Source organism: Dendrobates tinctorius, unplaced genomic scaffold (assembly GCF_039654945.1).
Source record: "Dendrobates tinctorius isolate UK_male_01 unplaced genomic scaffold, ASM3965494v1 ptg000019l, whole genome shotgun sequence".
NCBI lineage: Eukaryota > Metazoa > Chordata > Amphibia > Anura > Dendrobatidae > Dendrobates > Dendrobates tinctorius.
This window is the reverse complement of record NW_027361687.1, coordinates 45,432,513-45,720,870: the sequence shown is the minus strand read 5'-3', so window position 1 is coordinate 45,720,870 and position 288,358 is coordinate 45,432,513.

Below are 288,358 nucleotides of genomic sequence, written 5' to 3'. Positions count from 1 at the left end.
TTATGACATCAACAAAATGATTATGACATCATCAAATGATTATGACATCATCAAATGATTATGACATCAACAAAATGATTATGACATCATCCAATGATTATGACATCAAATGATTATGACATCATCAAATGATTATGACATCAACAAAATGATTATTACATCATCTAATGATTATGACATCATCAAATGATTATGACATCAACAAAATGATTATGACATCATCTAATGATTATGACATCATCAAATGATTATGACATCAACAAAATGATTATGACATCATCCAATGATTATTACATCAAATGATTATGACATCATCAAATGATTATGACATCAACAAAATGATTATGACACCATCTAATAATTATGACATCATCAAATGATTATGACATCAACAAAATGATTATGACATCATCCAATGATTATGACATCAAATGATTATGACATCATCAAATGATTATGACATCAACAAAATGATTATGACATCATCCAATGATTATGACATCAAATGATTATGACATCATCAAATCATTATGACATCAACAAAATGATTATGACTTCAACAAAATGATTATGACATTATCTAATGATTATGACATCATCAAATGATTATGCCATCAACAAAATGATTATGACATCATCCAATGATTATGACATCAAATGATTATGACATCAAATGATTATGACATCAACAAAATGATTATGACATCATCTAATGATTCTGACATTATCAAATGATTATGACATCAACAAAATGATTATGACATCATCCAATGATTATGACATCAAATGATTATGATATCAACAAAATGATTATGTCATCATCCAATGATTATGACATCATCTAATGATTATGACATCATCAAATGATTTTGACATCAACAAAATGATTATGACATCATCCAATGATTATGACATCAAATGATTATGATATCATCAAATCATTATGACATCAACGAAATAATCATGACATCAACAAAATGATTATGACATCATCAAATGATTATGACATCAACAAAATGATTATGACATCATCTAATGATTATGACATCATCAAATGATTATGACATCAACAAAAGGATTATGACATCATCCAATGATTATGACATCAACAAAATGATTATGACATCATAAAATGATTATGACATCAACAAAATGATTATGACATCATCCAATGATTATGACATCAAATGATTATGACATCATCAAATGATTATGACATCAACAAAATGATTATGACATCATCCAATGATTATGACATCAAATGAATATGATATCATCAAATCATTATGACATCAACGAAATGATTATGACATCAACAAAATGATTATGACATCATCAAATGATTATGACATCAACAAAATGATTATGACATCATCTAATGATTATGACGTCATCAAATGATTATGACATCAACAAAAGGATTATGACATCATCCAATGATTATGACATCAACAAAATGATTATGACATCATAAAATGATTATGACATCAACAAAATGATTATGACATCATCCAATGATTATGACATCAAATGATTATGACATCATCAAATGATTATGACATCAACAAAATGATTATGACATCATCAAATGATTATGACATCATCAAATGATTATGACATCAACAAAATAATTATGACATCATCCAATGATTATGACATCAAATGATTATGACATCATCAAATGATTATGACATCAACAAAATGATTATGACATCATCTAATGATTATGACATCATCAAATGATTATGACATCAACAAAATGATTATGACATCATCTAATGATTATGACATCATCAAATGATTATGACATCAACAAAATGATTATGACATCATCCAATGATTATTACATCATATGATTATGACATCATCAAATGATTATGGCATCAACAAAATGATTATGACATCATCTAATGATTATGACATCATCAAATGATTATGACATCAACAAAATGATTATGACATCATCCAATGATTATGACATCAAATGATTATGACATCATCAAATGATTATGACATCAACAAAATGGTTATGACATCATCCAATGATTATGACATCAAATTATTATGACATCATCAAATCATTATGACATCAACAAAATAATTATGACATCATCAAATGATTATGACTTCAACAAAATGATTATGACATCATTAAAATGATTATGACATCATCCAATGATTATGACATCAAATGATTATGACATCAACAAAATGATTATGACATCATCAAATGATTATGACATCATCAAATGATTATGACATCAATAAAATGATTATGACATCATCCAATGATTATGACATCAAATGATTATGACATCATCAAATGATTATGACATCAACAAAATGATTATGACATCATCTAATGATTATGACATCATCAAATGATTATGACATCAACAAAATGATTATGACATCATCTAATGATTATGACATTATCAAATGATTATGACATCAACAAAATGATTATGACATCATCCAATGATTATTACATCATATGATTATGACATCATCAAATGATTATGACATCAACAAAATTATTATGACATCATCTAATGATTATGACATCATCAAATGATTATGACATCAACAAAATGATTATGACATCATCCAATGATTATGACATCAAATGATTATGACATCATCAAATGATTATGACATCAACAAAATGATTATGACATCATCCAATGATTATGACATCAAATGATTATGACATCATCAAATCATTATGACATCAACAAAATGATTATGACATCATCAAATGATTATGACTTCAACAAAATGATTATGACATTATCTAATGATTATGACATCATCAAATGATTATGACATCAACAAAATGATTATGACATCATCCAATGATTATGACATCAAATGATTATGACATCATGAAATGATTATGACATCAACAAAATGATTATGACATCATCTAATGATTATGACATCATCAAATGATTATGACATCAACAAAATGATTATGACATCAACAAAATGATTATGACATCATAAAATGATTATGACATCAACAAAATGATTATGGCATCATCAAATGATTATGACATCATCCAATGATTATGACATCAAATGATTATGACATCATCAAATGATTATGACATCAACAAAATGATTATGACATCATCCAATGATTATGACATCAAATGATTATGATATCATCAAATCATTATGACATCAACGAAATGATTATGACATCAACAAAATGATTATGACATCATCAAATGATTATGACATCATCTAATGATTATGACATCATCAAATGATTATGACATCATCAAATGATTATGACATCATCCAATGATTATGACATCAACAAAATGATTATGACATCATAAAATGATTATGACATCAACAAAATGATTATGACATCATCCAATGATTATGACATCAAATGATTATGACATCATCAAATGATTATGACATCAACAAAATGATTATGAAATCATCTAATGATTATGACATCAAAAAAATGATTATGACATCATCCAATGATTATTACATCAAATGATTATGACATCATCAAATGATTATGACATCATCTAATGATTATGACATCATCAAATGATTATGACATCAACAAAATGATTATGACATCATCTAATGATTATGACATCATCAAATGATTATGACATCAACAAAATGATTATGACATCATCCAATGATTATTACATCAAATGATTATGACATCATCAAATGATTATGACATCAACAAAATGATTATGACATCATCTAATGATTATGACATCATCAAATGATTATGACATCAACAAAATGATTATGACATCATCCAATGATTATGACATCAAATGATTATGACATCATCAAATGATTATGACATGAACAAAATGATTATGACATCATCCAATGATTATGACATCAAATGATTATGACATCATCAAATCAATATGACATCAACAAAATGATTATGACATCAACAAAATGATTATGACATCATCAAATGATTATGACTTCAACAAAATGATTATGACATTATCTAATGATTATGACATCATCATATGATTATGACATCAACAAAATGATTATGACATCATCCAATGATTATGACATCAAATGATTATGACATCATGAAATGATTATGACATCAACAAAATGATTATGACATCATCCAATGATTATGACATCATCAAATGATTATGACATCAACAAAATGATTATGACATCATCCAATGATTATGACATCAAATGATTATGACATCAACAAAATGATTATGTCATCATCCAATGATTATGACATCATCTAATGATTATGACATCATCAAATGATTATGACATCAACAAAATGATTATGACATCATCCAATGATTATGACATCAAATGATTATGATATCATCAAATCATTATGACATCAACGAAATGATTATGACATCAACAAAATGATTATGACATCATCAAATGATTATGACATCAACAAAATGATTATGACATCATCTAATGATTATGACATCATCAAATGATTATGACATCAATAAAAGGATTATGACATCATCCAATGATTATGACATCAACAAAATGATTATGACATCATAAAATGATTATGACATCAACAAAATGATTATGACATCATCCAATGATTATGACATCAAATGATTATGACATCATCAAATGATTATGACATCAACAAAATGATTATGACATCATCCAATGATTATGACATCAAATGAATATGATATCATCAAATCATTATGACATCAACGAAATGATTATGACATCAACAAAATAATTATGACATCATCCAATGATTATGACATCAAATGATTATGACATCATCAAATGATTATGACATCAACAAAATGATTATGACATCATCTAATGGATTATGACATCATCAAATGATTATGACATCAACAAAATGATTATGACATCATCTAATGATTATGACATCATCAAATGATTATGACATCAACAAAATGATTATGACATCATCCAATGTTTATTACATCATATGATTATGACATCATCAAATGATTATGACATCAACAAAATGATTATGACATCATCTAATGATTATGACATCATCAAATGATTATGACATCAACAAAATGATTATGACATCATCCAATGATTATGACATCAAATGATTATGACATCATCAAATCATTATGACATCAACAAAATAATTATGACATCATCAAATGATTATGACTTCAACAAAATGATTATGACATCATCTAATGATCATGACATCATCAAATGATTATGACATCAACAAAATGATTATGACATCATCCAATGATTATTACATCAAATGATTATGACATCATCAAATGATTATGACATCAACAAAATGATTATGACATCATCTAATGATTATGACATATTCAAATGATTATGACATCAACAAAATGATTATGACATCATCCAATGATTATGACATCAAATGATTATGACATCATCAAATGATTATGACATCAACAAAATGATTATGACATCATCCAATGATTATGACATCAAATGATTATGACATCATCAAATCATTATGACATCAACAAAATGATTATGACATCAACAAAATGATTATGACATCATCAAATGATTATGCCATCAACAAAATGATTATGACATCATCCAATGATTATGACATCAAATGATTATGACATCATGAAATGATTATGACATCAACAAAATGATTATGACATCATCTAATGATTATGACATCATCAAATGATTATGACATCAACAAAATGATTATGACATCATCCAATGATTATGACATCAAATGATTATGACATCAACAAAATGATTATGTCATCATCCAATGATTATGACATCATCTAATGATTATGACATCATCAAATGATTATGACATCAACAAAATGATTATGACATCATCCAATGATTATGACATCAAATGATTATGATATCATCAAATCATTATGACATCAACGAAATGATTATGACATCAACAAAATGATTATGACATCATCAAATGATTATGACATCAACAAAATGATTATGACATCAGCTAATGATTATGACATCATCAAATTATTATGACATCAACAAAAGGATTATGACATCATCCAATGATTATGACATCAACAAAATGATTATGACATCATAAAATGATTATGACATCAACAAAATGATTATGACATCATCCAATGATTATGACATCAAATGATTATGACATCATCAAATGATTATGACATCAACAAAATGATTATGACATCATCCAATGATTATGACATCAAATGAATATGATATCATCAAATCATTATGACATCAACGAAATGATTATGACATCAACAAAATGATTATGACATCATCAAAAGATTATGACATCAACAAAATGATTATGACATCATCTAATGATTATGACATCATCAAATGATTATGACATCAACAAAAGGATTATGACATCATCCAATGATTATGACATCAACAAAATGATTATGACATCATAAAATGATTATGACATCAACAAAATGATTATGACATCATCCAATGATTATGACATCAAATGATTATGACATCATCAAATGATTATGACATCAACAAAATGATTATGACATCATCAAATGATTATGACATCAACAAAATGATTATGACATCATCCAATGATTATGACATCAACAAAATGATTATGACATCATCCAATGATTATTACATCATATGATTATGACATCATCAAATGATTATGACATCAACAAAATGATTATGACATCATCTAATGATTATGACATCATCAAATGATTATGACATCAACAAAATGATTATTACATCATCCAATGATTATGACATCAAATGATTGTGACATCATCAAATGATTATGACATCAACAAAATGATTATGACATCATACAATGATTATGACATCAAATGATTATGACATCATCAAATCATTATGACATCAACAAAATGATTATGACATCATCAAATGATTATGACTTCAACAAAATGATTATGACATTATCTAATGATTATGACATCATCAAATGATTATGACATCAACAAAATGATTATGACATCATCCAATGATTATGACATCAAATGATTATGACATCATGAAATGATTATGACATCAACAAAATGATTATGACATCATCTAATGATTACGACATCATCAAATGATTATGACATCAACAAAATGATTATGACATCAACAAAATGATTATGGCATCATCAAATGATTATGACATCAACAAAATCATTATGACATCATGCAATGATTATGACATCATCCAATGATTATGACATCAAATGATTATGACATCATCAAATGATTATGACATCAACAAAATGATTATGACATCATCCAATGATTATGACATCATCAAATGATTATGACATCAACAAAATGATTATGACATCATCTAATGATTATGACATCATCAAATGATTACGACATCAACAAAAGGATTATGACATCATCCAATGATTATGACATCAACAAAATGATTATGACATCATAAAATGATTATGACATCAACAAAATGATTATGACATCATCCAATGATTATGACATCAAATGAATATGACATCATCAAATGATTATGACATCAACAAAATGATTATGACACCATCAAATGATTATGACATCATCAAATGATTATGACATCAACACAATGATTATGACATCTTCCAATGATTATGACATCAAATGATTATGACATCATCAAATGATTATGACATCAACAAAATGATTATGACATCATCTAATGATTATGACATCATCAAATGATTATGACATCAACAAAATGATTATGACATCATCTAATGATTAAGACATCATCAAATGATTATGACATCTACAAAATGATTATGATATCATCCAATGATTATTACATCAAATGATTATGACATCAACAAAATGATTATGTCATCATCCAATGATTATGAAATCATCTAATGATTATGACATCATCAAATGATTATGACATCAACAAAATGATTATGACATCATCCAATGATTATGACATCAAATGATTATGATATCATCAAATCATTATGACATCAATGAAATGATTATGACATCAACAAAATGATTATGACATCATCAAATGATTATGACATCAACAAAATGATTATGACATCATCTAATGATTATGACATCATCAAATGATTATGACATCAACAAAAGGATTATGGCATCATCCAATGATTATGACATCAACAAAATGATTATGACATCATAAAATGATTATGACATCAACAAAATGATTATGACATCATTCAATGATTATGACATCAAATGATTATGACATCATCAAATGATTATGACATCAACAAAATGATTATGACATCATCCAATGATTATGACATCAAATGATTATGATATCATCAAATCATTATGACATCAACGAAATGATTATGACATCAACAAAATGATTATGACATCATCAAATGATTATGACATCAACAACATGATTATGACATCATCTAATGATTATGACATCATCAAATGATTATGACATCAACAAAAGGATTATGACATCATCCAACGATTAAGACATCAACAAAATGATTATGACATCATAAAATGATTATGACATCAACAAAATGATTATGACATCATCCAATGATTATGACATCAAATGATTATGACATCATCAAATGATTATGACATCAACAAAATGATTATGACATCATCAAATGATTATGACATCATCAAATGATTATGACATCAATAAAATGATTATGACATCATCCAATGATTATGACATCAAATGATTATGACATCATCAAATGATTATGACATCAACAAAATGATTATGACATCATCTAATGATTATGACATCATCAAATGATTATGACATCAACAAAATGATTATGACATCATCTAATGATTATGACATCATCAAATGATTATGACATCAACAAAATGATTATGACATCATCCAATGATTATTACATCATATGATTATGACATCATCAAATGATTATGACATCAACAAAATGATTATGACATCATCTAATGATTATGACATCATCAAATGATTATGACATCAACAAAATGATTATGACATCATCCAATGATTATGACATCAAATGATTATGACATCATCAAATGATTATGACATCAACAAAATGATTATGACATCATCCAATGATTATGACATCAAATGATTATGACATCATCAAATCATTATGACATCAACAAAATGATTATGACATCATCAAATGATTATGACTTCAACAAAATGATTATGACATTATCTAATGATTATGACATCATCAAATGATTATGACATCAACAAAATGATTATGACATCATCCAATGATTATGACATCAAATGATTATGACATCATGAAATCATTATGACATCAACAAAATGATTATGACATCATCTAATGATTATGACATCATCAAATTATTATGACATCAACAAAATGATTATGACATCAACAAAATGATTATGATATCATAAAATGATTATGACATCAACAAAATGATTATGTCATCATCAAATGATTATGACATCATCCAATGATTATGACATCAAATGATTATGACATCATCAAATGATTATGACATCAACAAAATGATTATGACATCATCCAATGATTATGACATCAAATGATTATGATATCATCAAATCATTATGACATCAACGAAATGATTATGACATCAACAAAATGATTATGACATCATCAAATGATTATGACATCAACAAAATGATTATGACATCATCTAATGATTATGACATCATCAAATGATTATGACATCAACAAAAGGATTATGACATCATCCAATGATTATGACATCAACAAAATGATTATGACATCATAAAATGATTATGACATCAACAAAATGATTATGACACCATCCAATGATTATTACATCAAATGATTATGACATCATCAAATGATTATGACATCAACAAAATGATTATGACATCATCAAATGATTATGACATCATCAAATGATTATGACATCAAGAAAATGATTATGACATCATCCAATGATTATGACATCAAATGATTATGACATCATCAAATGATTATGACATCAACAAAATGATTATGACATCATCTAATGATTATGACATCAACAAAATGATTATGACTTCATCCAATGATTATTACATCAAATGATTATGACATCATCAAATGATTATGACATCAACAAAATGATTATGACATCATCTAATGATTATGACATCATCAAATGATTATGACATCAACAAAATGATTATGACATCATCCAATGATTATGACATCAAATGATTATGAAATCATCAAATGATTATGACATGAACAAAATGATTATGACATCATCCAATGATTATGACATCAAATGATTATGACATCATCAAATCAATATGACATCAACAAAATGATTATGACATCAACAAAATGATTATGACATCATCAAATGATTATGACTTCAACAAAATGATTATGACATTATCTAATGATTATGACATCATCAAATGATTATGACATCAACAAAATGATTATGACATCATCCAATGATTATGACATCAAATGATTATGACATCATGAAATGATTATGACATCAACAAAATGATTATGACATCATCCAATGATTATGACATCATCAAATGATTATGACATCAACAAAATGATTATGACATCATCCAATGATTATGACATCAAATGATTATGACATCAACAAAATGATTATGTCATCATCCAATGATTATGACATCATCTAATGATTATGACATCATCAAATGATTATGACATCAACAAAATGATTATGACATCATCCAATGATTATGACATCAAATGATTATGATATCATCAAATCATTATGACATCAACGAAATGATTATGACATCAACAAAATGATTATGACATCATCAAATGATTATGACATCAACAAAATGATTATGACATCATCTAATGATTATGACATCATCAAATGATTATGACATCAATAAAAGGATTATGACATCATCCAATGATTATGACATCAACAAAATGATTATGACATCATAAAATGATTATGACATCAACAAAATGATTATGACATCATCCAATGATTATGACATCAAATGATTATGACATCATCAAATGATTATGACATCAACAAAATGATTATGACATCATCCAATGATTATGACATCAAATGAATATGATATCATCAAATCATTATGACATCAACTAAATGATTATGACATCAACAAAATGATTATGACGTCATCAAATGATTATGACATCAACAATATAATTATGACATCATCCAATGATTATGACATCAAATGATTATGACATCATCAAATGATTATGACATCAACAAAATGATTATGACATCATCTAATGATTATGACATCATCTAATGATTATGACATCAACAAAATGATTATGACATCATAAAATGATTATGACATCAACAAAAGGATTATGACATCATCCAATGATTATGACATCAACAAAATGATTATGACATCATAAAATGATTATGACATCAACAAAATGATTATGACATCATCCAATGATTATGACATCAAATGATTATGACATCATCAAATGATTATGACATCAACAAAATGATTATGACATCATCAAATGATTATGACATCATCAAATGATTATGACATCAACAATATAATTATGACATCATCCAATGATTATGACATCAAATGATTATGACATCATCAAATGATTATGACATCAACAAAATGATTATGACATCATCTAATGATTATGACATCATCTAATGATTATGACATCAACAAAATGATTATGACATCATCCAATGATTATTACATCATATGATTATGACATCATCAAATGATTATGACATCAATAAAATGATTATGACATCATCTAATGATTATGACATCATCAAATGATTATGACATCAACAAAATGATTATGACATCATCCAATGATTATGACATCAAATGATTATGACATCATCAAATCATTATGACATCAACAAAATAATTATGACATCATCAAATGATTATGACTTCAACAAAATGATTGTGACATCATCTAATGATCATGACATCATCAAATGATTATGACATCAACAAAATGATTATGACATCATCCAATGATTATTACATCAAATGATTATGACATCATCAAATGATTATGACATCAACAAAATGATTATGACATCATCTAATGATTATGACATCATCAAATGATTATGCCATCAACAAAATGATTATGACATCATCCAATGATTATGACATCAAATGATTATGACATCATCAAATGATTATGACATCAACAAAATGATTATGACATCATCCAATGATTATGACATCAAATGATTATGACATCATCAAATCATTATGACATCAACAAAATGATTATGACATCAACAAAATGATTATGACATCATCAAATGATTATGCCATCAACAAAATGATTATGACATCATCCAATGATTATGACATCAAATGACTATGACATCATGAAATGATTATGACATCAACAAAATGATTATGACATCATCTAATGATTATGACATCATCAAATGATTATGACATCAACAAAATGATTATGACATCATCCAATGATTATGACATCAAATGATTATGACATCAACAAAATGATTATGTCATCATCCAATGATTATGACATCATCTAATGATTATGACATCATCCAATGATTATGACATCAAATGATTATGATATCATCAAATCATTATGACATCAACGAAATGATTATGACATCAACAAAATGATTATGACATCATCAAATGATTATGACATCAACAAAATGATTATGACATCATCTAATGATTATGACATCATCAAATTATTATGACATCAACAAAAGGATTATGACATCATCCAATGATTATGACATCAACAAAATGATTATGACATCATAAAATGATTATGACATCAACAAAATGATTATGACATCAACAAAATGATTATGACATCAACGAAATGATTATGACATCAACAAAATGATTATGACATCATCAAATGATTATGACATCAACAACATGATTATGACATCATCTAATGATTATGACATCATCAAATGATTATGACATCAACAAAAGGATTATGACATCATCCAATGATTAAGACATCAACAAAATGATTATGACATCATAAAATGATTATGACATCAACAAAATGATTATGACATCATCCAATGATTATGACATCAAATGATTATGACATCATCAAATGATTATGACATCAACAAAATGATTATGACATCATCAAATGATTATGACATCATCAAATGATTATGACATCAATAAAATGATTATGACATCATCCAATGATTATGACATCAAATGATTATGACATCATCAAATGATTATGACATCAACAAAATGATTATGACATCATCTAATGATTATGACATCATCAAATGATTATGACATCAACAAAATGATTATGACATCATCTAATGATTATGACATAATCAAATGATTATGACATCAACAAAATGATTATGACATCATCCAATGATTATTACATCATATGATTATGACATCATCAAATGATTATGACATCAACAAAATTATTATGACATCATCTAATGATTATGACATCATCAAATGATTATGACATCAACAAAATGATTATGACATCATCCAATGATTATGACATCAAATGATTATGACATCATCAAATGATTATGACATCAACAAAATGATTATGACATCATCCAATGATTATGACATCAAATGATTATGACATCATCAAATCATTATGACATCAACAAAATGATTATGACATCATCAAATGATTATGACTTCAACAAAATGATTATGACATTATCTAATGATTATGACATCATCAAATGATTATGACATCAACAAAATGATTATGACATCATCCAATGATTATGACATCAAATGATTATGACATCATGAAATCATTATGACATCAACAAAATGATTATGACATCATCTAATGATTATGACATCATCAAATTATTATGACATCAACAAAATGATTATGACATCAACAAAATGATTATGACATCATAAAATGATTATGACATCAACAAAATGATTATGGCATCATCAAATGATTATGACATCATCCAGTGATTATGACATCAAATGATTATGACATCATCAAATGATTATGACATCAACAAAATGATTATGACATCATCCAATGATTATGACATCAACGAAATGATTATGACATCAACAAAATGATTATGACATCATCAAATGATTATGACATCAACAAAATGATTATGACATCATCTAATGATTATGACATCATCAAATGATTATGACATCAACAAAAGGATTATGACATCATCCAATGATTATGACATCAACAAAATGATTATGACATCATAAAATGATTATGACATCAACAAAATGATTATGACATCATCCAATGATTATGACATCAAATGATTGTGACATCATCAAATGATTATGACATCAACAAAATGATTATGACATCATCAAATGATTATGACATCATCAAATGATTATGACATCAAGAAAATGAATATGACATCATCCAATGATTATGACATCAAATGATTATGACATCATCAAATGATTATGACATCAACAAAATGATTATGACATCATCTAATGATTATGACATCAACAAAATGATTATGACTTCATCCAATGATTATTACATCAAATGATTATGACATCATCAAATGATTATGACATCAACAAAATGATTATGACATCATCTAATGATTATGACATCATCAAATGATTATGACATCAACAAAATGATTATGACATCATCCAATGATTATGACATCAAATGATTATGAAATCATCAAATGATTATGACATGAACAAAATGATTATGACATCATCCAATGATTATGACATCAAATGATTATGACATCATCAAATCAATATGACATCAACAAAATGATTATGACATCAACAAAATGATTATGACATCATCAAATGATTATGACTTCAACAAAATGATTATGACATTATCTAATGATTATGACATCATCAAATGATTATGACATCAACAAAATGATTATGACATCATCCAATGATTATGATATCAAATGATTATGACATCATGAAATGATTATGACATCAACAAAATGATTATGACATCATCCAATGATTATGACATCATCAAATGATTATGACATCAACAAAATGATTATGACATCATCCAATGATTATGACATCAAATGATTATGACATCAACAAAATGATTATGTCATCATCCAATGATTATGACATCATCTAATGATTATGACATCAACAAAATGATTATGACATCATCCAATGATTATGACATCAAATGATTATGTTATCATCAAATCATTATGACATCAACGAAATGATTATGACATCAACAAAATGATTATGACATCATCAAATGATTATGACATCAACAAAATGATTATGACATCATCTAATGATTATGACATCATCAAATGATTATGACATCAATAAAAGGATTATGACATCATCCAATGATTATGACATCAACAAAATGATTATGACATCATAAAATGATTATGACATCAACAAAATGATTATGACATCATCCAATGATTATGACATCAAATGATTATGACATCATCAAATGATTATGACATCAACAAAATGATTATGACATCATGCAATGATTTTGACATCAAATGAATTTGATATCATCAAATCATTATGACATCAACTAAATGATTATGACATCAACAAAATGATTATGACGTCATCAAATGATTATGACATCAACAAAATGATTATGACATCATCTAATGATTATGACATCATCAAATGATTATGACATCAACAAAAGGATTATGACATCATCCAATGATTATGACATCAACAAAATTATTATGACATCATAAAATGATTATGACATCAACAAAATGATTATGACATCATCCAATGATTATGACATCAAATGATTATGACATCATCAAATGATTATGACATCAACAAAATGATTATGACATCATCAAATGATTATGACATCATCAAATGATTATGACATCAACAAAATAATTATGACATCATCCAATGATTATGACATCAAATGATTATGACATCATCAAATGATTATGACATCAACAAAATGATTATGACATCATCTAATGATTATGACATCAACAAAATGATTATGACATCATCTAATGATTATGACATCATCAAATGATTATGACATCTACAAAATGATTATGACATCATCCAATGATTATTACATCATATGATTATGACATCATCAAATGATTATGACATCAACAAAATGATTATGACATCATCTAATGATTATGACATCATCAAATGATTATGACATCAACAAAATGATTATGACATCATCCAATGATTATGACATCAAATGATTATGACATCATCAAATTATTATGACATCAACAAAATAATTATGACATCATCAAATGATTATGACTTCAACAAAATGATTGTGACATCATCTAATGATCATGACATCATCAAATGATTATGACATCAACAAAATGATTATGACATCATCCAATGATTATTACATCAAATGATTATGACATCATCAAATGATTATGACATCAACAAAATGATTATGACATCATCTAATGATTATGACATCATCAAATGATTATGCCATCAACAAAATGATTATGACATCATCCAATGATTATGACATCAAATGATTATGACATCATCAAATGATTATGACATCAACAAAATGATTATGACATCATCCAATGATTATGACATCAAATGATTATGACATCATCAAATCATTATGACATCAACAAAATGATTATGACATCAACAAAATGATTATGACATCATAAAATGATTATGACATCAACAAAATGATTATGACATCATCCAATGATTATGACATCAAATGATTATGACATCATCAAATGATTATGACATCAACAAAATGATTATGACATCATCAAATGATTATGACATCATCAAATGATTATGACATCAATAAAATGATTATGACATCATCCAATGATTATGACATCAAATGATTATGACATCATCAAATGATTATGACATCAACAAAATGATTATGACATCATCTAATGATTATGACATCATCAAATGATTATGACATCAACAAAATGATTATGACATCATCTAATGATTATGACATAATCAAATGATTATGACATCAACAAAATGATTATGACATCATCCAATGATTATTACATCATATGATTATGACATCATCAAATGATTATGACATCAACAAAATTATTATGACATCATCTAATGATTATGACATCATCAAATGATTATGACATCAACAAAATGATTATGACATCATCCAATGATTATGACATCAAATGATTATGACATTATCAAATGATTATGACATCAACAAAATGATTATGACATCATCCAATGATTATGACATCAAATGATTATGACATCATCAAATCATTATGACATCAACAAAATGATTATGACATCATCAAATGATTATGACTTCAACAAAATGATTATGACATTATCTAATGATTATGACATCATCAAATGATTATGACATCAACAAAATGATTATGACATCATCCAATGATTATGACATCAAATGATTATGACATCATGAAATCATTATGACATCAACAAAATGATTATGACATCATCTAATGATTATGACATCATCAAATTATTATGACATCAACAAAATGATTATGACATCAACAAAATGATTATGACATCATAAAATGATTATGACATCAACAAAATGATTATGGCATCATCAAATGATTATGACATCATCCAATGATTATGACATCAAATGATTATGACATCATCAAATGATTATGACATCAACAAAATGATTATGACATCATCCAATGATTATGACATCAAATGATTATGATATCATCAAATCATTATGACATCAACGAAATGATTATGACATCAACAAAATGATTATGACATCATCAAATGATTATGACATCAACAAAATGATTATGACATCAGCTAATGATTATGACATCATCAAATTATTATGACATCAACAAAAGGATTATGACATCATCCAATGATTATGACATCAACAAAATGATTATGACATCATAAAATGATTATGACATCAACAAAATGATTATGACATCATCCAATGATTATGACATCAAATGATTATGACATCATCAAATGATTATGACATCAACAAAATGATTATGACATCATCAAATGATTATGACATCATCAAATGATTATGACATCAAGAAAATGAATATGACATCATCCAATGATTATGACATCAAATGATTATGACATCATCAAATGATTATTACATCAACAAAATGATTATGACATCATCTAATGATTATGACATCAACAAAATGATTATGACTTCATCCAATGATTATTACATCAAATGATTATGACATCATCAAATGATTATGACATCAACAAAATGATTATGACATCATCTAATGATTATGACATCATCAAATGATTATGACATCAACAAAATGATTATGACATCATCCAATGATTATGACATCAAATGATTATGAAATCATCAAATGATTATGACATGAACAAAATGATTATGACATCATCCAATGATTATGACATCAAATGATTATGACATCATCAAATCAATATGACATCAACAAAATGATTATGACATCAACAAAATGATTATGACATCATCAAATGATTATGACTTCAACAAAATGATTATGACATTATCTAATGATTATGACATCATCAAATGATTATGACATCAACAAAATGATTATGACATCATCCAATGATTATGATATCAAATGATTATGACATCATGAAATGATTATGACATCAACAAAATGATTATGACATCATCCAATGATTATGACATCATCAAATGATTATGACATCAACAAAATGATTATGACATCATCCAATGATTATGACATCAAATGATTATGACATCAACAAAATGATTATGTCATCATCCAATGATTATGACATCATCTAATGATTATGACATCAACAAAATGATTATGACATCATCCAATGATTATGACATCAAATGATTATGTTATCATCAAATCATTATGACATCAACGAAATGATTATGACATCAACAAAATGATTATGACATCATCAAATGATTATGACATCAACAAAATGATTATGACATCATCTAATGATTATGACATCATCAAATGATTATGACATCAATAAAAGGATTATGACATCATCCAATGATTATGACATCAACAAAATGATTATGACATCATAAAATGATTATGACATCAACAAAATGATTATGACATCATCCAATGATTATGACATCAAATGATTATGACATCATCAAATGATTATGACATCAACAAAATGATTATGACATCATCCAATGATTTTGACATCAAATGAATTTGATATCATCAAATCATTATGACATCAACTAAATGATTATGACATCAACAAAATGATTATGACGTCATCAAATGATTAGGACATCAACAAAATGATTATGACATCATCTAATGATTATGACATCATCAAATGATTATGACATCAACAAAAGGATTATGACATCATCCAATGATTATGACATCAACAAAATTATTATGACATCATAAAATGATTATGACATCAACAAAATGATTATGACATCATCCAATGATTATGACATCAAATGATTATGACATCATCAAATGATTATGACATCAACAAAATGATTATGACATCATCAAATGATTATGACATCATCAAATGATTATGACATCAACAAAATAATTATGACATCATCCAATGATTATGACATCAAATGATTATGACATCATCAAATGATTATGACATCAACAAAATGATTATGACATCATCTAATGATTATGACATCATCTAATGATTATGACATCAACAAAATGATTATGACATCATCTAATGATTATGACATCATCAAATGATTATGACATCAACAAAATGATTATGACATCATCCAATGATTATTACATCATATGATTATGACATCATCAAATGATTATGACATCAACAAAATGATTATGACATCATCTAATGATTATGACATCATCAAATGATTATGACATCAACAAAATGATTATGACATCATCCAATGATTATGACATCAAATGATTATGACATCATCAAATTATTATGACATCAACAAAATAATTATGACATCATCAAATGATTATGACTTCAACAAAATGATTGTGACATCATCTAATGATCATGACATCATCAAATGATTATGACATCAACAAAATGATTATGACATCATCCAATGATTATTACATCAAATGATTATGACATCATCAAATGATTATGACATCAACAAAATGATTATGACATCATCTAATGATTATGACATCATCAAATGATTATGCCATCAACAAAATGATTATGACATCATCCAATGATTATGACATCAAATGATTATGACATCATCAAATGATTATGACATCAACAAAATGATTATGACATCATCCAATGATTATGACATCAAATGATTATGACATCATCAAATCATTATGACATCAACAAAATGATTATGACATCAACAAAATGATTATGACATCATCAAATGATTATGCCATCAACAAAATGATTATGACATCATCCAATGATTATGACATCAAATGACTATGACATCATGAAATGATTATGACATCAACAAAATGATTATGACATCATCTAATGATTATGACATCATCAAATGATTATGACATCAACAAAATGATTATGACATCATCCAATGATTATGACATCAAATGACTATGACATCATGAAATGATTATGACATCAACAAAATGATTATGACATCATCTAATGATTATGACATCATCAAATGATTATGACATCAACAAAATGATTATGACATCATCCAATGATTATGACATCAAATGATTATGACATCAACAAAATGATTATGTCATCATCCAATGATTATGACATCATCTAATGATTATGACATCATCAAATGATTATGACATCAACAAAATGATTATGACATCATCCAATGATTATGACATCAAATGATTATGATATCATCAAATCATTATGACATCAACGAAATGATTATGACATCAACAAAATGATTATGACATCATCAAATGATTATGACATCAACAAAATGATTATGACATCATCTAATGATTATGACATCATCAAATTATTATGACATCAACAAAAGGATTATGACATCATCCAATGATTATGACATCAACAAAATGATTATGACATCATAAAATGATTATGACATCAACAAAATGATTATGACATCATCCAATGATTATGACATCAAATGATTATGACATCATCAAATGATTATGACATCAACAAAATGATTATGACATCATCCAATGATTATGACATCAAATGAATATGATATCATCAAATCATTATGACATCAACGAAATGATAATGACATCAACAAAATGATTATGACATCATCAAATGATTATGACATCAACAAAATGATTATGACATCATCTAATGATTATGACATCATCAAATGATTATGACATCAACAAAAGGATTATGACATCATCCAATGATTATGACATCAACAAAATGATTATGACATCATAAAATGATTATGACATCATAAAATGATTATGACATCAACAAAATGATTATGACGTCATCCAATGATTATGACATCATCAAATGATTATGACATCATCAAATGATTATGACATCAACAAAATGATTATGACATCATCAAATGATTATGACATCATCAAATGATTATGACATCAACAAAATGATTATGACATCATACAATGATTATGACATCAAATGATTATGACATCATCAAATGATTATGACATCAACAAAATGATTATGACATCATCAAATGATTATGACATCAACAAAATGATTATGACATCATCCAATGATTATTACATCAAATGGTTATGACATCATCAAATGATTATGACATCAACAAAATGATTATGACATCATCTAATGATTATGACATCATCAAATGATTATGACAACAACAAAATGATTATGACATCATCCAATGATTATGACATCAAATGATTATGACATCATCAAATGATTATGACATGAACAAAATGATTATGACATCATCCAATGATTATGACATCAAATGATTATGACATCATCAAGTCAATATGACATCAACAAAATGATTATGACATCAACAAAATGATTATGACATCATCAAATGATTATCACTTCAACAAAATGATTATGACATTATCTAATGATTATGACATCATCAAATGATTTTGACATCAACAAAATGATTATGACATCATCCAATGATTATGACATCAAATGATTATGACATCATCAAATGATTATGACATCATCAAATGATTATGACATCAACAAAATAATTATGACATCATCCAATGATTATGACATCAAATTATTATGACATCATCAAATGATTATGACATCAACAAAATGATTATGACATCATCTAATGATTATGACATCATCAAATGATTATGACATCAACAAAATGATTATGACATCATCTAATGATTATGACATCATCAAATGATTATGACATCAACAAAATGATTATGACATCATCCAATGATTATTACATCATATGATTATGACATCATCAAATGATTATGACATCAACAAAATGATTATGACATCATCCAATGATTATGACATCAAATGATTATGACATCATCAAATGATTATGACAGCAACAAAATGATTATGACATCATCCAATGATTATGACATCAAATGATTATGACATCATCAAATCATTATGACATCAACAAAATTATTATGACATCATCCAATGATTATGACATCAAATGATTATGACATCATGAAATGATTATGACATCAACAAAATGATTATGACATCATCTAATGATTATGACATCAACAAAATGATTATGACATCAACAAAATCATTATGACATCATCAAATGATTATGACATCATCCAATGATTATGACATCAAATGATTATGACATCATCAAATGATTATGACATCAACAAAATGATTATGACATCATCCAATGATTATGACATCAAATGATTATGATATCATCAAATCATTATGACATCAACGAAATGATTATGACATCAACAAAATGATTATGACATCATCAAATGATTATGACATCAACAAAATGATTATGACATCATCTAATGATTATGACATCATCAAATGATTATGACATCAACAAAAGGATTATGACATCATCCAATGATTATGACATCAACAAAATGATTATGACATCATAAAATGATTATGACATCAACAAAATGATTATGACATCATCTAATGATTATGACATTAAATGATTATGACATCATCAAATGATTATGACATCAACAAAATGATTATGACATCATCTAATGATTATGACATCATCAAATGATTATGACATCAACAAAATGATTATGACATCATCTAATGATTATGACATCATCAAATGATTATGACATCAACAAAATGATTATGACATCATCCAATGATTATTACATCATATGATTATGACATCATCAAATGACTATGACATCAACAAAATGATTATGACATCATCTAATGATTATGACATCATCAAATGATTATGACATCAACAAAATGATTATGACATCATCCAATGATTATGACATCAAATGATTATGACATCATCAAATGATTATGACATCAACAAAATGATTATGACATCATCCAATGATTATGACATCAAATGATTATGACATCATCAAATCATTATGACATCAACAAAATGATTATGACATCATCCAATGATTATGACATCAAATGATTATGACATCATGAAATGATTATGACATCAACAAAATGATTATGACATCATCTAATGATTATGACATCATCAAATGATTATGACATCAACAAAATGATTATGACATCATCTAATGATTATGACATCATCCAATGATTATGACATCAAATGATTATGATATCATCAAATCATTATGACATCAACGAAATGATTATGACATCAACAAAATGATTATGACATCATCAAATGATTATGACATCAACAAAATGATTATGACATCATCTAATGATTATGACATCATCAAATGATTATGACATCAACAAAAGGATTATGACATCATCCAATGATTATGACATCAACAAAATGATTATGACATCATAAAATGATTATGACATCAACAAAATGATTATGACATCATCCAATGATTATGACATCAAATGATTATGACATCATCAAATGATTATGACATCAACAAAATGATTATGACATCATCCAATGATTATGACATCAAATGATTATGATATCATCAAATCATTATGACATCAACGAAATGATTATGACATCAACAAAATGATTATGACATCATCAAATGATTATGACATCAACAGTATGATTATGACATCATCTAATGATTATGACATCATCAAATGATTATGACATCAACAAAAGGATTATGACATCATCCAATGATTATGACATCAACAAAATGATTATGACATCATAAAATGATTATGACATCAACAAAATGATTATGACATTATCCAATGATTATGACATCAAATGATTATGACATCATCAAATGATTATGACATCATCAAAATGATTATGACATCATCAAATGATTATGACATCAAATGATTATGACATCATCAAATCATTATGACATCAACAAAATGATTATGACATCATCAAATGATTATGACTTCAACAAAATGATTATGACATTATCTAATGATTATGACATCATCAAATGATTATGACATCAACAAAATGATTATGACATCATCCAATGATTATGACATCAAATGATTATGATATCATCAAATCATTATGACATCAACGAAATGATTATGACATCAACAAAATGATTATGACATCATCAAATGATTATGACATCAACAAAATGATTATGACATCATCTAATGATTATGACATCATCAAATGATTATGACATCAACAAAAGGATTATGACATCATTAGTGTTGAGCATTCCGATACCGCAAGTATCGGGTATCGGCCGATACTTGCTGTATCGGAATTCCGATACCGACTTCCGATAATTTTTCAATATCGGAATTCGGCATCGGAATCGGAAGTTCAAAGTTGATTGACAGACTGACGTCATCATGATGCGCGGTGTGTGCGCATCATGATGCGCCGTCATTTCGGGCCTTCCGGGGGTCTCTGCCGGCCTGCCGGGGGGCTGTGCCGGCCTGCCGGGGGGGCTGTGTGGACTGCCCGGGGTCTGTACCGGCCTGCCGGGGGGCTGTGCCGGCCTGCCGGTGGTCTGTGCACCCTGTGGGGGTCTGTGCCGGCCTGCCGGGGGGCTGTGCCGGCCTGCCGGGGGGCTGTGCAGGCTCCGGGGGGCTGTGCCGGCCTGCCGGGGGGCTGTGCCGGCCTGCCGGTGGACTGTGCAGGCTCCGGGGGGCTGTGCCGGCCTGCCGGTGGTCTGTGCAGGCTTCGGGGGTCTGTGCAGGCATCGTCCGATGGGACTACAAGTCCCATCGGGCGATGCCTGCTACCATGACAGTGATTGACACATTAGCCAATGATGGGACAGTAGTAGTCCCATCATCCGGCTAATGTGTTAAATGTTAAAAAAAAAAAAAAAATACTACATACATACTACATGCATGCTACATACATACTACATGCTACATACATACTACATATATACTACATACATACTACATACATGCTACATACATACTGCATGCTACATACATACTACATACATACTACATGCATGCTACATACATACTACATGCATGCTACATGCATACTACATGCATGCTACATACATACTACATACTACATACATACTACATACATACTACATACATACTACATGCATGCTACATGCATGCTACATACATACTACATGCATGCTACATACATACTACATGCATGCTACATACATACTACATGCATGCTACATACATACTACATGCATGCTACATACATACTACATGCTACATACATACCACATACATACTACATACATACTACATACATACTACATATATACTACATGCATGCTACATACATACTACATGCATGCTACATACATACTACATGCATGCTACATACATACTACATGCATGCTACATACATACTACATGCATGCTACATACATACTACATGCTACATACATACCACATACATACTACATACATAATACATACATACTACATATATACTACATGCATGCTACATACATACTACATGCATGCTACATACATACTACATGCATGCTACATACATACTACATGCTACATACATACCACATACATACTACATACTACATACTACATACATACTACATATATACTACATGCATGCTACATACATACTACATGCTACATACATACCACATACATACTACATACATGCTACATACATACTACATATATGCTACATGCATGCTACATACATACTACATACATACTACATGCATGCTACATACATACTACATGCATGCTACATGCTACATACATACCACATACATACTACATACATACTACATACATGCTACATACATACTACATATATACTACATGCATGCTACATACATACTACATATATACTACATGCATGCTACATACATACTGCATGCTACATACATACTACATACATACTACATGCTACATACGTACCACATATATACTACATACATACAATACATTCATACAATAGATACATAGACATACAGTACATATAACATAGAGTAACATACTTACCAATACTTGTCACATTGTTCCCCGAAGCCATTGTCTTTTCCGGAATAAATATTAACATAACAAACCACAAAAATACTCACCCACGATCCGAAGCAGTCCACGAGTGTGTCCCACGACGATCTTGGGTAGAGAACTGCAGCATCAGATGATGCTGCCGTTCTCTACGGGCTGCAGGAATCCAATGACGGAAGGTAGGTATCCTTCCGCACTGTATTCCTCCGCCACTTAAAAAAAAAAAAAGTCCCTAGTCTCACTTTATGCCATTACTGCGTGGGAAATTCCCACACAGCAATGGCATAAAGTGAGACTAGGGATTTTTTTTTTTTTTAAGTGGCGGAGGAATACAGTGCGGAAGGATACCTACCTTCCGTCATTGGATTCCTGCAGCCCGTAGAGAATGGCAGCATCAGCTGATGCTGCAGTTCTCTACCCAAGATCGTCGTGGGACACACTCGTGGACTGCTTCGGATCGTGGGTGAGTATTTTTGTGGTTTGTTATGTTAATATTTATTCCGGAAAAGACAATGGCTTCGGGGAACAATGTGACAAGTATTGGTAAGTATGTTACTCTATGTTATATGTACTGTATGTCTATGTATGTATTGTATGAATGTATTGTATGTATGTAGTATATATGTGGTATGTATGTAGCATGTAGTATGTATGTAGTATGTATGTAGCATGCAGTATGTATGTAGCATGCATGTAGTATGTATGTATGTAGTATGTATGTAGTATATATGTGGTATGTATGTAGTATGTATGTAGTATGTATGTAGCATGCATGTAGCATGCAGTATGTATGTAGCATGCATGTAGTATATATGTAGTATGTATGTAGCATGCATGTAGTATATATGTAGTATGTATGTAGCATGTAGCATGCATGTAGTATGTATGTGGTATGTATGTAGCATGTAGTATGTATGTAGCATGCATGTAGTATATATGTAGTATGTATGTAGCATGTAGCATGCATGTAGTATGTATGTGGTATGTATGTAGCATGTAGTATGTATGTAGCATGCATGTAGTATATATGTAGTATGTATGTAGCATGTAGTATGTATGTAGCATGCATGTAGTATATATGTAGTATGTATGTAGCATGTAGTATGTATGTAGCATGCATGTAGTATATATGTAGTATGTATGTAGCATGCAGTATGTATGTAGCATGCATGTAGTATATATGTAGTATGTATGTAGCATGTAGTATGTATGTAGCATGCATGTAGTATGTATGTAGTATGTAGCATGTAGTATGTATGTAGCATGCATGTAGTATATATGTAGTATGTATGTAGTATATATGTAGTATGTATGTTGCATGTAGTATTTATGTAGTATGAATGTAGCATGTATGTAGTATGTAGTATGAATGTAGCATGTATGTAGTATGCATGTTGTATGTATGTAGCATGTAATTTTTTTTTTTTTTTTTTACATTTAACACATTAGCCGGATGATGGGACTACTACTGTCCCATCATTGGCTAATGTGTCAATCACTGTCATGGTAGCAGGCATCGCCCGATGGGACTTGTAGTCCCATCGGACGATGCCTGCACAGACCCCCGAAGCCTGCACAGACCACCGGCAGGCCGGCACAGCCCCCCGGCAGGCCGGCACAGCCCCCCGGAGCCTGCACAGACCACCGGCAGGCCGGCACAGCCCCCCGGAGCCTGCACAGCCCCCCGGCAGGCCGGCAGAGCCCCCCGGCAGGCCGGCACAGCCCACCGGAGCCTGCACAGACCACCGGCAGGCCAGCACAGCCCCCCGGCAGGCCGGCACAGACCACCGGAGCCTGCACAGACCCCCTGGCAGGCCGGCACAGCCCCCCGAAAGGCCCGTACAGACCCCAGAGAGGCTGTACAAGGGCAGGAAAGGGTTTTTCTTATTCCGATACCGGAAGTCCCATAGACTTGAATGGGACTTCCGGTATCGGAATCGGCGATACCGATACTTTTTTTAAAGATCGGCCGATACCATCCGATACGATACTTTGAAGTATCGGACGGTATCGCTCAACTCTAGACATCATCCAATGATTATGACATCAACAAAATGATTATGACATCATAAAATGATTATGACATCAACAAAATGATTATGACATCATCCAATGATTATGACATCAAATGATTATGACATCATCAAATGATTATGACATCAACAAAATGATTATGACATCATCAAATGATTATGACATCATCAAATGATTATGACATCAATAAAATGATTATGACATCATCCAATGATTATGACATCAAATGATTATGACATCATCAAATGATTATGACATCAACAAAATGATTATGACATCATCTAATGATTATGACATCATCAAATGATTATGACATCAACAAAATGATTATGACATCATCTAATGATTATGACATCATCAAATGATTATGACATCAACAAAATGATTATGACATCATCCAATGATTATTACATCATATGATTATGACATCATCAAATGATTATGACATCAACAAAATTATTATGACATCATCTAATGATTATGACATCATCAAATGATTATGACATCAACAAAATGATTATGACATCATCCAATGATTATGACATCAAATGATTATGACATCATCAAATGATTATGACATCAACAAAATGATTATGACATCATCCAATGATTATGACATCAAATGATTATGACATCATCAAATCATTATGACATCAACAAAATGATTATGACATCATCAAATGATTATGACTTCAACAAAATGATTATGACATTATCTAATGATTATGACATCATCAAATGATTATGACATCAACAAAATGATTATGACATCATACAATGATTATGACATCAAATGATTATGACATCATGAAATGATTATGACATCAACAAAATGATTATGACATCATCTAATGACTATGACATCATCAAATGATTATGACATCAACAAAATGATAATGACATCAACAAAATGATTATGACATCATAAAATGATTATGACATCAACAAAATGATTATGGCATCATCAAATGATTATGACATCATCCAATGATTATGACATCAAATGATTATGACATCACCAAATGATTATGACATCAACAAAATGATTATGACATCATCCAATGATTATGACATCAAATTATTATGATATCATCAAATCATTATGACATCAACGAAATGATTATGACATCTACAAAATGATTATGACATCATCAAATGATTATGACATCAACAAAATGATTATGACATCATCTAATGATTATGACATCATCAAATGATTATGACATCAACAAAAGGATTATGACATCATCCAATGATTTTGACATCAACAAAATGATTATGACATCATAAAATGATTATGACATCAACAAAATGATTATGACATCATCCAATGATTATGACATCAAATGATTATGACATCATCAAATGATTATGACATCAACAAAATGATTATGACATCATCAAATGATTATGACATCATCAAATGATTATGACATCAACAAAATGATTATGACATCATCCAATGATTATGACATCAAATGATTATGACATCATCAAATGATTATGACATCAACAAAATGATTATGACATCATCTAATGATTATGACATCATCAAATGATTATGACATCAACAAAATGATTATGACATCATCTAATGATTATTACATCAAATGATTATGACATCATCAAATGATTATGACATCAACAAAATGATTATGACATCATCTAATGATTATGACATCATCAAATGATTATGACATCAACAAAATGATTATGACATCATCCAATGATTATGACATCAAATGATTATGACATCATCAAATGATTATGACATGAACAAAATGATTATGACCTCATCCAATGATTATGACATCAAATGATTATGACATCATCAAATCAATATGACATTAACAAAATGATTATGACATCAACAAAATGATTATGACATCATCAAATGATTATGACTTCAACAAAATGATTATGACATTATCTAATGATTATGACATCATCAAATGTTTATGACATCAACAACATGATTATGACATCATCCAATGATTATGACATCAAATGATTATGACATAAACAAAATGATTATGTCATCATCCAATGATTATGACATCATCTAATGATTATGACATCATCAAATGATTATGACATCAACAAAATGATTATGACATCATCCAATGATTATGACATCAAATGATTATGATATCATCAAATCATTATGACATCAACGAAATGATTATGACATCAACAAAATGATTATGACATCATCAAATGATTATGACATCAACAAAATGATTATGACATCATATAATGATTATGACATCATCAAATGATTATGACATCAACAAAATGATTATGACATCATCTAATGATTATTACATCAAATGATTATGACATCATCAAATGATTATGACATCAACAAAATGATTATGACATCATCAAATGATTATGACATCAACAAAATGATTATGACATCATCCAATGATTATGACATCAAATGATTATGACATCATCAAATGATTATGACATGAACAAAATGATTATGACATCATCCAATGATTATGACATCAAATGATTATGACATCATCAAATCAATATGACATCAACAAAATGATTATGACATCAACAAAATGATTATGACATCATCAAATGATTATGACTTCAACAAAATGATTATGACATTATCTAATGATTATGACATCATCAAATGATTATGACATCAACAAAATGATTATGACATCATCCAATGATTATGACATCAAATGATTATGACATAAACAAAATGATTATGTCATCATCCAATGATTATGACATCATCTAATGATTATGACATCATCAAATGATTATGACATCAATAAAATGATTATGACATCATCCAATGATTATGACATCAAATGATTATGATATCATCAAATCATTATGACATCAACGAAATGATTATGACATCAACAAAATGATTATGACATCATCAAATGATTATGACATCAACAATATGATTATGACATCATCTAATGATTATGACATCAACAAAAGGATTATGACATCATCCAATGATTATGACATCAACAAAATGATTATGACATCATAAAATGATTATGACATCATCAAATGATTATGACATCAACAAAATGATTATGACATCATCCAATGATTATGACATCAAATGATTATGATATCATCAAATCATTATGACATCAACGAAATGATTATGACATCAACAAAATGATTATGACATCATCAAATGATTATGACATCAACAAAATGATTATGACATCATATAATGATTATGACATCATCAAATGATTATGACATCAACAAAATGATTATGACATCATCTAATGATTATTACATCAAATGATTATGACATCATCAAATGATTATGACATCAACAAAATGATTATGACATCATCTAATGATTATGACATCATCAAATGATTATGACATCAACAAAATGATTATGACATCATCCAATGATTATGACATCAAATGATTATGACATCATCAAATGATTATGACATGAACAAAATGATTATGACATCATCCAATGATTATGACATCAAATGATTATGACATCATCAAATCAATATGACATCAACAAAATGATTATGACATCAACAAAATGATTATGACATCATCAAATGATTATGACTTCAACAAAATGATTATGACATTATCTAATGATTATGACATCATCAAATGATTATGACATCAACAAAATGATTATGACATCATCCAATGATTATGACATCAAATGATTATGACATAAACAAAATGATTATGTCATCATCCAATGATTATGACATCATCTAATGATTATGACATCATCAAATGATTATGACATCAACAAAATGATTATGACATCATCCAATGATTATGACATCAAATGATTATGATATCATCAAATCATTATGACATCAACGAAATGATTATGACATCAACAAAATGATTATGACATCATCAAATGATTATGACATCAACAATATGATTATGACATCATCTAATGATTATGACATCAACAAAAGGATTATGACATCATCCAATGATTATGACATCAACAAAATGATTATGACATCATAAAATGATTATGACATCAACAAAATGATTATGACATTATCCAATGATTATGACATCATCAAATGATTATGACATCTTCAAATGATTATGACATCATCAAAATGATTATGACATCATCAAATGATTATGACATCATCAAATGATTATGACATCAACAAAATGATTACGACATCATCCAATGATTATGACATCAAATGATTATGACATCATCAAATGATTATGACATCAACAAAATGATTATGACATCATCTAATGATTATGACATCATCAAATGATTATGACATCAACAAAATGATTATGACATCATCTAATGATTATGACATCATCAAATGATTATGACATCAACAAAATGATTATGACATCAACGAAATGATTATGACATCAACAAAATGATTATGACATCATCAAATGATTATGACATCAACAAAATGATTATGACATCATCTAATGATTATGACATCATCAAATGATTATGACATCAACAAAAGGATTATGACATCATCCAATGATTATGACATCAACAAAATGATTATGACATCATAAAATGATTATGACATCAACAAAATGATTATGACATCATCCAATGATTATGACATCAAATGATTATGACATCATCAAATGATTATGACATCAACAAAATGATTATGACATCATCAAATGATTATGACATCATCAAATGATTATGACATCAATAAAATGATTATGACATCATCCAATGATTATGACATCAAATGATTATGACATCATCAAATGATTATGACATCAACAAAATGATTATGACATCATCTAATGATTATGACATCATCAAATGATTATGACATCAACAAAATGATTATGAAATCATCTAATGATTATGACATCATCAAATGATTATGACATCAACAAAATGATTATGACATCATCCAATGATTATTACATCATATGATTATGACATCATCAAATGATTATGACATCAACAAAATTATTATGACATCATCTAATGATTATGACATCATCAAATGATTATGACATCAACAAAATGATTATGACATCATCCAATGATTATGACATCAAATGATTATGACATCATCAAATGATTATGACATCAACAAAATGATTATGACATCATCCAATGATTATGACATCAAATGATTATGACATCATCAAATCATTATGACATCAACAAAATGATTATGACATCATCAAATGATTATGACTTCAACAAAATGATTATGACATTATCTAATGATTATGACATCATCAAATGATTATGACATCAACAAAATGATTATGACATCATACAATGATTATGACATCAAATGATTATGACATGATGAAATGATTATGACATCAACAAAATGATTATGACATCATCTAATGACTATGACATCATCAAATGATTATGACATCAACAAAATGATTATGACATCAACAAAATGATTATGACATCATAAAATGATTATGACATCAACAAAATGATTATGGCATCATCAAATGATTATGACATCATCCAATGATTATGACATCAAATGATTATGACATCACCAAATGATTATGACATCAACAAAATGATTATGACATCATCCAATGATTATGACATCAAATGATTATGATATCATCAAATCATTATGACATCAACGAAATGATTATGACATCTACAAAATGATTATGACATCATCAAATGATTATGACATCAACAAAATGATTATGACATCATCTAATGATTATGACATCATCAAATGATTATGACATCAACAAAAGGATTATGACATCATCCAATGATTATGACATCAACAAAATGATTATGACATCATAAAATGATTATGACATCAACAAAATGATTATGACATCATCCAATGATTATGACATCAAATGATTATGACATCATCAAATGATTATTACATCAACAAAATGATTATGACATCATCAAATGATTATGACATCATCAAATGATTATGACATCAACAAAATGATTATGACATCATCCAATGATTATGACATCAAATGATTATGACATCATCAAATGATTATGACATCAACAAAATGATTATGACATCATCTAATGATTATGACATCATCAAATGATTATGACATCAACAAAATGATTATGACATCATCTAATGATTATTACATCAAATGATTATGACATCATCAAATGATTATGAATTCAACAAAATGATTATGACATCATCTAATGATTATGACATCATCAAATGATTATGACATCAACAAAATGATTATGACATCATCCAATGATTATGACATCAAATGATTATGACATCATCAAATGATTATGACATGAACAAAATGATTATGACATCATCCAATGATTATGACATCAAATGATTATGACATCATCAAATCAATATGACATCAACAAAATGATTATGACATCAACAAAATGATTATGACATCATCAAATGATTATGACTTCAACAAAATGATTATGACATTATCTAATGATTATGACATCAACAAAATTATTATGACATCATCTAATGATTATGACATCATCAAATGATTATGACATCAACAAAATGATTATGACATCATCCAATGATTATGACATCAAATGATTATGACATCATCAAATGATTATGACATCAACAAAATGATTATGACATCATCCAATGATTATGACATCAAATGATTATGACATCATCAAATCATTATGACATCAACAAAATGATTATGACATCATCAAATGATTATGACTTCAACAAAATGATTATGACATTATCTAATGATTATGACATCATCAAATGATTATGACATCAACAAAATGATTATGACATCATACAATGATTATGACATCAAATGATTATGACATCATGAAATGATTATGACATCAACAAAATGATTATGACATCATCTAATGACTATGACATCATCAAATGATTATGACATCAACAAAATGATAATGACATCAACAAAATGATTATGACATCATAAAATGATTATGACATCAACAAAATGATTATGGCATCATCAAATGATTATGACATCATCCAATGATTATGACATCAAATGATTATGACATCACCAAATGATTATGACATCAACAAAATGATTATGACATCATCCAATGATTATGACATCAAATTATTATGATATCATCAAATCATTATGACATCAACGAAATGATTATGACATCTACAAAATGATTATGACATCATCAAATGATTATGACATCAACAAAATGATTATGACATCATCTAATGATTATGACATCATCAAATGATTATGACATCAACAAAAGGATTATGACATCATCCAATGATTTTGACATCAACAAAATGATTATGACATCATAAAATGATTATGACATCAACAAAATGATTATGACATCATCCAATGATTATGACATCAAATGATTATGACATCATCAAATGATTATGACATCAACAAAATGATTATGACATCATCAAATGATTATGACATCATCAAATGATTATGACATCAACAAAATGATTATGACATCATCCAATGATTATGACATCAAATGATTATGACATCATCAAATGATTATGACATCAACAAAATGATTATGACATCATCTAATGATTATGACATCATCAAATGATTATGACATCAACAAAATGATTATGACATCATCTAATGATTATTACATCAAATGGTTATGACATCATCAAATGATTATGACATCAACAAAATGATTATGACATCATCTAATGATTATGACATCATCAAATGATTATGACATCAACAAAATGATTATGACATCATCCAATGATTATGACATCAAATGATTATGACATCATCAAATGATTATGACATGAACAAAATGATTATGACCTCATCCAATGATTATGACATCAAATGATTATGACATCATCAAATCAATATGACATTAACAAAATGATTATGACATCAACAAAATGATTATGACATCATCAAATGATTATGACTTCAACAAAATGATTATGACATTATCTAATGATTATGACATCATCAAATGTTTATGACATCAACAACATGATTATGACATCATCCAATGATTATGACATCAAATGATTATGACATAAACAAAATGATTATGTCATCATCCAATGATTATGACATCATCTAATGATTATGACATCATCAAATGATTATGACATCAACAAAATGATTATGACATCATCCAATGATTATGACATCAAATGATTATGATATCATCAAATCATTATGACATCAACGAAATGATTATGACATCAACAAAATGATTATGACATCATCAAATGATTATGACATCAACAAAATGATTATGACATCATATAATGATTATGACATCATCAAATGATTATGACATCAACAAAATGATTATGACATCATCTAATGATTATTACATCAAATGATTATGACATCATCAAATGATTATGACATCAACAAAATGATTATGATATCATCAAATGATTATGACATCAACAAAATGATTATGACATCATCCAATGATTATGACATCAAATGATTATGACATCATCAAATGATTATGACATGAACAAAATGATTATGACATCATCCAATGATTATGACATCAAATGATTATGACATCATCAAATCAATATGACATCAACAAAATGATTATGACATCAACAAAATGATTATGACATCATCAAATGATTATGACTTCAACAAAATGATTATGACATTATCTAATGATTATGACATCATCAAATGATTATGACATCAACAAAATGATTATGACATCATCCAATGATTATGACATCAAATGATTATGACATAAACAAAATGATTATGTCATCATCCAATGATTATGACATCATCTAATGATTATGACATCATCAAATGATTATGACATCAATAAAATGATTATGACATCATCCAATGATTATGACATCAAATGATTATGATATCATCAAATCATTATGACATCAACGAAATGATTATGACATCAACAAAATGATTATGACATCATCAAATGATTATGACATCAACAATATGATTATGACATCATCTAATGATTATGACATCAACAAAAGGATTATGACATCATCCAATGATTATGACATCAACAAAATGATTATGACATCATAAAATGATTATGACATCATCAAATGATTATGACATCAACAAAATGATTATGACATCATCCAATGATTATGACATCAAATGATTATGATATCATCAAATCATTATGACATCAACGAAATGATTATGACATCAACAAAATGATTATGACATCATCAAATGATTATGACATCAACAAAATGATTATGACATCATATAATGATTATGACATCATCAAATGATTATGACATCAACAAAATGATTATGACATCATCTAATGATTATTACATCAAATGATTATGACATCATCAAATGATTATGACATCAACAAAATGATTATGACATCATCTAATGATTATGACATCATCAAATGATTATGACATCAACAAAATGATTATGACATCATCCAATGATTATGACATCAAATGATTATGACATCATCAAATGATTATGACATGAACAAAATGATTATGACATCATCCAATGATTATGACATCAAATGATTATGACATCATCAAATCAATATGACATCAACAAAATGATTATGACATCAACAAAATGATTATGACATCATCAAATGATTATGACTTCAACAAAATGATTATGACATTATCTAATGATTATGACATCATCAAATGATTATGACATCAACAAAATGATTATGACATCATCCAATGATTATGACATCAAATGATTATGACATAAACAAAATGATTATGTCATCATCCAATGATTATGACATCATCTAATGATTATGACATCATCAAATGATTATGACATCAACAAAATGATTATGACATCATCCAATGATTATGACATCAAATGATTATGATATCATCAAATCATTATGACATCAACGAAATGATTATGACATCAACAAAATGATTATGACATCATCAAATGATTATGACATCAACAATATGATTATGACATCATCTAATGATTATGACATCAACAAAAGGATTATGACATCATCCAATGATTATGACATCAACAAAATGATTATGACATCATAAAATGATTATGACATCAACAAAATGATTATGACATTATCCAATGATTATGACATCATCAAATGATTATGACATCTTCAAATGATTATGACATCATCAAAATGATTATGACATCATCAAATGATTATGACATCATCAAATGATTATGACATCAACAAAATGATTACGACATCATCCAATGATTATGACATCAAATGATTATGACATCATCAAATGATTATGACATCAACAAAATGATTATGACATCATCTAATGATTATGACATCATCAAATGATTATGACATCAACAAAATGATTATGACATCATCTAATGATTATGACATCATCAAATGATTATGACATCAACAAAATGATTATGACATCAACGAAATGATTATGACATCAACAAAATGATTATGACATCATCAAATGATTATGACATCAACAAAATGATTATGACATCATCTAATGATTATGACATCATCAAATGATTATGACATCAACAAAAGGATTATGACATCATCCAATGATTATGACATCAACAAAATGATTATGACATCATAAAATGATTATGACATCAACAAAATGATTATGACATCATCCAATGATTATGACATCAAATGATTATGACATCATCAAATGATTATGACATCAACAAAATGATTATGACATCATCAAATGATTATGACATCATCAAATGATTATGACATCAATAAAATGATTATGACATCATCCAATGATTATGACATCAAATGATTATGACATCATCAAATGATTATGACATCAACAAAATGATTATGACATCATCTAATGATTATGACATCATCAAATGATTATGACATCAACAAAATGATTATGAAATCATCTAATGATTATGACATCATCAAATGATTATGACATCAACAAAATGATTATGACATCATCCAATGATTATTACATCATATGATTATGACATCATCAAATGATTATGACATCAACAAAATTATTATGACATCATCTAATGATTATGACATCATCAAATGATTATGACATCAACAAAATGATTATGACATCATCCAATGATTATGACATCAAATGATTATGACATCATCAAATGATTATGACATCAACAAAATGATTATGACATCATCCAATGATTATGACATCAAATGATTATGACATCATCAAATCATTATGACATCAACAAAATGATTATGACATCATCAAATGATTATGACTTCAACAAAATGATTATGACATTATCTAATGATTATGACATCATCAAATGATTATGACATCAACAAAATGATTATGACATCATACAATGATTATGACATCAAATGATTATGACATGATGAAATGATTATGACATCAACAAAATGATTATGACATCATCTAATGACTATGACATCATCAAATGATTATGACATCAACAAAATGATTATGACATCAACAAAATGATTATGACATCATAAAATGATTATGACATCAACAAAATGATTATGGCATCATCAAATGATTATGACATCATCCAATGATTATGACATCAAATGATTATGACATCACCAAATGATTATGACATCAACAAAATGATTATGACATCATCCAATGATTATGACATCAAATGATTATGATATCATCAAATCATTATGACATCAACGAAATGATTATGACATCTACAAAATGATTATGACATCATCAAATGATTATGACATCAACAAAATGATTATGACATCATCTAATGATTATGACATCATCAAATGATTATGACATCAACAAAAGGATTATGACATCATCCAATGATTATGACATCAACAAAATGATTATGACATCATAAAATGATTATGACATCAACAAAATGATTATGACATCATCCAATGATTATGACATCAAATGATTATGACATCATCAAATGATTATTACATCAACAAAATGATTATGACATCATCAAATGATTATGACATCATCAAATGATTATGACATCAACAAAATGATTATGACATCATCCAATGATTATGACATCAAATGATTATGACATCATCAAATGATTATGACATCAACAAAATGATTATGACATCATCTAATGATTATGACATCATCAAATGATTATGACATCAACAAAATGATTATGACATCATCTAATGATTATTACATCAAATGATTATGACATCATCAAATGATTATGAATTCAACAAAATGATTATGACATCATCTAATGATTATGACATCATCAAATGATTATGACATCAACAAAATGATTATGACATCATCCAATGATTATGACATCAAATGATTATGACATCATCAAATGATTATGACATGAACAAAATGATTATGACATCATCCAATGATTATGACATCAAATGATTATGACATCATCAAATCAATATGACATCAACAAAATGATTATGACATCAACAAAATGATTATGACATCATCAAATGATTATGACTTCAACAAAATGATTATGACATTATCTAATGATTATGACATCATCAAATGATTATGACATCAACAAAATGATTATGACATCATCCAATGATTATGACATCAAATGATTATGACATAAACAAAATGATTATGTCATCATCCAATGATTATGACATCATCTAATGATTATGACATCATCAAATGATTATGACATCAACAAAATGATTATGACATCATCGAATGATTATGACATCAAATCATTATGATATCATCAAATCATTATGACATCAACTAAATGATTATGACATCAACAAAATGATTATGACATCATCACATGATTATGACATCACCAAAATGATTATGACATCATCTAATGATTATGACATCAACAATATGATTATGACATCATATAATGATTATGACATCATCAAATGATTATGACATCAACAAAAGGATTATGACATCATCCAATGATTATGACATCAACAAAATGATTATGACATCATAAAATGATTATGACATCTACAAAATGATTATGACATTATCCAATGATTATGAAATCAAATGATTATGACATCATCAAATGATTATGACATCATCAAAATGATTATGACATCATCAAATGATTATGACATCATCAAATGATAATGACATCAACAAAATGATTACGACATCATCCAATGATTATGACATCAAATGATTATGACATCATCAAATGATTATGACATCAACAAAATGATTATGACATCATCTAATGATTATGACATCATCAAATGATTATGACATCAACAAAATGATTATGACATCATCTAATGATTATGACATCATCAAATGATTATGACATCAACAAAATGATTATGACATCATCCAATGATTATTACATCATATGATTATGACATCATCAAATGATTATGACATCAACAAAATGATTATGACATCATCTAATGATTATGACATCATCAAATGATTATGACATCAACAAAATGATTATGACATCATCCAATGATTATGACATCAAATGATTATGACATCATCAAATGATTATGACATCAACAAAATGATTATGACATCATCCAAAGATTATGACATCAAATGATTATGACATCATCAAATCAATATGACATCAACAAAATGATTATGACATCAACAAAATGATTATGACATCATCAAATGATTATGACATCAACAAAATGATTATGACATCATCTAATGATTATGACATCATCAAATGATTATGACATCAACAAAATGATTATGACATCATCCAATGATTATTACATCATATGATTATGACATCATCAAATGATTATGACATCAACAAAATGATTATGACATCATCCAATGATTATGACATCAAATGATTATGACATCATCAAATGATTATGACATCAACAAAATGATTATGACATCATCCAATGATTATGACATCAAATGATTATGACATCATCAAATCAATATGACATCAACAAAATGATTATGACATCAACAAAATGATTATGACATCATCAAATGATTATGACATCAACAAAATGATTATGACATCATCTAATGATTATGACATCATCAAATGATTATGACATCAACAAAATGATTATGACATCATCCAATGATTATGACATCAAATGATTATGATATCATCAAATCATTATGACATCAACGAAATGATTATGACATCAACAAAATGATTATGACATCATCAAATGATTATGACATCAACAAAATGATTATGACATCATCCAATGATTATTACATCATATGATTATGACATCATCAAATGATTATGACATCAACAAAATGATTATGAAATCATCTAATGATTATGACATCATCAAATGATTATGACATCAACAAAATGATTATGACATCATCCAATGATTATGACATCAAATGATTATGACATCATCAAATGATTATGACATCAACAAAATGATTATGACATCATCCAATGATTATGACATCAAATGATTATGACATCATCAAATCAATATGACATCAACAATATGATTATGACATCATCTAATGATTATGACATCATCAAATGATTATGACATCAACAAAAGGATTATGACATCATCCAATGATTATGACATCAACAAAATGATTATGACATCATAAAATGATTATGACATCAACAAAATGATTATGACATTATCCAATGATTATGACATCAAATGATTATGACATCATCAAATGATTATGACATCATCAAAATGATTATGACATCATCAAATGATTATGACATCATCAAATGATTATGACATCAACAAAATGATTACGACATCATCCAATGATTATGACATCAAATGATTATGACATCATCAAATGATTATGACATCAACAAAATGATTATGACATCATCTAATGATTATGACATCATCAAATGATTATGACATCAACAAAATGATTATGACATCATCTAATGATTATGACATCATCAAATGATTATGACATCAACAAAATGATTATGACATCATCCAATGATTATTACATCATATGATTATGACATCATCAAATGATTATGACATCAACAAAATGATTATGACATCATCTAATGATTATGACATCATCAAATGATTATGACATCAACAAAATGATTATGACATCATCCAATGATTATGACATCAAATGATTATGACATCATCAAATGATTATGACATCAACAAAATGATTATGACATCATCCAATGATTATGACATCAAATGATTATGACATCATCAAATCAATATGACATCAACAAAATGATTATGACATCAACAAAATGATTATGACATCATCAAATGATTATGACATCAACAAAATGATTATGACATCATCTAATGATTATGACATCATCAAATGATTATGACATCAACAAAATGATTATGACATCATCCAATGATTATTACATCATATGATTATGACATCATCAAATGATTATGACATCAACAAAATGATTATGAAATCATCTAATGATTATGACATCATAAAATGATTATGACATCAACAAAATGATTATGACATCATCCAATGATTATGACATCAAATGATTATGACATCATCAAATGATTATGACATCAACAAAATGATTATGACATCATCTAATGATTATGACATCATCAAATGATTATGACATCAACAAAATGATTATGACATCAACAAAATGATTATGACATCATCCAATGATTATGACATCAAATGATTATGACATCATCAAATGATTATGACATCAACAAAATGATTATGACATCATCTAATGATTATGACATCATCAAATGATTATGTCATCATCCAATGATTATGACATCATCTAATGATTATGACATCATCAAATGATTATGACATCAACAAAAGGATTATGACATCATCCAATGATTATGACATCAACAAAATTATTATGACATCATAAAATGATTATGACATCAACAAAATGATTATGACATCATCCAATGATTATGACATCAAATGATTATGACATCATCAAATGATTATGACATCAACAAAATGATTATGACATCATCAAATGATTATGACATCATCAAATGATTATGACATCAACAAAATAATTATGACATCATCCAATGATTATGACATCAAATGATTATGACATCATCAAATGATTATGACATCAACAAAATGATTATGACATCATCTAATGATTATGACATCATCTAATGATTATGACATCAACAAAATGATTATGACATCATCTAATGATTATGACATCATCAAATGATTATGACATCAACAAAATGATTATGACATCATCCAATGATTATTACATCATATGATTATGACATCATCAAATGATTATGACATCAACAAAATGATTATGACATCATCTAATGATTATGACATCATCAAATGATTATGACATCAACAAAATGATTATGACATCATCCAATGATTATGACATCAAATGATTATGACATCATCAAATCATTATGACATCAACAAAATAATTATGACATCATCAAATGATTATGACTTCAACAAAATGATTGTGACATCATCTAATGATCATGACATCATCAAATGATTATGACATCAAATGATTATGACATCATCAAATCATTATGACATCAACAAAATAATTATGACATCATCAAATGATTATGACATCAACAAAATGATTATGACATCATCCAATGATTATGACATCAAATGATTATGACATCATCCAATGATTATTACATCAAATGATTATGACATCATCAAATGATTATGACATCAACAAAATGATTATGACATCATCTAATGATTATGACATCATCAAATGATTATGCCATCAACAAAATGATTATGACATCATCCAATGATTATGACATCAAATGATTATGACATCATCAAATGATTATGACATCAACAAAATGATTATGACATCATCCAATGATTATGATATCAAATGATTATGACATCATCAAATCATTATGACATCAACAAAATGATTATGACATCAACAAAATGATTATGACATCATCAAATGATTATGCCATCAACAAAATGATTATGACATCATCCAATGATTATGACATCAAATGACTATGACATCATGAAATGATTATGACATCAACAAAATGATTATGACATCATCTAATGATTATGACATCATCAAATGATTATGACATCAACAAAATGATTATGACATCATCCAATGATTATGACATCAAATGATTATGACATCAACAAAATGATTATGTCATCATCCAATGATTATGACATCATCTAATGATTATGACATCATCAAATGATTATGACATCAACAAAATGATTATGACATCATCCAATGATTATGACATCAAATGATTATGATATCATCAAATCATTATGACATCAACGAAATGATTATGACATCAACAAAATGATTATGACATCATCAAATGATTATGACATCAACAAAATGATTATGACATCATCTAATGATTATGACATCATCAAATTATTATGACATCAACAAAAGGATTATGACATCATCCAATGATTATGACATCAACAAAATGATTATGACATCATAAAATGATTATGACATCAACAAAATGATTATGACATCATCCAATGATTATGACATCAAATGATTATGACATCATCAAATGATTATGACATCAACAAAATGATTATGACATCATCCAATGATTATGACATCAAATGAATATGATATCATCAAATCATTATGACATCAACGAAATGATAATGACATCAACAAAATGATTATGACATCATCAAATGATTATGACATCAACAAAATGATTATGACATCATCTAATGATTATGACATCATCAAATGATTATGACATCAACAAAAGGATTATGACATCATCCAATGATTATGACATCAACAAAATGATTATGACATCATAAAATGATTATGACATCATAAAATGATTATGACATCAACAAAATGATTATGACGTCATCCAATGATTATGACATCATCAAATGATTATGACATCATCAAATGATTATGACATCAACAAAATGATTATGACATCATCAAATGATTATGACATCATCAAATGATTATGACATCAACAAAATGATTATGACATCATACAATGATTATGACATCAAATGATTATGACATCATCAAATTATTATGACATCAACAAAATGATTATGACATCATCAAATGATTATGACATCAACAAAATGATTATGACATCATCCAATGATTATTACATCAAATGGTTATGACATCATCAAATGATTATGACATCAACAAAATGATTATGACATCATCTAATGATTATGACATCATCAAATGATTATGACATCAACAAAATGATTATGACATCATCCAATGATTATGACATCAAATGATTATGACATCATCAAATGATTATGACATGAACAAAATGATTATGACATCATCCAATGATTATGACATCAAATGATTATGACATCATCAAGTCAATATGACATCAACAAAATGATTATGACATCAACAAAATGATTATGACATCATCAAATGATTATCACTTCAACAAAATGATTATGACATTATCTAATGATTATGACATCATCAAATGATTTTGACATCAACAAAATGATTATGACATCATCCAATGATTATGACATCAAATGATTATGACATCATCAAATGATTATGACATCATCAAATGATTATGACATCAACAAAATAATTATGACATCATCCAATGATTATGACATCAAATTATTATGACATCATCAAATGATTATGACATCAACAAAATGATTATGACATCATCTAATGATTATGACATCATCAAATGATTATGACATCAACAAAATGATTATGACATCATCTAATGATTATGACATCATCAAATGATTATGACATCAACAAAATGATTATGACATCATCCAATGATTATTACATCATATGATTATGACATCATCAAATGATTATGACATCAACAAAATGATTATGACATCATCCAATGATTATGACATCAAATGATTATGACATCATCAAATGATTATGACAGCAACAAAATGATTATGACATCATCCAATGATTATGACATCAAATGATTATGACATCATCAAATCATTATGACATCAACAAAATTATTATGACATCATCCAATGATTATGACATCAAATGATTATGACATCATGAAATGATTATGACATCAACAAAATGATTATGACATCATCTAATGATTATGACATCAACAAAATGATTATGACATCAACAAAATGATTATGACATCATCCAATGATTATGACATCAACAAAATGATTATGACATCAACAAAATGATTATGGCATCATCAAATGATTATGACATCAACAAAATCATTATGACATCATCAAATGATTATGACATCATCCAATGATTATGACATCAAATGATTATGACATCATCAAATGATTATGACATCAACAAAATGATTATGACATCATCCAATGATTATGACATCAAATGATTATGATATCATCAAATCATTATGACATCAACGAAATGATTATGACATCAACAAAATGATTATGACATCATCAAATGATTATGACATCAACAAAATGATTATGACATCATCTAATGATTATGACATCATCAAATGATTATGACATCAACAAAAGGATTATGACATCATCCAATGATTATGACATCAACAAAATGATTATGACATCATAAAATGATTATGACATCAACAAAATGATTATGACATCATCTAATGATTATGACATTAAATGATTATGACATCATCAAATGATTATGACATCAACAAAATGATTATGACATCATCTAATGATTATGACATCATCAAATGATTATGACATCAACAAAATGATTATGACATCATCTAATGATTATGACATCATCAAATGATTATGACATCAACAAAATGATTATGACATCATCCAATGATTATTACATCATATGATTATGACATCATCAAATGACTATGACATCAACAAAATGATTATGACATCATCTAATGATTATGACATCATCAAATGATTATGACATCAACAAAATGATTATGACATCATCCAATGATTATGACATCAAATGATTATGACATCATCAAATGATTATGACATCAACAAAATGATTATGACATCATCCAATGATTATGACATCAAATGATTATGACATCATCAAATCATTATGACATCAACAAAATGATTATGACATCATCCAATGATTATGACATCAAATGATTATGACATCATGAAATGATTATGACATCAACAAAATGATTATGACATCATCTAATGATTATGACATCATCAAATGATTATGACATCAACAAAATGATTATGACATCATCTAATGATTATGACATCATCCAATGATTATGACATCAAATGATTATGATATCATCAAATCATTATGACATCAACGAAATGATTATGACATCAACAAAATGATTATGACATCATCAAATGATTATGACATCAACAAAATGATTATGACATCATCTAATGATTATGACATCATCAAATGATTATGACATCAACAAAAGGATTATGACATCATCCAATGATTATGACATCAACAAAATGATTATGACATCATAAAATGATTATGACATCAACAAAATGATTATGACATCATCTAATGATTATGACATCATCAAATGATTATGACATCATCAAATGATTATGACATCAACAATATGATTATGACATCATCTAATGATTATGACATCATCAAATGATTATGACATCAACAAAATGATTATGACATCATAAAATGATTATGACATCAACAAAATGATTATGACATCATCCAATGATTATGACATCAAATGATTATGACATTATCCAATGATTATGACATCAAATGATTATGACATCATCCAATGATTATGACATCAAATGAATATGATATCATCAAATCATTATGACATCAACGAAATGATTATGACATCAACAAAATGATTATGACATCATCAAATGATTATGACATCAACACAATGATTATGACATCATCTAATGATTATGACATCATCCAATGATTATGACATCAACAAAATGATTATGACATCATAAAATGATTATGACATCAACAAAATGATTATGACATCATCCAATGATTATGACATCAAATGATTATGACATCATCAAATGATTATGACATCAACAAAATGATTATGACATCATCAAATGATTATGACATCATCAAAGTTTTACCATAACCAGGTTCCCAGCATCATGTTCCCACATGCTTTATGCATCCATTAGCCCTCTGTGTCTGTACTGTTACACACTTAACATTATGGCTGGTCCATACAATCAGGGCAACTGTTACCACCCACCTTTCGTGTCTACCTCTTTCCTCATAGACTGTAAGCTTGTGAGCAGGGCCCTCAATCCTCTTGGTATTTGTTATAATCTATTGTATGTGATTATTGTTATGCTGTAATGTCTATTGTCTGTACAAATCCCCTCTGAAATGTAAAGTGCTGCGGAATATGTCGGCGCTATAAAAATAAAATTTATTATTATTATTATTATTATGACATCAAATGATTATGATATCATCAAATCATTATGACATCAACGAAATGATTATGACATCAACAAAATGATTATGACATCATCAAATGATTATGACATCAACAAAATGATTATGACATCATCTAATGATTATGACATCATCAAATGATTATGACATCAACAAAAGGATTATGACATCATCCAATGATTATGACATCAACAAAATGATTATGACATCAACAAAATGATTATGACATCATCCAATGATTATGACATCAAATGATTATGACATCATCAAATAATTATGACATCAACAAAATGATTATGACATCATCAAATGATTATGACATCATCAAATGATTATGACATCAACAAAATGATTATGACATCATCCAATGATTATGACATCAAATGATTATGACATCATCAAATGATTATGACATCAACAAAATGATTATTACATCATCTAATGATTATGACATCATCAAATGATTATGACATCAACAAAATGATTATGACATCATCTAATGATTATGACATCATCAAATGATTATGACATCAACAAAATGATTATGACATCATCCAATGATTATTACATCAAATGATTATGACATCATCAAATGATTATGACATCAACAAAATGATTATGACACCATCTAATGATTATGACATCATCAAATGATTATGACATCAACAAAATGATTATGACATCATCCAATGATTATGACATCAAATGATTATGACATCATCAAATGATTATGACATCAACAAAATGATTATGACATCATCCAATGATTATGACATCAAATGATTATGACATCATCAAATCATTATGACATCAACAAAATGATTATGACATCAACAAAATGATTATGACATCATCAAATGATTATGACTTCAACAAAATGATTATGACATTATCTAATGATTATGACATCATCAAATGATTATGCCATCAACAAAATGATTATGACATCATCCAATGATTATGACATCAAATGATTATGACATCAAATGATTATGACATCAACAAAATGATTATGACATCATCTAATGATTATGACATCATCAAATGATTATGACATCAACAAAATGATTATGACATCATCCAATGATTATGACATCAAATGATTATGACATCAACAAAATGATTATGTCATCATCCAATGATTATGACATCATCTAATGATTATGACATCATCAAATGATTATGACATCAACAAAATGATTATGACATCATCCAATGATTATGACATCAAATGATTATGATATCATCAAATCATTATGACATCAACGAAATAATCATGACATCAACAAAATGATTATGACATCATCAAATGATTATGACATCAACAAAATGATTATGACATCATCTAATGATTATGACATCATCAAATGATTATGACATCAACAAAAGGATTATGACATCATCCAATGATTATGACATCAACAAAATGATTATGACATCATAAAATGATTATGACATCAACAAAATGATTATGACATCATCCAATGATTATGACATCAAATGATTATGACATCATCAAATGATTATGACATCAACAAAATGATTATGACATCATCCAATGATTATGACATCAAATGAATATGATATCATCAAATCATTATGACATCAACGAAATGATTATGACATCAACAAAATGATTATGACATCATCAAATGATTATGACATCAACAAAATGATTATGACATCATCTAATGATTATGACGTCATCAAATGATTATGACATCAACAAAAGGATTATGACATCATCCAATGATTATGACATCAACAAAATGATTATGACATCATAAAATGATTATGACATCAACAAAATGAATATGACATCATCCAATGATTATGACATCAAATGATTATGACATCATCAAATGATTATGACATCAACAAAATGATTATGACATCATCAAATGATTATGACATCATCAAATGATTATGACATCAACAAAATAATTATGACATCATCCAATGATTATGACATCAAATGATTATGACATCATCAAATGATTATGACATCAAAAAAATGATTATGACATCATCTAATGATTATGACATCATCAAATGATTATGACATCAACAAAATGATTATGACATCATCTAATGATTATGACATCATCAAATGATTATGACATCAACAAAATGATTATGACATCATCCAATGATTATTACATCATATGATTATGACATCATCAAATGATTATGGCATCAACAAAATGATTATGACATCATCTAATGATTATGACATCATCACATGATTATGACATCAACAAAATGATTATGACATCATCCAATGATTATGACATCAAATGATTATGACATCATCAAATGATTATGACATCAACAAAATGATTATGATATCATCCAATGATTATGACATCAAATTATTATGACATCATCAAATCATTATGACATCAACAAAATAATTATGACATCATCAAATGATTATGACTTCAACAAAATGATTATGACATCATTAAAATGATTATGACATCATCCAATGATTATGACATCAAATGATTATGACATCAACAAAATGATTATGACATCATCAAATGATTATGACATCATCAAATGATTATGACATCAATAAAATGATTATGACATCATCCAATGATTATGACATCAAATGATTATGACATCATCAAATGATTATGACATCAACAAAATGATTATGACATCATCTAATGATTATGACATCATCAAATGATTATGACATCAACAAAATGATTATGACATCATCTAATGATTATGACATTATCAAATGATTATGACATCAACAAAATGATTATGACATCATCCAATGATTATTACATCATATGATTATGACATCATCAAATGATTATGACATCAACAAAATTATTATGACATCATCTAATGATTATGACATCATCAAATGATTATGACATCAACAAAATGATTATGACATCATCCAATGATTATGACATCAAATGATTATGACATCATCAAATGATTATGACATCAACAAAATGATTATGACATCATCCAATGATTATGACATCAAATGATTATGACATCATCAAATCATTATGACATCAACAAAATGATTATGACATCATCAAATGATTATGACTTCAACAAAATGATTATGACATTATCTAATGATTATGACATCATCAAATGATTATGACATCAACAAAATGATTATGACATCATCCAATGATTATGACATCAAATGATTATGACATCATGAAATGATTATGACATCAACAAAATGATTATGACATCATCTAATGATTATGACATCATCAAATGATTATGACATCAACAAAATGATTATGACATCATAAAATGATTATGACATCAACAAAATGATTATGGCATCATCAAATGATTATGACATCATCCAATGATTATGACATCAAATGATTATGACATCATCAAATGATTATGACATCAACAAAATGATTATGACATCATCCAATGATTATGACATCAAATGATTATGATATCATCAAATCTTTATGACATCAACGAAATGATTATGACATCAACAAAATGATTATGACATCATCAAATGATTATGACATCATCTAATGATTATGACATCATCAAATGATTATGACATCATCCAATGATTATGACATCAACAAAATGATTATGACATCATAAAATGATTATGACATCAACAAAATGATTATGACATCATCCAATGATTATGACATCAAATGATTATGACATCATCAAATGATTATGACATCAACAAAATGATTATGACATCATCTAATGATTATGACATCAAAAAATGATTATGACATCATCCAATGATTATTACATCAAATGATTATGACATCATCAAATGATTATGACATCATCTAATGATTATGACATCATCAAATGATTATGACATCAACAAAATGATTATGACATCATCTAATGATTATGACATCATCAAATGATTATGACATCAACAAAATGATTATGACATCATCAAATGATTATGACATCATCAAAGTTTTACCATAACCAGGTTCCCAGCATCATGTTCCCACATGCTTTATGCATCCATTAGCCCTCTGTGTCTGTACTGTTACACACTTAACATTATGGCTGGTCCATACAATCAGGGCAACTGTTACCACCCACCTTTCGTGTCTACCTCTTTCCTCATAGACTGTAAGCTTGTGAGCAGGGCCCTCAATCCTCTTGGTATTTGTTATAATCTATTGTATGTGATTATTGTTATGCTGTAATGTCTATTGTCTGTACAAATCCCCTCTGAAATGTAAAGTGCTGCGGAATATGTCGGCGCTATAAAAATAAAATTTATTATTATTATTATTATTATGACATCAAATGATTATGATATAATCAAATCATTATGACATCAACGAAATGATTATGACATCAACAAAATGATTATGACATCATCAAATGATTATGACATCAACAAAATGATTATGACATCATCTAATGATTATGACATCATCAAATGATTATGACATCAACAAAAGGATTATGACATCATCCAATGATTATGACATCAACAAAATGATTATGACATCAACAAAATGATTATGACATCATCCAATGATTATGACATCAAATGATTATGACATCATCAAATAATTATGACATCAACAAAATGATTATGACATCATCAAATGATTATGACATCATCAAATGATTATGACATCAACAAAATGATTATGACATCATCCAATGATTATGACATCAAATGATTATGACATCATCAAATGATTATGACATCAACAAAATGATTATTACATCATCTAATGATTATGACATCATCAAATGATTATGACATCAACAAAATGATTATGACATCATCTAATGATTATGACATCATCAAATGATTATGACATCAACAAAATGATTATGACATCATCCAATGATTATTACATCAAATGATTATGACATCATCAAATGATTATGACATCAACAAAATGATTATGACACCATCTAATGATTATGACATCATCAAATGATTATGACATCAACAAAATGATTATGACATCATCCAATGATTATGACATCAAATGATTATGACATCATCAAATGATTATGACATCAACAAAATGATTATGACATCATCCAATGATTATGACATCAAATGATTATGACATCATCAAATCATTATGACATCAACAAAATGATTATGACTTCAACAAAATGATTATGACATTATCTAATGATTATGACATCATCAAATGATTATGCCATCAACAAAATGATTATGACATCATCCAATGATTATGACATCAAATGATTATGACATCAAATGATTATGACATCAACAAAATGATTATGACATCATCTAATGATTCTGACATTATCAAATGATTATGACATCAACAAAATGATTATGACATCATCCAATGATTATGACATCAAATGATTATGATATCAACAAAATGATTATGTCATCATCCAATGATTATGACATCATCTAATGATTATGACATCATCAAATGATTATGACATCAACAAAATGATTATGACATCATCCAATGATTATGACATCAAATGATTATGATATCATCAAATCATTATGACATCAACGAAATAATCATGACATCAACAAAATGATTATGACATCATCAAATGATTATGACATCAACAAAATGATTATGACATCATCTAATGATTATGACATCATCAAATGATTATGACATCAACAAAAGGATTATGACATCATCCAATGATTATGACATCAACAAAATGATTATGACATCATAAAATGATTATGACATCAACAAAATGATTATGACATCATCCAATGATTATGACATCAAATGATTATGACATCATCAAATGATTATGACATCAACAAAATGATTATGACATCATCCAATGATTATGACATCAAATGAATATGATATCATCAAATCATTATGACATCAACGAAATGATTATGACATCAACAAAATGATTATGACATCATCAAATGATTATGACATCAACAAAATGATTATGACATCATCTAATGATTATGACGTCATCAAATGATTATGACATCAACAAAAGGATTATGACATCATCCAATGATTATGACATCAACAAAATGATTATGACATCATAAAATGATTATGACATCAACAAAATGATTATGACATCATCCAATGATTATGACATCAAATGATTATGACATCATCAAATGATTATGACATCAACAAAATGATTATGACATCATCAAATGATTATGACATCATCAAATGATTATGACATCAACAAAATAATTATGACATCATCCAATGATTATGACATCAAATGATTATGACATCATCAAATGATTATGACATCAACAAAATGATTATGACATCATCTAATGATTATGACATCATCAAATGATTATGACATCAACAAAATGATTATGACATCATCTAATGATTATGACATCATCAAATGATTATGACATCAACAAAATGATTATGACATCATCCAATGATTATTACATCATATGATTATGACATCATCAAATGATTATGGCATCAACAAAATGATTATGACATCATCTAATGATTATGACATCATCAAATGATTATGACATCAACAAAATGATTATGACATCATCCAATGATTATGACATCAAATGATTATGACATCATCAAATGATTATGACATCAACAAAATGATTATGACATCATCCAATGATTATGACATCAAATTATTATGACATCATCAAATCATTATGACATCAACAAAATAATTATGACATCATCAAATGATTATGACATCAACAAAATGATTATGACATCATCCAATGATTATGACATCAAATGATTATGACATCATCAAATGATTATGACATCAACAAAATGATTATGACATCATCCAATGATTATGACATCAAATTATTATGACATCATCAAATCATTATGACATCAACAAAATAATTATGACATCATCAAATGATTATGACTTCAACAAAATGATTATGACATCATTAAAATGATTATGACATCATCCAATGATTATGACATCAAATGATTATGACATCAACAAAATGATTATGACATCATCAAATGATTATGACATCATCAAATGATTATGACATCAATAAAATGATTATGACATCATCCAATGATTATGACATCAAATGATTATGACATCATCAAATGATTATGACATCAACAAAATGATTATGACATCATCTAATGATTATGACATCATCAAATGATTATGACATCAACAAAATGATTATGACATCATCTAATGATTATGACATTATCAAATGATTATGACATCAACAAAATGATTATGACATCATCCAATGATTATTACATCATATGATTATGACATCATCAAATGATTATGACATCAACAAAATTATTATGACATCATCTAATGATTATGACATCATCAAATGATTATGACATCAACAAAATGATTATGACATCATCCAATGATTATGACATCAAATGATTATGACATCATCAAATGATTATGACATCAACAAAATGATTATGACATCATCCAATGATTATGACATCAAATGATTATGACATCATCAAATCATTATGACATCAACAAAATGATTATGACATCATCAAATGATTATGACTTCAACAAAATGATTATGACATTATCTAATGATTATGACATCATCAAATGATTATGACATCAACAAAATGATTATGACATCATCCAATGATTATGACATCAAATGATTATGACATCATGAAATGATTATGACATCAACAAAATGATTATGACATCATCTAATGATTATGACATCATCAAATGATTATGACATCAACAAAATGATTATGACATCAACAAAATGATTATGACATCATAAAATGATTATGACATCAACAAAATGATTATGGCATCATCAAATGATTATGACATCATCCAATGATTATGACATCAAATGATTATGACATCATCAAATGATTATGACATCAACAAAATGATTATGACATCATCCAATGATTATGACATCAAATGATTATGATATCATCAAATCATTATGACATCAACGAAATGATTATGACATCAACAAAATGATTATGACATCATCAAATGATTATGACATCATCTAATGATTATGACATCATCAAATGATTATGACATCATCAAATGATTATGACATCATCCAATGATTATGACATCAACAAAATGATTATGACATCATAAAATGATTATGACATCAACAAAATGATTATGACATCATCCAATGATTATGACATCAAATGATTATGACATCATCAAATGATTATGACATCAACAAAATGATTATGAAATCATCTAATGATTATGACATCAAAAAAATGATTATGACATCATCCAATGATTATTACATCAAATGATTATGACATCATCAAATGATTATGACATCATCTAATGATTATGACATCATCAAATGATTATGACATCAACAAAATGATTATGACATCATCTAATGATTATGACATCATCAAATGATTATGACATCAACAAAATGATTATGACATCATCCAATGATTATTACATCAAATGATTATGACATCATCAAATGATTATGACATCAACAAAATGATTATGACATCATCTAATGATTATGACATCATCAAATGATTATGACATCAACAAAATGATTATGACATCATCCAATGATTATGACATCAAATGATTATGACATCATCAAATGATTATGACATGAACAAAATGATTATGACATCATCCAATGATTATGACATCAAATGATTATGACATCATCAAATCAATATGACATCAACAAAATGATTATGACATCAACAAAATGATTATGACATCATCAAATGATTATGACTTCAACAAAATGATTATGACATTATCTAATGATTATGACATCATCATATGATTATGACATCAACAAAATGATTATGACATCATCCAATGATTATGACATCAAATGATTATGACATCATGAAATGATTATGACATCAACAAAATGATTATGACATCAAATGATTATGATATCATCAAATCATTATGACATCAACGAAATGATTATGACATCAACAAAATGATTATGACATCATCAAATGATTATGACATCAACAAAATGATTATGACATCATCTAATGATTATGACATCATCAAATGATTATGACATCAATAAAAGGATTATGACATCATCCAATGATTATGACATCAACAAAATGATTATGACATCATAAAATGATTATGACATCAACAAAATGATTATGACATCATCCAATGATTATGACATCAAATGATTATGACATCATCAAATGATTATGACATCAACAAAATGATTATGACATCATCCAATGATTATGACATCAAATGAATATGATATCATCAAATCATTATGACATCAACGAAATGATTATGACATCAACAAAATAATTATGACATCATCCAATGATTATGACATCAAATGATTATGACATCATCAAATGATTATGACATCAACAAAATGATTATGACATCATCTAATGGATTATGACATCATCAAATGATTATGACATCAATAAAATGATTATGACATCATCTAATGATTATGACATCATCAAATGATTATGACATCAACAAAATGATTATGACATCATCCAATGTTTATTACATCATATGATTATGACATCATCAAATGATTATGACATCAACAAAATGATTATGACATCATCTAATGATTATGACATCATCAAATGATTATGACATCAACAAAATGATTATGACATCATCCAATGATTATGACATCAAATGATTATGACATCATCAAATCATTATGACATCAACAAAATAATTATGACATCATCAAATGATTATGACTTCAACAAAATGATTATGACATCATCTAATGATCATGACATCATCAAATGATTATGACATCAACAAAATGATTATGACATCATCCAATGATTATTACATCAAATGATTATGACATCATCAAATGATTATGACATCAACAAAATGATTATGACATCATCTAATGATTATGACATATTCAAATGATTATGACATCAACAAAATGATTATGACATCATCCAATGATTATGACATCAAATGATTATGACATCATCAAATGATTATGACATCAACAAAATGATTATGACATCATCCAATGATTATGACATCAAATGATTATGACATCATCAAATCATTATGACATCAACAAAATGATTATGACATCAACAAAATGATTATGACATCATCAAATGATTATGCCATCAACAAAATGATTATGACATCATCCAATGATTATGACATCAAATGATTATGACATCATGAAATGATTATGACATCAACAAAATGATTATGACATCATCTAATGATTATGACATCATCAAATGATTATGACATCAACAAAATGATTATGACATCATCCAATGATTATGACATCAAATGATTATGACATCAACAAAATGATTATGTCATCATCCAATGATTATGACATCATCTAATGATTATGACATCATCAAATGATTATGACATCAACAAAATGATTATGACATCATCCAATGATTATGACATCAAATGATTATGATATCATCAAATCATTATGACATCAACGAAATGATTATGACATCAACAAAATGATTATGACATCATCAAATGATTATGACATCAACAAAATGATTATGAAATCAGCTAATGATTATGACATCATCAAATTATTATGACATCAACAAAAGGATTATGACATCATCCAATGATTATGACATCAACAAAATGATTATGACATCATAAAATGATTATGACATCAACAAAATGATTATGACATCATCCAATGATTATGACATCAAATGATTATGACATCATCAAATGATTATGACATCAACAAAATGATTATGACATCATCCAATGATTATGACATCAAATGAATATGATATCATCAAATCATTATGACATCAACGAAATGATTATGACATCAACAAAATGATTATGACATCATCAAAAGATTATGACATCAACAAAATGATTATGACATCATCTAATGATTATGACATCATCAAATGATTATGACATCAACAAAAGGATTATGACATCATCCAATGATTATGACATCAACAAAATGATTATGACATCATAAAATGATTATGACATCAACAAAATGATTATGACATCATCCAATGATTATGACATCAAATGATTATGACATCATCAAATGATTATGACATCAACAAAATGATTATGACATCATCAAATGATTATGACATCAACAAAATGATTATGACATCATCCAATGATTATGACATCAACAAAATGATTATGACATCATCCAATGATTATTACATCATATGATTATGACATCATCAAATGATTATGACATCAACAAAATGATTATGACATCATCTAATGATTATGACATCATCAAATGATTATGACATCAACAAAATGATTATTACATCATCCAATGATTATGACATCAAATGATTGTGACATCATCAAATGATTATGACATCAACAAAATGATTATGACATCATACAATGATTATGACATCAAATGATTATGACATCATCAAATCATTATGACATCAACAAAATGATTATGACATCATCAAATGATTATGACTTCAACAAAATGATTATGACATTATCTAATGATTATGACATCATCAAATGATTATGACATCAACAAAATGATTATGACATCATCCAATGATTATGACATCAAATGATTATGACATCATGAAATGATTATGACATCAACAAAATGATTATGACATCATCTAATGATTATGACATCATCAAATGATTATGACATCAACAAAATGATTATGACATCAACAAAATGATTATGGCATCATCAAATGATTATGACATCAACAAAATCATTATGACATCATCCAATGATTATGACATCATCCAATGATTATGACATCAAATGATTATGACATCATCAAATGATTATGACATCAACAAAATGATTATGACATCATCCAATGATTATGACATCATCAAATGATTATGACATCAACAAAATGATTATGACATCATCTAATGATTATGACATCATCAAATGATTACGACATCAACAAAAGGATTATGACATCATCCAATGATTATGACATCAACAAAATGATTATGACATCATAAAATGATTATGACATCAACAAAATGATTATGACATCATCCAATGATTATGACATCAAATGAATATGACATCATCAAATGATTATGACATCAACAAAATGATTATGACACCATCAAATGATTATGACATCATCAAATGATTATGACATCAACACAATGATTATGACATCTTCCAATGATTATGACATCAAATGATTATGACATCATCAAATGATTATGACATCAACAAAATGATTATGACATCATCTAATGATTATGACATCATCAAATGATTATGACATCAACAAAATGATTATGACATCATCTAATGATTAAGACATCATCAAATGATTATGACATCTACAAAATGATTATGATATCATCCAATGATTATTACATCAAATGATTATGACATCAACAAAATGATTATGTCATCATCCAATGATTATGAAATCATCTAATGATTATGACATCATCAAATGATTATGACATCAACAAAATGATTATGACATCATCCAATGATTATGACATCAAATGATTATGATATCATCAAATCATTATGACATCAATGAAATGATTATGACATCAACAAAATGATTATGACATCATCAAATGATTATGACATCAACAAAATGATTATGACATCATCTAATGATTATGACATCATCAAATGATTATGACATCAACAAAAGGATTATGGCATCATCCAATGATTATGACATCAACAAAATGATTATGACATCATAAAATGATTATGACATCAACAAAATGATTATGACATCATTCAATGATTATGACATCAAATGATTATGACATCATCAAATGATTATGACATCAACAAAATGATTATGACATCATCCAATGATTATGACATCAAATGATTATGATATCATCAAATCATTATGACATCAACGAAATGATTATGACATCAACAAAATGATTATGACATCATCAAATGATTATGACATCAACAACATGATTATGACATCATCTAATGATTATGACATCATCAAATGATTATGACATCAACAAAAGGATTATGACATCATCCAACGATTAAGACATCAACAAAATGATTATGACATCATAAAATGATTATGACATCAACAAAATGATTATGACATCATCCAATGATTATGACATCAAATGATTATGACATCATCAAATGATTATGACATCAACAAAATGATTATGACATCATCAAATGATTATGACATCATCAAATGATTATGACATCAATAAAATGATTATGACATCATCCAATGATTATGACATCAAATGATTATGACATCATCAAATGATTATGACATCAACAAAATGATTATGACATCATCTAATGATTATGACATCATCAAATGATTATGACATCAACAAAATGATTATGACATCATCTAATGATTATGACATCATCAAATGATTATGACATCAACAAAATGATTATGACATCATCCAATGATTATTACATCATATGATTATGACATCATCAAATGATTATGACATCAACAAAATGATTATGACATCATCTAATGATTATGACATCATCAAATGATTATGACATCAACAAAATGATTATGACATCATCCAATGATTATGACATCAAATGATTATGACATCATCAAATGATTATGACATCAACAAAATGATTATGACATCATCCAATGATTATGACATCAAATGATTATGACATCATCAAATCATTATGACATCAACAAAATGATTATGACATCATCAAATGATTATGACTTCAACAAAATGATTATGACATTATCTAATGATTATGACATCATCAAATGATTATGACATCAACAAAATGATTATGACATCATCCAATGATTATGACATCAAATGATTATGACATCATGAAATCATTATGACATCAACAAAATGATTATGACATCATCTAATGATTATGACATCATCAAATTATTATGACATCAACAAAATGATTATGACATCAACAAAATGATTATGATATCATAAAATGATTATGACATCAACAAAATGATTATGGCATCATCAAATGATTATGACATCATCCAATGATTATGACATCAAATGATTATGACATCATCAAATGATTATGACATCAACAAAATGATTATGACATCATCCAATGATTATGACATCAAATGATTATGATATCATCAAATCATTATGACATCAACGAAATGATTATGACATCAACAAAATGATTATGACATCATCAAATGATTATGACATCAACAAAATGATTATGACATCATCTAATGATTATGACATCATCAAATGATTATGACATCAACAAAAGGATTATGACATCATCCAATGATTATGACATCAACAAAATGATTATGACATCATAAAATGATTATGACATCAACAAAATGATTATGACACCATCCAATGATTATTACATCAAATGATTATGACATCATCAAATGATTATGACATCAACAAAATGATTATGACATCATCAAATGATTATGACATCATCAAATGATTATGACATCAAGAAAATGATTATGACATCATCCAATGATTATGACATCAAATGATTATGACATCATCAAATGATTATGACATCAACAAAATGATTATGACATCATCTAATGATTATGACATCAACAAAATGATTATGACTTCATCCAATGATTATTACATCAAATGATTATGACATCATCAAATGATTATGACATCAACAAAATGATTATGACATCATCTAATGATTATGACATCATCAAATGATTATGACATCAACAAAATGATTATGACATCATCCAATGATTATGACATCAAATGATTATGAAATCATCAAATGATTATGACATGAACAAAATGATTATGACATCATCCAATGATTATGACATCAAATGATTATGACATCATCAAATCAATATGACATCAACAAAATGATTATGACATCAACAAAATGATTATGACATCATCAAATGATTATGACTTCAACAAAATGATTATGACATTATCTAATGATTATGACATCATCAAATGATTATGACATCAACAAAATGATTATGACATCATCCAATGATTATGACATCAAATGATTATGACATCATGAAATGATTATGACATCAACAAAATGATTATGACATCATCCAATGATTATGACATCATCAAATGATTATGACATCAACAAAATGATTATGACATCATCCAATGATTATGACATCAAATGATTATGACATCAACAAAATGATTATGTCATCATCCAATGATTATGACATCATCTAATGATTATGACATCATCAAATGATTATGACATCAACAAAATGATTATGACATCATCCAATGATTATGACATCAAATGATTATGATATCATCAAATCATTATGACATCAACGAAATGATTATGACATCAACAAAATGATTATGACATCATCAAATGATTATGACATCAACAAAATGATTATGACATCATCTAATGATTATGACATCATCAAATGATTATGACATCAATAAAAGGATTATGACATCATCCAATGATTATGACATCAACAAAATGATTATGACATCATAAAATGATTATGACATCAACAAAATGATTATGACATCATCCAATGATTATGACATCAAATGATTATGACATCATCAAATGATTATGACATCAACAAAATGATTATGACATCATCCAATGATTATGACATCAAATGAATATGATATCATCAAATCATTATGACATCAACTAAATGATTATGACATCAACAAAATGATTATGACGTCATCAAATGATTATGACATCAACAAAATGATTATGACATCATCTAATGATTATGACGTCATCAAATGATTATGACATCAACAAAAGGATTATGACATCATCCAATGATTATGACATCAACAAAATGATTATGACATCATAAAATGATTATGACATCAACAAAATGATTATGACATCATCCAATGATTATGACATCAAATGATTATGACATCATCAAATGATTATGACATCAACAAAATGATTATGACATCATCAAATGATTATGACATCATCAAATGATTATGACATCAACAAAATAATTATGACATCATCCAATGATTATGACATCAAATGATTATGACATCATCAAATGATTATGACATCAACAAAATGATTATGACATCATCTAATGATTATGACATCATCTAATGATTATGACATCAACAAAATGATTATGACATCATCTAATGATTATGACATCATCAAATGATTATGACATCAACAAAATGATTATGACATCATCCAATGATTATTACATCATATGATTATGACATCATCAAATGATTATGACATCAATAAAATGATTATGACATCATCTAATGATTATGACATCATCAAATGATTATGACATCAACAAAATGATTATGACATCATCCAATGATTATGACATCAAATGATTATGACATCATCAAATCATTATGACATCAACAAAATAATTATGACATCATCAAATGATTATGACTTCAACAAAATGATTGTGACATCATCTAATGATCATGACATCATCAAATGATTATGACATCAACAAAATGATTATGACATCATCCAATGATTATTACATCAAATGATTATGACATCATCAAATGATTATGACATCAACAAAATGATTATGACATCATCTAATGATTATGACATCATCAAATGATTATGCCATCAACAAAATGATTATGACATCATCCAATGATTATGACATCAAATGATTATGACATCATCAAATGATTATGACATCAACAAAATGATTATGACATCATCCAATGATTATGACATCAAATGATTATGACATCATCAAATCATTATGACATCAACAAAATGATTATGACATCAACAAAATGATTATGACATCATCAAATGATTATGCCATCAACAAAATGATTATGACATCATCCAATGATTATGACATCAAATGACTATGACATCATGAAATGATTATGACATCAACAAAATGATTATGACATCATCTAATGATTATGACATCATCAAATGATTATGACATCAACAAAATGATTATGACATCATCCAATGATTATGACATCAAATGATTATGACATCAACAAAATGATTATGTCATCATCCAATGATTATGACATCATCTAATGATTATGACATCATCCAATGATTATGACATCAAATGATTATGATATCATCAAATCATTATGACATCAACGAAATGATTATGACATCAACAAAATGATTATGACATCATCAAATGATTATGACATCAACAAAATGATTATGACATCATCTAATGATTATGACATCATCAAATTATTATGACATCAACAAAAGGATTATGACATCATCCAATGATTATGACATCAACAAAATGATTATGACATCATAAAATGATTATGACATCAACAAAATGATTATGACATCAACAAAATGATTATGACATCAACGAAATGATTATGACATCAACAAAATGATTATGACATCATCAAATGATTATGACATCAACAACATGATTATGACATCATCTAATGATTATGACATCATCAAATGATTATGACATCAACAAAAGGATTATGACATCATCCAATGATTAAGACATCAACAAAATGATTATGACATCATAAAATGATTATGACATCAACAAAATGATTATGACATCATCCAATGATTATGACATCAAATGATTATGACATCATCAAATGATTATGACATCAACAAAATGATTATGACATCATCAAATGATTATGACATCATCAAATGATTATGACATCAATAAAATGATTATGACATCATCCAATGATTATGACATCAAATGATTATGACATCATCAAATGATTATGACATCAACAAAATGATTATGACATCATCTAATGATTATGACATCATCAAATGATTATGACATCAACAAAATGATTATGACATCATCTAATGATTATGACATAATCAAATGATTATGACATCAACAAAATGATTATGACATCATCCAATGATTATTACATCATATGATTATGACATCATCAAATGATTATGACATCAACAAAATTATTATGACATCATCTAATGATTATGACATCATCAAATGATTATGACATCAACAAAATGATTATGACATCATCCAATGATTATGACATCAAATGATTATGACATCATCAAATGATTATGACATCAACAAAATGATTATGACATCATCCAATGATTATGACATCAAATGATTATGACATCATCAAATCATTATGACATCAACAAAATGATTATGACATCATCAAATGATTATGACTTCAACAAAATGATTATGACATTATCTAATGATTATGACATCATCAAATGATTATGACATCAACAAAATGATTATGACATCATCCAATGATTATGACATCAAATGATTATGACATCATGAAATCATTATGACATCAACAAAATGATTATGACATCATCTAATGATTATGACATCATCAAATTATTATGACATCAACAAAATGATTATGACATCAACAAAATGATTATGACATCATAAAATGATTATGACATCAACAAAATGATTATGGCATCATCAAATGATTATGACATCATCCAATGATTATGACATCAAATGATTATGACATCATCAAATGATTATGACATCAACAAAATGATTATGACATCATCCAATGATTATGACATCAAATGATTATGATATCATCAAATCATTATGACATCAACGAAATGATTATGACATCAACAAAATGATTATGACATCATCAAATGATTATGACATCAACAAAATGATTATGACATCATCTAATGATTATGACATCATCAAATGATTATGACATCAACAAAAGGATTATGACATCATCCAATGATTATGACATCAACAAAATGATTATGACATCATAAAATGATTATGACATCAACAAAATGATTATGACATCATCCAATGATTATGACATCAAATGATTGTGACATCATCAAATGATTATGACATCAACAAAATGATTATGACATCATCAAATGATTATGACATCATCAAATGATTATGACATCAAGAAAATGAATATGACATCATCCAATGATTATGACATCAAATGATTATGACATCATCAAATGATTATGACATCAACAAAATGATTATGACATCATCTAATGATTATGACATCAACAAAATGATTATGACTTCATCCAATGATTATTACATCAAATGATTATGACATCATCAAATGATTATGACATCAACAAAATGATTATGACATCATCTAATGATTATGACATCATCAAATGATTATGACATCAACAAAATGATTATGACATCATCCAATGATTATGACATCAAATGATTATGAAATCATCAAATGATTATGACATGAACAAAATGATTATGACATCATCCAATGATTATGACATCAAATGATTATGACATCATCAAATCAATATGACATCAACAAAATGATTATGACATCAACAAAATGATTATGACATCATCAAATGATTATGACTTCAACAAAATAATTATGACATTATCTAATGATTATGACATCATCAAATGATTATGACATCAACAAAATGATTATGACATCATCCAATGATTATGATATCAAATGATTATGACATCATGAAATGATTATGACATCAACAAAATGATTATGACATCATCCAATGATTATGACATCATCAAATGATTATGACATCAACAAAATGATTATGACATCATCCAATGATTATGACATCAAATGATTATGACATCAACAAAATGATTATGTCATCATCCAATGATTATGACATCATCTAATGATTATGACATCAACAAAATGATTATGACATCATCCAATGATTATGACATCAAATGATTATGTTATCATCAAATCATTATGACATCAACGAAATGATTATGACATCAACAAAATGATTATGACATCATCAAATGATTATGACATCAACAAAATGATTATGACATCATCTAATGATTATGACATCATCAAATGATTATGACATCAATAAAAGGATTATGACATCATCCAATGATTATGACATCAACAAAATGATTATGACATCATAAAATGATTATGACATCAACAAAATGATTATGACATCATCCAATGATTATGACATCAAATGATTATGACATCATCAAATGATTATGACATCAACAAAATGATTATGACATCATCCAATGATTTTGACATCAAATGAATTTGATATCATCAAATCATTATGACATCAACTAAATGATTATGACATCAACAAAATGATTATGACGTCATCAAATGATTATGACATCAACAAAATGATTATGACATCATCTAATGATTATGACATCATCAAATGATTATGACATCAACAAAAGGATTATGACATCATCCAATGATTATGACATCAACAAAATTATTATGACATCATAAAATGATTATGACATCAACAAAATGATTATGACATCATCCAATGATTATGACATCAAATGATTATGACATCATCAAATGATTATGACATCAACAAAATGATTATGACATCATCAAATGATTATGACATCATCAAATGATTATGACATCAACAAAATAATTATGACATCATCCAATGATTATGACATCAAATGATTATGACATCATCAAATGATTATGACATCAACAAAATGATTATGACATCATCTAATGATTATGACATCATCTAATGATTATGACATCAACAAAATGATTATGACATCATCTGATGATTATGACATCATCAAATGATTATGACATCAACAAAATGATTATGACATCATCCAATGATTATTACATCATATGATTATGACATCATCAAATGATTATGACATCAACAAAATGATTATGACATCATCTAATGATTATGACATCATCAAATGATTATGACATCAACAAAATGATTATGACATCATCCAATGATTATGACATCAAATGATTATGACATCATCAAATTATTATGACATCAACAAAATAATTATGACATCATCAAATGATTATGACTTCAACAAAATGATTGTGACATCATCTAATGATCATGACATCATCAAATGATTATGACATCAACAAAATGATTATGACATCATCCAATGATTATTACATCAAATGATTATGACATCATCAAATGATTATGACATCAACAAAATGATTATGACATCATCTAATGATTATGACATCATCAAATGATTATGCCATCAACAAAATGATTATGACATCATCCAATGATTATGACATCAAATGATTATGACATCATCAAATGATTATGACATCAACAAAATGATTATGACATCATCCAATGATTATGACATCAAATGATTATGACATCATCAAATCATTATGACATCAACAAAATGATTATGACATCAACAAAATGATTATGACATCATAAAATGATTATGACATCAACAAAATGATTATGACATCATCCAATGATTATGACATCAAATGATTATGACATCATCAAATGATTATGACATCAACAAAATGATTATGACATCATCAAATGATTATGACATCATCAAATGATTATGACATCAATAAAATGATTATGACATCATCCAATGATTATGACATCAAATGATTATGACATCATCAAATGATTATGACATCAACAAAATGATTATGACATCATCTAATGATTATGACATCATCAAATGATTATGACATCAACAAAATGATTATGACATCATCTAATGATTATGACATAATCAAATGATTATGACATCAACAAAATGATTATGACATCATCCAATGGTTATTACATCATATGATTATGACATCATCAAATGATTATGACATCAACAAAATTATTATGACATCATCTAATGATTATGACATCATCAAATGATTATGACATCAACAAAATGATTATGACATCATCCAATGATTATGACATCAAATGATTATGACATCATCAAATGAATATGACATCAACAAAATGATTATGACATCATCCAATGATTATGACATCAAATGATTATGACATCATCAAATCATTATGACATCAACAAAATGATTATGACATCATCAAATGATTATGACTTCAACAAAATGATTATGACATTATCTAATGATTATGACATCATCAAATGATTATGACATCAACAAAATGATTATGACATCATCCAATGATTATGACATCAAATGATTATGACATCATGAAATCATTATGACATCAACAAAATGATTATGACATCATCTAATGATTATGACATCATCAAATTATTATGACATCAACAAAATGATTATGACATCAACAAAATGATTATGACATCATAAAATGATTATGACATCAACAAAATGATTATGGCATCATCAAATGATTATGACATCATCCAATGATTATGACATCAAATGATTATGACATCATCAAATGATTATGACATCAACAAAATGATTATGACATCATCCAATGATTATGACATCAAATGATTATGATATCATCAAATCATTATGACATCAACGAAATGATTATGACATCAACAAAATGATTATGACATCATCAAATGATTATGACATCAACAAAATGATTATGACATCATCTAATGATTATGACATCATCAAATGATTATGACATCAACAAAAGGATTATGACATCATCCAATGATTATGACATCAACAAAATGATTATGACATCATAAAATGATTATGACATCAACAAAATGATTATGACATCATCCAATGATTATGACATCAAATGATTATGACATCATCAAATGATTATGACATCAACAAAATGATTATGACATCATCAAATGATTATGACATCATCAAATGATTATGACATCAAGAAAATGAATATGACATCATCCAATGATTATGACATCAAATGATTATGACATCATCAAATGATTATGACATCAACAAAATGATTATGACATCATCTAATGATTATGACATCAACAAAATGATTATGACTTCATCCAATGATTATTACATCAAATGATTATGACATCATCAAATGATTATGACATCAACAAAATGATTATGACATCATCTAATGATTATGACATCATCAAATGATTATGACATCAACAAAATGATTATGACATCATCCAATGATTATGACATCAAATGATTATGAAATCATCAAATGATTATGACATGAACAAAATGATTATGACATCATCCAATGATTATGACATCAAATGATTATGACATCATCAAATCAATATGACATCAACAAAATGATTATGACATCAACAAAATGATTATGACATCATCAAATGATTATGACTTCAACAAAATGATTATGACATTATCTAATGATTATGACATCATCAAATGATTATGACATCAACAAAATGATTATGACATCATCCAATGATTATGATATCAAATGATTATGACATCATGAAATGATTATGACATCAACAAAATGATTATGACATCATCCAATGATTATGACATCATCAAATGATTATGACATCAACAAAATGATTATGACATCATCCAATGATTATGACATCAAATGATTATGACATCAACAAAATGATTATGTCATCATCCAATGATTATGACATCATCTAATGATTATGACATCAACAAAATGATTATGACATCATCCAATGATTATGACATCAAATGATTATGTTATCATCAAATCATTATGACATCAACGAAATGATTATGACATCAACAAAATGATTATGACATCATCAAATGATTATGACATCAACAAAATGATTATGACATCATCTAATGATTATGACATCATCAAATGATTATGACATCAATAAAAGGATTATGACATCATCCAATGATTATGACATCAACAAAATGATTATGACATCATAAAATGATTATGACATCAACAAAATGATTATGACATCATCCAATGATTATGACATCAAATGATTATGACATCATCAAATGATTATGACATCAACAAAATGATTATGACATCATCCAATGATTTTGACATCAAATGAATTTGATATCATCAAATCATTATGACATCAACTAAATGATTATGACATCAACAAAATGATTATGACGTCATCAAATGATTATGACATCAACAAAATGATTATGACATCATCTAATGATTATGACATCATCAAATGATTATGACATCAACAAAAGGATTATGACATCATCCAATGATTATGACATCAACAAAATTATTATGACATCATAAAATGATTATGACATCAACAAAATGATTATGACATCATCCAATGATTATGACATCAAATGATTATGACATCATCAAATGATTATGACATCAACAAAATGATTATGACATCATCAAATGATTATGACATCATCAAATGATTATGACATCAACAAAATAATTATGACATCATCCAATGATTATGACATCAAATGATTATGACATCATCAAATGATTATGACATCAACAAAATGATTATGACATCATCTAATGATTATGACATCATCTAATGATTATGACATCAACAAAATGATTATGACATCATCTAATGATTATGACATCATCAAATGATTATGACATCAACAAAATGATTATGACATCATCCAATGATTATTACATCATATGATTATGACATCATCAAATGATTATGACATCAACAAAATGATTATGACATCATCTAATGATTATGACATCATCAAATGATTATGACATCAACAAAATGATTATGACATCATCCAATGATTATGACATCAAATGATTATGACATCATCAAATTATTATGACATCAACAAAATAATTATGACATCATCAAATGATTATGACTTCAACAAAATGATTGTGACATCATCTAATGATCATGACATCATCAAATGATTATGACATCAACAAAATGATTATGACATCATCCAATGATTATTACATCAAATGATTATGACATCATCAAATGATTATGACATCAACAAAATGATTATGACATCATCTAATGATTATGACATCATCAAATGATTATGCCATCAACAAAATGATTATGACATCATCCAATGATTATGACATCAAATGATTATGACATCATCAAATGATTATGACATCAACAAAATGATTATGACATCATCCAATGATTATGACATCAAATGATTATGACATCATCAAATCATTATGACATCAACAAAATGATTATGACATCAACAAAATGATTATGACATCATAAAATGATTATGACATCAACAAAATGATTATGACATCATCCAATGATTATGACATCAAATGATTATGACATCATCAAATGATTATGACATCAACAAAATGATTATGACATCATCAAATGATTATGACATCATCAAATGATTATGACATCAATAAAATGATTATGACATCATCCAATGATTATGACATCAAATGATTATGACATCATCAAATGATTATGACATCAACAAAATGATTATGACATCATCTAATGATTATGACATCATCAAATGATTATGACATCAACAAAATGATTATGACATCATCTAATGATTATGACATAATCAAATGATTATGACATCAACAAAATGATTATGACATCATCCAATGATTATTACATCATATGATTATGACATCATCAAATGATTATGACATCAACAAAATTATTATGACATCATCTAATGATTATGACATCATCAAATGATTATGACATCAACAAAATGATTATGACATCATCCAATGATTATGACATCAAATGATTATGACATCATCAAATGAATATGACATCAACAAAATGATTATGACATCATCCAATGATTATGACATCAAATGATTATGACATCATCAAATCATTATGACATCAACAAAATGATTATGACATCATCAAATGATTATGACTTCAACAAAATGATTATGACATTATCTAATGATTATGACATCATCAAATGATTATGACATCAACAAAATGATTATGACATCATCCAATGATTATGACATCAAATGATTATGACATCATGAAATCATTATGACATCAACAAAATGATTATGACATCATCTAATGATTATGACATCATCAAATTATTATGACATCAACAAAATGATTATGACATCAACAAAATGATTATGACATCATAAAATGATTATGACATCAACAAAATGATTATGGCATCATCAAATGATTATGACATCATCCAATGATTATGACATCAAATGATTATGACATCATCAAATGATTATGACATCAACAAAATGATTATGACATCATCCAATGATTATGACATCAAATGATTATGATATCATCAAATCATTATGACATCAACGAAATGATTATGACATCAACAAAATGATTATGACATCATCAAATGATTATGACATCAACAAAATGATTATGACATCATCTAATGATTATGACATCATCAAATGATTATGACATCAACAAAAGGATTATGACATCATCCAATGATTATGACATCAACAAAATGATTATGACATCATAAAATGATTATGACATCAACAAAATGATTATGACATCATCCAATGATTATGACATCAAATGATTATGACATCATCAAATGATTATGACATCAACAAAATGATTATGACATCATCAAATGATTATGACATCATCAAATGATTATGACATCAAGAAAATGAATATGACATCATCCAATGATTATGACATCAAATGATTATGACATCATCAAATGATTATGACATCAACAAAATGATTATGACATCATCTAATGATTATGACATCAACAAAATGATTATGACTTCATCCAATGATTATTACATCAAATGATTATGACATCATCAAATGATTATGACATCAACAAAATGATTATGACATCATCTAATGATTATGACATCATCAAATGATTATGACATCAACAAAATGATTATGACATCATCCAATGATTATGACATCAAATGATTATGAAATCATCAAATGATTATGACATGAACAAAATGATTATGACATCATCCAATGATTATGACATCAAATGATTATGACATCATCAAATCAATATGACATCAACAAAATGATTATGACATCAACAAAATGATTATGACATCATCAAATGATTATGACTTCAACAAAATGATTATGACATTATCTAATGATTATGACATCATCAAATGATTATGACATCAACAAAATGATTATGACATCATCCAATGATTATGATATCAAATGATTATGACATCATGAAATGATTATGACATCAACAAAATGATTATGACATCATCCAATGATTATGACATCATCAAATGATTATGACATCAACAAAATGATTATGACATCATCCAATGATTATGACATCAAATGATTATGACATCAACAAAATGATTATGTCATCATCCAATGATTATGACATCATCTAATGATTATGACATCAACAAAATGATTATGACATCATCCAATGATTATGACATCAAATGATTATGTTATCATCAAATCATTATGACATCAACGAAATGATTATGACATCAACAAAATGATTATGACATCATCAAATGATTATGACATCAACAAAATGATTATGACATCATCTAATGATTATGACATCATCAAATGATTATGACATCAATAAAAGGATTATGACATCATCCAATGATTATGACATCAACAAAATGATTATGACATCATAAAATGATTATGACATCAACAAAATGATTATGACATCATCCAATGATTATGACATCAAATGATTATGACATCATCAAATGATTATGACATCAACAAAATGATTATGACATCATCCAATGATTTTGACATCAAATGAATTTGATATCATCAAATCATTATGACATCAACTAAATGATTATGACATCAACAAAATGATTATGACGTCATCAAATGATTATGACATCAACAAAATGATTATGACATCATCTAATGATTATGACATCATCAAATGATTATGACATCAACAAAAGGATTATGACATCATCCAATGATTATGACATCAACAAAATTATTATGACATCATAAAATGATTATGACATCAACAAAATGATTATGACATCATCCAATGATTATGACATCAAATGATTATGACATCATCAAATGATTATGACATCAACAAAATGATTATGACATCATCAAATGATTATGACATCATCAAATGATTATGACATCAACAAAATAATTATGACATCATCCAATGATTATGACATCAAATGATTATGACATCATCAAATGATTATGACATCAACAAAATGATTATGACATCATCTAATGATTATGACATCATCTAATGATTATGACATCAACAAAATGATTATGACATCATCTAATGATTATGACATCATCAAATGATTATGACATCAACAAAATGATTATGACATCATCCAATGATTATTACATCATATGATTATGACATCATCAAATGATTATGACATCAACAAAATGATTATGACATCATCTAATGATTATGACATCATCAAATGATTATGACATCAACAAAATGATTATGACATCATCCAATGATTATGACATCAAATGATTATGACATCATCAAATTATTATGACATCAACAAAATAATTATGACATCATCAAATGATTATGACTTCAACAAAATGATTGTGACATCATCTAATGATCATGACATCATCAAATGATTATGACATCAACAAAATGATTATGACATCATCCAATGATTATTACATCAAATGATTATGACATCATCAAATGATTATGACATCAACAAAATGATTATGACATCATCTAATGATTATGACATCATCAAATGATTATGCCATCAACAAAATGATTATGACATCATCCAATGATTATGACATCAAATGATTATGACATCATCAAATGATTATGACATCAACAAAATGATTATGACATCATCCAATGATTATGACATCAAATGATTATGACATCATCAAATCATTATGACATCAACAAAATGATTATGACATCAACAAAATGATTATGACATCATCAAATGATTATGCCATCAACAAAATGATTATGACATCATCCAATGATTATGACATCAAATGACTATGACATCATGAAATGATTATGACATCAACAAAATGATTATGACATCATCTAATGATTATGACATCATCAAATGATTATGACATCAACAAAATGATTATGACATCATCCAATGATTATGACATCAAATGACTATGACATCATGAAATGATTATGACATCAACAAAATGATTATATCATCTAATGATTATGACATCATCAAATGATTATGACATCAACAAAATGATTATGACATCATCCAATGATTATGACATCAAATGATTATGACATCAACAAAATGATTATGTCATCATCCAATGATTATGACATCATCTAATGATTATGACATCATCAAATGATTATGACATCAACAAAATGATTATGACATCATCCAATGATTATGACATCAAATGATTATGATATCATCAAATCATTATGACATCAACGAAATGATTATGACATCAACAAAATGATTATGACATCATCAAATGATTATGACATCAACAAAATGATTATGACATCATCTAATGATTATGACATCATCAAATTATTATGACATCAACAAAAGGATTATGACATCATCCAATGATTATGACATCAACAAAATGATTATGACATCATAAAATGATTATGACATCAACAAAATGATTATGACATCATCCAATGATTATGACATCAAATGATTATGACATCATCAAATGATTATGACATCAACAAAATGATTATGACATCATCCAATGATTATGACATCAAATGAATATGATATCATCAAATCATTATGACATCAACGAAATGATAATGACATCAACAAAATGATTATGACATCATCAAATGATTATGACATCAACAAAATGATTATGACATCATCTAATGATTATGACATCATCAAATGATTATGACATCAACAAAAGGATTATGACATCATCCAATGATTATGACATCAACAAAATGATTATGACATCATAAAATGATTATGACATCATAAAATGATTATGACATCAACAAAATGATTATGACGTCATCCAATGATTATGACATCATCAAATGATTATGACATCATCAAATGATTATGACATCAACAAAATGATTATGACATCATCAAATGATTATGACATCATCAAATGATTATGACATCAACAAAATGATTATGACATCATACAATGATTATGACATCAAATGATTATGACATCATCAAATGATTATGACATCAACAAAATGATTATGACATCATCAAATGATTATGACATCAACAAAATGATTATGACATCATCCAATGATTATTACATCAAATGGTTATGACATCATCAAATGATTATGACATCAACAAAATGATTATGACATCATCTAATGATTATGACATCATCAAATGATTATGACATCAACAAAATGATTATGACATCATCCAATGATTATGACATCAAATGATTATGACATCATCAAATGATTATGACATGAACAAAATGATTATGACATCATCCAATGATTATGACATCAAATGATTATGACATCATCAAGTCAATATGACATCAACAAAATGATTATGACATCAACAAAATGATTATGACATCATCAAATGATTATCACTTCAACAAAATGATTATGACATTATCTAATGATTATGACATCATCAAATGATTTTGACATCAACAAAATGATTATGACATCATCCAATGATTATGACATCAAATGATTATGACATCATCAAATGATTATGACATCATCAAATGATTATGACATCAACAAAATAATTATGACATCATCCAATGATTATGACATCAAATTATTATGACATCATCAAATGATTATGACATCAACAAAATGATTATGACATCATCTAATGATTATGACATCATCAAATGATTATGACATCAACAAAATGATTATGACATCATCTAATGATTATGACATCATCAAATGATTATGACATCAACAAAATGATTATGACATCATCCAATGATTATTACATCATATGATTATGACATCATCAAATGATTATGACATCAACAAAATGATTATGACATCATCCAATGATTATGACATCAAATGCTTATGACATCATCAAATGATTATGACAGCAACAAAATGATTATGATATCATCCAATGATTATGACATCAAATGATTATGACATCATCAAATCATTATGACATCAACAAAATTATTATGACATCATCCAATGATTATGACATCAAATGATTATGACATCATGAAATGATTATGACATCAACAAAATGATTATGACATCATCTAATGATTATGACATCAACAAAATGATTATGACATCAACAAAATGATTATGACATCAACAAAATGATTATGGCATCATCAAATGATTATGACATCAACAAAATCATTATGACATCATCAAATGATTATGACATCATCCAATGATTATGACATCAAATGATTATGACATCATCAAATGATTATGACATCAACAAAATGATTATGACATCATCCAATGATTATGACATCAAATGATTATGATATCATCAAATCATTATGACATCAACGAAATGATTATGACATCAACAAAATGATTATGACATCATCAAATGATTATGACATCAACAAAATGATTATGACATCATCTAATGATTATGACATCATCAAATGATTATGACATCAACAAAATGATTATGACATCATCCAATGATTATGACATCAAATGATTATGACATCATAAAATGATTATGACATCAACAAAATGATTATGACATCATCTAATGATTATGACATTAAATGATTATGACATCATCAAATGATTATGACATCAACAAAATGATTATGACATCATCTAATGATTATGACATCATCAAATGATTATGACATCAACAAAATGATTATGACATCATCTAATGATTATGACATCATCAAATGATTATGACATCAACAAAATGATTATGACATCATCCAATGATTATTACATCATATGATTATGACATCATCAAATGACTATGACATCAACAAAATGATTATGACATCATCTAATGATTATGACATCATCAAATGATTATGACATCAACAAAATGATTATGACATCATCCAATGATTATGACATCAAATGATTATGACATCATCAAATGATTATGACATCAACAAAATGATTATGACATCATCCAATGATTATGACATCAAATGATTATGACATCATCAAATCATTATGACATCAACAAAATGATTATGACATCATCCAATGATTATGACATCAAATGATTATGACATCATGAAATGATTATGACATCAACAAAATGATTATGACATCATCTAATGATTATGACATCATCAAATGATTATGACATCAACAAAATGATTATGACATCATCTAATGATTATGACATCATCCAATGATTATGACATCAAATGATTATGATATCATCAAATCATTATGACATCAACGAAATGATTATGACATCAACAAAATGATTATGACATCATCAAATGATTATGACATCAACAAAATGATTATGACATCATCTAATGATTATGACATCATCAAATGATTATGACATCAACAAAAGGATTATGACATCATCCAATGATTATGACATCAACAAAATGATTATGACATCATAAAATGATTATGACATCAACAAAATGATTATGACATCATCCAATGATTATGACATCAAATGATTATGACATCATCAAATGATTATGACATCAACAAAATGATTATGACATCATCCAATGATTATGACATCAAATGATTATGATATCATCAAATCATTATGACATCAACGAAATGATTATGACATCAACAAAATGATTATGACATCATCAAATGATTATGACATCAACAATATGATTATGACATCATCTAATGATTATGACATCATCAAATGATTATGACATCAACAAAAGGATTATGACATCATCCAATGATTATGACATCAACAAAATGATTATGACATCATAAAATGATTATGACATCAACAAAATGATTATGACATTATCCAATGATTATGACATCAAATGATTATGACATCATCAAATGATTATGACATCATCAAAATGATTATGACATCATCAAATGATTATGACATCAAATGATTATGACATCATCAAATCATTATGACATCAACAAAATGATTATGACATCATCAAATGATTATGACTTCAACAAAATGATTATGACATTATCTAATGATTATGACATCATCAAATGATTATGACATCAACAAAATGATTATGACATCATCCAATGATTATGACATCAAATGATTATGATATCATCAAATCATTATGACATCAACGAAATGATTATGACATCAACAAAATGATTATGACATCATCAAATGATTATGACATCAACAAAATGATTATGACATCATCTAATGATTATGACATCATCAAATGATTATGACATCAACAAAAGGATTATGACATCATTAGTGTTGAGCATTCCGATACCGCAAGTATCGGGTATCGGCCGATACTTGCTGTATCGGAATTCCGATACCGACTTCCGATAATTTTTCAATATCGGAATTCGGCATCGGAATCGGAAGTTCAAAGTTGATTGACAGACTGACGTCATCATGATGCGCGGTGTGTGCGCATCATGATGCGCCGTCATTTCGGGCCTTCCGGGGGTCTCTGCCGGCCTGCCGGGGGGCTGTGCCGGCCTGCCGGGGGGGCTGTGTGGACTGCCCGGGGTCTGTACCGGCCTGCCGGGGGGCTGTGCCGGCCTGCCGGTGGTCTGTGCACCCTGTGGGGGTCTGTGCCGGCCTGCCGGGGGGCTGTGCCGGCCTGCCGGGGGGCTGTGCAGGCTCCGGGGGGCTGTGCCGGCCTGCCGGGGGGCTGTGCCGGCCTGCCGGTGGTCTGTGCAGGCTCCGGGGGGCTGTGCCGGCCTGCCGGTGGTCTGTGCAGGCTTCGGGGGTCTGTGCAGGCATCGTCCGATGGGACTACAAGTCCCATCGGGCGATGCCTGCTACCATGACAGTGATTGACACATTAGCCAATGATGGGACAGTAGTAGTCCCATCATCCGGCTAATGTGTTAAATGTTAAAAAAAAAAAAAAATACTACATACATACTACATGCATGCTACATACATACTACATGCTACATACATACTACATATATACTACATACATACTACATACATGCTACATACATACTGCATGCTACATACATACTACATACATACTACATGCATGCTACATACATACTACATGCATGCTACATGCATACTACATGCATGCTACATACATACTACATACTACATACATACTACATACATACTACATACATACTACATGCATGCTACATGCATGCTACATACATACTACATGCATGCTACATACATACTACATGCATGCTACATACATACTACATGCATGCTACATACATACTACATGCATGCTACATACATACTACATGCTACATACATACCACATACATACTACATACATACTACATACATACTACATATATACTACATGCATGCTACATACATACTACATGCATGCTACATACATACTACATGCATGCTACATACATACTACATGCATGCTACATACATACTACATGCATGCTACATACATACTACATGCTACATACATACCACATACATACTACATACATAATACATACATACTACATATATACTACATGCATGCTACATACATACTACATGCATGCTACATACATACTACATGCATGCTACATACATACTACATGCTACATACATACCACATACATACTACATACTACATACTACATACATACTACATATATACTACATGCATGCTACATACATACTACATGCTACATACATACCACATACATACTACATACATGCTACATACATACTACATATATGCTACATGCATGCTACATACATACTACATACATACTACATGCATGCTACATACATACTACATGCATGCTACATGCTACATACATACCACATACATACTACATACATACTACATACATGCTACATACATACTACATATATACTACATGCATGCTACATACATACTACATATATACTACATGCATGCTACATACATACTGCATGCTACATACATACTACATACATACTACATGCTACATACGTACCACATATATACTACATACATACAATACATTCATACAATAGATACATAGACATACAGTACATATAACATAGAGTAACATACTTACCAATACTTGTCACATTGTTCCCCGAAGCCATTGTCTTTTCCGGAATAAATATTAACATAACAAACCACAAAAATACTCACCCACGATCCGAAGCAGTCCACGAGTGTGTCCCACGACGATCTTGGGTAGAGAACTGCAGCATCAGATGATGCTGCCGTTCTCTACGGGCTGCAGGAATCCAATGACGGAAGGTAGGTATCCTTCCGCACTGTATTCCTCCGCCACTTAAAAAAAAAAAAAGTCCCTAGTCTCACTTTATGCCATTACTGCGTGGGAAATTCCCACACAGCAATGGCATAAAGTGAGACTAGGGATTTTTTTTTTTTTTAAGTGGCGGAGGAATACAGTGCGGAAGGATACCTACCTTCCGTCATTGGATTCCTGCAGCCCGTAGAGAATGGCAGCATCAGCTGATGCTGCAGTTCTCTACCCAAGATCGTCGTGGGACACACTCGTGGACTGCTTCGGATCGTGGGTGAGTATTTTTGTGGTTTGTTATGTTAATATTTATTCCGGAAAAGACAATGGCTTCGGGGAACAATGTGACAAGTATTGGTAAGTATGTTACTCTATGTTATATGTACTGTATGTCTATGTATGTATTGTATGAATGTATTGTATGTATGTAGTATATATGTGGTATGTATGTAGCATGTAGTATGTATGTAGTATGTATGTAGCATGCAGTATGTATGTAGCATGCATGTAGTATGTATGTATGTAGTATGTATGTAGTATATATGTGGTATGTATGTAGTATGTATGTAGTATGTATGTAGCATGCATGTAGCATGCAGTATGTATGTAGCATGCATGTAGTATATATGTAGTATGTATGTAGCATGCATGTAGTATATATGTAGTATGTATGTAGCATGTAGCATGCATGTAGTATGTATGTGGTATGTATGTAGCATGTAGTATGTATGTAGCATGCATGTAGTATATATGTAGTATGTATGTAGCATGTAGCATGCATGTAGTATGTATGTGGTATGTATGTAGCATGTAGTATGTATGTAGCATGCATGTAGTATATATGTAGTATGTATGTAGCATGTAGTATGTATGTAGCATGCATGTAGTATATATGTAGTATGTATGTAGCATGTAGTATGTATGTAGCATGCATGTAGTATATATGTAGTATGTATGTAGCATGCAGTATGTATGTAGCATGCATGTAGTATATATGTAGTATGTATGTAGCATGTAGTATGTATGTAGCATGCATGTAGTATGTATGTAGTATGTAGCATGTAGTATGTATGTAGCATGCATGTAGTATATATGTAGTATGTATGTAGTATATATGTAGTATGTATGTTGCATGTAGTATTTATGTAGTATGAATGTAGCATGTATGTAGTATGTAGTATGAATGTAGCATGTATGTAGTATGCATGTTGTATGTATGTAGCATGTAATTTTTTTTTTTTTTTTTTACATTTAACACATTAGCCGGATGATGGGACTACTACTGTCCCATCATTGGCTAATGTGTCAATCACTGTCATGGTAGCAGGCATCGCCCGATGGGACTTGTAGTCCCATCGGACGATGCCTGCACAGACCCCCGAAGCCTGCACAGACCACCGGCAGGCCGGCACAGCCCCCCGGCAGGCCGGCACAGCCCCCCGGAGCCTGCACAGACCACCGGCAGGCCGGCACAGCCCCCCGGAGCCTGCACAGCCCCCCGGCAGGCCGGCAGAGCCCCCCGGCAGGCCGGCACAGCCCACCGGAGCCTGCACAGACCACCGGCAGGCCAGCACAGCCCCCCGGCAGGCCGGCACAGACCACCGGAGCCTGCACAGACCCCCTGGCAGGCCGGCACAGCCCCCCGAAAGGCCCGTACAGACCCCAGAGAGGCTGTACAAGGGCAGGAAAGGGTTTTTCTTATTCCGATACCGGAAGTCCCATAGACTTGAATGGGACTTCCGGTATCGGAATCGGCGATACCGATACTTTTTTTAAAGATCGGCCGATACCATCCGATACGATACTTTGAAGTATCGGACGGTATCGCTCAACTCTAGACATCATCCAATGATTATGACATCAACAAAATGATTATGACATCATAAAATGATTATGACATCAACAAAATGATTATGACATCATCCAATGATTATGACATCAAATGATTATGACATCATCAAATGATTATGACATCAACAAAATGATTATGACATCATCAAATGATTATGACATCATCAAATGATTATGACATCAATAAAATGATTATGACATCATCCAATGATTATGACATCAAATGATTATGACATCATCAAATGATTATGACATCAACAAAATGATTATGACATCATCTAATGATTATGACATCATCAAATGATTATGACATCAACAAAATGATTATGACATCATCTAATGATTATGACATCATCAAATGATTATGACATCAACAAAATGATTATGACATCATCCAATGATTATTACATCATATGATTATGACATCATCAAATGATTATGACATCAACAAAATTATTATGACATCATCTAATGATTATGACATCATCAAATGATTATGACATCAACAAAATGATTATGACATCATCCAATGATTATGACATCAAATGATTATGACATCATCAAATGATTATGACATCAACAAAATGATTATGACATCATCCAATGATTATGACATCAAATGATTATGACATCATCAAATCATTATGACATCAACAAAATGATTATGACATCATCAAATGATTATGACTTCAACAAAATGATTATGACATTATCTAATGATTATGACATCATCAAATGATTATGACATCAACAAAATGATTATGACATCATACAATGATTATGACATCAAATGATTATGACATCATGAAATGATTATGACATCAACAAAATGATTATGACATCATCTAATGACTATGACATCATCAAATGATTATGACATCAACAAAATGATAATGACATCAACAAAATGATTATGACATCATAAAATGATTATGACATCAACAAAATGATTATGGCATCATCAAATGATTATGACATCATCCAATGATTATGACATCAAATGACTATGACATCACCAAATGATTATGACATCAACAAAATGATTATGACATCATCCAATGATTATGACATCAAATTATTATGATATCATCAAATCATTATGACATCAACGAAATGATTATGACATCTACAAAATGATTATGACATCATCAAATGATTATGACATCAACAAAATGATTATGACATCATCTAATGATTATGACATCATCAAATGATTATGACATCAACAAAAGGATTATGACATCATCCAATGATTTTGACATCAACAAAATGATTATGACATCATAAAATGATTATGACATCAACAAAATGATTATGACATCATCCAATGATTATGACATCAAATGATTATGACATCATCAAATGATTATGACATCAACAAAATGATTATGACATCATCAAATGATTATGACATCATCAAATGATTATGACATCAACAAAATGATTATGACATCATCCAATGATTATGACATCAAATGATTATGACATCATCAAATGATTATGACATCAACAAAATGATTATGACATCATCTAATGATTATGACATCATCAAATGATTATGACATCAACAAAATGATTATGACATCATCTAATGATTATTACATCAAATGATTATGACATCATCAAATGATTATGACATCAACAAAATGATTATGACATCATCTAATGATTATGACATCATCAAATGATTATGACATCAACAAAATGATTATGACATCATCCAATGATTATGACATCAAATGATTATGACATCATCAAATGATTATGACATGAACAAAATGATTATGACCTCATCCAATGATTATGACATCAAATGATTATGACATCATCAAATCAATATGACATTAACAAAATGATTATGACATCAACAAAATGATTATGACATCATCAAATGATTATGACTTCAACAAAATGATTATGACATTATCTAATGATTATGACATCATCAAATGTTTATGACATCAACAACATGATTATGACATCATCCAATGATTATGACATCAAATGATTATGACATAAACAAAATGATTATGTCATCATCCAATGATTATGACATCATCTAATGATTATGACATCATCAAATGATTATGACATCAACAAAATGATTATGACATCATCCAATGATTATGACATCAAATGATTATGATATCATCAAATCATTATGACATCAACGAAATGATTATGACATCAACAAAATGATTATGACATCATCAAATGATTATGACATCAACAAAATGATTATGACATCATATAATGATTATGACATCATCAAATGATTATGACATCAACAAAATGATTATGACATCATCTAATGATTATTACATCAAATGATTATGACATCATCAAATGATTATGACATCAACAAAATGATTATGACATCATCAAATGATTATGACATCAACAAAATGATTATGACATCATCCAATGATTATGACATCAAATGATTATGACATCATCAAATGATTATGACATGAACAAAATGATTATGACATCATCCAATGATTATGACATCAAATGATTATGACATCATCAAATCAATATGACATCAACAAAATGATTATGACATCAACAAAATGATTATGACATCATCAAATGATTATGACTTCAACAAAATGATTATGACATTATCTAATGATTATGACATCATCAAATGATTATGACATCAACAAAATGATTATGACATCATCCAATGATTATGACATCAAATGATTATGACATAAACAAAATGATTATGTCATCATCCAATGATTATGACATCATCTAATGATTATGACATCATCAAATGATTATGACATCAATAAAATGATTATGACATCATCCAATGATTATGACATCAAATGATTATGATATCATCAAATCATTATGACATCAACGAAATGATTATGACATCAACAAAATGATTATGACATCATCAAATGATTATGACATCAACAATATGATTATGACATCATCTAATGATTATGACATCAACAAAAGGATTATGACATCATCCAATGATTATGACATCAACAAAATGATTATGACATCATAAAATGATTATGACATCATCAAATGATTATGACATCAACAAAATGATTATGACATCATCCAATGATTATGACATCAAATGATTATGATATCATCAAATCATTATGACATCAACGAAATGATTATGACATCAACAAAATGATTATGACATCATCAAATGATTATGACATCAACAAAATGATTATGACATCATATAATGATTATGACATCATCAAATGATTATGACATCAACAAAATGATTATGACATCATCTAATGATTATTACATCAAATGATTATGACATCATCAAATGATTATGACATCAACAAAATGATTATGACATCATCTAATGATTATGACATCATCAAATGATTATGACATCAACAAAATGATTATGACATCATCCAATGATTATGACATCAAATGATTATGACATCATCAAATGATTATGACATGAACAAAATGATTATGACATCATCCAATGATTATGACATCAAATGATTATGACATCATCAAATCAATATGACATCAACAAAATGATTATGACATCAACAAAATGATTATGACATCATCAAATGATTATGACTTCAACAAAATGATTATGACATTATCTAATGATTATGACATCATCAAATGATTATGACATCAACAAAATGATTATGACATCATCCAATGATTATGACATCAAATGATTATGACATAAACAAAATGATTATGTCATCATCCAATGATTATGACATCATCTAATGATTATGACATCATCAAATGATTATGACATCAACAAAATGATTATGACATCATCCAATGATTATGACATCAAATGATTATGATATCATCAAATCATTATGACATCAACGAAATGATTATGACATCAACAAAATGATTATGACATCATCAAATGATTATGACATCAACAATATGATTATGACATCATCTAATGATTATGACATCAACAAAAGGATTATGACATCATCCAATGATTATGACATCAACAAAATGATTATGACATCATAAAATGATTATGACATCAACAAAATGATTATGACATTATCCAATGATTATGACATCATCAAATGATTATGACATCTTCAAATGATTATGACATCATCAAAATGATTATGACATCATCAAATGATTATGACATCATCAAATGATTATGACATCAACAAAATGATTACGACATCATCCAATGATTATGACATCAAATGATTATGACATCATCAAATGATTATGACATCAACAAAATGATTATGACATCATCTAATGATTATGACATCATCAAATGATTATGACATCAACAAAATGATTATGACATCAACGAAATGATTATGACATCAACAAAATGATTATGACATCATCAAATGATTATGACATCAACAAAATGATTATGACATCATCTAATGATTATGACATCATCAAATGATTATGACATCAACAAAAGGATTATGACATCATCCAATGATTATGACATCAACAAAATGATTATGACATCATAAAATGATTATGACATCAACAAAATGATTATGACATCATCCAATGATTATGACATCAAATGATTATGACATCATCAAATGATTATGACATCAACAAAATGATTACGACATCATCCAATGATTATGACATCTAATGATTATGACATCATCAAATGATTATGACATCAACAAAATGATTATGACATCATCTAATGATTATGACATCATCAAATGATTATGACATCAACAAAATGATTATGACATCAACGAAATGATTATGACATCAACAAAATGATTATGACATCATCAAATGATTATGACATCAACAAAATGATTATGACATCATCTAATGATTATGACATCATCAAATGATTATGACATCAACAAAAGGATTATGACATCATCCAATGATTATGACATCAACAAAATGATTATGACATCATAAAATGATTATGACATCAACAAAATGATTATGACATCATCCAATGATTATGACATCAAATGATTATGACATCATCAAATGATTATGACATCAACAAAATGATTATGACATCATCAAATGATTATGACATCATCAAATGATTATGACATCAATAAAATGATTATGACATCATCCAATGATTATGACATCAAATGATTATGACATCATCAAATGATTATGACATCAACAAAATGATTATGACATCATCTAATGATTATGACATCATCAAATGATTATGACATCAACAAAATGATTATGAAATCATCTAATGATTATGACATCATCAAATGATTATGACATCAACAAAATGATTATGACATCATCCAATGATTATTACATCATATGATTATGACATCATCAAATGATTATGACATCAACAAAATTATTATGACATCATCTAATGATTATGACATCATCAAATGATTATGACATCAACAAAATGATTATGACATCATCCAATGATTATGACATCAAATGATTATGACATCATCAAATGATTATGACATCAACAAAATGATTATGACATCATCCAATGATTATGACATCAAATGATTATGACATCATCAAATCATTATGACATCAACAAAATGATTATGACATCATCAAATGATTATGACTTCAACAAAATGATTATGACATTATCTAATGATTATGACATCATCAAATGATTATGACATCAACAAAATGATTATGACATCATACAATGATTATGACATCAAATGATTATGACATGATGAAATGATTATGACATCAACAAAATGATTATGACATCATCTAATGACTATGACATCATCAAATGATTATGACATCAACAAAATGATTATGACATCAACAAAATGATTATGACATCATAAAATGATTATGACATCAACAAAATGATTATGGCATCATCAAATGATTATGACATCATCCAATGATTATGACATCAAATGATTATGACATCACCAAATGATTATGACATCAACAAAATGATTATGACATCATCCAATGATTATGACATCAAATGATTATGATATCATCAAATCATTATGACATCAACGAATTGATTATGACATCTACAAAATGATTATGACATCATCAAATGATTATGACATCAACAAAATGATTATGACATCATCTAATGATTATGACATCATCAAATGATTATGACATCAACAAAAGGATTATGACATCATCCAATGATTATGACATCAACAAAATGATTATGACATCATAAAATGATTATGACATCAACAAAATGATTATGACATCATCCAATGATTATGACATCAAATGATTATGACATCATCAAATGATTATTACATCAACAAAATGATTATGACATCATCAAATGATTATGACATCATCAAATGATTATGACATCAACAAAATGATTATGACATCATCCAATGATTATGACATCAAATGATTATGACATCATCAAATGATTATGACATCAACAAAATGATTATGACATCATCTAATGATTATGACATCATCAAATGATTATGACATCAACAAAATGATTATGACATCATCTAATGATTATTACATCAAATGATTATGACATCATCAAATGATTATGAATTCAACAAAATGATTATGACATCATCTAATGATTATGACATCATCAAATGATTATGACATCAACAAAATGATTATGACATCATCCAATGATTATGACATCAAATGATTATGACATCATCAAATGATTATGACATGAACAAAATGATTATGACATCATCCAATGATTATGACATCAAATGATTATGACATCATCAAATCAATATGACATCAACAAAATGATTATGACATCAACAAAATGATTATGACATCATCAAATGATTATGACTTCAACAAAATGATTATGACATTATCTAATGATTATGACATCATCAAATGATTATGACATCAACAAAATGATTATGACATCATCCAATGATTATGACATCAAATGATTATGACATAAACAAAATGATTATGTCATCATCCAATGATTATGACATCATCTAATGATTATGACATCATCAAATGATTATGACATCAACAAAATGATTATGACATCATCGAATGATTATGACATCAAATCATTATGATATCATCAAATCATTATGACATCAACTAAATGATTATGACATCAACAAAATGATTATGACATCATCACATGATTATGACATCACCAAAATGATTATGACATCATCTAATGATTATGACATCAACAATATGATTATGACATCATATAATGATTATGACATCATCAAATGATTATGACATCAACAAAAGGATTATGACATCATCCAATGATTATGACATCAACAAAATGATTATGACATCATAAAATGATTATGACATCTACAAAATGATTATGACATTATCCAATGATTATGAAATCAAATGATTATGACATCATCAAATGATTATGACATCATCAAAATGATTATGACATCATCAAATGATTATGACATCATCAAATGATAATGACATCAACAAAATGATTACGACATCATCCAATGATTATGACATCAAATGATTATGACATCATCAAATGATTATGACATCAACAAAATGATTATGACATCATCTAATGATTATGACATCATCAAATGATTATGACATCAACAAAATGATTATGACATCATCTAATGATTATGACATCATCAAATGATTATGACATCAACAAAATGATTATGACATCATCCAATGATTATTACATCATATGATTATGACATCATCAAATGATTATGACATCAACAAAATGATTATGACATCATCTAATGATTATGACATCATCAAATGATTATGACATCAACAAAATGATTATGACATCATCCAATGATTATGACATCAAATGATTATGACATCATCAAATGATTATGACATCAACAAAATGATTATGACATCATCCAAAGATTATGACATCAAATGATTATGACATCATCAAATCAATATGACATCAACAAAATGATTATGACATCAACAAAATGATTATGACATCATCAAATGATTATGACATCAACAAAATGATTATGACATCATCTAATGATTATGACATCATCAAATGATTATGACATCAACAAAATGATTATGACATCATCCAATGATTATTACATCATATGATTATGACATCATCAAATGATTATGACATCAACAAAATGATTATGACATCATCCAATGATTATGACATCAAATGATTATGACATCATCAAATGATTATGACATCAACAAAATGATTATGACATCATCCAATGATTATGACATCAAATGATTATGACATCATCAAATCAATATGACATCAACAAAATGATTATGACATCAACAAAATGATTATGACATCATCAAATGATTATGACATCAACAAAATGATTATGACATCATCCAATGATTATTACATCATATGATTATGACATCATCAAATGATTATGACATCAACTAAATGATTATGAAATCATCTAATGATTATGACATCATCAAATGATTATGACATCAACAAAATGATTATGACATCATCCAATGATTATGACATCAAATGATTATGACATCATCAAATGATTATGACATCAACAAAATGATTATGACATCATCCAATGATTATGACATCAAATGATTATGACATCATCAAATCAATATGACATCAACAATATGATTATGACATCATCTAATGATTATGACATAATCAAATGATTATGACATCAACAAAAGGATTATGACATCATCCAATGATTATGACATCAACAAAATGATTATGACATCATAAAATGATTATGACATCAACAAAATGATTATGACATTATCCAATGATTATGACATCAAATGATTATGACATCATCAAATGATTATGACATCATCAAAATGATTATGACATCATCAAATGATTATGACATCATCAAATGATTATGACATCAACAAAATGATTACGACATCATCCAATGATTATGACATCAAATGATTATGACATCATCAAATGATTATGACATCAACAAAATGATTATGACATCATCTAATGATTATGACATCATCAAATGATTATGACATCAACAAAATGATTATGACATCATCTAATGATTATGACATCATCAAATGATTATGACATCAACAAAATGATTATGACATCATCCAATGATTATTACATCATATGATTATGACATCATCAAATGATTATGACATCAACAAAATGATTATGACATCATCTAATGATTATGACATCATCAAATGATTATGACATCAACAAAATGATTATGACATCATCCAATGATTATGACATCAGATGATTATGACATCATCAAATGATTATGACATCAACAAAATGATTATGACATCATCCAATGATTATGACATCAAATGATTATGACATCATCAAATCAATATGACATCAACAAAATGATTATGACATCAACAAAATGATTATGACATCATCAAATGATTATGACATCAACAAAATGATTATGACATCATCTAATGATTATGACATCATCAAATGATTATGACATCAACAAAATGATTATGACATCATCCAATGATTATTACATCATATGATTATGACATCATCAAATGATTATGACATCAACAAAATGATTATGAAATCATCTAATGATTATGACATCATAAAATGATTATGACATCAACAAAATGATTATGACATCATCCAATGATTATGACATCAAATGATTATGACATCATCAAATGATTATGACATCAACAAAATGATTATGACATCATCTAATGATTATGACATCATCAAATGATTATGACATCAACAAAATGATTATGACATCAACAAAATGATTATGACATCATCCAATGATTATGACATCAAATGATTATGACATCATCAAATGATTATGACATCAACAAAATGATTATGACATCATCTAATGATTATGACATCATCAAATGATTATGTCATCATCCAATGATTATGACATCATCTAATGATTATGACATCATCAAATGATTATGACATCAACAAAAGGATTATGACATCATCCAATGATTATGACATCAACAAAATTATTATGACATCATAAAATGATTATGACATCAACAAAATGATTATGACATCATCCAATGATTATGACATCAAATGATTATGACATCATCAAATGATTATGACATCAACAAAATGATTATGACATCATCAAATGATTATGACATCATCAAATGATTATGACATCAACAAAATAATTATGACATCATCCAATGATTATGACATCAAATGATTATGACATCATCAAATGATTATGACATCAACAAAATGATTATGACATCATCTAATGATTATGACATCATCTAATGATTATGACATCAACAAAATGATTATGACATCATCTAATGATTATGACATCATCAAATGATTATGACATCAACAAAATGATTATGACATCATCCAATGATTATTACATCATATGATTATGACATCATCAAATGATTATGACATCAACAAAATGATTATGACATCATCTAATGATTATGACATCATCAAATGATTATGACATCAACAAAATGATTATGACATCATCCAATGATTATGACATCAAATGATTATGACATCATCAAATCATTATGACATCAACAAAATAATTATGACATCATCAAATGATTATGACTTCAACAAAATGATTGTGACATCATCTAATGATCATGACATCATCAAATGATTATGACATCAAATGATTATGACATCATCAAATCATTATGACATCAACAAAATAATTATGACATCATCAAATGATTATGACATCAACAAAATGATTATGACATCATCCAATGATTATGACATCAAATGATTATGACATCATCCAATGATTATTACATCAAATGATTATGACATCATCAAATGATTATGACATCAACAAAATGATTATGACATCATCTAATGATTATGACATCATCAAATGATTATGCCATCAACAAAATGATTATGACATCATCCAATGATTATGACATCAAATGATTATGACATCATCAAATGATTATGACATCAACAAAATGATTATGACATCATCCAATGATTATGATATCAAATGATTATGACATCATCAAATCATTATGACATCAACAAAATGATTATGACATCAACAAAATGATTATGACATCATCAAATGATTATGCCATCAACAAAATGATTATGACATCATCCAATGATTATGACATCAAATGACTATGACATCATGAAATGATTATGACATCAACAAAATGATTATGACATCATCTAATGATTATGACATCATCAAATGATTATGACATCAACAAAATGATTATGACATCATCCAATGATTATGACATCAAATGATTATGACATCAACAAAATGATTATGTCATCATCCAATGATTATGACATCATCTAATGATTATGACATCATCAAATGATTATGACATCAACAAAATGATTATGACATCATCCAATGATTATGACATCAAATGATTATGATATCATCAAATCATTATGACATCAACGAAATGATTATGACATCAACAAAATGATTATGACATCATCAAATGATTATGACATCAACAAAATGATTATGACATCATCTAATGATTATGACATCATCAAATTATTATGACATCAACAAAAGGATTATGACATCATCCAATGATTATGACATCAACAAAATGATTATGACATCATAAAATGATTATGACATCAACAAAATGATTATGACATCATCCAATGATTATGACATCAAATGATTATGATATCATCAAATCATTATGACATCAACGAAATGATTATGACATCAACAAAATGATTATGACATCATCAAATGATTATGACATCAACAAAATGATTATGACATCATCTAATGATTATGACATCATCAAATTATTATGACATCAACAAAAGGATTATGACATCATCCAATGATTATGACATCAACAAAATGATTATGACATCATAAAATGATTATGACATCAACAAAATGATTATGACATCATCCAATGATTATGACATCAAATGATTATGACATCATCAAATGATTATGACATCAACAAAATGATTATGACATCATCCAATGATTATGACATCAAATGAATATGATATCATCAAATCATTATGACATCAACGAAATGATAATGACATCAACAAAATGATTATGACATCATCAAATGATTATGACATCAACAAAATGATTATGACATCATCTAATGATTATGACATCATCAAATGATTATGACATCAACAAAAGGATTATGACATCATCCAATGATTATGACATCAACAAAATGATTATGACATCATAAAATGATTATGACATCATAAAATGATTATGACATCAACAAAATGATTATGACGTCATCCAATGATTATGACATCATCAAATGATTATGACATCATCAAATGATTATGACATCAACAAAATGATTATGACATCATCAAATGATTATGACATCATCAAATGATTATGACATCAACAAAATGATTATGACATCATACAATGATTATGACATCAAATGATTATGACATCATCAAATGATTATGACATCAACAAAATGATTATGACATCATCAAATGATTATGACATCAACAAAATGATTATGACATCATCCAATGATTATTACATCAAATGGTTATGACATCATCAAATGATTATGACATCAACAAAATGATTATGACATCATCTAATGATTATGACATCATCAAATGATTATGACATCAACAAAATGATTATGACATCATCCAATGATTATGACATCAAATGATTATGACATCATCAAATGATTATGACATGAACAAAATGATTATGACATCATCCAATGATTATGACATCAAATGATTATGACATCATCAAGTCAATATGACATCATCAAAATGATTATGACATCAACAAAATGATTATGACATCATCAAATGATTATCACTTCAACAAAATGATTATGACATTATCTAATGATTATGACATCATCAAATGATTTTGACATCAACAAAATGATTATGACATCATCCAATGATTATGACATCAAATGATTATGACATCATCAAATGATTATGACATCATCAAATGATTATGACATCAAAAAAATAATTATGACATCATCCAATGATTATGACATCAAATTATTATGACATCATCAAATGATTATGACATCAACAAAATGATTATGACATCATCTAATGATTATGACATCATCAAATGATTATGACATCAACAAAATGATTATGACATCATCTAATGATTATGACATCATCAAATGATTATGACATCAACAAAATGATTATGACATCATCCAATGATTATTACATCATATGATTATGACATCATCAAATGATTATGACATCAACAAAATGATTATGACATCATCCAATGATTATGACATCAAATGATTATGACATCATCAAATGATTATGACAGCAATAAAATGATTATGACATCATCCAATGATTATGACATCAAATGATTATGACATCATCAAATCATTATGACATCAACAAAATTATTATGACATCATCCAATGATTATGACATCAAATGATTATGACATCATGAAATGATTATGACATCAACAAAATGATTATGACATCATCTAATGATTATGACATCAACAAAATGATTATGACATCAACAAAATGATTATGACATCAACAAAATGATTATGGCATCATCAAATGATTATGACATCAACAAAATCATTATGACATCATCAAATGATTATGACATCATCCAATGATTATGACATCAAATGATTATGACATCATCAAATGATTATGACATCAACAAAATGATTATGACATCATCCAATGATTATGACATCAAATGATTATGATATCATCAAATCATTATGACATCAACGAAATGATTATGACATCAACAAAATGATTATGACATCATCAAATGATTATGACATCAACAAAATGATTATGACATCATTTAATGATTATGACATCATCAAATGATTATGACATCAACAAAAGGATTATGACATCATCCAATGATTATGACATCAACAAAATGATTATGACATCATAAAATGATTATGACATCAACAAAATGATTATGACATCATCTAATGATTATGACATTAAATGATTATGACATCATCAAATGATTATGACATCAACAAAATGATTATGACATCATCTAATGATTATGACATCATCAAATGATTATGACATCAACAAAATGATTATGACATCATCTAATGATTATGACATCATCAAATGATTATGACATCAACAAAATGATTATGACATCATCCAATGATTATTACATCATATGATTATGACATCATCAAATGACTATGACATCAACAAAATGATTATGACATCATCTAATGATTATGACATCATCAAATGATTATGACATCAACAAAATGATTATGACATCATCCAATGATTATGACATCAACAAAATGATTATGACATCATCCAATGATTATGACATCAAATGATTATGACATCATCAAATGATTATGACATCAACAAAATGATTATGACATCATCCAATGATTATGACATCAAATGATTATGACATCATCAAATCATTATGACATCAACAAAATGATTATGACATCATCCAATGATTATGACATCAAATGATTATGACATCATGAAATGATTATGACATCAACAAAATGATTATGACATCATCTAATGATTATGACATCATCAAATGATTATGACATCAACAAAATGATTATGACATCATCTAATGATTATGACATCATCCAATGATTATGACATCAAATGATTATGATATCATCAAATCATTATGACATCAGCGAAATGATTATGACATCAACAAAATGATTATGACATCATCAAATGATTATGACATCAACAAAATGATTATGACATCATCTAATGATTATGACATCATCAAATGATTATGACATCAACAAAAGGATTATGACATCATCCAATGATTATGACATCAACAAAATGATTATGACATCATAAAATGATTATGACATCAACAAAATGATTATGACATCATCCAATGATTATGACATCAAATGATTATGACATCATCAAATGATTATGACATCAACAAAATGATTATGACATCATCCAATGATTATGACATCAAATGATTATGATATCATCAAATCATTATGACATCAACGAAATGATTATGACATCAACAAAATGATTATGACATCATCAAATGATTATGACATCAACAATATGATTATGACATCATCTAATGATTATGACATCATCAAATGATTATGACATCAACAAAAGGATTATGACATCATCCAATGATTATGACATCAACAAAATGATTATGACATCATAAAATGATTATGACATCAACAAAATGATTATGACATTATCCAATGATTATGACATCAAATGATTATGACATCATCAAATGATTATGACATCATCAAAATCATTATGACATCATCAAATGATTATGACATCAAATGATTATGACATCATCAAATCATTATGACATCAACAAAATGATTATGACATCATCAAATGATTATGACTTCAACAAAATGATTATGACATTATCTAATGATTATGACATCATCAAATGATTATGACATCAACAAAATGATTATGACATCATCCAATGATTATGACATCAAATGATTATGATATCATCAAATCATTATGACATCAACGAAATGATTATGACATCAACAAAATGATTATGACATCATCAAATGATTATGACATCAACAAAATGATTATGACATCATCTAATGATTATGACATCATCAAATGATTATGACATCAACAAAAGGATTATGACATCATTAGTGTTGAGCATTCCGATACCGCAAGTATCGGGTATCGGCCGATACTTGCTGTATCGGAATTCCGATACCGACTTCCGATAATTTTTCAATATCGGAATTCGGCATCGGAATCGGAAGTTCAAAGTTGATTGACAGACTGACGTCATCATGATGCGCGGTGTGTGCGCATCATGATGCGCCGTCATTTCGGGCCTTCCGGGGGTCTCTGCCGGCCTGCCGGGGGGCTGTGCCGGCCTGCCGGGGGGGCTGTGTGGACTGCCCGGGGTCTGTACCGGCCTGCCGGGGGGCTGTGCCGGCCTGCCGGTGGTCTGTGCACCCTGTGGGGGTCTGTGCCGGCCTGCCGGGGGGCTGTGCCGGCCTGCCGGGGGGCTGTGCAGGCTCCGGGGGGCTGTGCCGGCCTGCCGGGGGGCTGTGCCGGCCTGCCGGTGGTCTGTGCAGGCTCCGGGGGGCTGTGCCGGCCTGCCGGTGGTCTGTGCAGGCTTCGGGGGTCTGTGCAGGCATCGTCCGATGGGACTACAAGTCCCATCGGGCGATGCCTGCTACCATGACAGTGATTGACACATTAGCCAATGATGGGACAGTAGTAGTCCCATCATCCGGCTAATGTGTTAAATGTAAAAAAAAAAAAAAAAAATACTACATACATACTACATGCATGCTACATACATACTACATGCTACATACATACTACATATATACTACATACATACTACATACATGCTACATACATACTGCATGCTACATACATACTACATACATACTACATGCATGCTACATACATACTACATGCATGCTACATGCATACTACATGCATGCTACATACATACTACATACATACTACATACATACTAAATACATACTACATGCATGCTACATGCATGCTACATACATACTACATGCATGCTACATACATACTACATGCATGCTACATACATACTACATGCATGCTACATACATACTACATGCATGCTACATACATACTACATGCTACATACATACCACATACATACTACATACATACTACATACATACTACATATATACTACATGCATGCTACATACATACTACATGCATGCTACATACATACTACATGCATGCTACATACATACTACATGCATGCTACATACATACTACATGCATGCTACATACATACTACATGCTACATACATACCACATACATACTACATACATAATACATACATACTACATATATACTACATGCATGCTACATACATACTACATGCATGCTACATACATACTACATGCATGCTACATACATACTACATGCTACATACATACCACATACATACTACATACTACATACTACATATATACTACATGCATGCTACATACATACTACATGCTACATACATACCACATACATACTACATACATGCTACATACATACTACATATATGCTACATGCATGCTACATACATACTACATACATACTACATGCATGCTACATACATACTACATGCATGCTACATGCTACATACATACCACATACATACTACATACATACTACATACATGCTACATACATACTACATATATACTACATGCATGCTACATACATACTACATATATACTACATGCATGCTACATACATACTGCATGCTACATACATACTACATACATACTACATGCTACATACGTACCACATATATACTACATACATACAATACATTCATACAATAGATACATAGACATACAGTACATATAACATAGAGTAACATACTTACCAATACTTGTCACATTGTTCCCCGAAGCCATTGTCTTTTCCGGAATAAATATTAACATAACAAACCACAAAAATACTCACCCACGATCCGAAGCAGTCCACGAGTGTGTCCCACGACGATCTTGGGTAGAGAACTGCAGCATCAGATGATGCTGCCGTTCTCTACGGGCTGCAGGAATCCAATGACGGAAGGTAGGTATCCTTCCGCACTGTATTCCTCCGCCACTTAAAAAAAAAGAAAGTCACTAGTCTCACTTTATGCCATTACTGCGTGGGAAATTCCCACACAGCAATGGCATAAAGTGAGACTAGGGATTTTTTTTTTTTTAAGTGGCGGAGGAATACAGTGCGGAAGGATACCTACCTTCCGTCATTGGATTCCTGCAGCCCGTAGAGAATGGCAGCATCAGCTGATGCTGCAGTTCTCTACCCAAGATCGTCGTGGGACACACTCGTGGACTGCTTCGGATCGTGGGTGAGTATTTTTGTGGTTTGTTATGTTAATATTTATTCCGGAAAAGACAATGGCTTCGGGGAACAATGTGACAAGTATTGGTAAGTATGTTACTCTATGTTATATGTACTGTATGTCTATGTATGTATTGTATGAATGTATTGTATGTATGTAGTATATATGTGGTATGTATGTAGCATGTAGTATGTATGTAGTATGTATGTAGCATGCAGTATGTATGTAGCATGCATGTAGTATGTATGTATGTAGTATGTATGTAGTATATATGTGGTATGTATGTAGTATGTATGTAGTATGTATGTAGCATGCATGTAGCATGCAGTATGTATGTAGCATGCATGTAGTATATATGTAGTATGTATGTAGCATGCATGTAGTATATATGTAGTATGTATGTAGCATGTAGCATGCATGTAGTATGTATGTGGTATGTATGTAGCATGTAGTATGTATGTAGCATGCATGTAGTATATATGTAGTATGTATGTAGCATGTAGCATGCATGTAGTATGTATGTGGTATGTATGTAGCATGTAGTATGTATGTAGCATGCATGTAGTATATATGTAGTATGTATGTAGCATGTAGTATGTATGTAGCATGCATGTAGTATATATGTAGTATGTATGTAGCATGTAGTATGTATGTAGCATGCATGTAGTATATATGTAGTATGTATGTAGCATGCAGTATGTATGTAGCATGCATGTAGTATATATGTAGTATGTATGTAGCATGTAGTATGTATGTAGCATGCATGTAGTATGTATGTAGTATGTAGCATGTAGTATGTATGTAGCATGCATGTAGTATATATGTAGTATGTATGTTGCATGTAGTATTTATGTAGTATGAATGTAGCATGTATGTAGTATGTAGTATGAATGTAGCATGTATGTAGTATGCATGTTGTATGTATGTAGCATGTAATTTTTTTTTTTTTTTTTACATTTAACACATTAGCCGGATGATGGGACTACTACTGTCCCATCATTGGCTAATGTGTCAATCACTGTCATGGTAGCAGGCATCGCCCGATGGGACTTGTAGTCCCATCGGACGATGCCTGCACAGACCCCCGAAGCCTGCACAGACCACCGGCAGGCCGGCACAGCCCCCCGGCAGGCCGGCACAGCCCCCCGGAGCCTGCACAGACCACCGGCAGGCCGGCACAGCCCCCCGGAGCCTGCACAGCCCCCCGGCAGGCCGGCAGAGCCCCCTGGCAGGCCGGCACAGCCCACCGGAGCCTGCACAGACCACCGGCAGGCCAGCACAGCCCCCCGGCAGGCCGGCACAGACCACCGGAGCCTGCACAGACCCCCTGGCAGGCCGGCACAGCCCCCCGAAAGGCCCGTACAGACCCCAGAGAGGCTGTACAAGGGCAGGAAAGGGTTTTTCTTATTCCGATACCGGAAGTCCCATAGACTTGAATGGGACTTCCGGTATCGGAATCGGCGATACCGATACTTTTTTTAAAGATCGGCCGATACCATCCGATACGATACTTTGAAGTATCGGACGGTATCGCTCAACTCTAGACATCATCCAATGATTATGACATCAACAAAATGATTATGACATCATAAAATGATTATGACATCAACAAAATGATTATGACATCATCCAATGATTATGACATCAAATGATTATGACATCATCAAATGATTATGACATCAACAAAATGATTATGACATCATCAAATGATTATGACATCATCAAATGATTATGACATCAATAAAATGATTATGACATCATCCAATGATTATGACATCAAATGATTATGACATCATCAAATGATTATGACATCAACAAAATGATTATGACATCATCTAATGATTATGACATCATCAAATGATTATGACATCAACAAAATGATTATGACATCATCTAATGATTATGACATCATCAAATGATTATGACATCAACAAAATGATTATGACATCATCCAATGATTATTACATCATATGATTATGACATCATCAAATGATTATGACATCAACAAAATTATTATGACATCATCTAATGATTATGACATCATCAAATGATTATGACATCAACAAAATGATTATGACATCATCCAATGATTATGACATCAAATGATTATGACATCATCAAATGATTATGACATCATCCAATGATTATGACATCAAATGATTATGACATCATCAAATCATTATGACATCAACAAAATGATTATGACATCATCAAATGATTATGACTTCAACAAAATGATTATGACATTATCTAATGATTATGACATCATCAAATGATTATGACATCAACAAAATGATTATGACATCATACAATGATTATGACATCAAATGATTATGACATCATGAAATGATTATGACATCAACAAAATGATTATGACATCATCTAATGACTATGACATCATCAAATGATTATGACATCAACAAAATGATAATGACATCAACAAAATGATTATGACATCATAAAATGATTATGACATCAACAAAATGATTATGGCATCATCAAATGATTATGACATCATCCAATGATTATGACATCAAATGATTATGACATCACCAAATGATTATGACATCAACAAAATGATTATGACATCATCCAATGATTATGACATCAAATTATTATGATATCATCAAATCATTATGACATCAACGAAATGATTATGACATCTACAAAATGATTATGACATCATCAAATGATTATGACATCAACAAAATGATTATGACATCATCTAATGATTATGACATCATCAAATGATTATGACATCAACAAAAGGATTATGACATCATCCAATGATTTTGACATCAACAAAATGATTATGACATCATAAAATGATTATGACATCAACAAAATGATTATGACATCATCCAATGATTATGACATCAAATGATTATGACATCATCAAATGATTATGACATCAACAAAATGATTATGACATCATCAAATGATTATGACATCATCAAATGATTATGACATCAACAAAATGATTATGACATCATCCAATGATTATGACATCAAATGATTATGACATCATCAAATGATTATGACATCAACAAAATGATTATGACATCATCTAATGATTATGACATCATCAAATGATTATGACATCAACAAAATGATTATGACATCATCTAATGATTATTACATCAAATGATTATGACATCATCAAATGATTATGACATCAACAAAATGATTATGACATCATCTAATGATTATGACATCATCAAATGATTATGACATCAACAAAATGATTATGACATCATCCAATGATTATGACATCAAATGATTATGACATCATCAAATGATTATGACATGAACAAAATGATTATGACCTCATCCAATGATTATGACATCAAATGATTATGACATCATCAAATCAATATGACATTAACAAAATGATTATGACATCAACAAAATGATTATGACATCATCAAATGATTATGACTTCAACAAAATGATTATGACATTATCTAATGATTATGACATCATCAAATGTTTATGACATCAACAAAATGATTATGACATCATCCAATGATTATGACATCAAATGATTATGACATAAACAAAATGATTATGTCATCATCCAATGATTATGACATCATCTAATGATTATGACATCATCAAATGATTATGACATCAACAAAATGATTATGACATCATCCAATGATTATAACATCAAATGATTATGATATCATCAAATCATTATGACATCAACGAAATGATTATGACATCAACAAAATGATTATGACATCATCAAATGATTATGACATCAACAAAATGATTATGACATCATCTAATGATTATGACATCATCAAATGATTATGACATCAACAAAATGATTATGACATCATCTAATGATTATTACATCAAATGATTATGACATCATCAAATGATTATGAATTCAACAAAATGATTATGACATCATCTAATGATTATGACATCATCAAATGACTATGACATCAACAAAATGATTATGACATCATCCAATGATTATGACATCAAATGATTATGACATCATCAAATGATTATGACATGAACAAAATGATTATGACATCATCCAATGATTATGACATCAAATGATTATGACATCATCAAATCAATATGACATCAACAAAATGATTATGACATCAACAAAATGATTATGACATCATCAAATGATTATGACTTCAACAAAATGATTATGACATTATCTAATGATTATGACATCATCAAATGATTATGACATCAACAAAATGATTATGACATCATCCAATGATTATGACATCAAATGATTATGACATCAACAAAATGATTATGACATCATCCAATGATTATGACATCAAATGATTATGATATCATCAAATCATTATGACATCAACGAAATGATTATGACATCAACAAAATGATTATGACATCATCAAATGATTATGACATCAACAAAATGATTATGACATCATCTAATGATTATGACATCATCAAATTATTATGACATCAACAAAAGGATTATGACATCATCCAATGATTATGACATCAACAAAATGATTATGACATCATAAAATGATTATGACATCAACAAAATGATTATGACATCATCCAATGATTATGACTTCAAATGATTATGACATCATCAAATGATTATGACATCAACAAAATGATTATGACATCATCCAATGATTATGACATCAAATGAATATGATATCATCAAATCATTATGACATCAACGAAATGATAATGACATCAACAAAATGATTATGACATCATCAAATGATTATGACATCAACAAAATGATTATGACATCATCTAATGATTATGACATCATCAAATGATTATGACATCAACAAAAGGATTATGACATCATCCAATGATTATGACATCAACAAAATGATTATGACATCATAAAATGATTATGACATCATAAAATGATTATGACATCAACAAAATGATTATGACGTCATCCAATGATTATGACATCATCAAATGATTATGACATCATCAAATGATTATGACATCAACAAAATGATTATGACATCATCAAATGATTATGACTTCATCAAATGATTATGACATCAACAAAATGATTATGACATCATCCAATGATTATGACATCAAATGATTATGACATCATCAAATGATTATGACATCAACAAAATGATTATGACATCATCAAATGATTATGACATCAACAAAATGATTATGACATCATCCAATGATTATTACATCAAATGGTTATGACATCATCAAATGATTATGACATCAACAAAATGATTATGACATCATCTAATGATTATGACATCATCAAATGATTATGACATCAACAAAATGATTATGACATCATCCAATGATTATGACATCAAATGATTATGACATCATCAAATGATTATGACATGAACAAAATGATTATGACATCATCCAATGATTATGACATCAAATGATTATGACATCATCAAGTCAATATGACATCAACAAAATGATTATGACATCAACAAAATGATTATGACATCATCAAATGATTATCACTTCAACAAAATGATTATGACATTATCTAATGATTATGACATCATCAAATGATTTTGACATCAACAAAATGATTATGACATCATCCAATGATTATGACATCAAATGATTATGACATCATCAAATGATTATGACATCATCAAATGATTATGACATCAACAAAATAATTATGACATCATCCAATGATTATGACATCAAATTATTATGACATCATCAAATGATTATGACATCAACAAAATGATTATGACATCATCTAATGATTATGACATCATCAAATGATTATGACATCAACAAAATGATTATGACATCATCTAATGATTATGACATCATCAAATGATTATGACATCAACAAAATGATTATGACATCATCCAATGATTATTACATCATATGATTATGACATCATCAAATGATTATGACATCAACAAAATGATTATGACATCATCCAATGATTATGACATCAAATGATTATGACATCATCAAATGATTATGACAGCAACAAAATGATTATGACATCATCCAATGATTATGACATCAAATGATTATGACATCATCAAATCATTATGACATCAACAAAATTATTATGACATCATCCAATGATTATGACATCAAATGATTATGACATCATGAAATGATTATGACATCAACAAAATGATTATGACATCATCTAATGATTATGACATCAACAAAATGATTATGACATCAACAAAATGATTATGACATCAACAAAATGATTATGGCATCATCAAATGATTATGACATCAACAAAATCATTATGACATCATCAAATGATTATGACATCATCCAATGATTATGACATCAAATGATTATGACATCATCAAATGATTATGACATCAACAAAATGATTATGACATCATCCAATGATTATGACATCAAATGATTATGATATCATCAAATCATTATGACATCAACAAAATGATTATGACATCAACAAAATGATTATGACATCATCAAATGATTATGACATCAACAAAATGATTATGACATCATCTAATGATTATGACATCATCAAATGATTATGACATCAACAAAAGGATTATGACATCATCCAATGATTATGACATCAACAAAATGATTATGACATCATAAAATGATTATGACATCAACAAAATGATTATGACATCATCTAATGATTATGACATTAAATGATTATGACATCATCAAATGATTATGACATCAACAAAATGATTATGACATCATCTAATGATTATGACATCATCAAATGATTATGACATCAACAAAATGATTATGACATCATCTAATGATTATGACATCATCAAATGATTATGACATCAACAAAATGATTATGACATCATCCAATGATTATTACATCATATGATTATGACATCATCAAATGACTATGACATCAACAAAATGATTATGACATCATCTAATGATTATGACATCATCAAATGATTATGACATCAACAAAATGATTATGACATCATACAATGATTATGACATCAAATGATTATGACATCATCAAATGATTATGACATCAACAAAATGATTATGACATCATCCAATGATTATGACATCAAATGATTATGACATCATCAAATCATTATGACATCAACAAAATGATTATGACATCATCCAATGATTATGACATCAAATGATTATGACATCATGAAATGATTATGACATCAACAAAATGATTATGACATCATCTAATGATTATGACATCATCAAATGATTATGACATCAACAAAATGATTATGACATCATCTAATGATTATGACATCATCCAATGATTATGACATCAAATGATTATGATATCATCAAATCATTATGACATCAACAAAATGATTATGACATCAACAAAATGATTATGACATCATCAAATGATTATGACATCAACAAAATGATTATGACATCATCTAATGATTATGACATCATCAAATGATTATGACATCAACAAAAGGATTATGACATCATCCAATGATTATGACATCAACAAAATGATTATGACATCATAAAATGATTATGACATCAACAAAATGATTATGACATCATCCAATGATTATGACATCAAATGATTATGACATCATCAAATGATTATGACATCAACAAAATGATTATGACATCATCCAATGATTATGACATCAAATGATTATGATATCATCAAATCATTATGACATCAACGAAATGATTATGACATCAACAAAATGATTATGACATCATCAAATGATTATGACATCAACAATATGATTATGACATCATCTAATGATTATGACATCATCAAATGATTATGACATCAACAAAAGGATTATGACATCATCCAATGATTATGACATCAACAAAATGATTATGACATCATAAAATGATTATGACATCAACAAAATGATTATGACATTATCCAATGATTATGACATCAAATGATTATGACATCATCAAATGATTATGACATCATCAAAATGATTATGACATCATCAAATGATTATGACATCAAATGATTATGACATCATCAAATCATTATGACATCAACAAAATGATTATGACATCATCAAATGATTATGACTTCAACAAAATGATTATGACATTATCTAATGATTATGACATCATCAAATGATTATGACATCAACAAAATGATTATGACATCATCCAATGATTATGACATCAAATGATTATGATATCATCAAATCATTATGACATCAACGAAATGATTATGACATCAACAAAATGATTATGACATCATCAAATGATTATGACATCAACAAAATGATTATGACATCATCTAATGATTATGACATCATCAAATGATTATGACATCAACAAAAGGATTATGACATCATTAGTGTTGAGCATTCCGATACCGCAAGTATCGGGTATCGGCCGATACTTGCTGTATCGGAATTCCGATACCGACTTCCGATAATTTTTCAATATCGGAATTCGGCATCGGAATCGGAAGTTCAAAGTTGATTGACAGACTGACGTCATCATGATGCGCGGTGTGTGCGCATCATGATGCGCCGTCATTTCGGGCCTTCCGGGGGTCTCTGCCGGCCTGCCGGGGGGCTGTGCCGGCCTGCCGGGGGGGCTGTGTGGACTGCCCGGGGTCTGTACCGGCCTGCCGGGGGGCTGTGCCGGCCTGCCGGTGGTCTGTGCACCCTGTGGGGGTCTGTGCCGGCCTGCCGGGGGGCTGTGCCGGCCTGCCGGGGGGCTGTGCAGGCTCCGGGGGGCTGTGCCGGCCTGCCGGGGGGCTGTGCCGGCCTGCCGGTGGTCTGTGCAGGCTCCGGGGGGCTGTGCCGGCCTGCCGGTGGTCTGTGCAGGCTTCGGGGGTCTGTGCAGGCATCGTCCGATGGGACTACAAGTCCCATCGGGCGATGCCTGCTACCATGACAGTGATTGACACATTAGCCAATGATGGGACAGTAGTAGTCCCATCATCCGGCTAATGTGTTAAATGTTAAAAAAAAAAAAAAAATACTACATACATACTACATGCATGCTACATACATACTACATGCTACATACATACTACATATATACTACATACATACTACATACATGCTACATACATACTGCATGCTACATACATACTACATACATACTACATGCATGCTACATACATACTACATGCATGCTACATGCATACTACATGCATGCTACATACATACTACATACTACATACATACTACATACATACTACATGCATGCTACATGCATGCTACATACATACTACATGCATGCTACATACATACTACATGCATGCTACATACATACTACATGCATGCTACATACATACTACATGCTACATACATACCACATACATACTACATACATACTACATACATACTACATATATACTACATGCATGCTACATACATACTACATGCATGCTACATACATACTACATGCATGCTACATACATACTACATGCATGCTACATACATACTACATGCATGCTACATACATACTACATGCTACATACATACCTACCACATACATACTACATACATAATACATACATACTACATATATACTACATGCATGCTACATACATACTACATGCATGCTACATACATACTACATGCATGCTACATACATACTACATGCTACATACATACCACATACATACTACATACTACATACTACATACATACTACATATATACTACATGCATGCTACATACATACTACATGCTACATACATACCACATACATACTACATACATGCTACATACATACTACATATATGCTACATGCATGCTACATACATACTACATACATACTACATGCATGCTACATACATACTACATGCATGCTACATGCTACATACATACCACATACATACTACATACATACTACATACATGCTACATACATACTACATATATACTACATGCATGCTACATACATACTACATATATACTACATGCATGCTACATACATACTGCATGCTACATACATACTACATACATACTACATGCTACATACGTACCACATATATACTACATACATACAATACATTCATACAATAGATACATAGACATACAGTACATATAACATAGAGTAACATACTTACCAATACTTGTCACATTGTTCCCCGAAGCCATTGTCTTTTCCGGAATAAATATTAACATAACAAACCACAAAAATACTCACCCACGATCCGAAGCAGTCCACGAGTGTGTCCCACGACGATCTTGGGTAGAGAACTGCAGCATCAGATGATGCTGCCGTTCTCTACGGGCTGCAGGAATCCAATGACGGAAGGTAGGTATCCTTCCGCACTGTATTCCTCCACCACTTAAAAAAAAAAAAAGTCCCTAGTCTCACTTTATGCCATTACTGCGTGGGAAATTCCCACACAGCAATGGCATAAAGTGAGACTAGGGATTTTTTTTTTTTTTAAGTGGCGGAGGAATACAGTGCGGAAGGATACCTACCTTCCGTCATTGGATTCCTGCAGCCCGTAGAGAATGGCAGCATCAGCTGATGCTGCAGTTCTCTACCCAAGATCGTCGTGGGACACACTCGTGGACTGCTTCGGATCGTGGGTGAGTATTTTTGTGGTTTGTTATGTTAATATTTATTCCGGAAAAGACAATGGCTTCGGGGAACAATGTGACAAGTATTGGTAAGTATGTTACTCTATGTTATATGTACTGTATGTCTATGTATGTATTGTATGAATGTATTGTATGTATGTAGTATATATGTGGTATGTATGTAGCATGTAGTATGTATGTAGTATGTATGTAGCATGCAGTATGTATGTAGCATGCATGTAGTATGTATGTATGTAGTATGTATGTAGTATATATGTGGTATGTATGTAGTATGTATGTAGTATGTATGTAGCATGCATGTAGCATGCAGTATGTATGTAGCATGCATGTAGTATATATGTAGTATGTATGTAGCATGCATGTAGTATATATGTAGTATGTATGTAGCATGTAGCATGCATGTAGTATGTATGTGGTATGTATGTAGCATGTAGTATGTATGTAGCATGCATGTAGTATATATGTAGTATGTATGTAGCATGTAGCATGCATGTAGTATGTATGTGGTATGTATGTAGCATGTAGTATGTATGTAGCATGCATGTAGTATATATGTAGTATGTATGTAGCATGTAGTATGTATGTAGCATGCATGTAGTATATATGTAGTATGTATGTAGCATGTAGTATGTATGTAGCATGCATGTAGTATATATGTAGTATGTATGTAGCATGCAGTATGTATGTAGCATGCATGTAGTATATATGTAGTATGTATGTAGCATGTAGTATGTATGTAGCATGCATGTAGTATGTATGTAGTATGTAGCATGTAGTATGTATGTAGCATGCATGTAGTATATATGTAGTATGTATGTAGTATATATGTAGTATGTATGTTGCATGTAGTATTTATGTAGTATGAATGTAGCATGTATGTAGTATGTAGTATGAATGTAGCATGTATGTAGTATGCATGTTGTATGTATGTAGCATGTAATTTTTTTTTTTTTTTTTTTACATTTAACACATTAGCCGGATGATGGGACTACTACTGTCCCATCATTGGCTAATGTGTCAATCACTGTCATGGTAGCAGGCATCGCCCGATGGGACTTGTAGTCCCATCGGACGATGCCTGCACAGACCCCCGAAGCCTGCACAGACCACCGGCAGGCCGGCACAGCCCCCCGGCAGGCCGGCACAGCCCCCCGGAGCCTGCACAGACCACCGGCAGGCCGGCACAGCCCCCCGGAGCCTGCACAGCCCCCCGGCAGGCCGGCAGAGCCCCCCGGCAGGCCGGCACAGCCCACCGGAGCCTGCACAGACCACCGGCAGGCCAGCACAGCCCCCCGGCAGGCCGGCACAGACCACCGGAGCCTGCACAGACCCCCTGGCAGGCCGGCACAGCCCCCCGAAAGGCCCGTACAGACCCCAGAGAGGCTGTACAAGGGCAGGAAAGGGTTTTTCTTATTCCGATACCGGAAGTCCCATAGACTTGAATGGGACTTCCGGTATCGGAATCGGCGATACCGATACTTTTTTTAAAGATCGGCCGATACCATCCGATACGATACTTTGAAGTATCGGACGGTATCGCTCAACTCTAGACATCATCCAATGATTATGACATCAACAAAATGATTATGACATCATAAAATGATTATGACATCAACAAAATGATTATGACATCATCCAATGATTATGACATCAAATGATTATGACATCATCAAATGATTATGACATCAACAAAATGATTATGACATCATCAAATGATTATGACATCATCAAATGATTATGACATCAATAAAATGATTATGACATCATCCAATGATTATGACATCAAATGATTATGACATCATCAAATGATTATGACATCAACAAAATGATTATGACATCATCTAATGATTATGACATCATCAAATGATTATGACATCAACAAAATGATTATGACATCATCTAATGATTATGACATCATCAAATGATTATGACATCAACAAAATGATTATGACATCATCCAATGATTATTACATCATATGATTATGACATCATCAAATGATTATGACATCAACAAAATTATTATGACATCATCTAATGATTATGACATCATCAAATGATTATGACATCAACAAAATGATTATGACATCATCCAATGATTATGACATCAAATGATTATGACATCATCAAATGATTATGACATCAACAAAATGATTATGACATCATCCAATGATTATGACATCAAATGATTATGACATCATCAAATCATTATGACATCAACAAAATGATTATGACATCATCAAATGATTATGACTTCAACAAAATGATTATGACATTATCTAATGATTATGACATCATCAAATGATTATGACATCAACAAAATGATTATGACATCATACAATGATTATGACATCAAATGATTATGACATCATGAAATGATTATGACATCAACAAAATGATTATGACATCATCTAATGACTATGACATCATCAAATGATTATGACATCAACAAAATGATAATGACATCAACAAAATGATTATGACATCATAAAATGATTATGACATCAACAAAATGATTATGGCATCATCAAATGATTATGACATCATCCAATGATTATGACATCAAATGATTATGACATCACCAAATGATTATGACATCAACAAAATGATTATGACATCATCCAATGATTATGACATCAAATTATTATGATATCATCAAATCATTATGACATCAACGAAATGATTATGACATCTACAAAATGATTATGACATCATCAAATGATTATGACATCAACAAAATGATTATGACATCATCTAATGATTATGACATCATCAAATGATTATGACATCAACAAAAGGATTATGACATCATCCAATGATTTTGACATCAACAAAATGATTATGACATCATAAAATGATTATGACATCAACAAAATGATTATGACATCATCCAATGATTATGACATCAAATGATTATGACATCATCAAATGATTATGACATCAACAAAATGATTATGACATCATCAAATGATTATGACATCATCAAATGATTATGACATCAACAAAATGATTATGACATCATCCAATGATTATGACATCAAATGATTATGACATCATCAAATGATTATGACATCAACAAAATGATTATGACATCATCTAATGATTATGACATCATCAAATGATTATGACATCAACAAAATGATTATGACATCATCTAATGATTATTACATCAAATGATTATGACATCATCAAATGATTATGACATCAACAAAATGATTATGACATCATCTAATGATTATGACATCATCAAATGATTATGACATCAACAAAATGATTATGACATCATCCAATGATTATGACATCAAATGATTATGACATCATCAAATGATTATGACATGAACAAAATGATTATGACCTCATCCAATGATTATGACATCAAATGATTATGACATCATCAAATCAATATGACATTAACAAAATGATTATGACATCAACAAAATGATTATGACATCATCAAATGATTATGACTTCAACAAAATGATTATGACATTATCTAATGATTATGACATCATCAAATGTTTATGACATCAACAAAATGATTATGTCATCATCCAATGATTATGACATCATCTAATGATTATGACATCATCAAATGATTATGACATCAACAAAATGATTATGACATCATCCAATGATTATGACATCAAATGACTATGATATCATCAAATCATTATGACATCAACGAAATGATTATGACATCAACAAAATGATTATGACATCATCAAATGATTATGACATCAACAAAATGATTATGACATCATCTAATGATTATGACATCATCAAATGATTATGACATCAACAAAATGATTATGACATCATCTAATGATTATTACATCAAATGATTATGACATCATCAAATGATTATGAATTCAACAAAATGATTATGACATCATCTAATGATTATGACATCATCAAATGATTATGACATCAACAAAATGATTATGACATCATCCAATGATTATGACATCAAATGATTATGACATCATCAAATGATTATGACATGAACAAAATGATTATGACATCATCCAATGATTATGACATCAAATGATTATGACATCATCAAATCAATATGACATCAACAAAATGATTATGACATCAACAAAATGATTATGACATCATCAAATGATTATGACTTCAACAAAATGATTATGACATTATCTAATGATTATGACATCATCAAATGATTATGACATCAACAAAATGATTATGACATCATCCAATGATTATGACATCAAATGATTATGATATCATCAAATCATTATGACATCAACGAAATGATTATGACATCAACAAAATGATTATGACATCATCACATGATTATGACATCAACAATATGATTATGACATCATCTAATGATTATGACATCAACAAAAGGATTATGACATCATCCAATGATTATGACATCAACAAAATGATTATGACATCATAAAATGATTATGACATCAACAAAATGATTATGACATTATCCAATGATTATGACATCATCAAATGATTATGACATCTTCAAATGATTATGACATCATCAAAATGATTATGACATCATCAAATGATTATGACATCATCAAATGATTATGACATCAACAAAATGATTACGACATCATCCAATGATTATGACATCAAATGATTATGACATCATCAAATGATTATGACATCAACAAAATGATTATGACATCATCTAATGATTATGACATCATCAAATGATTATGACATCAACAAAATGATTATGACATCATCTAATGATTATGACATCATCAAATGATTATGACATCAACAAAATGATTATGACATCAACGAAATGATTATGACATCAACAAAATGATTATGACATCATCAAATGATTATGACATCAACAAAATGATTATGACATCATCTAATGATTATGACATCATCAAATGATTATGACATCAACAAAAGGATTATGACATCATCCAATGATTATGACATCAACAAAATGATTATGACATCATAAAATGATTATGACATCAACAAAATGATTATGACATCATCCAATGATTATGACATCAAATGATTATGACATCATCAAATGATTATGACATCAACAAAATGATTATGACATCATCAAATGATTATGACATCATCAAATGATTATGACATCAATAAAATGATTATGACATCATCCAATGATTATGACATCAAATGATTATGACATCATCAAATGATTATGACATCAACAAAATGATTATGACATCATCTAAAGATTATGACATCATCAAATGATTATGACATCAACAAAATGATTATGAAATCATCTAATGATTATGACATCATCAAATGATTATGACATCAACAAAATGATTATGACATCATCCAATGATTATTACATCATATGATTATGACATCATCAAATGATTATGACATCAACAAAATTATTATGACATCATCTAATGATTATGACATCATCAAATGATTATGACATCAACAAAATGATTATGACATCATCCAATGATTATGACATCAAATGATAATGACATCATCAAATGATTATGACATCAACAAAATGATTATGACATCATCCAATGATTATGACATCAAATGATTATGACATCATCAAATCATTATGACATCAACAAAATGATTATGACATCATCAAATGATTATGACTTCAACAAAATGATTATGACATTATCTAATGATTATGACATCATCAAATGATTATGACATCAACAAAATGATTATGACATCATACAATGATTATGACATCAAATGATTATGACATCATGAAATGATTATGACATCAACAAAATGATTATGACATCATCTAATGACTATGACATCATCAAATGATTATGACATCAACAAAATGATTATGACATCAACAAAATGATTATGACATCATAAAATGATTATGACATCAACAAAATGATTATGGCATCATCAAATGATTATGACATCATCCAATGATTATGACATCAAATGATTATGACATCACCAAATGATTATGACATCAACAAAATGATTATGACATCATCCAATGATTATGACATCAAATGATTATGATATCATCAAATCATTATGACATCAACGAAATGATTATGACATCTACAAAATGATTATGACATCATCAAATGATTATGACATCAACAAAATAATTATGACATCATCTAATGATTATGACATCATCAAATGATTATGACATCAACAAAAGGATTATGACATCATCCAATGATTATGACATCAACAAAATGATTATGACATCATAAAATGATTATGACATCAACAAAATGATTATGACATCATCCAATGATTATGACATCAAATGATTATGACATCATCAAATGATTATTACATCAACAAAATGATTATGACATCATCAAATGATTATGACATCATCAAATGATTATGACATCAACAAAATGATTATGACATCATCCAATGATTATGACATCAAATGATTATGACATCATCAAATGATTATGACATCAACAAAATGATTATGACATCATCTAATGATTATGACATCATCAAATGATTATGACATCAACAAAATGATTATGACATCATCTAATGATTATTACATCAAATGATTATGACATCATCAAATGATTATGAATTCAACAAAATGATTATGACATCATCTAATGATTATGACATCATCAAATGATTATGACATCAACAAAATGATTATGACATCATCCAATGATTATGACATCAAATGATTATGACATCATCAAATGATTATGACATGAACAAAATGATTATGACATCATCCAATGATTATGACATCAAATGATTATGACATCATCAAATCAATATGACATCAACAAAATGATTATGACATCAACAAAATGATTATGACATCATCAAATGATTATGACTTCAACAAAATGATTATGACATTATCTAATGATTATGACATCATCAAATGATTATGACATCAACAAAATGATTATGACATCATCCAATGATTATGACATCAAATGATTATGACATAAACAAAATGATTATGTCATCATCCAATGATTATGACATCATCTAATGATTATGACATCATCAAATGATTATGACATCAACAAAATGATTATGACATCATCGAATGATTATGACATCAAATGATTATGATATCATCAAATCATTATGACATCAACTAAATGATTATGACATCAACAAAATGATTATGACATCATCACATGATTATGACATCACCAAAATGATTATGACATCATCTAATGATTATGACATCAACAATATGATTATGACATCATATAATGATTATGACATCATCAAATGATTATGACATCAACAAAAGGATTATGACATCATCCAATGATTATGACATCAACAAAATGATTATGACATCATAAAATGATTATGACATCAACAAAATGATTATGACATCATCCAATGATTATGAAATCAAATGATTATGACATCATCAAATGATTATGACATCATCAAAATGATTATGACATCATCAAATGATTATGACATCATCAAATGATTATGACATCAACAAAATGATTACGACATCATCCAATGATTATGACATCAAATGATTATGACATCATCAAATGATTATGACATCAACAAAATGATTATGACATCATCTAATGATTATGACATCATCAAATGATTATGACATCAACAAAATGATTATGACATCATCTAATGATTATGACATCATCAAATGATTATGACATCAACAAAATGATTATGACATCATCCAATGATTATTACATCATATGATTATGACATCATCAAATGATTATGACATCAACAAAATGATTATGACATCATCTAATGATTATGACATCATCAAATGATTATGACATCAACAAAATGATTATGACATCATCCAATGATTATGACATCAAATGATTATGACATCATCAAATGATTATGACATCAACAAAATGATTATGACATCATCCAAAGATTATGACATCAAATGATTATGACATCATCAAATCAATATGACATCAACAAAATGATTATGACATCAACAAAATGATTATGACATCATCAAATGATTATGACATCAACAAAATGATTATGACATCATCTAATGATTATGACATCATCAAATGATTATGACATCAACAAAATGATTATGACATCATCCAATGATTATTACATCATATGATTATGACATCATCAAATGATTATGACATCAACAAAATGATTATGACATCATCCAATGATTATGACATCAAATGATTATGACATCATCAAATGATTATGACATCAACAAAATGATTATGACATCATCCAATGATTATGACATCAAATGATTATGACATCATCAAATCAATATGACATCAACAAAATGATTATGACATCAACAAAATGATTATGACATCATCAAATGATTATGACATCAACAAAATGATTATGACATCATCTAATGATTATGACATCATCAAATGATTATGACATCAACAAAATGATTATGACATCATCCAATGATTATGACATCAAATGATTATGATATCATCAAATCATTATGACATCAACAAAATGATTATGACATCAACAAAATGATTATGACATCATCAAATGATTATGACATCAACAAAATGATTATGACATCATCCAATGATTATTACATCATATGATTATGACATCATCAAATTATTATGACATCAACAAAATGATTATGAAATCATCTAATGATTATGACATCATCAAATGATTATGACATCAACAAAATGATTATGACATCATCCAATGATTATGACATCAAATGATTATGACATCATCAAATGATTATGACATCAACAAAATGATTATGACATCATCCAGTGATTATGACATCAAATGATTATGACATCATCAAATCAATATGACATCAACAATATGATTATGACATCATCTAATGATTATGACATCATCAAATGATTATGACATCAACAAAAGGATTATGACATCATCCAATGATTATGACATCAACAAAATGATTATGACATCATAAAATGATTATGACATCAACAAAATGATTATGACATTATCCAATGATTATGACATCAAATGATTATGACATCATCAAATGATTATGACATCATCAAAATGATTATGACATCATCAAATGATTATGACATCATCAAATGATTATGACATCAACAAAATGATTATGACATCATCCAATGATTATGACATCAAATGATTATGACATCATCAAATGATTATGACATCAACAAAATGATTATGACATCATCTAATGATTATGACATCATCAAATGATTATGACATCAACAAAATGATTATGACATCATCTAATGATTATGACATCATCAAATGATTATGACATCAACAAAATGATTATGACATCATCCAATGATTATTACATCATATGATTATGACATGATCAAATGATTATGACATCAACAAAATGATTATGACATCATCTAATGATTATGACATCATCAAATGATTATGACATCAACAAAATGATTATGACATCATCCAATGATTATGACATCAAATGATTATGACATCATCAAATGATTATGACATCAACAAAATGATTATGACATCATCCAATGATTATGACATCAAATGATTATGACATCATCAAATCAATATGACATCAACAAAATGATTATGACATCAACAAAATGATTATGACATCATCAAATGATTATGACATCAACAAAATGATTATGACATCATCTAATGATTATGACATCATCAAATGATTATGACATCAACAAAATGATTATGACATCATCCAATGATTATTACATCATATGATTATGACATCATCAAATGATTATGACATCAACAAAATGATTATGAAATCATCTAATGATTATGACATCATAAAATGATTATGACATCAACAAAATGATTATGACATCATCCAATGATTATGACATCAAATGATTATGACATCATCAAATGATTATGACATCAACAAAATGATTATGACATCATCCAATGATTATGACATCAAATGATTATGACATCATCAAATCAATATGACATCAACAAAATGATTATGACATCAACAAAATGATTATGACATCATCAAATGATTATGACATCAACAAAATGATTATGACATCATCTAATGATTATGACATCATCAAATGATTATGACATCAACAAAATGATTATGACATCATCCAATGATTATGACATCAAATGATTATGATATCATCAAATCATTATGACATCAACGAAATGATTATGACATCAACAAAATGATTATGACATCATCAAATGATTATGACATCAACAAAATGATTATGACATCATCCAATGATTATTACATCATATGATTATGACATCATCAAATGATTATGACATCAACAAAATGATTATGAAATCATCTAATGATTATGACATCATCAAATGATTATGACATCAACAAAATGATTATGACATCATCCAATGATTATGATATCAAATGATTATGACATCATCAAATGATTATGACATCAACAAAATGATTATGACATCATCCAATGATTATGACATCATATGATTATGACATCATCAAATCAATATGACATCAACAAAATGATTATGACATCAACAAAATGATTATGACATCATCAAATGATTATGACATCAACAAAATGATTATGACATCATCTAATGATTATGACATCATCAAATGATTATGACATCAACAAAATGATTATGACATCATCAAATGATTATGACATCAAATGATTATGATATCATCAAATCATTATGACATCAACGAAATGAATATGACATCAACAAAATGATTATGACATCATCAAATGATTATGACATCAACAAAATGATTATGACATCATCTATTGATTATGACATCATCAAATGATTATGACATCAACAAAATGATTATGACATCATCCAATGATTATGACATCAAATGATTATGACATCATCAAATGATTATGACATCAACAAAATGATTATGACATCATCCAATGATTATGACATCAAATGATTATGATATCATCAAATCATTATGACATCAACGAAATGATTATGACATCAACAAAATGATTATGACATCATCAAATGATTATGACATCAACAATATGATTATGACATAAATCTAATGATTATCACATCATCAAATGATTATGACATCAACTAAAGGATTATGACATCATCCAATGATTATGACATCAACAAAATGATTATGACATCATAAAATGATTATGACATCAACAAAATGATTATGACATTATCCAATGATTATGACATCAAATGATTATGACATCATCAAATGATTATGACATCATCAAAATGATTATGACATCATCAAATGATTATGACATCATCAAATGATTATGACATCAACAAAATGATTACGACATCATCCAATGATTATGACATCAAATGATTATGACATCATCAAATGATTATGACATCAACAAAATGATTATGACATCATCTAATGATTATGACATCATCAAATGATTATGACATCAACAAAATGATTATGACATCATCTAATGATTATGACATCATCAATGATTATGGCATCAACAAAATGATTATGACATCATCCAATGATTATTACATCATATGATTATGACATCATCAAATGATTATGACATCAACAAAATGATTATGACATCATCTAATGATTATGACATCATCAAATGACTATGACATCAACAAAATGATTATGACATCATCCAATGATTATGACATCAAATGATTATGACATCATCAAATGATTATGACATCAACAAAATGATTATGACATCATCCAATGATTATGACATCAAATGATTATGACATCATCAAATCATTATGACATCAACAAAATGATTATGACATCATCAAATGATTATGACTTCAACAAAATGATTATGACATTATCTAATGATTATGACATCATCAAATGATTATGACATCAACAAAATGATTATGACATCATCCAATGATTATGACATCAAATGATTATGACATCATGAAATGATTGTGACATCAACAAAATGATTATGACATCATCTAATGATTATGACATCATCAAATGATTATGACATCAACAAAATGATTATGACATCATCCAATGATTATGACATCAAATGATTATGACATCAACAAAATGATTATGTCATCATCCAATGATTATGACATCATCTAATGATTATGACATCATCAAATGATTATGACATCAACAAAATGATTATGACATCATCCAATGATTATGACATCAAATGATTATGACATCATCAAATGATTATGACATCAACAAAATGATTATGACATCATCCAATGATTATGACATCAAATGATTATGACATCAACAAAATGATTATGACATCATCCAATGATTATGACATCAAATGATTATGACATCATCAAATGATTATGGCATCAACAAAATGATTATGACATCATCCAATGATTATGACATCAAATGATTATGACATCATCAAATGATTATGACATCAACAAAATGATAATGACATCATCTAATGATTATGACATCATCAAATAATTATGACATCATCAAATGATTATGACATCAACAAAATGATTATGACATCAACAAAATGATTATGACATCATCTAATGATTATGACATCATCAAGTGATTATGACATCAACAAAATGATTATGACAACATCCAATGATTATGACATAAAATGATTATGACATCATCAAATGATTATGACATCAACAAAATGATTATGACATCATCCAATGATTATGACATCAAATGATTATGACATCATCAAATGATTATGACATCAACAAAATGATTATGACATCATCCAATGATTATGACATCATATGATTATGACATCATCAAATCAATATGACATCAACAAAATGATTATGACATCAACAAAATGATTATGACATCATCAAATGATTATGACATCAACAAAATGATTATGACATCATCTAATGATTATGACATCATCAAATGATTATGACATCAACAAAATGATTATGACATCATCCAATGATTATGACATCAAATGATTATGATATCATCAAATCATTATGACATCAACGAAATGAATATGACATCAACAAAATGATTATGACATCATCAAATGATTATGACATCAACAAAATGATTATGACATCATCTATTGATTATGACATCATCAAATGATTATGACATCAACAAAATGATTATGACATCATCCAATGATTATGACATCAAATGATTATGACATCATCAAATGATTATGACATCAACAAAATGATTATGACATCATCCAATGATTATGACATCAAATGATTATGATATCATCAAATCATTATGACATCAACGAAATGATTATGACATCAACAAAATGATTATGACATCATCAAATGATTATGACATCAACAATATGATTATGACATAAATCTAATGATTATCACATCATCAAATGATTATGACATCAACTAAAGGATTATGACATCATCCAATGATTATGACATCAACAAAATGATTATGACATCATAAAATGATTATGACATCAACAAAATGATTATGACATTATCCAATGATTATGACATCAAATGATTATGACATCATCAAATGATTATGACATCATCAAAATGATTATGACATCATCAAATGATTATGACATCATCAAATGATTATGACATCAACAAAATGATTATGACATCATCTAATGATTATGACATCATCAAATGATTATGACATCAACAAAATGATTATGACATCATCTAATGATTATGACATCATCAATGATTATGGCATCAACAAAATGATTATGACATCATCCAATGATTATTACATCATATGATTATGACATCATCAAATGATTATGACATCAACAAAATGATTATGACATCATCTAATGATTATGACATCATCAAATGACTATGACATCAACAAAATGATTATGACATCATCCAATGATTATGACATCAAATGATTATGACATCATCAAATGATTATGACATCAACAAAATGATTATGACATCATCCAATGATTATGACATCAAATGATTATGACATCATCAAATCATTATGACATCAACAAAATGATTATGACATCATCAAATGATTATGACTTCAACAAAATGATTATGACATTATCTAATGATTATGACATCATCAAATGATTATGACATCAACAAAATGATTATGACATCATCCAATGATTATGACATCAAATGATTATGACATCATGAAATGATTGTGACATCAACAAAATGATTATGACATCATCTAATGATTATGACATCATCAAATGATTATGACATCAACAAAATGATTATGACATCATCCAATGATTATGACATCAAATGATTATGACATCAACAAAATGATTATGTCATCATCCAATGATTATGACATCATCTAATGATTATGACATCATCAAATGATTATGACATCAACAAAATGATTATGACATCATCCAATGATTATGACATCAAATGATTATGACATCATCAAATGATTATGACATCAACAAAATGATTATGACATCATCCAATGATTATGACATCAAATGATTATGACATCAACAAAATGATTATGACATCATCCAATGATTATGACATCAAATGATTATGACATCATCAAATGATTATGGCATCAACAAAATGATTATGACATCATCCAATGATTATGACATCAAATGATTATGACATCATCAAATGATTATGACATCAACAAAATGATAATGACATCATCTAATGATTATGACATCATCAAATAATTATGACATCATCAAATGATTATGACATCAACAAAATGATTATGACATCAACAAAATGATTATGACATCATCTAATGATTATGACATCATCAAGTGATTATGACATCAACAAAATGATTATGACAACATCCAATGATTATGACATAAAATGATTATGACATCATCAAATGATTATGACATCAACAAAATGATTATGACATCATCCAATGATTATGACATCAAATGATTATGACATCATCAAATCATTATGACATCAACAAAATGATTATGACATCAACAAAATGATTATGACATCATCTAATGATTATGACATCATCAAATGATTATGACATCAATAAAAGGATTATGACATAATCAAATGATTATGACATCATCAAATGATTATGACATCAACAAAATGATTATGACATCATCTAATGATTATGACATCATCAAATGATTATGACATCAACAAAATGATTATGACATCATCCAATGATTATGACATCAAATTATTATGATATCATCAAATCATTATGACATCAACGAAATGAATATGACATCAACAAAATGATTATGACATCATCAAATGATTATGACATCAACAAAATGATTATGACATCATCTATTGATTATGACATCATCAAATGATTATGACATCAACAAAATGATTATGACATCATCCAATGATTATGACATCAAATGATTATGACATCATCAAATGATTATGACATCAACAAAATGATTATGACATCATCCAATGATTATGACATCAAATGATTATGATATCATCAAATCATTATGACATCAACGAAATGATTATGACATCAACAAAATGATTATGACATCATCAAATGATTATGACATCAACAATATGATTATGACATAAATCTAATGATTATCACATCATCAAATGATTATGACATCAACTAAAGGATTATGACATCATCCAATGATTATGACATCAACAAAATGATTATGACATCATAAAATGATTATGACATCAACAAAATGATTATGACATTATCCAATGATTATGACATCAAATGATTATGACATCATCAAATGATTATGACATCATCAAAATGATTATGACATCATCAAATGATTATGACATCATCAAATGATTATGACATCAACAAAATGATTACGACATCATCCAATGATTATGACATCAAATGATTATGACATCATCAAATGATTATGACATCAACAAAATGATTATGACATCATCTAATGATTATGACATCATCAAATGATTATGACATCAACAAAATGATTATGACATCATCTAATGATTATGACATCATCAATGATTATGGCATCAACAAAATGATTATGACATCATCCAATGATTATTACATCATATGATTATGACATCATCAAATGATTATGACATCAACAAAATGATTATGACATCATCTAATGATTATGACATCATCAAATGACTATGACATCAACAAAATGATTATGACATCATCCAATGATTATGACATCAAATGATTATGACATCATCAAATGATTATTACATCAACAAAATGATTATGACATCATCCAATGATTATGACATCAAATGATTATGACATCATCAAATCATTATGACATCAACAAAATGATTATGACATCATCAAATGATTATGACTTCAACAAAATGATTATGACATTATCTAATGATTATGACATCATCAAATGATTATGACATCAACAAAATGATTATGACATCATCCAATGATTATGACATCAAATGATTATGACATCATGAAATGATTGTGACATCAACAAAATGATTATGACATCATCTAATGATTATGACATCATCAAATGATTATGACATCAACAAAATGATTATGACATCATCCAATGATTATGACATCAAATGATTATGACATCAACAAAATGATTATGTCATCATCCAATGATTATGACATCATCTAATGATTATGACATCATCAAATGATTATGACATCAACAAAATGATTATGACATCATCCAATGATTATGACATCAAATGATTATGACATCATCAAATGATTATGACATCAACAAAATGATTATGACATCATCCAATGATTATGACATCAAATGATTATGACATCAACAAAATGATTATGACATCATCCAATGATTATGACATCAAATGATTATGACATCATCAAATGATTATGGCATCAACAAAATGATTATGACATCATCCAATGATTATGACATCAAATGATTATGACATCATCAAATGATTATGACATCAACAAAATGATAATGACATCATCTAATGATTATGACATCATCAAATAATTATGACATCATCAAATGATTATGACATCAACAAAATGATTATGACATCAACAAAATGATTATGACATCATCTAATGATTATGACATCATCAAGTGATTATGACATCAACAAAATGATTATGACAACATCCAATGATTATGACATAAAATGATTATGACATCATCAAATGATTATGACATCAACAAAATGATTATGACATCATCCAATGATTATGACATCAAATGATTATGACATCATCAAATCATTATGACATCAACAAAATGATTATGACATCAACAAAATGATTATGACATCATCTAATGATTATGACATCATCAAATGATTATGACATCAATAAAAGGATTATGACATAATCAAATGATTATGACATCAACAAAATGATTATGACATCATAAAATGATTATGACATCAACAAAATGATTATGACATCATCCAATGATTATGACATCAAATGATTATGACATCATCAAATGATTATGACATCAAAAATATGATTATGGCATCATCCAATGATTATGACATCAAATGAATATGATATCATCAAATCATTATGACATCAACGAAATGATTATGACATCAACAAAATGATTATGACGTCATCAAATGATTATGAAATCAACAAAATGATTATGACATCATCTAATGATTATGACGTCATCAAATGATTATGACATCAACAAAAGGATTATGACATCATCCAATGATTATGACATCAACAAAATGATTATGACATCATAAAATGATTATGACATCAACAAAATGATTATGACATCATCCAATGATTATGACATCAAATGATTATGACATCATCAAATGATTATGACATCAACAAAATGATTATGACATCATCAAATGATTATGACATCATCAAATGATTATGACATCAACAAAATAATTATGACATCATCCAATGATTATGACATCAAATGATTATGACATCATCAAATGATTATGACATCAACAAAATGATTATAACATCATCTAATGATTATGACATCATCAAATGATTATGACATCAACAAAATGATTATGACATCATCTAATGATTATGACATCATCAAATGATTATAACATCAACAAAATGATTATGACATCATCCAATGATTATTACATCATATGATTTTGACATCATCAAATGATTATGACATCAACAAAATGATTATGACATCATCTAATGATTATGACATCATCAAATGATTATGACATCAACAAAATGATTATGACATCATCCAATGATTATGACATCAAATGATTATGACATCATCAAATCATTATGACATCAACAAAATAATTATGACATCATCAAATGATTATGATATCAACCAAATAATTATGACATCATCTAATGATCATGACATCATCAAATGATTATGACATCAACAAAATGATTATGACATCATCCAATGATTATGACATCAAATGATTATGACATCATCAAATGATTATGACATCAACAAAATGATTATGACATCATCTAATGATTATGACATCATCAAATGATTATGACATCAACAAAATGATTATGACATCATCCAATGATTATGACATCAAATGATTATGACATCATCAAATGATTATGACATCAACAAAATGATTATGACATCATCCAATGATTATGACATCAAATGATTATGACATCATCAAATCATTATGACATCAACAAAATGATTATGACATCAACAAAATGATTATGACATCATCAAATGATTATGCCATCAACAAAATGATTATGACATCATCCAATGATTATGACATCAAATGACTATGACATCATGAAATGATTATGACATCAACAAAATGATTATGACATCATCTAATGATTATGACATCATCAAATGATTATGACATCAACAAAATGATTATGACATCATCCAATGATTATGACATCAAATGATTATGACATCAACAAAATGATTATGTCATCATCCAATGATTATGACATCATCTAATGATTATGACATCATCAAATGATTATGACATCAACAAAATGATTATGACATCATCCAATGATTATGACATCAAATGATTATGATATCATCAAATCATTATGACATCAACGAAATGATTATGACATCAACAAAATGATTATGACATCATCAAATGATTATGACATCAACAAAATGATTATGACATCATCTAATGATTATGACATCATCAAATTATTATGACATCAACAAAAGGATTATGACATCATCCAATGATTATGACATCAACAAAATGATTATGACATCATAAAATGATTATGACATCAACAAAATGATTATGACATCATCCAATGATTATGACATCAAATGATTATGACATCATCAAATGATTATGACAACAACAAAATGATTATGACATCATCCAATGATTATGACATCAAATGAATATGATATCATCAAATCATTATGACATCAACGAAATGATTATGACATCAACAAAATGATTATGACATCATCAAATGATTATGACATCAACAAAATGATTATGACATCATCTAATGATTATGACATCATCAAATGATTATGACATCAACAAAAGGATTATGACATCATCCAATGATTATGACATCAACAAAATGATTATGATATCATAAAATGATTATGACATCAACAAAATGATTATGACGTCATCCAATGATTATGACATCAAATGATTATGACATCATCAAATGATTATGACATCAACAAAATGATTATGACATCATCAAATGATTATGACATCAACAAAATGATTATGACATCATCCAATGATTATGACATCATCAAATGATTATGACATCATCAAATGATTATGACATCATCAAAATGATTATGACATCATCAAATGATTATGACATCAACAAAATGATTATGACATCATCCAATGATTATTACATCAAATGATTATGACATCATCAAATGATTATGACATCAACAAAATGATTATGACATCATCTAATGATTATGACATCATCAAATGATTATGACATCAACAAAATGATTATGACATCATCCATTGATTATGACATCAAATGATTATGACATCATCAAATGATTATGACATGAACAAAATGATTATGACATCATCCAATGATTATGACATCAAATGATTATGACATCATCAAGTCAATATGACATCAACAAAATGATTATGACATCAACAAAATGATTATGACATCATCAAATGATTATGACTTCAACAAAATGATTATGACATTATCTAATGATTATGACATCATCAAATGATTATGACATCAACAAAATGATTATGACATCATCCAATGATTATGACATCAAATGATTATGACATCATGAAATGATTATGACATCAACAAAATGATTATGACATCTTCTAATGATTATGACATCATCAAATGATTATGACATCAACAAAATGATTATGACATCATCCAATGATTATGACATCAAATGATTATGACATCAACAAAATGAATATGTCATCATCCAATGATTATGACATCATCTAATGATTATGACATCATCAAATGATTATGACATCAACAAAATGATTATGACATCATCCAATGATTATGACATCAAATGATTATGATATCATCAAATCATTATGACATCAACGAAATGATTATGACATCAACAAAATGATTATGACATCATCAAATGATTATGACATCAACAAAATGATTATGACATCATCTAATGATTATGACATCTTCAAATGATTATGACATCAACAAAAGGATTATGACATCATCCAATGATTATGACATCAACAAAATGATTATGACATCATAAAATGATTATGACATCAACAAAATGATTATGACATCATCCAATGATTATGACATCAAATGATTATGACATCATCAAATGATTATGACATCAACAAAATGATTATGACATCATCCAATGATTATGACATCAAATGAATTTGATATCATCAAATCATTATGACATCAACGAAATGATTATGACATCAACAAAATGATTATGACATCATCAAATGATTATGACATCAACAAAATGATTATGACATCATCTAATGATTATGACGTCATCAAATGATTATGACATCAACAAAAGGATTATGACATCATCCAATGATTATGACATCAACAAAATGACTATGACATCATAAAATGATTATGACATCAACGAAATGATTATGACATCATCCAATGATTATGACATCAAATGATTATGACATCATCAAATGATTATGACATCAACAAAATGATTATGACATCATCAAATGATTATGACATCATCAAATGATTATGACATCAACAAAATAATTATGACATCATCCAATGATTATGACATCAAATGATTATGACATCATCAAATGATTATGACATCATCCAATGATTATTACATCATATGATTATGACATCATCAAATGATTATGACATCAACAAAATGATTATGACATCATCTAATGATTATGACATCATCAAATGATTATGACATCAACAAAATGATTATGACATCATCCAATGATTATGACATCAAATGATTATGACATCATCAAATGATTATGACATCAACAAAATGATTATGACATCATCCAATGATTATGACATCAAATGATTATGACATCATCAAATCATTATGACATCAACAAAATTATTATGACATCATCCAATGATTATGACATCAAATGATTATGACATCATGAAATGATTATGACATCAACAAAATGATTATGGCATCATCTAATGATTATGACATCATCAAATGATTATGACATCAACAAAATGATTATGACATCAACAAAATGATTATGGCATCATCAAATGATTATGACATCAACAAAATCATTATGACATCATCAAATGATTATGACATCATCCAATGATTATGACATCAAATGATTATGACATCATCAAATGATTATGACATCAACAAAATGATTATGACATCATCCAATGATTATGACATCAAATGATTATGATATCATCAAATCATTATGACATCAACGAAATGATTATGACATCAACAAAATGATTATGACATCATCAAATGATTATGACATCAACAAAATGATTATGACATCATCTAATGATTATGACATCATCAAATGATTATGACATCAACAAAAGGATTATGACATCATCTAATGATTATGACATCATCAAATGATTATGACATCAACAAAATGATTATGACATCATCCAATGATTATTACATCATATGATTATGACATCATCAAATGATTATGACATCAACAAAATGATTATGACATCATCTAATGATTATGACATCATCAAATGATTATGACATCAACAAAATGATTATGACATCATCCAATGATTATGACATCAAATGATTATGACATCATCAAATGATTATGACATCAACAAAATGATTATGACATCATCCAATGATTATGACATGAAATGATTATGACATCATCAAATCATTATGACATCAACAAAATGATTATGACATAATCAAATGATTATGACTTCAACAAAATGATTATGACATTATCTAATGATTATGACATCATCAAATGATTATGACATCAACAAAATGATTATGACATCATCCAATGATTATGACATCAAATGATTATGACATCATGAAATGATTATGACATCATCAAATGATTATGACATCAACAAAATGATTATGACATCAACAAAATGATTATGACATCATCTAATGATTATGACATCATCAAATGATTATGACATCAACAAAATGATTATGACATCAACAAAATGATTATGACATCAACAAAATGATTATGGCATCATCAAATGATTATGACATCAACAAAATCATTATGACATCATCAAATGATTATGACATCATCCAATGATTATGACATCAAATGATTATGACATCATCAAATGATTATGACATCAACAAAATGATTATGATGTCATCCAATGATTATGACATCAAATGATTATGATATCATCAAATCATTATGACATCAACGAAATGATTATGACATCAACAAAATGATTATGACATCATCCAATGATTATGACATCAAATGATTATGACATCATCAAATGATTATGACATCATCCAATGATTATTACATCATATGATTATGACATCATCAAATGATTATGACATCAACAAAATGATTATGACATCATCTAATGATTATGACATCATCAAATGATTATGACATCAACAAAATGATTATGACATCATCCAATGATTATGACATCAAATGATTATGACATCATCAAATGATTATGACATCAACAAAATGATTATGACATCATCCAATGATTATGACATCATCAAATGATTATGACATCAACAAAATGATTATGAAATCCTCCAATGATTATGACATCAAATGATTATGACATCATCAAATGATTATGACATCAACAAAATGATTATGACATCATCTAATGATTATGACATCATCAAATGATTATGACATCAACAAAATGATTATGACATCATCTAATGATTATGACATCATCAAATGATTATGACATCAACAAAATGATTATGACATCATCCAATGATTATTACATCATATGATTATGACATCATCAAATGATTATGACATCAACAAAATGATTATGACATCATCTAATGATTATGACATCATCACATGATTATGACATCAACAAAATGATTATGACATCATCCAATGATTATGACATCAAATGATTATGACATCATCAAATGATTATGACATCAACAAAATGATTATGACATCATCCAATGATTATGACATGAAATGATTATGACATCATCAAATCATTATGACATCAACAAAATGATTATGACATAATCAAATGATTATGACTTCAACAAAATGATTATGACATTATCTAATGATTATGACATCATCAAATGATTATGACATCAACAAAATGATTATGACATCAACAAAATGATTATGACATCAACAAAATGATTATGGCATCATCAAATGATTATGACATCAACAAAATCATTATGACATCATCAAATGATTATGACATCATCCAATGATTATGACATCAAATGATTATGACATCATGAAATGATTATGACATCAACAAAATGATTATGACATCATCTAATGATTATGACATCATCAAATGATTATGACATCAACAAAATGATTATGACATCAACAAAATGATTATGACATCAACAAAATGATTATGGCATCATCAAATGATTATGACATCAACAAAATCATTATGACATCATCAAATGATTATGACATCATCCAATGATTATGACATCAAATGATTATGACATCATCAAATGATTATGACATCAACAAAATGATTATGATGTCATCCAATGATTATGACATCAAATGATAATGATATCATCAAATCATTATGACATCAACGAAATGATTATGACATCAACAAAATGATTATGACATCATCAAATGATTATGACATCAACAAAATGATTATGACATCATCTAATGATTATGACATCATCAAATGATTATGACATCAACAAAAGGATTATGACATCATCCAATGATTATGACATCAACAAAATGATTATGACATCATAAAATGATCATGACATCAACAAAATGACTATGACATCATCCAATGATTATGACATCAAATGATTATGACATCATCAAATCATTATGACATCAACAAAATGATTATGACATCATCAAATGATTATGACATCATCAAATGATTATGACATCAACAAAATGATTATGACATCATCCAATGATTATGACATCAAATGATTATGACATCATCAAATGATTATAACATCAACAAAATGATTATGACATCATCTAATGATTATGACATCATCAAATGATTATGACATCAACAAAATAATTATGACATCATCCAATGATTATGACATCAAATGATTATGACATCATCAAATGATTATGACATCATCCAATGATTATTACATCATATGATTATGACATCATCAAATGATTATGATATCAACAAAATGATTATGACATCATCTAATGATTATGACATCATCAAATGATTATGACATCAACAAAATGATTATGACATCATCCAATGATTATGACATCAAATGATTATGACATCATCAAATGATTATGACATCAACAAAATGATTATGACATCATCCAATGATTATGACATCAAATGATTATGACATCATCAAATCATTATGACATCAACAAAATTATTATGACATCATCCAATGATTATGACATCAAATGATTATGACATCATGAAATGATTATGACATCAACAAAATGATTATGACATCATCTAATGATTATGACATCATCAAATGATTATGACATCAACAAAATGATTATGACATCAACAAAATGATTATGGCATCATCAAATGATTATGACATCAACAAAATCATTATGACATCATCAAATGATTATGACATCATCCAATGATTATGACATCAAATGATTATGACATCATCAAATGATTATGACATCAACAAAATGATTATGACATCATCCAATGATTATGACATCAAATGATTATGATATCATCAAATCATTATGACATCAACGAAATGATTATGACATCAACAAAATGATTATGACATCATCAAATGATTATGACATCAACAAAATGATTATGACATCATCTAATGATTATGACATCATCAAATGATTATGACATCAACAAAAGGATTATGACATCATCCAATGATTATGACATCAACAAAATGATTATGACATCATAAAATGATTATGACATCAACAAAATGATTATGACATCATCCAATGATAATGACATCAAATGATTATGACATCATCAAATGATTATGACATCAACAAAATGATTATGACATCATCAAATGATTATGACATCATCAAATGATTATGACATCAACAAAATGATTATGACATCATCTAATGATTATAACATCATCAAATGATTATGACATCAACAAAATGATTATGACATCATCTAATGATTATAACATCATCAAATGATTATGACATCAACAAAATGATTATGACATCATCAAATGATTATGACATCATCAAATGATTATGACATCAACAAAATGATTATGACATCATCCAATGATTATGACATCAAATGATTATGACATCATCAAATGATTATGACATCAACAAAATGATTATGACATCATCAAATGATTATGACATCAACAAAATGATTATGACATCAACAAAATGATTATGACATCATCAAATGATTATGACATCAACAAAATGATTATGACATCATCTAATGATTATGACATCATCAAATGATTATGACATCATCAAATGATTATGACATCATCCAATGATTATTACATCATATGATTATGACATCATCAAATGATTATGACATCAACAAAATGATTATGACATCATCTAATGATTATGACATCATCAAATGATTATGACATCAACAAAATGATTATGACATCATCCAATGATTATGACATCAAATGATTATGACATCATCAAATGATTATGACATCAACAAAATGATTATGACATCATCCAATGATTATGACATCAAATGATTATGACATCATGAAATGATTATGACATCAACAAAATGATTATGACATCATCTAATGATTATGACATCATCAAATGATTATGACATCAACAAAATGATTATGACATCAACAAAATGATTATGGCATCATCAAATGATTATGACATCAACAAAATCATTATGACATCATCAAATGATTATGACATCATCCAATGATTATGACATCAAATGATTATGACATCATCAAATGATTATGACATCAACAAAATGATTATGACATCATCCAATGATTATGACATCAAATGATTATGATATCATCAAATCATTATGACATCAACGAAATGATTATGACATCAACAAAATGATTATGACATCATCAAATGATTATGACATCATCCAATGATTATGACATCAAATGATTATGATATCATCAAATCATTATGACATCAACAAAATGATTATGACATCAACAAAATGATTATGACATCATCAAATGATTATGACATCAACAAAATGATTATGACATCATCTAATGATTATGACATCATCAAATGATTATGACATCAACAAAAGGATTATGACATCATCCAATGATTATGACATCAACAAAATGATTATGACATCAACGAAATGATTATGACATCAACAAAATGATTATGATATCATCAAATGATTATGACATCAACAAAATGATTATGACATCATCTAATGATTATGACATCATCAAATGATTATGACATCAACAAAAGGATTATGACATCATCCAATGATTATGACATCAACAAAATGATTATGATATCATAAAATGATTATGACATCATCCAATGATTATGACATCAAATGATTATGACATCATCAAATGATTATGACATCAACAAAATGATTATGACATCATCAAATGATTATGACATCAATAAAATGATTATGACATCATCCAATGATTATGACATCAAATGACTATGACATCATCAAATGATTATGACATCAACAAAATGATTATGACATCATCTAATGATTATAACATCATCAAATGATTATGACATCAACAAAATGATTATGACATCATCTAATGATTATGACATCATCAAATGATTATGACATCAACAAAATGATTATGACATCATCCAATGATTATTACATCATATGATTATGACATCATCAAATGATTATGACATCAACAAAATTATTATGACATCATCTAATGATTATGACATCATCAAATGATTATGACATCATCAAAATGATTATGACATCATCCAAAGATTATGACATCAAATGATTATGACATCATCAAATGATTATGACATCAACAAAATGATTATGACATCATCCAATGATTATGACATCAAATGATTATGACATCATCAAATCATTATGACATCAACAAAATGATTATGACATCATCAAATGATTATGACTTCAACAAAATGATTATGACATTATCTAATGATTATGACATCATCAAATGATTATGACATCAACAAAATGATTATGACATCATACAATGATTATGACATCAAATGATTATGACATCATGAAATGATTATGACATCAACAAAATGATTATGACATCATCTAATGACTATGACATCATCAAATGATTATGACATCAACAAAATGATTATGACTTCAACAAAATGATTATGACATCATAAAATGATTATGACATCAACAAAATGATTATGGCATCATCAAATGATTATGACATCATCCAATGATTATGACATCAAATGATTATGACATCACCAAATGATTATGACATCAACAAAATGATTATGACATCATCCAATGATTATGACATCAAATGATTATGATATCATCAAATCATTATGACATCAACGAAATGATAATGACATCTACAAAATGATTATGACATCATCAAATGATTATGACATCAACAAAATGATTATGACATCATCTAATGATTATGACATCATCAAATGATTATGACATCAACAAAAGGATTATGACATCATCCAATGATTATGACATCAACAAAATGATTATGACATCAAAAAATGATTATGACATCAACAAAATGATTATGACATCATCCAATGATTATGACATCAAATGATTATGACATCATCAAATGATTATGACATCAACAAAATGATTATGACATCATCAAATGATTATGACATCATCAAATGATTATGACATCAACAAAATGATTATGACATCATCCAATGATTATGACATCAAATGATTATGACATCATCAAATGATTATGACATCAACAAAATGATTATGACATCATCTAATGATTATGACATCATCAAATGATTATGACATCAACAAAATGATTATGACATCATCTAATGATTATTACATCAAATGATTATGACATCATCAAATGATTATGACATCAACAAAATGATTATGACATCATCTAATGATTATGACATCATCAAATGATTATGACATCAACAAAATGATTATGACATCATCCAATGATTATGACATCAAATGATTATGACATCATCAAATGATTATGACATGAACAAAATGATTATGACATCATCCAATGATTATGACATCAAATGATTATGACATCATCAAATCAATATGACATCAACAAAATGATTATGACATCAACAAAATGATTATGACATCATCAAATGATTATGACATCAACAAAATGATTATGACATCATCCAATGATTATGACATCAAATGATTATGACATCATCAAATCATTATGACATCAACAAAATGATTATGACATCATCAAATGATTATGACTTCAACAAAATGATTATGACATTATCTAATGATTATGACATCATCAAATGATTATGACATCAACAAAATAATTATGACATCATCCAATGATTATGACATCAAATGATTATGACATCATCAAATGATTATGACATCATCCAATGATTATTACATCATATGATTATGACATCATCAAATGATTATGATATCAACAAAATGATTATGACATCATCTAATGATTATGACATCATCAAATGATTATGACATCAACAAAATGATTATGACATCATCCAATGATTATGACATCAAATGATTATGACATCATCAAATGATTATGACATCAACAAAATGATTATGACATCATCCAATGATTATGACATCAAATGATTATGACATCATCAAATCATTATGACATCAACAAAATTATTATGACATCATCCAATGATTATGACATCAAATGATTATGACATCATGAAATGATTATGACATCAACAAAATGATTATGACATCATCTAATGATTATGACATCATCAAATGATTATGACATCAACAAAATGATTATGACATCAACAAAATGATTATGGCATCATCAAATGATTATGACATCAACAAAATCATTATGACATCATCAAATGATTATGACATCATCCAATGATTATGACATCAAATGATTATGACATCATCAAATGATTATGACATCAACAAAATGATTATGACATCATCCAATGATTATGACATCAAATGATTATGATATCATCAAATCATTATGACATCAACGAAATGATTATGACATCAACAAAATGATTATGACATCATCAAATGATTATGACATCAACAAAATGATTATGACATCATCTAATGATTATGACATCATCAAATGATTATGACATCAACAAAAGGATTATGACATCATCCAATGATTATGACATCAACAAAATGATTATGACATCATAAAATGATTATGACATCAACAAAATGATTATGACATCATCCAATGATAATGACATCAAATGATTATGACATCATCAAATGATTATGACATCAACAAAATGATTATGACATCATCAAATGATTATGACATCATCAAATGATTATGACATCAACAAAATGATTATGACATCATCTAATGATTATAACATCATCAAATGATTATGACATCAACAAAATGATTATGACATCATCTAATGATTATAACATCATCAAATGATTATGACATCAACAAAATGATTATGACATCATCAAATGATTATGACATCATCAAATGATTATGACATCAACAAAATGATTATGACATCATCCAATGATTATGACATCAAATGATTATGACATCATCAAATGATTATGACATCAACAAAATGATTATGACATCATCAAATGATTATGACATCAACAAAATGATTATGACATCAACAAAATGATTATGACATCATCAAATGATTATGACATCAACAAAATGATTATGACATCATCTAATGATTATGACATCATCAAATGATTATGACATCATCAAATGATTATGACATCATCCAATGATTATTACATCATATGATTATGACATCATCAAATGATTATGACATCAACAAAATGATTATGACATCATCTAATGATTATGACATCATCAAATGATTATGACATCAACAAAATGATTATGACATCATCCAATGATTATGACATCAAATGATTATGACATCATCAAATGATTATGACATCAACAAAATGATTATGACATCATCCAATGATTATGACATCAAATGATTATGACATCATGAAATGATTATGACATCAACAAAATGATTATGACATCATCTAATGATTATGACATCATCAAATGATTATGACATCAACAAAATGATTATGACATCAACAAAATGATTATGGCATCATCAAATGATTATGACATCAACAAAATCATTATGACATCATCAAATGATTATGACATCATCCAATGATTATGACATCAAATGATTATGACATCATCAAATGATTATGACATCAACAAAATGATTATGACATCATCCAATGATTATGACATCAAATGATTATGATATCATCAAATCATTATGACATCAACGAAATGATTATGACATCAACAAAATGATTATGACATCATCAAATGATTATGACATCATCCAATGATTATGACATCAAATGATTATGATATCATCAAATCATTATGACATCAACAAAATGATTATGACATCAACAAAATGATTATGACATCATCAAATGATTATGACATCAACAAAATGATTATGACATCATCTAATGATTATGACATCATCAAATGATTATGACATCAACAAAAGGATTATGACATCATCCAATGATTATGACATCAACAAAATGATTATGACATCAACGAAATGATTATGACATCAACAAAATGATTATGATATCATCAAATGATTATGACATCAACAAAATGATTATGACATCATCTAATGATTATGACATCATCAAATGATTATGACATCAACAAAAGGATTATGACATCATCCAATGATTATGACATCAACAAAATGATTATGATATCATAAAATGATTATGACATCATCCAATGATTATGACATCAAATGATTATGACATCATCAAATGATTATGACATCAACAAAATGATTATGACATCATCAAATGATTATGACATCAATAAAATGATTATGACATCATCCAATGATTATGACATCAAATGACTATGACATCATCAAATGATTATGACATCAACAAAATGATTATGACATCATCTAATGATTATAACATCATCAAATGATTATGACATCAACAAAATGATTATGACATCATCTAATGATTATGACATCATCAAATGATTATGACATCAACAAAATGATTATGACATCAACCAATGATTATTACATCATATGATTATGACATCATCAAATGATTATGACATCAACAAAATTATTATGACATCATCTAATGATTATGACATCATCAAATGATTATGACATCATCAAAATGATTATGACATCATCCAAAGATTATGACATCAAATGATTATGACATCATCAAATGATTATGACATCAACAAAATGATTATGACATCATCCAATGATTATGACATCAAATGATTATGACATCATCAAATCATTATGACATCAACAAAATGATTATGACATCATCAAATGATTATGACTTCAACAAAATGATTATGACATTATCTAATGATTATGACATCATCAAATGATTATGACATCAACAAAATGATTATGACATCATACAATGATTATGACATCAAATGATTATGACATCATGAAATGATTATGACATCAACAAAATGATTATGACATCATCTAATGACTATGACATCATCAAATGATTATGACATCAACAAAATGATTATGACTTCAACAAAATGATTATGACATCATAAAATGATTATGACATCAACAAAATGATTATGGCATCATCAAATGATTATGACATCATCCAATGATTATGACATCAAATGATTATGACATCACCAAATGATTATGACATCAACAAAATGATTATGACATCATCCAATGATTATGACATCAAATGATTATGATATCATCAAATCATTATGACATCAACGAAATGATAATGACATCTACAAAATGATTATGACATCATCAAATGATTATGACATCAACAAAATGATTATGACATCATCTAATGATTATGACATCATCAAATGATTATGACATCAACAAAAGGATTATGACATCATCCAATGATTATGACATCAACAAAATGATTATGACATCAAAAAATGATTATGACATCAACAAAATGATTATGACATCATCCAATGATTATGACATCAAATGATTATGACATCATCAAATGATTATGACATCAACAAAATGATTATGACATCATCAAATGATTATGACATCATCAAATGATTATGACATCAACAAAATGATTATGACATCATCCAATGATTATGACATCAAATGATTATGACATCATCAAATGATTATGACATCAACAAAATGATTATGACATCATCTAATGATTATGACATCATCAAATGATTATGACATCAACAAAATGATTATGACATCATCTAATGATTATTACATCAAATGATTATGACATCATCAAATGATTATGACATCAACAAAATGATTATGACATCATCTAATGATTATGACATCATCAAATGATTATGACATCAACAAAATGATTATGACATCATCCAATGATTATGACATCAAATGATTATGACATCATCAAATGATTATGACATGAACAAAATGATTATGACATCATCCAATGATTATGACATCAAATGATTATGACATCATCAAATCAATATGACATCAACAAAATGATTATGACATCAACAAAATGATTATGACATCATCAAATGATTATGACATCAACAAAATGATTATGACATCATCCAATGATTATGACATCAAATGATTATGACATCATCAAATCATTATGACATCAACAAAATGATTATGACATCATCAAATGATTATGACTTCAACAAAATGATTATGACATTATCTAATGATTATGACATCATCAAATGATTATGACATCAACAAAATGATTATGACATCATCCAATGATTATGACATCAACAAAATGATTATGACATCAACAAAATGATTATGACATCATAAAATGATTATGACATCAACAAAATGATTATGGCATCATCAAATGATTATGACATCATCCAATGATTATGACATCAAATGATTATGACATCACCAAATGATTATGACATCAACAAAATGATTATGACATCATCCAATGATTATGACATCAAATGATTATGATATCATCAAATCATTATGACATCAACGAAATGATTATGACATCAACAAAATGATTATGACATCATCAAATGATTATGACATCAACAAAATGATTATGACATCATCTAATGATTATGACATAATCAAATGATTATGACATCAACAAAAGGATTATGACATCATCCAATGATTATGACATCAACAAAATGATTATGACATCATAAAATGATTATGACATCAACAAAATGATTATGACATCATCCAAGGATTATGACATCAAATGATTATGACATCATCAAATGATTATGACATCAACAAAATGATTATGACATCATCAAATGATTATGACATCATCAAATGATTATGACATCAACAAAATGATTATGACATCATCCAATGATTATGACATCAAATGATTATGACATCATCAAATGATTATGACATCAACAAAATGATTATGACATCATCAAATGATTATGACATCATCAAATGATTATGACATCAACAAAATGATTATGACATCATCAAATGATTATGACATCAACAAAATGATTATGACATCAACAAAATGATTATGACATCATCAAATGATTATGACATCAACAAAATGATTATGACATCATCTAATGATTATGACATCATCAAATGATTATGACATCAACAAAAGGATTATGACATCATCAAATGATTATGACATCATCAAATGATTATGACATCAACAAAATGATTATGACATCATCAAATGATTATGACATCATCAAATGATTATGACATCAACAAAATGATTATGACATCATCAAATGATTATGACATCATCAAATGATTATGACATCAACAAAATGATTATGACATCATCCAATGATTATGACATCAAATGATTATGACATCATCAAATGATTATGACATCAACAAAATGATTATGACATCATCAAATGATTATGACATCAACAAAATGATTATGACATCATCAAATGATTATGACATCATCAAATGATTATGACATCAACAAAATGATTATGACATCATCCAATGATTATGACATCAAATGATTATGACATCATCAAATGATTATGACATCAACAAAATGATTATGACATCATCAAATGATTATGACATCAACAAAATGATTATGACATCAACAAAATGATTATGACATCATCAAATGATTATGACATCAACAAAATGATTATGACATCATCTAATGATTATGACATCATCAAATGATTATGACATCATCAAATGATTATGACATCATCCAATGATTATTACATCATATGATTATGACATCATCAAATGATTATGACATCAACAAAATGATTATGACATCATCTAATGATTATGACATCATCAAATGATTATGACATCAACAAAATGATTATGACATCATCCAATGATTATGACATCAAATGATTATGACATCATCAAATGATTATGACATCAACAAAATGATTATGACATCATCCAATGATTATGACATCAAATGATTATGACATCATGAAATGATTATGACATCAACAAAATGATTATGACATCATCTAATGATTATGACATCATCAAATGATTATGACATCAACAAAATGATTATGACATCAACAAAATGATTATGGCATCATCAAATGATTATGACATCAACAAAATCATTATGACATCATCAAATGATTATGACATCATCCAATGATTATGACATCAAATGATTATGACATCATCAAATGATTATGACATCAACAAAATGATTATGACATCATCCAATGATTATGACATCAAATGATTATGATATCATCAAATCATTATGACATCAACGAAATGATTATGACATCAACAAAATGATTATGACATCATCAAATGATTATGACATCAACAAAATGATTATGACATCATCTAATGATTATGACATCATCAAATGATTATGACATCAACAAAAGGATTATGACATCATCCAATGATTATGACATCAACAAAATGATTATGACATCATAAAATGATTATGACATCAACAAAATGATTATGACATCATCCAATGATAATGACATCAAATGATTATGACATCATCAAATGATTATGACATCAACAAAATGATTATGACATCATCTAATGATTATGACATCATCAAATGATTATGACATCAACAAAATGATTATGACATCATCTAATGATTATGACATCATCAAATGATTATGACATCAACAAAATGATTATGACATCATCCAATGATTATTACATCATATGATTATGACATCATCAAATGACTATGACATCAACAAAATGATTATGACATCATCTAATGATTATGACATCATCCAATGATTATTACATCATATGATTATGACACCATCAAATGATTATGACATCAACAAAATTATTATGACATCATCTAATGATTATGACATCATCAAATAATTATGACATCAACAAAATGATTATGACATCATCCAATGATTATGACATCAAATGATTATGACATCATCAAATGATTATGACATCAACAAAATGATTATGACATCATCCAATGATTATGACATCAAATGATTATGACATCATCAAATCATTATGACATCAACAAAATGATTATGACATCATCAAATGATTATGACTTCAACAAAATGATTATGACATTATCTAATGATTATGACATCATCAAATGATTATGACATCAACAAAATGATTATGACATCATCCAATGATTATGACATCAACAAAATGATTATGACATCAACAAAATGATTATGACATCATAAAATGATTATGACATCAACAAAATGATTATGGCATCATCAAATGATTATGACATCATCCAATGATTATGACATCAAATGATTATGACATCACCAAATGATTATGACATCAACAAAATGATTATGACATCATCCAATGATTATGACATCAAATGATTATGATATCATCAAATCATTATGACATCAACGAAATGATTATGACATCAACAAAATGATTATGACATCATCAAATGATTATGACATCAACAAAATGATTATGACATCATCTAATGATTATGACATAATCAAATGATTATGACATCAACAAAAGGATTATGACATCATCCAATGATTATGACATCAACAAAATGATTATGACATCATAAAATGATTATGACATCAACAAAATGATTATGACATCATCCAAGGATTATGACATCAAATGATTATGACATCATCAAATGATTATGACATCAACAAAATGATTATGACATCATCAAATGATTATGACATCATCAAATGATTATGACATCAACAAAATGATTATGACATCATCCAATGATTATGACATCAAATGATTATGACATCATCAAATGATTATGACATCAACAAAATGATTATGACATCATCAAATGATTATGACATCATCAAATGATTATGACATCAACAAAATGATTATGACATCATCAAATGATTATGACATCAACAAAATGATTATGACATCAACAAAATGATTATGACATCATCAAATGATTATGACATCAACAAAATGATTATGACATCATCTAATGATTATGACATCATCAAATGATTATGACATCAACAAAAGGATTATGACATCATCAAATGATTATGACATCATCAAATGATTATGACATCAACAAAATGATTATGACATCATCAAATGATTATGACATCATCAAATGATTATGACATCAACAAAATGATTATGACATCATCAAATGATTATGACATCATCAAATGATTATGACATCAACAAAATGATTATGACATCATCCAATGATTATGACATCAAATGATTATGACATCATCAAATGATTATGACATCAACAAAATGATTATGACATCATCAAATGATTATGACATCAACAAAATGATTATGACATCATCAAATGATTATGACATCATCAAATGATTATGACATCAACAAAATGATTATGACATCATCCAATGATTATGACATCAAATGATTATGACATCATCAAATGATTATGACATCAACAAAATGATTATGACATCATCAAATGATTATGACATCAACAAAATGATTATGACATCAACAAAATGATTATGACATCATCAAATGATTATGACATCAACAAAATGATTATGACATCATCTAATGATTATGACATCATCAAATGATTATGACATCATCAAATGATTATGACATCATCCAATGATTATTACATCATATGATTATGACATCATCAAATGATTATGACATCAACAAAATGATTATGACATCATCTAATGATTATGACATCATCAAATGATTATGACATCAACAAAATGATTATGACATCATCCAATGATTATGACATCAAATGATTATGACATCATCAAATGATTATGACATCAACAAAATGATTATGACATCATCCAATGATTATGACATCAAATGATTATGACATCATGAAATGATTATGACATCAACAAAATGATTATGACATCATCTAATGATTATGACATCATCAAATGATTATGACATCAACAAAATGATTATGACATCAACAAAATGATTATGGCATCATCAAATGATTATGACATCAACAAAATCATTATGACATCATCAAATGATTATGACATCATCCAATGATTATGACATCAAATGATTATGACATCATCAAATGATTATGACATCAACAAAATGATTATGACATCATCCAATGATTATGACATCAAATGATTATGATATCATCAAATCATTATGACATCAACGAAATGATTATGACATCAACAAAATGATTATGACATCATCAAATGATTATGACATCAACAAAATGATTATGACATCATCTAATGATTATGACATCATCAAATGATTATGACATCAACAAAAGGATTATGACATCATCCAATGATTATGACATCAACAAAATGATTATGACATCATAAAATGATTATGACATCAACAAAATGATTATGACATCATCCAATGATAATGACATCAAATGATTATGACATCATCAAATGATTATGACATCAACAAAATGATTATGACATCATCTAATGATTATGACATCATCAAATGATTATGACATCAACAAAATGATTATGACATCATCTAATGATTATGACATCATCAAATGATTATGACATCAACAAAATGATTATGACATCATCCAATGATTATTACATCATATGATTATGACATCATCAAATGACTATGACATCAACAAAATGATTATGACATCATCTAATGATTATGACATCATCAAATGATTATGACATCAACAAAATGATTATGACATCATCCAATGATTAGTACATCAAATGATTATGACATCATCAAATGATTATGACATCAACAAAATGATTATGACATCATCCAATGATTATGACATCAAATGATTATGACATCATCAAATCATTATGACATCAACAAAATGATTATGACATCATCCAATGATTATGACATCAAATGATTATGACATCATGAAATGATTATGACATCAACAAAATGATTATGACATCATCTAATGATTATGACATCATCAAATGATTATGACATCAACAAAATCATTATGACATCATCAAATGATTATGACATCATCCAATGATTATGACATCAAATGATTATGATATCATCAAATCATTATGACATCAACAAAATGATTATGACATCAACAAAATGATTATGACATCATCAAATGATTATGACATCAACAAAATGATTATGACATCATCTAATGATTATGACATCATCAAATGATTATGACATCAACAAAAGGATTATGACATCATCCAATGATTATGACATCAACAAAATGATTATGACATCAACGAAATGATTATGACATCAACAAAATGATTATGACATCATCCAATGATTATGACATCAAATGATTATGATATCATCAAATCATTATGACATCAACGAAATGATTATGACATCAACAAAATGATTATGACATCATCAAATGATTATGACATCAACAAAATGATTATGACATCATCTAATGATTATGACATCATCAAATGATTATGACATCAACAAAAGGATTATGACATCATCTAATGATTATGACATCATCAAATGATTATGACATCAACAAAATGATTATGACATCATCCAATGATTATTACATCATATGATTATGACATCATCAAATGATTATGACATCAACAAAATGATTATGACATCATCTAATGATTATGACATCATCAAATGATTATGACATCAACAAAATGATTATGACATCATCCAATGATTATGACATCAAATGATTATGACATCATCAAATGATTATGACATCAACAAAATGATTATGACATCATCCAATGATTATGACATGAAATGATTATGACATCATCAAATCATTATGACATCAACAAAATGATTATGACATAATCAAATGATTATGACTTCAACAAAATGATTATGACATTATCTAATGATTATGACATCATCAAATGATTATGACATCAACAAAATGATTATGACATCATCCAATGATTATGACATCAAATGATTATGACATCATGAAATGATTATGACATCATCAAATGATTATGACATCAACAAAATGATTATGACATCAACAAAATGATTATGACATCATCTAATGATTATGACATCATCAAATGATTATGACATCAACAAAATGATTATGACATCAACAAAATGATTATGACATCAACAAAATGATTATGGCATCATCAAATGATTATGACATCAACAAAATCATTATGACATCATCAAATGATTATGACATCATCCAATGATTATGACATCAAATGATTATGACATCATCAAATGATTATGACATCAACAAAATGATTATGATGTCATCCAATGATTATGACATCAAATGATTATGATATCATCAAATCATTATGACATCAACGAAATGATTATGACATCAACAAAATGATTATGACATCATCCAATGATTATGACATCAAATGATTATGACATCATCAAATGATTATGACATCATCCAATGATTATTACATCATATGATTATGACATCATCAAATGATTATGACATCAACAAAATGATTATGACATCATCTAATGATTATGACATCATCAAATGATTATGACATCAACAAAATGATTATGACATCATCCAATGATTATGACATCAAATGATTATGACATCATCAAATGATTATGACATCAACAAAATGATTATGACATCATCCAATGATTATGACATCATCAAATGATTATGACATCAACAAAATGATTATGAAATCCTCCAATGATTATGACATCAAATGATTATGACATCATCAAATGATTATGACATCAACAAAATGATTATGACATCATCTAATGATTATGACATCATCAAATGATTATGACATCAACAAAATGATTATGACATCATCTAATGATTATGACATCATCAAATGATTATGACATCAACAAAATGATTATGACATCATCCAATGATTATTACATCATATGATTATGACATCATCAAATGATTATGACATCAACAAAATGATTATGACATCATCTAATGATTATGACATCATCACATGATTATGACATCAACAAAATGATTATGACATCATCCAATGATTATGACATCAAATGATTATGACATCATCAAATGATTATGACATCAACAAAATGATTATGACATCATCCAATGATTATGACATGAAATGATTATGACATCATCAAATCATTATGACATCAACAAAATGATTATGACATAATCAAATGATTATGACTTCAACAAAATGATTATGACATTATCTAATGATTATGACATCATCAAATGATTATGACATCAACAAAATGATTATGACATCAACAAAATGATTATGACATCAACAAAATGATTATGGCATCATCAAATGATTATGACATCAACAAAATCATTATGACATCATCAAATGATTATGACATCATCCAATGATTATGACATCAAATGATTATGACATCATGAAATGATTATGACATCAACAAAATGATTATGACATCATCTAATGATTATGACATCATCAAATGATTATGACATCAACAAAATGATTATGACATCAACAAAATGATTATGACATCAACAAAATGATTATGGCATCATCAAATGATTATGACATCAACAAAATCATTATGACATCATCAAATGATTATGACATCATCCAATGATTATGACATCAAATGATTATGACATCATCAAATGATTATGACATCAACAAAATGATTATGATGTCATCCAATGATTATGACATCAAATGATTATGATATCATCAAATCATTATGACATCAACGAAATGATTATGACATCAACAAAATGATTATGACATCATCAAATGATTATGACATCAACAAAATGATTATGACATCATCTAATGATTATGACATCATCAAATGATTATGACATCAACAAAAGGATTATGACATCATCCAATGATTATGACATCAACAAAATGATTATGACATCATAAAATGATCATGACATCAACAAAATGACTATGACATCATCCAATGATTATGACATCAAATGATTATGACATCATCAAATCATTATGACATCAACAAAATGATTATGACATCATCAAATGATTATGACATCATCAAATGATTATGACATCAACAAAATGATTATGACATCATCCAATGATTATGACATCAAATGATTATGACATCATCAAATGATTATAACATCAACAAAATGATTATGACATCATCTAATGATTATGACATCATCAAATGATTATGACATCAACAAAATAATTATGACATCATCCAATGATTATGACATCAAATGATTATGACATCATCAAATGATTATGACATCATCCAATGATTATTACATCATATGATTATGACATCATCAAATGATTATGATATCAACAAAATGATTATGACATCATCTAATGATTATGACATCATCAAATGATTATGACATCAACAAAATGATTATGACATCATCCAATGATTATGACATCAAATGATTATGACATCATCAAATGATTATGACATCAACAAAATGATTATGACATCATCCAATGATTATGACATCAAATGATTATGACATCATCAAATCATTATGACATCAACAAAATTATTATGACATCATCCAATGATTATGACATCAAATGATTATGACATCATGAAATGATTATGACATCAACAAAATGATTATGACATCATCTAATGATTATGACATCATCAAATGATTATGACATCAACAAAATGATTATGACATCAACAAAATGATTATGGCATCATCAAATGATTATGACATCAACAAAATCATTATGACATCATCAAATGATTATGACATCATCCAATGATTATGACATCAAATGATTATGACATCATCAAATGATTATGACATCAACAAAATGATTATGACATCATCCAATGATTATGACATCAAATGATTATGATATCATCAAATCATTATGACATCAACGAAATGATTATGACATCAACAAAATGATTATGACATCATCAAATGATTATGACATCAACAAAATGATTATGACATCATCTAATGATTATGACATCATCAAATGATTATGACATCAACAAAAGGATTATGACATCATCCAATGATTATGACATCAACAAAATGATTATGACATCATAAAATGATTATGACATCAACAAAATGATTATGACATCATCCAATGATAATGACATCAAATGATTATGACATCATCAAATGATTATGACATCAACAAAATGATTATGACATCATCAAATGATTATGACATCATCAAATGATTATGACATCAACAAAATGATTATGACATCATCTAATGATTATAACATCATCAAATGATTATGACATCAACAAAATGATTATGACATCATCTAATGATTATAACATCATCAAATGATTATGACATCAACAAAATGATTATGACATCATCAAATGATTATGACATCATCAAATGATTATGACATCAACAAAATGATTATGACATCATCCAATGATTATGACATCAAATGATTATGACATCATCAAATGATTATGACATCAACAAAATGATTATGACATCATCAAATGATTATGACATCAACAAAATGATTATGACTTCAACAAAATGATTATGACATCATCAAATGATTATGACATCAACAAAATGATTATGACATCATCTAATGATTATGACATCATCAAATGATTATGACATCATCAAATGATTATGACATCATCCAATGATTATTACATCATATGATTATGACATCATCAAATGATTATGACATCAACAAAATGATTATGACATCATCTAATGATTATGACATCATCAAATGATTATGACATCAACAAAATGATTATGACATCATCCAATGATTATGACATCAAATGATTATGACATCATCAAATGATTATGACATCAACAAAATGATTATGACATCATCCAATGATTATGACATCAAATGATTATGACATCATGAAATGATTATGACATCAACAAAATGATTATGACATCATCTAATGATTATGACATCATCAAATGATTATGACATCAACAAAATGATTATGACATCAACAAAATGATTATGGCATCATCAAATGATTATGACATCAACAAAATCATTATGACATCATCAAATGATTATGACATCATCCAATGATTATGACATCAAATGATTATGACATCATCAAATGATTATGACATCAACAAAATGATTATGACATCATCCAATGATTATGACATCAAATGATTATGATATCATCAAATCATTATGACATCAACGAAATGATTATGACATCAACAAAATGATTATGACATCATCAAATGATTATGACATCATCCAATGATTATGACATCAAATGATTATGATATCATCAAATCATTATGACATCAACAAAATGATTATGACATCAACAAAATGATTATGACATCATCAAATGATTATGACATCAACAAAATGATTATGACATCATCTAATGATTATGACATCATCAAATGATTATGACATCAACAAAAGGATTATGACATCATCCAATGATTATGACATCAACAAAATGATTATGACATCAACGAAATGATTATGACATCAACAAAATGATTATGATATCATCAAATGATTATGACATCAACAAAATGATTATGACATCATCTAATGATTATGACATCATCAAATGATTATGACATCAACAAAAGGATTATGACATCATCCAATGATTATGACATCAACAAAATGATTATGATATCATAAAATGATTATGACATCATCCAATGATTATGACATCAAATGATTATGACATCATCAAATGATTATGACATCAACAAAATGATTATGACATCATCAAATGATTATGACATCAATAAAATGATTATGACATCATCCAATGATTATGACATCAAATGACTATGACATCATCAAATGATTATGACATCAACAAAATGATTATGACATCATCTAATGATTATAACATCATCAAATGATTATGACATCAACAAAATGATTATGACATCATCTAATGATTATGACATCATCAAATGATTATGACATCAACAAAATGATTATGACATCATCCAATGATTATTACATCATATGATTATGACATCATCAAATGATTATGACATCAACAAAATTATTATGACATCATCTAATGATTATGACATCATCAAATGATTATGACATCATCAAAATGATTATGACATCATCCAAAGATTATGACATCAAATGATTATGACATCATCAAATGATTATGACATCAACAAAATGATTATGACATCATCCAATGATTATGACATCAAATGATTATGACATCATCAAATCATTATGACATCAACAAAATGATTATGACATCATCAAATGATTATGACTTCAACAAAATGATTATGACATTATCTAATGATTATGACATCATCAAATGATTATGACATCAACAAAATGATTATGACATCATACAATGATTATGACATCAAATGATTATGACATCATGAAATGATTATGACATCAACAAAATGATTATGACATCATCTAATGACTATGACATCATCAAATGATTATGACATCAACAAAATGATTATGACTTCAACAAAATGATTATGACATCATAAAATGATTATGACATCAACAAAATGATTATGGCATCATCAAATGATTATGACATCATCCAATGATTATGACATCAAATGATTATGACATCACCAAATGATTATGACATCAACAAAATGATTATGACATCATCCAATGATTATGACATCAAATGATTATGATATCATCAAATCATTATGACATCAACGAAATGATAATGACATCTACAAAATGATTATGACATCATCAAATGATTATGACATCAACAAAATGATTATGACATCATCTAATGATTATGACATCATCAAATGATTATGACATCAACAAAAGGATTATGACATCATCCAATGATTATGACATCAACAAAATGATTATGACATCAAAAAATGATTATGACATCAACAAAATGATTATGACATCATCCAATGATTATGACATCAAATGATTATGACATCATCAAATGATTATGACATCAACAAAATGATTATGACATCATCAAATGATTATGACATCATCAAATGATTATGACATCAACAAAATGATTATGACATCATCCAATGATTATGACATCAAATGATTATGACATCATCAAATGATTATGACATCAACAAAATGATTATGACATCATCTAATGATTATGACATCATCAAATGATTATGACATCAACAAAATGATTATGACATCATCTAATGATTATTACATCAAATGATTATGACATCATCAAATGATTATGACATCAACAAAATGATTATGACATCATCTAATGATTATGACATCATCAAATGATTATGACATCAACAAAATGATTATGACATCATCCAATGATTATGACATCAAATGATTATGACATCATCAAATGATTATGACATGAACAAAATGATTATGACATCATCCAATGATTATGACATCAAATGATTATGACATCATCAAATCAATATGACATCAACAAAATGATTATGACATCAACAAAATGATTATGACATCATCAAATGATTATGACATCAACAAAATGATTATGACATCATCCAATGATTATGACATCAAATGATTATGACATCATCAAATCATTATGACATCAACAAAATGATTATGACATCATCAAATGATTATGACTTCAACAAAATGATTATGACATTATCTAATGATTATGACATCATCAAATGATTATGACATCAACAAAATAATTATGACATCATCCAATGATTATGACATCAAATGATTATGACATCATCAAATGATTATGACATCATCCAATGATTATTACATCATATGATTATGACATCATCAAATGATTATGATATCAACAAAATGATTATGACATCATCTAATGATTATGACATCATCAAATGATTATGACATCAACAAAATGATTATGACATCATCCAATGATTATGACATCAAATGATTATGACATCATCAAATGATTATGACATCAACAAAATGATTATGACATCATCCAATGATTATGACATCAAATGATTATGACATCATCAAATCATTATGACATCAACAAAATTATTATGACATCATCCAATGATTCTGACATCAAATGATTATGACATCATGAAATGATTATGACATCAACAAAATGATTATGACATCATCTAATGATTATGACATCATCAAATGATTATGACATCAACAAAATGATTATGACATCAACAAAATGATTATGGCATCATCAAATGATTATGACATCAACAAAATCATTATGACATCATCAAATGATTATGACATCATCCAATGATTATGACATCAAATGATTATGACATCATCAAATGATTATGACATCAACAAAATGATTATGACATCATCCAATGATTATGACATCAAATGATTATGATATCATCAAATCATTATGACATCAACGAAATGATTATGACATCAACAAAATGATTATGACATCATCAAATGATTATGACATCAACAAAATGATTATGACATCATCTAATGATTATGAACATCATCAAATGATTATGACATCAACAAAAGGATTATGACATCATCCAATGATTATGACATCAACAAAATGATTATGACATCATAAAATGATTATGACATCAACAAAATGATTATGACATCATCCAATGATAATGACATCAAATGATTATGACATCATCAAATGATTATGACATCAACAAAATGATTATGACATCATCAAATGATTATGACATCATCAAATGATTATGACATCAACAAAATGATTATGACATCATCTAATGATTATAACATCATCAAATGATTATGACATCAACAAAATGATTATGACATCATCTAATGATTATAACATCATCAAATGATTATGACATCAACAAAATGATTATGACATCATCAAATGATTATGACATCATCAAATGATTATGACATCAACAAAATGATTATGACATCATCCAATGATTATGACATCAAATGATTATGACATCATCAAATGATTATGACATCAACAAAATGATTATGACATCATCAAATGATTATGACATCAACAAAATGATTATGACATCAACAAAATGATTATGACATCATCAAATGATTATGACATCAACAAAATGATTATGACATCATCTAATGATTATGACATCATCAAATGATTATGACATCATCAAATGATTATGACATCATCCAATGATTATTACATCATATGATTATGACATCATCAAATGATTATGACATCAACAAAATGATTATGACATCATCTAATGATTATGACATCATCAAATGATTATGACATCAACAAAATGATTATGACATCATCCAATGATTATGACATCAAATGATTATGACATCATCAAATGATTATGACATCAACAAAATGATTATGACATCATCCAATGATTATGACATCAAATGATTATGACATCATGAAATGATTATGACATCAACAAAATGATTATGACATCATCTAATGATTATGACATCATCAAATGATTATGACATCAACAAAATGATTATGACATCAACAAAATGATTATGGCATCATCAAATGATTATGACATCAACAAAATCATTATGACATCATCAAATGATTATGACATCATCCAATGATTATGACATCAAATGATTATGACATCATCAAATGATTATGACATCAACAAAATGATTATGACATCATCCAATGATTATGACATCAAATGATTATGATATCATCAAATCATTATGACATCAACGAAATGATTATGACATCAACAAAATGATTATGACATCATCAAATGATTATGACATCATCCAATGATTATGACATCAAATGATTATGATATCATCAAATCATTATGACATCAACAAAATGATTATGACATCAACAAAATGATTATGACATCATCAAATGATTATGACATCAACAAAATGATTATGACATCATCTAATGATTATGACATCATCAAATGATTATGACATCAACAAAAGGATTATGACATCATCCAATGATTATGACATCAACAAAATGATTATGACATCAACGAAATGATTATGACATCAACAAAATGATTATGATATCATCAAATGATTATGACATCAACAAAATGATTATGACATCATCTAATGATTATGACATCATCAAATGATTATGACATCAACAAAAGGATTATGACATCATCCAATGATTATGACATCAACAAAATGATTATGATATCATAAAATGATTATGACATCATCCAATGATTATGACATCAAATGATTATGACATCATCAAATGATTATGACATCAACAAAATGATTATGACATCATCAAATGATTATGACATCAATAAAATGATTATGACATCATCCAATGATTATGACATCAAATGACTATGACATCATCAAATGATTATGACATCAACAAAATGATTATGACATCATCTAATGATTATAACATCATCAAATGATTATGACATCAACAAAATGATTATGACATCATCTAATGATTATGACATCATCAAATGATTATGACATCAACAAAATGATTATGACATCATCCAATGATTATTACATCATATGATTATGACATCATCAAATGATTATGACATCAACAAAATTATTATGACATCATCTAATGATTATGACATCATCAAATGATTATGACATCATCAAAATGATTATGACATCATCCAAAGATTATGACATCAAATGATTATGACATCATCAAATGATTATGACATCAACAAAATGATTATGACATCATCCAATGATTATGACATCAAATGATTATGACATCATCAAATCATTATGACATCAACAAAATGATTATGACATCATCAAATGATTATGACTTCAACAAAATGATTATGACATTATCTAATGATTATGACATCATCAAATGATTATGACATCAACAAAATGATTATGACATCATACAATGATTATGACATCAAATGATTATGACATCATGAAATGATTATGACATCAACAAAATGATTATGACATCATCTAATGACTATGACATCATCAAATGATTATGACATCAACAAAATGATTATGACTTCAACAAAATGATTATGACATCATAAAATGATTATGACATCAACAAAATGATTATGGCATCATCAAATGATTATGACATCATCCAATGATTATGACATCAAATGATTATGACATCACCAAATGATTATGACATCAACAAAATGATTATGACATCATCCAATGATTATGACATCAAATGATTATGATATCATCAAATCATTATGACATCAACGAAATGATAATGACATCTACAAAATGATTATGACATCATCAAATGATTATGACATCAACAAAATGATTATGACATCATCTAATGATTATGACATCATCAAATGATTATGACATCAACAAAAGGATTATGACATCATCCAATGATTATGACATCAACAAAATGATTATGACATCAAAAAATGATTATGACATCAACAAAATGATTATGACATCATCCAATGATTATGACATCAAATGATTATGACATCATCAAATGATTATGACATCAACAAAATGATTATGACATCATCAAATGATTATGACATCATCAAATGATTATGACATCAACAAAATGATTATGACATCATCCAATGATTATGACATCAAATGATTATGACATCATCAAATGATTATGACATCAACAAAATGATTATGACATCATCTAATGATTATGACATCATCAAATGATTATGACATCAACAAAATGATTATGACATCATCTAATGATTATTACATCAAATGATTATGACATCATCAAATGATTATGACATCAACAAAATGATTATGACATCATCTAATGATTATGACATCATCAAATGATTATGACATCAACAAAATGATTATGACATCATCCAATGATTATGACATCAAATGATTATGACATCATCAAATGATTATGACATGAACAAAATGATTATGACATCATCCAATGATTATGACATCAAATGATTATGACATCATCAAATCAATATGACATCAACAAAATGATTATGACATCAACAAAATGATTATGACATCATCAAATGATTATGACATCAACAAAATGATTATGACATCATCCAATGATTATGACATCAAATGATTATGACATCATCAAATCATTATGACATCAACAAAATGATTATGACATCATCAAATGATTATGACTTCAACAAAATGATTATGACATTATCTAATGATTATGACATCATCAAATGATTATGACATCAACAAAATGATTATGACATCATCCAATGATTATGACATCAACAAAATGATTATGACATCAACAAAATGATTATGACATCATAAAATGATTATGACATCAACAAAATGATTATGGCATCATCAAATGATTATGACATCATCCAATGATTATGACATCAAATGATTATGACATCACCAAATGATTATGACATCAACAAAATGATTATGACATCATCCAATGATTATGACATCAAATGATTATGATATCATCAAATCATTATGACATCAACGAAATGATTATGACATCAACAAAATGATTATGACATCATCAAATGATTATGACATCAACAAAATGATTATGACATCATCTAATGATTATGACATAATCAAATGATTATGACATCAACAAAAGGATTATGACATCATCCAATGATTATGACATCAACAAAATGATTATGACATCATAAAATGATTATGACATCAACAAAATGATTATGACATCATCCAAGGATTATGACATCAAATGATTATGACATCATCAAATGATTATGACATCAACAAAATGATTATGACATCATCAAATGATTATGACATCATCAAATGATTATGACATCAACAAAATGATTATGACATCATCCAATGATTATGACATCAAATGATTATGACATCATCAAATGATTATGACATCAACAAAATGATTATGACATCATCAAATGATTATGACATCATCAAATGATTATGACATCAACAAAATGATTATGACATCATCAAATGATTATGACATCAACAAAATGATTATGACATCAACAAAATGATTATGACATCATCAAATGATTATGACATCAACAAAATGATTATGACATCATCTAATGATTATGACATCATCAAATGATTATGACATCAACAAAAGGATTATGACATCATCAAATGATTATGACATCATCAAATGATTATGACATCAACAAAATGATTATGACATCATCAAATGATTATGACATCATCAAATGATTATGACATCAACAAAATGATTATGACATCATCAAATGATTATGACATCATCAAATGATTATGACATCAACAAAATGATTATGACATCATCCAATGATTATGACATCAAATGATTATGACATCATCAAATGATTATGACATCAACAAAATGATTATGACATCATCAAATGATTATGACATCAACAAAATGATTATGACATCATCAAATGATTATGACATCATCAAATGATTATGACATCAACAAAATGATTATGACATCATCCAATGATTATGACATCAAATGATTATGACATCATCAAATGATTATGACATCAACAAAATGATTATGACATCATCAAATGATTATGACATCAACAAAATGATTATGACATCAACAAAATGATTATGACATCATCAAATGATTATGACATCAACAAAATGATTATGACATCATCTAATGATTATGACATCATCAAATGATTATGACATCATCAAATGATTATGACATCATCCAATGATTATTACATCATATGATTATGACATCATCAAATGATTATGACATCAACAAAATGATTATGACATCATCTAATGATTATGACATCATCAAATGATTATGACATCAACAAAATGATTATGACATCATCCAATGATTATGACATCAAATGATTATGACATCATCAAATGATTATGACATCAACAAAATGATTATGACATCATCCAATGATTATGACATCAAATGATTATGACATAATGAAATGATTATGACATCAACAAAATGATTATGACATCATCTAATGATTATGACATCATCAAATGATTATGACATCAACAAAATGATTATGACATCAACAAAATGATTATGGCATCATCAAATGATTATGACATCAACAAAATCATTATGACATCATCAAATGATTATGACATCATCCAATGATTATGACATCAAATGATTATGACATCATCAAATGATTATGACATCAACAAAATGATTATGACATCATCCAATGATTATGACATCAAATGATTATGATATCATCAAATCATTATGACATCAACGAAATGATTATGACATCAACAAAATGATTATGACATCATCAAATGATTATGACATCAACAAAATGATTATGACATCATCTAATGATTATGACATCATCAAATGATTATGACATCAACAAAAGGATTATGACATCATCCAATGATTATGACATCAACAAAATGATTATGACATCATAAAATGATTATGACATCAACAAAATGATTATGACATCATCCAATGATAATGACATCAAATGATTATGACATCATCAAATGATTATGACATCAACAAAATGATTATGACATCATCTAATGATTATGACATCATCAAATGATTATGACATCAACAAAATGATTATGACATCATCTAATGATTATGACATCATCAAATGATTATGACATCAACAAAATGATTATGACATCATCCAATGATTATTACATCATATGATTATGACATCATCAAATGACTATGACATCAACAAAATGATTATGACATCATCTAATGATTATGACATCATCCAATGATTATTACATCATATGATTATGACACCATCAAATGATTATGACATCAACAAAATTATTATGACATCATCTAATGATTATGACATCATCAAATAATTATGACATCAACAAAATGATTATGACATCATCCAATGATTATGACATCAAATGATTATGACATCATCAAATGATTATGACATCAACAAAATGATTATGACATCATCCAATGATTATGACATCAAATGATTATGACATCATCAAATCATTATGACATCAACAAAATGATTATGACATCATCAAATGATTATGACTTCAACAAAATGATTATGACATTATCTAATGATTATGACATCATCAAATGATTATGACATCAACAAAATGATTATGACATCATCCAATGATTATGACATCAACAAAATGATTATGACATCAACAAAATGATTATGACATCATAAAATGATTATGACATCAACAAAATGATTATGGCATCATCAAATGATTATGACATCATCCAATGATTATGACATCAAATGATTATGACATCACCAAATGATTATGACATCAACAAAATGATTATGACATCATCCAATGATTATGACATCAAATGATTATGATATCATCAAATCATTATGACATCAACGAAATGATTATGACATCAACAAAATGATTATGACATCATCAAATGATTATGACATCAACAAAATGATTATGACATCATCTAATGATTATGACATAATCAAATGATTATGACATCAACAAAAGGATTATGACATCATCCAATGATTATGACATCAACAAAATGATTATGACATCATAAAATGATTATGACATCAACAAAATGATTATGACATCATCCAAGGATTATGACATCAAATGATTATGACATCATCAAATGATTATGACATCAACAAAATGATTATGACATCATCAAATGATTATGACATCATCAAATGATTATGACATCAACAAAATGATTATGACATCATCCAATGATTATGACATCAAATGATTATGACATCATCAAATGATTATGACATCAACAAAATGATTATGACATCATCAAATGATTATGACATCATCAAATGATTATGACATCAACAAAATGATTATGACATCATCAAATGATTATGACATCAACAAAATGATTATGACATCAACAAAATGATTATGACATCATCAAATGATTATGACATCAACAAAATGATTATGACATCATCTAATGATTATGACATCATCAAATGATTATGACATCAACAAAAGGATTATGACATCATCAAATGATTATGACATCATCAAATGATTATGACATCAACAAAATGATTATGACATCATCAAATGATTATGACATCATCAAATGATTATGACATCAACAAAATGATTATGACATCATCAAATGATTATGACATCATCAAATGATTATGACATCAACAAAATGATTATGACATCATCCAATGATTATGACATCAAATGATTATGACATCATCAAATGATTATGACATCAACAAAATGATTATGACATCATCAAATGATTATGACATCAACAAAATGATTATGACATCATCAAATGATTATGACATCATCAAATGATTATGACATCAACAAAATGATTATGACATCATCCAATGATTATGACATCAAATGATTATGACATCATCAAATGATTATGACATCAACAAAATGATTATGACATCATCAAATGATTATGACATCAACAAAATGATTATGACATCAACAAAATGATTATGACATCATCAAATGATTATGACATCAACAAAATGATTATGACATCATCTAATGATTATGACATCATCAAATGATTATGACATCATCCAATGATTATTACATCATATGATTATGACATCATCAAATGATTATGACATCAACAAAATGATTATGACATCATCTAATGATTATGACATCATCAAATGATTATGACATCAACAAAATGATTATGACATCATCCAATGATTATGACATCAAATGATTATGACATCATCAAATGATTATGACATCAACAAAATGATTATGACATCATCCAATGATTATGACATCAAATGATTATGACATCATGAAATGATTATGACATCAACAAAATGATTATGACATCATCTAATGATTATGACATCATCAAATGATTATGACATCAACAAAATGATTATGACATCAACAAAATGATTATGGCATCATCAAATGATTATGACATCAACAAAATCATTATGACATCATCAAATGATTATGACATCATCCAATGATTATGACATCAAATGATTATGACATCATCAAATGATTATGACATCAACAAAATGATTATGACATCATCCAATGATTATGACATCAAATGATTATGATATCATCAAATCATTATGACATCAACGAAATGATTATGACATCAACAAAATGATTATGACATCATCAAATGATTATGACATCAACAAAATGATTATGACATCATCTAATGATTATGACATCATCAAATGATTATGACATCAACAAAAGGATTATGACATCATCCAATGATTATGACATCAACAAAATGATTATGACATCATAAAATGATTATGACATCAACAAAATGATTATGACATCATCCAATGATAATGACATCAAATGATTATGACATCATCAAATGATTATGACATCAACAAAATGATTATGACATCATCTAATGATTATGACATCATCAAATGATTATGACATCAACAAAATGATTATGACATCATCTAATGATTATGACATCATCAAATGATTATGACATCAACAAAATGATTATGACATCATCCAATGATTATTACATCATATGATTATGACATCATCAAATGACTATGACATCAACAAAATGATTATGACATCATCTAATGATTATGACATCATCAAATGATTATGACATCAACAAAATGATTATGACATCATCCAATGATTAGTACATCAAATGATTATGACATCATCAAATGATTATGACATCAACAAAATGATTATGACATCATCCAATGATTATGACATCAAATGATTATGACATCATCAAATCATTATGACATCAACAAAATGATTATGACATCATCCAATGATTATGACATCAAATGATTATGACATCATGAAATGATTATGACATCAACAAAATGATTATGACATCATCTAATGATTATGACATCATCAAATGATTATGACATCAACAAAATCATTATGACATCATCAAATGATTATGACATCATCCAATGATTATGACATCAAATGATTATGATATCATCAAATCATTATGACATCAACAAAATGATTATGACATCAACAAAATGATTATGACATCATCAAATGATTATGACATCAACAAAATGATTATGACATCATCTAATGATTATGACATCATCAAATGATTATGACATCAACAAAAGGATTATGACATCATCCAATGATTATGACATCAACAAAATGATTATGACATCAACGAAATGATTATGACATCAACAAAATGATTATGATATCATCAAATGATTATGACATCAACAAAATGATTATGACATCATCTAATGATTATGACATCATCAAATGATTATGACATCAACAAAAGGATTATGACATCATCCAATGATTATGACATCAACAAAATGATTATGATATCATAAAATGATTATGACATCATCCAATGATTATGACATCAAATGATTATGACATCATCAAATGATTATGACATCAACAAAATGATTATGACATCATCAAATGATTATGACATCAATAAAATGATTATGACATCATCCAATGATTATGACATCAAATGACTATGACATCATCAAATGATTATGACATCAACAAAATGATTATGACATCATCTAATGATTATAACATCATCAAATGATTATGACATCAACAAAATGATTATGACATCATCTAATGATTATGACATCATCAAATGATTATGACATCAACAAAATGATTATGACATCATCCAATGATTATTACATCATATGATTATGACATCATCAAATGATTATGACATCAACAAAATTATTATGACATCATCTAATGATTATGACATCATCAAATGATTATGACATCATCAAAATGATTATGACATCATCCAAAGATTATGACATCAAATGATTATGACATCATCAAATGATTATGACATCAACAAAATGATTATGACATCATCCAATGATTATGACATCAAATGATTATGACATCATCAAATCATTATGACATCAACAAAATGATTATGACATCATCAAATGATTATGACTTCAACAAAATGATTATGACATTATCTAATGATTATGACCTCATCAAATGATTATGACATCAACAAAATGATTATGACATCATACAATGATTATGACATCAAATGATTATGACATCATGAAATGATTATGACATCAACAAAATGATTATGACATCATCTAATGACTATGACATCATCAAATGATTATGACATCAACAAAATGATTATGACTTCAACAAAATGATTATGACATCATAAAATGATTATGACATCAACAAAATGATTATGGCATCATCAAATGATTATGACATCATCCAATGATTATGACATCAAATGATTATGACATCACCAAATGATTATGACATCAACAAAATGATTATGACATCATCCAATGATTATGACATCAAATGATTATGATATCATCAAATCATTATGACATCAATGAAATGATAATGACATCTACAAAATGATTATGACATCATCAAATGATTATGACATCAACAAAATGATTATGACATCATCTAATGATTATGACATCATCAAATGATTATGACATCAACAAAAGGATTATGACATCATCCAATGATTATGACATCAACAAAATGATTATGACATCAAAAAATGATTATGACATCAACAAAATGATTATGACATCATCCAATGATTATGACATCAAATGATTATGACATCATCAAATGATTATGACATCAACAAAATGATTATGACATCATCAAATGATTATGACATCAACAAAATGATTATGACATCATCCAATGATTATGACATCAAATGATTATGACATCATCAAATGATTATGACATCAACAAAATGATTATGACATCATCTAATGATTATGACATCATCAAATGATTATGACATCAACAAAATGATTATGACATCATCTAATGATTATTACATCAAATGATTATGACATCATCAAATGATTATGACATCAACAAAATGATTATGACATCATCTAATGATTATGACATCATCAAATGATTATGACATCAACAAAATGATTATGACATCATCCAATGATTATGACATCAAATGATTATGACATCATCAAATGATTATGACATGAACAAAATGATTATGACATCATCCAATGATTATGACATCAAATGATTATGACATCATCAAATCAATATGACATCAACAAAATGATTATGACATCAACAAAATGATTATGACATCATCAAATGATTATGACTTCAACAAAATGATTATGACATTATCTAATGATTATGACATCATCAAATGATTATGACATCAACAAAATGATTATGACATCATCCAATGATTATGACATCAAATGATTATGACATAAACAAAATGATTATGTCATCATCCAATGATTATGACATCATCTAATGATTATGACATCATCAAATGATTATGACATCAACAAAATGATTATGACATCATCCAATGATTATGACATCAAATGATTATGCTATCATCAAATGATTATGACATCAACGAAATGATTATGACATCAACAAAATGATTATGACATCATCAAATGATTATGACATCAACAAAATGATTATGACATCATCTAATGATTATGACATCATCAAATGATTATGACATCAACAAAAGGATTATGACATCATCCAATGATTATGACATCAACAAAATGATTATGACATCATAAAATGATTATGACATCAGCAAAATGATTATGACATCAACCAATGATTATGACATCAAATGATTATGACATCATCAAATGATTATGACATCAACAAAATGATTATGACATCATCCAATGATTATGACATCAAATGATTATGATATCATCAAATCATTATGACATCAACGAAATGATTATGACATCAACAAAATGATTATGACATCATCAAATGATTATGACATCAACAATATGATTATGACATCATCTAATGATTATGACATCAACAAATGATTATGACATCAACAAAAGGATTATGACATCATCCAATGATTATGACATCAACAAAATGATTATGACATCATAAAATGATTATGACATTATCTAATGATTATGACATCAAATGATTATGACATCATCAAATGATTATGACATCATCAAAATGATTATGACATCATCAAATGATTATGACATCATCAAATGATTATGACATCAACAAAATGATTACGACATCATCCAATGATTATGACATCAAATGATTATGACATCATCAAATGATTATGACATCAACAAAATGATTATGACATCATCTAATGATTATGACATCATCAAATGATTATGACATCAACAAAATGATTATGACATCATCTAATGATTATGACATCATCAAATGATTATGACATCAACAAAATGATTATGACATCATCCAATGATTATTACATCATATGATTATGACATCATCAAATGATTATGACATCAACAAAATGATTATGACATCATCTAATGATTATGACATCATCAAATGATTATGACATCAACAAAATGATTATGACATCATCCAATGATTATGACATCAACAAAATGATTATGACATCATCCAATGATTATGACATCAAATGATTATGACATCATCAAATCATTATGACATCAATAAAATGATTATGACATCATCAAATGATTATGACTTCAACAAAATGATTATGACATTATCTAATGATTATGACATCATCAAATGATTATGACATCAACAAAATGATTATGACATCATCCAATGATTATGACATCAAATGATTATGACATCATGAAATGATTGTGACATCAACAAAATGATTATGACATCATCTAATGATTATGACATCATCAAATGATTATGACATCAACAAAATGATTATGACATCATCCAATGATTATGACATCAAATGATTATGACATCAACAAAATGATTATGTCATCATCCAATGATTATGACATCATCTAATGATTATGACATCATCAAATGATTACGACATCAACAAAATGATTATGACATCATCCAATGATTATGACATCAAATGATTATGACATCATCAAATGATTATGACATCAACAAAATGATTATGACATCATCCAATGATTATGACATCAAATGATTATGACATCAACAAAATGATTATGACATCATCCAATGATTATGACATCAAATGATTATGACATCATCAAATGATTATGAAATCAACAAAATGATTATGACATCATCCAATGATTATGACATCAAATGATTATGACATCATCAAATGATTATGACATCAACAAAATGATTATGACATCATCAAATGATTATGACATCATCAAATGATTATGACATCAACAAAATGATTATGACATCAACAAAATGATTATGACATCATCTAATGATTATGACATCATCAAGTGATTATGACATCAACAAAATGATTTTGACATCATCCAATGATTATGACATAAAATGATTATGACATCATCAAATGATTATGACATCAACAAAATGATTATGACATCATCCAATGATTATGACATCAAATGATTATGACATCATCAAATCATTATGACATCAACAAAATGATTATGACATCAACAAAATGATTATGACATCATCAAATGATTATGACTTCAACAAAATGATTATGACATTATCTAATGATTATGACATCATCAAATGATTATGCCATCAACAAAATGATTATGACATCATCCAATGATTATGACATCAAATGATTATGACATCAACAAAATGATTATGACATCATCTAATGATTATGACATCATCAAATGATTATGACATCATCAAATGATTATGACATCAACAAAATGATTATGAAATCATCCAATGATTATGACATCAAATGATTATGATATCATCAAATCATTATGACATCAACGAAATGATTATGACATCAACAAAATGATTATGACATCATCAAATGATTATGACATCAACAAAATGATTATGACATCATCTAATGATTATGACATCATCAAATGATTATGACATCAAAAAAAGGATTATGACATCATCCAATGATTATGACATCAACAAAATGATTATGACATCATAAAATGATTATGACATCAACAAAATGATTATGACATCAACAAAATGATTATGACATCATCCAATGATTATGACATCAAATGATTATGACATTATCAAATGATTATGACATCAACAAAATGATTATGACATCATCCAATGATTATGACATCAAATGAATATGATATCATCAAATCATTATGACATCAACGAAATGATTATGACATCAACAAAATGATTATGACATCATCAAATGATTATGACATCAACAAAATGATTATGACATCATCTAATGATTATGACATCATCAAATGATTATGACATCAACAAAAGGATTATGACATCATCCAATGATTATGACATCAATAAAATGATTATGACATCATAAAATGATTATGACATCAACAAAATGATTAAGACATCATCCAATGATTATGACATCAAATGATTATGACATCATCAAATGATTATGACATCAACAAAATGATTATGACATCATCTAATGATTATGACATCATCAAATGATTATGACATCAACAAAATGATTATGAAATCCTCCAATGATTATGACATCAAATGATTATGACATCATCAAATGATTATGACATCAACAAAATGATTATGACATCATCTAATGATTATGACATCATCAAATGATTATGACATCAACAAAATGATTATGACATCATCTAATGATTATGACATCATCAAATGATTATGACATCAACAAAATGATTATGACATCATCCAATGATTATTACATCATATGATTATGACATCATCAAATGATTATGACATCAACAAAATGATTATGACATCATCTAATGATTATGACATCATCAAATGATTATGACATCAACAAAATGATTATGACATCATCCAATGATTATGACATCAAATGATTATGACATCATCAAATGATTATGACATCAACAAAATGATTATGACATCATCCAATGATTATGACATGAAATGATTATGACATCATCAAAATGATTATGACATCATCCAAAGATTATGACATCAAATGATTATGACATCATCAAATGATTATGACATCAACAAAATGATTATGACATCATCCAATGATTATGACATCAAATGATTATGACATCATCAAATCATTATGACATCAACAAAATGATTATGACATCATCAAATGATTATGACTTCAACAAAATGATTATGACATTATCTAATGATTATGACATCATCAAATGATTATGACATCAACAAAATGATTATGACATCATACAATGATTATGACATCAAATGATTATGACATCATGAAATGATTATGACATCAACAAAATGATTATGACATCATCTAATGACTATGACATCATCAAATGATTATGACATCAACAAAATGATTATGACTTCAACAAAATGATTATGACATCATAAAATGATTATGACATCAACAAAATGATTATGGCATCATCAAATGATTATGACATCATCCAATGATTATGACATCAAATGATTATGACATCACCAAATGATTATGACATCAACAAAATGATTATGACATCATCCAATGATTATGACATCAAATGATTATGATATCATCAAATCATTATGACCTCAACGAAATGATTATGACATCTACAAAATGATTATGACATCATCAAATGATTATGACATCAACAAAATGATTATGACATCATCTAATGATTATGACATCATCAAATGATTATGACATCAACAAAAGGATTATGACATCATCCAATGATTATGACATCAACAAAATGATTATGACATCATAAAATGATTATGACATCAACAAAATGATTATGACATCATCCAATGATTATGACATCAAATGATTATGACATCATCAAATGATTATGACATCAACAAAATGATTATGACATCATCAAATGATTATGACATCATCAAATGATTATGACATCAACAAAATGATTATGACATCATCCAATGATTATGACATCAAATGATTATGACATCATCAAATGATTATGACATCAACAAAATGATTATGACATCATCTAATGATTATGACATCATCAAATGATTATGACATCAACAAAATGATTATGACATCATCTAATGATTATTACATCAAATGATTATGACATCATCAAATGATTATGACATCAACAAAATGATTATGACATCATCTAATGATTATGACATCATCAAATGATTATGACATCAACAAAATGATTATGACATCATCCAATGATTATGACATCAAATGATTATGACATCATCAAATGATTATGACATGAACAAAATGATTATGACATCATCCAATGATTATGACATCAAATGATTATGACATCATCAAATCAATATGACATCAACAAAATGATTATGACATCAACAAAATGATTATGACATCATCAAATGATTATGACTTCAACAAAATGATTATGACATTATCTAATGATTATGACATCATCAAATGATTATGACATCAACAAAATGATTATGACATCATCCAATGATTATGACATCAAATGACTATGACATAAACAAAATGATTATGTCATCATCCAATGATTATGACATCATCTAATGATTATGACATCATCAAATGATTATGACATCAACAAAATGATTATGACATCATCCAATGATTATGACATCAAATGATTATGCTATCATCAAATCATTATGACATCAACGAAATGATTATGACATCAACAAAATGATTATGACATCATCAAATGATTATGACATCAACAAAATGATTATGACATCATCTAATGATTATGACATCATCAAATGATTATGACATCAACAAAAGGATTATGACATCATCCAATGATTATGACATCAACAAAATGATTATGACATCATAAAATGATTATGACATCAACAAAATGATTATGACATCAACCAATGATTATGACATCAAATGATTATGACATCATCAAATGATTATGACATCAACAAAATGATTATGACATCATCCAATGATTATGACATCAAATGATTATGATATCATCAAATCATTATGACATCAACGAAATGATTATGACATCAACAAAATGATTATGACATCATCAAATGATTATGACATCAACAATATGATTATGACATCATCTAATGATTATGACATCAACAAATGATTATGACATCAACAAAAGGATTATGACATCATCCAATGATTATGACATCAACAAAATGATTATGACATCATAAAATGATTATGACATTATCCAATGATTATGACATCAAATGATTATGACATCATCAAATGATTATGACATCATCAAAATGATTATGACATCATCAAATGATTATGACATCATCAAATGATTATGACATCAACAAAATGATTACGACATCATCCAATGATTATGACATCAAATGATTATGACATCATCAAATGATTATGACATCAACAAAATGATTATGACATCATCTAATGATTATGACATCATCAAATGATTATGACATCAACAAAATGATTATGACATCATCTAATGATTATGACATCATCAAATGATTATGACATCAACAAAATGATTATGACATCATCCAATGATTATTACATCATATGATTATGACATCATCAAATGATTATGACATCAACAAAATGATTATGACATCATCTAATGATTATGACATCATCAAATGATTATGACATCAACAAAATGATTATGACATCATCCAATGATTATGACATCAACAAAATGATTATGACATCATCCAATGATTATGACATCAAATGATTATGACATCATCAAATCATTATGACATCAATAAAATGATTATGACATCATCAAATGATTATGACTTCAACAAAATGATTATGACATTATCTAATGATTATGACATCATCAAATGATTATGACATCAACAAAATGATTATGACATCATCCAATGATTATGACATCAAATGATTATGACATCATGAAATGATTGTGACATCAACAAAATGATTATGACATCATCTAATGATTATGACATCATCAAATGATTATGACATCATCAAAATGATTATGACATCATCCAATGATTATGACATCAAATGATTATGACATCAACAAAATGATTATGTCATCATCCAATGATTATGACATCATCTAATGATTATGACATCATCAAATGATTACGACATCAACAAAATGATTATGACATCATCCAATGATTATGACATCAAATGATTATGACATCATCAAATGATTATGACATCAACAAAATGATTATGACATCATCCAATGATTATGACATCAAATGATTATGACATCAACAAAATGATTATGACATCATCCAATGATTATGACATCAAATGATTATGACATCATCAAATGATTATGACATCAACAAAATGATTATGACATCATCCAATGATTATGACATCAAATGATTATGACATCATCAAATGATTATGACATCAACAAAATGATTATGACATCATCAAATGATTATGACATCATCAAATGATTATGACATCAACAAAATGATTATGACATCATCTAATGATTATGACATCATCAAGTGATTATGACATCAACAAAATGATTTTGACATCATCCAATGATTATGACATAAAATGATTATGACATCATCAAATGATTATGACATCAACAAAATGATTATGACATCATCCAATGATTATGACATCAAATGATTATGACATCATCAAATCATTATGACATCAACAAAATGATTATGACATCAACAAAATGATTATGACATCATCAAATGATTATGACTTCAACAAAATGATTATGACATTATCTAATGATTATGACATCATCAAATGATTATGCCATCAACAAAATGATTATGACATCATCCAATGATTATGACATCAAATGATTATGACATCAACAAAATGATTATGACATCATCTAATGATTATGACATCATCAAATGATTATGACATCAACAAAATGATTATGACATCATCCAATGATTATGACATCAAATGATTATGACATCAACAAAATGATTATGTCATCATCCAATGATTATGACATCATCTAATGATTATGACATCATCAAATGATTATGACATCAACAAAATGATTATGAAATCATCCAATGATTATGACATCAAATGATTATGATATCATCAAATCATTATGACATCAACGAAATGATTATGACATCAACAAAATGATTATGACATCATCAAATGATTATGACATCAACAAAATGATTATGACATCATCTAATGATTATGACATCATCAAATGATTATGACATCAACAAAAGGATTATGACATCATCCAATGATTATGACATCAACAAAATGATTATGACATCATAAAATGATTATGACATCAACAAAATGATTATGACATCAACAAAATGATTATGACATCATCCAATGATTATGACATCAAATGATTAAGACATTATCAAATGATTATGACATCAACAAAATGATTATGACATCATCCAATGATTGTGACATCAAATGAATATGATATCATCAAATCATTATGACATCAACGAAATGATTATGACATCAACAAAATGATTATGACATCATCAAATGATTATGACATCAACAAAATGATTATGACATCATCTAATGATTATGACATCATCAAATGATTATGACATCAACAAAAGGATTATGACATCATCCAATGATTATGACATCAATAAAATGATTATGACATCATAAAATGATTATGACATCAACAAAATGATTAAGACATCATCCAATGATTATGACATCAAATGATTATGACATCATCAAATGATTATGACATCAACAAAATGATTATGACATCATCTAATGATTATGACATCATCAAATGATTATGACATCAAAAAAATGATTATGAAATCCTCCAATGATTATGACATCAAATGATTATGACATCATCAAATGATTATGACATCAACAAAATGATTATGACATCATCTAATGATTATGACATCATCAAATGATTATGACATCAACAAAATGATTATGACATCATCTAATGATTATGACATCATCAAATGATTATGACATCAACAAATGATTATGACATCATCCAATGATTATTACATCATATGATTATGACATCATCAAATGATTATGACATCAACAAAATGATTATGACATCATCTAATGATTATGACATCATCAAATGATTATGACATCAACAAAATGATTATGACATCATCCAATGATTATGACATCAAATGATTATGACATCATCAAATGATTATGACATCAACAAAATGATTATGACATCATCCAATGATTATGACATGAAATGATTATGACATCATCAAATCATTATGACATCAACAAAATGATTATGACATAATCAAATGATTATGACTTCAACAAAATGATTATGACATTATCTAATGATTATGACATCATCAAATGATTATGACATCAACAAAATGATTATGACATCATCCAATGATTATGACATCAAATGATTATGACATCATGAAATGATTATGACATCAACAAAATGATTATGACATCATCTAATGATTATGACATCATCAAATGATTATGACATCAACAAAATGATTATGACATCAACAAAATGATTATGACATCAACAAAATGATTATGGCATCATCAAATGATTATGACATCAACAAAATCATTATGACATCATCAAATGATTATGACATCATCCAATAATTATGACATCAAATGATTATGACATCATCAAATGATTATGACATCAACAAAATGATTATGATGTCATCCAATGATTATGACATCAAATGATTATGATATCATCAAATCATTATGACATCAACAAAATGATTATGACATCATCAAATGATTATGACATCAACAAAATGATTATGACATCATCTAATGATTATGACATCATCAAATGATTATGACATCAACAAAAGGATTATGACATCATCCAATGATTATGACATCAACAAAATGATTATGACATCATAAAATGATCATGACATCAACAAAATGACTATGACATCATCCAATGATTATGACATCAAATGATTAAGACATCATCAAATCATTATGACATCAACAAAATGATTATGACATCATCAAATGATTATGACATCAACAAAATGATTATGACATCATCCAATGATTATGACATCAAATGATTATGACATCATCAAATGATTATGACATCATCTAATGATTATGACATCATCTAATGATTATGACATCATCAAATGATTATGACATCAACAAAATGATTATGACATCATCTAATGATTATGACATCATCAAATGATTATGACATCAACAAAATGATTATGACATCATCCAATGATTATTACATCAAATGATTATGACATCATCAAAATGATTATGTCATCATCCAATGATTATGACATCATCTAATGATTATGACATTATCAAATGATTATGACATCAACAAAATGATTATGACATCATCCAATGATTATGACATCAAATGATTATGATATCATCAAATCATTATGACATCAACGAAATGATTATGACATCAACAAAATGATTATGACATCATCAAATGATTATGACAACAACAAAATGATTATGACATCATCTAATGATTATGACATCATCAAATGATTATGACATCAACAAAAGGATTATGACATCATCCAATGATTATGACATCAACAAAATGATTATGACATCATAAAATGATTATGACATCAACAAAATGATTATGACATCATCCAATGATTATGACATCAAATGATTATGACATCATCAAATGATTATGACATCAACAAAATGATTATGACATCATCCAACGATTATTACATCATATGATTATGACATCATCCAATGATTATGACATCAAATGATTATGATATCATCAAATCATTATGACATCAACGAAATGATTATGACATCAACAAAATGATTATGACATCATCAAATGATTATGACATCATCCAATGATTATGACATCAAATGATTATGATATCATCAAATCATTATGACATCAACAAAATGATTATGACATCAACAAAATGATTATGACATCATCAAATGATTATGACATCAACAAAATGATTATGACATCATCTAATGATTATGACATCATCAAATGATTATGACATCAACAAAAGGATTATGACATCATCCAATGATTATGACATCAACAAAATGATTATGACATCAACGAAATGATTATGACATCAACAAAATGATTATGATATCATCAAATGATTATGACATCAACAAAATGATTATGACATCATCTAATGATTATGACATCATCAAATGATTATGACATCAACAAAAGGATTATGACATCATCCAATGATTATGACATCAACAAAATGATTATGATATCATAAAATGATTATGACATCATCCAATGATTATGACATCAAATGATTATGACATCATCAAATGATTATGACATCAACAAAATGATTATGACATCATCAAATGATTATGACATCAATAAAATGATTATGACATCATCCAATGATTATGACATCAAATGACTATGACATCATCAAATGATTATGACATCAACAAAATGATTATGACATCATCTAATGATTATAACATCATCAAATGATTATGACATCAACAAAATGATTATGACATCATCTAATGATTATGACATCATCAAATGATTATGACATCAACAAAATGATTATGACATCATCCAATGATTATTACATCATATGATTATGACATCATCAAATGATTATGACATCAACAAAATTATTATGACATCATCTAATGATTATGACATCATCAAATGATTATGACATCATCAAAATGATTATGACATCATCCAAAGATTATGACATCAAATGATTATGACATCATCAAATGATTATGACATCAACAAAATGATTATGACATCATCCAATGATTATGACATCAAATGATTATGACATCATCAAATCATTATGACATCAACAAAATGATTATGACATCATCAAATGATTATGACTTCAACAAAATGATTATGACATTATCTAATGATTATGACATCATCAAATGATTATGACATCAACAAAATGATTATGACATCATACAATGATTATGACATCAAATGATTATGACATCATGAAATGATTATGACATCAACAAAATGATTATGACATCATCTAATGACTATGACATCATCAAATGATTATGACATGAACAAAATGATTATGACTTCAACAAAATGATTATGACATCATAAAATGATTATGACATCAACAAAATGATTATGGCATCATCAAATGATTATGACATCATCCAATGATTATGACATCAAATGATTATGACATCACCAAATGATTATGACATCAACAAAATGATTATGACATCATCCAATGATTATGACATCAAATGATTATGACATCATCAAATGATTATGACATCAACAAAATGATTATGACATCATCAAATGATTATGACATCAACAAAATGATTATGACATCAACAAAATGATTATGACATCATCAAATGATTATGACATCAACAAAATGATTATGACATCATCTAATGATTATGACATCATCAAATGATTATGACATCATCAAATGATTATGACATCATCCAATGATTATTACATCATATGATTATGACATCATCAAATGATTATGACATCACCAAATGATTATGACATCAACAAAATGATTATGACATCATCCAATGATTATGACATCAAATGATTATGATATCATCAAATCATTATGACATCAACGAAATGATAATGACATCTACAAAATGATTATGACATCATCAAATGATTATGACATCAACAAAATGATTATGACATCATCTAATGATTATGACATCATCAAATGATTATGACATCAACAAAAGGATTATGACATCATCCAATGATTATGACATCAACAAAATGATTATGACATCAAAAAATGATTATGACATCAACAAAATGATTATGACATCATCCAATGATTATGACATCAAATGATTATGACATCATCAAATGATTATGACATCAACAAAATGATTATGACATCATCAAATGATTATGACATCATCAAATGATTATGACATCAACAAAATGATTATGACATCATCCAATGATTATGACATCAAATGATTATGACATCATCAAATGATTATGACATCAACAAAATGATTATGACATCATCTAATGATTATGACATCATCAAATGATTATGACATCAACAAAATGATTATGACATCATCTAATGATTATTACATCAAATGATTATGACATCATCAAATGATTATGACATCAACAAAATGATTATGACATCATCTAATGATTATGACATCATCAAATGATTATGACATCAACAAAATGATTATCACATCATCCAATGATTATGACATCAAATGATTATGACATCATCAAATGATTATGACATGAACAAAATGATTATGACATCATCCAATGATTATGACATCAAATGATTATGACATCATCAAATCAATATGACATCAACAAAATGATTATGACATCAACAAAATGATTATGACATCATCAAATGATTATGACATCAACAAAATGATTATGACATCATCCAATGATTATGACATCAAATGATTATGACATCATCAAATCATTATGACATCAACAAAATGATTATGACATCATCAAATGATTATGACTTCAACAAAATGATTATGACATTATCTAATGATTATGACATCATCAAATGATTATGACATCAACAAAATGATTATGACATCATCCAATGATTATGACATCAACAAAATGATTATGACATCAACAAAATGATTATGACATCATAAAATGATTATGACATCAACAAAATGATTATGGCATCATCAAATGATTATGACATCATCCAATGATTATGACATCAAATGATTATGACATCACCAAATGATTATGACATCAACAAAATGATTATGACATCATCCAATGATTATGACATCAAATGATTATGATATCATCAAATCATTATGACATCAACGAAATGATTATGACATCAACAAAATGATTATGACATCATCAAATGATTATGACATCAACAAAATGATTATGACATCATCTAATGATTATGACATAATCAAATGATTATGACATCAACAAAAGGATTATGACATCATCCAATGATTATGACATCAACAAAATGATTATGACATCATAAAATGATTATGACATCAACAAAATGATTATGACATCATCCAAGGATTATGACATCAAATGATTATGACATCATCAAATGATTATGACATCAACAAAATGATTATGACATCATCAAATGATTATGACATCATCAAATGATTATGACATCAACAAAATGATTATGACATCACCCAATGATTATGACATCAAATGATTATGACATCATCAAATGATTATGACATCAACAAAATGATTATGACATCATCAAATGATTATGACATCATCAAATGATTATGACATCAACAAAATGATTATGACATCATCAAATGATTATGACATCAACAAAATGATTATGACATCAACAAAATGATTATGACATCATCAAATGATTATGACATCAACAAAATGATTATGACATCATCTAATGATTATGACATCATCAAATGATTATGACATCAACAAAAGGATTATGACATCATCAAATGATTATGACATCATCAAATGATTATGACATCAACAAAATGATTATGACATCATCAAATGATTATGACATCATCAAATGATTATGACATCAACAAAATGATTATGACATCATCAAATGATTATGACATCAACAAAATGATTATGACATCATCCAATGATTATGACATCAAATGATTATGACATCATCAAATGATTATGACATCAACAAAATGATTATGACATCATCAAATGATTATGACATCAACAAAATGATTATGACATCATCAAATGATTATGACATCATCAAATGATTATGACATCAACAAAATGATTATGACATCATCCAATGATTATGACATCAAATGATTATGACATCAACGAAATGATTATGACATCAACAAAATGATTATGACATCATCAAATGATTATGACAACAACAAAATGATTATGACATCATCTAATGATTATGACATCATCAAATGATTATGACATCAACAAAAGGATTATGACATCATCCAATGATTATGACATCAACAAAATGATTATGACATCATCCAATGATTATGACATCAAATGATTATGACATCATCAAATGATTATGACATCAACAAAATGATTATGACATCATCCAATGATTATGACATCAAATGATTATGATATCATCAAATCATTATGACATCAACGAAATGATTATGACATCAACAAAATGATTATGACATCATCAAATGATTATGACATCAACAAAATGATTATGACATCATCTAATAATTATGACATCATCAAATGATTATGACATCAACAAAAGGATTATGACATCATCCAATGATTATGACATCAACAAAATGATTATGACATCATAAAATGATTATGACATCAACAAAATGATTATGACATCATCCAATGATTATGACATCAAATGATTATGACATCATCAAATGATTATGACATCAACAAAATGATTATGACATCATCCAATGATTATGACATCAAATGATTATGATATCATCAAATCATTATGACATCAACGAAATGATTATGACATCAACAAAATGATTATGACATCATCAAATGATTATGACATCAACAAAATGATTATGACATCATCTAATGATTATGACATCATCTAATGATTATGACATCAACAAAAGGATTATGACATCATAAAATGATTATGACATCAACAAAATGATTATGACATCATAAAATGATTATGACATCAACAAAATGATTATGACATCATCCAATGATTATGACATCAAATGATTATGACATCATCAAATGATTATGACATCAACAAAATGATTATGACATCATCAAATGATTATGACATCATCAAATGATTATGACATCAATAAAATGATTATGACATCATCCAATGATTATGACATCAAATGATTATGACATCATCAAATGATTATGACATCAACAAAATGATTATGACATCATCTAATGATTATGACATCATCAAATGATTATGACATCAACAAAATGATTATGACATCATCTAATGATTATGACATCATCAAATGATTATGACATCAACAAAATAATTATGACATCATCCAATGATTATTACATCATATGATTATGACACCATCAAATGATTATGACATCAACAAAATTATTATGACATCATCTAATGATTATGACATCATCAAATAATTATGACATCAACAAAATGATTATGACATCATCCAATGATTATGACATCAAATGATTATGACATCATCAAATGATTATGACATCAACAAAATGATTATGACATCATCCAATGATTATGACATCAAATGATTATGACATCATCAAATCATTATGACATCAACAAAATGATTATGACATCATCAAATGATTATGACTTCAACAAAATGATTATGACATTATCTAATGATTATGACATCATCAAATGATTATGACATCAACAAAATGATTATGACATCATCCAATGATTATGACATCAACAAAATGATTATGACATCAACAAAATGATTATGACATCATAAAATGATTATGACATCAACAAAATGATTATGGCATCATCAAATGATTATGACATCATCCAATGATTATGACATCAAATGATTATGACATCACCAAATGATTATGACATCAACAAAATGATTATGACATCATCCAATGATTATGACATCAAATGATTATGATATCATCAAATCATTATGACATCAACGAAATGATTATGACATCAACAAAATGATTATGACATCATCAAATGATTATGACATCAACAAAATGATTATGACATCATCTAATGATTATGACATAATCAAATGATTATGACATCAACAAAAGGATTATGACATCATCCAATGATTATGACATCAACAAAATGATTATGACATCATAAAATGATTATGACATCAACAAAATGATTATGACATCATCCAAGGATTATGACATCAAATGATTATGACATCATCAAATGATTATGACATCAACAAAATGATTATGACATCATCAAATGATTATGACATCATCAAATGATTATGACATCAACAAAATGATTATGACATCATCCAATGATTATGACATCAAATGATTATGACATCATCAAATGATTATGACATCAACAAAATGATTATGACATCATCAAATGATTATGACATCATCAAATGATTATGACATCAACAAAATGATTATGACATCATCAAATGATTATGACATCAACAAAATGATTATGACATCAACAAAATGATTATGACATCATCAAATGATTATGACATCAACAAAATGATTATGACATCATCTAATGATTATGACATCATCAAATGATTATGACATCAACAAAAGGATTATGACATCATCAAATGATTATGACATCATCAAATGATTATGACATCAACAAAATGATTATGACATCATCAAATGATTATGACATCATCAAATGATTATGACATCAACAAAATGATTATGACATCATCAAATGATTATGACATCATCAAATGATTATGACATCAACAAAATGATTATGACATCATCCAATGATTATGACATCAAATGATTATGACATCATCAAATGATTATGACATCAACAAAATGATTATGACATCATCAAATGATTATGACATCAACAAAATGATTATGACATCATCAAATGATTATGACATCATCAAATGATTATGACATCAACAAAATGATTATGACATCATCCAATGATTATGACATCAAATGATTATGACATCATCAAATGATTATGACATCAACAAAATGATTATGACATCATCAAATGATTATGACATCAACAAAATGATTATGACATCAACAAAATGATTATGACATCATCAAATGATTATGACATCAACAAAATGATTATGACATCATCAAATGATTATGACATCATCCAATGATTATTACATCATATGATTATGACATCATCAAATGATTATGACATCAACAAAATGATTATGACATCATCTAATGATTATGACATCATCAAATGATTATGACATCAACAAAATGATTATGACATCATCCAATGATTATGACATCAAATGATTATGACATCATCAAATGATTATGACATCAACAAAATGATTATGACATCATCCAATGATTATGACATCAAATGATTATGACATCATGAAATGATTATGACATCAACAAAATGATTATGACATCATCTAATGATTATGACATCATCAAATGATTATGACATCAACAAAATGATTATGACATCAACAAAATGATTATGGCATCATCAAATGATTATGACATCAACAAAATCATTATGACATCATCAAATGATTATGACATCATCCAATGATTATGACATCAAATGATTATGACATCATCAAATGATTATGACATCAACAAAATGATTATGACATCATCCAATGATTATGACATCAAATGATTATGATATCATCAAATCATTATGACATCAACGAAATGATTATGACATCAACAAAATGATTATGACATCATCAAATGATTATGACATCAACAAAATGATTATGACATCATCTAATGATTATGACATCATCAAATGATTATGACATCAACAAAAGGATTATGACATCATCCAATGATTATGACATCAACAAAATGATTATGACATCATAAAATGATTATGACATCAACAAAATGATTATGACATCATCCAATGATAATGACATCAAATGATTATGACATCATCAAATGATTATGACATCAACAAAATGATTATGACATCATCTAATGATTATGACATCATCAAATGATTATGACATCAACAAAATGATTATGACATCATCTAATGATTATGACATCATCAAATGATTATGACATCAACAAAATGATTATGACATCATCCAATGATTATTACATCATATGATTATGACATCATCAAATGACTATGACATCAACAAAATGATTATGACATCATCTAATGATTATGACATCATCCAATGATTATTACATCATATGATTATGACACCATCAAATGATTATGACATCAACAAAATTATTATGACATCATCTAATGATTATGACATCATCAAATAATTATGACATCAACAAAATGATTATGACATCATCCAATGATTATGACATCAAATGATTATGACATCATCAAATGATTATGACATCAACAAAATGATTATGACATCATCCAATGATTATGACATCAAATGATTATGACATCATCAAATCATTATGACATCAACAAAATGATTATGACATCATCAAATGATTATGACTTCAACAAAATGATTATGACATTATCTAATGATTATGACATCATCAAATGATTATGACATCAACAAAATGATTATGACATCATCCAATGATTATGACATCAACAAAATGATTATGACATCAACAAAATGATTATGACATCATAAAATGATTATGACATCAACAAAATGATTATGGCATCATCAAATGATTATGACATCATCCAATGATTATGACATCAAATGATTATGACATCACCAAATGATTATGACATCAACAAAATGATTATGACATCATCCAATGATTATGACATCAAATGATTATGATATCATCAAATCATTATGACATCAACGAAATGATTATGACATCAACAAAATGATTATGACATCATCAAATGATTATGACATCAACAAAATGATTATGACATCATCTAATGATTATGACATAATCAAATGATTATGACATCAACAAAAGGATTATGACATCATCCAATGATTATGACATCAACAAAATGATTATGACATCATAAAATGATTATGACATCAACAAAATGATTATGACATCATCCAAGGATTATGACATCAAATGATTATGACATCATCAAATGATTATGACATCAACAAAATGATTATGACATCATCAAATGATTATGACATCATCAAATGATTATGACATCAACAAAATGATTATGACATCATCCAATGATTATGACATCAAATGATTATGACATCATCAAATGATTATGACATCAACAAAATGATTATGACATCATCAAATGATTATGACATCATCAAATGATTATGACATCAACAAAATGATTATGACATCATCCAATGATTATGACATCAAATGATTATGACATCATCAAATGATTATGACATCAACAAAATGATTATGACATCATATAATGATTATGACATCATCAAATGATTATGACATCAACAAAATGATTATGACATCATCTAATGATTATTACATCAAATGATTATGACATCATCAAATGATTATGACATCAACAAAATGAATTTGACATCATCTAATGATTATGACATCATCAAATGATTATGACATCAACAAAATGATTATGACATCATCCAATGATTATGACATCAAATGATTATGACATCATCAAATGATTATGACATGAACAAAATGATTATGACATCATCCAATGATTATGACATCAAATGATTATGACATCATCACATCAATATGACATCAACAAAATGATTATGACATCAACAAAATGATTATGACATCATCAAATGATTATAACTTCAACAAAATGATTATGACATTATCTAATGATTATGACATCATCAAATGATTATGACATCAACAAAATGATTTTGACATCATCCAATGATTATGACATCAAATGATTATGACATCAACAAAATGATTATATCATCATCCAATGATTATGACATCATCTAATGATTATGACATCATCAAATGATTATGACATCAACAAAATGATTATGACATCATGCAATGATTATGACATCAAATGATTATGATATCATCAAATCACTATGACATCAACGAAATGATTATGACATCAACAAAATGATTATGACCTCATCAAATGATTATGACATCAACAAAATGATTATGACATCATCTAATGATTATGACATCATCAAATGATTATGACATCAACAAAAGGATTATGACATCATCCAATGATTATGACATCAACAAAATGATTATGACATCATAAAATGATTATGACATCAACAAAATGATTATGACATCATCCAATGATTATGACATCAAATGATTATGACATCATCAAATGATTATGACATCAACAAAATGATTATGACATCATCCAATGATTATGACATCAAATGATTATGATATCATCAAATCATTATGACATCAACGAAATGATTATGACATCAACAAAATGATTATGACATCATCAAATGATTATGACATCAACAATATGATTATGACATCATCTAATGATAATGACATCATCAAATGATTATGACATCAACAAAAGGATTATGACATGATCCAATGATTATGACATCAACAAAATGATTATGACATCATAAAATGATTATGACATCAACAAAATGATTATGACATTATCCAATGATTATGATATCAAATGATTATGACATCATCAAATGATTATGACATCATCAAAATGATTATGACATCATCAAATGATTATGACATCATCAAATGATTATGACATCAACAAAATGATTACGACATCATCCAATGATTATGACATCAAATGATTATGACATCATCAAATGATTATGACATCATCTAATGATTATGACATCATCAAATGATTATGACATCAACAAAATGATTATGACATCATCTAATGATTATGACATCATCAAATGATTATGACATCAACAAAATGATTATGACATCATCCAATGATTATTACATCATATGATTATGACATCATCAAATGATTATGACATCAACAAAATGATTATGACATCATCTAATGATTATGACATCATCAAATCATTATGACATCAACAAAATGATTATGACATCATCCAATGATTATGACATCAAATGATTATGACATCATCAAATGATTATGACATCAACAAAATGATTATGACATCATCCAATGATTATGACATCAAATGATTATGACATCATCAAATCATTATGACATCAACAAAATGATTATGACATCATCAAATGATTATGACATCAACAAAATGATTATGACATTATCTAATGATTATGACATCATCAAATTATTATGACATCAACAAAATGATTATGACATCATCCAATGATTATTACATCAAATGATTATGACATCATGAAATGATTGTGACATCAACAAAATGATTATGACATCATCTAATGATTATGACATCATCAAATGATTATGACATCAACAAAATGATTATGACATCATCCAATGATTATGACATCAAATGATTATGACATCAACAAAATGATTATGTCATCATCCAATGATTATGACATCATCTAATGATTATGACATCATCAAATGATTATGACATCAACAAAATGATTATGACATCATCCAATGATTATGACATCAAATGATTATGACATCATCAAATGATTATGACATCAACAAAATGATTATGACATCATCCAATGAATATGACATCAAATGATTATGACATCAACAAAATGATTATGACATCATCTAATGATTATGACATCAAATGATTATGACATCATCAAATGATTATGACATCAACAAAATGATTATGACATCATCCAATGATTATGACATCAAATGATTATGACATCATCAAATGATTATGACATCAACAAAATGATTATGACATCATCTAATGATTATGACATCATCTAATGATTATGACATCATCAAATGATTATGACATCAACAAAATGATTATGACATCAACAAAATGATTATGACATCATCTAATGATTATGACATCATCAAATGATTATGACATCATCCAATGATTATGACATCATCCAATGATTATGACATCAAATGATTATGACATCATCAAATGATTATGACATCAACAAAATGATTATGACATCATCCAATGATTATGACATCAAATGATTATGACATCATCAAATCATTATGACATCAACAAAATGATTATGACATCAACAAAATGATTATGACATCATCAAATGATTATGACTTCAACAAAATGATTATGACATTATCTAATGATTATGACATCATCAAATGATTATGCCATCAACAAAATGATTATGACATCATCCAATGATTATGACATCAAATGATTATGACATCATGAAATGATTATGACATCAACAAAATGATTCTGACATCATCTAATGATTATGACATCATCAAATGATTATGACATCAACAAAATGATTATGACATCATCCAATGATTATGACATCAAATGATTATGACATCAACAAAATGATTATGTCATCATCCAATGATTATGACATCATCTAAAGTTTATGACATCATCAAATGATTATGACATCAACAAAATGATTATGAAATCATCCAATGATTATGACATCAAATGATTATGATATCATCAAATCATTATGACATCAACGAAATGATTATGACATCAACAAAATGATTATGACATCATCAAATGATTATGACATCAACAAAATGATTATGACATCATCTAATGATTATGACATCAACAAAAGGAATATGACATCATCCAATGATTATGACATCAACAAAATGATTATGACATCATAAAATGATTATGACATCAACAAAATGATTATCCAATGATTATGACATCAAATGATTATGACATCATCAAATGATTATGACATCAACAAAATGATTATGACATCATCCAATGATTATGACATCAAATGAATATGATATCATCAAATCATTATGACATCAACGAAATGATTATGACATCAACAAAATGATTATGACATCATCAAATGATTATGACATCAACAAAATGATTATGACATCATCTATTGATTATGACATCATCAAATGATTATGACATCAACAAAAGGATTATGACATCATCCAATGATTTTGACATCAACAAAATGATTATGACATCATAAAATGATTATGACATCAACAAAATGATTATGACATCATCCAATGATTATGACATCAAATGATTATGACATCATCAAATGATTATGACATCAACAAAAGGATTATGACATCATCTAATGATTATGACATCATCTAATGATTATGACATCAACAAAATGATTATGACATCATCCATTGATTATGACATCAAATGATTATGACATCATCAAATGATTATGACATCATCTAATGATTATGACATCATCAAATGATTATGACATCAACAAAATGATTATGACATCATCTAATGATTATGACATCATCAAATGATTATGACATCAACAAAATGATTATGACATCATCCAATGATTATTACATCATATGATTATGACATCATCAAATGATTATGCCATCAACAAAATTATTATGACATCATCTAATGATTATGACATCATCAAATGATTATGACATCAACAAAATGATTATGACATCATGCAATGATTATGACATCAAATGATTATGATATCATCAAATCATTATGACATCAACGAAATGATTATGACATCAACAAAATGATTATGACCTCATCAAATGATTATAACATCAACAAAATGATTATGACATCATCTAATGATTATGACATCATCAAATGATTATGACATCAACAAAAGGATTATGACATCATCCAATGATTATGACATCAACAAAATGATTATGACATCATAAAATGATTATGACATCAACAAAATGATTATGACATCATCCAATGATTATGACATCAAATGATTATGACATCATCAAATGATTATGACATCAACAAAATGATTATGACATCATCCAATGATTATGACATCAAATGATTATGATATCATCAAATCATTATGACATCAACGAAATGATTATGACATCAACAAAATGATTATGACATCATCAAATGATTATGACATCAACAATATGATTATGACATCATCTAATGATAATGACATCATCAAATGATTATGACATCAACAAAAGGATTATGACATGATCCAATGATTATGACATCAACAAAATGATTATGACATCATAAAATGATTATGACATCAACAAAATGATTATGACATTATCCAATGATTATGACATCAAATGATTATGACATCATCAAATGATTATGACATCATCAAAATGATTATGACATCATCAAATGATTATGACATCATCAAATGATTATGACATCAACAAAATGATTACGACATCATCCAATGATTATGACATCAAATGATTATGACATCATCAAATGATTATGACATCATCTAATGATTATGACATCATCAAATGATTATGACATCAACAAAATGATTATGACATCATCTAATGATTATGACATCATCAAATGATTATGACATCAACAAAATGATTATGACATCATCCAATGATTATTACATCATATGATTATGACATCATCAAATGATTATGACATCAACAAAATGATTATGACATCATCTAATGATTATGACATCATCAAATGATTATGACATCAACAAAATGATTATGACATCATCCAATGATTATGACATCAAATGATTATGACATCATCAAATGATTATGACATCAACAAAATGATTATGACATCATCCAATGATTATGACATCATCAAATGATTATGACATCAACAAAATGATTATGACATCATCTAATGATTATGACATCATCAAATGATTATGACATCAACAAAATGATTATGACATCATCCAATGATTATTACATCATATGATTATGACATCATCAAATGATTATGACATCAACAAAATGATTATGACATCATCTAATGATTATGACATCATCAAATGATTATGACATCAACAAAATGATTATGACATCATCCAATGATTATGACATCAAATGATTATGACATCATCAAATGATTATGACATCAACAAAATGATTATGACATCATCCAATGATTATGACATGAAATGATTATGACATCATCAAATCATTATGACATCAACAAAATGATTATGACATAATCAAATGATTATGACTTCAACAAAATGATTATGACATTATCTAATGATTATGACATCATCAAATGATTATGACATCAACAAAATGATTATGACATCATCCAATGATTATGACATCAAATGATTATGACATCATGAAATGATTATGACATCAACAAAATGATTATGACATCATCTAATGATTATGACATCATCAAATGATTATGACATCAACAAAATGATTATGACATCAACAAAATGATTATGACATCAACAAAATGATTATGGCATCATCAAATGATTATGACATCAACAAAATGATTATGACATCATCCAATGATTATGACATCAAATGATTATGATATCATCAAATCATTATGACATCAACGAAATGATTATGACATCAACAAAATGATTATGACATCATCAAATGATTATGACATCAACAAAATGATTATGACATCATAAAATGATTATGACATCAACAAAATGATTATGACATTATCCAATGATTATGACATCAAATGATTATGACATCATCAAATGATTATGACATCATCAAAATGATTATGACATCATCAAATGATTATGACATCATCAAATGATTATGACATCAACAAAATGATTACGACATCATCCAATGATTATGACATCAAATGATTATGACATCATCAAATGATTATGACATCATCTAATGATTATGACATCATCAAATGATTATGACATCAACAAAATGATTATGACATCATCTAATGATTATGACATCATCAAATGATTATGACATCAACAAAATGATTATGACATCATCCAATGATTATTACATCATATGATTATGACATCATCAAATGATTATGACATCAACAAAATGATTATGACATCATCTAATGATTATGACATCATCAAATGATTATGACATCAACAAAATGATTATGACATCATCCAATGATTATGACATCAAATGATTATGACATCATCAAATGATTATGACATCAACAAAATGATTATGACATCATCCAATGATTATGACATCATCAAATGATTATGACATCAACAAAATGATTATGACATCATCTAATGATTATGACATCATCAAATGATTATGACATCAACAAAATGATTATGACATCATCCAATGATTATTACATCATATGATTATGACATCATCAAATGATTATGACATCAACAAAATGATTATGACATCATCTAATGATTATGACATCATCAAATGATTATGACATCAACAAAATGATTATGACATCATCCAATGATTATGACATCAAATGATTATGACATCATCAAATGATTATGACATCAACAAAATGATTATGACATCATCCAATGATTATGACATGAAATGATTATGACATCATCAAATCATTATGACATCAACAAAATGATTATGACATAATCAAATGATTATGACTTCAACAAAATGATTATGACATTATCTAATGATTATGACATCATCAAATGATTATGACATCAACAAAATGATTATGACATCATCCAATGATTATGACATCAAATGATTATGACATCATGAAATGATTATGACATCAACAAAATGATTATGACATCATCTAATGATTATGACATCATCAAATGATTATGACATCAACAAAATGATTATGACATCAACAAAATGATTATGACATCAACAAAATGATTATGGCATCATCAAATGATTATGACATCAACAAAATCATTATGACATCATCAAATGATTATGACATCATCCAATAATTATGACATCAAATGATTATGACATCATCAAATGATTATGACATCAACAAAATGATTATGATGTCATCCAATGATTATGACATCAAATGATTATGATATCATCAAATCATTATGACATCAACGAAATGATTATGACATCAACAAAATGATTATGACATCATCAAATGATTATGACATCAACAAAATGATTATGACATCATCTAATGATTATGACATCATCAAATGATTATGACATCAACAAAAGGATTATGACATCATCCAATGATTATGACATCAACAAAATGATTATGACATCATAAAATGATCATGACATCAACAAAATGACTATGACATCATCCAATGATTATGACATCAAATGATTATGACATCATCAAATCATTATGACATCAACAAAATGATTATGACATCATCAAATGATTATGACATCAACAAAATGATTATGACATCATCCAATGATTATGACATCAAATGATTATGACATCATCAAATGATTATGACATCATCTAATGATTATGACATCATCTAATGATTATGACATCATCAAATGATTATGACATCAACAAAATGATTATGACATCATCTAATGATTATGACATCATCAAATGATTATGACATCAACAAAATGATTATGACATCATCCAATGATTATTACATCAAATGATTATGACATCATCAAAATGATTATGTCATCATCCAATGATTATGACATCATCTAATGATTATGACATTATCAAATGATTATGACATCAACAAAATGATTATGACATCATCCAATGATTATGACATCAAATGATTATGATATCATCAAATCATTATGACATCAACGAAATGATTATGACATCAACAAAATGATTATGACATCATCAAATGATTATGACAACAACAAAATGATTATGACATCATCTAATGATTATGACATCATCAAATGATTATGACATCAACAAAAGGATTATGACATCATCCAATGATTATGACATCAACAAAATGATTATGACATCATAAAATGATTATGACATCAACAAAATGATTATGACATCATCCAATGATTATGACATCAAATGATTATGACATCATCAAATGATTATGACATCAACAAAATGATTATGACATCATCCAACGATTATTACATCATATGATTATGACATCATCCAATGATTATGACATCAAATGATTATGATATCATCAAATCATTATGACATCAACGAAATGATTATGACATCAACAAAATGATTATGACATCATCAAATGATTATGACATCATCCAATGATTATGACATCAAATGATTATGATATCATCAAATCATTATGACATCAACAAAATGATTATGACATCAACAAAATGATTATGACATCATCAAATGATTATGACATCAACAAAATGATTATGACATCATCTAATGATTATGACATCATCAAATGATTATGACATCAACAAAAGGATTATGACATCATCCAATGATTATGACATCAACAAAATGATTATGACATCAACGAAATGATTATGACATCAACAAAATGATTATGATATCATCAAATGATTATGACATCAACAAAATGATTATGACATCATCTAATGATTATGACATCATCAAATGATTATGACATCAACAAAAGGATTATGACATCATCCAATGATTATGACATCAACAAAATGATTATGATATCATAAAATGATTATGACATCATCCAATGATTATGACATCAAATGATTATGACATCATCAAATGATTATGACATCAACAAAATGATTATGACATCATCAAATGATTATGACATCAATAAAATGATTATGACATCATCCAATGATTATGACATCAAATGACTATGACATCATCAAATGATTATGACATCAACAAAATGATTATGACATCATCTAATGATTATAACATCATCAAATGATTATGACATCAACAAAATGATTATGACATCATCTAATGATTATGACATCATCAAATGATTATGACATCAACAAAATGATTATGACATCATCCAATGATTATTACATCATATGATTATGACATCATCAAATGATTATGACATCAACAAAATTATTATGACATCATCTAATGATTATGACATCATCAAATGATTATGACATCATCAAAATGATTATGACATCATCCAAAGATTATGACATCAAATGATTATGACATCATCAAATGATTATGACATCAACAAAATGATTATGACATCATCCAATGATTATGACATCAAATGATTATGACATCATCAAATCATTATGACATCAACAAAATGATTATGACATCATCAAATGATTATGACTTCAACAAAATGATTATGACATTATCTAATGATTATGACATCATCAAATGATTATGACATCAACAAAATGATTATGACATCATACAATGATTATGACATCAAATGATTATGACATCATGAAATGATTATGACATCAACAAAATGATTATGACATCATCTAATGACTATGACATCATCAAATGATTATGACATGAACAAAATGATTATGACTTCAACAAAATGATTATGACATCATAAAATGATTATGACATCAACAAAATGATTATGGCATCATCAAATGATTATGACATCATCCAATGATTATGACATCAAATGATTATGACATCACCAAATGATTATGACATCAACAAAATGATTATGACATCATCCAATGATTATGACATCAAATGATTATGACATCATCAAATGATTATGACATCAACAAAATGATTATGACATCATCAAATGATTATGACATCAACAAAATGATTATGACATCAACAAAATGATTATGACATCATCAAATGATTATGACATCAACAAAATGATTATGACATCATCTAATGATTATGACATCATCAAATGATTATGACATCATCAAATGATTATGACATCATCCAATGATTATTACATCATATGATTATGACATCATCAAATGATTATGACATCACCAAATGATTATGACATCAACAAAATGATTATGACATCATCCAATGATTATGACATCAAATGATTATGATATCATCAAATCATTATGACATCAACGAAATGATAATGACATCTACAAAATGATTATGACATCATCAAATGATTATGACATCAACAAAATGATTATGACATCATCTAATGATTATGACATCATCAAATGATTATGACATCAACAAAAGGATTATGACATCATCCAATGATTATGACATCAACAAAATGATTATGACATCAAAAAATGATTATGACATCAACAAAATGATTATGACATCATCCAATGATTATGACATCAAATGATTATGACATCATCAAATGATTATGACATCAACAAAATGATTATGACATCATCAAATGATTATGACATCATCAAATGATTATGACATCAACAAAATGATTATGACATCATCCAATGATTATGACATCAAATGATTATGACATCATCAAATGATTATGACATCAACAAAATGATTATGACATCATCTAATGATTATGACATCATCAAATGATTATGACATCAACAAAATGATTATGACATCATCTAATGATTATTACATCAAATGATTATGACATCATCAAATGATTATGACATCAACAAAATGATTATGACATCATCTAATGATTATGACATCATCAAATGATTATGACATCAACAAAATGATTATGACATCATCCAATGATTATGACATCAAATGATTATGACATCATCAAATGATTATGACATGAACAAAATGATTATGACATCATCCAATGATTATGACATCAAATGATTATGACATCATCAAATCAATATGACATCAACAAAATGATTATGACATCAACAAAATGATTATGACATCATCAAATGATTATGACATCAACAAAATGATTATGACATCATCCAATGATTATGACATCAAATGATTATGACATCATCAAATCATTATGACATCAACAAAATGATTATGACATCATCAAATGATTATGACTTCAACAAAATGATTATGACATTATCTAATGATTATGACATCATCAAATGATTATGACATCAACAAAATGATTATGACATCATCCAATGATTATGACATCAACAAAATGATTATGACATCAACAAAATGATTATGACATCATAAAATGATTATGACATCAACAAAATGATTATGGCATCATCAAATGATTATGACATCATCCAATGATTATGACATCAAATGATTATGACATCACCAAATGATTATGACATCAACAAAATGATTATGACATCATCCAATGATTATGACATCAAATGATTATGATATCATCAAATCATTATGACATCAACGAAATGATTATGACATCAACAAAATGATTATGACATCATCAAATGATTATGACATCAACAAAATGATTATGACATCATCTAATGATTATGACATAATCAAATGATTATGACATCAACAAAAGGATTATGACATCATCCAATGATTATGACATCAACAAAATGATTATGACATCATAAAATGATTATGACATCAACAAAATGATTATGACATCATCCAAGGATTATGACATCAAATGATTATGACATCATCAAATGATTATGACATCAACAAAATGATTATGACATCATCAAATGATTATGACATCATCAAATGATTATGACATCAACAAAATGATTATGACATCACCCAATGATTATGACATCAAATGATTATGACATCATCAAATGATTATGACATCAACAAAATGATTATGACATCATCAAATGATTATGACATCATCAAATGATTATGACATCAACAAAATGATTATGACATCATCAAATGATTATGACATCAACAAAATGATTATGACATCAACAAAATGATTATGACATCATCAAATGATTATGACATCAACAAAATGATTATGACATCATCTAATGATTATGACATCATCAAATGATTATGACATCAACAAAAGGATTATGACATCATCAAATGATTATGACATCATCAAATGATTATGACATCAACAAAATGATTATGACATCATCAAATGATTATGACATCATCAAATGATTATGACATCAACAAAATGATTATGACATCATCAAATGATTATGACATCATCAAATGATTATGACATCAACAAAATGATTATGACATCATCCAATGATTATGACATCAAATGATTATGACATCATCAAATGATTATGACATCAACAAAATGATTATGACATCATCAAATGATTATGACATCAACAAAATGATTATGACATCATCAAATGATTATGACATCATCAAATGATTATGACATCAACAAAATGATTATGACATCATCCAATGATTATGACATCAAATGATTATGACATCAACGAAATGATTATGACATCAACAAAATGATTATGACATCATCAAATGATTATGACAACAACAAAATGATTATGACATCATCTAATGATTATGACATCATCAAATGATTATGACATCAACAAAAGGATTATGACATCATCCAATGATTATGACATCAACAAAATGATTATGACATCATCCAATGATTATGACATCAAATGATTATGACATCATCAAATGATTATGACATCAACAAAATGATTATGACATCATCCAATGATTATGACATCAAATGATTATGATATCATCAAATCATTATGACATCAACGAAATGATTATGACATCAACAAAATGATTATGACATCATCAAATGATTATGACATCAACAAAATGATTATGACATCATCTAATAATTATGACATCATCAAATGATTATGACATCAACAAAAGGATTATGACATCATCCAATGATTATGACATCAACAAAATGATTATGACATCATAAAATGATTATGACATCAACAAAATGATTATGACATCATCCAATGATTATGACATCAAATGATTATGACATCATCAAATGATTATGACATCAACAAAATGATTATGACATCATCCAATGATTATGACATCAAATGATTATGATATCATCAAATCATTATGACATCAACGAAATGATTATGACATCAACAAAATGATTATGACATCATCAAATGATTATGACATCAACAAAATGATTATGACATCATCTAATGATTATGACATCATCTAATGATTATGACATCAACAAAAGGATTATGACATCATAAAATGATTATGACATCAACAAAATGATTATGACATCATAAAATGATTATGACATCAACAAAATGATTATGACATCATCCAATGATTATGACATCAAATGATTATGACATCATCAAATGATTATGACATCAACAAAATGATTATGACATCATCAAATGATTATGACATCATCAAATGATTATGACATCAATAAAATGATTATGACATCATCCAATGATTATGACATCAAATGATTATGACATCATCAAATGATTATGACATCAACAAAATGATTATGACATCATCTAATGATTATGACATCATCAAATGATTATGACATCAACAAAATGATTATGACATCATCTAATGATTATGACATCATCAAATGATTATGACATCAACAAAATAATTATGACATCATCCAATGATTATTACATCATATGATTATGACACCATCAAATGATTATGACATCAACAAAATTATTATGACATCATCTAATGATTATGACATCATCAAATAATTATGACATCAACAAAATGATTATGACATCATCCAATGATTATGACATCAAATGATTATGACATCATCAAATGATTATGACATCAACAAAATGATTATGACATCATCCAATGATTATGACATCAAATGATTATGACATCATCAAATCATTATGACATCAACAAAATGATTATGACATCATCAAATGATTATGACTTCAACAAAATGATTATGACATTATCTAATGATTATGACATCATCAAATGATTATGACATCAACAAAATGATTATGACATCATCCAATGATTATGACATCAACAAAATGATTATGACATCAACAAAATGATTATGACATCATAAAATGATTATGACATCAACAAAATGATTATGGCATCATCAAATGATTATGACATCATCCAATGATTATGACATCAAATGATTATGACATCACCAAATGATTATGACATCAACAAAATGATTATGACATCATCCAATGATTATGACATCAAATGATTATGATATCATCAAATCATTATGACATCAACGAAATGATTATGACATCAACAAAATGATTATGACATCATCAAATGATTATGACATCAACAAAATGATTATGACATCATCTAATGATTATGACATAATCAAATGATTATGACATCAACAAAAGGATTATGACATCATCCAATGATTATGACATCAACAAAATGATTATGACATCATAAAATGATTATGACATCAACAAAATGATTATGACATCATCCAAGGATTATGACATCAAATGATTATGACATCATCAAATGATTATGACATCAACAAAATGATTATGACATCATCAAATGATTATGACATCATCAAATGATTATGACATCAACAAAATGATTATGACATCATCCAATGATTATGACATCAAATGATTATGACATCATCAAATGATTATGACATCAACAAAATGATTATGACATCATCAAATGATTATGACATCATCAAATGATTATGACATCAACAAAATGATTATGACATCATCAAATGATTATGACATCAACAAAATGATTATGACATCAACAAAATGATTATGACATCATCAAATGATTATGACATCAACAAAATGATTATGACATCATCTAATGATTATGACATCATCAAATGATTATGACATCAACAAAAGGATTATGACATCATCAAATGATTATGACATCATCAAATGATTATGACATCAACAAAATGATTATGACATCATCAAATGATTATGACATCATCAAATGATTATGACATCAACAAAATGATTATGACATCATCAAATGATTATGACATCATCAAATGATTATGACATCAACAAAATGATTATGACATCATCCAATGATTATGACATCAAATGATTATGACATCATCAAATGATTATGACATCAACAAAATGATTATGACATCATCAAATGATTATGACATCAACAAAATGATTATGACATCATCAAATGATTATGACATCATCAAATGATTATGACATCAACAAAATGATTATGACATCATCCAATGATTATGACATCAAATGATTATGACATCATCAAATGATTATGACATCAACAAAATGATTATGACATCATCAAATGATTATGACATCAACAAAATGATTATGACATCAACAAAATGATTATGACATCATCAAATGATTATGACATCAACAAAATGATTATGACATCATCAAATGATTATGACATCATCCAATGATTATTACATCATATGATTATGACATCATCAAATGATTATGACATCAACAAAATGATTATGACATCATCTAATGATTATGACATCATCAAATGATTATGACATCAACAAAATGATTATGACATCATCCAATGATTATGACATCAAATGATTATGACATCATCAAATGATTATGACATCAACAAAATGATTATGACATCATCCAATGATTATGACATCAAATGATTATGACATCATGAAATGATTATGACATCAACAAAATGATTATGACATCATCTAATGATTATGACATCATCAAATGATTATGACATCAACAAAATGATTATGACATCAACAAAATGATTATGGCATCATCAAATGATTATGACATCAACAAAATCATTATGACATCATCAAATGATTATGACATCATCCAATGATTATGACATCAAATGATTATGACATCATCAAATGATTATGACATCAACAAAATGATTATGACATCATCCAATGATTATGACATCAAATGATTATGATATCATCAAATCATTATGACATCAACGAAATGATTATGACATCAACAAAATGATTATGACATCATCAAATGATTATGACATCAACAAAATGATTATGACATCATCTAATGATTATGACATCATCAAATGATTATGACATCAACAAAAGGATTATGACATCATCCAATGATTATGACATCAACAAAATGATTATGACATCATAAAATGATTATGACATCAACAAAATGATTATGACATCATCCAATGATAATGACATCAAATGATTATGACATCATCAAATGATTATGACATCAACAAAATGATTATGACATCATCTAATGATTATGACATCATCAAATGATTATGACATCAACAAAATGATTATGACATCATCTAATGATTATGACATCATCAAATGATTATGACATCAACAAAATGATTATGACATCATCCAATGATTATTACATCATATGATTATGACATCATCAAATGACTATGACATCAACAAAATGATTATGACATCATCTAATGATTATGACATCATCCAATGATTATTACATCATATGATTATGACACCATCAAATGATTATGACATCAACAAAATTATTATGACATCATCTAATGATTATGACATCATCAAATAATTATGACATCAACAAAATGATTATGACATCATCCAATGATTATGACATCAAATGATTATGACATCATCAAATGATTATGACATCAACAAAATGATTATGACATCATCCAATGATTATGACATCAAATGATTATGACATCATCAAATCATTATGACATCAACAAAATGATTATGACATCATCAAATGATTATGACTTCAACAAAATGATTATGACATTATCTAATGATTATGACATCATCAAATGATTATGACATCAACAAAATGATTATGACATCATCCAATGATTATGACATCAACAAAATGATTATGACATCAACAAAATGATTATGACATCATAAAATGATTATGACATCAACAAAATGATTATGGCATCATCAAATGATTATGACATCATCCAATGATTATGACATCAAATGATTATGACATCACCAAATGATTATGACATCAACAAAATGATTATGACATCATCCAATGATTATGACATCAAATGATTATGATATCATCAAATCATTATGACATCAACGAAATGATTATGACATCAACAAAATGATTATGACATCATCAAATGATTATGACATCAACAAAATGATTATGACATCATCTAATGATTATGACATAATCAAATGATTATGACATCAACAAAAGGATTATGACATCATCCAATGATTATGACATCAACAAAATGATTATGACATCATAAAATGATTATGACATCAACAAAATGATTATGACATCATCCAAGGATTATGACATCAAATGATTATGACATCATCAAATGATTATGACATCAACAAAATGATTATGACATCATCAAATGATTATGACATCATCAAATGATTATGACATCAACAAAATGATTATGACATCATCCAATGATTATGACATCAAATGATTATGACATCATCAAATGATTATGACATCAACAAAATGATTATGACATCATCAAATGATTATGACATCATCAAATGATTATGACATCAACAAAATGATTATGACATCATCCAATGATTATGACATCAAATGATTATGACATCATCAAATGATTATGACATCAACAAAATGATTATGACATCATATAATGATTATGACATCATCAAATGATTATGACATCAACAAAATGATTATGACATCATCTAATGATTATTACATCAAATGATTATGACATCATCAAATGATTATGACATCAACAAAATGAATTTGACATCATCTAATGATTATGACATCATCAAATGATTATGACATCAACAAAATGATTATGACATCATCCAATGATTATGACATCAAATGATTATGACATCATCAAATGATTATGACATGAACAAAATGATTATGACATCATCCAATGATTATGACATCAAATGATTATGACATCATCACATCAATATGACATCAACAAAATGATTATGACATCAACAAAATGATTATGACATCATCAAATGATTATAACTTCAACAAAATGATTATGACATTATCTAATGATTATGACATCATCAAATGATTATGACATCAACAAAATGATTTTGACATCATCCAATGATTATGACATCAAATGATTATGACATCAACAAAATGATTATATCATCATCCAATGATTATGACATCATCTAATGATTATGACATCATCAAATGATTATGACATCAACAAAATGATTATGACATCATGCAATGATTATGACATCAAATGATTATGATATCATCAAATCACTATGACATCAACGAAATGATTATGACATCATCTAATGATTATGACCTCATCAAATGATTATGACATCAACAAAATGATTATGACATCATCTAATGATTATGACATCATCAAATGATTATGACATCAACAAAAGGATTATGACATCATCCAATGATTATGACATCAACAAAATGATTATGACATCATAAAATGATTATGACATCAACAAAATGATTATGACATCATCCAATGATTATGACATCAAATGATTATGACATCATCAAATGATTATGACATCAACAAAATGATTATGACATCATCCAATGATTATGACATCAAATGATTATGATATCATCAAATCATTATGACATCAACGAAATGATTATGACATCAACAAAATGATTATGACATCATCAAATGATTATGACATCAACAATATGATTATGACATCATCTAATGATAATGACATCATCAAATGATTATGACATCAACAAAAGGATTATGACATGATCCAATGATTATGACATCAACAAAATGATTATGACATCATAAAATGATTATGACATCAACAAAATGATTATGACATTATCCAATGATTATGATATCAAATGATTATGACATCATCAAATGATTATGACATCATCAAAATGATTATGACATCATCAAATGATTATGACATCATCAAATGATTATGACATCAACAAAATGATTACGACATCATCCAATGATTATGACATCAAATGATTATGACATCATCAAATGATTATGACATCATCTAATGATTATGACATCATCAAATGATTATGACATCAACAAAATGATTATGACATCATCTAATGATTATGACATCATCAAATGATTATGACATCAACAAAATGATTATGACATCATCCAATGATTATTACATCATATGATTATGACATCATCAAATGATTATGACATCAACAAAATGATTATGACATCATCTAATGATTATGACATCATCAAATCATTATGACATCAACAAAATGATTATGACATCATCCAATGATTATGACATCAAATGATTATGACATCATCAAATGATTATGACATCAACAAAATGATTATGACATCATCCAATGATTATGACATCAAATGATTATGACATCATCAAATCATTATGACATCAACAAAATGATTATGACATCATCAAATGATTATGACATCAACAAAATGATTATGACATTATCTAATGATTATGACATCATCAAATTATTATGACATCAACAAAATGATTATGACATCATCCAATGATTATTACATCAAATGATTATGACATCATGAAATGATTGTGACATCAACAAAATGATTATGACATCATCTAATGATTATGACATCATCAAATGATTATGACATCAACAAAATGATTATGACATCATCCAATGATTATGACATCAAATGATTATGACATCAACAAAATGATTATGTCATCATCCAATGATTATGACATCATCTAATGATTATGACATCATCAAATGATTATGACATCAACAAAATGATTATGACATCATCCAATGATTATGACATCAAATGATTATGACATCATCAAATGATTATGACATCAACAAAATGATTATGACATCATCCAATGAATATGACATCAAATGATTATGACATCAACAAAATGATTATGACATCATCTAATGATTATGACATCAAATGATTATGACATCATCAAATGATTATGACATCAACAAAATGATTATGACATCATCCAATGATTATGACATCAAATGATTATGACATCATCAAATGATTATGACATCAACAAAATGATTATGACATCATCTAATGATTATGACATCATCTAATGATTATGACATCATCAAATGATTATGACATCAACAAAATGATTATGACATCAACAAAATGATTATGACATCATCTAATGATTATGACATCATCAAATGATTATGACATCATCCAATGATTATGACATCATCCAATGATTATGACATCAAATGATTATGACATCATCAAATGATTATGACATCAACAAAATGATTATGACATCATCCAATGATTATGACATCAAATGATTATGACATCATCAAATCATTATGACATCAACAAAATGATTATGACATCAACAAAATGATTATGACATCATCAAATGATTATGACTTCAACAAAATGATTATGACATTATCTAATGATTATGACATCATCAAATGATTATGCCATCAACAAAATGATTATGACATCATCCAATGATTATGACATCAAATGATTATGACATCATGAAATGATTATGACATCAACAAAATGATTCTGACATCATCTAATGATTATGACATCATCAAATGATTATGACATCAACAAAATGATTATGACATCATCCAATGATTATGACATCAAATGATTATGACATCAACAAAATGATTATGTCATCATCCAATGATTATGACATCATCTAAAGTTTATGACATCATCAAATGATTATGACATCAACAAAATGATTATGAAATCATCCAATGATTATGACATCAAATGATTATGATATCATCAAATCATTATGACATCAACGAAATGATTATGACATCAACAAAATGATTATGACATCATCAAATGATTATGACATCAACAAAATGATTATGACATCATCTAATGATTATGACATCAACAAAAGGAATATGACATCATCCAATGATTATGACATCAACAAAATGATTATGACATCATAAAATGATTATGACATCAACAAAATGATTATCCAATGATTATGACATCAAATGATTATGACATCATCAAATGATTATGACATCAACAAAATGATTATGACATCATCCAATGATTATGACATCAAATGAATATGATATCATCAAATCATTATGACATCAACGAAATGATTATGACATCAACAAAATGATTATGACATCATCAAATGATTATGACATCAACAAAATGATTATGACATCATCTATTGATTATGACATCATCAAATGATTATGACATCAACAAAAGGATTATGACATCATCCAATGATTTTGACATCAACAAAATGATTATGACATCATAAAATGATTATGACATCAACAAAATGATTATGACATCATCCAATGATTATGACATCAAATGATTATGACATCATCAAATGATTATGACATCAACAAAAGGATTATGACATCATCTAATGATTATGACATCATCTAATGATTATGACATCAACAAAATGATTATGACATCATCCATTGATTATGACATCAAATGATTATGACATCATCAAATGATTATGACATCATCTAATGATTATGACATCATCAAATGATTATGACATCAACAAAATGATTATGACATCATCTAATGATTATGACATCATCAAATGATTATGACATCAACAAAATGATTATGACATCATCCAATGATTATTACATCATATGATTATGACATCATCAAATGATTATGCCATCAACAAAATTATTATGACATCATCTAATGATTATGACATCATCAAATGATTATGACATCAACAAAATGATTATGACATCATGCAATGATTATGACATCAAATGATTATGATATCATCAAATCATTATGACATCAACGAAATGATTATGACATCAACAAAATGATTATGACCTCATCAAATGATTATAACATCAACAAAATGATTATGACATCATCTAATGATTATGACATCATCAAATGATTATGACATCAACAAAAGGATTATGACATCATCCAATGATTATGACATCAACAAAATGATTATGACATCATAAAATGATTATGACATCAACAAAATGATTATGACATCATCCAATGATTATGACATCAAATGATTATGACATCATCAAATGATTATGACATCAACAAAATGATTATGACATCATCCAATGATTATGACATCAAATGATTATGATATCATCAAATCATTATGACATCAACGAAATGATTATGACATCAACAAAATGATTATGACATCATCAAATGATTATGACATCAACAATATGATTATGACATCATCTAATGATAATGACATCATCAAATGATTATGACATCAACAAAAGGATTATGACATGATCCAATGATTATGACATCAACAAAATGATTATGACATCATAAAATGATTATGACATCAACAAAATGATTATGACATTATCCAATGATTATGACATCAAATGATTATGACATCATCAAATGATTATGACATCATCAAAATGATTATGACATCATCAAATGATTATGACATCATCAAATGATTATGACATCAACAAAATGATTACGACATCATCCAATGATTATGACATCAAATGATTATGACATCATCAAATGATTATGACATCATCTAATGATTATGACATCATCAAATGATTATGACATCAACAAAATGATTATGACATCATCTAATGATTATGACATCATCAAATGATTATGACATCAACAAAATGATTATGACATCATCCAATGATTATTACATCATATGATTATGACATCATCAAATGATTATGACATCAACAAAATGATTATGACATCATCTAATGATTATGACATCATCAAATGATTATGACATCAACAAAATGATTATGACATCATCCAATGATTATGACATCAAATGATTATGACATCATCAAATGATTATGACATCAACAAAATGATTATGACATCATCCAATGATTATGACATCAAATGATTATGACATCATCAAATCATTATGACATCAACAAAATGATTATGACATCATCAAATGATTATGACATCAACAAAATGATTATGACATTATCTAATGATTATGACATCATCAAATTATTATGACATCAACAAAATGATTATGACATCATCCAATGATTATTACATCAAATGATTATGACATCATGAAATGATTGTGACATCAACAAAATGATTATGACATCATCTAATGATTATGACATCATCAAATGATTATGACATCAACAAAATGATTATGACATCATCCAATGATTATGACATCAAATGATTATGACATCAACAAAATGATTATGTCATCATCCAATGATTATGACATCATCTAATGATTATGACATCATCAAATGTCTATGACATCAACAAAATGATTATGACATCATCCAATGATTATGACATCAAATGATTATGACATCATCAAATGATTATGACATCAACAAAATGATTATGACATCATCCAATGATTATGACATCAAATGATTATGACATCAACAAAATGATTATGACATCATCTAATGATTATGACATCAAATGATTATGACATCATCAAATGATTATGACATCAATAAAATGATTATGACATCATCCAATGATTATGACATCAAATGACTATGACATCATCAAATGATTATGACATCAACAAAATGATTATGACATCATCTAATGATTATAACATCATCAAATGATTATGACATCAACAAAATGATTATGACATCATCTAATGATTATGACATCATCAAATGATTATGACATCAACAAAATGATTATGACATCATCCAATGATTATTACATCATATGATTATGACATCATCAAATGATTATGACATCAACAAAATTATTATGACATCATCTAATGATTATGACATCATCAAATGATTATGACATCATCAAAATGATTATGACATCATCCAAAGATTATGACATCAAATGATTATGACATCATCAAATGATTATGACATCAACAAAATGATTATGACATCATCCAATGATTATGACATCAAATGATTATGACATCATCAAATCATTATGACATCAACAAAATGATTATGACATCATCAAATGATTATGACTTCAACAAAATGATTATGACATTATCTAATGATTATGACATCATCAAATGATTATGACATCAACAAAATGATTATGACATCATACAATGATTATGACATCAAATGATTATGACATCATGAAATGATTATGACATCAACAAAATGATTATGACATCATCTAATGACTATGACATCATCAAATGATTATGACATGAACAAAATGATTATGACTTCAACAAAATGATTATGACATCATAAAATGATTATGACATCATCTAATGATTATGACATCATCAAATGATTATGACATCAACAAAATGATTATGACATCATCCAATGATTATTACATCATATGATTATGACATCATCAAATGATTATGACATCAACAAAATGATTATGACATCATCTAATGATTATGACATCATCAAATCATTATGACATCAACAAAATGATTATGACATCATCCAATGATTATGACATCAAATGATTATGACATCATCAAATGATTATGACATCAACAAAATGATTATGACATCATCCAATGATTATGACATCAAATGATTATGACATCATCAAATCATTATGACATCAACAAAATGATTATGACATCATCAAATGATTATGACATCAACAAAATGATTATGACATTATCTAATGATTATGACATCATCAAATTATTATGACATCAACAAAATGATTATGACATCATCCAATGATTATTACATCAAATGATTATGACATCATGAAATGATTGTGACATCAACAAAATGATTATGACATCATCTAATGATTATGACATCATCAAATGATTATGACATCAACAAAATGATTATGACATCATCCAATGATTATGACATCAAATGATTATGACATCAACAAAATGATTATGTCATCATCCAATGATTATGACATCATCTAATGATTATGACATCATCAAATGATTATGACATCAACAAAATGATTATGACATCATCCAATGATTATGACATCAAATGATTATGACATCATCAAATGATTATGACATCAACAAAATGATTATGACATCATCCAATGAATATGACATCAAATGATTATGACATCAACAAAATGATTATGACATCATCTAATGATTATGACATCAAATGATTATGACATCATCAAATGATTATGACATCAACAAAATGATTATGACATCATCCAATGATTATGACATCAAATGATTATGACATCATCAAATGATTATGACATCAACAAAATGATTATGACATCATCTAATGATTATGACATCATCTAATGATTATGACATCATCAAATGATTATGACATCAACAAAATGATTATGACATCAACAAAATGATTATGACATCATCTAATGATTATGACATCATCAAATGATTATGACATCATCCAATGATTATGACATCATCCAATGATTATGACATCAAATGATTATGACATCATCAAATCATTATGACATCAACAAAATGATTATGACATCATCCAATGATTATGACATCAAATGATTATGACATCATCAAATGATTATGACATCAACAAAATGATTATGACATCATCCAATGATTATGACATCAAATGATTATGACATCATCAAATCATTATGACATCAACAAAATGATTATGACATCATCAAATGATTATGACATCAACAAAATGATTATGACATTATCTAATGATTATGACATCATCAAATTATTATGACATCAACAAAATGATTATGACATCATCCAATGATTATTACATCAAATGATTATGACATCATGAAATGATTGTGACATCAACAAAATGATTATGACATCATCTAATGATTATGACATCATCAAATGATTATGACATCAACAAAATGATTATGACATCATCCAATGATTATGACATCAAATGATTATGACATCAACAAAATGATTATGTCATCATCCAATGATTATGACATCATCTAATGATTATGACATCATCAAATGATTATGACATCAACAAAATGATTATGACATCATCCAATGATTATGACATCAAATGATTATGACATCATCAAATGATTATGACATCAACAAAATGATTATGACATCATCCAATGAATATGACATCAAATGATTATGACATCAACAAAATGATTATGACATCATCTAATGATTATGACATCAAATGATTATGACATCATCAAATGATTATGACATCAACAAAATGATTATGACATCATCCAATGATTATGACATCAAATGATTATGACATCATCAAATGATTATGACATCAACAAAATGATTATGACATCATCTAATGATTATGACATCATCTAATGATTATGACATCATCAAATGATTATGACATCAACAAAATGATTATGACATCAACAAAATGATTATGACATCATCTAATGATTATGACATCATCAAATGATTATGACATCATCCAATGATTATGACATCATCCAATGATTATGACATCAAATGATTATGACATCATCAAATGATTATGACATCAACAAAATGATTATGACATCATCCAATGATTATGACATCAAATGATTATGACATCATCAAATCATTATGACATCAACAAAATGATTATGACATCAACAAAATGATTATGACATCATCAAATGATTATGACTTCAACAAAATGATTATGACATTATCTAATGATTATGACATCATCAAATGATTATGCCATCAACAAAATGATTATGACATCATCCAATGATTATGACATCAAATGATTATGACATCATGAAATGATTATGACATCAACAAAATGATTCTGACATCATCTAATGATTATGACATCATCAAATGATTATGACATCAACAAAATGATTATGACATCATCCAATGATTATGACATCAAATGATTATGACATCAACAAAATGATTATGTCATCATCCAATGATTATGACATCATCTAAAGTTTATGACATCATCAAATGATTATGACATCAACAAAATGATTATGAAATCATCCAATGATTATGACATCAAATGATTATGATATCATCAAATCATTATGACATCAACGAAATGATTATGACATCAACAAAATGATTATGACATCATCAAATGATTATGACATCAACAAAATGATTATGACATCATCTAATGATTATGACATCAACAAAAGGAATATGACATCATCCAATGATTATGACATCAACAAAATGATTATGACATCATAAAATGATTATGACATCAACAAAATGATTATCCAATGATTATGACATCAAATGATTATGACATCATCAAATGATTATGACATCAACAAAATGATTATGACATCATCCAATGATTATGACATCAAATGAATATGATATCATCAAATCATTATGACATCAACGAAATGATTATGACATCAACAAAATGATTATGACATCATCAAATGATTATGACATCAACAAAATGATTATGACATCATCTATTGATTATGACATCATCAAATGATTATGACATCAACAAAAGGATTATGACATCATCCAATGATTTTGACATCAACAAAATGATTATGACATCATAAAATGATTATGACATCAACAAAATGATTATGACATCATCCAATGATTATGACATCAAATGATTATGACATCATCAAATGATTATGACATCAACAAAAGGATTATGACATCATCTAATGATTATGACATCATCTAATGATTATGACATCAACAAAATGATTATGACATCATCCATTGATTATGACATCAAATGATTATGACATCATCAAATGATTATGACATCATCTAATGATTATGACATCATCAAATGATTATGACATCAACAAAATGATTATGACATCATCTAATGATTATGACATCATCAAATGATTATGACATCAACAAAATGATTATGACATCATCCAATGATTATTACATCATATGATTATGACATCATCAAATGATTATGCCATCAACAAAATTATTATGACATCATCTAATGATTATGACATCATCAAATGATTATGACATCAACAAAATGATTATGACATCATGCAATGATTATGACATCAAATGATTATGATATCATCAAATCATTATGACATCAACGAAATGATTATGACATCAACAAAATGATTATGACCTCATCAAATGATTATAACATCAACAAAATGATTATGACATCATCTAATGATTATGACATCATCAAATGATTATGACATCAACAAAAGGATTATGACATCATCCAATGATTATGACATCAACAAAATGATTATGACATCATAAAATGATTATGACATCAACAAAATGATTATGACATCATCCAATGATTATGACATCAAATGATTATGACATCATCAAATGATTATGACATCAACAAAATGATTATGACATCATCCAATGATTATGACATCAAATGATTATGATATCATCAAATCATTATGACATCAACGAAATGATTATGACATCAACAAAATGATTATGACATCATCAAATGATTATGACATCAACAATATGATTATGACATCATCTAATGATAATGACATCATCAAATGATTATGACATCAACAAAAGGATTATGACATGATCCAATGATTATGACATCAACAAAATGATTATGACATCATAAAATGATTATGACATCAACAAAATGATTATGACATTATCCAATGATTATGACATCAAATGATTATGACATCATCAAATGATTATGACATCATCAAAATGATTATGACATCATCAAATGATTATGACATCATCAAATGATTATGACATCAACAAAATGATTACGACATCATCCAATGATTATGACATCAAATGATTATGACATCATCAAATGATTATGACATCATCTAATGATTATGACATCATCAAATGATTATGACATCAACAAAATGATTATGACATCATCTAATGATTATGACATCATCAAATGATTATGACATCAACAAAATGATTATGACATCATCCAATGATTATTACATCATATGATTATGACATCATCAAATGATTATGACATCAACAAAATGATTATGACATCATCTAATGATTATGACATCATCAAATGATTATGACATCAACAAAATGATTATGACATCATCCAATGATTATGACATCAAATGATTATGACATCATCAAATGATTATGACATCAACAAAATGATTATGACATCATCCAATGATTATGACATCAAATGATTATGACATCATCAAATCATTATGACATCAACAAAATGATTATGACATCATCAAATGATTATGACATCAACAAAATGATTATGACATTATCTAATGATTATGACATCATCAAATTATTATGACATCAACAAAATGATTATGACATCATCCAATGATTATTACATCAAATGATTATGACATCATGAAATGATTGTGACATCAACAAAATGATTATGACATCATCTAATGATTATGACATCATCAAATGATTATGACATCAACAAAATGATTATGACATCATCCAATGATTATGACATCAAATGATTATGACATCAACAAAATGATTATGTCATCATCCAATGATTATGACATCATCTAATGATTATGACATCATCAAATGTCTATGACATCAACAAAATGATTATGACATCATCCAATGATTATGACATCAAATGATTATGACATCATCAAATGATTATGACATCAACAAAATGATTATGACATCATCCAATGATTATGACATCAAATGATTATGACATCAACAAAATGATTATGACATCATCTAATGATTATGACATCAAATGATTATGACATCATCAAATGATTATGACATCAATAAAATGATTATGACATCATCCAATGATTATGACATCAAATGACTATGACATCATCAAATGATTATGACATCAACAAAATGATTATGACATCATCTAATGATTATAACATCATCAAATGATTATGACATCAACAAAATGATTATGACATCATCTAATGATTATGACATCATCAAATGATTATGACATCAACAAAATGATTATGACATCATCCAATGATTATTACATCATATGATTATGACATCATCAAATGATTATGACATCAACAAAATTATTATGACATCATCTAATGATTATGACATCATCAAATGATTATGACATCATCAAAATGATTATGACATCATCCAAAGATTATGACATCAAATGATTATGACATCATCAAATGATTATGACATCAACAAAATGATTATGACATCATCCAATGATTATGACATCAAATGATTATGACATCATCAAATCATTATGACATCAACAAAATGATTATGACATCATCAAATGATTATGACTTCAACAAAATGATTATGACATTATCTAATGATTATGACATCATCAAATGATTATGACATCAACAAAATGATTATGACATCATACAATGATTATGACATCAAATGATTATGACATCATGAAATGATTATGACATCAACAAAATGATTATGACATCATCTAATGACTATGACATCATCAAATGATTATGACATGAACAAAATGATTATGACTTCAACAAAATGATTATGACATCATAAAATGATTATGACATCAACAAAATGATTATGGCATCATCAAATGATTATGACATCATCCAATGATTATGACATCAAATGATTATGACATCACCAAATGATTATGACATCAACAAAATGATTATGACATCATCCAATGATTATGACATCAAATGATTATGACATCATCAAATGATTATGACATCAACAAAATGATTATGACATCATCAAATGATTATGACATCAACAAAATGATTATGACATCAACAAAATGATTATGACATCATCAAATGATTATGACATCAACAAAATGATTATGACATCATCTAATGATTATGACATCATCAAATGATTATGACATCATCAAATGATTATGACATCATCCAATGATTATTACATCATATGATTATGACATCATCAAATGATTATGACATCACCAAATGATTATGACATCAACAAAATGATTATGACATCATCCAATGATTATGACATCAAATGATTATGATATCATCAAATCATTATGACATCAACGAAATGATAATGACATCTACAAAATGATTATGACATCATCAAATGATTATGACATCAACAAAATGATTATGACATCATCTAATGATTATGACATCATCAAATGATTATGACATCAACAAAAGGATTATGACATCATCCAATGATTATGACATCAACAAAATGATTATGACATCAAAAAATGATTATGACATCAACAAAATGATTATGACATCATCCAATGATTATGACATCAAATGATTATGACATCATCAAATGATTATGACATCAACAAAATGATTATGACATCATCAAATGATTATGACATCATCAAATGATTATGACATCAACAAAATGATTATGACATCATCCAATGATTATGACATCAAATGATTATGACATCATCAAATGATTATGACATCAACAAAATGATTATGACATCATCTAATGATTATGACATCATCAAATGATTATGACATCAACAAAATGATTATGACATCATCTAATGATTATTACATCAAATGATTATGACATCATCAAATGATTATGACATCAACAAAATGATTATGACATCATCTAATGATTATGACATCATCAAATGATTATGACATCAACAAAATGATTATGACATCATCCAATGATTATGACATCAAATGATTATGACATCATCAAATGATTATGACATGAACAAAATGATTATGACATCATCCAATGATTATGACATCAAATGATTATGACATCATCAAATCAATATGACATCAACAAAATGATTATGACATCAACAAAATGATTATGACATCATCAAATGATTATGACATCAACAAAATGATTATGACATCATCCAATGATTATGACATCAAATGATTATGACATCATCAAATCATTATGACATCAACAAAATGATTATGACATCATCAAATGATTATGACTTCAACAAAATGATTATGACATTATCTAATGATTATGACATCATCAAATGATTATGACATCAACAAAATGATTATGACATCATCCAATGATTATGACATCAACAAAATGATTATGACATCAACAAAATGATTATGACATCATAAAATGATTATGACATCAACAAAATGATTATGGCATCATCAAATGATTATGACATCATCCAATGATTATGACATCAAATGATTATGACATCACCAAATGATTATGACATCAACAAAATGATTATGACATCATCCAATGATTATGACATCAAATGATTATGATATCATCAAATCATTATGACATCAACAAAATGATTATGACATCAACAAAATGATTATGACATCATCAAATGATTATGACATCAACAAAATGATTATGACATCATCTAATGATTATGACATAATCAAATGATTATGACATCAACAAAAGGATTATGACATCATCCAATGATTATGACATCAACAAAATGATTATGACATCATAAAATGATTATGACATCAACAAAATGATTATGACATCATCCAAGGATTATGACATCAAATGATTATGACATCATCAAATGATTATGACATCAACAAAATGATTATGACATCATCAAATGATTATGACATCATCAAATGATTATGACATCAACAAAATGATTATGACATCACCCAATGATTATGACATCAAATGATTATGACATCATCAAATGATTATGACATCAACAAAATGATTATGACATCATCAAATGATTATGACATCATCAAATGATTATGACATCAACAAAATGATTATGACATCATCAAATGATTATGACATCAACAAAATGATTATGACATCAACAAAATGATTATGACATCATCAAATGATTATGACATCAACAAAATGATTATGACATCATCTAATGATTATGACATCATCAAATGATTATGACATCAACAAAAGGATTATGACATCATCAAATGATTATGACATCATCAAATGATTATGACATCAACAAAATGATTATGACATCATCAAATGATTATGACATCATCAAATGATTATGACATCAACAAAATGATTATGACATCATCAAATGATTATGACATCATCAAATGATTATGACATCAACAAAATGATTATGACATCATCCAATGATTATGACATCAAATTATTATGACATCATCAAATGATTATGACATCAACAAAATGATTATGACATCATCAAATGATTATGACATCAACAAAATGATTATGACATCATCAAATGATTATGACATCATCAAATGATTATGACATCAACAAAATGATTATGACATCATCCAATGATTATGACATCAAATGATTATGACATCAACGAAATGATTATGACATCAACAAAATGATTATGACATCATCAAATGATTATGACAACAACAAAATGATTATGACATCATCTAATGATTATGACATCATCAAATGATTATGACATCAACAAAAGGATTATGACATCATCCAATGATTATGACATCAACAAAATGATTATGACATCATCCAATGATTATGACATCAAATGATTATGACATCATCAAATGATTATGACATCAACAAAATGATTATGACATCATCCAATGATTATGACATCAAATGATTATGATATCATCAAATCATTATGACATCAACGAAATGATTATGACATCAACAAAATGATTATGACATCATCAAATGATTATGACATCAACAAAATGATTATGACATCATCTAATAATTATGACATCATCAAATGATTATGACATCAACAAAAGGATTATGACATCATCCAATGATTATGACATCAACAAAATGATTATGACATCATAAAATGATTATGACATCAACAAAATGATTATGACATCATCCAATGATTATGACATCAAATGATTATGACATCATCAAATGATTATGACATCAACAAAATGATTATGACATCATCCAATGATTATGACATCAAATGATTATGATATCATCAAATCATTATGACATCAACGAAATGATTATGACATCAACAAAATGATTATGACATCATCAAATGATTATGACATCAACAAAATGATTATGACATCATCTAATGATTATGACATCATCTAATGATTATGACATCAACAAAAGGATTATGACATCATAAAATGATTATGACATCAACAAAATGATTATGACATCATAAAATGATTATGACATCAACAAAATGATTATGACATCATCCAATGATTATGACATCAAATGATTATGACATCATCAAATGATTATGACATCAACAAAATGATTATGACATCATCAAATGATTATGACATCATCAAATGATTATGACATCAATAAAATGATTATGACATCATCCAATGATTATGACATCAAATGATTATGACATCATCAAATGATTATGACATCAACAAAATGATTATGACATCATCTAATGATTATGACATCATCAAATGATTATGACATCAACAAAATGATTATGACATCATCTAATGATTATGACATCATCAAATGATTATGACATCAACAAAATAATTATGACATCATCCAATGATTATTACATCATATGATTATGACACCATCAAATGATTATGACATCAACAAAATTATTATGACATCATCTAATGATTATGACATCATCAAATAATTATGACATCAACAAAATGATTATGACATCATCCAATGATTATGACATCAAATGATTATGACATCATCAAATGATTATGACATCAACAAAATGATTATGACATCATCCAATGATTATGACATCAAATGATTATGACATCATCAAATCATTATGACATCAACAAAATGATTATGACATCATCAAATGATTATGACTTCAACAAAATGATTATGACATTATCTAATGATTATGACATCATCAAATGATTATGACATCAACAAAATGATTATGACATCATCCAATGATTATGACATCAACAAAATGATTATGACATCAACAAAATGATTATGACATCATAAAATGATTATGACATCAACAAAATGATTATGGCATCATCAAATGATTATGACATCATCCAATGATTATGACATCAAATGATTATGACATCACCAAATGATTATGACATCAACAAAATGATTATGACATCATCCAATGATTATGACATCAAATGATTATGATATCATCAAATCATTATGACATCAACGAAATGATTATGACATCAACAAAATGATTATGACATCATCAAATGATTATGACATCAACAAAATGATTATGACATCATCTAATGATTATGACATAATCAAATGATTATGACATCAACAAAAGGATTATGACATCATCCAATGATTATGACATCAACAAAATGATTATGACATCATAAAATGATTATGACATCAACAAAATGATTATGACATCATCCAAGGATTATGACATCAAATGATTATGACATCATCAAATGATTATGACATCAACAAAATGATTATGACATCATCAAATGATTATGACATCATCAAATGATTATGACATCAACAAAATGATTATGACATCATCCAATGATTATGACATCAAATGATTATGACATCATCAAATGATTATGACATCAACAAAATGATTATGACATCATCAAATGATTATGACATCATCAAATGATTATGACATCAACAAAATGATTATGACATCATCAAATGATTATGACATCAACAAAATGATTATGACATCAACAAAATGATTATGACATCATCAAATGATTATGACATCAACAAAATGATTATGACATCATCTAATGATTATGACATCATCAAATGATTATGACATCAACAAAAGGATTATGACATCATCAAATGATTATGACATCATCAAATGATTATGACATCAACAAAATGATTATGACATCATCAAATGATTATGACATCATCAAATGATTATGACATCAACAAAATGATTATGACATCATCAAATGATTATGACATCATCAAATGATTATGACATCAACAAAATGATTATGACATCATCCAATGATTATGACATCAAATGATTATGACATCATCAAATGATTATGACATCAACAAAATGATTATGACATCATCAAATGATTATGACATCAACAAAATGATTATCACATCATCAAATGATTATGACATCATCAAATGATTATGACATCAACAAAATGATTATGACATCATCCAATGATTATGACATCAAATGATTATGACATCATCAAATGATTATGACATCAACAAAATGATTATGACATCATCAAATGATTATGACATCAACAAAATGATTATGACATCAACAAAATGATTATGACATCATCAAATGATTATGACATCAACAAAATGATTATGACATCATCAAATGATTATGACATCATCCAATGATTATTACATCATATGATTATGACATCATCAAATGATTATGACATCAACAAAATGATTATGACATCATCTAATGATTATGACATCATCAAATGATTATGACATCAACAAAATGATTATGACATCATCCAATGATTATGACATCAAATGATTATGACATCATCAAATGATTATGACATCAACAAAATGATTATGACATCATCCAATGATTATGACATCAAATGATTATGACATCATGAAATGATTATGACATCAACAAAATGATTATGACATCATCTAATGATTATGACATCATCAAATGATTATGACATCAACAAAATGATTATGACATCAACAAAATGATTATGGCATCATCAAATGATTATGACATCAACAAAATCATTATGACATCATCAAATGATTATGACATCATCCAATGATTATGACATCAAATGATTATGACATCATCAAATGATTATGACATCAACAAAATGATTATGACATCATCCAATGATTATGACATCAAATGATTATGATATCATCAAATCATTATGACATCAACGAAATGATTATGACATCAACAAAATGATTATGACATCATCAAATGATTATGACATCAACAAAATGATTATGACATCATCTAATGATTATGACATCATCAAATGATTATGACATCAACAAAAGGATTATGACATCATCCAATGATTATGACATCAACAAAATGATTATGACATCATAAAATGATTATGACATCAACAAAATGATTATGACATCATCCAATGATAATGACATCAAATGATTATGACATCATCAAATGATTATGACATCAACAAAATGATTATGACATCATCTAATGATTATGACATCATCAAATGATTATGACATCAACAAAATGATTATGACATCATCTAATGATTATGACATCATCAAATGATTATGACATCAACAAAATGATTATGACATCATCCAATGATTATTACATCATATGATTATGACATCATCAAATGACTATGACATCAACAAAATGATTATGACATCATCTAATGATTATGACATCATCCAATGATTATTACATCATATGATTATGACACCATCAAATGATTATGACATCAACAAAATTATTATGACATCATCTAATGATTATGACATCATCAAATAATTATGACATCAACAAAATGATTATGACATCATCCAATGATTATGACATCAAATGATTATGACATCATCAAATGATTATGACATCAACAAAATGATTATGACATCATCCAATGATTATGACATCAAATGATTATGACATCATCAAATCATTATGACATCAACAAAATGATTATGACATCATCAAATGATTATGACTTCAACAAAATGATTATGACATTATCTAATGATTATGACATCATCAAATGATTATGACATCAACAAAATGATTATGACATCATCCAATGATTATGACATCAACAAAATGATTATGACATCAACAAAATGATTATGACATCATAAAATGATTATGACATCAACAAAATGATTATGGCATCATCAAATGATTATGACATCATCCAATGATTATGACATCAAATGATTATGACATCACCAAATGATTATGACATCAACAAAATGATTATGACATCATCCAATGATTATGACATCAAATGATTATGATATCATCAAATCATTATGACATCAACGAAATGATTATGACATCAACAAAATGATTATGACATCATCAAATGATTATGACATCAACAAAATGATTATGACATCATCTAATGATTATGACATAATCAAATGATTATGACATCAACAAAAGGATTATGACATCATCCAATGATTATGACATCAACAAAATGATTATGACATCATAAAATGATTATGACATCAACAAAATGATTATGACATCATCCAAGGATTATGACATCAAATGATTATGACATCATCAAATGATTATGACATCAACAAAATGATTATGACATCATCAAATGATTATGACATCATCAAATGATTATGACATCAACAAAATGATTATGACATCATCCAATGATTATGACATCAAATGATTATGACATCATCAAATGATTATGACATCAACAAAATGATTATGACATCATCAAATGATTATGACATCATCAAATGATTATGACATCAACAAAATGATTATGACATCATCCAATGATTATGACATCAAATGATTATGACATCATCAAATGATTATGACATCAACAAAATGATTATGACATCATATAATGATTATGACATCATCAAATGATTATGACATCAACAAAATGATTATGACATCATCTAATGATTATTACATCAAATGATTATGACATCATCAAATGATTATGACATCAACAAAATGAATTTGACATCATCTAATGATTATGACATCATCAAATGATTATGACATCAACAAAATGATTATGACATCATCCAATGATTATGACATCAAATGATTATGACATCATCAAATGATTATGACATGAACAAAATGATTATGACATCATCCAATGATTATGACATCAAATGATTATGACATCATCACATCAATATGACATCAACAAAATGATTATGACATCAACAAAATGATTATGACATCATCAAATGATTATAACTTCAACAAAATGATTATGACATTATCTAATGATTATGACATCATCAAATGATTATGACATCAACAAAATGATTTTGACATCATCCAATGATTATGACATCAAATGATTATGACATCAACAAAATGATTATATCATCATCCAATGATTATGACATCATCTAATGATTATGACATCATCAAATGATTATGACATCAACAAAATGATTATGACATCATGCAATGATTATGACATCAAATGATTATGATATCATCAAATCACTATGACATCAACGAAATGATTATGACATCATCTAATGATTATGACCTCATCAAATGATTATGACATCAACAAAATGATTATGACATCATCTAATGATTATGACATCATCAAATGATTATGACATCAACAAAAGGATTATGACATCATCCAATGATTATGACATCAACAAAATGATTATGACATCATAAAATGATTATGACATCAACAAAATGATTATGACATCATCCAATGATTATGACATCAAATGATTATGACATCATCAAATGATTATGACATCAACAAAATGATTATGACATCATCCAATGATTATGACATCAAATGATTATGATATCATCAAATCATTATGACATCAACGAAATGATTATGACATCAACAAAATGATTATGACATCATCAAATGATTATGACATCAACAATATGATTATGACATCATCTAATGATAATGACATCATCAAATGATTATGACATCAACAAAAGGATTATGACATGATCCAATGATTATGACATCAACAAAATGATTATGACATCATAAAATGATTATGACATCAACAAAATGATTATGACATTATCCAATGATTATGATATCAAATGATTATGACATCATCAAATGATTATGACATCATCAAAATGATTATGACATCATCAAATGATTATGACATCATCAAATGATTATGACATCAACAAAATGATTACGACATCATCCAATGATTATGACATCAAATGATTATGACATCATCAAATGATTATGACATCATCTAATGATTATGACATCATCAAATGATTATGACATCAACAAAATGATTATGACATCATCTAATGATTATGACATCATCAAATGATTATGACATCAACAAAATGATTATGACATCATCCAATGATTATTACATCATATGATTATGACATCATCAAATGATTATGACATCAACAAAATGATTATGACATCATCTAATGATTATGACATCATCAAATCATTATGACATCAACAAAATGATTATGACATCATCCAATGATTATGACATCAAATGATTATGACATCATCAAATGATTATGACATCAACAAAATGATTATGACATCATCCAATGATTATGACATCAAATGATTATGACATCATCAAATCATTATGACATCAACAAAATGATTATGACATCATCAAATGATTATGACATCAACAAAATGATTATGACATTATCTAATGATTATGACATCATCAAATTATTATGACATCAACAAAATGATTATGACATCATCCAATGATTATTACATCAAATGATTATGACATCATGAAATGATTGTGACATCAACAAAATGATTATGACATCATCTAATGATTATGACATCATCAAATGATTATGACATCAACAAAATGATTATGACATCATCCAATGATTATGACATCAAATGATTATGACATCAACAAAATGATTATGTCATCATCCAATGATTATGACATCATCTAATGATTATGACATCATCAAATGATTATGACATCAACAAAATGATTATGACATCATCCAATGATTATGACATCAAATGATTATGACATCATCAAATGATTATGACATCAACAAAATGATTATGACATCATCCAATGAATATGACATCAAATGATTATGACATCAACAAAATGATTATGACATCATCTAATGATTATGACATCAAATGATTATGACATCATCAAATGATTATGACATCAACAAAATGATTATGACATCATCCAATGATTATGACATCAAATGATTATGACATCATCAAATGATTATGACATCAACAAAATGATTATGACATCATCTAATGATTATGACATCATCTAATGATTATGACATCATCAAATGATTATGACATCAACAAAATGATTATGACATCAACAAAATGATTATGACATCATCTAATGATTATGACATCATCAAATGATTATGACATCATCCAATGATTATGACATCATCCAATGATTATGACATCAAATGATTATGACATCATCAAATGATTATGACATCAACAAAATGATTATGACATCATCCAATGATTATGACATCAAATGATTATGACATCATCAAATCATTATGACATCAACAAAATGATTATGACATCAACAAAATGATTATGACATCATCAAATGATTATGACTTCAACAAAATGATTATGACATTATCTAATGATTATGACATCATCAAATGATTATGCCATCAACAAAATGATTATGACATCATCCAATGATTATGACATCAAATGATTATGACATCATGAAATGATTATGACATCAACAAAATGATTCTGACATCATCTAATGATTATGACATCATCAAATGATTATGACATCAACAAAATGATTATGACATCATCCAATGATTATGACATCAAATGATTATGACATCAACAAAATGATTATGTCATCATCCAATGATTATGACATCATCTAAAGTTTATGACATCATCAAATGATTATGACATCAACAAAATGATTATGAAATCATCCAATGATTATGACATCAAATGATTATGATATCATCAAATCATTATGACATCAACGAAATGATTATGACATCAACAAAATGATTATGACATCATCAAATGATTATGACATCAACAAAATGATTATGACATCATCTAATGATTATGACATCAACAAAAGGAATATGACATCATCCAATGATTATGACATCAACAAAATGATTATGACATCATAAAATGATTATGACATCAACAAAATGATTATCCAATGATTATGACATCAAATGATTATGACATCATCAAATGATTATGACATCAACAAAATGATTATGACATCATCCAATGATTATGACATCAAATGAATATGATATCATCAAATCATTATGACATCAACGAAATGATTATGACATCAACAAAATGATTATGACATCATCAAATGATTATGACATCAACAAAATGATTATGACATCATCTATTGATTATGACATCATCAAATGATTATGACATCAACAAAAGGATTATGACATCATCCAATGATTTTGACATCAACAAAATGATTATGACATCATAAAATGATTATGACATCAACAAAATGATTATGACATCATCCAATGATTATGACATCAAATGATTATGACATCATCAAATGATTATGACATCAACAAAAGGATTATGACATCATCTAATGATTATGACATCATCTAATGATTATGACATCAACAAAATGATTATGACATCATCCATTGATTATGACATCAAATGATTATGACATCATCAAATGATTATGACATCATCTAATGATTATGACATCATCAAATGATTATGACATCAACAAAATGATTATGACATCATCTAATGATTATGACATCATCAAATGATTATGACATCAACAAAATGATTATGACATCATCCAATGATTATTACATCATATGATTATGACATCATCAAATGATTATGCCATCAACAAAATTATTATGACATCATCTAATGATTATGACATCATCAAATGATTATGACATCAACAAAATGATTATGACATCATGCAATGATTATGACATCAAATGATTATGATATCATCAAATCATTATGACATCAACGAAATGATTATGACATCAACAAAATGATTATGACCTCATCAAATGATTATAACATCAACAAAATGATTATGACATCATCTAATGATTATGACATCATCAAATGATTATGACATCAACAAAAGGATTATGACATCATCCAATGATTATGACATCAACAAAATGATTATGACATCATAAAATGATTATGACATCAACAAAATGATTATGACATCATCCAATGATTATGACATCAAATGATTATGACATCATCAAATGATTATGACATCAACAAAATGATTATGACATCATCCAATGATTATGACATCAAATGATTATGATATCATCAAATCATTATGACATCAACGAAATGATTATGACATCAACAAAATGATTATGACATCATCAAATGATTATGACATCAACAATATGATTATGACATCATCTAATGATAATGACATCATCAAATGATTATGACATCAACAAAAGGATTATGACATGATCCAATGATTATGACATCAACAAAATGATTATGACATCATAAAATGATTATGACATCAACAAAATGATTATGACATTATCCAATGATTATGACATCAAATGATTATGACATCATCAAATGATTATGACATCATCAAAATGATTATGACATCATCAAATGATTATGACATCATCAAATGATTATGACATCAACAAAATGATTACGACATCATCCAATGATTATGACATCAAATGATTATGACATCATCAAATGATTATGACATCATCTAATGATTATGACATCATCAAATGATTATGACATCAACAAAATGATTATGACATCATCTAATGATTATGACATCATCAAATGATTATGACATCAACAAAATGATTATGACATCATCCAATGATTATTACATCATATGATTATGACATCATCAAATGATTATGACATCAACAAAATGATTATGACATCATCTAATGATTATGACATCATCAAATGATTATGACATCAACAAAATGATTATGACATCATCCAATGATTATGACATCAAATGATTATGACATCATCAAATGATTATGACATCAACAAAATGATTATGACATCATCCAATGATTATGACATCAAATGATTATGACATCATCAAATCATTATGACATCAACAAAATGATTATGACATCATCAAATGATTATGACATCAACAAAATGATTATGACATTATCTAATGATTATGACATCATCAAATTATTATGACATCAACAAAATGATTATGACATCATCCAATGATTATTACATCAAATGATTATGACATCATGAAATGATTGTGACATCAACAAAATGATTATGACATCATCTAATGATTATGACATCATCAAATGATTATGACATCAACAAAATGATTATGACATCATCCAATGATTATGACATCAAATGATTATGACATCAACAAAATGATTATGTCATCATCCAATGATTATGACATCATCTAATGATTATGACATCATCAAATGTCTATGACATCAACAAAATGATTATGACATCATCCAATGATTATGACATCAAATGATTATGACATCATCAAATGATTATGACATCAACAAAATGATTATGACATCATCCAATGATTATGACATCAAATGATTATGACATCAACAAAATGATTATGACATCATCTAATGATTATGACATCAAATGATTATGACATCATCAAATGATTATGACATCAACAAAATGATTATGACATCATCCAATGATTATGACATCAAATGATTATGACATCATCAAATGATTATGACATCAACAAAATGATTATGACATCATCTAATGATTATGACATCATCAAATGATTATGACATCATCAAATGATTATGACATCAACAAAATGATTATGACATCAACAAAATGATTATGACATCATCTAATGATTATGACATCATCAAATGATTATGACATCATCCAATGATTATGACATCATCCAATGATTATGACATCAAATGATTATGACATCATCAAATGATTATGACATCAACAAAATGATTATGACATCATCCAATGATTATGACATCAAATGATTATGACATCATCAAATCATTATGACATCAACAAAATGATTATGACATCAACAAAATGATTATGACATCATCAAATGATTATGACTTCAACAAAATGATTATGACATTATCTAATGATTATGACATCATCAAATGATTATGCCATCAACAAAATGATTATGACATCATCCAATGATTATGACATCAAATGATTATGACATCATGAAATGATTATGACATCAACAAAATGATTCTGACATCATCTAATGATTATGACATCATCAAATGATTATGACATCAACAAAATGATTATGACATCATCCAATGATTATGACATCAAATGATTATGACATCAACAAAATGATTATGTCATCATCCAATGATTATGACATCATCTAAAGATTATGACATCATCAAATGATTATGACATCAACAAAATGATTATGAAATCATCCAATGATTATGACATCAAATGATTATGATATCATCAAATCATTATGACATCAACGAAATGATTATGACATCAACAAAATGATTATGACATCATCAAATGATTATGACATCAACAAAATGATTATGACATCATCTAATGATTATGACATCAACAAAAGGAATATGACATCATCCAATGATTATGACATCAACAAAATGATTATGACATCATAAAATGATTATGACATCAACAAAATGATTATCCAATGATTATGACATCAAATGATTATGACATCATCAAATGATTATGACATCAACAAAATGATTATGACATCATCCAATGATTATGACATCAAATGAATATGATATCATCAAATCATTATGACATCAACGAAATGATTATGACATCAACAAAATGATTATGACATCATCAAATGATTATGACATCAACAAAATGATTATGACATCATCTATTGATTATGACATCATCAAATGATTATGACATCAACAAAAGGATTATGACATCATCCAATGATTTTGACATCAACAAAATGATTATGACATCATAAAATGATTATGACATCAACAAAATGATTATGACATCATCCAATGATTATGACATCAAATGATTATGACATCATCAAATGATTATGACATCAACAAAAGGATTATGACATCATCTAATGATAATGACATCATCTAATGATTATGACATCAACAAAATGATTATGACATCATCCATTGATTATGACATCAAATGATTATGACATCATCAAATGATTATGACATCATCTAATGATTATGACATCATCAAATGATTATGACATCAACAAAATGATTATGACATCATCTAATGATTATGACATCATCAAATGATTATGACATCAACAAAATGATTATGACATCATCCAATGATTATTACATCATATGATTATGACATCATCAAATGATTATGCCATCAACAAAATTATTATGACATCATCTAATGATTATGACATCATCAAATGATTATGACATCAACAAAATGATTATGACATCATCCAATGATTATGACATCAAATGATTATGACATCGTCAAATGCTTATGACATCAACAAAACGATTATGACATCATCCAATGATTATGACATCAAATGATTATGACATCATCAAATCATTATGACATCAACAAAATGATTATGACATAATCAAATGATTATGACTTCAACAAAATGATTATGACATTATCTAATGATTATGACATCATCAAATGATTATGACATCAACAAAATGATTATGACATCATCCAATGATTATGACATCATCCAATGATTATGACATCAAATGATTATGACATCATCAAATGATTATGACATCAACAAAATGATTATGACATCATCCAATGATTATGACATCAAATGAATATGATATCATCAAATCATTATGACATCAACGAAATGATTATGACATCAACAAAATGATTATGACATCATCAAATGATTATGACATCAACAAAATGATTATGACATCATCTAATGATTATTACATCATCAAATGATTATGACATCAACAAAATGATTATGACATCATCCAATGATTATGACATCAAATGATTATTACATTATCAAATCATTATGACATCATCAAAATGATTATGACATCAACAGAATGATTATGACATCATCAAATGATTATGACATCAACAAAATGATTATGACATCATCAAATGATTATGACATCAACAAAATGATTATGACATCATCAAATGATTATGACACATCCAATGATTTTGACATCAAATGATTATGACATCATCAAATGATTATGACATCATCCAATGATTATGACATCAAATGATTATGACATCATCAAATGATTATGACATCAACAAAAGGATTATGACATCATCCAATGATTATGACATCAACAAAATGATTATGACATCATAAAATGATCATGACATCAACAAAATGATTATGACATCATCCAATGATTATGACATCAAATGATTATGACATCATCAAATGATTATGACATCAACAAAATGATTCTGACATCATCTAATGATTATGACATCATCAAATGATTATGACATCAACAAAATGATTATGACATCATCTAATGATTATGACATCATCAAATGATTATGACATCAACAAAATGATTATGACATCATCCAATGATTATTACATCAAATGATTATGACATCAAGAAAATGATTATGTCATCATCCAATGATTATGACATCATCTAATGATTATGACATCATCAAATGATTATGACATCAACAAAATGATTATGACATCATCCAATGATTATGACATCAAATGATTATGATATCATCAAATCATTATGACATCAACGAAATGATTATGACATCAACAAAATGATTATGACATCATCAAATGATTATGACATCAACAAAATGATTATGACATCATCCAATGATTATGACATCATCAAATGATTATGACATCAACAAAAGGATTATGACATCATCCAATGATTATGACATCAACAAAATGATTATGACATCATAAAATGATTATGATATCAACAAAATGATTATGACATCATTCAATGATTATGACATCAAATGATTATGACATCATCAAATGATTATGACATCATCCAATGATTATGACATCAAATGATTATGATATCATCAAATCATTATGACATCAACGAAATGATTATGACATCAACAATATGATTATGACATCATCAAATGATTATGACATCAACAAAATGATTATGACATCATCTAATGATTATGACATCATCAAATGATTATGACATCAACAAAAGGATTATGACATCATCCAATGATTATGACATCAACAAAATGATTATGACATCATAAAATGATTATGACATCTACAAAATGATTATGACATCATCCAATGATTATGACATCAAATGATTATGACATCATCAAATGATTATGACATCAACAAAATGATTATGATATCATCAAATGATTATGACATCATCAAATGATTATGACATCAATAAAATGATTATGACACCATCCAATGATTATGACATCAAATGATTATGACATCATCAAATGATTATGACATCAACAAAACTATTATGACATCATCTAATGATTATGACATCATCAAATGATTATGACATCAACAAAATGATTATGACATCATCTAATGATTATGACATCATCAAATGATTATGACATCAACAAATGATTATGACATCAACAAAATGATTATGACATCATCCAATGATTATTACATCATATGATTATGACATCATCAAATGATTATGACATCAACAAAATTATTATGACATCATCTAATGATTATGACATCATCAAATGATTATGACATCAACAAAATGATTATGACATCATCCAATGATTATGACATCAAATGATTATGACATCATCAAATGATTATGACATCAACAAAATGATTATGACATCATCCAATGATTATGACATCAAATGATTATGACATCATCAAATCATTATGACATCAACAAAATGATTATGACATCATCAAATGATTATGACTTCAACAAAATGATTATGACATTATCTAATGATTATGACATCATCAAATGATTATGACATCAACAAAATGATTATGACATCATACAATGATTATGACATCAAATGATTATGACATCTTGAAATGATTATGACATCAACAAAATGATTATGACATCATCTAATGACTATGACATCATCAAATGATTATGACATCAACAAAATGATTATGACATCAATAAAATGATTATGACATCAACAAAATGATTATGGCATCATCAAATGATTATGACATCATCCAATGATTATGACATCAAATGATTATGACATCACCAAATGATTATGACATCAACAAAATGATTATGACATCATCCAGTGATTATGACATCAAATGATTATGATATCATCAAATCATTATGACATCAACGAAATGATTATGACATCTACAAAATGATTATGACATCATCAAATGATTATGACATCAACAAAATGATTATGACATCATCTAATGATTATGACATCATCAAATGATTATGACATCAACAAAATGATTATGACATCATCTAATGATTATGACATCATCAAATGATTATGACATCAACAAAAGGATTATGACATCATCCAATGATTATGACATCAACAAAATGATTATGACATCATAAAATGATTATGACATGAACAAAATGATTATGACATCATCCAATGATTATGACATCAAATGATTATGACATCATCAAATGATTATGACATCAACAAAATGATTATGACATCATCTAATGATTATGACATAATCAAATGATTATGACATCAACAAAAGGATTATGACATCATCCAATGATTATGACATCAACAAAATGATTATGACATCATAAAATGATTATGACATCAACAAAATGATTATGACATCATCCAAGGATTATGACATCAAATGATTATGACATCATCAAATGATTATGACATCAACAAAATGATTATGACATCATCAAATGATTATGACATCATCAAATGATTATGACATCAACAAAATGATTATGACATCATCCAATGATTATGACATCAAATGATTATGACATCATCAAATGATTATGACATCAACAAAATGATTATGACATCATCAAATGATTATGACATCATCAAATGATTATGACATCAACAAAATGATTATGACATCATCCAATGATTATGACATCAAATGATTATGACATCATCAAATGATTATGACATCAACAAAATGATTATGACATCATATAATGATTATGACATCATCAAATGATTATGACATCAACAAAATGATTATGACATCATCTAATGATTATTACATCAAATGATTATGACATCATCAAATGATTATGACATCAACAAAATGAATTTGACATCATCTAATGATTATGACATCATCAAATGATTATGACATCAACAAAATGATTATGACATCATCCAATGATTATGACATCAAATGATTATGACATCATCAAATGATTATGACATGAACAAAATGATTATGACATCATCCAATGATTATGACATCAAATGATTATGACATCATCACATCAATATGACATCAACAAAATGATTATGACATCAACAAAATGATTATGACATCATCAAATGATTATAACTTCAACAAAATGATTATGACATTATCTAATGATTATGACATCATCAAATGATTATGACATCAACAAAATGATTTTGACATCATCCAATGATTATGACATCAAATGATTATGACATCAACAAAATGATTATATCATCATCCAATGATTATGACATCATCTAATGATTATGACATCATCAAATGATTATGACATCAACAAAATGATTATGACATCATGCAATGATTATGACATCAAATGATTATGATATCATCAAATCACTATGACATCAACGAAATGATTATGACATCAACAAAATGATTATGACCTCATCAAATGATTATGACATCAACAAAATGATTATGACATCATCTAATGATTATGACATCATCAAATGATTATGACATCAACAAAAGGATTATGACATCATCCAATGATTATGACATCAACAAAATGATTATGACATCATAAAATGATTATGACATCAACAAAATGATTATGACATCATCCAATGATTATGACATCAAATGATTATGACATCATCAAATGATTATGACATCAACAAAATGATTATGACATCATCCAATGATTATGACATCAAATGATTATGATATCATCAAATCATTATGACATCAACGAAATGATTATGACATCGACAAAATGATTATGACATCATCAAATGATTATGACATCAACAATATGATTATGACATCATCTAATGATAATGACATCATCAAATGATTATGACATCAACAAAAGGATTATGACATGATCCAATGATTATGACATCAACAAAATGATTATGACATCATAAAATGATTATGACATCAACAAAATGATTATGACATTATCCAATGATTATGATATCAAATGATTATGACATCATCAAATGATTATGACATCATCAAAATGATTATGACATCATCAAATGATTATGACATCATCAAATGATTATGACATCAACAAAATGATTACGACATCATCTAATGATAATGACATCATCAAATGATTATGACATCAACAAAAGGATTATGACATGATCCAATGATTATGACATCAACAAAATGATTATGACATCATAAAATGATTATGACATCAACAAAATGATTATGACATTATCCAATGATTATGATATCAAATGATTATGACATCATCAAATGATTATGACATCATCAAAATGATTATGACATCATCAAATGATTATGACATCATCAAATGATTATGACATCAACAAAATGATTACGACATCATCCAATGATTATGACATCAAATGATTATGACATCATCAAATGATTATGACATCATCTAATGATTATGACATCATCAAATGATTATGACATCAACAAAATGATTATGACATCATCTAATGATTATGACATCATCAAATGATTATGACATCAACAAAATGATTATGACATCATCCAATGATTATTACATCATATGATTATGACATCATCAAATGATTATGACATCAACAAAATGATTATGACATCATCCAATGATTATGACATCAAATGATTATGACATCATCAAATGATTATGACATCAACAAAATGATTATGACATCATCCAATGATTATGACATCAAATGATTATGACATCATCAAATCATTATGACATCAACAAAATGATTATGACATCATCAAATGATTATGACATCAACAAAATGATTATGACATTATCTAATGATTATGACATCATCAAATTATTATGACATCAACAAAATGATTATGACATCATCCAATGATTATTACATCAAATGATTATGACATCATGAAATGATTGTGACATCAACAAAATGATTATGACATCATCTAATGATTATGACATCATCAAATGATTATGACATCAACAAAATGATTATGACATCATCCAATGATTATGACATCAAATGATTATGACATCAACAAAATGATTATGTCATCATCCAATGATTATGACATCATCTAATGATTATGACATCATCAAATGATTATGACATCAACAAAATGATTATGACATCATCCAATGATTATGACATCAAATGATTATGACATCATCAAATGATTATGACATCAACAAAATGATTATGACATCATCCAATGATTATGACATCAAATGATTATGACATCAACAAAATGATTATGACATCATCTAATGATTATGACATCAAATGATTATGACATCATCAAATGATTATGACATCAACAAAATGATTATGACATCATCCAATGATTATGACATCAAATGATTATGACATCATCAAATGATTATGACATCAACAAAATGATTATGACATCATCTAATGATTATGACATCATCTAATGATTATGACATCATCAAATGATTATGACATCAACAAAATGATTATGACATCAACAAAATGATTATGACATCATCTAATGATTATGACATCATCAAATGATTATGACATCATCCAATGATTATGACATCATCCAATGATTATGACATCAAATGATTATGACATCATCAAATGATTATGACATCAACAAAATGATTATGACATCATCCAATGATTATGACATCAAATGATTATGACATCATCAAATCATTATGACATCAACAAAATGATTATGACATCAACAAAATGATTATGACATCATCAAATGATTATGACTTCAACAAAATGATTATGACATTATCTAATGATTATGACATCATCAAATGATTATGCCATCAACAAAATGATTATGACATCATCCAATGATTATGACATCAAATGATTATGACATCATGAAATGATTATGACATCAACAAAATGATTCTGACATCATCTAATGATTATGACATCATCAAATGATTATGACATCAACAAAATGATTATGACATCATCCAATGATTATGACATCAAATGATTATGACATCAACAAAATGATTATGTCATCATCCAATGATTATGACATCATCTAAAGATTATGACATCATCAAATGATTATGACATCAACAAAATGATTATGAAATCATCCAATGATTATGACATCAAATGATTATGATATCATCAAATCATTATGACATCAACGAAATGATTATGACATCAACAAAATGATTATGACATCATCAAATGATTATGACATCAACAAAATGATTATGACATCAACAAAAGGAATATGACATCATCCAATGATTATGACATCAACAAAATGATTATGACATCATAAAATGATTATGACATCAACAAAATGATTATCCAATGATTATGACATCAAATGATTATGACATCATCAAATGATTATGACATCAACAAAATGATTATGACATCATCCAATGATTATGACATCAAATGAATATGATATCATCAAATCATTATGACATCAACGAAATGATTATGACATCAACAAAATGATTATGACATCATCAAATGATTATGACATCAACAAAATGATTATGACATCATCTATTGATTATGACATCATCAAATGATTATGACATCAACAAAAGGATTATGACATCATCCAATGATTTTGACATCAACAAAATGATTATGACATCATAAAATGATTATGACATCAACAAAATGATTATGACATCATCCAATGATTATGACATCAAATGATTATGACATCATCAAATGATTATGACATCAACAAAAGGATTATGACATCATCTAATGATTATGACATCATCTAATGATTATGACATCAACAAAATGATTATGACATCATCCATTGATTATGACATCAAATGATTATGACATCATCAAATGATTATGACATCATCTAATGATTATGACATCATCAAATGATTATGACATCAACAAAATGATTATGACATCATCTAATGATTATGACATCATCAAATGATTATGACATCAACAAAATGATTATGACATCATCCAATGATTATTACATCATATGATTATGACATCATCAAATGATTATGCCATCAACAAAATTATTATGACATCATCTAATGATTATGACATCATCAAATGATTATGACATCAACAAAATGATTATGACATCATGCAATGATTATGACATCAAATGATTATGATATCATCAAATCATTATGACATCAACGAAATGATTATGACATCAACAAAATGATTATGACCTCATCAAATGATTATAACATCAACAAAATGATTATGACATCATCTAATGATTATGACATCATCAAATGATTATGACATCAACAAAAGGATTATGACATCATCCAATGATTATGACATCAACAAAATGATTATGACATCATAAAATGATTATGACATCAACAAAATGATTATGACATCATCCAATGATTATGACATCAAATGATTATGACATCATCAAATGATTATGACATCAACAAAATGATTATGACATCATCCAATGATTATGACATCAAATGATTATGATATCATCAAATCATTATGACATCAACGAAATGATTATGACATCAACAAAATGATTATGACATCATCAAATGATTATGACATCAACAATATGATTATGACATCATCTAATGATAATGACATCATCAAATGATTATGACATCAACAAAAGGATTATGACATGATCCAATGATTATGACATCAACAAAATGATTATGACATCATAAAATGATTATGACATCAACAAAATGATTATGACATTATCCAATGATTATGACATCAAATGATTATGACATCATCAAATGATTATGACATCATCAAAATGATTATGACATCATCAAATGATTATGACATCATCAAATGATTATGACATCAACAAAATGATTACGACATCATCCAATGATTATGACATCAAATGATTATGACATCATCAAATGATTATGACATCATCTAATGATTATGACATCATCAAATGATTATGACATCAACAAAATGATTATGACATCATCTAATGATTATGACATCATCAAATGATTATGACATCAACAAAATGATTATGACATCATCCAATGATTATTACATCATATGATTATGACATCATCAAATGATTATGACATCAACAAAATGATTATGACATCATCTAATGATTATGACATCATCAAATGATTATGACATCAACAAAATGATTATGACATCATCCAATGATTATGACATCAAATGATTATGACATCATCAAATGATTATGACATCAACAAAATGATTATGACATCATCCAATGATTATGACATCAAATGATTATGACATCATCAAATCATTATGACATCAACAAAATGATTATGACATCATCAAATGATTATGACATCAACAAAATGATTATGACATTATCTAATGATTATGACATCATCAAATTATTATGACATCAACAAAATGATTATGACATCATCCAATGATTATTACATCAAATGATTATGACATCATGAAATGATTGTGACATCAACAAAATGATTATGACATCATCTAATGATTATGACATCATCAAATGATTATGACATCAACAAAATGATTATGACATCATCCAATGATTATGACATCAAATGATTATGACATCAACAAAATGATTATGTCATCATCCAATGATTATGACATCATCTAATGATTATGACATCATCAAATGATTATGACATCAACAAAATGATTATGACATCATCCAATGATTATGACATCAAATGATTATGACATCATCAAATGATTATGACATCATCAAATGATTATGACATCATCCAATGATTATGACATCAAATGATTATGACATCAACAAAATGATTATGACATCATCTAATGATGATGACATCAAATGATTATGACATCATCAAATGATTATGACATCAACAAAATGATTATGACATCATCCAATGATTATGACATCAAATGATTATGACATCATCAAATGATTATGACATCAACAAAATGATTATGACATCATCTAATGATTATGACATCATCAAATGATTATGACATCATCAAATGATTATGACATCAACAAAATGATTATGACATCAACAAAATGATTATGACATCATCTAATGATTATGACATCATCAAATGATTATGACATCATCCAATGATTATGACATCATCCAATGATTATGACATCAAATGATTATGACATCATCAAATGATTATGACATCAACAAAATGATTATGACATCATCCAATGATTATGACATCAAATGATTATGACATCATCAAATCATTATGACATCAACAAAATGATTATGACATCAACAAAATGATTATGACATCATCAAATGATTATGACTTCAACAAAATGATTATGACATTATCTAATGATTATGACATCATCAAATGATTATGCCATCAACAAAATGATTATGACATCATCCAATGATTATGACATCAAATGATTATGACATCATGAAATGATTATGACATCAACAAAATGATTCTGACATCATCTAATGATTATGACATCATCAAATGATTATGACATCAACAAAATGATTATGACATCATCCAATGATTATGACATCAAATGATTATGACATCAACAAAATGATTATGTCATCATCCAATGATTATGACATCATCTAAAGATTATGACATCATCAAATGATTATGAATCAACAAAATGATTATGAAATCATCCAATGATTATGACATCAAATGATTATGATATCATCAAATCATTATGACATCAACGAAATGATTATGACATCAACAAAATGATTATGACATCATCAAATGATTATGACATCAACAAAATGATTATGACATCATCTAATGATTATGACATCAACAAAAGGAATATGACATCATCCAATGATTATGACATCAACAAAATGATTATGACATCATAAAATGATTATGACATCAACAAAATGATTATCCAATGATTATGACATCAAATGATTATGACATCATCAAATGATTATGACATCAACAAAATGATTATGACATCATCCAATGATTATGACATCAAATGAATATGATATCATCAAATCATTATGACATCAACGAAATGATTATGACATCAACAAAATGATTATGACATCATCAAATGATTATGACATCAACAAAATGATTATGACATCATCTATTGATTATGACATCATCAAATGATTATGACATCAACAAAAGGATTATGACATCATCCAATGATTTTGACATCAACAAAATGATTATGACATCATAAAATGATTATGACATCAACAAAATGATTATGACATCATCCAATGATTATGACATCAAATGATTATGACATCATCAAATGATTATGACATCAACAAAAGGATTATGACATCATCTAATGATAATGACATCATCTAATGATTATGACATCAACAAAATGATTATGACATCATCCATTGATTATGACATCAAATGATTATGACATCATCAAATGATTATGACATCATCTAATGATTATGACATCATCAAATGATTATGACATCAACAAAATGATTATGACATCATCTAATGATTATGACATCATCAAATGATTATGACATCAACAAAATGATTATGACATCATCCAATGATTATTACATCATATGATTATGACATCATCAAATGATTATGCCATCAACAAAATTATTATGACATCATCTAATGATTATGACATCATCAAATGATTATGACATCAACAAAATGATTATGACATCATCCAATGATTATGACATCAAATGATTATGACATCGTCAAATGCTTATGACATCAACAAAACGATTATGACATCATCCAATGATTATGACATCAAATGATTATGACATCATCAAATCATTATGACATCAACAAAATGATTATGACATAATCAAATGATTATGACTTCAACAAAATGATTATGACATTATCTAATGATTATGACATCATCAAATGATTATGACATCAACAAAATGATTATGACATCATCCAATGATTATGACATCATCCAATGATTATGACATCAAATGATTATGACATCATCAAATGATTATGACATCAACAAAATGATTATGACATCATCCAATGATTATGACATCAAATGAATATGATATCATCAAATCATTATGACATCAACGAAATGATTATGACATCAACAAAATGATTATGACATCATCAAATGATTATGACATCAACAAAATGATTATGACATCATCTAATGATTATGACATCATCAAATGATTATGACATCAACAAAATGATTATGACATCATCCAATGATTATGACATCAAATGATTATTACATTATCAAATCATTATGACATCATCAAAATGATTATGACATCAACAGAATGATTATGACATCATCAAATGATTATGACATCAACAAAATGATTATGACATCATCAAATGATTATGACATCAACAAAATGATTATGACATCATCAAATGATTATGACACATCCAATGATTTTGACATCAAATGATTATGACATCATCAAATGATTATGACATCATCCAATGATTATGACATCAAATGATTATGACATCATCAAATGATTATGACATCAACAAAAGGATTATGACATCATCCAATGATTATGACATCAACAAAATGATTATGACATCATAAAATGATCATGACATCAACAAAATGATTATGACATCATCCAATGATTATGACATCAAATGATTATGACATCATCAAATGATTATGACATCAACAAAATGATTCTGACATCATCTAATGATTATGACATCATCAAATGATTATGACATCAACAAAATGATTATGACATCATCTAATGATTATGACATCATCAAATGATTATGACATCAACAAAATGATTATGACATCATCCAATGATTATGACATCAAATGATTATGACATCATCAAATGATTATGACATCAACAAAATGATTATGACATCATCCAATGATTATGACATCAAATGATTATGACATCATCAAATCATTATGACATCAACAAAATGATTATGACATCATCAAATGATTATGACATCAACAAAATGATTATGACATTATCTAATGATTATGACATCATCAAATTATTATGACATCAACAAAATGATTATGACATCATCCAATGATTATTACATCAAATGATTATGACATCATGAAATGATTGTGACATCAACAAAATGATTATGACATCATCTAATGATTATGACATCATCAAATGATTATGACATCAACAAAATGATTATGACATCATCCAATGATTATGACATCAAATGATTATGACATCAACAAAATGATTATGTCATCATCCAATGATTATGACATCATCTAATGATTATGACATCATCAAATGATTATGACATCAACAAAATGATTATGACATCATCCAATGATTATGACATCAAATGATTATGACATCATCAAATGATTATGACATCATCAAATGATTATGACATCATCCAATGATTATGACATCAAATGATTATGACATCAACAAAATGATTATGACATCATCTAATGATGATGACATCAAATGATTATGACATCATCAAATGATTATGACATCAACAAAATGATTATGACATCATCCAATGATTATGACATCAAATGATTATGACATCATCAAATGATTATGACATCAACAAAATGATTATGACATCATCTAATGATTATGACATCATCAAATGATTATGACATCATCAAATGATTATGACATCAACAAAATGATTATGACATCAACAAAATGATTATGACATCATCTAATGATTATGACATCATCAAATGATTATGACATCATCCAATGATTATGACATCATCCAATGATTATGACATCAAATGATTATGACATCATCAAATGATTATGACATCAACAAAATGATTATGACATCATCCAATGATTATGACATCAAATGATTATGACATCATCAAATCATTATGACATCAACAAAATGATTATGACATCAACAAAATGATTATGACATCATCAAATGATTATGACTTCAACAAAATGATTATGACATTATCTAATGATTATGACATCATCAAATGATTATGCCATCAACAAAATGATTATGACATCATCCAATGATTATGACATCAAATGATTATGACATCATGAAATGATTATGACATCAACAAAATGATTCTGACATCATCTAATGATTATGACATCATCAAATGATTATGACATCAACAAAATGATTATGACATCATCCAATGATTATGACATCAAATGATTATGACATCAACAAAATGATTATGTCATCATCCAATGATTATGACATCATCTAAAGATTATGACATCATCAAATGATTATGAATCAACAAAATGATTATGAAATCATCCAATGATTATGACATCAAATGATTATGATATCATCAAATCATTATGACATCAACGAAATGATTATGACATCAACAAAATGATTATGACATCATCAAATGATTATGACATCAACAAAATGATTATGACATCATCTAATGATTATGACATCAACAAAAGGAATATGACATCATCCAATGATTATGACATCAACAAAATGATTATGACATCATAAAATGATTATGACATCAACAAAATGATTATCCAATGATTATGACATCAAATGATTATGACATCATCAAATGATTATGACATCAACAAAATGATTATGACATCATCCAATGATTATGACATCAAATGAATATGATATCATCAAATCATTATGACATCAACGAAATGATTATGACATCAACAAAATGATTATGACATCATCAAATGATTATGACATCAACAAAATGATTATGACATCATCTATTGATTATGACATCATCAAATGATTATGACATCAACAAAAGGATTATGACATCATCCAATGATTTTGACATCAACAAAATGATTATGACATCATAAAATGATTATGACATCAACAAAATGATTATGACATCATCCAATGATTATGACATCAAATGATTATGACATCATCAAATGATTATGACATCAACAAAAGGATTATGACATCATCTAATGATAATGACATCATCTAATGATTATGACATCAACAAAATGATTATGACATCATCCATTGATTATGACATCAAATGATTATGACATCATCAAATGATTATGACATCATCTAATGATTATGACATCATCAAATGATTATGACATCAACAAAATGATTATGACATCATCTAATGATTATGACATCATCAAATGATTATGACATCAACAAAATGATTATGACATCATCCAATGATTATTACATCATATGATTATGACATCATCAAATGATTATGCCATCAACAAAATTATTATGACATCATCTAATGATTATGACATCATCAAATGATTATGACATCAACAAAATGATTATGACATCATCCAATGATTATGACATCAAATGATTATGACATCGTCAAATGCTTATGACATCAACAAAACGATTATGACATCATCCAATGATTATGACATCAAATGATTATGACATCATCAAATCATTATGACATCAACAAAATGATTATGACATAATCAAATGATTATGACTTCAACAAAATGATTATGACATTATCTAATGATTATGACATCATCAAATGATTATGACATCAACAAAATGATTATGACATCATCCAATGATTATGACATCATCCAATGATTATGACATCAAATGATTATGACATCATCAAATGATTATGACATCAACAAAATGATTATGACATCATCCAATGATTATGACATCAAATGAATATGATATCATCAAATCATTATGACATCAACGAAATGATTATGACATCAACAAAATGATTATGACATCATCAAATGATTATGACATCAACAAAATGATTATGACATCATCTAATGATTATGACATCATCAAATGATTATGACATCAACAAAATGATTATGACATCATCCAATGATTATGACATCAAATGATTATTACATTATCAAATCATTATGACATCATCAAAATGATTATGACATCAACAGAATGATTATGACATCATCAAATGATTATGACATCAACAAAATGATTATGACATCATCAAATGATTATGACATCAACAAAATGATTATGACATCATCAAATGATTATGACACATCCAATGATTTTGACATCAAATGATTATGACATCATCAAATGATTATGACATCATCCAATGATTATGACATCAAATGATTATGACATCATCAAATGATTATGACATCAACAAAAGGATTATGACATCATCCAATGATTATGACATCAACAAAATGATTATGACATCATAAAATGATCATGACATCAACAAAATGATTATGACATCATCCAATGATTATGACATCAAATGATTATGACATCATCAAATGATTATGACATCAACAAAATGATTCTGACATCATCTAATGATTATGACATCATCAAATGATTATGACATCAACAAAATGATTATGACATCATCTAATGATTATGACATCATCAAATGATTATGACATCAACAAAATGATTATGACATCATCCAATGATTATTACATCAAATGATTATGACATCAAGAAAATGATTATGTCATCATCCAATGATTATGACATCATCTAATGATTATGACATCATCAAATGATTATGACATCAACAAAATGATTATGACATCATCCAATGATTATGACATCAAATGATTATGATATCATCAAATCATTATGACATCAACGAAATGATTATGACATCAACAAAATGATTATGACATCATCAAATGATTATGACATCAACAAAATGATTATGACATCATCTAATGATTATGACATCATCAAATGATTATGACATCAACAAAAGGATTATGACATCATCCAATGATTATGACATCAACAAAATGATTATGACATCATAAAATGATTATGATATCAACAAAATGATTATGACATCATTCAATGATTATGACATCAAATGATTATGACATCATCAAATGATTATGACATCAACAAAATGATTATGACATCATCCAATGATTATGACATCAAATGATTATGATATCATCAAATCATTATGACATCAACGAAATGATTATGACATCAACAATATGATTATGACATCATCAAATGATTATGACATCAACAAAATGATTATGACATCATCTAATGATTATGACATCATCAAATGATTATGACATCAACAAAAGGATTATGACATCATCCAATGATTATGACATCAACAAAATGATTATGACATCATAAAATGATTATGACATCAACAAAATGATTATGACATCATCCAATGATTATGACATCAAATGATTATGACATCATCAAATGATTATGACATCAACAAAATGATTATGATATCATCAAATGATTATGACATCATCAAATGATTATGACATCAATAAAATGATTATGACATCATCCAATGATTATGACATCAAATGATTATGACATCATCAAATGATTATGACATCAACAAAACTATTATGACATCATCTAATGATTATGACATCATCAAATGATTATGACATCAACAAAATGATTATGACATCATCTAATGATTATGACATCATCAAATGATTATGACATCAACAAATGATTATGACATCAACAAAATGATTATGACATCATCCAATGATTATTACATCATATGATTATGACATCATCAAATGATTATGACATCAACAAAATTATTATGACATCATCTAATGATTATGACATCATCAAATGATTATGACATCAACAAAATGATTATGACATCATCCAATGATTATGACATCAAATGATTATGACATCATCAAATGATTATGACATCAACAAAATGATTATGACATCATCCAATGATTATGACATCAAATGATTATGACATCATCAAATCATTATGACATCAACAAAATGATTATGACATCATCAAATGATTATGACTTCAACAAAATGATTATGACATTATCTAATGATTATGACATCATCAAATGATTATGACATCAACAAAATGATTATGACATCATACAATGATTATGACATCAAATGATTATGACATCTTGAAATGATTATGACATCAACAAAATGATTATGACATCATCTAATGACTATGACATCATCAAATGATTATGACATCAACAAAATGATTATGACATCAATAAAATGATTATGACATCAACAAAATGATTATGGCATCATCAAATGATTATGACATCATCCAATGATTATGACATCAAATGATTATGACATCACCAAATGATTATGACATCAACAAAATGATTATGACATCATCCAGTGATTATGACATCAAATGATTATGATATCATCAAATCATTATGACATCAACGAAATGATTATGACATCTACAAAATGATTATGACATCATCAAATGATTATGACATCAACAAAATGATTATGACATCATCTAATGATTATGACATCATCAAATGATTATGACATCAACAAAATGATTATGACATCATCTAATTATTATGACATCATCAAATGATTATGACATCAACAAAAGGATTATGACATCATCCAATGATTATGACATCAACAAAATGATTATGACATCATAAAATGATTATGACACATCCAATGATTTTGACATCAAATGATTATGACATCATCAAATGATTATGACATCATCCAATGATTATGACATCAAATGATTATGACATCATCAAATGATTATGACATCAACAAAAGGATTATGACATCATCCAATGATTATGACATCAACAAAATGATTATGACATCATAAAATGATCATGACATCAACAAAATGATTATGACATCATCCAATGATTATGACATCAAATGATTATGACATCATCAAATGATTATGACATCAACAAAATGATTCTGACATCATCTAATGATTATGACATCATCAAATGATTATGACATCAACAAAATGATTATGACATCATCTAATGATTATGACATCATCAAATGATTATGACATCAACAAAATGATTATGACATCATCCAATGATTATTACATCAAATGATTATGACATCAAGAAAATGATTATGTCATCATCCAATGATTATGACATCATCTAATGATTATGACATCATCAAATGATTATGACATCAACAAAATGATTATGACATCATCCAATGATTATGACATCAAATGATTATGATATCATCAAATCATTATGACATCAACGAAATGATTATGACATCAACAAAATGATTATGACATCATCAAATGATTATGACATCAACAAAATGATTATGACATCATCTAATGATTATGACATCATCAAATGATTATGACATCAACAAAAGGATTATGACATCATCCAATGATTATGACATCAACAAAATGATTATGACATCATAAAATGATTATGATATCAACAAAATGATTATGACATCATTCAATGATTATGACATCAAATGATTATGACATCATCAAATGATTATGACATCAACAAAATGATTATGACATCATCCAATGATTATGACATCAAATGATTATGATATCATCAAATCATTATGACATCAACGAAATGATTATGACATCAACAATATGATTATGACATCATCAAATGATTATGACATCAACAAAATGATTATGACATCATCTAATGATTATGACATCATCAAATGATTATGACATCAACAAAAGGATTATGACATCATCCAATGATTATGACATCAACAAAATGATTATGACATCATAAAATGATTATGACATCAACAAAATGATTATGACATCATCCAATGATTATGACATCAAATGATTATGACATCATCAAATGATTATGACATCAACAAAATGATTATGATATCATCAAATGATTATGACATCATCAAATGATTATGACATCAATAAAATGATTATGACATCATCCAATGATTATGACATCAAATGATTATGACATCATCAAATGATTATGACATCAACAAAACTATTATGACATCATCTAATGATTATGACATCATCAAATGATTATGACATCAACAAAATGATTATGACATCATCTAATGATTATGACATCATCAAATGATTATGACATCAACAAATGATTATGACATCAACAAAATGATTATGACATCATCCAATGATTATTACATCATATGATTATGACATCATCAAATGATTATGACATCAACAAAATTATTATGACATCATCTAATGATTATGACATCATCAAATGATTATGACATCAACAAAATGATTATGACATCATCCAATGATTATGACATCAAATGATTATGACATCATCAAATGATTATGACATCAACAAAATGATTATGACATCATCCAATGATTATGACATCAAATGATTATGACATCATCAAATCATTATGACATCAACAAAATGATTATGACATCATCAAATGATTATGACTTCAACAAAATGATTATGACATTATCTAATGATTATGACATCATCAAATGATTATGACATCAACAAAATGATTATGACATCATACAATGATTATGACATCAAATGATTATGACATCTTGAAATGATTATGACATCAACAAAATGATTATGACATCATCTAATGACTATGACATCATCAAATGATTATGACATCAACAAAATGATTATGACATCAATAAAATGATTATGACATCAACAAAATGATTATGGCATCATCAAATGATTATGACATCATCCAATGATTATGACATCAAATGATTATGACATCACCAAATGATTATGACATCAACAAAATGATTATGACATCATCCAGTGATTATGACATCAAATGATTATGATATCATCAAATCATTATGACATCAACGAAATGATTATGACATCTACAAAATGATTATGACATCATCAAATGATTATGACATCAACAAAATGATTATGACATCATCTAATGATTATGACATCATCAAATGATTATGACATCAACAAAATGATTATGACATCATCTAATGATTATGACATCATCAAATGATTATGACATCAACAAAAGGATTATGACATCATCCAATGATTATGACATCAACAAAATGATTATGACATCATAAAATGATTATGACATGAACAAAATGATTATGACATCATCCAATGATTATGACATCAAATGATTATGACATCATCAAATGATTATGACATCAACAAAATGATTATGACATCATCTAATGATTATGACATAATCAAATGATTATGACATCAACAAAAGGATTATGACATCATCCAATGATTATGACATCAACAAAATGATTATGACATCATAAAATGATTATGACATCAACAAAATGATTATGACATCATCCAAGGATTATGACATCAAATGATTATGACATCATCAAATGATTATGACATCAACAAAATGATTATGACATCATCAAATGATTATGACATCATCAAATGATTATGACATCAACAAAATGATTATGACATCATCCAATGATTATGACATCAAATGATTATGACATCATCAAATGATTATGACATCAACAAAATGATTATGACATCATCAAATGATTATGACATCATCAAATGATTATGACATCAACAAAATGATTATGACATCATCCAATGATTATGACATCAAATGATTATGACATCATCAAATGATTATGACATCAACAAAATGATTATGACATCATATAATGATTATGACATCATCAAATGATTATGACATCAACAAAATGATTATGACATCATCTAATGATTATTACATCAAATGATTATGACATCATCAAATGATTATGACATCAACAAAATGAATTTGACATCATCTAATGATTATGACATCATCAAATGATTATGACATCAACAAAATGATTATGACATCATCCAATGATTATGACATCAAATGATTATGACATCATCAAATGATTATGACATGAACAAAATGATTATGACATCATCCAATGATTATGACATCAAATGATTATGACATCATCACATCAATATGACATCAACAAAATGATTATGACATCAACAAAATGATTATGACATCATCAAATGATTATAACTTCAACAAAATGATTATGACATTATCTAATGATTATGACATCATCAAATGATTATGACATCAACAAAATGATTTTGACATCATCCAATGATTATGACATCAAATGATTATGACATCAACAAAATGATTATATCATCATCCAATGATTATGACATCATCTAATGATTATGACATCATCAAATGATTATGACATCAACAAAATGATTATGACATCATGCAATGATTATGACATCAAATGATTATGATATCATCAAATCACTATGACATCAACGAAATGATTATGACATCAACAAAATGATTATGACCTCATCAAATGATTATGACATCAACAAAATGATTATGACATCATCTAATGATTATGACATCATCAAATGATTATGACATCAACAAAAGGATTATGACATCATCCAATGATTATGACATCAACAAAATGATTATGACATCATAAAATGATTATGACATCAACAAAATGATTATGACATCATCCAATGATTATGACATCAAATGATTATGACATCATCAAATGATTATGACATCAACAAAATGATTATGACATCATCCAATGATTATGACATCAAATGATTATGATATCATCAAATCATTATGACATCAACGAAATGATTATGACATCGACAAAATGATTATGACATCATCAAATGATTATGACATCAACAATATGATTATGACATCATCTAATGATAATGACATCATCAAATGATTATGACATCAACAAAAGGATTATGACATGATCCAATGATTATGACATCAACAAAATGATTATGACATCATAAAATGATTATGACATCAACAAAATGATTATGACATTATCCAATGATTATGATATCAAATGATTATGACATCATCAAATGATTATGACATCATCAAAATGATTATGACATCATCAAATGATTATGACATCATCAAATGATTATGACATCAACAAAATGATTACGACATCATCCAATGATTATGACATCAAATGATTATGACATCATCAAATGATTATGACATCATCTAATGATTATGACATCATCAAATGATTATGACATCAACAAAATGATTATGACATCATCTAATGATTATGACATCATCAAATGATTATGACATCAACAAAATGATTATGACATCATCCAATGATTATTACATCATATGATTATGACATCATCAAATGATTATGACATCAACAAAATGATTATGACATCATCTAATGATTATGACATCATCAAATGATTATGACATCAACAAAATGATTATGACATCATCCAATGATTATGACATCAAATGATTATGACATCATCAAATGATTATGACATCAACAAAATGATTATGACATCATCCAATGATTATGACATCAAATGATTATGACATCATCAAATCATTATGACATCAACAAAATGATTATGACATCATCAAATGATTATGACATCAACAAAATGATTATGACATTATCTAATGATTATGACATCATCAAATTATTATGACATCAACAAAATGATTATGACATCATCCAATGATTATTACATCAAATGATTATGACATCATGAAATGATTGTGACATCAACAAAATGATTATGACATCATCTAATGATTATGACATCATCAAATGATTATGACATCAACAAAATGATTATGACATCATCCAATGATTATGACATCAAATGATTATGACATCAACAAAATGATTATGTCATCATCCAATGATTATGACATCATCTAATGATTATGACATCATCAAATGATTATGACATCAACAAAATGATTATGACATCATCCAATGATTATGACATCAAATGATTATGACATCATCAAATGATTATGACATCAACAAAATGATTATGACATCATCCAATGATTATGACATCAAATGATTATGACATCAACAAAATGATTATGACATCATCTAATGATTATGACATCAAATGATTATGACATCATCAAATGATTATGACATCAACAAAATGATTATGACATCATCCAATGATTATGACATCAAATGATTATGACATCATCAAATGATTATGACATCAACAAAATGATTATGACATCATCTAATGATTATGACATCATCTAATGATTATGACATCATCAAATGATTATGACATCAACAAAATGATTATGACATCAACAAAATGATTATGACATCATCTAATGATTATGACATCATCAAATGATTATGACATCATCCAATGATTATGACATCATCCAATGATTATGACATCAAATGATTATGACATCATCAAATGATTATGACATCAACAAAATGATTATGACATCATCCAATGATTATGACATCAAATGATTATGACATCATCAAATCATTATGACATCAACAAAATGATTATGACATCAACAAAATGATTATGACATCATCAAATGATTATGACTTCAACAAAATGATTATGACATTATCTAATGATTATGACATCATCAAATGATTATGCCATCAACAAAATGATTATGACATCATCCAATGATTATGACATCAAATGATTATGACATCATGAAATGATTATGACATCAACAAAATGATTCTGACATCATCTAATGATTATGACATCATCAAATGATTATGACATCAACAAAATGATTATGACATCATCCAATGATTATGACATCAAATGATTATGACATCAACAAAATGATTATGTCATCATCCAATGATTATGACATCATCTAAAGATTATGACATCATCAAATGATTATGACATCAACAAAATGATTATGAAATCATCCAATGATTATGACATCAAATGATTATGATATCATCAAATCATTATGACATCAACGAAATGATTATGACATCAACAAAATGATTATGACATCATCAAATGATTATGACATCAACAAAATGATTATGACATCATCTAATGATTATGACATCAACAAAAGGAATATGACATCATCCAATGATTATGACATCAACAAAATGATTATGACATCATAAAATGATTATGACATCAACAAAATGATTATCCAATGATTATGACATCAAATGATTATGACATCATCAAATGATTATGACATCAACAAAATGATTATGACATCATCCAATGATTATGACATCAAATGAATATGATATCATCAAATCATTATGACATCAACGAAATGATTATGACATCGACAAAATGATTATGACATCATCAAATGATTATGACATCAACAATATGATTATGACATCATCTAATGATAATGACATCATCAAATGATTATGACATCAACAAAAGGATTATGACATGATCCAATGATTATGACATCAACAAAATGATTATGACATCATAAAATGATTATGACATCAACAAAATGATTATGATATTATCCAATGATTATGATATCAAATGATTATGACATCATCAAATGATTATGACATCATCAAAATGATTATGACATCATCAAATGATTATGACATCATCAAATGATTATGACATCAACAAAATGATTACGACATCATCCAATGATTATGACATCAAATGATTATGACATCATCAAATGATTATGACATCATCTAATGATTATGACATCATCAAATGATTATGACATCAACAAAATGATTATGACATCATCTAATGATTATGACATCATCAAATGATTATGACATCAACAAAATGATTATGACATCATCCAATGATTATTACATCATATGATTATGACATCATCAAATGATTATGACATCAACAAAATGATTATGACATCATCTAATGATTATGACATCATCAAATGATTATGACATCAACAAAATGATTATGACATCATCCAATGATTATGACATCAAATGATTATGACATCATCAAATGATTATGACATCAACAAAATGATTATGACATCATCCAATGATTATGACATCAAATGATTATGACAACATCAAATCATTATGACATCAACAAAATGATTATGACATCATCAAATGATTATGACATCAACAAAATGATTATGACATTATCTAATGATTATGACATCATCAAATTATTATGACATCAACAAAATGATTATGACATCATCCAATGATTATTACATCAAATGATTATGACATCATGAAATGATTGTGACATCAACAAAATGATTATGACATCATCTAATGATTATGACATCATCAAATGATTATGACATCAACAAAATGATTATGACATCATCCAATGATTATGACATCAAATGATTATGACATCAACAAAATGATTATGTCATCATCCAATGATTATGACATCATCTAATGATTATGACATCATCAAATGATTATGACATCAACAAAATGATTATGACATCATCCAATGATTATGACATCAAATGATTATGACATCATCAAATGATTATGACATCAACAAAATGATTATGACATCATCCAATGATTATGACATCAAATGATTATGACATCAACAAAATGATTATGACATCATCTAATGATTATGACATCAAATGATTATGACATCATCAAATGATTATGACATCAACAAAATGATTATGACATCATCCAATGATTATGACATCAAATGATTATGACATCATCAAATGATTATGACATCAACAAAATGATTATGACATCATCTAATGATTATGACATCATCTAATGATTATGACATCATCAAATGATTATGACATCAACAAAATGATTATGACATCAACAAAATGATTATGACATCATCTAATGATTATGACATCATCAAATGATTATGACATCATCCAATGATTATGACATCATCCAATGATTATGACATCAAATGATTATGACATCATCAAATGATTATGACATCAACAAAATGATTATGACATCATCCAATGATTATGACATCAAATGATTATGACATCATCAAATCATTATGACATCAACAAAATGATTATGACATCAACAAAATGATTATGACATCATCAAATGATTATGACTTCAACAAAATGATTATGACATTATCTAATGATTATGACATCATCAAATGATTATGCCATCAACAAAATGATTATGACATCATCCAATGATTATGACATCAAATGATTATGACATCATGAAATGATTATGACATCAACAAAATGATTCTGACATCATCTAATGATTATGACATCATCAAATGATTATGACATCAACAAAATGATTATGACATCATCCAATGATTATGACATCAAATGATTATGACATCAACAAAATGATTATGTCATCATCCAATGATTATGACATCATCTAAAGATTATGACATCATCAAATGATTATGACATCAACAAAATGATTATGAAATCATCCAATGATTATGACATCAAATGATTATGATATCATCAAATCATTATGACATCAACGAAATGATTATGACATCAACAAAATGATTATGACATCATCAAATGATTATGACATCAACAAAATGATTATGACATCATCTAATGATTATGACATCAACAAAAGGAATATGACATCATCCAATGATTATGACATCAACAAAATGATTATGACATCATAAAATGATTATGACATCAACAAAATGATTATCCAATGATTATGACATCAAATGATTATGACATCATCAAATGATTATGACATCAACAAAATGATTATGACATCATCCAATGATTATGACATCAAATGAATATGATATCATCAAATCATTATGACATCAACGAAATGATTATGACATCAACAAAATGATTATGACATCATCAAATGATTATGACATCAACAAAATGATTATGACATCATCTATTGATTATGACATCATCAAATGATTATGACATCAACAAAAGGATTATGACATCATCCAATGATTTTGACATCAACAAAATGATTATGACATCATAAAATGATTATGACATCAACAAAATGATTATGACATCATCCAATGATTATGACATCAAATGATTATGACATCATCAAATGATTATGACATCAACAAAAGGATTATGACATCATCTAATGATTATGACATCATCTAATGATTATGACATCAACAAAATGATTATGACATCATCCATTGATTATGACATCAAATGATTATGACATCATCAAATGATTATGACATCATCTAATGATTATGACATCATCAAATGATTATGACATCAACAAAATGATTATGACATCATCTAATGATTATGACATCATCAAATGATTATGACATCAACAAAATGATTATGACATCATCCAATGATTATTACATCATATGATTATGACATCATCAAATGATTATGCCATCAACAAAATGATTATGACATCATCTAATGATTATGACATCATCAAATGATTATGACATCAACAAAATGATTATGACATCATGCAATGATTATGACATCAAATGATTATGATATCATCAAATCATTATGACATCAACGAAATGATTATGACATCAACAAAATGATTATGACCTCATCAAATGATTATAACATCAACAAAATGATTATGACATCATCTAATGATTATGACATCATCAAATGATTATGACATCAACAAAAGGATTATGACATCATCCAATGATTATGACATCAACAAAATGATTATGACATCATAAAATGATTATGACATCAACAAAATGATTATGACATCATCCAATGATTATGACATCAAATGATTATGACATCATCAAATGATTATGACATCAACAAAATGATTATGACATCATCCAATGATTATGACATCAAATGATTATGATATCATCAAATCATTATGACATCAACGAAATGATTATGACATCAACAAAATGATTATGACATCATCAAATGATTATGACATCAACAATATGATTATGACATCATCTAATGATAATGACATCATCAAATGATTATGACATCAACAAAAGGATTATGACATGATCCAATGATTATGACATCAACAAAATGATTATGACATCATAAAATGATTATGACATCAACAAAATGATTATGACATTATCCAATGATTATGACATCAAATGATTATGACATCATCAAATGATTATGACATCATCAAAATGATTATGACATCATCAAATGATTATGACATCATCAAATGATTATGACATCAACAAAATGATTACGACATCATCCAATGATTATGACATCAAATGATTATGACATCATCAAATGATTATGACATCATCTAATGATTATGACATCATCAAATGATTATGACATCAACAAAATGATTATGACATCATCTAATGATTATGACATCATCAAATGATTATGACATCAACAAAATGATTATGACATCATCCAATGATTATTACATCATATGATTATGACATCATCAAATGATTATGACATCAACAAAATGATTATGACATCATCTAATGATTATGACATCATCAAATGATTATGACATCAACAAAATGATTATGACATCATCCAATGATTATGACATCAAATGATTATGACATCATCAAATGATTATGACATCAACAAAATGATTATGACATCATCCAATGATTATGACATCAAATGATTATGACATCATCAAATCATTATGACATCAACAAAATGATTATGACATCATCAAATGATTATGACATCAACAAAATGATTATGACATTATCTAATGATTATGACATCATCAAATTATTATGACATCAACAAAATGATTATGACATCATCCAATGATTATTACATCAAATGATTATGACATCATGAAATGATTGTGACATCAACAAAATGATTATGACATCATCTAATGATTATGACATCATCAAATGATTATGACATCAACAAAATGATTATGACATCATCCAATGATTATGACATCAAATGATTATGACATCAACAAAATGATTATGTCATCATCCAATGATTATGACATCATCTAATGATTATGACATCATCAAATGATTATGACATCAACAAAATGATTATGACATCATCCAATGATTATGACATCAAATGATTATGACATCATCAAATGATTATGACATCAACAAAATGATTATGACATCATCCAATGATTATGACATCAAATGATTATGACATCAACAAAATGATTATGACATCATCTAATGATTATGACATCAAATGATTATGACATCATCAAATGATTATGACATCAACAAAATGATTATGACATCATCCAATGATTATGACATCAAATGATTATGACATCATCAAATGATTATGACATCAACAAAATGATTATGACATCATCTAATGATTATGACATCATCAAATGATTATGACATCATCAAATGATTATGACATCAACAAAATGATTATGACATCAACAAAATGATTATGACATCATCTAATGATTATGACATCATCAAATGATTATGACATCATCCAATGATTATGACATCATCCAATGATTATGACATCAAATGATTATGACATCATCAAATGATTATGACATCAACAAAATGATTATGACATCATCCAATGATTATGACATCAAATGATTATGACATCATCAAATCATTATGACATCAACAAAATGATTATGACATCAACAAAATGATTATGACATCATCAAATGATTATGACTTCAACAAAATGATTATGACATTATCTAATGATTATGACATCATCAAATGATTATGCCATCAACAAAATGATTATGACATCATCCAATGATTATGACATCAAATGATTATGACATCATGAAATGATTATGACATCAACAAAATGATTCTGACATCATCTAATGATTATGACATCATCAAATGATTATGACATCAACAAAATGATTATGACATCATCCAATGATTATGACATCAAATGATTATGACATCAACAAAATGATTATGTCATCATCCAATGATTATGACATCATCTAAAGATTATGACATCATCAAATGATTATGACATCAACAAAATGATTATGAAATCATCCAATGATTATGACATCAAATGATTATGATATCATCAAATCATTATGACATCAACGAAATGATTATGACATCAACAAAATGATTATGACATCATCAAATGATTATGACATCAACAAAATGATTATGACATCATCTAATGATTATGACATCAACAAAAGGAATATGACATCATCCAATGATTATGACATCAACAAAATGATTATGACATCATAAAATGATTATGACATCAACAAAATGATTATCCAATGATTATGACATCAAATGATTATGACATCATCAAATGATTATGACATCAACAAAATGATTATGACATCATCCAATGATTATGACATCAAATGAATATGATATCATCAAATCATTATGACATCAACGAAATGATTATGACATCAACAAAATGATTATGACATCATCAAATGATTATGACATCAACAAAATGATTATGACATCATCTATTGATTATGACATCATCAAATGATTATGACATCAACAAAAGGATTATGACATCATCCAATGATTTTGACATCAACAAAATGATTATGACATCATAAAATGATTATGACATCAACAAAATGATTATGACATCATCCAATGATTATGACATCAAATGATTATGACATCATCAAATGATTATGACATCAACAAAAGGATTATGACATCATCTAATGATAATGACATCATCTAATGATTATGACATCAACAAAATGATTATGACATCATCCATTGATTATGACATCAAATGATTATGACATCATCAAATGATTATGACATCATCTAATGATTATGACATCATCAAATGATTATGACATCAACAAAATGATTATGACATCATCTAATGATTATGACATCATCAAATGATTATGACATCAACAAAATGATTATGACATCATCCATTGATTATTACATCATATGATTATGACATCATCAAATGATTATGCCATCAACAAAATTATTATGACATCATCTAATGATTATGACATCATCAAATGATTATGACATCAACAAAATGATTATGACATCATCCAATGATTATGACATCAAATGATTATGACATCGTCAAATGCTTATGACATCAACAAAACGATTATGACATCATCCAATGATTATGACATCAAATGATTATGACATCATCAAATCATTATGACATCAACAAAATGATTATGACATAATCAAATGATTATGACTTCAACAAAATGATTATGACATTATCTAATGATTATGACATCATCAAATGATTATGACATCAACAAAATGATTATGACATCATCCAATGATTATGACATCATCCAATGATTATGACATCAAATGATTATGACATCATCAAATGATTATGACATCAACAAAATGATTATGACATCATCCAATGATTATGACATCAAATGAATATGATATCATCAAATCATTATGACATCAACGAAATGATTATGACATCAACAAAATGATTATGACATCATCAAATGATTATGACATCAACAAAATGATTATGACATCATCTAATGATTATGACATCATCAAATGATTATGACATCAACAAAATGATTATGACATCATCCAATGATTATGACATCAAATGATTATTACATTATCAAATCATTATGACATCATCAAAATGATTATGACATCAACAGAATGATTATGACATCATCAAATGATTATGACATCAACAAAATGATTATGACATCATCAAATGATTATGACATCAACAAAATGATTATGACATCATCAAATGATTATGACACATCCAATGATTTTGACATCAAATGATTATGACATCATCAAATGATTATGACATCATCCAATGATTATGACATCAAATGATTATGACATCATCAAATGATTATGACATCAACAAAAGGATTATGACATCATCCAATGATTATGACATCAACAAAATGATTATGACATCATAAAATGATCATGACATCAACAAAATGATTATGACATCATCCAATGATTATGACATCAAATGATTATGACATCATCAAATGATTATGACATCAACAAAATGATTCTGACATCATCTAATGATTATGACATCATCAAATGATTATGACATCAACAAAATGATTATGACATCATCTAATGATTATGACATCATCAAATGATTATGACATCAACAAAATGATTATGACATCATCCAATGATTATTACATCAAATGATTATGACATCAAGAAAATGATTATGTCATCATCCAATGATTATGACATCATCTAATGATTATGACATCATCAAATGATTATGACATCAACAAAATGATTATGACATCATCCAATGATTATGACATCAAATGATTATGACATCATCAAATCATTATGACATCAACGAAATGATTATGACATCAACAAAATGATTATGACATCATCAAATGATTATGACATCAACAAAATGATTATGACATCATCTAATGATTATGACATCATCAAATGATTATGACTTCAACAAAATGATTATGACATTATCTAATGATTATGACATCATCAAATGATTATGACATCAACAAAATGATTATGACATCATACAATGATTATGACATCAAATGATTATGACATCTTGAAATGATTATGACATCAACAAAATGATTATGACATCATCTAATGACTATGACATCATCAAATGATTATGACATCAACAAAATGATTATGACATCAATAAAATGATTATGACATCAACAAAATGATTATGGCATCATCAAATGATTATGACATCATCCAATGATTATGACATCAAATGATTATGACATCACCAAATGATTATGACATCAACAAAATGATTATGACATCATCCAGTGATTATGACATCAAATGATTATGATATCATCAAATCATTATGACATCAACGAAATGATTATGACATCTACAAAATGATTATGACATCATCAAATGATTATGACATCAACAAAATGATTATGACATCATCTAATGATTATGACATCATCAAATGATTATGACATCAACAAAATGATTATGACATCATCTAATGATTATGACATCATCAAATGATTATGACATCAACAAAAGGATTATGACATCATCCAATGATTATGACATCAACAAAATGATTATGACATCATAAAATGATTATGACATGAACAAAATGATTATGACATCATCCAATGATTATGACATCAAATGATTATGACATCATCAAATGATTATGACATCAACAAAATGATTATGACATCATCAAATGATTATGACATCATCAAATGATTATGACATCAACAAAATGATTATGACATCATCCAATGATTATGACATCAAATGATTATGACATCACAAAATGATTATGACATCAACAAAATGATTATGACATCATCCAATGATTATGACATCAAATGATTATGATATCATCAAATCATTATGACATCAACGAAATGATTATGACATCAACAAAATGATTATGACATCATCAAATGATTATGACATCAACAAAATGATTATGACATCATCTAATGATTATGACATCATCAAATGATTATGACATCAACAAAAGGATTGTGACATCATCCAATGATTATGACATCAAATGATTATGACATCATCAAATGATTATGACATCAACAAAATGATTATGACATCATCAAATGATTATGACATCAACAAAATGATTATGACATCATCCAATGATTATGACATCAAATGATTATGACATCATCAAATGATTATGACATCAACAAAATGATTATGACATCATCAAATGATTATGACATCAACAAAATGATTATGACATCAACAAAATGATTATGACATCATCTAATGATTATGACATCATCAAGTGATTATGACATCAACAAAATGATTTTGACATCATCCAATGATTATGACATAAAATGATTATGACATCATCAAATGATTATGACATCAACAAAATGATTATGACATAATCCAATGATTATGACATCAAATGATTATGACATCATCAAATCATTATGACATCAACAAAATGATTATGACATCAACAAAATGATTATGACATCATCAAATGATTATGACTTCAACAAAATGATTATGACATTATCTAATGATTATGACATCATCAAATGATTATGCCATCAACAAAATGATTATGACATCATCCAATGATTATGACATCAAATGATTATGACATCAACAAAATGATTATGACATCATCTAATGATTATGACATCATCAAATGATTATGACATCAACAAAATGATTATGACATCATCTAATGATTATGACATCATCAAATGATTATGACATCAACAAAATGATTATGTCATCATCCAATGATTATGACATCATCTAATGATTATGACATCATCAAATGATTATGACATCAACAAAATGATTATGAAATCATCCAATGATTATGACATCAAATGATTATGATATCATCAAATCATTATGACATCAACGAAATGATTATGACATCAACAAAATGATTATGACATCATCAAATGATTATGACATCAACAAAATGATTATGACATCATATAATGATTATGACATCATCAAATGATTATGACATCAACAAAAGGATTATGACATCATCCAATGATTATGACATCAACAAAATGATTATGACATCATAAAATGATTATGACATCAACAAAATGATTATGACATCAACAAAATGATTATGACATCATCCAATGATTATGACATCAAATGATTATGACATTATCAAATGATTATGACATCAACAAAATGATTATGACATCATCCAATGATTATGACATCAAATGAATATGATATCATCAAATCATTATGACATCATCAAATGATTATGACATCAACAAAATGATTATGACATCATCTAATGATTATGACATCATCAAATGATTATGACATCAACAAAATGATTATGACATCATCTAATGATTATGACATCATCAAATGATTATGACATCAACAAAAGGATTATGACATCATCCAATGATTATGACATCAACAAAATGATTATGACATCATAAAATGATTATGACATCAACAAAATGATTATGACATCATCCAATGATTATGACATCAAATGATTATGACATCATCAAATGATTATGACATCAACAAAATGATTATGACATCATCAAATGATTATGACATCATCAAATGATTATGACATCAACAAAATGATTATGACATCATCCAATGATTATGACATCAAATGATTATGACATCACAAAATGATTATGACATCAACAAAATGATTATGACATCATCCAATGATTATGACATCAAATGATTATGATATCATCAAATCATTATGACATCAACGAAATGATTATGACATCAACAAAATGATTATGACATCATCAAATGATTATGACATCAACAAAATGATTATGACATCATCTAATGATTATGACATCATCAAATGATTATGACATCAACAAAAGGATTATGACATCATCCAATGATTATGACATCAAATGATTATGACATCATCAAATGATTATGACATCAACAAAATGATTATGACATCATCAAATGATTATGACATCAACAAAATGATTATGACATCATCCAATGATTATGACATCAAATGATTATGACATCATCAAATGATTATGACATCAACAAAATGATTATGACATCATCAAATGATTATGACATCATCAAATGATTATGACATCAACAAAATGATTATGACATCAACAAAATGATTATGACATCATCTAATGATTATGACATCATCAAGTGATTATGACATCAACAAAATGATTTTGACATCATCCAATGATTATGACATAAAATGATTATGACATCATCAAATGATTATGACATCAACAAAATGATTATGACATAATCCAATGATTATGACATCAAATGATTATGACATCATCAAATCATTATGACATCAACAAAATGATTATGACATCAACAAAATGATTATGACATCATCAAATGATTATGACTTCAACAAAATGATTATGACATTATCTAATGATTATGACATCATCAAATGATTATGCCATCAACAAAATGATTATGACATCATCCAATGATTATGACATCAAATGATTATGACATCAAAAAAATGATTATGACATCATCTAATGATTATGACATCATCAAATGATTATGACATCAACAAAATGATTATGACATCATCCAATGATTATGACATCAAATGATTATGACATCAACAAAATGATTATGTCATCATCCAATGATTATGACATCATCTAATGATTATGACATCATCAAATGATTATGACATCAACAAAATGATTATGAAATCATCCAATGATTATGACATCAAATGATTATGATATCATCAAATCATTATGACATCAACGAAATGATTATGACATCAACAAAATGATTATGACATCATCAAATGATTATGACATCAACAAAATGATTATGACATCATCTAATGATTATGACATCATCAAATGATTATGACATCAACAAAAGGATTATGACATCATCCAATGATTATGACATCAACAAAATGATTATGACATCATAAAATGATTATGACATCAACAAAATGATTATGACATCAACAAAATGATTATGACATCATCCAATGATTATGACATCAAATGATTATGACATTATCAAATGATTATGACATCAACAAAATGATTATGACATCATCCAATGATTATGACATCAAATGAATATGATATCATCAAATCATTATGACATCAACGAAATGATTATGACATCAACAAAATGATTATGACATCATCAAATGATTATGACATCAACAAAATGATTATGACATCATCTAATGATTATGACATCATCAAATGATTATGACATCAACAAAAGGATTATGACATCATCCAATGATTATGACATCAATAAAATGATTATGACATCATAAAATGATTATGACATCAACAAAATGATTAAGACATCATCCAATGATTATGACATCAAATGATTATGACATCATCAAATGATTATGACATCAACAAAATGATTATGACATCATCTAATGATTATGACATCATCAAATGATTATGACATCAACAAAATGATTATGAAATCCTCCAATGATTATGACATCAAATGATTATGACATCATCAAATGATTATGACATCAACAAAATGATTATGACATCATCTAATGATTATGACATCATCAAATGATTATGACATCAACAAAATGATTATGACATCATCTAATGATTATGACATCATCAAATGATTATGACATCAACAAAATGATTATGACATCATCCAATGATTATTACATCATATGATTATGACATCATCAAATGATTATGACATCAACAAAATGATTATGACATCATCTAATGATTATGACATCATCAAATGATTATGACATCAACAAAATGATTATGACATCATCCAATGATTATGACATCAAATGATTATGACATCATCAAATGATTATGACATCAACAAAATGATTATGACATCATCCAATGATTATGACATGAAATGATTATGACATCATCAAATCATTATGACATCAACAAAATGATTATGACATAATCAAATGATTATGACTTCAACAAAATGATTATGACATTATCTAATGATTATGACATCATCAAATGATTATGACATCAACAAAATGATTATGACATCATCCAATGATTATGACATCAAATGATTATGACATCATGAAATGATTATGACATCAACAAAATGATTATGACATCATCTAATGATTATGACATCATCAAATGATTATGACATCAACAAAATGATTATGACATCAACAAAATGATTATGACATCAACAAAATGATTATGGCATCATCAAATGATTATGACATCAACAAAATCATTATGACATCATCAAATGATTATGACATCATCCAATGATTATGACATCAAATGATTATGACATCATCAAATGATTATGACATCAACAAAATGATTATGATGTCATCCAATGATTATGACATCAAATGATTATGATATCATCAAATCATTATGACATCAACGAAATGATTATGACATCAACAAAATGATTATGACATCATCAAATGATTATGACATCAACAAAATGATTATGACATCATCTAATGATTATGACATCATCAAATGATTATGACATCAACAAAAGGATTATGACATCATCCAATGATTATGACATCAACAAAATGATTATGACATCATAAAATGATCATGACATCAACAAAATGACTATGACATCATCCAATGATTATGACATCAAATGATTATGACATCATCAAATCATTATGACATCAACAAAATGATTATGACATCATCAAATGATTATGACATCATCAAATGATTATGACATCAACAAAATGATTATGACATCATCCAATGATTATGACATCAAATGATTATGACATCATCAAATGATTATAACATCAACAAAATGATTATGACATCATCTAATGATTATGACATCATCAAATGATTATGACATCAACAAAATGATTATGACATCATCTAATGATTATGACATCATCAAATGATTATGACATCAACAAAATGATTATGACATCATCCAATGATTATTACATCAAATGATTATGACATCATCAAAATGATTATGTCATCATCCAATGATTATGACATCATCTAATGATTATGACATCATCAAATGATTATGACATCAACAAAATGATTATGACATCATCCAATGATTATGAGATCAAATGATTATGATATCATCAAATCATTATGACATCAACGAAATGATTATGACATCAACAAAATGATTATGACATCATCAAATGATTATGACAACAACAAAATGATTATGACATCATCTAATGATTATGACATCATCAAATGATTATGACATCAACAAAAGGATTATGACATCATCCAATGATTATGACATCAACAAAATGATTATGACATCATAAAATGATTATGACATCAACAAAATGATTATGACATCATCCAATGATTATGACATCAAATGATTATGACATCATCAAATGATTATGACATCAACAAAATGATTATGACATCATCCAACGATTATTACATCATATGATTATGACATCATCAAATGATTATGACATCAACAAAATGATTATGACATCATCTAATGATTATGACATCATCAAATGATTATGACATCAACAAAATGATTATGACATCATCCAATGATTATGACATCAAATGATTATGACATCATCAAATGATTATGACATCAACAAAATGATTATGACATCATCCAATGATTATGACATCAAATGATTATGACATCATCAAATCATTATGACATCAACAAAATGATTATGACATAATCAAATGATTATGACTTCAACAAAATGATTATGACATTATCTAATGATTATGACATCACCAAATGATTATGACATCAACAAAATGATTATGACATCATCCAATGATTATGACATCAAATGATTATGACATCATGAAATGATTATGACATCAACAAAATGATTATGACATCATCTAATGATTATGATATCATCAAATGATTATGACATCAACAAAATGATTATGACATCAACAAAATGATTATGACATCAACAAAATGATTATGGCATCATCAAATGATTATGACATCAACAAAATGATTATGTCATCATCCAATGATTATGACATCATCTAATGATTATGACATCATCAAATGATTATGACATCAACAAAATGATTATGAAATCATCCAATGATTATGACATCATCCAATGATTATGACATCAAATGATTATGATATCATCAAATCATTATGACATCAACGAAATGATTATGACATCAACAAAATGATTATGACATCATCAAATGATTATGACATCAACAAAATGATTATGACATCATCTAATGATTATGACATCATCAAATGATTATGACATCAACAAAAGGATTATGACATCATCCAATGATTATGACATCAACAAAATGATTATGACATCATAAAATGATTATGACATCAACAAAATGATTATGACATCAACAAAATGATTATGACATCTTCCAATGATTATGACATCAAATGATTATGACATTATCAAATGATTATGACATCAACAAAATGATTATGACATCATCCAATGATTATGACATCAAATGAATATGATATCATCAAATCATTATGACATCAACGAAATGATTATGACATCAACAAAATGATTATGACATCATCAAATGATTATGACATCAACATAATGATTATGACATCATCTAATGATTATGACATCATCAAATGATTATGACATCAACAAAAGGATTATGACATCATCCAATGATTATGACATCAATAAAATGATTATGACATCATAAAATGATTATGACATCAACAAAATGATTAAGACATCATCCAATGATTATGACATCAAATGATTATGACATCATCAAATGATTATGACATCAACAAAATGATTATGACATCATCTAATGATTATGACATCATCAAATGATTATGACATCAACAAAATGATTATGAAATCCTCCAATGATTATGACATCAAATGATTATGACATCATCAAATGATTATGACATCAACAAAATGATTATGACATCATCTAATGATTATGACATCATCAAATGATTATGACATCAACAAAATGATTATGACATCATCTAATGATTATGACATCATCAAATGATTATGACATCAACAAAATGATTATGACATCATCCAATGATTATTACATCATATGATTATGACATCATCAAATGATTATGACATCAACAAAATGATTATGACATCATCTAATGATTATGACATCATCAAATGATTATGACATCAACAAAATGATTATGACATCATCCAATGATTATGACATCAAATGATTATGACATCATCTAATGATTATGACATCAACAAAATGATTATGACATCATCCAATGATTATGACATGAAATGATTATGACATCATCAAATCATTATGACATCAACAAAATGATTATGACATAATCAAATGATTATGACTTCAACAAAATGATTATGACATTATCTAATGATTATGACATCATCAAATGATTATGACATCAACAAAATGATTATGACATCATCCAATGATTATGACATCAAATGATTATGACATCATGAAATGATTATGACATCAACAAAATGATTATGACATCATCTAATGATTATGACATCATCAAATGATTATGACATCAACAAAATGATTATGACATCAACAAAATGATTATGACATCAACAAAATGATTATGGCATCATCAAATGATTATGACATCAACAAAATCATTATGACATCATCAAATGATTATGACATCATCCAATGATTATGACATCAAATGATTATGACATCATCAAATGATTATGACATCAACAAAATGATTATGATGTCATCCAATGATTATGACATCAAATGATTATGATATCATCAAATCATTATGACATCAACGAAATGATTATGACATCAACAAAATGATTATGACATCATCAAATGATTATGACATCAACAAAATGATTATGACATCATCTAATGATTATGACATCATCAAATGATTATGACATCAACAAAAGGATTATGACATCATCCAATGATTATGACATCAACAAAATGATTATGACATCATAAAATGATCATGACATCAACAAAATGACTATGACATCATCCAATGATTATGACATCAAATGATTATGACATCATCAAATCATTATGACATCAACAAAATGATTATGACATCATCAAATGATTATGACATCATCAAATGATTATGACATCAACAAAATGATTATGACATCATCCAATGATTATGACATCAAATGATTATGACATCATCAAATGATTATAACATCAACAAAATGATTATGACATCATCTAATGATTATGACATCATCAAATGATTATGACATCAACAAAATGATTATGACATCATCTAATGATTATGACATCATCAAATGATTATGACATCAACAAAATGATTATGACATCATCCAATGATTATTACATCAAATGATTATGACATCATCAAAATGATTATGTCATCATCCAATGATTATGACATCATCTAATGATTATGACATCATCAAATGATTATGACATCAACAAAATGATTATGACATCATCCAATGATTATGACATCAAATGATTATGATATCATCAAATCATTATGACATCAACGAAATGATTATGACATCAACAAAATGATTATGACATCATCAAATGATTATGACAACAACAAAATGATTATGACATCATCTAATGATTATGACATCATCAAATGATTATGACATCAACAAAAGGATTATGACATCATCCAATGATTATGACATCAACAAAATGATTATGACATCATAAAATGATTATGACATCAACAAAATGATTATGACATCATCCAATGATTATGACATCAAATGATTATGACATCATCAAATGATTATGACATCAACAAAATGATTATGACATCATCCAACGATTATTACATCATATGATTATGACATCATCAAATGATTATGACATCAACAAAATGATTATGACATCATCTAATGATTATGACATCATCAAATGATTATGACATCAACAAAATGATTATGACATCATCCAATGATTATGACATCAAATGATTATGACATCATCAAATGATTATGACATCAACAAAATGATTATGACATCATCCAATGATTATGACATCAAATGATTATGACATCATCAAATCATTATGACATCAACAAAATGATTATGACATAATCAAATGATTATGACTTCAACAAAATGATTATGACATTATCTAATGATTATGACATCACCAAATGATTATGACATCAACAAAATGATTATGACATCATCCAATGATTATGACATCAAATGATTATGACATCATGAAATGATTATGACATCAACAAAATGATTATGACATCATCTAATGATTATGATATCATCAAATGATTATGACATCAACAAAATGATTATGACATCAACAAAATGATTATGACATCAACAAAATGATTATAGCATCATCAAATGATTATGACATCAACAAAATCATTATGACATCATCAAATGATTATGACATCATCCAATGATTATGACATCAAATGATTATGACAGCATCAAATGATTATGACATCAGCAAAATGATTATGACATCATCCAATGATTATGACATCAAATGATTATGATATCATCAAATCATTTTGACATCAACGAAATGATTATGACATCAACAAAATGATTATGACATCATCAAATGATTATGACATCAACAAAATGATTATGACATCATCTAATGATTATGACATCATCAAATGATTATGACATCAACAAAAGGATTATGACATCATCCAATGATTATGACATCAACAAAATGATTATGACATCATAAAATGATCATGACATCAACAAAATGATTATGACATCATCCAATGATTATGACATCAAATGATTATGACATCATCAAATGATTATGACATCAACAAAATGATTATGACATCATCAAATGATTATGACATCATCAAATGATTATGACATCAACAAAATGATTATGACATCATCCAATGATTATGACATCAAATGATTATGACATCATCAAATGATTATAACATCAACAAAAGGATTATGACATCATCTAATGATTATGACATCATCAAATGATTATGACATCAACAAAATCATTATGACATCATCTAATGATTATGACATCATCAAATGATTATGACATCAACAAAATGATTATGACATCATCCAATGATTATTACATCAAATGATTATGACATCAACAAAATGATTATGTTATCATCCAATGATTATGACATCATCTAATGATTATGACATCATCAAATGATTATGACATCAACAAAATGATTATGACATCATCCAATGATTATGACATCAAATGATTATGATATCATCAAATCATTATGACATCAACGAAATGATTATGACATCAACAAAATGATTATGACATCATCAAATGATTATGACATCAACAAAATGATTATGACATCATCTAATAATTATGACATCATCAAATGATTATGACATCAACAAAAGGATTATGACATCATCCAATGATTATGACATCAACAAAATGATTATGACATCATAAAATGATTATGACATCAACAAAATGATTATGACATCATCCAATGATTATGACATCAAATGATTATGACATCATCAAATGATTATGACATCAACAAAATGATTATGACATCATCCAATGATTATGACATCAAATGATTATGATATCATCAAATCATTATGACATCAACGAAATGATTATGACATCAACAAAATGATTATGACATCATCAAATGATTATGACATCAACAAAATGATTATGACATCATCTAATGATTATGACATCATCTAATGATTATGACATCAACAAAAGGATTATGACATCATAAAATGATTATGACATCAACAAAATGATTATGACATCATAAAATGATTATGACATCAACAAAATGATTATGACATCATCCAATGATTATGACATCAAATGATTATGACATCATCAAATGATTATGACATCAACAAAATGATTATGACATCATCAAATGATTATGACATCATCAAATGATTATGACATCAATAAAATGATTATGACATCATCCAATGATTATGACATCAAATGATTATGACATCATCAAATGATTATGACATCAACAAAATGATTATGACATCATCTAATGATTATGACATCATCAAATGATTATGACATCAACAAAATGATTATGACATCATCTAATGATTATGACATCATCAAATGATTATGACATCAACAAAATGATTATGACATCATCCAATGATTATTACATCATATGATTATGACACCATCAAATGATTATGACATCAACAAAATTATTATGACATCATCTAATGATTATGACATCATCAAATAATTATGACATCAACAAAATGATTATGACATCATCCAATGATTATGACATCAAATGATTATGACATCATCAAATGATTATGACATCAACAAAATGATTATGACATCATCCAATGATTATGACATCAAATGATTATGACATCATCAAATCATTATGACATCAACAAAATGATTATGACATCATCAAATGATTATGACTTCAACAAAATGATTATGACATTATCTAATGATTATGACATCATCAAATGATTATGACATCAACAAAATGATTATGACATCATCCAATGATTATGACATCAACAAAATGATTATGACATCAACAAAATGATTATGACATCATAAAATGATTATGACATCAACAAAATGATTATGGCATCATCAAATGATTATGACATCATCCAATGATTATGACATCAAATGATTATGACATCACCAAATGATTATGACATCAACAAAATGATTATGACATCATCCAATGATTATGACATCAAATGATTATGATATCATCAAATCATTATGACATCAACGAAATGATTATGACATCAACAAAATGATTATGACATCATCAAATGATTATGACATCAACAAAATGATTATGACATCATCTAATGATTATGACATAATCAAATGATTATGACATCAACAAAAGGATTATGACATCATCCAATGATTATGACATCAACAAAATGATTATGACATCATAAAATGATTATGACATCAACAAAATGATTATGACATCATCCAAGGATTATGACATCAAATGATTATGACATCATCAAATGATTATGACATCAACAAAATGATTATGACATCATCAAATGATTATGACATCATCAAATGATTATGACATCAACAAAATGATTATGACATCATCCAATGATTATGACATCAAATGATTATGACATCATCAAATGATTATGACATCAACAAAATGATTATGACATCATCAAATGATTATGACATCATCAAATGATTATGACATCAACAAAATGATTATGACATCATCCAATGATTATGACATCCAATGATTATGACATCATCAAATGATTATGACATCAACAAAATGATTATGACATCATATAATGATTATGACATCATCAAATGATTATGACATCAACAAAATGATTAAGACATCATCTAATGATTATTACATCAAATGATTATGACATCATCAAATGATTATGACATCAACAAAATGAATTTGACATCATCTAATGATTATGACATCATCAAATGATTATGACATCAACAAAATGATTATGACATCATCCAATGATTATGACATCAAATGATTATGACATCATCAAATGATTATGACATGAACAAAATGATTATGACATCATCCAATGATAATGACATCAAATGATTATGACATCATCACATCAATATGACATCAACAAAATGATTATGACATCAACAAAATGATTATGACATCATCAAATGATTATAACTTCAACAAAATGATTATGACATTATCTAATGATTATGACATCATCAAATGATTATGACATCAACAAAATGATTTTGACATCATCCAATGATTATGACATCAAATGATTATGACATCAACAAAATGATTATATCATCATCCAATGATTATGACATCATCTAATGATTATGACATCATCAAATGATTATGACATCAACAAAATGATTATGACATCATGCAATGATTATGACATCAAATGATTATGATATCATCAAATCATTATGACATCAACGAAATGATTATGACATCAACAAAATGATTATGACCTCATCAAATGATTATGACATCAACAAAATGATTATGACATCATCAAATGATTATGACATCAACAAAATGATTATGACATCATCCAATGATTATGACATCAACAAAATGATTATGACATCAACAAAATGATTATGACATCATAAAATGATTATGACATCAACAAAATGATTATGGCATCATCAAATGATTATGACATCATCCAATGATTATGACATCAAATGATTATGACATCACCAAATGATTATGACATCAACAAAATGATTATGACATCATCCAATGATTATGACATCAAATGATTATGATATCATCAAATCATTATGACATCAACGAAATGATTATGACATCAACAAAATGATTATGACATCATCAAATGATTATGACATCAACAAAATGATTATGACATCATCTAATGATTATGACATAATCAAATGATTATGACATCAAAAAAAGGATTATGACATCATCCAATGATTATGACATCAACAAAATGATTATGACATCATAAAATGATTATGACATCAACAAAATGATTATGACATCATCCAAGGATTATGACATCAAATGATTATGACATCATCAAATGATTATGACATCAACAAAATGATTATGACATCATCAAATGATTATGACATCATCAAATGATTATGACATCAACAAAATGATTATGACATCATCCAATGATTATGACATCAAATGATTATGACATCATCAAATGATTATGACATCAACAAAATGATTATGACATCATCAAATGATTATGACATCAAATGATTATGACATCAACAAAATGATTATGACATCATCCAATGATTATGACATCAAATGATTATGACATCATCAAATGATTATGACATCAACAAAATGATTATGACATCATATAATGATTATGACATCATCAAATGATTATGACATCAACAAAATGATTATGACATCATCTAATGATTATTACATCAAATGATTATGACATCATCAAATGATTATGACATCAACAAAATGAATTTGACATCAT